The following is a 254,425-nucleotide window of genomic DNA, read 5'->3' on the forward strand; positions in this document are numbered from 1 at the left end:
TGTCTGGTTATAACCAGGATTGTTATGGGAGGCATCAAATGGAAGAAGGATATGGGCCTTATGATGAAGACTATGATGAGCAGGACCCTTATGGATACTGCAGTGACAATCAAGATTATGGACCTTCTTTCCATTATCCACCTTATGAACCTTATGAGGATTTTAGCGGTGATTATGAAGTAGAAGGTGGTCCATATTGGACTAGAGAATTAGAACATCCTGATAATCAGGAGGATGTTTACTGCCAGCAGGACATGAATGATGGTGACCAAGAATGGGCCTCCCAGTCTTCGTACAACCCATACGCCTGTCTGCTGGACAACATAGCTGAGATGGAAAAAGCAGACAGAGCGGAGACTGAACCAGAAGATGATCCCATTGCTTTCTCCCATTCTTCTGTTTCTGAACGAGAGATGGGAGGAAAGATGTCTGCCACAGCACCATTGAACAGGAAGTTCCGGCTTTTCCCGAGGCCCCAGGTGAAGTTGTTCGGCAAGGAAAAGCTTGATGTCCCCCTCCCACTTTCCCCACAGATTTCCCTGGCTTATTTGGATCATGAGGAAGAAGGCATCATTGAAGAAGAAGAGCAGGAGCCTCTAATTTCTCCATTTGCCCAGTTTGATGGTCAGTATTTGGAATCTTCTGGGTCTCAGGAGACTTTTTCAGAGTTGCTCCCTCTGAGCAAGCTTCAGAGGTCCCACAGGAACAACTTAAGTAGAAGGAATGGGGGTTGGGATGCACATCACATGAAGCCTCATCTTTCTCCAAGAGAGTGTGGGAGCCCTCTGGGGCAGTTCCTACAGCAATCCATCTCTCAGCCGAGACCTATTCTGAAGCACCATGAGAACTGGGGAAGGAACCAACCAGGCATGCATGAGTCCAACAGTAGAACTCTGTCTCCACGGTTTGGGAAGAAGAGTCCTATGGAGTCATCTTCTCTGCCTCCAGGGATGCCTTTTGAAAAACCAAGTTGCACTTTCCCCCCCAGCTCTATTAGGCAACTTAGGGGTCCAGGGAGACACCACACTATTCTCACACCTTCTCAAACCACAGTAGCAATGCAGGACGCTCTTCACAAAGAGTTGCAAAGCACTCTCCGGTCAAATTTCAATAGAAAGTCACAGCAAGACCGCAGGTTTTCACAGAGAAATGCCTCATGGTCAGCAACTGGACATCAAAATCCTTCCTTCAAGGGGAAGAGTCCACATATTCCCATGTCTTCTCCTTCTCAGAGAACAGCCAAAGAAAACCCAGTTTCATCAGGGGGATGCAGGACAGCCACTATGGAAAACTCATCCAAAGACTCCCTCTTCCAGGCACCTCCTTCCTCTTACCCATCAACACACAAGCGTTTGGGAAGTCAACGCAACCTCTCATCTTCTAGCTTAGCATCTGTTAGAAGCCTGATGGACACCCCTTTCAGTCGTTCATTGTTTCATGTGTCCAGCACTCCAGAATTTCAAGATTCTGCCAGAAATAGGACCTCTGGAAGGTTTGTCCCAAGAAAATTCTATAATCCCACCAGCAGGAGTTTGAAGTCTCCTCCATCACCTCAACCATCCCGTAGGCATTTTGGATCTCCTCCCATGCCCAGTCACTTACAGTCAAGAAGGGCAGTTCATCAGGTATCTATGGACGCTGCGGGAAGCCTACCCCAGGCTTGGAACAGGCAGGCTGAGCCGCCAACGAAAGCAGTGAAGCCATTAATGAGAAACCAGCATCTGAGGCAGTTTGGCCATCGGTCCCCAGTTTTATCTGCTAGGGGTTCTCCTCACATGCTTCCTCGTCAAGGAAGTCACAGAATCAGCATTCCAGAGTCACCCCGAGGGTCATCTCCTTATGCCCAACTTCCCTTTGAAACTGGTAGACCAAAGGAAGCTCAGTCCCAGCCCCAGCTAAGGTGGCTTTGTGCCTCAGAAGAAGGAATAGCAACTCCTTGGAGTTCCTCACCCAAGATGGGAGCTACGAGAAGCTTGAGAAATGGTTTCAACTTGCCCCAATCACCCACTCGGGCTCCAAGCCCCCACAAGGACTTCATTCAGCGCATTGGACAGCCTCTGGTGGGAATGGCTCAGCCTGCTTCTGTTCAGTTCCTTCCTGGAGAAACAAGAGGACATTTAGAAGATGAGAATCCATATCTTGCAGAGTTGGGCCCAGAAGAGTCTGAAGCTTTTTTGAGGCAGCCATTTCCCCAGCATTCTCCAGCTGCTATTGCATCAATGAAGCAGAAGACAGAAGCCATGCCTACCAGGTCTTCTACTCCTAAAGTGGCACGTAAGCTCTTGGGTGGGCATTTGTCCTGCACCATCCCTGGTGATAATCCTGGCAATTTGAGGAGGCCCAATCTCAGCCCCTTGTCTCAAAGAACAGTTTCATTCAAAAGACCCTACACTGTGGAAGAAGAGGGCTCCCCTTTGGCCAGACCACCTTCCTTTTGCGGCCAGTATAACAAGCCAAGAAGACCAGATTTTGCCCCCGGATCTCCTGAGCTTCTAGAATATGAAATGGAAGGCAGCATAGGGAGATACGCAGTGGTGATGCCCCAAGTCCAACCGATGGATTCTTCTCCTTGGAGAAGGTCCCGGAGACAAAACCAGCCATGGTCTGAGTATCACACGATGAAGATAAATGAGATGTATCCAAATGAATGGACCTCTGAGAAGCTCTTCCAGCACCCTCCAGCAGAGAGTTTTAAGGCTCAGGATGTTCATCGTGGAGGAGGGAGAGGGAATGGGGTGTTCTGGTACCTGACGCGAGGAGCATCTGGGTCCAAGAGCGAATATGAAGAGACCAACAAGAACTGGCAATGCAAGGTAATCGAAAGAGTCCTGGTCTGCTGGATGTTGAAGAGGGACAGAGGGAATAAGAGATTGGAAAGCAGAACTGGTGGGGGAGTGAGAATTGGAGGAGGTCCCTTTGAATTCAATTTCTCTTGAATTTCTGAGTTCTGGGCTGTACATGCCCTAAAGCAGGGATCCTCAACCTTGGCAACTTTAAGACTTGTGGACTTCAACATTCAAAGCTGGCTGAGGAATTCTGGGAGTTGAAGTCCACATGTCTTAAAGTCGCCAAGGTTGGAGACCCCTGCCCTGCTCTGCTCTGGGGGACCTACACAACGCCTTAGATCAAAGACACCCAACATGGCCGGTTGTGTGCATAATATCCCCTTGTAACCTAAGAGCAGTATGCAAATGGGAGAACATTGAGCGGAGTTGGAACTGGAGGGGAGAATTAATTAGAGAGAAGCAGCTGTCTGACTCCTTGTCTCCCACGTAATGGAATGAGTCACTGTTTAATAGCCAGCCCACCATGACATCCAGTTGAGGTGTGTTTGCTTGCTGTCAAGACGTGGCCTTTGCAGGCGCAAAAGGCTTGTTTGGTCACCACCTGCAGACCCTCCGTCTTTTCCTAGGTGGAAGGAATGGCAAGGTGGGCAGGAAAAACAGGCTGGTATGGAAGGGGGCTTCAGCCTAAGTCAGATCCTCACCCGTGCCATAAAATGTCTTCAGTGATGCTCAGCTGCTGCCAGCTCTTAGCTGAACCTCCCTATCAGGGTGGCTGGGGAGATACAAAGGGGAGGGGGAAGGGATATTTTGGAGGCCTGTCTTGACTTTGTCTTCCTACCAACTTCTAGATGCACTGCATTCACAATTTGCACTCGGCAGCCAATCCAGGAGAGGCGAGCCAGGACGGTATGGATGACTTGACCCAACTGGAGTAAGTATTGCAGGGCGGGTTCTCATTGGAGAGACCGAGGGGTGCTGTCCACCCTGAAAGTTGGAGAGCCATGTTTCTCAAACTTGGCAACCTAACAATGGGTGGATTTCGACTCCCAGAATCCCCCAGCAGCACATACACACAGGTACCCTGTGCATCTTAAGGGATGTTCTTTTTGCTGTTTACTGTAGTATTTTGGGGTAGGCGGGGCAAAACTGAACCAGGGATTTATGAATAGGAGGGAAAACCATTATGAGAGCATCTTCCACTCCTTCATCTGAGCGGGGGGGGCGGGGGGGCTTAGAGCCCTGCTCCCTACGGGCTTTAGGGAGCAAAGCTTCCTTGCTCTCCTGTCATTTCCTCCCGTGCCTTTATCAGGTTTTCTCCCTGGAACTGCTGATGGCAATATTTATTTCCCGTTTCTTAAAGTTGTCCTATGTTCAGCCATGTTTGTTCTCTCTGCCACAGAGACCTTCAAGAAAGTGTGGTCCTGCAAAACATCCAAAGGAGGTTTGAGCGGGGACTGATCTATGTAAGTTGATCATTTTCACATTTGCTTCCTGGGTATTGGAAAAAAATATCTGGAGTGATGGGAAGGGTTTGGCTTCAAACCCCAGCTAAGCCACAAGATATCCTGGGAGGACCAAACTTGGTCTTCCTTGCAGCCTTGTAAGGACGGTGATCAAACTGGAGTTAGAGAATTTGGCACGTGAACAGTGGTCTTTTTTTCTGCAAGAAAAAAAAGACTCAAATGTTCATTTTTGCGTTATGTGGAAAGTAAGAGAGATGACATTGACAGAGATTTATTTATTATTATTTTTATTTATTAAACATATACCATTCATCTTGCCAGAGGCAACTCTAGACAGATATATGCAAAATATGTTTGTCTTTTGACAAGATCCTCTTTCTTACTCTCTGTTACTAATAAATGCAAGCTTAAACAAAATATAGATGTTAAATTGAAAAGTTCTGGAAGGTTTTGAAATGTTGCTTGCTTTTTGTAAGTTCTCACCTTATCTTTTTCAATGTCTGTTCATCAGCGTAGGAATTGTCTAAGTCAGACTAAACCAGGAGTTTATTCTTAGGTATAGAGCATGAAGTCATTGTGTTTGGATTCACACAGAGCACTAAGTTCTCCATAATTTTGTGGGTTTTGCTTTCCCTAACATGTGTTCTCTGTCTGTCTGTCTCTCTCGCTTTCTTACACACCCATACACAACTTGTTCCTCTTTCTCTCTGCCAGACCTACATAGGTAGCATCCTGGTGTCAGTGAATCCTTACAAAATGTTCAACATTTACGGAACAGACCACGTCCTGAAGTATGAAGGCAAAGCTTTGGGAGAGAACCCACCGTGAGTCTGTCACTGGCTGCAGGGCTGATCCGGAGGGTGTTTCAACCAGTCCTACAGAAATGGGGACAGTTTCATTACACTGGACTCTTTTGACAGCAAATTCTGACTCCTAGTGGCCATGAGGATGTTCTTATGATCTTCTGTGGCTCTGGAAAGGCTGACTGTGTGCTTGTTGAAATCTCAGAGGTTTGGATGAATAATATCTCTCTCAACCAACCAACTAGTGTCTTTCAGGGGATTTGCAACTACAATTCCTATCATTCTGGTTCTCTGCTTTTATCGGTTAGGGCTGGGAATCCAAAACAGCTGGAAAGCATTAATGAATGGTCTTCCCTCATATATTTTTACTTTAATTGGCAGCGATTGTCTAAGATTGCAACTAGGTAGAACTACCCGTGCTGGGGTTTCTATATGTGGTTCCTTCCATATGTTTCTATAAAATGTCACTTGTGGGGATGCTAGCTAGAAAGACACCAGTTTGACTTGAGAGCAACCTGCTCCCTGTTTTAAAGACAGCTTGAAACTTCCTTCCTTCCTTCCTTTCCTCTGCAGGCACCTTTTTGCAATTACTAACGTTGCCTGCAGCAAGTTGAGAGATGCCAAACTCAACCAATGTATCATTATTAGGTGAGCTCTGACAAACTGGCTAAAAAGAGAAAGAGAATCCCCCCCCCTTGTCTTTTTTCAAGTTCGGTTCCTTAAGCTGTTGAGATGTTTCAGGTGGGCTCAGGTGTCCTTGCTGTCCTTACATTCCTTCCGTCTGGTTGCTTCCAGTGGAGAAAGTGGATCGGGCAAAACCGAGGCCACCAAACTGATTCTTCGTTACCTGGCAGCCATCAACCAGAAACACCTTGCGACCCAGCAGGTAGGACAGAAGGGGGGCCAGAGGCCAGGAGGCTCAGCCAAAGCTCTGGTGCTCACCTCAATGGATGGGTGGTTGGAGGGGGAAGAGCCCTTAGCTTTTGAAGACCTGCTATTGCTTCCCACTTTCTGTCACCATGCTGTTCTTGATGCTTCCCTAGATAAAGGTAGGGGGCGGTTGCATGCTCTTCATCAGGTTTTAATTTTTCCAGCATCGGTTAATGCAGTGCTATTTGCATGGACTCAACTGTCTAGGGATTAGTTTGTCTCTCTCTCGTTTTCCTACAAGAATGAGGGCTTCCCTCTGAGTACTTAGTAGTCCATCGCCATTCCTTAGCAGTTGATTTAATGAACCAGGATGGCAACTTCCTCCAAATTGAAGGGGTTAAGCCTCAGCTCCAGCCTCTCCTACATGATTTGGTGAAATGCAGGAAAGGATCTCGGGGCCCCAAATTCAGTTGTTGCTCAGAGGTAAAGCTACAGAAAATAAATATTCTGATTTATTCACTTTCACACCGCTGGTCCCTCTCTCTCTCTCTCTCTCTCTCTCTCTTCTCTCTGCCCTGTTTTTTATGGGGCATTCAGGGGTTTTTCTACATTTCCCTCTGGTGCTTTGGCAGGCTGGTTTTTGGCAATTAAATAAAAATCAGGCTGATGTAACAATCAGAGATGTTGAAGAGGTTTACAGACATTACGTGCCTCTAATTGATCCTATTCATAGGTCCTTTCCATTTTATTGCTTCCAATGGGGATTTGCAACAATTGCTCCTTAATTGCCCTTTGGCAAGGTTTGCCCTTTTTATAGGAGAAGAGGACTGAGGAATTTATTTCTCATTAGGGATTTGCTCCTCTTTTTTAAAAAAAAAAAACACACAATCGGGCTCTCTTGCTAAATAAAAATGCATCCTCAAAAGCAACAGGAAGAACCAAATCATTCAACTGCCTCGGCCCAGGAACGGGAAGGATAAAGTGAATTGAAGGAATGGTTTGGTTTGATTTGATTTCATCTGAATTGCTCCTGCATTCATCTGCCTGTGGGTCTGGAGGTTTTCATATATATCCACGCCTTCCTTAGTGCTTTGACCTTTAGATATGTATTGCTCTTGTATTTTATCTGCCTGAGTCAGATTCTCGAAGCGACCCCTCTTCTGGAATCATTTGGAAATGCCAAGACTGTGCGGAATGACAACTCCAGCCGATTTGGAAAATTTGTGGAACTCTTCCTGGAGGAGTAAGTAAACCAATGCCTGGATCTTCCCACCATATCCCACCCCCCACCCCGCCTTACAGCCTCTCTGTTTCTTCCCACACAATCCTGCCTTCAGGGGCCCTGCATAATATGGATAATCCTCAACTCACAGTCATTTGTTTAGAGACTGTTTGAAGTTAACAACGGCACTGAAAATGTGACTGACTTGAGCTGTTGTGTTTCTCCAGCAATGGACTGATCTGTGGTGCCATCACCTCCCAGTACCTTCTGGAGAAATCCAGAGTCATCTTTCAGGTGAGGTTTTCTTCCATTCTTGGGTTGACATAGCGACTCTAGCAAAGCAGGTGAGAACTGCAAAACAGAGGATTGCCCTGTTCCTTTTTAAGAATCACAAATGAAACCTTTGGAAGAAAATGAAGGTTAGCATTTGCAGGGAGCTGGTGTGGAAAGGGCCTCTCTCCAGCTTGAACATGTTACAAATATTGCATTGGATTAAGCTGACAATAGAATAGAATAATAGAATAACAGAGGTGGAAGGGACCTTGTAGAACATCTAGTCCAACACCAAGCAGGAGACCTTATATCGTTTCTGATGAAGCTGGTTACTTTGATCCTTAAAAATTAACTGAATGGTACTGTTGGTTGCACACATTTGTCCAAACTAGGATGATTGTCTATGGAAGGAATGAGAGATGGATTAGATTTGGACAACAGTTGAACATGTATTAAATAACAGATGGATTTTTTTCTGGCAATAAGGAAAATGGTAACGATCCCTCTAGCATTATGAGCTGAGCCCTCTCAATAAATGATTCCTTTTAAAAGAATTCTCCAAGAGTGCTTAGAAATATCAAGTCAAGTGTAAGCCTGTGTATTTTTTAATCTATTTTTTCCTTACTTTCATTGCTAGCCATTCTGGATTTTTGCACATGGAGATTAAAATATCTTGGTTTCTGACTCATAATTATTCTTCACATCCATCAGTCTTGTCTGACTCTTTCCCTAGGCCAAAAATGAACGAAACTACCATATCTTTTACGAGATGCTAGCTGGTCTCCCCACACAGCAAAAGCAGATGTTTTGTCTTCAAGGGGCAGAAACCTACTATTATCTCAACCAGGTATGGAGCTGAGTGAGAACTCCTCGTAGTTATTTCTTCATGATGATGCCTTTGACTTTCAATTTCTGTTTCTTCAATTTCTCAGATACGTAAAAGGTCCCCAAAGTGGCTTGGATCAGGTTCTAAAAAAAAAATTACTTTCTCAGAGACTTCTCATGAGATGAAATGGAAAAGGAAAAAAGAGGGGTGAATTCTTAAAATCCAGGAGAAAGGAGTGAACTAAAAAAAAGTGGGCCTTGATCTAGGTTGGGCCAACTAATCCTTATTTTCTGGGAAAAGTCAGTATTGGTCACCTCCTGCCAATTGTCTCAGGACACTTAAGCAGAAGAAGATGATGGCTCCATTGGACAAGAAGATATTTGTTCTGGATTCTCCTGCCATTAAAGGCACTAGGCACAGACTGTTGGGAGTCAAATGTTTTCCTGCTGTCTTCCCCAGGGAGGCAACTGTGAGATTCCTGGCAAAACGGACCTAGAAGATTTTCATCGGCTGCTTGACACCATGGAGGTCTTGAATTTCAGCCTCCAAGACCAGGACAGCATCTTCCGAATCTTGTCTTCCATCCTTCACCTGGGGAATGTCTATTTTGAAAAGTATGAGGTAGGAGGCAACATTGGATGTCGGGGAGAGGATTCCTTATTCCAAGGAAAGCTGTTTGAGCTTGATTTGGGTGCTTGCAGACCGACTGCCAGGAAGTGGCCTCAGTGCTGAGCGCCAAGGAGATCCGGGTCGTGGCGGAGCTGTTGCAGATCTCTCCTGAAGGCTTGCAAAAGTCTATCACCTATAAAGTGACGGTGAGGGAGTGAAAATCTAGACATGCACACACGTACCAAAAAAAAAAGCAGATGCTGTCCTCAGTCTGTAATGAGATCCACACTGAGTCCATAACTCATTTACAACATCTTGGGTAGTTCTGGTGTTTTGTTTTCCCCCAAGTGTTGTTTGCAAGAAACAACACTTTCAGAACCAAAAGGGAGCAAGTGGAGTCAGCACAGGAAGTTGGAACAAGCTTTGAGATGGTCCATAGCAAGGAGGACTGGAGTCTGTTGAGAAGGTCAGGTCTTGCCATCAATGGATGGAGAAACTGCTCACCACAACCCCTGAGTTGAAGTCCCACTTTTTGAGCAAATGGGGAAGTTTGGAAGGTCCCGTAATTAGCCAGGGACTCTTTTCTGCCCACCCCAAAGCTCCAGTTCCCATTTCCAACCTTTGTAACTCACAGTCATGAGACTCTTATGACTACTAGCACTAAAGGCCCTCTCTTTGGACATGAAGATATCCTTTGGTAACTATTCCACAGTAAGAAAACTCCAAAAGTCCCATCCAATGATACCGCTGTGAAAACATTTTAGAGTGCTGGTGGGTGTTGGGAAGGGAAGACCGCCATCTTGCTTCTTCCTTTGCTTTTTGATAGGAAACGATGAGGGAGAAGATTTTCATACCACTCACTGTGGAAAGTGCTGTGGATGCCAGGTAAAGAGAGAATGGAGGAAGGGGAAAGGGAGGTATGAGGCCCAGCTTGGCGCCCTAGATTGGAGACCACCATGCTTACAACAACATCAGTGGCCTGCATGGGTCCTTCCAGTTCTGATGTTCTGCCTTGTGGGTGGTCTTCCTTTAATCCTCTCTTCTCAGAGATGCCATTGCCAAGATCCTTTACTCGCTGCTCTTCAACTGGCTCATGGACAGGCTCAACAAGCAGATGTGCCCCAAGCAAAACACCCTTTCAGTTGCCATCTTGGATATCTATGGGTTTGAGGTGAGGAAGAGAGAGTTAGGCTAAAGAGACACCTTGGGGCGCTCTGTCCTGCACCTCGAGGAAAGAGACAGAAAGAGAACGCAACCAGGAGATCATTTGGAACCTTCCTCTTCCGATTTACAGAGGCCGTAGTTCAGGGTTAGGCGCCTTCTGCCACTGAGCCTCAAGCTGGACTTCTAGAAAATTCCTGGATTGTCCTCTTTTCTTGCAACGTCTTTGCAAGTTTGGGCCCTTTTCTTAGATCATTCCAGCTTGCTAATGAAGGTCAACAATTCTGCTTAAGGACCAGTCTATTTTTGTTCATGGTTCCTTGCATCTAATATCTGATCTGATGAAACACGTTGCTTGCTGGGTTAATTTATTCGGTATATGACTGCTGAAGACTGACTCCTTAGAGCAGGGATAGGCAACCTTGGATCTTTTATGACTCGTGGTCTTCAACTCCCAAAATTCCTGAGCCAGCATGGCTCAGCTTGGAATCCTCTCCCTTTCCCCTCATCATGGCTGGCTCAGGAATTCTGGAAGTTGAAGTCCTCCAGTCATAAAAGAGCCAAGGTTGCCTACCCCTGCCTTAGAGCTTTTGGGACCGAATAAAAAGCACGCAACCAAATTCTAAAAACAGCAAAAACGATCCAGGTTGGATGACTGAAGCTTCTCAATTCCTTTTTCTCCCTCCCTCTTTGCTTTTTCCCATAGGATCTTGGTTTCAACAGTTTTGAGCAGCTGTGTATTAATTATGCCAATGAATATCTCCAATATTTCTTTAACAAGATTGTCTTTAAGGAAGAACAGGTAAGACCAGGAGGAGCCAAAGCCCTTGAGATTTTAAAGGCTGCTGGTTGAATCAGATTTACCACCAGCTTTGTGCAAAGGAATCTAAAACAGAGCTGGCATTTTATTTGGTGGCTCTCTGCTTTAGGTGAGAAGCCAGGTGACCCCCTTGGAAAATGTCCCACACAGCAGAGTGCAAACAGCAATACAGTTTTTGAAATAGATCCTCACTGTTTATGGTCAAGAAGTAACTGAAGCCTTTGAAGGGACGGCCATCCCCAAAGTTCTTAGAACTTCGGGAAACACCCTTCATGGGAAAGATTCTGCTTTGGAGGTGAATCAGACTTGGCCAGCTGGACCTGCATTCCGGTTGAGGCCGTTTCTTGATCCTGCTTTTCATGAAGGTTATTTAGCAAAGCGGCAGCAGCTTTTTGTTTTTTTGTTTTTAATCAATGATGCATCTGCTGCTGTGGTTATGGACAGCAGGGGCTCACTGCGGCTGCTGTGTTGTCCTCAGGAAGAATATATCCGTGAGCAGATTGAATGGAGAGAGATTGCTTTCACAGACAACCAGCCCTGCATTGAGCTGATTTCCCAAAGGCCTCACGGCATTTTGAAGATCCTGAATGACCAAAGCAGTTTCCCTCAGGTGATGTGGCCTCCACTGGCTTGGTGCAAGGCGGAATTCGGGAATTAATTGAAAGAAAGGCTTCCTGCCTCTGGGAAGCCTTCTACCCAGCTTCAGAAGGACTTTGCTCATAGATCCCCTAAATAGTATTTGCCTCCCAAAACTTCGTCATAAGTCCTGAGCAGGGGAAAGGTCTTCTCCTTATGAGGAGGGTGTTCCTTCTGAGCTTGGAGATAAGTCAGTCCGAATGTCTTGGGGGTGATTTATGATTGTGGCTCCATCTTTCTAGGCTACGGATCACACATTCCTTCAGAAATGCCACTATCATCATGGCTGCAATCCCCTCTATTCCAAGCCAAAAATGCCAGTGCCCGAATTCTCTATCAAGCACTATGCAGGAAAAGTAACCTACCAGGTGAGGAGGGAGGAGGAGGAGGAGGAGGAGGAGGAGGAGGAGGAGGAGGAGGAGGAGGAGGAGGAGGAGGAGGAGGAGGAGGAGGAGGAGGAGGAGGGCAACGACGACATATCTGCACCATCACGTGTCCAGGAAGGTTTGGGAGGAGAATCTTGATTTGTGAAATCTCAGCAACCAGTTTTGGTGCCATCAGCTGTTTCCATTACAAGCTAAGAGGCTGAGCACTCAGCTTTCTGTCTGCCATCCGGGCTGAACTGTCATCCTGCACAATATGTTCCATCATAGCAGCCTAAGGAAAATGGAGCTGGAAGCCAACATTCATGGGCAACATCCAGCTGAGAAATGAGCCATGGTTTGTTCAGCCTTCTCAAGCCGGGTGCCACCGAGAGAACTTGGGACGTCGGCTACTGAAATTCTTGATGGTGACTCACTTTCTCTTCCTGCTTGCTCCTAGGTGCACAAATTCTTGGATAAAAACTACGACCAAGTTCGCCAGGATGTCCTCGATCTTTTTGTCAACAGTAAAATCAAAGTAGGTGCTTAAACTGACCTCTCAGTTGGCCCCGATTCTTCCAGTTTGCACAAGTTTAAATGTTTACCTTGCAATGTTTGGAAAAGGGAGAAGGAGTGACATGTCATTAGAAACAAAGAAATAAATATGCGTGGGGAGAGGTTTATAAGACACATAAAGCAGCTTATAGTCTAACATAAACTATTAATAATTGCAGAGCAATAAATCCACCCTTATTATTAATCCTGGTTTGCCTAAATGTGATGAACATGATGGTGATTCTGATTTGTCCAGCAACCTAGCAAATTCCTTCTAGATTATTAAAGGATCTTGGCTTAATCCTTCTTTCCCAGTTCAGCCCACCTCCCCAAATCCCTGAAGAATAAAATAAATAGGGGAGGGGAGATATTCACCTACAAGCTTCTTGGAAGAGGCTGGGATCCCGGTGGGCATGAAGGAATGAGCAGTGATGGAGCCATTTCTTCCTCCTTATCTGCTCTGCTCTCGGCTTAGATGGTCGCCAGCCTCTTCTTCAGCCACGCTCAGTTGGTGGCTCAGCAGAGGACCATGATGGGAAAAAACAGCACCAGCAAACGGAAGTACAAGCCCCAAACGGTGGCTGCAAAGTTCCAGCAGTCACTTCTGGACCTGGTGGAGAAGATGGAGAGGTATTTGAAACAGGACTCCAGTCTTAATGTCAATTAATAGATGCAATGTGGACACAAGACCTCACCTTCAGAGGCTGTGCTCCATCCCTGGAGCTTTTCAAGAAGAGACTGGACAGCCTCTTGTCTGAAATGCTATAGGGTCTCCTGCTTGAGAAGGGGGTAGGTCTAGAAGACCTCCAAGGTCCCTTCCAGCTCTGTTATTCTATTTTTCAATTTCCCTTGCTTTCCCAATAGAAAGCTCTGGCACATTTGGTTTCTTTTTCAAGGGGTTTGTTTTGCTTTATCCTCAAAGCAATTTTGCTCAGCCATTTATCTCTTTCTCTCTCTGCAGATGTAACCCTTTCTTCGTTCGCTGCCTCAAGCCCAACAGTAAGAAGGTAGGGAGGACTCCATGCTATCTCTCTCCTGGTCCTGTTTTTCCCAGATCAGGCAGTTCCTATCCCTATTCGTTTGAGGATAATGTATATGTCCTTCTCCATCCTGCCCATCAATTGCATTTTAACTCAACTGTCTCTTTTGGATGCACAGCAATAAGTAGATTATTACTTGTTCAACAACTCCTCCTCCTCCTCCTCCTCCCCCCCCCCAGGAACCAGGACTGTTTCAGGCTGATACAGTCAGCAACCAGCTACGATCCTCGGGAATCCTGGAGACCATCCGAATCCGCAAGGAGGGCTTTCCTGTCCGGATCCCATTCCAGATCTTCATTGACAGGTGCAGACAAGCCCTCTGAGATCCTTGGTCCAAAGCTATAAGAGCTCCGGGGCCCTAGATCCAAGGGCCAGAGCTGAGGAATCTTTGTAGACCACGAGGCTCAGGTGTCATGCCAACATTGCAGCATGGGAAAAGCAAGTCCACCATATGATGGCTTAGCACTTCATCCCAGTCCAATCCGTGTCTCCTCAGGTACCGTTGTCTGGTGGACATCCGTACTGACATCATCCCGGATGGGTGGAATTCTGTCGGGGTGCTGAAGAAACTGTGCCCAGTCACTCCAGAGATGTACCGCATTGGTACTACCAAGGTAAAACCGCAATTGTTGATGATAACTTAAATACAAGAAGTTATAGAACAAATAGTAGAGGGACGCTGCACGACGGGGTCCCTGATCTTTAGAGAAGGGCTTGGTGGATTCTTCTCAACTGATTCTGCTCACAGTGTGTCTAAATGGATCTGGACATGAAGAGCGGCTGTTCAGGTTCTCCCATGGCAGGTCTTCTCCATCACCAGCTGTTCTACTGGTCACTATGAAATGGTCATGTAGCCATAGGAACAACTTGACATTACCTGAATCCCCATATTTTGCCTCTCCTTCACCTATCCTTCCTCTTCCTCCTCTAGCTCTTCATGAAGGAAAACATCTACCAGCATCTGGAGGCCAAGCGGGAACAGATTGTCCACATGGCAGTGGTGACCCTCCAACGTTACGTCCGTGGCTTTTTGATCAAGAAACGCTTTTATGCCTTACGCTGCAAGATAATCCTATTTCAAGCCCGGGCACGGGGTTATCTTGTCAGGTGCTGAGTTGGACTGTCCCTGAGGGTCTTGGGGGGGGGGATGCTTGTGGACGGGCTTGAATCGAGCCTCTGTCATGTGTGGACCAGCCTGTCATCACTGAAAGGCTTTTCAGAATTAATATTCTAATCCGGAATAAAGTCTAATTCTCTGCCCAGTCAACCAAATATTTGCTGAAAAACACTTGTAGGATCTTCTAAGTTCCTCCTGTCTTTGGGGTTAACAACTTAGGGATCTCAGAAAACTCTAAGATGCATTTCTAGCTGAATTCTGAACAGATTCAACCACTCCCACTGATCATCTAAAAGAACATGCCCTTTCTACTCCCTCATTTTAGCACAGCTGGTGAGGTGGGTTCCTCTGAGAAAGAGTGACAGGTTTAAGGGCCATTCAGGTGGACTTCCTTAACTTAGTAGGAATTTTGAGGACTTCCCCAACTTGGTGTTCTCCAGACATGCTGGAGTGCCTCTCCCATAATGTCAGCCAAGATCCCAACAGCCTTGCTGGATGGGGTGAGATGATGGATCTCCAAAACCTCTGCAAGAGGTCATGTGGGCGAATGTTCCTCCCACCTTCTCCCTCGGATATAGATGCCATCCTGGTCTGTCTGTCCATTACTGTGTTTTGATTTGATTTTTTACCCTGGGTAGGAGAAAATGTTGTTGAGACTTGGGGTGATCTTTCCCACCTCCATCCCGGGGGTTTCCCATCCTGCAGGCAAAAATATGGGAGGCTGCGTCAGACGCTCATCAAATTCAGGTGCCTGGTACACATCTACCTGAACCGCAGGAGGTATCTCAAGGTGCGTCTCTGGGGGCTCTGAGTGCAAATCGGGATGCGGGAAGAGGATTTGGGAGAGAGGGATTTTGTGTTAGGCATTGCGTAATAAATTGCCCAGGTCATTTGGAGGGTCTACTCTGCAGGGTGGACTACAGTTCCCACATTATCAATTACCCCAAGTTGGGGCCTTCTCCAAGAAAAGTATTTGCTCTATTCTTGCACCCAGATGCTCTGGAATAACATATTCGATTGCTTCTGAACAGTCAAGCGTCCAAGCCGGTGTTCCTGTTTGATGCATGGACCATTGAGCTGTACCTGGAGATCTTAGAAATTGGTTTTGGGCAAGCAGAGATCCAAAACACACTTAGGGTCCCAACCTCAGTTCGAAGGAGTCTTTGAACATTTTGCATTTTGTCTTTTGTCTCAGTATGTGGACTTTCTGCTTCAGGACTGAATCAAAGTATCCTAATCTTCTTTGAGATGGAATTCTATTCATGAGGTGCAGTGCTTCTCTGACCTTGAAATCTCGATCTGCTTTCAGAGGAAGGATGAGGAGCGTCGAATTGCAGAACAGGAGAAGAGAAAGGCTGAGCAGGTAATTCTCAAGTGTTTTGGGGTGGCTTGGGGGCGAGGGGGTCAATCTGAAGACTTTGCACAGCACGCAGACATTTCCAAGGCAAATCCACACGGTTTTAATTCTTTTGAGGAGAACTTGCACTGCAAAAAAAATTACTTTGGTAACTTGCATATGCAACTGGGGCAATTTTGCTTAATGCACTAGAAGGGAGACAATCATTGGGATAATTAGAGGTGACTCATTTCTCTGGGTTCCACTAGGAACTGAGTCAGCGAGAAGTGATGAAAGTGGCAGACTTGGAAATCCCTGCTGATCTGGTCGGACTCTTAAACACAGTGGCTGGTAGGTCATGATCCACTATGAACCAAGGGAATTTCAAGAGGGTGCCTGCATGAATATCTCCGAGGATTTTAGAGGCCAGATCGTTGAGGTCCCACTATAACATTTCCAGTAAGGAAGTTAATTCCTCCTCCGTACCACTGGTGGCAAGTTGAGCAAACCACAACATCTTAGCTGTCAGAAGGCACCAGACGCTGAATTGTTTGCTTATAGCTGTAGACCTGTTGGCCTATTGGTGCCAGTTGTTTAGCTCTGGACGGGTACATTACAAGCACTGCTTCAAAAAAAACACACAAAAAGAAAGTGCCTGGATGGGTCTCCCACTTGCATTCTGGGTCCCAAAAAAGGGAGACTACCTCTGGCATTAGAGAGAACCTATTGTCCAGTTGACATGGTCCAGCCAATATTTTCTTGCATTCTCATTGGTGAAGTTAAGGGGTTAGGATGGAGAACCCCTCCTTTGCCTTCTACACTGGCTGCCTTGTTCCTATTCCTCGTAGATCACAAGCAAGTGAATGAGGACTGTGTCATCCCTGTCCCCCCACCCAAGATGCAGGCCAACTTCCAGCTCACCCTGCCTCTTGACATCAACAATTACCCCATGGCCAAGTACGTGCAGCTCTACTTCAAGGTAAGGGTGACAATGCTGGGCTTAATGGTGTATAAAGGGTGCTTCACTCACGCCGCTGTTGGAAGGTAGACCGAAAGCTCACCTTTGTGGTTGAGTTTACATGCTGCATTTAGCCATGCATTGGATTTAAAACATGGCTAATAGCAAGCCACCATGGTTTACTTTGTACATATCCTTTAGGAAATCAAAAGTTGACTCAAAAATGATACATTAAACCATTTGCATTGAGTTGATTTGTACTTCCTTACGCAACTCACTTTATTTAACAACTGGGATGATGCCTCAGTATCTACAAGAATTCTTGATTGATTGGTTGATTAATAGTTTATATGCCCCATTTCAGTGTCAACTCTTACTGACCACATATAGACCTTCTCCAAGACGGTCTCTCCCCAACCTAATCCTTCCGGTCTTGCAACAATGCCCCCATCACCACTGTAATTGACCCCATTCTTGCTGCTGGTTGTCTTCTTCTCTTTCCTTCTACTTTTCCCAGAATTAGGCCATCTAGAGAGAACCGGGTGTTGCCATAAGGCATCCAAAATGGGATAATTTGAGATTGGTTGTTTATGCCTCAAGAAAAACACTGGACTGATTTGATGGATGATCCATAAAGAAACTCTAAGCTGAACTGAAGCTAAACCACACTTAAGGGGTTGTGTGACTTTTGAAACTTTTGTCTTTCTCGCTCTGGGTAGGGCCTCCACCACCGTCTCTGTCATGGGTATGCAAACGAGTCTTTCGGTCACTTCTCTGTCATTCCACAGGAGCCATTTTTTGGGATGCTCACGAGGACTCTATCATCCCCCCTGACTCAGTTAGATGAGAGTTTGGCCCCTGAAGCTCTTAACCTCTTCAAACTGGTAGGTGAAAAGTGGATTGCTCCCTCCAGCCTGGTCAAATGGTGGCCATCAACATAGTGTTAGTGGCAGTGTGCATTTTTGGTCACTGGATTTTCTCTGTGGTAGATCCTCCGCTTTATGGGCGATGCCCAGCTCAAGAGCATCCAGGAGAACCTGTTTGGGAACTATATTGTACAGAAGGGGCTCTCTATGCCAAGCCTGCAAGATGAGATCCTGGCCCAGATTACCAACCAAGTGTGGCTGAACACCAATGTCCACAATGAAGAACGGGGGTGGCTGCTGTTGGCCTCGTGTGTCAGCGCCTTCGTGCCCTCCCCCCAGCTGGCTAAGTACCTGCTGAAGTGAGTGGGGTCAGGTCTACCTCCAAAGGAAACCCAAAGAGGACAACTGCATTGGCTGGTGATGATGGTGACCATAGGAGAGGGCAGTAGCACTGGGTGAGGGTGGCCCTCTTCTTCATCTTCTTCCTAAAGCCACAAGAAGAATTTAAAAGGAGGCCCCACCAGCTGGCCTGATGTTCATGGCCAGGAGAGATAGGAACACAGCTCGGTTGACCCTCACTCATGCATCTATTCTGAGCATGACTGTCAGGTATGCTGCATGGCTGGCATCTTCTTTTATTCACTATCTCCCTCTGCACTTCTCCCCATCCACCCAGGTTTGTTTCAGACTATGCCTTGGATGGGTATCAACCTGTCTGCCAACACAAGCTCATGCAAGCAATGGCAAGGGGCCAGGATGGTGAGGAGGCCGCCCGAGCATATCCACCCACCCTACTGGAGTGGACAGCCAGCCGGGACCGAGTGAACATGGCCCTTGATGTGTACTGTTTCAATGGTGAGTTAAGGGAGACAGCAGAATGGGTTGGGAACCAACAGGCGGGTGAGAAGTGTCTTTCTCTAGGGCGGGGAGTTTACTAGAAAAACATCCACTGCAGGAAGAGGGAAGACCCAAAGCTGAATGGCTGGGAAACTGAATTCAGATCCCTAAGTGTAGGCATGTGGGGAAAACCTTGGGAGACGGGGAAAGAGAGGCTGCCTAGGGAATGATCAGATGACAGAGGACATAAACCACAGCTGACATGTAGAGAAGAAGACTCAGAACTGAACCAAAGTTCTCAGGCTGTAAGAGAGATGGTGAGAGATTTGTACTTTCAGACTTGCAAGATTCTGTTAATGTAGTCTTCCAAGAAAGAAGAATTAGCTCATTTGGGTTTCCTGTTTCTTCTGTGTGGAAAGGCTGACAAAATAAGGCAGCAGGAGGAGCATCTATCAGAGTGAATGACTTGAGTTTTGTTTCAACAGGAGACCATTATTCTTGCCCTGTCCATTCCTGGACCACAGGGGAAGGCCTTGCTGAAAGTGTATTGAAATACAGGTAGAAGAGACGGGACGTGGGGGATATGGGTAGTGGGGTGGAGGAAGAGAGGGTGGGCTCCATTTCAATGGCCTTTTCCAGCTCTCCAAGCACTAAAAGTCAGAGGCAAGGAGCTCTTGAGGAGCTCTTTGGAGATCTTGTCTCATCCACCTTCAGCCCCAAGCAGAGAATCCAGCTTCCCCATGTTGGATTCCTCTCCTCCCAGCAGAACACACAGTGGCTAAGCCCCAATGCTCCTTCACAGGGGTCTTCCAGAGGGATGGCGAGGCTGGTCCGTCACCATGAAGGATGGTACCCAGTGGGCCGAGCTGGCTGGCCACGACTATGTTTTGGATCTGATTTCTGATTTGGAACTGATCCGAGGTTTCCCCAAGCAGAAGTCCTATTTCATCCTTGCTTCTGAAGACCCAGAGAAATACACTGGTGGCAAATTGTAGGTTGCATCATGGCTCTTCCTTGGAAGGGGTAGTGTTCAAGAGCTTTCATTGGTTCAGGGGGCTTACCAAGGAAGAAGAAAACAACCAGCATGGGGTGGTGTTACCCCCAACAATGGGAGACCCAAGTCTTGGAATTGAGGTGGTTGTAGAATCTTCTGTCTTTTGTGGTCTTGACCCTGGATGGGATGGAATGATTCTTCCCTAGACTATGAAAGAGGTTCTGCTTAGATATCATGGATCTAGACCAGTTCTGGACCATCCCTAGGTCAAGTTTGACTTTCCTTCTGCTGTTCTCCTCCTTCTGCTTCGTAGGGGTTTCCAACGTGGTTTGGATTCAGATGGGAGAGTTCCTCCTCCGCCATTGATGAAGGCTCCCACTATGGCCTCTGCCCCGCTGCCAGACTCTGAGGGATATTGCAGCCATGGTGAGAATCTGGGTTTGTGTCAGAGCATGGGATCCATCTTTGCAAGATTAAACTGTGTTAGAGCAGTGTTTTTTGACCTTGGCCTTTTAAGATGGGTGGACTTTGACTCCCAGAATTCTGGAAGTCCACCCATCTTAAAGAGGTAAGGTTGGAAAACATTGGATTAGAAGATGTATTTTTCTCACTGGAGGAGTATATTTGTAGCTCAGGGTTGAAAGAAAAAAGTCTGCAAGAAAAAGACGAAGCTCATAGAGCACCAAGGACCTCATTTCTCTCTGCCCCATTGGCTGCATTCACACTAAACAATTAAGGGCTGTTTTGTGCCATGTATCATCCATTAGGCTGCTGACATGGGAAATGTGTCTTTTGAAAAATGTTTCTCTACCAGCAATCCAAATGGCGAAAATGTCATTTTCTCTTTGCAATTGATCTTATTTATATTTCTTTTAAAAAACAACAACCTGGAAACAGATTCAGATACCTGCAGTGAACCCAGGAGCCAAAAAGGACTGGATCACTATCTGGATAGCCTCTTTGATCCTGTGCTGTCCTATGGAAAAGGGGTAAGACTAGCGTCCCTCTCTCCCACACCCCCTAGATTCAAAAAAGGCCACCCCAGAGTATCTTCTATTTCTCACATAAATTTGTTTTTCCAAGAGCTAGAAATTCCAGATGTGCATTGCCAACATATTGAAGGGTGATCAGATACGTTAAGAACGTATGAAAGAGCTCAGCTCAAAGCATTTGTTTCAGCCCCTGTGGGTTCTGGCCTTGGGGGCCCTGAAGGGGAAAATGTGACTATAGAACTGCTTTGATTTCTACCCACTCAGGAACTAGAGAAGCCAGCCGCCATCTCACGAAGGATGAAAGGCGGTGGCCACGTTGGAGAAGGCAATGGTGCTGTGGTCCCTCAGACCTCTGGTCAGTACGAGCTGGGCTACCTTAGTGTACATATTTGTTGAAAAAAAAAAAAAGCTTTGTCTGCAATCTTCTGTTTAGAAGAGAAACGGTTTGTGCAAAGCCTGCCAATGACGAAGAAAATTTCAAAGCCCAGAGGCCACCCCAGCCTGCATCTTATGGACGCTCAGGAGTAAAGCCACCAATTTCTGAATGCTAGGAAGGCGTTCTCTGTTTTTGCAAGCATCTAGCATTCTTTGGCTAGCTCAACGGGCTGTTTTCATCTTTCCTCTCCACAGGAAAGGAGGAGGAGGCTGTGTTGACACAGCTGGCTTACGACAAGCACCAAGAGTCAGTTCTGGTTAGTAAAGGCAGGAACTGTCCAGTTGAACTGAAAGTACTTTGCGGAAGTGCTGGATAAGAGGGACATGTGAATTGCTGAAAAGAAGTCCATGGAGATTCTCCCTCACCCAGCTCACGGTTGTCCCAAAGTTGCTTTGCCAAAAGGCAACTGGACTTTCTTGGGTTTTTATTTTCACAGGTGTACTAGGGGAGTGGGGGGAACAAAGTGAAGCCCAACAGACTTGCCAACCACCTGTGCCAACTTGGCCAATGGCAAGGAAGCCAGGAGCTGCTTTAGAGTGGCATTTGGGCATCTGCCGATCCCCTCCCCTTTCCGATGCCTTTATACCCTTCTCAGCTGACCCAAGGCTGGCTGACACTGGATACTCCCCTCCCAAGCAGCACCTGTATCCATTTCACTTGCAGGCTGGCATCCGCAACTGCCAGAACCCTGGATCTTTCCCTGCTGCGTGTTCTCCGGGCAAGGATAGGCTTTCACTCCAGCGATCTGCCCTGGAGCGATGGCCCAGGTCTGGGGGGGGGGTAGAAGGGGAACAGCCTGCCAGAGGGGTCCTCTTTGGCTCCCCCAGACCAGTCCAAGGCAAGCGGGTAATGGTAGGCAGAGGGGTAGCAGAATTTTGGGGAGGGGTCCTGGGCTGGATAAGACAGACCAAGATCCCTGCAGCAGGACCACAAAGCCCAAGAGGAGCAGGATTCCCAGTTTGCCAATGAATCCTCCCCTCCCCCTCCCTTTGACAGGGGGAAGCTGGGAAGAGGCTGATAGACAGGTCTGCGTTACCTTCAGGCACTGCATGGAGGAAAACCACCTTTCAGAATCCAGGTAAGGAAGCCGGAGAGGACTTATGCTGCCAGCTGCAGAATAAACGTTTTAGAAATCATTTAAATTCTTATCCTCCCTTTGCCTAGTGTTTTATCACATTTATGTGGATTTTTATATTTTTATATCTGCAGTTCTTATATTTGCTGTTTTATTCAATTGTTGTACGCTGCCCGGAGTAAGTTTTTGTGAGATGAGAGGTTATACACATTTGATAGGTATATAAACATTGTCTGCTTAATTTGAAAATTGACACTCATCAGCGGCAGACCTGCCATTCGCATGGCACAGAAACCTGCTTAACCACACCTGCATCCAGAGGTTGTACAGACTCATCAGGCTCAAAGGGGTTGAGAAATTGTAGGTCAACTTTTGTGAGATGTAAGAACAAGAACTTGTGGACCAGCCATCAAGTATTTGACTTGTTTGTCTGCAGTATTTTAGCAATAGCAATAGCACTTAGATTTATATTCCACTCCATAGTGTTTTGCAGCCCTCTCTGGGCAGTTTACAGAGTCAGCCTGTTGCCTCCAACAATCTGGGCCCTCATTTTACCCACCTCGGAAGGATGGAAGGCTGAGTCATCCTTGAGCCGGTCAGGATCGAACTCCTGGCAGTGAGCAGAGTCAGCCTGCAATACTGCATTCTAATCACTGCAACAGCATGGCTCTTTTATGGCATCTAGCCATTGTGGTTTGTTAATCTGGGTTTGAGGATAAAGCCTTGTTTGTTCCAAGGATCAATTTGCTCCGGTTTTCCTCCCTCCTCCTTGCGTAGAGTCTTGTTCCACGTCTCAGGCTGGTGGGCTTATCCGCCATTCCAAGCTGAATTCGGAACACAACCCTGAGCCTACGCAGAACATTCGCAACATCATCAAGCAATACCAGCAACCTTTGCGAGTTTCAGAGCCCACCAGGTCAGATCTGATCCTCCATAGGCTTTTCCTCTCTTTTTCCCCCCAAAAACTTTATTTGGAAAAAAAGGGGATTATGCTCCATCCTGATAACGCAAAGCTTTCATGTTTAGAGGCAGTGTATCTCTAAACATCAATGGTTAGGAAATGCTTCCAGATCATCAGTTCCTTTGAGGAAGCTTTGTTGGGGAAGAACACAGCATTTTTGATTGAGTGATTGATTGGATTTGAAAACTTCCATCTGCCCTGCCTGTCTTTTCAGAAAGGAAGGGGGGAAGGCCTTTGTGAAGAAAATGGATCCCCACGAAGAAGCCTTGATGATCCTGAAGAGACAGATGGCACCCACAAGGGTACCTGTGCAGCCCCTTCAGGTAGGGCCAGATGGCTGGCCTAGCAGACCCACTTCCTGGAGCCCCCCCCCCAGCAGTATTGGCTTTCTCATGCACTGCTCCAGGGTCTTCTGCTGGTGGGGAAATTGAGGCAGTCGAAAAGCATCTTGGCCAAAGAGCCCTGAAACCTAGGGCTGGCCCTGATACCAGGTGGTTCTCTAAGAAGGCAAGGTAAACATGTGACCAGGTAACCAGGCTGAGCATCTGCAAAGGAGCAGGCTGGATCCTCTTTGGGTAATGTGTGAAATGGCTTCGTTGCAGGCTACCCAAGAGCCAGCACCAAGAGAGATCATCGCGATGGTGAGACCAGTGGCTACTGCCAAGGTAGCTGAGCCCGTTCCCGTGGCTCAGTCTGTGCCTGATGCTTCTTCAGGTGAGCAATTATCCACTTCTCTTTGCCAGCTGGATTCCTGGCCTGCAAGAACCAACTTTTTGCTTGGTGAAGTATCTCCATCTACCACATCAGCCTCCGTTTTGTTTCCCCTCCCGCACTAGCTAGGATGATTAGAACCGTGAACTTCAGCTATTGTGATGGTTACGACTGCTTTTCCCAGGGCAGGCTGTGCCTTCCTGCCCCTGGGTCCTTTTCCCCTTTAGGAAGATGAGAAAGAACAGTTGAGTTTTCTTCCATCCAGCTCCCATCTTGCGAGAGCTGATGTCGGAGGATGAGACGGTCCATACGAAACTTCACTGTCGAGGCAGTGAGGAGTTTTATGGGTACCACAACGTCTCCTGGAAGATCTATCTGAGGAAAGAGGTAGGTCTTTAGGGACCCTCCCTCAGTTTTCCTCTTCTGATTGGGGCTGGGGGACAAAGGAAACATGGTCAAGCTTTATAAAACAGGCAGAAGAAACATCTGTTGGTTGCTTCTCATACTGGAATTCAGGGCAGTCAAAGAAAGTGCCCAACATATCTCTAACACTGAAACTCATCATGCCAGAGGAAGAGGAGAAGAGGAAGAGAGGTCTACGAATGCCTAGCAGGTGTCGATAGCTAGATCAAGCCTCCATATTCTGTAGCACTTTACCTTTGAGCGGCAGACAAATATTTTAGAAAAATATTCTAAAGAATGTGCCCTGGCTACTATAAATTGTAACAAGATGCTGGGCTGGATAGAGCCTTTGGGTGTAGCCCCCCCCCCAAAATCACAATGTCCCAAAATCTTCCTCTTTCCTTGCAGGTTTTTTATCCAAAGGAGACTATCAGCAGCCCTCTTCTGCTAGATCTCCTTTTTCGGCAGGTAAGTGACCTCTGCTAGTGGTGCTCCCGCAAATGTTTCATTACCGGTCTAGGGGAGTTCCTCAAGGCATGGGGCAATGTGGGTTAACCACAGTCCAAGAAAGACTGACAGCATTTTTTTACTTCTCTGTGCACTGATAATAAAAACTGCGGAAAACCATCAAGCTCAGAGAACACTAACAGCGAAACAGTTCAGCCTGGAGCTGCTCATATTCTCTACACTTAAAATCAAATATTTGCTGTGAAGGCCTTTCTGAGGTTCAACCAGGACTTCTTCTCATCTTGTCTGGGTCACTTTGCAGATCTTCAACGATACTCTGTCGGATGCCTGCATTCGTCTCACCGAAGAGGAGAAGCTACGCATGAAAACTCTTTTTGGTAAACACCTTTGAGAGGAAGGGAGGGTGGAAGATCTTCAGATGTTACCACATTGGTTAGAAAAGCATCCCAAAGCTACTAGTGGCTTGCACTTACTGATGTCTCTAAGTGTCTCTATCAGCCAGCAGTACTGAACAGAGCCACGGTGAAGGCATTGTGCTCAAGGGCAGTCTACTTCTGGGCACCGGTGGCCAAAAGAGAATAATAATGTGGCTCTCCTTGTCCTTCTTGCTGGGTTCTTATTTCCAAAAATACTAGGCTGGCCATTGTGGGGGGGGGGGGAATTCTACTCTCTGCAAAAAAGCATAGTTGTGGTGGAATATAGTCTGGATTCCCAGCATGGAGGGGCAGCATTCCAGAGGACCAAGCCAAATTTAGAGAGTTTGTGTGAGAGAAAAAGGGCGAAGACAGCTCCTCCTCAATGGTCCCAGGGTATATAGTAATAGTAATAGTAGTAAAGTTGGAAGGGACCTTGGAGGTCATCTAGTCCAACCCCCTGCTCGGGCAGGAAACCCTACACCATTTCGGACAAATGGCTGTCCAGTCTCTTCTTAAAAACTTCCAGTGTTGGAGCATTTACTGCTTCTGGAGGCAAGCTGTTCCACTGATTAATTGTTCTCACTGTCAGGAAGTTTCTCCTTAGTTCTAGGTTGCTTCTCTCCTTGATGTTTCCACCCGTTGCTTCTTGTCCTGCCTTCAGGTGCTTTGGAAAATAGCTTAATTCCCTCTTCTTTATGGCAGCCCCTGAGATATTGGAATACTGCTATCATGTCCCCCCTTGTCCTTCTCTTCGTTAAACTAGACATACCCAATTCTAGCAACCGTTCCTTATATGTTTTAGCCTCCAGTCCCCTAATCATCTTTGTTGCTCTTCTCTGTACTCTTTCTAGAGTCTCAACATCTTTTTTACATCGTGGTGACCAAAACTGGATGCAGTATTCCAAGTGTGGCCTTACCAAGGCATTGAAGAGTGGTATTAATACTTCACGTGATCTTGATTCTATCCCTCTGTTAATGCAGCCTAGCACTGTGTTGGCCTTTTTGGCAGCTGCAGCACACTGCTGGCTCATATTTAGGTGATTGTCTACTAGGACTCCGAGGTCCCTCTCACAGTTACTACTATTGAGCATGGTGCCACCTATGCTGTACTTGTGCATTTGGTTTTTCTTGCCTAAATGTAGAACCTTGCTTTTTTCACCATTGAATTTCATTTTGTTAGTTAGTGCCCAGTGTTCAAGTCTGTCCAGATCCTTCTGTATCTGAAGCCTGTCTTCTGGAGTGTTGGCTATTCCTGCCAGCTTGGTGTCGTCTGCAAATTTGATGAGTTCCCCATCTATCCCTTCATCCAAATCGTTGATGAAGATGTTGAAGAGTACTGGGCCCAGAACAGAGCCCTGGGGCACCCCACTACACACTTCCCTCCATATAGATGCAGTTCCATTGAGGACCACTCGCTGAGTACGGCCGGTCAGCCAGCTACGGATCCATCTGGTGGTGGTTCTGTCTACCCCACATTTTTCTATCTTGTCAAGTAGTAGGTTGTGATCTACTTTATCAAATGCCTTACTGAAGTCCAAGTAAATTATGTCCACAGCATTCCTCTGATCCACTAATTTTGTCACTTGGTCAAAGAATGCAATAAGATTTGTCTGGCATGATCTATTTTTGACAAACCCATGTTGGCTTTTAGTAATGACTTTGTTTGCCTCTAGGTGTTCGTTGATTCGTTGTTTGATTATCTTTTCCAGGATCTTCCCAGGTATTGAGGTCAGGCTGATAGGTCTGTAATTTCCTGGATCCATTTTTTTCCCTTTTTTGAGGATGGGAACTACATCAGCTCTTTTCCAGTCCTCTGGTAGTTCCCCTGTGTTCCAGGATCTTTGAAAAATATAGTTCAGTGGCTCCGATATCACATCTGCCAGTTCCTTGAGAACTCTGGGGTGTAATCCGTCTAATTTGCTTTCGTTTGGCCAGATTCTGTCTCTAGGTGAGGCACAAAAAAAGGAAACTCCTTAGAAGTCACTCTGCATGTCTTTTTTGGCCTTTTGGAGACTGATGGTGCCTGCCGGTTGAACATTTAGCTTTAAATCTTAGCTTTTCAACTCATAAACTTTTAAAAGAAATCAGAATGAGACTGGAGTTGGGTGCTAGTTTTTTCCTAAACAAAAACCTTCCGAGAACACTGGTGTGGTTTCTCCCTGCAGTGGAAAACAAGCTGGACTCCTTCAGTCCGGTGGCTGACGAAAGCGTCAAGAAGGAAATTATACGCGTAGCCCGAGAGAATTGGGAGGTGTACTTCTCCCGCCTTTTTCCTGCTACGGTAAGTTTCCCCCTGGTCCACACAACCCTGAGAGGAACTTAAACCAGGCTGTGGTCAAACCGGTCAAGAGGGCTTCTCTTTCAGCACAGTAATTTTGAACGGTCACTAAACAAATGGTCTTAAGTTCAAGGGCTACCTCTATTGAAATCTCTCATTGTTATTCTATTTTAAAAGCAGCTCTCGTTTCAGTGGGGCGAACCCAGACTCCTTCCAGAAAGCTTTCCTTCTGGTTTGCTTAAAGCGGCAGCTTTCCTTTCCTTGGGCGCTGGGTCCAGCCTTGCCAACTTCCCTCTCTTCCCCTGCAGGGCAGCGTTGGCACCGGGGTGCAAATCTTGGCCGTGTCTGACTCGGGGATTAAACTCCTGCGACTGGTCAAAGGGACCAACCTCCCTGGAGAGCAGGTCCGGGTGCTGCGAGGCTACAAGTAAATAAGGCCAGGGCACACCTGTCCAGGGGAGAAATAATATAATAACATGGTTGGAAGGGACCTTGGAGGTCTTCTAGACAGTCCCCCTGCAGTGAGCAACTAACCAAAGAACCCTTTGCCCTCTCCACATCCTACTCACTCCCAGTTACAGTGAGCTCCTGTTTGTCACCATGCCCTCAAAGAACATGCTGGAATTCAACCTGGTCCATGAGAAGCTCATCCTCTTCTCCCCCAAAGCTGTCCAGGCAAAGGCCTTGATCGACCACTTCATCATGGAGCTCAAGAAGGTAAGACCTTGGGGGGAGGGGAAGAATTTGGTTGGGGAAGGGAGCTGCAAGGAAGGAGAGGAGGAGGCCAATATCTCACAGCCCCAAATGCATTCAGAGGCCTTCCTTCTTTGCAGGGAGGAATGGCCAGCTGGACAGCTTTGCTTGGTCCAGTGTTTTGAACTGGACACTTGTGGGTCTTTTTTCTCTGATTTAGGACTCACAATATATGGTTGCCATTAAGAACCACATCACTAATGCTGAAAACCTTCTGAGTTTTCACAAGGGAGACATCATTTGCCTGCGACCGTTGGAGGGTCTGGAACCAGGTGAGAAACATAACAGGAGAAAAAAAATAACGAAAATGTAATGCAGCAGCAGCAACAGAACGATAATAATAACAATAACAACAATAATAATATTTAGACCAGCGTTAGCATTTTTTTGTCTATCCCAGGTTCTTGAGAAGGACTCAGTAGGTGGACCAAAATGCCAAATCCAGTCTAAACATCTGGCTGGCTGTGCGATCATGTTGCAGATTCATGTGCGTGGTGGAGAAAGCATTGCTTTGGTTTAATCTTTGCAGACAGAAGGATTAGCCAGTTTCCCAAGATGATCAGTTTCATTCACGTCTCAAATATTCCCGTGCTGAGTGCTGCAAAAATCCACCCCCACCACTCAGGGTTGAGCCCACCCCCCCTTTTCCCTCAAAAGAGGCACAGGTGTCCAACAGATGCAGGCAAGCGCTTGTTGAATTAATCACCATTCAAGACTTGAGGCATGTGTCCTCAGATGCCACCCTGTCCTTGCAGTGATATTCACGGCCCAGATGCTCCAATTCTTCTGACGTTCTTGAACATTGTTTATAAATGTGGGCCTCCTGATGAACAAAGCCCGTGTCTAATGCACGAATACCGGAGGGGGTTCTGAAGGACAGTTAGCCCATCTCTGAATGTCAAACAGTCTTGAAATGAACCTGGGGTAACAACCGGATCTCCCCAAGTAGCAAACAAGCATTCTTTGCTCCTTTTAACTTCACATTTGGCCGTCATCCTGGCCTTGCTATTTGCAAATGTGATGCTTTTCCAGAAGCATCAGGGTGAAAAAGGAGTTGGCATGCCGAGCCATCTTGTCAGCTAACAGACCATGAAAGGACATTCCAGATTTTCCAATATGCTATTGACCCGAACACCCTCCAGCTTGGAAGAGATGCTAAATAAATGAATTCAAGAGAGCCTGTGAAGGCAGAGCATAAAGAATTAATGCAATTCTCCTCTAATGCATAAAAGGAGACCCTGGAGATGGAGGGGAAATGAAACTTTGCTGCAAAAGGAATCAATCAGAGAAGACTTTAAGAAGAAATTGAAAACATTTTTGGGGGGGAATAATCTTAATAACAGCCCATACATACAGATGCCATGGGAAGCCATTAGTAAAGGAGCATTTATGCAGCAAAATAGTAAATTGGAAAGGCAGGAGAGAAGAGAAGATACAAAAGATTTTAATGGAAATAGAGATGAAAGAGGGAGAATTAATGAGATCTCCAGGAAGGGAAACATGCTTTACAGCAGATTAAACTTTTATAACGCTGTCTGTCTGTGTTCATGATAAGAGAAAATGAAATAAAAATGACTTTTGCAAAAAGAAGGAATGCAAAGTTGAACATCATCACCATGAATACAAAATGGGTGGGACTGAAACTGAAATTGAAGTTGGATTATGATGGGCCTGAGTTGGCCATTCTGCATGGAAGCGTTCTTGGGGTACTTCTGATGCCCCTGTGCTTCTCCAACCTACAGACCACTATTATGGCTGCGTGGTGAGGAAGAAAGTGATCCTCCTGGAAGAGGTCAAAAAAGGCACCCTGGATTTTGGTGGGTGCCTTTGGTGTGGTATGCAACACTCTGCTCTGCTCTCTTCCAGATTCTTCTTCAAACATCTTCTGCCTTTCAATTGCATGCTGGTTTTGGATTTTTTTTTCCCCTTGAGCAAACTGTCCTTGGTTGGAAATATTTAGAACTTCCTAGGTTCCAAGTAGACCTAATCAACAATGTCCTGGAGCAGGAATGGCAACTATGGCCCCTTTTATGACCTGTGGACTTCAATTCCCAGAATTCCTGAGCCAGGAATTCTGGAGTTGAAGTCCACAGGTCTTAACGTTCCTAAGGTTGGACACCTCTGTCCTAGACTGAGGAAACGGGGGCAGGATCAATTGGGCAGACCTCTCTGAAACTTCTCCCTTGGGGGAAAGTGGTTGAAAGACCATCAAGAGGGAGGAGCTCTTGACTGTCCTGAGGATCTCTTATTCCCGGGATAGGTTGGAAGTTTGGTGCCATCTTTGGGAAGTCGGGACTCTTCCCCTCCAGCTGCGTCCAACCAGTGGCAGCCCCAGATTTCACGCAGCTGCCCACAGAGAAGAAGGAGGACCCCCACAACAAGCAGGCAAAGGTGGCTGGTCCAGCCTCGGTGGCCGTGGCTGTGGCATCAGCAGCTGTGGCTCAGGAGCTGGACAGGAAGGTTGAGGCAAGTCAATTGTGGAGGTGTGGATGTCCTTGTGTGGCAGGGGGCAGGATTCAAGAGGAAGGAGGCAGGAACAGGCATATGGGTCCTGTTGTTCCTTGGTTGAATGCGGTTGGTTTATGTCCTGGAACAGGACTATCCGAGTCCTGGAGCCGGTTGCTTTCATCCAAATGCCTGACACATCAAAACAGTAATGAATGATTCAAGCTCTCTGACTGATTTTGGTTTTTACTGGTTTTATCTGCAAAGCTTTGGGAAAAAAATGGGGAACTCATGATTGGGGATAAAAAATACGGATTTCTTTCATTGAGTCAAAGGGGGATCCATACTTGACCAGTGGTCTCATCTCTGCAGCCATTATAAGTGTGGAGGATTTCACCCAACATGCCCAGAGAACCCATTTCCACAACAGTGCTCTGCCAATGTATTGGTTGCATCTTTGAAGATTGGCAGAGATGCTCCACCAGAAACCGTTAGGGGTCACTTTCACTCTCTCCTGCCCGACAGGTTTCCCCAGTGGCCGAGGAACACTTGGAGAGCTGGGAAGAATTTAAGAGCCCTCCAGGGATCAGACCCCAAGGAGGCCCCTTCACCATGCTGGAATTCGCCAAGAAGTATTTCCGAGACGGGCAGAAGACAAAGCCGTGAGTGATGGCAGAGAGGGAAATATGTTGCAGAAATAGCAACTGAATGAATGAAGCAGCTGAAGGGGAGAGAATGAAGCAATTCCAGGAGGCCACCATCTCCCACGTTATATCTTGGAATACCCCATATTTATGAAACCTCTGATATTGTTTGGGGGGCCCTGGGAGATCCCAGATGAAAGTCAAGAAAAGAAGCAGGAGAAGCGGGCAAGGTGAGAGATAGAGAGGACCAGAAATCAGTTTTGATCCCAGGAGCGTACTGATATAACAAATATCTGAAGTGTTCACCAGGGCACGAGAAAAGGGATTTTTATTTATTTCGGGTCAAAGCTTTGATGATGGTCATTCTACAGTTGGAATCCTCTCTGACTCCCAACACACACGGCATTCCTATTTTATTTTTTTTATTGACTTTATGATTTCAGGGAGAAACAGAAACCAAAGAAGGGTGTCGAATCTACGACTGTGGTGGATATTCTGAAATACACCAAGGTAACCATGATGGTTTCCTTCAGGGAAAATTCACTTATTTGCACGTGTGGCTTCCTCCAACGAGTGTGATTCCCATACTCAGCTGATCATCTCTTTTTTTTTTTTTCCTACCTGGCTTTCCAGTGTCCCATCCAGGAGTCACTCATTGGATTCACCAACAGCAGCCTGAACAAAATAGCAGCAGAATCCTTCCAGGGTGAGTCCCTCTCTTGTAACCAGATGCCCACCCCTCCTAGGATGACATCGGCACCCTGCACCATGAATTCAGACTGACAAAAGATAGGGGAAGAGCTTTGAGGCCAGAATTTTGTGGCTGTTGGGTTTCTGTAAAAGTGTACCATTTCTTTTTCTCTTGCCAGCTGCCCAAAGTCAGTTCTACAAGCTTGGCAGCCGAGACTGATTGGCTTATGATAGCAGCATGAGCTATCCAAGTCCTGGAACCGGTTGCTTTCATCCAAATGCCTTGCACATCAAAACAGTAAGGAGTGATTCAAGCTCTGTTTGGTTGTGGTTATTGTTTTCATCTGCAAAGCTTTGGAGGAAAAAAAAACCTGGTTCCAGCACTGTTCCAGAAATCAGCAGTCTTGGAAAAATCTCCCATCTCTTCTCCCATCCAGGCATGGAGAAGTCAGCGAACGCTCCACTACTGCTTTCCTGCTGAGTGGATTTCTGGTGTAAATTAGGAAAACGAGCTCATTCTGCAACTATTGTAAAGCTGCACAATCTCCATTAATGTTCCTCCATAATGCCAGTCATGCAGCAGGATGGGCAGACAACAATGGGCTGGTTCACTCATGCCAAGTCAAAACAATAAACTGGATTATGATGATATATGAACCCAACCAAGGCATGGGTGGTTGAAGAGACAATTCCCAATTGACAGGGGTGTGGGTGTGTTTCTTTTGTTTCCCCCCCAGCTGTGATGAAGTTCATGGGTGACCTTCCACTCAAAGGACAGTCTGAGCTGGATGTGGTCTATGCCTTGTTGAAGGTAATCTGTTTTCCAGTGTTGGCTTGTATCAAACCTTGTGGAGCAGGTGATGGATGCTCCAGGTGTGGTTTTTTCAGTTGAGGGGGTGCAGTTGAAAGGTGAAGTCTAGCTGTAAATCTTCAGTTTTCTGAATCCCGATATTTGGCTGGCAAACTTTTGTAGTTTTCTGTTTTGGGGAGTTTGGGATCCTGCAAAAATGGGAGTTAGGGAGCTCAGTGTCAACCAAGGATAGTCCATCCCTTCTGTAGAGGAGGGAGGCGAGGGGACTCTCGCTGGTTAAGCCTTTCCAGGTGAGGTCTTTGGGAAAATCAGTGGATGATCAATTATGAGAGAGAGGGAAAGGGGGAGGGGGAGAGGGAGAGAGAGAGAGGGAGGGAGGGAGGGAGAGAAAATAGATTCCTTCCTCCCATGCTCTCTTCCTGCTTCTTCTCCAGCTCTGTGGTGACCACGAGGTCATCCGGGATGAAGTTTTTTGCCAGATCCTCAAACAGATCACAGACAACATCAGCAGCAAGACGTAAGACAATCCTTTACTCTTTCATGCCCTTCAGCTTTCAGTACTCCAGTGTTCCCCTCCCTAGAGTTCTCCAGATGAGTTGTTTTTCAACTCTCCTAGCTGCCAGGCCTGCTGGCTCAGGAATATGGGAGTTGGAGTAGCACTTATCCCATGCTGGAGCAAGTGCAGTAGATAATAGTAAAGTGTGGACATACCTTCTTCATATAACTCACCTTTAGTCCTTGGACAGTCAAGGGACAGAGGAGAATACTTCTCAGCACAAAGGAGTTGGGAGATAGAGCTGTTTCGGGGAAAGCTTCCCCAGTTGGGGTTTCTCAGGGGGAGGAAGGAGACCCCTTCTTCGTTCTGATGGAAGGCAGAAATGCAGCCTCCTAATATTCCAAGCCAGTGGCTGGTGCCAGGGAGCCCTTGTGTTAGCTCTGCGGTCCCAAGAGAGACCAGGAGAACCGCTGCCTGAGTCAGTCCTGCTCCTACCTCCAGCTCTGAGTAGACCCTCCCCAAAACCCAACTGAACTTTCACATTGGCGCCTTTGACCTAGGGATAGCTGCCTCAAAGGATGGCGGCTTCTGTACATCCTGAGTGCCTACTATAGATGTTCCGAGGTCTTCAAGCCCTACCTTCTCCAGTTCCTCCAGGAGGTCTCTGCCCGCCCTGGTTTGCATTTCCAAGGTGAGCTTCTGGAACTTTCCACAAAAAGACACACAAGGTGATCCAACCTTATTTCAACTCGGACCTGTCCTAGGCTGCATTAATAGAATCCAGGTCACGTGCAGTGTTAATACCACTATATAAGGTCTTAGTAGGACCACATTTGGAATACGGCATCCAATTTTGGTCACCACAATATAAAAAAGATGTTGAGACTTTAGAAGGCATGCAGAGAAGAGCATGATGATTATGGGGGCTGGAGGCTAAAACATATGAAGAACGGTTGCTGGAATTGGGTATGTCTAGTTTAATGAAAAGAAGGACTAGGGGTGACATGATAGCAGTCTTCCAATATTTGAGGGGCTGTCCCAAAGAAGAGGAAGTCAAGCTATTCTCCAAAGCGCCTGAAGGCCGGACAAGAAGCAACAGATGGAAACTCATCAAGGAAAGAAGCAGGCTGGAACTAAGGAGAAATTTCCTGACTGTTAGAATAATTAACCAGTGGAACTCCTTGCCTCCAGAAGTTGTAGTTGCTTCAACACTGGAAGTTTTCAAGAAGAGACTGGACAACCATTTGATACAGGGTTTCCTGCTTGAGACTCTGTTATTCTGTTAACCCATTTTGGGTATAGTACAAGTGGATGACCCTATTGGGATGGCAGATCAGCAAGCTAGGGGTTTCAGTGTGGCTTCACATTTGTACCTTGAGACCCATATCCACTGATTTATTATCCACTGATAATAGGGAATATATTGAGGAGATCCGGGGGGGGGGGATGTTGTCCCCTGGCCCTCTGTACAGCCAATTCTCCACTCTTCAGTTTCAAAGGATCAAACAGGAGTCCTGTAGGGTTTGGTTTTATCATTTGTAATAATCCCTCTTTGGGGTTATTAAAAAAAAAACCTGAAACATATTTGCATTAACAATAGTGGAAGTCTCTCCTTCTTTCGTCCACGTAAAACATTGCCCTCCTGGGGGATGTAAAGTGAATTAAATGCTTCAATTCCTAGGACAAAGCAGGTGTAAAAATCTAGCTGTTAGAAGAAGAAAACTGACAGGGCTTAAGCCAAAATTCATCAATCAAATACACTTGCTCTCCAATCGCTAAAACGTGGAAATGAATCCATCTACTGCTGGAAGAAAGCCTGTTGGGTCACATTGCTGCCCAGGGTTATTTTTTCATTAAACTCTCTCCAGTGGGATAGAGATGATTGGCAAAGATGGATCATCCCTAGCCTGACTTCCAGCTGGGCAATGATTTCAGCTCATCAGCACCTCTTTTCGGTTGGAGAGCAATGTTGCTGCTATAGGAGAAAATCTGGAACTTGGGAGGTCTCAACCAGGAAGAAGTTTAGCAGATGAATTCAGCAGGAAGATTGCCACCCACCCGGTCCTGCTTTTCAGGGCTCAGTAGCTTGCCCCCATCTAAATTCAGCAGAGGATAGCAAATGTGGACAGACAGGTCCACCTAGCTTGGAGTGAGAAGACTTAATCCTGAGAGTGGGATTCCTCCATGGGCGATTAAGAACGTTCCACCTCTTCTTCAGGGTGTTTACCTCTGCTTCTCTTCCTCATCCTCCAACAGGCATCGCCAAGGCCTGCGAGCAGAATTTGCTGAAAACTTTCAAGTTTGGGGGTCGCTGTGAGTTTCCTAGTGCTGTGGAGCTCCAAGCCTTGGTGGTGAGTCCTTGATCAGAGAGGAAGGAAGGAAGGAAGGAAGGAAGGAAGGAAGGAAGGAAGGAAGGAAGGAAGGAAGGAAGGAAGGAAGGAAGGAAGGAAGGAAGGAAGGAAGGAATCCCATCAACTGGGAAGGGGTCACCTAGAGAGAGATGATGGCGTTGCGGTAGGCTGAAAGAGATGGGCAAGTAAGGTGCCTCCACAGCACCCACTTTCCCTGTTTATGTCCCTAATAATTTTGCTTTCCAACGTGCTGTTCCTTCTCCTTCTCCTCCTCTTCCAAAGGCTGGAAGAAGTTCAAAGCGTCAGCTATTTCTCCTTCCAGGAGGGATCGAAAGGCACCTCAAAATCAAGACTTGCTCGGTGAGAGCCAAGGAACAGCCTCCCTTCCCTGATCTCGGCTGATCTAATGGAACCAGCAAATAAAGGCGGAATGTTCATAAACTAAACTCCAAAGGTCTCAGGTGCCAAAAATGCACTGGTCAGCCCAATGTTCTCATTCTGTGAAATCTTGAAGAACATCTATCTTTTCCCTTGGTCTGTATGAGTTTGTTTCCAGAGCTTACTCCAGGAAATCATACATATCTTTTCAGGAAGTAAACTCTGTTCCACTCAAAACTTGTTATGCTCAAAATGCGCTTTCAGTACCAAAATGGGCTGAGTCCACTCTGTTACTCTTCCGAAAGGCAGATCCTACGCCACCTTTTCCCACAAAGTTAGTTTCACAATATTTGTTCCCTCTCTTTTTTCGACATTTCTTCTTACAGCCTCCTCTACCAATACATAGACTGAACATTCGTTCGTCTGGCAGAAAAGCTGGGCGTAGTTCCGAAATTTGCACCTTCCACAGCTTGACCTGTTGCTAAGCCTTTGCAGTTCTCCTTGGTGCAACTTCTTCTCCATTCATTTTTTTAGGTGGCCCAGGACGTCATAGAAGAGATATGCTTCGAAATGGGTCTGCACCAGCCTGAAGCCTTCAGAGAATACATCATTTTTGCTGTCTCTAATAAAAGTGAGCTGATGAGGCTGGGAGGGAGATAATTTCCCTTATCCAGGCACTCAGAAATAATCATCTTCCTTTCCGTGGGCTGCATTATTCAGATGTCCAGCTGCATCCATGCTACAAAGCCATCCAGCATCTCATAATTACTTGCAAGTTTTTTTTATGCCCCTAATACTGGGAGTGGGGTGGGTGGAGGAAGGGGGGTTGCATGCTTCTCCGTCCAAAAAGATGCTCCATCCGTATCTATGTATATTTCCCAGGAAAATCGATAAAAATGGTTAATGTGATGGTTAAACCAGTGTAAAACCAACAGATGGTGAGCCCAGATTCTCATTCTTGGTTGGATGCCACAGAGTCCATTCCTCGGCATTATTGATGAATTTTTGCCCATTTGTGTAATCCACCTTATCATCTGGGGACCCCAATGATTTAAAGCCAAGGGATGCGGCTCCCTTTCTCTTGGTCTTGTGTATGGAGTTGCAGAATGGATGCTGGCCCATCCATCAGCAAAGGGGAGCTTCTTATTTTGGGCCACCCAGTTGTGTAAGTTGCTTCCAGAAACTGACTCTCTCCACTTCCACATCCCAGATCAGAATGTCCGACCTTTGGACCGGCGGGAGTACATCCTTGATGTCACCATGGAAATGGAGAATGTGGACAGCAGCTACATGTTCTGGTACCGGCGTGTGATTTGGGCTCAGCCTCTGAAATTCGACAATGAACTCTACGTCACCATGCATTACAACCAGGTGAAGTCCTTTACGGAAATGTTGAGAGGAAAAATGCAAGATTTGGCTGTTTTGGGAAGATACGAGCACCCTTTCTAAACTTAACCTGGTTTCATTAGTTAAACTATACTACCCACGTTGAAATGCAGTAAAATACCAAAACATCCTACTAATACCATACAATAATGCAAAGCCAAAGGGCATCAAAAGATTTTAAAAGACATTGAGCAGCTTGCATTGCAGAACACAGCCTCACTTCCAAGTGGGTCAAGCTTCACCTTTTGTCACCCCCATGGAACTCACCGGGTCTCAGATTGAGTTGGAGCTGCTTCCTGGCAGTCAGGATGTCACTGGTGTCTCTCTCTCACACAGGTGCTACCTGACTATCTGAAAGGTCTCTTCAACATCTTGTCTTCTGCAAAACTGAGTGATCAACAGTTCCAGCAAATCTCCAAATTGGCGGCTTTGCAGCTCTGGGTGAAGGGCCTGGCAATTTTGTAGGTGCCTTTGGAATATGGTGGTGTTTGGACAAGGCTAATGCCGCAGACAAGAGGGGGGCTGACTCCTGGGAGTCAAGGCTGAGTGGGCAGAAGCCGGGTGGGATGGTCACCCCTTTCTGGGTGTGAGGCTGTAGCCCTCTATCTCCTTTGCTTGGTGGAGAACTTCCCTTTAGGTCCTCATGCCCGTTTCCTCAGCTGTCTGTGACCTCTCACCTAGTCCTTCTGCTTCTCCTCCAAGAAGGGAAGTTCAGGATTACATCCCACCCCAGCTCTATCATCTGCAGAAGGCTCAGGCATGGCTGGACATGGTGGCCCCCTTCATGCACCAAGCACAAGCCCTGAGCGCCCACCAGGCTCGGGCCCAATTCTTAGGTAAGGCCTTTTCCTTCCAAAGGACCAGGGAGGGAGGGCAGAGCAGCCAAGCTCCTGGGATTCAGCTTCAAGGATGCCGGTTGGCCAAAAGAAACGCTTGCTGTGTAACTCAGCCCGTGTTTCTTGTCTCAAGAGTTCTCCTGGATCCTCTGGCAGTTGCATAATAAACGCACAAGTAGGGTTGGATGAGGGTCAGGTGAGAAAGAACCCCGCTCAACTCTTGTGATTGTTTTGGAAAGCAGTGACCAGAGGCTTCCAGGAGGCGACTTATGGAAGAAATAATTATCTTCTGCAAGGAACATCAAAAGCATGATGTTCACTCACGAAGAAATTCTTGATTTAAGGCAGGGATAACCAACCTTGGCCACTTGAAGTCTTGTGGATTTCAACTCCCAGCCATCAAGTCCACAAGTCTTCGAGTGGCCAAGACTGGACATTCCTGATTTAAGAGATGCAATCCTCTTAGCAGTTTTAATTTCTTCTAAATGAGTAACCCTCACATCACTGAGTTGTGAATTCCCCAGGCTTGCAGGGAAGAGCTCTCCACAACCACCTTCTTCTTGGGTCCTGCTCTTGTTCTTCGTATACAAGGAGCTCTGTGACCTCCTGTTTCAGGTCCCCTTCTTTGAACTGATGGCTGGCCTCCATCCATTGCAGGGCTCCTGAGCGCCTTCCCCATGTTTGGGTCTTCGTTCTTCTACATCCAGAGTTGCAGCAGCAACACCATCATTTCGCCCTGTATCCTGGCCGTGAACCAGAATGGGCTGAATTTTCTCCACAAGGAAACTCACGTGGGTGTTGCGTGTTTGTTCCTTTGATCTCTCAAAAGAGGATTTCTTCTGCTCAGATCACTTGCTTGCTTTCTGCTAAGGAAAGGAAACTTGGATTTCATGCCACTCCTGGGGGAAACCCTGCAAGTGATTTGCCAACAGTTGATCCCACAGGATAATAAAAATGATGGATTCTTCATTGCAAAATATACGGGATCTCTTCTGCAGCATCAGAACAAAGATCCCATTGAAACAAACCAGGAACAAAATTATCATTACTACATTAGAATTTGCAAGCACACACACCAAGTCACATTCACGCGGTGCATGTACTAAAAAGGAAGAAAGAATAGAGAGAGGAAGAGTCCTCCAGGATCAACTGGGTAGAAGGAATTTGGAGAATCCAAAAAGCTGTTTTGTGTTAGACCAGTGGTTCTCAACCTGTGGGTCGGGACCCCATTTGGGGTCAAATGACCATTTCACGGGGGTCACCAAACCATGCTGTCCGCCATTTTTTCCCTTTTCCCTAGCTGTCCTACTCCCTCTTATTGGTGGCCACACCCACTTGGGGGTCACCACAACATGGGGAACTGTATTATGGGGTCACGGCATTAGAAAGGTTGAGAATCACTGTGTTAGACCCTCTGCAAGAACGTTCTTGACTTCATGCAAGAAATGAACGAGATGGACATGAATGTCAATTGGCTGCATCCAGGATGTGTGGGGTCAAACACCAGCTTGAGGCCTGGGCTTCTCTGGTTCTTAGCCACAGGGGTCAGGGAGGGTCTTCGGAGACAGAAATGACCTTGTGGTTTAACTTACTTGCTCGTCTTCTAAAGGTTTTCTCCTCTGCTGTTCTAGGAACCCATCGTGACATTCTCTCTGAAGGAGATCCACTCTACTCGCACCCAGAGACCTTCAGCCGGATCCAGCTACCCCTACGTGGAGATTATGCTGGGAGACTTGATGTCTCACAGGATCACACAGCTGCAGCTTAAACAGGTATAGCAGAGGAAACGCAGGTCCCAGGACAGCCCCACAATTTCTCCACTGCAGGATCTGGTCAAGGAGGTGGTTTATGGATTTGAGGCTGTCATTCAAATTAAAAAAAGTTAAAGAATTGCTTCTCAGGGAAATTGTTGAGGAAACTAGAGAGGTTTTCTTAAGACTTAAGCTGGTTTTTGTGCACAGCCCCATAGTGAAAATTTTGGGTGCTCTTTCTCAGACAAAGCAGTTGTCAGATTTTAAGCCAAGCACAAAACAAAACAAAAAAGTCTGATGACAAGTAAAATGAGGAAGATTTATTTATTCCATATAACTAAATAAAAGAATAAGATGAGAACGATGCAAACCATTATTTAAATCGATCCCTAGATTTGATTTGATTTGATTTTTTCAGGCAGAATTCTTGTTTTCTTTTTAATTTAGACTTCCTGATTGTTAAGAATACAGCAGGTCTGGAGGGTTTTTTCAGAATATTGGCTCCATGATATGTTAAAGATGTATTCTGACTTTGTTGGAAATATGTTGAAACTCTGTGAAGTAAGCTTAACTCATTTCCCTCCTTTCTGTCTCTTTCTGTCTCCTTCCCTTGGCTTTGTGAAGCTTAACCTTCAGATGGTAGGTGTTTTCCTCATAATAATACTGATAAGGTGTTGGGGTGCAACCTTTGAAGTGTTCCAGATGTCTCAACTGTTTATTTTGCTGTCCTGACCCCCCACATCTGCCACAAATGGCTGTCCAGGTTTTATCCTAGGGGTAGGACAGGCGGGTGTTGATCTAGGATCCGTGAGCTTAGCATGGGACAGCATTAGAAGTGCTGAAACTCTTAAGCGAGTTGAATAGGCTGACCCACCGTGGCAGATTATGCAGCTTGTAAAGCTCTGAATAAACCCTTGAGAGGCAGGTTCTGACTTCTGTTGTGTCCTCTTTCTCCCCTCAGGGCCTGGAACTGTGTCGTGTCATTGCCACCCACATGGAGAGCCTATTGCACGCACGTGAAAAGCAGCTCACGCTGCCCCCGAGGGAGATTACTTTGTTGTGACTGGATCTGCTGTTCTGCATCTCTCTCTTCCAGATTCCAGAACAGATCCCGGTGCAACTGGAATTTATAGCCGAGCTGTAAACAGCTCATCCTGTAGGTTTCAATGACGTTCCCCTTGTCATCTCCAGATTTAGGGGTGGGAATGCATGGATGTGAGCAAGGAGACATCAGGGCATCTCATCCTGCTGGCTTGTGTGATGTAATAGATGCTGCTGGTTTTCCCAGCTCCCTTCGGATGCTGTATGGAACAGGGATCATCTAACTTAGGGGCAATTCCAAATGACTCCTGGCAGCATCTTGTATATTTTTCATTTGGACTAGAAGCATCTTCTGATGTTTCATACAGACTATTCTATATTAACCAATTTACTTGGCCAGCAAAATGTCAGCCACACAACACATTCTCCTTTGGGTTTAAATTGGTGTTTATGGCCAAAGCAGGAAATTATTTTGCTGTAGCAAAGATTTACTTGGCTCAGTATTCCGTTTCCAACAACTGATGGCCAGATGTTATACAGAGATGTCTGAGCAAAATATGATGGTGATTCAGACTAAATATATGTATAAAAAAGTTTTTAGGATTTTTTTAAATTATTCTTCTTGTGTTTCATGGTATGTCTCCCCAAACTGTAGCTCTTTATTTATTTGTTAATAAAAGCTGTTGATCCATCTTTAGAAATAACATTGTTTCATATTAAGGTAAGATATGGCAGCTGTACAAAATAGTGGCTTTGGAAATAGCACATCAAGTTGTGAAGAGAGACTCAAGTTGTCCTCAGCTTACGACCACCTGTTTAACGATCGTTCAAAAGTATGACAGCATGAACACTCACAAGTCATGCTCTTCAGCTGTATGGATGGGGTTTCCCATTTCCATCTGCTTTTTGCAGTCCCCAGTGCCGTTGGGATTTCCTGATGGCCTCCCATCCATGGATGTCTTTGGTCTGCAGAACTGCAAGCGGGGCTTGCATGGGCAGCACTTTGGCTGCCCCTTCAATGGTGCTTCTCAACTTGCTTCAATGGTGCTTCTGTGTGCACAGCCAGGAGGCCCTCACTGCCAAGAGAGGCCAGGTTTTTTAAAATTGTATTTATGTGCTGCCCGTCTTCTTTAGAGGGGACCCTGAGTAGCTTTTGCTCTCTGCACTGCCAACTAGGCCCTTTTGGGGCTGCAAGCACGCTCCAAAGGGCTGGCTGGGGATGATGGGACTGGATCCCTGTTTGGAAGAATCTGGAAAAGGAATTTCCCATAACGCCCAGAGTCGCCTCCGCAAGGCATCATGGGAGGCTTGCAAAATGGCACCAACCTCTTCGCTGGCAGTCACTTTGGCCGGTTCCCGCGCGCGGATTTCATTTTGGCCAATCAGCGAGCGGTCTTTTCAGGTAGTTCTGCCTGGCAGGGAAAGCGTAACCAATCGGCGCCAAGATGGCTACGTCCTCCACCGTTACGCGAGTCTCCCAAATTAAGATTTCGTCAGGCTCCTTCACGTTGCCTGACGAGCGGCTGCGTGCTTTGTGCGCCTGCGCTCTTCCCCGGCTGAGCATGCGGAGTGGGGCTCCTTCAAGGCCCCTCCAGCCGCTCTTTCACTGATTTGATTTAAGGCCACCGCAGAGAGATACCCGTTGCAGAACGTTCACCGAGGGGCGCATTGCAAGCATCCGGAAATGCCTTTCTGATTTGCATTTTCTTCCGAAGAAAAAGACGGGGGAGGGGCAAACGGAGTATCCCGAAGGAACGTTCCGATTCTGAACCTATCCCGCGTGCCGCTCTACCCCGCCGCTCGTTGGTGACGAGCGCCGCATGCGCAGAGCCCACCCGGCCGGGAGCCCGCTTCCATTCGGAGTGCGGCCGGGGCGGGACTTGGCCACGGCTGCGCAGTGACGCACACCGGCGGCTGCGCCTGCGCGGGAGGCGCGGCTTGCGCTCTGAGGAGAAGGAGGAGGAGGCGGAGGATGCCCTGAAGTTATTTATAATGTCGGGCCGGCCGCGGGTGACGTAGCGCGCCGTCCGGGCAGCCGGAGCAGCAACAGCGGCGGCCGCCTCGTCTCCTCGTTTGCCATGAAGGCAGCCGGGCCGGCGCTGCGGCGGGGGACGGACTCGGGCGACGCGTGGTGAGGGCGGGCGAGCCGGTCAGAGCGCGGTGAGTCCGGCCGAGCAGGGCCTCGGCGCCCTTCCTGCCCTCCCCCCATCCGGGGGGGGCCTGCTGGGGGCAACTGCCCCGGTGGCCCTGCCGAGGGTCGCGGCCTGAGCCGCCCTCGGGGTGGAGGGCGCCCCCGCGATCCCTCCTGACCACGTGACAGGCGGAGGGGGGGAAGCCTTGGGGACCCCACCAGGAGCAGCCCCCTCCCCTTTTGGGCGGGCTGATGAGCAGCAGAAGGCAGAATCTGGGGGGCAGATGTGGAGGGGTCTGCAGAGGAGGAGCTGCCCCCCATTTGGTGGGCGGGGGAGGGGCGGCAGGAGCCGTCTGAGTCACTTTGCCCGTCCTTCCCATCGGAGAATCCGCGTGGCCGGCGGGGGTGCCGCGCTCCGTGCCCGACTGGAAAGGGGTAACGGCACAAGGGGGTCCCTACGGGGGGGGGGAAAGACCGGCTGCTTGGCTTGCCTCGGTCAGTAAGGAAAGGGAAGAGGCCTGGGGTCTTCCCCCTTCTCCTGCCCTTCCGCTCAGCGCTTCCTAAGGTTTGTCATCCACGTGGGACCTTAGAGGCGAAGGGGGGCTCCTTTGCCCCTTGCCCGAGGAAAGGCTGGCGGGAGAGGTTCCCAGGTGGGACAAAGTGGCGCACAAGGACTTTTTTCTCGGGCATCCTGAGCGTCTTGTGTAACTTTTTTCTCCCTGCAGGTGAGATCTCCGAGGTCTTGGCACACATTGGGGAAATAAAATTGGTGGCTGCAGGTGGAAATGCTGGGCTCGGCACCCGACTCATTTCAGGGCTTGGGCTGGAACTGAACACGTAGCTTTCTCTCGACTCTGGGGGAAACTCTTGGAAGTGGGGGGCATCCTTCCCATCTGGGAGGGCCCTCGATTGGGTGGAAACCAAGCTGTAGGCCTTCGGCTTTCTTTTCTCCCAGGGATCGTTCTGCAACGCCAGACCATGCCGTGAACGTTAGCGGGCCATCCCACTCACCAGCCCTTCAAACCGCACCTCAGGGAATTTAGCTGAGAGGGCAGCGGTGACCAGGGGACTGGCCATGGCTGGGAGTGGATATACGGACCTACGAGAGAAACTCAAATCGATGATGCCTTACCGGGACAACTACAAGAGCAGCAGCAGAAGCAAGAGCAGGCGGGATCCTGCTGAAGCCCCCTATGGAGCTGGGGGGGGAGCTCCCGAACGCAAGCGCAAGCACCATGACTCTGACTCCGAGCCCACCGACTCCGAGGAACCCTCACGGGAGGAGGAAGAGGAAGAGGAGGCCCGGAAGGTCAAAAGCGGCATCCGGCAGCTGCGCTTGTTCAGCCCCGAGGAATGTGTCAAAATTGAAGCGCGCATTGATGATGTGGTCTCCCGGGCCGAGAAGGGCCTCTATAAAGAGCACACGGTGGATAGGGCCCCACTCCGGAATAAGTACTTCTTTGGGGAGGGCTATACCTATGGGTCTCAGTTGCAAAGGCGAGGCCCTGGCCAGGAGCGACTGTACCCACGGGGGGAAGTGGATACCATTCCTGAGTGGGTTCATGACCTTGTCATCCGTAAGCTGGTGGAACACCGGGTCATCCCCGAGGGCTTTGTGAACAGTGCGGTGATCAATGATTACCAGCCGGGGGGCTGCATCGTCTCCCATGTGGACCCCATCCACATCTTCGAGAGGCCAATTGTGTCGGTGTCCTTCTTCAGTGACTCAGCACTTTGCTTCGGCTGCAAGTTCCAGTTCAAACCCATCAGGGTCTCCGAGCCGGTCTTCTTCCTGCCCGTGCGAAGGGGGAGTGTCACTGTACTCAGGTAAGGCCGCCCAGCAGGCTCCCCTGAGCTTGGACTCTGTCTCGGCTCCTTGCCCGGTGACTCGGTTTGCTGTGTTTGCAGTACTTGAGGTTGTCCAAATCCTTTTCATCTTTATAAGAGACATTTTTCCTCTCTGCGGTGGGGGGAGGGGCAGCCTGAAAGTGTAATGTTTGTCTGCCATATTGGCTGTAGAGATTCCTTGATGAGCCACAAAGGACTTGGTTGGTTCAGTCTGCCTTGATGTAAGCGGTTCTCGTTTATTGAAAGGCTGGTTTTCAAGCTGTCTTCTGGGAACTTTCAGAGTCTTCTGAGTGAGGCTTAGTTCTCAACTGTGTAGCGATGAACAAGCATCACTTTTAGTCCTCTCACTAGTATGCTGTTGGGCACATAGAAGTCGTTTCACAGCACAGACCCAGATTTGTGTAAGATAAGACTAAAGCCTGGTTGACGAGATGAACCAAGTGTGCCATTTAGATTGGCAGGACGTTTGAGTTCCAGACTTGGTGTGGAGCGACTTCACAGAGAGCAGGCAGAGAACTGTAGAAGCCGAAGGAGGCTTTGCATGAGCAGCATATGCGGCATAACAGTAGAAGGTAGTTCATTTTAAGATAAGTGCAGAGCTGTGTGTTCAGAGGAAGAATAGTTAGAAGAAAGAGCAGTGTGGGGAGAAAACCTCAGAAGATCATCCTGTAGACATCAGGAATCAAGGTAGAAGAAGGGACATTCTTCCCTGTTTCACACACCCTCTGCAAAGGGTTGTGTGCATTCGCGTCTCTGCCGGAAATGTTTTGACTACCAGGGTGCCCCATCCAGCTGAATCCAAGCCTAATGACTTGTTTGCATTCAGAATGCAAATTGGAGGACGACATGACTGTGATCAGTTCCCTACGGCAGCATTTTTAAAAACAAAACACAACCTCTGCAGTGCACAGTAAGGCAACGGCTGCCATAATTGGAAGCAAATGAAGGCTGGCAGGCTGGGCCTGAGGGTCTGTTCCGAGTCAGCGGTTAACCTCTGACTTTGACCCGTTGGAAGGGCAGGGTGAGGGACTTGCCTACCAGGCTCATCAAGGAGGGCCGAGACTTGTCCTTTCCTATCAGGTGGATTTTGCAGAAGCGCTTAGTTCTCTAAAACACGGCTGCTTTTTTTTCTGGAGGAATGTGTGATCATTCAGCTGTCCTATCCAGAGCAGTTTCTGCTAAAGCTGTAAAGCTGCAACTGGAACTTGGCAAGGATTGGCTCTTATTTTTTCTTCTGTACATCCCACCACTTCTGTTTCTGTAAAACCGAGGAGGGAAGACAATCCTGGATAATAAAGAAATAGTATTGTCTCTGACAATTAGCGCCTCGTGAAGATGCTGCTGCTTCTTCACCAGCGCTAAGTGTGAAAGAGTGCAAAATGCTGGGTCAGGACAAACTCGTGACAAACTGTATTTATAGGCTTGTAAGCCAGAATCAGTTTTCTGCCAGGATGAGTCAAGCCTCCCTAATGGTTTTGTGTTGCCATGGTAAATGGAGGGCAACCAATATTTGGGGGGTCTGAGGAGTGAAAATTTCTCACCCTTGGAAGTGGTCCTTGAGGGGTAAGGTGATCCCCTGCTTGCCTTGGTAAGCTGATCTCCACAGTCTGGGAGGAAAATCTCTCCGTAGCATAAGCACGGTCTTGCACAACAGCCCAGGTGCATGAATAATGAAGCAAAAACCAAGTGTTATTTCCAGCGTGTCTTGCACATATTAACTAAAGTTCCTGCAGGAGACAAAATAGCCTTCTGCTGTCAAGAAGAGGCCAAGCCTCTGCATAGAAAAATTAACTGTAGCAAAGGAGTTTTAGGCAGGGTAATAGCTGGGAATACCTACATAGCTTATTTGAGCATGTAGCAAAAGTATTCTTGTTTAGCTGGCCAATTTGTAGTTGGTAATTGAACTTTCTGGAAGGAAGTTTCTAATTCACCTGTTTATATCTGCATGGCACAGAGAATATCCCCCAAAATACAGATAGCTGAGCAAGCATTATTTTCGCAGCTTTTTCATTCTATCTAGGAGTTGTTCTGTGGGATGGCAGGTGTGTCTGTATTTGGATCTTTTTGTGGTTAATTTTGGCTGGGAAACCCATAGCTCTGGCCCTTCTAATCTGTTTCCTGTGTCAAGCTGGGCCTTATTTATGAGAAGATGGATGCTTCTTTTTGCCAGTTTCAAAGCCCATCTGTGTTTCTGATTGCCCAAATTGGAAGAAAAATGGGTTCTAACCAAACGGGGAGACCTTTGGAGAGCAGATTTATAAAATCACCTATATGGAGAGGCTGCCCGACTATTCAAGATAACCTTTGTTTCCTCTGCCAGTTTTCCAAGGCAACCAGTAGATTTTTTTTTCTAGGAGCAGAAACCTTGTACGGTTACAATAGGGCCAAGGGCACCGTGCAGTGCCTTGACATTCATTTCCTGGCAGGCTGGTTTCCAAGGTAAGGGGCAGACATCTATCCATTAAATGCCCTTTAAACAAGGAATTTACTTCAGTCTGTGCGCTGCAGCTGCATCATTCTCATGGTGGCCTCCTGCCTTTAAGGTTGGAAGTTTTGCTGGTTCAATAAGGGGACCGCTCCCATTTCTTTCAGGCTTTCTTGAAGCTACCAGAGGGGTCTTCAAATTCAGCCAGCGAGCCAGATCTAAACCTTCGGCCAAAGAAGTAGCAGCTGCCTTGAGGAGCTGTAGAGAGGAGGCTAGGTAGGCAGGGGCAGGATCTTAATCCTGTTTTAATGAGAGGCTTCCTGGCAAGATGGTATTCGACAGAAATTACGAGAAGCCGTCTGTATTTACATAACTTCCAGTGGAGTGTTGATTTCCATTGGGTTCCCACGGTTTCTAGTGTTCAGTACCGTAGCTTCTTCAAACCCGTCTCCTGGTTCTTCGGCATGCGACTTCTAAGCTCTGCTTTCTAATATTTACAGTTGCGAGTTTGTTCCTGCGTTTGTGTGGCTTGCCGTAGGAGAGGACAGGGGTTCCACAACGACACCGAGCCTTTGCAACTGATCAACCAAGTTGGAATGTTTTCTTTCTCTTAATAGGTAGCCAAGAATTTTTGCATTAAGGACAAATTGGAACAGTTCGGTTTCTATCCGGTTCTGGACAAAGCTTGATTGTGGAGGCTGAGTGGACCTGATGAAATTATTGAGAACATCACCATATAGTGACACTGTTAGAGTAGCTGAGATCATTCATACTGGAAGACAATGTATTTGACATGTGTTTCCACTGCAGGCCAAAGTTGGATTAATAGCCATGACGGTTCCAGTGGATCTTAGTAACAAAACTAGAGTCTTAACCATACTGGCCTTAACTACAGCTTTATAAGGTTTTTTTTTTTTTTCTTTTTCCATTCAGTCATATCCAGTTCTCAGAAACTGACTGGACAAGTCCCTGCAGTTTTCCTGGCAAGATTTTTCAGAAATGGTTTGCATTTCCTCCCTAGACCTGGGAGAAGTGACTAGCCCAGGGTCATTCAGCTGCTTCATACCCAAGGCAGGACTAGAATTCAGGTCTTCCTGATTTCTGGCCTGATGCCTTAACCACTACTCCAAGTGGCTCTCACAGAGAAGTTACCAGGCTGCAAATAAAACATTCTCTGTAGGAGTTAATCTGAGACCCTTTGAGGGTCTTGCCGCCCAAGCCGTAGCAGCAGGTTATAAGAGAAGATTACCCCCCCCCCCATATTGTCATTTCTGTCTTCTTCTTTCGGCCCAGTCTTCCAATTTGTGCTCACCTGTTTTGCCTCAAATCTGTTTTTACTTTACACATTAGTGTTGCTTAAAAAACATGCTGAGATACCCAGCCTTGGTATTTTCTTGCATTTAGGTGTGCCAGACATAGCATACCAGTTAGTGCCAGTTAGTGCTGACCAGATAGCTTTCAAAGCAAGAATTGGAGTTTCATCTTGAAACTTTTTCTCAGGATTGGTGTTGGTCCTGCAAAACTTTTGTCTTAGTGCATTTCCTTAGGATTTTGGTAGCTGGCTAAAGAACACCAGTGAGTTTTTGTTAGATAACCTGTCTTAGCCCCTTGAAATGCTGAGAGCCTGGCTTTTCGACCACAGGTACTAGATTACACTAGCTGTGTACAGCCAACTATTCCTGAGTTTGTCAAACTGACTGTTATTTTTTCACAGAAAGATCTGGCACTGGTATCTAGCAAAGGTAGACTTTTCTGTCTTGGTTTGTGCATCAGAGTCTTGATGATACTATGATGCAAATCCAGCCTTTCCAAGGCATTTCAAAGGAACCTGGTTTTTTGAACTGCTGTCCCAATACTTCTGTGGGAGCTGTTGCCTTCTGTGGTCTTCCATCTCCTCTGTCGCATTGTCAGAATAGATGTTTATCTGACCTTTTGTATCAGGATATAAATCAAATATCTTTATTACAGTCTTTGACCAAACTAGGATAACAGGATATTGACAGAGGCTAGGAAAAGTTAAAGCAATTTGATTGGAGATTTGGAGCATGCAAGAGATCCCACTGGCGGTGGGCCGATATTTGTGGCTTAGAGTAAGGGTTTGGGGGAAGCAAGGGAGCGCTCCAAGTAGCATTGACAATGGGGGAGACCCTTGGGCTACAGAGCCCCAGGCAACAACTTTTTCTGCAAGGCCTGCCCAGTCATTGTTTGAAAGAGGCAGTGTGTTTAGCAACCCTTCAGGGAGCAGCCGGGGTCCTGAACCGGCCGAGAAGATGCCCAAGGTAAACACATTTGCTCTAAAATCCCTTTTGGTGTGTTTTTATTTTACACAGTGGCTACGCAGCTGACGAAATTACACACTGCATTCGACCACAGGATATCAAGGAGAGGAGAGCCGTGATCATCCTTCGGAAGTGAGTGGCAGAATCTCTTCGAAGAGAGAGCTATTTTCTTGTTTGTCTAAAAAACAAAAAAAAGCCACTTTTACTGGTTTCTGATGCCACCTTTGAGTTGGTACAGTTGATGCTGACTCGTCCATATGCGCTCTGCCCTTCTGCTTTTGAGGTGTTGCCTTTATTTAATGGGGGGACTTCTTGGTCCTTTCTGTAGTAGCATCTGATGAATCACCAAACCATGAGAAATTGGGGTTGGGGAGGCAAAGAAAGGAGCTTCTTCGCACACAGATGTCTTGCCTTATTTTTTAAGAGCTTGCAACTGGGGAGGTTGGAAGCATGCTAGATCAGAGCTTCTCAGTCTTGGCAACTTTAAGCTGTGTGGACTTCAAATGCCAGAATTTCCCAGTTAGTACACACCAGTAGAAGGCAGAGGCTCCGTTTTGCGGGTCTTAGTTGAGTTCAAAAACTTTCATGCTTCAGCCGTTTTACACACAAGAAAAACTCGAATTAAATTCAACTTTGTGGTTCGACTAGGGCATCACGCTGTCGCCGTGAAAGTGTGGACAGTCAGATGCAGCTATCCCAGGATCTATGACTATCTAAGTCTTCTGCAGGCTGGAACTAGATTAATTACTGCGGTAGTCCAGAGGGAAGCAGTGGTGACATCTTATTTTCGTTAACTTTGAGATTAGTGTCCCTGGCAATTTGTATCGGGAAAGCTGCTAGAAAAGAGCAGGGAGGCTTTGAGGCTTGCACAATAATAAATACCTTGCAAGTTTATACCTTGTCATTATGCTCCTGTAAGCACTTGAGGTTACAACAGTGGAACAAAACCTGGAATATAAACTAATATGATGTATCCGAAACTAAAAAGCCTTTTATGGAAGAGTGGCAGCTAAAGGCTTCTTCCTGCAAAGAGCATTCCAGGATCTGAGAGCTCCCAATACAGCTTGACTTACAACCACAATCGGGCCCAAAATTTATGTTGCCAAGTGAGAAACTGTTACGTGATCTTTGCCCCATTTTATAACCTTTCTTCTCACAGTTGTTAAGTGCACCACTGCAGTTGATTAGTACCATGGTGGTTAAGTGAATCTGGTTTCCCCCTTGACTTTGTTTGTCAGAGGGTCACGTGACCCCTCTTGGGACTCTGCAACAGTTGTGTGAAAAATGGTCATAAGTCACTTTTTTCGGCGCCATTTTAACCTCAAACGGTCACTAAATGAACTGTTGGGGACTGCCTGCGTTGCACACTGTAGCCAGACCTCTGCTAGCCAGGTCAATTTCTAAAAGGTCTCATTTGTTGATCTCAAATACCTGGACAAGTTCCTGGGGAGAGAGGCGGCCCTTTATTGCTTTAGAACTTCCACACCAGCCTCTGGAGTGGTGCGCGTGAAGCCTCCAGCTGCCAGCATAGCTCTTCCGGTGCCATCACACTCTCCCTGCCCCCTGGAACTTCTGCTGGTCAGCCGCTGGCCCTGCACTCATCCAGCAGTGCCGTGCCAAGATTTTTGCACACGTCGCAGTCCTGGAGAGCCGGCCTTTGCCAAGAGAGGGTCTGGCGCTTGTTTGGCTGGAGTGGAAATTCCCTTAAGCTGCCTGATTACCAGTGTGGTTATAAACACTTCAGGGCAGCTGAAGGGGGTGGGGTGGGGTGGGGTGGGGGGGAATCTTCTTGTAGGCCAGGAAAGCAGTTGATGAATCCGCAGCAGAAGAAACAACCGGCAACAAAAAATGTGCTTAGTTTATAGGGTAAACACAGACCAAAAACGCTTCAGCGCAGCCCCCGCTTCTCGTGGCTTCCGTGAAGGATTGTGAGAATTTTCCCCTCTCCTCTTCCTGTGAGGCAGATTGGACTTGGCAGCCTATTTGAATGTTAGGCTTGGTACGGGAAGATCAAGGGGGCATCTCAGTTTATGGCCATTGGCCACGATTGCACTTTTTGTGGCTTCTGAGGTTTCATCCCTCGGAAATGATTAGCAACCCAGGAGGAGATAAATCCAGTGGGCGTACAGGGGGTGCCCATGGGAGGGTTGGTGCACAGCGTACTTCAGCCTCCCAAATCCTTCAGGGCTGCTCGGACAGTGGCAGAGAGTGTCCTGTCCCCGAGCACTTGGCCCTCAGAACAGACCATGTGGTGTGAGGTGTTTTGTGTGATGAGTCGCACCTGGTAACCGATGCTGTTGCGCTGTCTAATACTTCCAGAACCAGAGTAGACGCCCCCCGGTTGGAGACCCGATCGCTGAGTAGCTCTGTGCTGGTCCCCGGCTACGCTTCGGACCGCCTGTCGGGGAGCAATCGGGACCCCATCCTGAAGCCAAAGAGGTCCCATCGCAAAGCAGACCCCGATGCAGCCCACCGGTAAGAGGCAGGCTGGCGTTGGGGGGAGGGTGAGACGGTGGTCGGGGGGAATCTCTGCCTCGCCAAGCGGTCCAGAGACGCGGGTCTCTTTTCTTCCCGCAGACCTCGAATTTTAGAGATGGATAAAGAGGAGAACCGGCGCTCGGTTCTCTTGCCAAAACACCGGAGGCGGAGTCACTTCAGCTCTGAGAACTATTGGAGAAAGTCTTACGAGTACACAGAAGACTTTGAGGAGGAGGAGGAGGAGGAGGACGACGACGAGGGGAGTCCAACACGGAAGGTGAAAATGAGGCGGCATTGAGGAATCCTTGTACACACACACACACACACACATCCTCTTTCCCCAGTCTTAGAGGTGATGAGACTGGCCTTCAGGCTGTGAAATTGGATCTTTTCCCTCTCCTCTTGACCCTCTCTTAGTTTTTTTCTCATTTAGCTTCAAGGTTATATTGCCCCTTCTCTTCCTGTTTTATCTTGAAAAAGAGCTGGAACAAATCTGGCTTCCTTCCTTCTTTCCTTCTTTCCTTCCTTCCCTCCCTCTCTCCCTCAGCATCTACGCTGACTAGGATGTACGTGGTACTGCCTGCCCGCTTTCTCAGGGCAAGTGGCCATGCCTCATAGCAGAGGCAGCTTTTTTTTAAAAGAGGAAAATAAATAAAGCTCCGTGGTTCCATCAGGCTTTGGGCTGGAGCAGATTCTGAAGATGCCAAAAAGCGATGCGTTTTGAGTACGCCGAAGGGTGGCAGAATTCCCTCTGCTCCGAAGCTGCTGCTGCTGCTGCTTCCGAAGGCTCCCCACGCAGCCTTTTGACACCGCCACGGATACGGCAATGCCTCTCTTTTGCCCCCCTTGCTCCGTCTTGCACCAAAGGGCTCCCAGTGCTGACTCTTGCGAGGAGAACTTTTCTCCTTTTCTCCCGCGGTGTTGAAAAAGCGGCTTTCCTCCAGCAACTGGAAGTCCCGGCCTCGCCAGCTTCTCTCAACGACACCGGACGGCAAAGCGTATAGGACATGTTGCACTTTAGTGTCAGGGTTTATTCCCCTACCCCTCCCACCCCCTGCCTGCCTCTCCTCCCCCGTTTTTGTGTGTCCTGTTTGATGCCATAACATTTCCCCCTTGTCCCCTCCTTGCTTGGGCTAGCAAGCACCTGTCTTTTCCTGCGCTGCTGCTGTTAAAGAGTTTCGTCTGTTTTCTTTCTGTGAAGGAGGTTCAGCAGGCCCACCTCAGGGCTGCTGCTGGAGGGCTCTGTAAGGGAGGTGGGGGGCGCTGGGCCAGAAACCCCAGGTTCTGCTGAAGTCTTCATACTAACAGCACGGGAGGCAGGCAGGCAATGTGGGGGCTGCGATGCCAGCCTGGGAGAGAAGAGGGGCTGCTGTGCAGAAGATGCTCCGGAGACCTTTGTGCATTGAGCCTAGGAGAACGATCTATTGAGTTGGGGGGTTGGGGGTGTTCGTCTCTTCCCTGCCTTCATGCCCATATTTAGCAAAGAATTGTATTCATCTTGGCTGTTGCTTCCAGTGCCTGAAAGTCAACCTTAGCCTGTCCTCGGTCCTTAGAGCCAGATGGTCAGGTATTACAAAGCATGGATATTTTGGAAGCAGGGAGGCTGTTGGGGGAGCCATTCTCAGCTCTTGGCCCTATTAAGTCAGGGGTGTCCAATCTTATCCAGTTTAGGACTTTTGCATGTGCGAAGCAGAACACCTCACGGTGCTTCTCAACCTCGGTTGCATGAAGATGCGTGGACTTCAACTCCCAAAATTCTGGCTGGCTGAGGAATTCTTGGAGTTGAAGTCCACACAACCTCAAGTGGCCGCGGTTGAGAGCATTGTCCTAACATTGCTGGCAGGTCCTGAAATAGCCCGATCAGCAGCTTATAGCCGGTGTAGGATTTGGTATCTCGGAATACGTTTGGCTGTTTCTGCTTTGTTGTTTGCAGAGAGTGGCCAGTTTGGAGTTTTGACTAAACCAAGACGGGCAGTTCGGCCTTCCGATGTTTTGAACCTCCCACGGGGGCTTTAACAAAAGTGGCCGTTGTGTATCTTAGTGCAGCAGGGAATCCCAGGACCTTGAGCAAAAGCAAAATCTCTCCTGAGTTTTTCCTTCCAGCTAGGAATGGCTTGCTTGGTGGGAAGGTTGGCTGCACCTGTGTCCCGTTTTTAGTGTTTGGCTGGAGAGTTTCTCACAGCCAGGGCAAGGTCAGCTGGTGCCAGCCTTTGCTGAAAAAGCAGAAGGAGCCTGTTAGCTAGCCTGCTGCTTTATTTTTATTCGATTTTATTTTATTTCTTTCTGCCTCCCCCTGAAGCCTTTCCTGCCAGGAGGGAAAGAAAATGTGTAGGCTGCTTTTCCAAGCATCTGGGGGACTGTGATAGATCCGTGGCCTTATCTGGTTCTTGCACCTGTTTCAGTGCTGGTTGCATCTCTCCGGGAACTCCACCAACACTGGAGTGTCCAACATCTGCGTCCCCCAAGGCTTGATATTCTTGGAACAGCATGCAGAGAGTTGAACAGGAGAGGGTCTCTACAAATGCTCTTTCCTGTCCCTACAGTTCTCCCCCCCCCCTTTGTTGGTGGACTTGGTTGTAAGAGGCAGGCTGATGGTTTAAGGGAACACTCCATTGTGTGAATTGGAAGACCTTCGAAGGAGAACCGAAATCCTTGTTTCAGTGCTGTTAGTGTGAGGTTTAAGCGGGGCCTCCCCTGCAAAGGGTCCTGCTTAGCCTATCAATCAGACCCAAATTGTTCTGAAACCTGGAATTGGCACAAGTGGGGTCTCTCTTCCAGCAGATGAGCTGGCTCAGCTTTTCCCAGGGGTGTTGAAGAATCTGCATCAGGAGGCAAGACTTTTTATTTGCTTTAAAATGCACCTGGGTTTTCTCTCCTTGCACCACCCATTTCCTTCCAAGCACACACTTTAAAATAACGTTCTGGCTGACTTTTTGTGTTTTTTAAATAAATAAAAAAAATCTAATTGTTTTGTTACAAATAAAATAAGTGGCAATATTTTTTTCGGTAATTTTTCATAGGAAAAAGTGTGATTTGTAAACAAATTGTACAGTTCTGAAGTTTGGGATACATAAAATAACTGTACTGAGTGGCACGCTGTAAATGGGGTGGGGGGGAGAGATTATTTTCCGTACAGTGTATATGGGGAGAAATCTTTTAATTCGGGTTGATTTAGGAAGAAATACAGTTCCCTGTCAAGGGTTTGAATTTTTTTTTTTCTTGTATAGAATGCTGCATTTAACTAAATAAAAGCTGAAAGCACCACTTGATTGAGTTCGGGGTTTGGATCAGTGTTTTTTTTTTTCTTTAAACTTTGTGCAGTGCTAGTTTATGCCTTGTTTATGCCTTGAAAGGTTTAGATGTGTTTCTTATTATTAACCATAACCCTTAATTATAACAGTAAAAAATAATACAAACTGAGAAAAGGAGACTGGAAAGAAAGAATGAAAAGTGGAAAAAAGAGTATGATAAAGGAAAAGAAATATATATAAGGAAGTGACTTCCAACCTTCATCACAAGAAGTATAAACAAATTTAATAACTCTTTACCTCCTGTAAGGTTAAACAGATATCGCTTCATCCCATATCCTGTCCCTCATTTACAAATGAATCTGTAAAACAAGTTTTCAATCCTGGAGTCAGCAAAAAGTCCGTAAAGGGTTTCCAAAACATCATACAAAAAATGTTTTCTTTTAATCTTGATCAAGTAAGCCAACTTTATACTCCTTCCTTTTACTTCTAACAGTTCTCATTCTTTAATTCAATCAAATATTCTTCTAGGACTTGATTTCTCTTTTTTTTTCTTGGAGAAGCATAGATCTCTTTAAGGTTTATAACAAGGCTCTTTCTAGATCTGACTAGAAGAACATTTTCCAGGGTCATCCTCTTGGCTTATCATATTCCCCTTTTTAAGATTTAAAACTTCAGCCAGTTTCCTTATATATCTAGAAAAGTGTCTTTCTGAATCCTTCTCTTGGCCTGCCAGGGAAGTTTCGCTTTCGGTAATTTCTCTGCCATATCAAATAAAAACTTCCTAGCCCTCCTGATTTTGCAACGAGCACCAAAGCAGTTTCTCTTTCTTGAAATCTGGAACTGAACGGCCCAGCCGTTGCATTTTTGCATTCTTCTCTTAACCCACAAGGTGGTGCAGGATGCCAAGCGAAAGGCTGGAAAGAGCCACAAGTGCAACTGCAACTATATTGGTGCAGATCAAGGAGAGAAGAAACTTGGGGGCATTTTGGCTTTCCACACCCAGCTCTTCACTTACACGTGAAATGTGTAAGGGAAAGCAAATGCTTTTTCTCCAATAGTGCCAGACTCTTGGGGAGGGGGAAACCTGGCATCCCACAGTGGCCGAACCAAACAACTGAACGGGGAGCAGATGAGTGTCCTGCCCCTGTGACTAATACAATTCATTCTGCAGGAAAAGTGAAGCCAATGCTATATTTAACTTACCAAGGAAAGTTTATTTACATAACTATTTCTCTTTTTTTATGCCTTTGGCCCCCAAACAGACGTCCTTTTTATCCTTATCTCTGTTTGGTGAGAGTACAGTATACCAATATTTCACAACCCAGTCTCTTCAATGGTGCTGGCAGAAATCATAAAAAAAACGGTTTAAAATTTTAATCTGGGCAGGCGTAGCCTGTCCTTAAATTCACAGAGTGCCAGCTTACTGCCTCCGTTCACCCCTTCCTGGCAGACTATCTGAAAAAAAAAGGGCAACTCACTCATGCAGGTGCCTTTCCCACCTGGTCCCTGGTCTTCTGCCAACGTGACCTCTCTCCAAATTAGGTGTCAAATTGAAGGTGTCTGGCTATTAGGGCTGAGGTGGGTCTCCTTGGAGTAAGGCCACACGTGATGGAGGGGAGCTGTTCTTTTCAACGGGAGGCCCACTACTTTTCTCAGGCTGGCCCCCTCTCCCCATTTTGCCCTGCTTACGCCAGGCACCCGGGCCCTAGGAAATCTTTGCCATCCACACCAGAGGAGCACAGACGGGCAATTGTTACCCAGCATCTCCCAGCTGCAGAGGAACAAAAGTCGCTTTGACACGTGCAGCTGAAGCTACCGAGACAGAGCCAAACAGACTGGATCTGCAAGCCCCCTCGGCGCAGTATCATTGGGCGAGAGTTTGCCCCCTATGTAAGGGTCCATCTCCCACTGTATCCCTGCAGCCACCACTTGTGAAGCACAATAGACCTGCGTTCCCTAGTTTTAGTCCAGAGGTGTCCAACCTTGTGAACTTTAAGACCTGTGGGCGTTCAAAGTTACAACTGCACTGAAAAAGTGACTTATGGCCAGTCCTCATACTTAAAACCATCGCAGCATCCTCACCCACCGGTCAGAATTCAGGCGTTTGGTAACAGGTCTGGATTTACAACATTTGTGGCATTCAGGGGTCATCTATCATCATTTGTGATTCTTTTCCCAATTAAGCACAACTGCTGCTCACCAATATCCTCTCTAGTGTAGTTCTCTTTCCTTCTAGCTTGTTTACCTCCTGGGGCTCCTCTCTAGAAATGGCTACCCTGAGGTAGACTGCTTGGGGACAGGGAGGCTTCATTCCAGTACAAGAGGTCTGCAAATTTGCAGCTGGATTCTCTGCTTTGTACCAGGAGTCTCAGCTGGGGTTCTTGATGCCTTGATATGCTCCTAGCAGTGGCACCCCTGTTTTCTCCCGCCACACCCTCTCCCCAATCTCATCCTCAGTCAAAAGCTATCAGCACCAGCCCTTCACGGCAGGTCACTGTCCTCATGACACACACACTCTGGGCCTTTTGTTGCCCTCCGCGGTGACTTCAGTGCAGTGTTGACATCCTCCTAACTGTTGACAGAACCGCATGGCGCTGAATCACATGCAAGAGGCTTGTTTTGTACCCAGAGTTGCACATCTGGGTGGGAGGTGGGTTCAAGAAAAAAAAAATAGTCGTAAGAAACGTTGGCTAGGGAGAAAAGACAAACCTGGGTAACCTTGGTAAGGCCACACTTGGAATACTGCATCCAGATTTGGTCACCACGATGTAAAAAGATGCTGAGACTCTAGAAAGAGTGCAGAGAAGAGCAACAAAGATGATTAGGGGACTGGAGATTAAAACATATAAGGAACGGCTGCTGGATATCTAGTTTAATGAAGAGAAGGACGAGGGAGCAATCTTCCAATATCTCAGGGGCTGCCCCAAAGAAGAGGGAGTCAAGCTATTCTCCAAAGGCAAGACAAGAAGCAAAGGATGGAAACTAATCAAGGAGAGAAGCAACCTGGAACTAAGGAGAAACTTCCTGACAGTGAGGACAATTAACCAGTGGAACAACCTGCCTCCAGAAGCGGTGAATGCTCCAACACTGGAAGTTTTTAAGAAGAGACTGGACAGCCATTTGTCTGAAATGGTATAGGGTTTCCTGCCTGAGCAGGGGGTTGGACTAGATGACCTCCAAGGTCCCTTCCAACTTCATTATTATTATTAACCAGGAGCTGGAAGCAGACCCAGGCCAGGTGGCAATCTGCCAGTGCTGCAATAGTGTGAAAATCTGGAACAATGCAGGCTTGCTTTGACATCTGTGGCATCTTCTCTGCCTTTTAAATGCACTATTTTAGGGGTGCAGATGTGTTGACTGCTCGTTCCACCTTTGCCTGACACACACATACACACCCACCCAAACACCAGCAAAGTGGATTGTATCATTGAACGAGAAGGGCCAAAGACAGACACGGAAACAAACACAACCAGCTTTAAAAACTGCACTTTCTGCTTCCTTGCCTCGCAACCCCGGTGGTCCCCTCCATCTTTTTCCGAGGCATGGCTTCTGGCTTCTCACACTCCAGACGAGGGTTCCAAGATGGCCTTGTCTGGTTGTGCAACAGGCAGCCGTCTGGATTTCCAGCTGAAGTATGTTGTCGTCGTCGTCAAACTGGTTGCCTGTAAATCTGGCTGGGTGAATGAATCATCCCTTCCCCAGCTCTTTAGCTGGTTAATTGCAAACAGCCCTTGTTTTTGATGGGCCTTGGGGAGGGGGATTGGGAAGAGATCCCAGGGAAGAGGGAGCCTTATTTGAGGAGTGGAGAACTATGTCAACTTTAGGACCCGTGGACTTCCAACTCCCAAAATTCCTAAGCTAGCCATGCTGGCTCAGGAATTCTGGGAGTTGAAGTCCACAGGTTGTACAGTTGACATTGTTGCTCAACCCTGCCTTATATACTATCCCAGATCCCCGGTTTCCCCTGTTAAAATCCTCGGTCTTTGGGTGCAAAAGGGAAGCCCAAGACCAGAACAACAAACCACACCCCACAGCACAAAATCATATATCCACCTCTTCCTTTTCCAGCCTGTCAAATAAAACCAAGCTGGCTTATCTTAAATATCAAATAAACAGCCCAACTCATGTCCTTGGCAAGGCCTCCTTAACCCGGAGGGGACAGCAGGTATCGACTTTAGTGATTCAGATTTTGTGTGTGTGTGTGTGTGTGTGTGTGTGTGTTTCCAGGCACCATACACACACAAAAACTGCCCATTAATGAATCCACAACTTGCCAAGCCATTCTTTGACCACAGTTTATTGAACCCAGCACAGTTGGCAGGATTCACACATCCTGCTGAGCCTGAAGTAAACCTGGTTGGAAGTTCAGGGTGTCGTGTGAACCCAGCCCTAAAGGTGGGATGGTTTACTTGGGCTGCTGCAGAAATCAAAGAAGACAAATGATAGTTTGGTGTTTGGTGCTTCCTACTTATTTCATAGAGTTGGTTTGCAACCAGCCAGTCTCTCTGCACGTGTGAAAGAGGTCTCCCTAGTTTACAGGCAATCACAGCCTTCCTAAGAAGCCAAGACACTCTCCTGTTCTAGACCTTTGACTACAGTAACTTCTACTGCTCACAAAGTGAACCCCAGAAAGAGCATCCCTTTTATTCCTAAGCCTCCCCTGTAATTTACTAGACTTACAAAGAGATGATTTACACCAGGTGTAAATGTGGCCTGTTGGGAAGCACCAGATGCTCCTTTGTCTGCAAAGGCAAATGTTCCTAATTATACTTTCTCCACTGCAAGGCAATTTAAATTCCTTCCCTTGGAAGGGTAGCTCTGCTGATGCTGAGCTCCTAGAGGAGGAAGCCACAGCAATGTTTGGAAAAGCAAAGAAGCATCCTTGGTTTAGTGAATCCAGGATGGAAGGTGGCCAGTAGAAGATGCTGAAAGAATGTGGAAATATGTTAGGAACAAGAAGAAATCTGGTTCAACAGATGTGCAACGTGACAGCATCTGGAAAGTGGTGGCAGATCAGATGAACCTTAACAGGAGTAGATTAAAAGTTTGGAAACCTGAGTAGCGGGTGTATTTGCAAATGACCCAATATTCCAGCATTTCACAAATAGATTGTGTGATGTGCTCATCTTATATTCTGGGTCTTATCAAGCTTGCCCAAAGTCTGAAGCTTTGATGGCCACTTAGAAAACTGGTCCTCTAATTTGTTATTTATATTTCATATTTCTAAATGACCCATCTCCCTCAAAGAGGGTGTAAGGACCCACCCCACTTTGCATCTTAAGAAGACAGAACTCTTGGAATAGCTCTTCCAACAGGAATCCTTTATTAAGAGAAAATGGTTGCAGGCATGCTAGACAGGACTTGGGGTTCAAGCTCTCCCATTCAAGGTTTTAAGGGGTTCCCCAGTAGTCCCACCCAATCAACCCCCCTTCCAGTGATAGTTTCAAGTATCACAATTCCATCCCCTTTCTTCTTCCGTCTGGATGGAGACTTCAGATAACTACATGAAAGGCAATTACTCTTCTTTGATATGTTAAAGCTTAGAGGCCACAATAAACACACATTCAGTCCTTTGAAGTGTGCTGAAGGAAGTGAGGGCCATAAAGCCCCTTTGCTCTCCCCCTTTTCTCCCTCTTATGGCAGAATCCAGAGAAGGCAGAATTGGGAGTTTCTATGTTTGATAATTAAAGATGAAATATAATTGGATTCTGACATCCGGCCCCTCTTAACAATAAGAGAGATCCACCTGAAAGAAAACACAAGTAAAAAATTTAGTTAGGCTTGTTAGGATACTCTGTGTGAAACTTCTTCAATAGCTTCGGGGCTCTGACGTGACGTTTATGGACCCACTCATTTTGTGAGGCAGGGAGGTGTTTCCAGGCAACTAGGTACTGAGTTGTTCCACGATATCTCCTAGAGTCAAGGATCTCTTTTATTTCGAAGTGTTGTTCCCCCTCCACCATGATTGGAGGTGGTGGGGGGGGGATTTTTGGCCGTAGAGGTGACTGATGCTCTCTTTTCAGCAAGCTGCAATGAAAAATTGGGTGTATTTGCCTGAGGTTTTTGGGTAATTCTAATTCTACTGTTACTGGATTTATGATCCTTTTAATTGGAAAAGGTCCTATATATTTTGGTCCAAGTTTTTTACAGGGCTGTAGGGACTTTAGGTATTTTGTAGATAAGTACACCATTTCTCCTATAATGAATGGTGTAGGCTCAACCCTTTTTTTATCGGCTTGTGCTTTGTATGCCCGCCTAGCTTCATCTAGTGATTTTCTGACTATTGGCCAGGTGTTTTGTAGGCTTTCCATCCATTCTTTCAGTGAAGGGATCGTTGGTTCTTTTGGGGTTAACTCTGGCATAGGGTTGAAACTTTGGCCGTTGGCTATTTGAAAAGGAGTGTAGCCTGTGCTGGAGTGGACTGCATTATTGTAGGCAACTTCTGCAAAAGGAAGTAAGTCCGTCCAATCACTCTGTTGGAAATTTAAAAAACATCTCAAATATTGCTCAAGTACCGACTGGCAGCGTTCCGCTTGTCCATCTGTCTGAGGGTGATGGCTAGATGTCAGTCCCTGAGTGGTCCCTAAGAGGGATAAAAATTCCTTCCAAAATGTAGACGTAAATTGCACTCCCCTATCAGAGATGATGCGTTGGGGTGCCCCGTGCAATCTGTAAATGTGCTGGATAAAAAGTTTTGCTAAGGCCTTTGCAGTGGGAATTTTTTGGCAAGGGATAAAGTGCACCTGTTTGGAAAATAGGTCCGTGACTGTCCAGATAACAGTATTCCCATTGCTTTCAGGCAATTCCACTATAAAATCCATGGCTATTTCCCTCCAGGGGGCTGAGGGACTTGCCACTGGTTGTAACAGCCCTGGCGATTTCCCTTGCAACCTCTTTGCTGATGCACAGGTTGGGCAGCTGGCAACATAACTTTCTATGTCCTTTTTTATTGATGGCCACCAAAATTGCCGTTTAATTAAGTGTAAAGTTTTTACAAATCCAAAATGCCCTGCTGATTTTGTGTCATGGCAAAGTTGCATGAAAGTTAGTCTTTGAGTTGTTGGTATATATAACTTTTCCCCTACCCAAGGCAATCCGTCTCTCATTGTGCACACATGTTTGTTTTTCTGGAACCAATCATCTGTTTCCAAACTTTTTCTGAATTCAATCCCAGTTTGGCTGTCCAGTTGTGGTTTTATTTTGGCTTGGGTTCTTGTGGTTACTGGCGCTGCCAGTTGTGATTCTGCCATTATTGGTCTAGAGTCTGTGGTTCGTGCGCTGTTATATTGGGGCATGCGAGATAGTGCATCTGCCAGGAAGTTCTTTCTTCCTGGTAAATGTTTTGAGCTTAAATTGGAATTGGTGAAAATGCTGGGACCAGCGGGCTTGTTTGGGATTGAGTTTCCTGGAAGTTTTCAGGGCTTCTAAATTTTTGTGATCAGTCCATACCTGGAAGGGGATTTTGTTGCCTTCCAGGAACTGTCGCCACGTGAGTAATGCCAACGTATCCCATAAGCCTCCTTCTCCCATACGGGCCAGCGCTGTTCTGTTTCCGTGAGTTTCTTAGATGTATATGCACAGGGTTGCAATACTGCATCATCATTTTCTTGTAATAGCACAGCCCCCACTGCCACATCACTTGCATCTGCCTGTATTATGAAGGGCTTGTCCATATCTGGGTGCCTTAGTACTGGTTCGGCAGAAAAAAGTCTCTTTAGTCTCTCAAACGCTGCTTGGCACTCCATTGTCCATGTTAGTGGCTGGCTAGGTTTTACTGAGGATGTTCCCTTCGTTTTTAGTAAGTTGGTGAGGGGCAAGGCTATCTGTGCAAATGAGGGGATGAATTGGCGGTAAAAATTTGCAAAGCCCAGGAAACTTTGTAGTTGCTTTCTTGTGCGGGGTGGTGCCCATTCTAATACTGCTCTGACCTTCTCTGGGTCCATTTCAATGCCCTGTGGGGATATGCGATAGCCTAGGTAGTCTATCCTTTCCTGGTGGAATTCGCATTTTGAGAGTTTGGCATATAGGTGAGCGGCTCGCAGCTTCTTTAAAACCGCTCTGACAAGTTTGACGTGTTCTTCTTTTGTTTCAGTAAAGATAAGAATGTCGTCCAAGTAAACAAGGACCCCCTTAAACAGGTGCTCCCTTAGAACGTCATTGATTAATTGCATAAAGACTGCAGGGCCCCCTTGTAATCCAAATGGCAAGACTTTGAATTGATAGCACCCCATGGGGCAGTTAAATGCAGTCTTCCATTCGTCCCCTTCCTTGATTCTCACGCGATAGTAAGCTTCCCTTAAGTCTAGTTTAGAAAAAATTTTCCCTTTCGATAGGTGTGACAGCATGTCTTTCATGAGGGGCAGCGGGTATAGGTTGCTTTCACTGATTGTGTTCAGGGCCCTATAATCCACGCATAAACGTAAAGAGCCATCCTTCTTCTCTCTAAAAAGGACCGGGGCAGCCACTTTAGGCTTAGCTGGTTCAATGAAACCTCTCTCCAGGTTTTTTTTTATAAATCTTTCCATTTCCTCCTTCTCCTTTGGGCTCATGGAGTATAATCTGGGCTTCGGGAGTTTTGCCCCAGGCTTGAATTCAATGGTACAGTCTGTGGGTCGGTGGGGGGGAAGCTCATTCGCCCTCTCCTCACTGAAGACTTCAGCAAGGTCCCTATATTCCTCTGGTATTTCTGTTAATCTTTTTTCCTCTCCTATGGATGCTTTTTCTATTCTTGATTCTGGTAGCCTCTCTTGGGGTTTTAAGTCCATAGGGTCCCCCTTCGGGAATTTGATTTCTGTCGTCCTCCAATTTACCCAGGGGTTCCATTTTTTCAACCATTCCATCCCTAGAATCATTGGGCATTCCATACCTGGGGTCACCACAAACGTTAAGTCCTCTTCATGGTTGCCCAGGGAGAGGTGTATTGGCAGAGTGGCTAGGGTAGCTGGCACCCCCCCTGCTATGGATCCATCTAGCTGGCCAAATGAGATTGGTTGTTCCAGTCTCCTGGATGGGATGCCCAGATTCCCCACTAGTGTTGGGCTAATGAGGCAGCGGGTGCAGCCAGAGTCTATTAAGGCTTTCACCTTCACAGCTTCGGGCATGGGGGGGATTAATATAGTCACTGTTTTGAAGATGGGTGTGATGCGTCCACTTACCAGGGGTTCGCCTTCCGAGCTGTCATCTGAGGCATCCACCGTCCCTGTGGTGTAGGCTGGAGTTCTTTCCCCTTGGTGAGCAGAGGTGGGGTTTTCTGCAATTTCCATCATTTTCATGGCTGTTTCTTTTGGCTTAGCTGAATACCCTCTGGGTTTGTTGATTGGGGATCTGTCTGGGTTGTGCTGGGGGGCCTTTGAGCGGCATTCTACAGCTCGATGCCCTTCTCTTCCGCACTTGAAACACCCCATCTGCTTCTTGGCTGTATCCGATGATTTCACCGGTTGGTGTGTCAGCTCAGGCGGGGGGCGGCTCCATTGTTTTCCTCGGCGATGCCTCTTCAATATGTCGATCTCTGCTTCCTCTGCCAAGACGTACCATTCCTCAAGTCGATGTGGGTCTCCTCGGGGCAGGCAAGCATCATATAGATCATAGTTTAGTCCGTCTTTGAAACGGCCAAGGAGGATGTCTTCTGGCCAATTCAGTTTGCTGGCAATGGCTCGGAATTCTTGTGTATACTCAGCCACTGGGCGTTTGCCCTGCCTCATCGTTGTTATTCTTTCACGGGCTTTGCGATCAGCCAGGGGGTCTTCAAATCGTCTTCTCAACGAGGACATGAAACGGTTGAAGTTACTGAGTTCTGGGGCATTGGAGTCATGCAGGTTCACCACCCAATCTGCAGCTGGTCCATCCAGGGCAGATTGCACGATCCGGATGCGGGCTTTGTCGCTGGGGATGTCCTGCCCATATTCCTCCATGTAGCTGAGGACTTGGGTTAGGAAAAACCCCAAGCGTGTTGGCTCCCCTTTGAATTTCACCTCCAACGGTGGACGTCTTGGAATGGATCGGTGCCTCCATTGTGGGTGGTAGTGTCTTCCGTCCAGATTTCCATCTGTGGTCCGGTAGGGGGTGGGAGCTCCTGGATCAGTAAATGTCCCTGGGGTTGCAGGTTCCACGTCCCCCTCGGTGTCTCTCCCTTTGTGGCTCCAGGAACTGGGGCGGGCGTAGGGCTCAGGAATCTCCTCTCCTAGGGAGCTGAGAGTTCTCTTCATCAGGTCAATAGCTCTCTCTAGGATCCAGTCTGAGTACGGCATACAGCTTCCTCCCTCTTCACTTGCGTGCAGGGATTTCTCCATCTCCTGCTTCCATTCTGGTTGCTTGGTTCCCCGTCTCAGGGTCACTTTTCTTGATTCCTTTCCCCACTCGCTTTTCTTTCCAACGCCCATCGACCAGCGAGGCTTGTGGTCCTGTGTCTCCACCACTTCTTCTTCTGAGAAATCTGGCCTCTCGGATCCCAACATCTGGCAAGGTTCCAACTGGGTCAGCGGCTCTCTTTCCAGGGAGTTTTCTCCCTCTCTTGCTTCGTTGTCTGACATGGTAAATTTTTGCAAAATCCCCCGGCAAGGGTCTACCTTCCAGGTGGATTAATTTTGCAAGTCCTGTCTAATGTAAGGACCCACCCCACTTTGCATCTTAAGAAGACAGAACTCTTGGAATAGCTCTTCCAACAGGAATCCTTTATTAAGAGAAAATGGTTGCAGGCATGCTAGACAGGACTTGGGGTTCAAGCTCTCCCATTCAAGGTTTTAAGGGGTTCCCCAGTAGTCCCACCCAATCAACCCCCCTTCCAGTGATAGTTTCAAGTATCACAATTCCATCCCCTTTCTTCTTCCGTCTGGATGGAGACTTCAGATAACTACATGAAAGGCAATTACTCTTCTTTGATATGTTAAAGCTTAGAGGCCACAATAAACACACATTCAGTCCTTTGAAGTGTGCTGAAGGAAGTGAGGGCCATAAAGCCCCTTTGCTCTCCCCCTTTTCTCCCTCTTATGGCAGAATCCAGAGAAGGCAGAATTGGGAGTTTCTATGTTTGATAATTAAAGATGAAATATAATTGGATTCTGACAGAGGGTCTCTTTAAATTAGGCACTCATATGCCTAATTCCTCCATATTTGCTCCTTTTCAGAGCCTTAAAAGCACAAAGAAGCAGATGTTTAATAAAACCTGCCACTTGTAATCAGAAAGAAAAAGAAAAAAGGATCATTGGTGTTTGCAATCACAGATCACATGAGAAGGAAATGAAATGCCTACAGGTTTTGTGGGGAAAGAAAATCAGCCGGTGCCAACGCGTGGGGGATTAATCAAAGGAAATTGCCCCTGGATGAACCTGTTTTCCACTTGTGGCTGAGATCCTTTAAAGGTAAACTCTAGTTTGAAGGAAAACTGGCTTGCCCAGCCAAAAAATGAACCAAGCTAGTTAAATGAAGACAACTATGGACAGCTGCCAATTCATTACGCTGATGTGTTTCCTCTGGAAAGCTAAAGCAGAATTTTTCTGCCATCCATTTTGGCTAATCCAACGTGAAATCTGGCCAGCCAGGAATGGCCAATGCCCTCCTCCTCCCTTTTCACCCTCCAGAAACAGACTGGATCAGGACCAGTTTAACCCTCAGGCCCGTAAACATCCACGTGTTGGAATAAACGAAGTTGAATCCTGCAGATTTCGTTCTGGCTGGGTGTTTTTCAAATGCTTCTCAGTGAGCAAAATGCCACTCTGACTTGCTCGGTTGACGGAAGACGTGCGCTGTGGGGCCAGAATGAAACCAGCCCATATTATGACTAAGTGCTCTGTGGGAATTGGAGGACGGAGGCTGTAGCCGTGTTTGAGATGCTATTGGAAGGCCCGGTACATTCTTTGCTCCCACAAAAAAGCGTTTTGCTTTTGCCACATTCCTTTTTTCTTACAGCGGGATGATGCTCGCAGTACTTGTAAATATGCGCTGGGATCTTCAGCGGGGAGGGAGGGAGGGAGGGAGGGATTACCAGCTGGGAAATAAAAAGGGATTTCAGAACAGCAATGTTTCTCAACTTTGGCGACTTTACGATAGGTGGAATGCAAATCCCAGAATTCCCCAGCCAGCCATGCATGGGGAATTCTGGTAGCTGAAGTGCACCCTTCTTAAAGTTGCCAACGTTGGGAAACTCTGTGCTAGAGCTTTAATATCTGGGGTGGAGTTACCCCCAAAAGAAATGTATGTCCCATCTTTCACTTAACACACACAAACGTTTGCTCTCTGTGGCCCCTTCCAGCCTGGGAGTTCTGTGTTCCAAAGGACATGCCTGGCTCAGGATTTCTGGGAGTTGAAGTCCACAAGTCAGAAAAGGACCAAGTCTGAAGACCCCTGGTCTAGCATGATCTTCCCTAGTTGGGGCCATGAAACGTCTGCAAGGCAACCCCCAAGCTCAGAGAGCACCAAGGACCCCACAATCCTCCTCCTCTTCTATTCTGAAAACCCGCCTCTCTTCTAGCACTGATGATGTTCCCTAGTTGGGTCACGAAACGTCTGCAAGCAAACCCCTCCCAAATCGAGAGAGCATCAAGGGCCCCTCAGTTCAACCCGGCGCTACAAAGATTCTCCTTGAAAGACTACATTTCCCGGCAGGCGGCGGGAGGCAGCGCAAGACACAGCTGGAAAGGCGGGGCGGGGCGGGAGCACCTCCCCCCTTCCCTCCTCCTTCCCGCCCGTCTGCCTGCTCCGGCGGGGCGCGCGCTCGGCTGCAGCCTATTGTCTGGCCGGGGTCTCGCCTCCCGCGGGGCGCGCTGATTGGCTGGCTCGGTCTCCCTCGCCCCCCCCCCGCGGCAGGCGCCCCCCGCCCAGCCGCCGCCGCCGCTCCTTTTTCTGCGGCTCCCGCGACCGGGGCGCATCTGCGCTCCTGGCCCTGCTGGATGCGGAGGGCGCCGCCGCCGCCGCCGCCACCGCCGCTGCATGGGGGAAGCGCCGCCGCCCCCCCCGCCTGGCCGCCTCGCCCCTCGCCCGCGCCCCTCGGCAAGATGATGAAGTTTCGCTTCCGCCGCCAGGGCCACGACCCCCAGCGGGAGAAGCTCAAGCAGGACATCTACGCCTTCAACAAGGTGGGGGCCCGGCCCGGGCTAGGACACCCTACCCATCATCCCCGGCCCGGGGTCCCTGCGACGCTCCCCGCTCCGGCGGGGCCCCTGAGCCGAAGGGGCGCCGGTCCTCGGCCCCAGCATCCCCTGCCGGTCCCGCACATCTGGGGGCGCCTGGTTGAAGCAGGCAGGCAGGCAGGGGAAGGGGAACGGGGGAGCGTCGGGGGGGGCCAGGTCCTTTCGGCTATTGCTCTCTTTTAGGGGTCCTGGTTCTTGAAGCGGGGGCGGGGGCCGCGGGAGATGGGATGCGGTCCAGCTCGGGCTGTTTCCCTCGCCTTTCGCGGCTTCGGAAAAATGGGGAGGGGGCGAGAGAAGCCGTGCCTTTTCTTGGCTATGGGAATCGCCCTGTTTGGCGCGAGGGGCTTGGACCTGTTCCGAATTGGGGGGGGGGCGGGCGAGAGGACAGAGCTGAACTAGCCCCCCTTCCAAAAAAGGGGGGAGGCCACTTGGAGAAGGAGAGTTAAATTCTGCGTCCCCGGGAAGAAAGGGGTGCTGGGGAGGGATCCCGAACTGCCCCTTTTGCATTTGCTTGTCCACCCCACCCACCCGTTTTTCGCCTCTGGGGCCGCCCCTCCCTCTTGCAGGGTTAAGCCCAACGGAGGGGGCGCCGAGACGGTCCTTTCAGGGTGGTGGGGGGAATTAAAAGGAAGGCAAGAGAGCAGAGCAGAGCAGGCACCGGACCTCTGGCCCGGGGGAGGGGGGAGCAACAGCCCGAGGCAGTGGCTGCTGCTCCCCTTGTGCAGGAGTAACTCTCCCAGCCCAGCCGAGGTTGGCTCTGTTCCTGGGTTACCCCATCAAAAAGCTTCGGAGCGCCTTCAGTGTGTGCGCGTTGTGTGTGTGTGCGCGCGTGCAACCTGCCTTTTTTATTTTCCTTTTCCAATTCCCTCCCTTCCCACGCTCGCTCCCAGTAAAGGTGTCTCTCTCTTTCTCGTCCGGGGAGGGGTTGCTAGAAGCTCCTGATTGTTTTTCACACCTCCTCGGCGCTCCGTAGGCAACTTGCGCCGGGGATGTTGTTCGTCGGAGCCCCCAGCCGGCTCCCTTTCCCCAAACCTCGGCCTCCATCTGGCGCTCGACTGAGAAAGGAACAGACCCAGCATCTTCCCCACCGCCCCAGCCCCGCCCCCTTCGCGCGCGCGCGCACACACACACATGCGCGCACACACACACACACACACACACACACACACACACACACACACACGCGCGCGCGCGCGCGCCACTCTTGTTCCTTTCCAAGCTGGCTGCTCTGGTGCGTCCCTCCTCCTTACAGCCCGTTTGGTCCAGAGGGGGAGGCTGGGTGTCCATTGTGAGGCTGTGGAGTTCTCCCCCTGCCTCCCCCCTTCCTGGGCCATCTGCAGCCCTCCCCCCACCCACCCCCACCCTCCTTTTCAGCTCCTTCCCCCTTTGAGGGAATGGAAGCAATAAAAAATCTGCAACTGTAGATCGGGGAAGGCTGGCCTTGGACAAGAATGAAGAGGGTTCTCCTTTGGGTAAACGGCCCAGCGGGCTGCAAGGGTGTTTGGACAGGGTGGGGAGAGGCTCCTCTGCCCCCTCAAATAGCTCATTCCTCCTCCAGAGAGGTTTAAGGCATTTTTTTGGGATATGGTGGTGTTTTCAGCTTATTTATGCAAACCAGCTGGGCTGTTGCTGGTGACATTTGGAAATGTTGAAAAAAGTCATATCAAGGAAAGCAGATCCTGTTCACACACCCCCCCACACACACACAATAGTTTGACCACTTTGTCCAGAATTTAGAAGCAGTTTGGGGGAGGGTGGGCTGGAAAGCATCCCCCTCCTTTTCAACTCCATCCTGTTTCAGAGCCTCTGTTTTGAATGCTCAAGAGCTGGGTCAAACCTTGCTGGAGGTTTAGGAGAGCCCCCTCCCCTAATTGTGATGGGCTTCAAAATCCCTGGAGAGCACCATGTTGGGGTTGCTGATTCGGGCAGAGCTAGTTCTTATTTTCAGGAGGCTAACAGCCCAGGTCGACACCTTCAGAATTGGCCAGGATTCTTGGTTTGTTTCTCGAGCAGCTCCTCTTTAAAGAGAAAAAGGCAAACTGTCTGGGCCAAGATTTCATTGGGGGGGAGGACATTAGATAATACATTGCCTGGGCTGGGTTCAAACTTGATAGCCAAAAAGATTTCGGATTGCTTGCAGTTTTTTTTTCTCTCAGAATAGTTCCACCCCTTTTATAGCCTTCCTTTTTTCATTCTTTACTTTTGTGTTCTTTCTTGCTCTGCCTGCTACATTCTGGTAACCTCTTAAATTGAACCGTTGTTCCAAGGTCTGCGTTGCTGGAGGAGGGCTGGAGCTAATGAAATCCGAACTGTATCTTGGATACATCGGCTGCTGTATTTGCTCCAGACAAACAGCTTTGGGTCAAATTCGGGGCTGACCCAAAATATGGACTGCATTAAGCCCGGATCTCCCTGGGATTTGTAGGCTGGCTTTCCTCCTGTCCAGCCCAACCCCAGTAGTGTTGCTTGAGGAATGTTGTGATTTAATCTCTCCTTTCTTTGATAGGGCAGGGACCAAGTTAGGAATAAGCCTGAAATGGCTTGCGTGCAGGGCAGGAAACTCAAAACTGATGATGTTTGTTGGTTTCCCACCCGTCTGGGAGCCGGTTCCCTCCTTCCCTCATTTCTCCTGCAATTTCTTTCTTAGAGTCGGTGCAGGATGACACCCTCTGGGTCAGAATTAACTTCAGACAGTTGGGCTTACGCACAGTTGTGCATTTCATTTCTTCCTCATTGCACTTTAATCCTGTCTTTTTTTCTGCTGTGCGCTGTGGGATTGTCTTCTTCCTTTCTCTCCCTCCGTCGGGAATCCTCACAACATCCCTGCTGGGCAGGCTCTGGCAGCAGTTGTTCCAAGATCACCCATCCAGAGTTGCTTTAACAGAGAAATAGGCAGCGTATAAATTTAATAAATAATAAACAATGAATGAGCTTTGGGACTGAGGGGCTTCAGCTTATGTCTTGCCCTGTGTCGCCTCGCCTGGAATGGATAATTGGGGGGGGGGAGGTTCCAGATATATTTGAACCCCAAGACAGCCATGTATGATGCAATCTCAAGGGAAGCTGGGGTGCTTGTGCCCTCCAGGCAAAAAAAAAAAATGAACTGCTGGCTGAGTTTCCACCTTGCAGCTATCCTCTGTCCTCAAGCCCCCCCCCCCATTCGCAAGAACAGCCGCTGTCTCAGCCTGGCGTGTTGCAACATGGAAGGGGTGGAAAGGATTCCCTCCCCGTTCGGGATGAGCTTTGCCCAGGAGCCTGTGCCTGAGAGCAGCACAGCCAGTACCAAGAATTGGGGGGGAGGCAGCAGCGGCCTGATTGATCCCCTTTCTTGGTATTCTGGTTTTGAACTTTGCCGAATGGCCTGTTGATCTTGGCCCGGCCGGCTCTGAGTTGCCACCGGTAACACGTGGGGCTTCAGCAAACACGGCAGGCAGGCAGCCGAGGGCCCCTTTCCGGGTCACCAAAGGCCGGCCTTTGGCGCTTTGCTGTGGCCCACTCGCCCAGGGATAAGAGTTAGCCAAACATCAAAGAAATGGTGGAACGGAACCATTAAAGAAAGGATGCAAAAGGAGGGACAGGGTGAAACGTGATTGACAAAAATTAAAACAAGTTTTTATTTGTTTTAAGTAATTGTATTATTAAATTGTCCCATGGCAAGCTGGCTGTGGTGAGGTGTCTCATTTGGACCAAAGGCTCCTTTGGCGCCTCCCAGCGTGGCCCCGGATGAGGCCTGGCAACGGTGAGGGCGCTGCTGTCCGCAAACCTGCCCAGGGTGTCTAGTAGACTCATTTCCCTGGCTGGGTTCAGCAACCCATGGTTCCCGGCTGAACCAGGACTGGGCGGTTTGCGGTTCAGCAGGGGATGGGAAACCCAGGCAGCCTTAAAGCACTACAGGCAGTCCTTGACTTACAACTCAGGGCCACGATCGGGATCCGCATTTCCATTGCTATTCTGCAGAATTGCACCCATCTTACAACCTCTTTTTCCATGGTGTTAAGCGAATCGTTGCTATTGTTAAGTGAATCCAGCTTCCCCTGTTGACTGTTGCTGGTTGGGCGGGAAAGCCGCAAATGGCCATTGTGTGAACCGAGACATTGCAACCAGGGCAAATGAATTGTGATCATGGACGGGAGGCCGTGACGTTATAAGGGCGAGAAAAGATGGCCACTTTTTTCAGTGCTTTTGTAACCTCAAATGGTTGCTAAACAGATCTTTGTAAGTTGAGGACCACCTGTATAGTGTTTTCTTTTTCCTTTTTAAAGGGCAGTAAGTTGTATAGACTGAGGACTTTGGGGCTGTTGACCTGGGATTAGTTCATTTCACGGTGCCAGACATCGGCTAACCGGATTCCCCCATCGTGAGACGGTCCTGTTTGACTTTATTCAGAAGCCAATGGACCACTTTTAGCAGATCGGTTTTAAAATGATGTTTGTCCCCTCCTTCGGCAGAAAATCCAGACACAGACCTCTGGGGAATCAAGCCCCTAGTCCTCATGGTTATCAAAAAAGCAACGATGGCCCACCAGTTCCCTCTTTCTTTCCTCTCTGAACTTAAAGTTGAAAATTGAGCAACTACTAGACAGCCACAGCGGTGCCGAGCAGATGGCGAACGTGAGACGCCTTCCCTCCCTCCCTCCGCCTTCCCTCCCTCCCTCCGCTGTGCTGTTCTCGTGTATCCATGGAGTTCATAGCAAAAGAGAGACGTCAGACTTTGAATCGCTCCCCGGTTCAGAAGACAATCCAAAGGTTTCTCCTGGATGCAGGAGCGGCTGCCAAGCGTGTGAGGCCTTGGGTAGGATTAGCAAGGAGACACAGTGCTATTCACAGTCTCCGGGGGGAAGATCTGGGAGTAACGTTTCTTGGGGGGGGGGTGTTATTTAAGTCAGGGATACCCAACTGTCCACTGGACGCAGCTAATAAAGTTTGGGACTCCGTATTGCTTGAAGAGAGGCTGGAGAAGAACAGAGTCTTTTTCCCCATTCCAGTTTTCCTTTAAAAAAAGAAAGTCTTTTGGGAATTAATATTCCAGAATAAGAATGTTCCCCCCATTTCTCAATACTTAAATCAGGGTTTCCCAAACTTGGTGACTTTTAACACAAGAGGATTTCAATTCTCAGAATCCCCTAACCATTTAAGATGGGTGGACTTCAGCTCCCAGAATCCCCCAGCCAGCTGAAATTGGGTGGGGGCATTCTGAATGCAAGGCTGCTTCCCTCTTTGGAAAGCGGTGATGTAGCCCTGGGAGAAAGGGGCAATCTACCTCAGCCTGAGCTCTTGCAGAACCCTCAGGCCTTGCTTTTGGGGGGGAGCAGTGTTATTAGCTAGGTTGCCCCAATATTTGGCCTTCCAGAGATGCAATGAGAGAATCAGTGCCACTGTTTTCTTGCGGTGAATTCCTTCCTTCCTTCCTTCCTTCCTTCCTTCCTTCCTTCCTTCCTTCCTTCCTTCCTTCCTTCCTTCCTTCCTTCCTTCCTTCCTGCAAAGTGTTTTCAGACATGGGTCTGCCCCTCTCCCCCAGCAGATCAACTGAAAAGGCAGGTGTCTGTTTTGCAGGTGGCTGAGTGCGGGCAGCATGCTAGGCAGAGGGCAGATGCATGGCAAGGAGGGGGCAGAGCTCGGCTGCTGTCAATTGTGGGGTTGTGTATGTGCGGAGGATGTCTTGAGCTCTCCAGCAGAGCCCTTGGCAAGACGTCTCTCCTCTTTGATGTTTGAGAATCTCTCTCTGCACTTCATGGGGAGGATAGAAGCGTTTTGGTTTCCCTGTTGCTTGAGGACCAGATGCTTTTTTCTCTAATGGGTCTTTGATGCTGGACTGGCTGTGTGCGACTTTCCAGATGTTGCTCCATCGCCACTCTCTGCCTTCCTTTCCATTGGGGCTGTGGGTGGGAATTGCAGATGCAGAACATCTGGAGATGTCCAGATTCAGCCGAGGTGGCCCTTTCTGGCCTTTTCCTGCAGGCTGTGCAAGGGCTGAGGGGCAAACCTCTTCCTTCCTTTGCCAGGGGGATGAGGCCTGGACTCAGACAAGCTTGGCCTGTGGGGAGCCCAGCAGCTGGAAGTTTGGAAATTGGAAGGGCACCGCCAGAACACTCCCTCAAAGGGTGGCGGATCCAAATGTGTCAGAAACGTACAAGGACATCTTTTCTGAAATGAGTCAGTCAGTCAGGGCAGCTTCTCCTTCTGAACTGGGCCAGTCTTACAGGTCAGCACGGAAGTCGCTCGTCTCCAGTTCTGGAGGTGGCGAAGGCCCTCCTAAGATCTTATCCACAGAGCCATCTTCTCTGCTCATCTCCAGGGCGGGATCTGGAAGGGAGTTATGCACCAGGGTTGACTGACTCAGCTCACCTTTGACTGGCACGTTCTCGGGGTGGATGATAGGTAGGCTTATCTCCGGTGGGGCCTCGAGAGTGGACATGACTTCTCCATTTGACTGCCTCTTTGTAAGGCAGGATCCCAAATTCTGAAGCTGGCTTGGCCCCTGCAGAGACCTGCATGGATGCTTCTCCTGGCGTATTTCCTTGCCTTTCCCCCCTTTTCCATCAGCATTTCCTACAACTGCTCTTCTGTCCTCCTGCATGCTAGCAAGGACCGTCTCTCTTTCCTGCTGGCGGAGTCTTCTTCCTGGAGCAGAGTCTGTTGGCATAATCTGGACTGCAGGAAGCACCTTAGCCGGCTATGGTCCTTTCCCCAGCTTTGCAGGAAATGCAGCACACCTTTACCTTATTGCAAGGTGATTTAATGTGCGCTGCATTCAATCCCGTCTCCTCGCACTTCTCTCCTGCAGGGACCAAAACACAGATAGGATAAACTTGATACAATAAAGGGTTTTGATGTCTTCCTAGTAGATCTGCTTCTAAAAAGACCAGGTTGCAAGGAAGGGGAAAGAAAACAGACTGTCTTTTTTTTTTTTTTTTTTTTTTTTTTTTGCGGTCTTTGACAATCCGTCCCTTGGCTCGGCTTCTTTTTCAAATTCACCTGCACAAGGATCAGAATGCAGCCCATAAAATGGAATTCTTAATTCATTCTCGGTTAGACCTTTGCCTCAGAAGCCTGGAACCAGGCCAGTCTGAGGTTTCTGGAGCCCTCTTGCTACTTCAAGGGCTGGTGTTGTGCACTGGTTACAGAATGTCATGGGAAATGTGCTGTTCTTAGAACATGGAGAAGGGCTGGAAGGAAGGAGCAGGGCTGGTTTGATCAAGGCTTGGAGCAGGAAGAAGAGAGAGAGGGGGAAGGAAGGAAGGTCCTAGATCTTAGGTGTATACAGAGCAGACTTCCTCAACTGGAAGTGTCACCTCGCCCAGCCTGGATTCCTAAATGTTCCTATTCTCCTTTTAAACTAAGGGATGCTCCAAAACTGGTCCTGGTTCCAGATCTCCTCCTCCTCCTCCTCCTCCTCCTCCTCCTCCTCCTCCTCCTCCTCCTCCTCCTCCTCCTCCTCCTCGCAACCATGCAAAGCAACCCTGTCATCTGGGGAGGTTGGTGGTGCTTTACTTCCAACCTGCAGGTGATGGGGGTGGGTGGGTTTCCCTGTTCTGCTGCTCCTCCAGGGGGCTGGACCCCTGTGTCTACTTTGTGGTGGGGCAAAACAGGGCTGGGGCTGACCAGGGAGAGGAAGTGGGAAGCTTTTTTGGAGAGCCCTTTAAGGGCTGCCTCTCTTTCACTCGCAGTGACCCTGCTGTGCCTGGGAGAAGCGAAGTTGGAATTGGCTGAAAAGCTTCATTTGTCTGTCCACTCCTGCGGGGCTGGGCTGAATGGATTCTGGGGGGGGGGGGAGAAGAAGGGAGGGATCTTGGAAGTTGCTCTGGGCTGGCTCTTTAGTAATCCTTTCTTTCCGATGGCGTGGGTTGCCTTGGCTTCCTTAACTCAGTAGCAGAGGTGGTGGTCAGTCTGAAAGACCACCAGCGTCTTTGGACCGGTTCAGAGAATATCGGACCGAGCCTGGCCCTTACAGGAGGTGGCAACCCATCCCAGCTCAGCCCCCCTGACCTTTTAGCCAGCTGTGCAGAAATAAAAAAGATCAAGGTTTTTTTTCTCTCTCGCTTTATTTCCAAGCCTGGAAAAGTTTCAGCAATTGCATTTCTGTCCCTGTGGCTTGATAGACACTGAGATGGAAGAAATAAGAAAGCACAGATTGGCCTTCTCGATGCCTTTGGGTCAGGAAAACAAAACCCTCGGCGACTTGGAAGAGAATGAATTTCTCTTCCAAAGTTCTTCTTCCTCTCTAAAATTGGTACATTCTGCAAACGGCCTAAAAATGGCTCAGGCCTGAGGCTGGTTGTCTGAAAGGGAGATGGAAAGGGCAAAGAGAACAAAATCGACGTATCTAAACCAGCATTATCCAACCCAAGTTGGGAATAGCAACTCTCTGGCGTTCCTAAATTACAGCTGCAGGTTCAGAGGAGGGAGAATTAAGCAGCCAAAGTTTCAGTGGGGTTTTGGCAGCCTCCTGAAATCCAGGACTGAAAGCCTCTGAGATGTTCCTCCTGCATGGAGGAAAAGGACACGCTGCAGCTTAGGGCCTCCTTTCACTCTCTGCAAGCCAATAACAACATTGTTATGTTGCAAGCCAACATAACAACCTCTGCTCTGTTGAGTGGCAGCTGGACGGGAGGTTTGGAGAACAAGGGTATGCGTTGGCTAAGATGGGGAAGGACCAGCAGAGGAAGGGAATTGGAGGACACAGATTGGGGGTTTCACCAGAGACCCTCCCTGCTTTCTCTCTGGCATGCCCTTGATAACCCTGACGTGTTCCAGAACTCAGGCAGACCAACAATTGGAAACCTGCTTGGCCCAAGGCAACGTGGCTTCCCGGCGTGTGTGATTCTGTAGCTGAGATCTCCTTGACCTGGAGTGAAGTTTGGGGGTGGCTGATCTGAGAACGATCCAGCTGGAATGAAGTTTGAGAAGCTGTTGCCTTTCCTGGGCTGGCCAAACTTGGGACGCATGCCAGATGACTTTCTCCTGCTTTGATGACCTTCCAACACAATTCTTTCTTCTCTTTCTTCTTCCAGATGGTGGAGCACGGCTTCCCCAATCAGCCCAGCTCCTTGGCCTTTGACCCCAAGCTGTGCATTATGGCCATCGGAACCAAATCGGGAGCAATCAAAATGTATCCTTCTTGCCGTGGCATCAGCTGCCTTTCTGGGCATGGAGTTCTGGCAGAAGGTGAAGAAGAGGTCCCGTGAAGCCAGCAGCACGGTTTGGGCACCGCCTGGGGGCTGGGAAAGGACCACCAGTCCTCGGGAACAGTCGTGGGGATGGGCTCTTGTGCTGTGCATTGGCGTCTTCAGGGTGTTTCCTGGGAATTACGAGTGCAACACATTCCAAGCTGGGGGGGGGGAGTTCCCCAATTTGATAGTCTCCAAAGATGTTGGGATTGCAACTTCCAGCATGGCTGGGAATTCATTGGGGAATTGCATCTGAAGGTGCCAGCTTAGGGTCAGCTGATCCGAGGGTTTGGTTAGAAAATGGGTTGAGATTTAGAGGTTTGGTGATAATGGTCCAGACCAAAGGACAAAAAGTCTTGACGTACCACCACAAGGGAGCCCAACGTTTCTGGGAGTAAGCTGGACATTTGTGGATTTTGCCCCAATTTATGACTCTTTTTGCCACAGCTGTTCAGTGAATCACTGCACTTAAGTTGTTAAGTTAGCGATCTGGTTGGTCAGTGACTCTGCCTTCCCCCACGGACTTTGCTTGTCGGAAGGTCGCAAAAGGGGATCGCGTGACCCAAAGGCACAACCGTCATAAGCATGAGTCAATTGCCAAACAGCCGAATTGAATGGATGCTGCAACGGTCATAAGTGTGGAAAATGGTCATAAGCCACCTTTTGAGTAATGGTTTTAATTTTGAATGGTTGCTAAATGAACTATTGTAAGCCGAGGACACTCTCCTTTTTGTGAATAGCGATAGCAGAATTTTGCCATGATTTCCGGACGTTCTTGTGCTGATGTTTCCGTCAACCTGAACCCTTCCGCTGTTTCTCCACAATGCCTTTCGAGAAGGGAGCCGCCATAGTTTCAGTTGCCGAGGGAGGAGGATTCAAGAGGTTTAAATAACAAAGACTCAGAGCTTTTTGTGGGCTTCCCTTTTCGTGGGCTCTTGATGTCCCGGAGAGGCCGGATTTGGGAAGTTTTCCCTGGGTCCTTGCCTGGACCACAATCCACCGTGGTTGCGTTGGGGCTGGCGGTCTTAATAATAATAATAATAATAAAGTTGGAAGGGACCTTGGAGGTCATCTAGTTCAACCCCCTGCTGAAGCAGGTAACCCTATACCATTTCGGACAAATGGCTGTCCAGTCTCTTCTTAAAAACTTCCAGTGTTGGAGCATTCACTGCTTCTGGAGGCAGGTTGTTCCACTGGTTAATTGTTCTAACTGTCAGGAAGTTTCTCCTTAGTTCTAGGTTGCTTCTCTCGTTGTTTAGTTTCCACCCGTTGCTTCTTGTCCTGCCTTCAGGCGCATGTGTGCATGTGTGTGTGTTGTGGAAAGGGGCATTTGGAAAACCACTCCGAATCTCCACAGCTTCAATGGCCCCTTTTCAAGCTGTAGCCTTGGCATGCCTGCCAGGCGATGCTGCGTCTCCATGGAGTTGGCAGCCTCTGAAGGCAATAGGCGGGAGACACAGCAGCAGCTCCCTCTGGCCTTGCCTCCTCTTCCCAGCTCTTCTCTTCCAGGTTGTTCTTGTGTGATCTTTCCTGCCTATCCTCACCTCCCACTTTCCTGGGAGTGTCTGTAGGCTCAGAGCAGCCCGTGGAAACAGCCCCTCCTCAGTTTTTTTATCCATTATAGAGTCCTTTTCCCCCTAGCTGGAGTAGGGAAGTCTTAGATTCAATGCAAAAACCCCTCCACATTGAAGAAGACAGCAGCTGGAGAGTGAGAACTGGAAGGCATTCCCGCTGGGTTGAGTTTTAAATAAATGGCAGCAAGAGGCCGGCAGGGATGTCTCTGGAATCATGCTTGGGTAACGCCTGTTTCTTTTCAGCAGGATTCTAGGCTAGTTTAAATGTTAAAGGCAGCTTTTAAAGCAAAGGAGGGCTTTGCTTTGGGGGGTGCTCAGAGGCTACAGCCCATATCACAGAGGTGTGAATGCCTCTTTGAGCTGGAAAAGGAGCTGGCAAGGACAGTTTGCCACTTGTCTGCTTGATTTTTAAAAACTTGTTCTGCCCTAGGAAGACTGTAGTTGGTGTTTGTGTGCGAAAGGACCGGCATCTTTGCAGACCAGCTGAGGTTTTGGGGGTTTTTTCCTGTTGTTTTGGAGTTTAAAGTTGGCATTTGGGGCATTTATGTTTGGGGAGATTTTTCCTGTCTTTCTGCAATCGATCCCCTCCTTGCCGGCCCAGCCTTTCCTTCCAGCATCTGTGGCGCATTGGGAGCCTGGCTTGGCGGCTGGACAGGACATGTGCAGCTTGGCAAGACAATGGAGGAAGTGGCTGAAGAACAGAGGATGGAGTTCTTAAGGGGGGGGGTCTCAGCAAGGCTGGCCGAAAACAGCTGAGGCAGCTAAAAAAAAACCCTTCGGGTCCAAAGGAGTCTCTGCTTTGGATCTTTCTCCCTGTGGCTCCTTGCCAGAGAGAACCTGGGGGGAGGATACTGGAGTCACATTCACCCCCTCCAGAAAATGAAATCCCAAACCATGCTGATATTGGCCCCTGGCATTTGGCCGCTTCCTCGGCAAAGACAGATGCACCCGGCTCGGTGGAAGAGCAGTGAGCTTAACTGCCAGAGAGGACTCTTGCAAGGGCATTGAGTGGTTTTTGGGACAGGTAGGGTGGGCAGGCAGGAGGGCCCGGAGTACGTGAAAATCCTCACTTGGGTTGTGCAACCTCTCCCCGTTTGGGGCAGAGGGGCGAGAGGCAATGTGCTTTCTGCACTGACTAGCCCAGCCCCCCCCCCATCGTTCCCTCTCCTGCTGCAGTGGCAGAAAGCTGCAGGGTTGATGCCAGTTCTCCAAATGCAGCCCCCCCCCCTCCTCCTCCAGGCGAGTGGAGAAGAGGGGCCTAGTTCCGCAGGGGACTGAATTGCTTCTCCACATTTGAATGGCTGAATGAACTTTGGGGTCACTTCCCAAGAAACTGGGGCAGAAAAATCATGTGCCTGTTTTGCTTCGGGGGGCTTCCCCCTCAAACGGCCGCATTTGCTTTGTTCCACTTTGTCTGCTGAACTCTGCTGCCCTCCTCAGAGGGCAGAATGTGAATGAGTTGGTTCTGCTTCTTTCCTCTTCTCCAAAGGGTCACTTCATCGTTTTTTGGGGGGGTGGGACAAAAATATCCTGGGGTCAGCTATGGGAGCAGCCACGGTTTGCATTGAGGCATTGCAACAGCTGTCCTAAAAAGCAGATGGGTCAGTTCTTGGAGCTTCTCAAATGGATTGTTTCGGGGGGGGCAGAAGCCTTGAGGGCCCCCATCACTTTCTGGCCGAATTGGGGGAAAGTTCTTTACGGTGGTGCTACTGGGAGCAGAGATGGTCTCTGTCTGCAATGTCCCATTTTTGCCCCTCGGGACATCCAGGGCAGTTCTGGGGGTTCTTTCTTAAAAGTTGCGGGAGGCGCAAGGATGCCGTTCATTTTGCTGCTTCTCAGGGTCAGCCATGGGTGCGGTTCTCCTTCCTGGCTTGGCTGGCCGGCCGCTGCTGAACTGGGGTTTGGGCTGCTTCTCCGCTGATACAAAGCTCTTTCCCTCCCAGAGGAAGCTGTGAGGCTGGCTTGGCGCACCAGACCTCTGGCGGACCTCACTCTGGTCTATCCTGGCCACGGTTTAAGGAGGCCGCTGGCCCCAAGCCCTCCAGCCCCCTGCTGTGGGGGGAGATGACGCCAAAATGCCAAAATCTCTGCATCCTCCACACCAGGGAGCTTCCAATGACTTGCACAAAAGGCCAGATCTCTGTGGGTCTCCGGGAGTCAAACTGGGCATCACCTTGAAGTTTTATTATGGGATGCAGCTGGTATGTTTGGGTCAGGGATCTCCCCTTCAGCCCTCTTTCCTCCTTCTCCCACCAAACGTGCCAGCCCTTAACTGGCAGAAGCCTCACTAAAGGAGAATATTTGTAGCTTGAAATGGGGGTCGTGGGTGCTGTCTGAGCTTGCTGGTTTTCTTGCAGACGTTTCATTACCCAAACTAGGTAACGCCATCAGAGTGCTAGTAAGAAGTGGGCTTTGCTCGTCTAGTGGCTTGCCCTGTGGGTGGAGGTGGCTGTCGAAATTCTTTGGGAGGCTCTTTGCCTGCCTGTTATGCCAGCCCAGGGTGCCTTAGACACCCTGGTGGGCCAGTCTCACAGATCTCCTTGGCAGGTTTTGTGAACCTGCAGCAAGCTGGGCTTCCAGCAGCTCAAAGAGCCTCTGCGGCCGTTTTTTTCTCCTCGGTTTTTTTCTCCTTGGCATTGGGGGCTCCCTGGTGGAGGCTGGTGAGCCCCAAATGTAAGTGTAATTGTAGATTAACTCTGTGGGAGGTGCTGAACCCGTACGTCATCTTCCCAGCAATGGAGAAGGGCTCTCCTCTAAGAAGGGAGAAGAACTCGACTGCAAAATTGCTCTTGCCTCTCCCTCGCGGTGGTGGTGGTGGGACCTTGGGTGAGCTCCTGAGCAGAAGATGGACAAGGGAAGGGCTTTTTTCTCAGATCTTCCTCCAGCAGGTCCCGTGTGAGGAAGTGGGGTTCTGTTGCAACGTGTCAGGCAGACTTTCGAAAGGAAGGAAGGAAGCACTTCTCGGTTCTGCAGAAGACCTGGTGGGGGGAACCTCTAATGAGACGCTTTCTCTGGGGATTTCTCTGATGTCATTGAGCTTAAAGAAGGGGAACTTGATGGTGACATCGGGGAGGGCTTGTCCAGGGAGGAGAGCTGGTGGGGTGATGCGAGGGTGGTGCTGATGTCGTCGTTCAGTGCTTGGAGATTGCTGCCATGGTTGAAAGTCTTGATGTCCGAGGTCTTGGTGGCAGATAAGCTGAGTGAAGAGCGTGGGGAGTCCCCTTCAACTTCCTGTGCTCCCAGGGCTGTGTTTGAGGGTGCAAATGCCCCCTCTGAGAGCCCCTTCTGAATGCCTTCTGGAGCCTCCAACCCAAGAGGGATCCTGCTGCCCCTCTGTATGATCTCCTGTTCTGAGGTTCACCCCTTGTCTTCTCAGGTGGCAACAGCTGCTTGTGATTCACTGCATGTGTCTCATTCAGTTCTGGTGTAGGGTCTACCCTTTTTTGGAGGAAGGGGCCGTCACCTCTGCAGAAGAAACATTTCTGATGTCCCCCCATCTCCAAATGCACCTGCAGGGAGAACAGTCGCGCCACCCTTTGCAATTGTCATGCAGCTTTGCTTCCCAGGAGGACTTGAGTCAACCGTTGACCTTTCCCCTTGGAGAAACAGCCCTCCCCTCCCAAAGTTGATAACCCCCCCCTCCCCAGTTTCCCCTATAGCTGGCTTGTGGCTTGGACTGTGTGCACCACCACAGCCAAAGCCGAACATCGCCCCCATTCTTTGAAAAGTAGGTCACTCATCAGCGTGGTAAACAAAGCCCAGCCCAGCGTGGTAAACAAAGCCCAGCGCGGGAGTTTGTGCTGGGGGGGGAGATGGAAAGGGGGGGGCGATGTGTGCTGAAATCGGATTCCTTTTAAGCCAGCAGTAAGCTGAGAAGTCGACCTTAAGAAAAATCTCCCTTCTTCAGTGACGGGCTCCAGTTCTTAGATAAATAAAGCCAGCTGAGTCCATCAGTTTCTTGGAATAGTTTTTGCCATTTTTTTGTTTTAAGCAAAAATGATTTTGATTTTGCAAGGCAGAAAGGCACTGGGCAAACATCAAATGCCGTGTTTTACTTTCCTCCTCCTCCTCCTCCTCTCTCCTCCTCCTCTTTGGCAGCTTTGTCAATTCCCTTCAAAGATGAAGCGATGGTGTCATTTCCTCCCTTCGTGTAAACACGCACGTTTTGGAGAATCCCCAGCCAGGCCAGAAAAGATGCTGAGTCTGTCTTTTAAAAAAATAAAATTAAAAAAAAAATTATGCTTGGAAGGCTTTCCGACCTGTCGAATTGCAATTGAAACACATGTGCCTTGTGGGCATGTGCGACCCAGTTGAGACATTACTGGGCAAAGCCAGGGGTACCCCACCTTGGCAACTTTAAGACTTGTGGACTTCAACTCCCAGAATGCCCCAGCCAGCCATGTTCCTGGGAATTCTCCCAGAATTCTCTAGCCAGCCATAACCTGTTTCTGCCACTTTCCTCTTGTCAAATATAGGCAGTTTTCATTACTTGCAAATGAAGTTGTAAGAAAACTACAGGGTTAGTCCAGTTGAAGCAAAAATGGATAAATTGCCACTGGATGCTCCCCTGAATTAACCCCTGGTTTTTTGGGGTTTGGATAGGGTTTGGATATGAGCTGACAATGAATCAAAAGTATTAGGTTTGTATGAATATTAGAGCAAGGCTGCAGCTAGCCACGTGCAGGAGATTGTGTGAATGCAGCCACTGGGTCTTTGGCTGACCTGGGCAAGCTTTTGGAAGAAAGAAGGAACTTGGGGGCCAAGACAGGATTGAGAGTCTCTTGCCAGTGGCTTGTCAGGTGCCCATTACTTGGTGATCTTTTCTGGGCAATGTCTGGACAAACGGAGACAATGACACATAACAGAATAACAGAGTTGAAAGGGACCCTGGAAGTCTTCTAGTCCAACCCCCTGCTCAAGCAGGAAACCCTGTACCATTTTAAACAAATGCTTGTCCATTTCAGGTGCTAGACCGTGACTGAAAAGTCAACCAGGGAAGCTTTCTGGGAGGGGGGAGACGGAAGTGGAAGGGGCGTAGTATTGATCAGTAGGTGGGTAAGGGGGTGGCAGAGAGAGAAGAATGTGGGCAGCACCCTGCAGGAACTTGCTTGTCAGAAGAGCTGATGAACCTTTGGGGTCTCCAAAGAGAATCTACTAACCCCTGGAAGAAAAGCCGATTCTGTTCTCGAGAAAGTCTCCACTCTCAAGAGCAGGCTATCTTACATACCTTGCAGTGCCCTAGAAACCGCGCCTACGTCTTGTGCATTGCACCCAGGGGCTCTCATCAAGGCCTCCAGGTGTCCATGGCTGCTAGATGAGATTCTTCCTTGACTCTGGGCCTCCTTAAGCTACGGTACTCCTGGGGTGGAGTTCACGGGGCTGCACAAAGAGACAGCAACCGTCACTCAGATGCACTTTCTGCCTGGACAGGTAAAAAAAAAAAGACTTGGGTTTTGTTTGGTGCGTTAGGTTGTGATGACCCCCGAGGGCCTTATTTGGCTGGCTGCTTAGATTGATCCTCCGACTCAGAGTTCAAAAGATGGGTGTCATCATGTTAGCAGCTGTATGAATTATTTAATTTATGAATAATTCAATTCCCATAGCCACCCAGCTAAGTGACTGTGGGTGGCTTACAATTGTAAAATTATAAAGCAATTAAAAACAAAACAAAAGGCAGCAGAAACACCCAGGAAACAAACAAATAAATTCATTAATTAAATAGATTATATCACAGGTGCACCAAGGTCAGTCTTAAAACATGGCTGAGATGGTGAGGAACCAGGTGAGGTTTGGAAGTGCACTTGAGAATGCCTGTAAAAGACCACCTGCCCCCCCCCCCGGATTTCCTGCAGGGTCTCCTGCTTTCCCTTCTGGATGACAACACTCTCCACCTCTGGGACATTTACCAGAAAGACGGCTACTCCCACCTGGAAGAGACCCGGAGCTTTGTCCTCCCCGGACAGCCAGGGTTCGACAACGCTAAGTACTCACGGCTTTTGCCCCCCTTTCCTTCCTTCCTTCCTTCCTTCCTTCCTTCCTTCCTTCCTTCCTTCCTTCCTTCCTTCCTTCCTTCCTTCCTTCCTGGTTGAGGGGTGCCAGGCAGCCTGGGCAGAAGTGAGAGGGGGGCAAGGGTGTTCAATCTCCTGGCCATTTTCTTGTCCCTTCTTGGCTCTGTGGGAGAGGGAGGGAAGTCCAGCTGGCTGACGAGGCATAGCCCCGAATGGGCAGGAGGGCTGCTGGGGAATCTATGGGCAAAGCTTCTTTCTGCTCCAGATTTTGCAAGGGGGTTGCGGGAAGCACAGTTGAGGGTTGGGCTGCAGGAAGGAGAGAAGACGCCACCTTGATGTTCCACCATTTGTGCACGGGCATTGCTGGCACAATGACACATCTTGGTGAGGTGATGTGTTGAGGGAGGCATCTTTTCCTTGCAAATCACCTTTGGGGTGCTGGTTCCCCATCCTTGCAACAAGGATCTAGCAGTTTCACTGGTTTTCTGTGGGGTGCAAATATCCACTTGGGTGTGTATGTGCCAAGATCTGGGATGACGGTTTTCAGAATGTGTTCTGGGTTCTGTTTTGAAGGACCAAGTTCCCAGAAGTATCTCAGACCCCTGACTGATCTTTCCATACAGTGTCTTCAGTGCTATAGGGAAGTGCCAATGACATAAAGGTCCATAAATTATGTACCCTCAACTGCAGCGCAGGAACTGATGCACAGCTGCTTTGAAACAACTTTCCCCAAAGATTCTGAAAACCGCTGGCCAGATGACCCAGCTGCAACGGTGCTGGTTACAGGAGGGTTCTCTTTCTTCTGACAGTTCTCCTCCCAGCATCACCCGGGTGACAGTGATCCTCCTGGGGTCCAACTCCAACTGCAGCATCGCCTACCTTGGCACTGAAGGGGGTGGCATCTACTTCCTGGGACTTCCTGGTCTAACGCTGCTGGAGGGCAGCACCCTGTACCAAGATGAAGTCCTGCAGAGGTGAGCTGCTCTAAGAAAGCCAGGCTTGATGTCAGTGGGCCTGGGTCTACGTGGGTGGGGAGAACATGATCAGGAGGTGGTCAATGGTTGAAAACATGAGATGCTTTCTGATGGAAGCACCAAATGCTAGAATAAGAGCTCAGGGCATGCCAGAGATCTCCAAGAAAGCTGCTGGTGGTGTCATGTCAGATCATCTAACTGATGTCCTTTAGAAATGGTGGGTCAGTCGTAAAAAACATGCCTCTGTGTTTCCTCATTGTTTTGGACATCATAAGTGAGATTGGTCTTAATACTATGAGGTCCTTTTCGTAGAGCGTTCTTCTGTCCTTATTGCTGATCCACACAAAGAAGCCATGGCTGAAGAAGGGCACCTGGTGTCACTCGAGTTTCATAACTATCTTAATTCACTGGAAAGGGAGATCACGGGTGAAGCCTCCCTCTTTCTCTTATCGTCCTAGCGTGCCTGAGGACTACCGATGCGGGAAGGCCCTTGGGCCAGTAGAATCTCTTCAGGAACATCCTCAAGACTCGGCGAGAATCCTGATTGGATATAGCAGAGGCCTGATGGTCCTGTGGGACAGAAGCTCAAGAGAAGTTCATCATCTTTTCTTGGGCAACCAGGTATGTTACTTGGCTGGGCTGGATGGAGTCTTCCTCACGCAGCATCCCCGCCCTCCTCTTTTTTTTTTGCAGGAAGTTTCCAAGGTCAGATGGGATGTAGCTAAGGAACATCTCCTGCCACCTGAGACCTTGAGGAGCTGAAACTAGCCACTATAGGAGATTAGCGGGCGGTTAACGGGAACAGGGAACTGTATTGGAGATCTTCAGAGATTACCCACCCTCATTACCTAGGATTAAAAGCTGATCCCCTCAGGGAACAAGGCTTAAAAGTCTGAAGTGGCTTGAGGGGCCCAGTCGATGCTCTCAAAATGTCTTGTAGCCATTTTGACTGGCAGGTCTCCTTTCAGCCTCTTTTTCTCCTCTGTGCCCAAGGCCTGACGGCTTAGCTTGGGTCTGCGGCTTTTTTGCAGCAACTGGAAAGCGTCAGCTGGGAGCGGAGTGGCCGGACCCTGGTCAGTTCTCACAGCGATGGGAGCTACGCCTTGTGGTCGATGGCAAACGGTTCACCCAAGACCCTGCAGCCAACAACTTCCACCATCCCTTATGGTGAGGCTAATATGGAGAAGCTCAGGGAGATGTGGTGCCTTTGATGAGGGTTGGATCCCAAAGCCCAGAAGATAAACCAACATACGGGTCACCAAGCAGAGGGAGGATTTCCTGCAAGAGAAACTGAGGGCTAGTCAGCCAATATTTAACCATTAGGAAAGCAAATTAAGACCACCTGGACAAAGGTTTCCACTGCTCTTCAAAGCTCTCCCCATCTCTCCCCTGCTCAGTTGATGAATTTGAGGCTTTTGTTGATTTTTTCAAGTGGGTCAGCGTTGCTGCTGTTCCACGTGGTGATAGAGTCACTGAAATGTTATCCCATTCCACTCCCCACTGATTTAAGCCCAAACTCTTTCAAATAAGGCATCCATCTCTTTCTCTCCTGGCTATTAGTTTTGTCCACCTTCCAATGCCCCCTTGCTAGCTGGGGAATTCTGGAAGTTGAAGGCCACACATCTTGAAGTCGCAAAGGTTGAGAAACACTGAAATAAGGGTTTCTCATGAGCCCAGCCACCTTTTAATCAAGCAGGAAGTCTCCCTCTTTCCCCAGATGCTGAGCTCTGCCAAGCTCTCCCTCCTTCTCTTCTAGGTCCGTTCCCCTGCAAAGCCATCAACAAGATCCTGTGGCAGACCTGCGACTCAGGGTGCGTTGCATTTCTGCATTTGTCTGAGCTCTGGTCCCAAATTGAGGAATGCCTGTATCCTGCTGACTTCTGCAGCCGTCCTCGGGCGGGGGGCAGATATCAAACGAGGAGCCGTTGCACCCCTGAATAACTTGCCTCCGCTTTCTTGCCTTCTCCAAAGGGGCCACTTCATCATTTTCAGCGGGGGGATGCCCCGTGCCAGTTACGGGGACAGGCACTGCGTGACCATCCTGCAGGGCCAGGCCTTGGTCACGCTGGACTTCACATCGCGGGTGATTGACTTCTTCACGGTGGGCAGCACGGAGGCTGAGGACGGTACGTGGCATGGCTGCCTGGGGAATTCTGGGAGTTGAAGTCGACAGTTGCCAAGATTGGACACCCCTGATTTAAACTCTGCCTTTTGAACAAGTTCCCGTCACTCTTCATCAAGAGCGTTTTGCCGGTTTCAGAAGCAAGACCTTCTCATCCTTCCACCCACTTTTTTTTCCTCTCATGGCTGTTGGTTTTGTCAGTTTCCCCCCCTTCCTCTGATCCAACCTGGTCTTTCTGCATTAAAGTATCATTCAGAGGTGGTATGTTTTATCACACCGGTTCCAGAATTCGACAACCCGGCAGCTTTGGTGGTTCTAGTGGAAGAGGAGCTGGTGGTGATCGATCTGCAGACGTCGGGCTGGCCCACGATCCCCGCGCCCTACCTGGCCCCTCTCCATTCCTCGGCTATCACCTGTTCCTACCACATCTCCAACGTCCCTCTCAAGCTGTGGGAGAGGATCATCAGTGCTGGAGAACAGCAGAGCCCTCGCCTGTCCTCGGTGGTGAGTGGGGAAATGGGCTCGTTCATCTCTGGAGTCAAAAGGGCTGCAGTCGGGTGGAAAGGAGCCTCTCTGCCAAACCCAGAGCTTGGAGTGGGGGGTCTGTTTGATGGGGAGGGGTCAGAAGCCGCTGGCCCTCCCATTCCATCTTCAGCGTGGAGGACTTTCCACATAGCAGTCTTAAAGTTTTGTGATGCGTGGACAACATAGATGTCAACCAAAGCAAATGTGTGTTTGTGCCCTAAACAGCCTTGGCCCATCGATGGAGGGCGCCCCCTTGCTCAGGAACCCACCCAGAGGGGGCTGCTCTTGACCGGGTAAGTGGTCATCACCATGGTTGCTAGCTGCAGAAGAACCCTTGCAGGAGAGGTCTTGGGGAGTTGACCAGGATGCTAGCAAAGACCTTGAGGGTTGGATCGACCATTGTTATAGGGTGAAGCCAAAGATTGGGGGGCAGTTGTTGTGCTAGGAAAGGCCTAGGAGGCAAGGATATCCTAAAGCCCTGATGGACTCCTACAGAGGGGAAAACTCACTTAACAAATTGCTCACTTAGCAACATAAATTTTGGGCTCATAAGTTGAGAACTACCTGCGTTGTCCGACCACGTCTGGGAGGTGTCAGATGGAGTTTCTGAGCTGGCCAAGGCAGGAGAGGCCAAGTGGGACACAAGTGTGATAGAGTCCCAAGAAGGAAATAGCTTACAGAGAGGAACGCTACGTCCGAGTGGAGAAGTGGAGATATTGACCACTGTTGGCCCCGAGCAAGGATTAAATTCCTCCTGCAAGTAATAAAAGAGCACAAACGTGTTGTGGTTGTGGTACAGTTGCCAGAATAGCCCCAGCTCCATTCCATTCCCGCCTTTCCTCTCCTCAGGCATGAAGATGGCACAGTGCGTTTCTGGGATGCTTCCGGAGTATCCCTCAAGCCACTATACAAGCTGGGCACAGCCAACATCTTTCAGATGGACTGTGAACACAACGACAGCTTGAATCAATCCTACGAGGAGGAATGGCCCCCCTTTCGGAAGGTGCCAGCAAACCTGGGTTCAGTTGCTTCCCACTTGCCCATGTGGAGGAGGGAAGCCCCCTGGCTACAAAATCATTGGGGCTGGTTGGTGTTCCAGCTCTGGGCAGGGATTGGGTTGAGTTCTCCACGTCTTGCTGAAGCCTATCACCAGTGGGCTCCTGGGAGATGTAGTTCGGCAGCATCTGGAGGCCCACCCATGGCCCAGAGCAACTCAGTTGTTGATGGTGGAATCAGAATGTCTGGTTTCTATGTGCAGAATCTGACTTTGTTTTTTCTTCTACCTTTTTGGGGACAACTCACTCTGTCCATCCAGGTTGGCTGCTTTGACCCTTATAGTGATGATCCCCGGCTGGGTGTCCAGAAGATCACTTTATGCAAATACACAGCTAAGATGGTGGTTGCTGGCACGGCAGGGCAGGTAACAATTGTGGTGCATGTGTTGGGGGTTCCTCCAAAATCCAGCTTTTCTCTCCAGAAACCTGTAGCTTCTTCTTCGCCGTCTTGTGTGCCATCAGAGGCCTTCTCCAGTCAGATGGGTGGGGAAGACTTTGAAATAATCAAAGATGGAAATCATTGAACTGGGAGGTGGTTGAAGTTTGGGAGAAGATGGAGAAGTGACTTGATGGAGCCTTGTAGGTATTTGGTGAAGGTACTATTAGAAGAAGAGAAGAAGGTGTGATGGAGTCGTATAAGGGTGAATGAGATCTGTGAGGCCGCAGGAATTAGGGACAAGAAGGAAGAACAGTCGAGTTGCTTGAAGTATCGGCGATCATAAGGAATCTTAAGGATTACAGTCATAGAATCATAGGGCTGGAAGGGACCTCAGAGGTATTCTAGTCCAACCCTTTTAGTTCTGGAAAGAGAGTTGTGCCAAAGTGTGAATATAATTCTGTTCACGTTTACAGCTCTCAGTCTACTCTGGGATAAATCAGAGAAGTACCAATGAAGGAGATTATTTGTAGCTCAGGGTTGAAATGAGGAGTCCTTGGTGCTTTTTGAGTTTGCTTGTTTTTTTGCAGACTTTTCATTACCCTAACTAGGTACCATCATCAGTTCTAGAAGGGAGGGGGGTTTGCAGAGAGGAGGAGGAGGAGGAAGAAGAGGAGCTGTGGATTCCTTGTGCTCTCTGAGTTTGCTTGTTTTCTTGCAGATGTTTCACCATCATGCTGGTGAACCAGAGAAGTGTCCAAGACTTATATGGGGTTCTTCTGTCTTTGGCAGGTGCTGGTGATGGAGTTTAATGATGAGAAGTCCGAACACATGGTCAACATTGCTGTGGTGGACCTACTCCAGGACCGTGAAGGCTTCACATGGAAGGGGCATGACCGGCTGCCTCCCAAGAATGGTGCCTTCTCCTTTGCCCCCGGCTTCCAGCCCAGCGTCCTCCTGCAGTGCCTGCCCCCCGCAGCTGTCACAGCTGTCACCCTGCATTCAGAGTGGAACTTGGTGGCCTTTGGAACCAGCCACGGCTTTGGCCTGTATGACTATTACCGCCGGAACCCTGTGCTGGCCAGGTAGGGAGACCTCTGCCCTGGGAACATCTTTATGACTCCAGAAATTGAGCTGACACTCTGTGGATTAGTGTTCATAGCTTAGAGACCCCCGAGGGTCTGCTGGTTGTGATTGTTGGTGATTGATTGTTCCTTTTTGATAGGTGCACTCTGCATCCCAATGATTCTCTCGCAATGGAAGGCCCCCTCTCACGAGTTAAGTCCCTGAAAAAGTCCCTGCGCCAGTCCTTCCGTAGGATCCGTAAGAGCCGCGTGTCGGGCAAAAAGAGAGTCATGGCCAGTAGCCCCTCAAGCAAGGTAAGCAGAGCGAGAGGGGTGGAGATGCTGGCTGGGAATTCTGGGAGTTGAAGTCTACACATCCCAAAAGCTGATGAGGTTGAGAAACATTGGTCAACAGACTTTGGCTTGAAGAGATTTATTTGAATATCTATTGTGGACCATCTTCTCCCCTCTACTATTTGGAGTGTCTCCATTTAATCTTCCTCATGAATTTTTGGAGAAGATGAAGTTAAGTATTCCCCTCCTTCTTCTCCCACCCCAAATTCCATGGAGGAAAGAGGGATGAAAAATCTAGCATGTTCAAATGAAGGACAAGCCATCATTTGAAGCAAGAAGGAAATGGAGAAGACCTTTTCATGGGTGGAGAACATGGTCTCCTATCCCAGGGGTTGGCTGAGCACCTTTGAGGCTCTGCTGATAAGCAACCCTGGATCTGCGTCTTGCCTCACCTGCTTCTCCCACCCCACCAGGTACAGGAAGCAAATGCCCACCTGGCTGAGCAACCTGGTCCCCATGAGGTGGAGATGGCACCCGTCCAGCGACGGATTGAACCTCGCTCAGCAGACGATTCACTGTCTGGGGTTGTGCGTTGCCTCTACTTTGCAGATACCTTCCTCCGAGATGGTAAGGGAGGGACTCCGGTGGAAGATAGTGACCCCAAAGGGAAAGCTATCCTCCACGTTGTAGTTAGTGTACATGGAAGGAGACGTGGCCTAATGTAGACTCCCAAGAAGAGTCATAGGGATCTTGCCGGTTGTGAGTGATGGGAACTGTGGTGCATTGCTTGTAGAGGGGCTGGGGGAAGCTGGGAGGGAGGGAAAACAGGCAGCCCTTCAGTTTTTCCTCCTGTCTCTCCACAGCTGCACATCATGGACCCACCATGTGGGCCGGCACCAATTCGGGCTCCGTCTTTGCCTACGCCCTGGAAATCCCTTCCCAGGAGAAATTTTCGGAGCGCTCGGTGGAGGCGGTCTTGGGCAAGGAGATCCAGCTTATGCACCGGGCGCCAGTGGTCTCGATAGCCGTCCTGGATGGCCGAGGGAACCCTCTGCCGGAACCCTATGAGGTCTCTCGGGACCTGGCCAAAGCCCCTGACCTGCAGGGCAGCCACTCGGTTCTCATTGCCTCTGAAGAGCAGTTCAAGGTAATTCCGAGCGAGGGGAGGAGGCCCTCTAGACTGGGGCTCTCCAACCGTGGCCCCTTTCAGACTTGTGGACTTCCACTCCCCCCCCCCAAGACTATCAGTATCCTAGAATCGTTTCCTTCTCAGCTGCACTGATTGTCCAGATCAAAGGCACCTACTGGTCACTGTGGCTCAACGTCCGAGGAAAGGAGGCCTTCTAAAACCGTCCTCTTCCTCCCCTCCCCGGCTGCAGGTCTTCACCCTCCCCAAAGTCAGCGCCAAAACCAAGTTCAAGCTGACCGCCCACGAGGGTTGTCGTGTCCGGAAAGTGGGTTTGATGAGCTTTGCCAGTGCCACCTGCGATGACTACGCGGAGAACGGGCTGGCCTGCCTCACCAACCTGGGTGACCTGCATGTCTTCACGGTGCCCAGTCTGAGGCCGCAGGTCCACTACGACTGCATCCGCAAGGAGGACATCAGCGGCATCGCCTCCTGCGTCTTCACCAAGTACGGCCAAGGTGAGCGAGGGGTGGCAGGTGCCTGGGGGGGAGGGAGAGAGGGCATGGGACGAGCCTCAGAAGCCCTCCAAGGCAGCCTGGCAGCACTGTCCGGCTTCAACAAGCTGACAATGTCTGAAATGGTGGGCAGAGCAAGAAGGAGATGTACAGAAGACGATTCCCACTGCAGATAATTCAGAGCAGGAAGACTCTGCCTCAAGAGGTGGTGGTGGGTTTAAGCTTACTTATTTATCAAATTTCCTCACCTATGGGATGCTGAATGGTTGACAAACAGCATCATAAAGCCACATAGAAACAGGACTAAAAGCACAGGTAAAAAAAATCAAGTGACAAACGAGGCTAAATCTTACAAGGTAAAAGTAAGAATTAAAGAAACTTTAACGAATGGAGTTAAAAGACCTGCAAGGCTCCAGGATGAACAGGGCAGTCCTCTTGAGCCACTGGCCGTTGAATAAGGATCAGGCAGGCTGCTGAAGGGAGAGAGGTTAAATCGGCAGCTAAACTGAGCCTCCTTGGCTGGAAGAAGTTTATCTTTAAGGATCAGGGGCTGCCAGATGCAAAGGGCGCAAGGGTGGGGTTGTTCTTTCCATGGGGAACAGACTCTGCTTTTGCACTGCTGTGAATATTTGGGGGGGGGGGCAGAGAGATCTGCAAGTGGATCTCTTTTTATGTTCCCTTTCCAGGCTTCTATTTGATCTCTCCGTCAGAATTCGAACGCTTCTCCTTGAGCACTAGAAATATCACCGAACCGCTGTGTGTGCTGGAGATCAGCCGCACCTATGACATCATTTCCCCAGGGTGAGAGAACCCCCTTGGCACTGCCGTTGCTTTGCAAGTCCAGCTGAGCCTCTCGGGGGGACGTTTCTCCTTTCATTATACGAAGGCTTCCTTGAAACCCCAGCCACCTTTCCCAATATTTGTGTGACAGACGGGTGCTGCTCACGAGCGGGTGGTACTCCCAAAATAGCTTTGCATTTAATACCCAAAGAAACCGCGCCAGTGAATTGTGCTTCAAAGTCAAACTAAGAGGGTGATTCACAAGCTGTAACTGGATGCATTTTGTGGAAGATTAAAAAAACAGGATGGGTTCTGCCCCACTTTGTGACGGCTGCAGTCCGCACCTGGAGGGCAATTCTGCAGGATGTAGGGTGGGAGCTGTCCAGATTAGGACCCTAAAGTGGGAAGAGGCTTAAAGCCTGCTGTGTCCCGCTTCACAGCTTAAAGTGGGGAACTTCACAAGAAGTGGTCCAAAAAGTGGAATGGCAGTTGTGATGTGGGGTTTGTGGCCCTGCCCGCTTTGTAGGTGCGTCACATTCCAGGGAATGCAATTCATAGCTGCTGTGTGCTTAACATACTTGATGTATCAAGAGGTCATCCTATTTATTTATTGCTTTTATTTTCACCCTGGAATGGAGATGGATGCGGGAGGCATAGAGAGAGGCATAGAGAGCAGATGGCAATTTAGGTGCCGTTTCCTTTTTATTACAGAAATAACTTCACAGCAACGCCAAAACTAAGCCAGGCCAACGGGACACACGTTTTACAAGGATCAGAGGCTAATCATTCCCCTGCAAGCAACGATCGTAAGGAAAACAGCTTTTCAGCTATTTGGGCAGACTGACAAGTCATCCTGTGTGTGACTTGTGTGCATGATTAAGCGGTGGTTTCAGAGCTGGTTCAGCCTTAGTTGGGCAATCTGAAGTCTCTGTAAACTCTTGGCTTTATCACAGCTTCCGTTAAAATGAAATCTTGGCCTATTTATTTGTCTCAATAAAAGACACTCTCTGTAGCGGAGGGTTGAACTGGGGAGTTCTTGGTGCCCCCTTAAAGTTGGACCGTTTGCGTGCAGATGTTTCATTACCTGACTGGCTGACCTTGCGTATTTGTGTGTCTACCTGAGAAAAATCACTCTGTACAGTATTGCATGTTTTAAAGTTAAGGTCAGGAAGTCTTGAAGGAAATTCCAGGGCCCTCTGATAAAATAACTGGTTCTCCCTCCCTCTGTCTCAGAAAAATTCTTTAGTTTGCATCCATTAAATTCAGAAAGTTTGGAGGGAAGTTTTATAATGGATCCAGTCACAAAGAATTAAGTGTTTTAAAGACGGAGAAGGTTAGATTTGAATTCTAGATGTTTATGGCAATATTGCAGACTTCTGCTTTTCTGCCTTCAGGGTCTCCCGAAGACCCCCCAGCACTGTTTGCCTCAACGCCGATCGACTCCCCCGACAGCAGCATCGACACCCCCTTAAATACCACTGGAGATATTACAGTCGAAGAAGTGAAGGATTTCTTGGCGTAAGTCTCTGTCCTTTGGTAGCAACCTGGACGTAAAAACATGCCTGCCACTTCTGCAGAGGCCCCCCTAGTTTGGGGGCAACATTTACAGGGTAACAGAGTAGGAAAGGACCTTGGAGGCCTCCTAGTCCAAGCACCTGCTCAGGCAGATTGGATGTCCAATCTCTTCTTTAAAAAGTTCCAGTGTTGGAGCACTCACAACTTCTGGAGGCAAGTTGTTCCACCAGTTAATTGTCCTCACTGTCAGGAAATTCCTCCTTAGTTCCAGATTGCTTCTCTCCTTGATGAGTTTCCATCTGTTGCTGCTTGTCCTGCCCTCAGGTGCTTTGGAGAAGAGGTGGACCCCTTCTTCTTTGGGGCAGCCCCTCAAATACTGGAAGACTGCTATCATGTTGCCCCGAATCCTTTTCATTAAGTTAGACCTGCCCAATTCCAGCAACCGTTCTTTATATGTTTTAGCCCTAATCATCTTTATTGCTCTTCTCTGTGCTCTTTCTAGAGCCTCAACATTTTTTTAATATTGGGGTGACCAAAACTGGATGCAGCATTCCAGGTGTGGCCTGACCGAGGCCTCATAAAGCGGTCCTAACACTTCATGTGATCTGGTTTCCATCCCTGCGTCGGGGCAGCCCAGGACTGCCCGGGCTTTGCCTGAGGGCGGCTTGCAAGTTGGGCTCTACTCTGGCCTGGCACTTCTTGCTTCCCTTTCTCGTTCCAGGCCCTCCGAGGAAGCCGAGAGGAATCTGCGGAACATCAGTGAGGAGGAGGCCCGATCTCCAGGGATCCTCATTAAATGAGGCAGGTCCAGGGAAAATTGCTACTCTTTTTTTTTTTTTTTTTAAGCAAGTGAGAGGCATGGCTGGTCCTCAGGGACGCCCGTGCGAGTTCTGAGCCAGGGCAGCCCAGGCTAGGAAGCTGGACAGAGGGTGTTTGGCAGCCGAACAAGCATTGCAACCAGGAAGGAAAAAGGAAAGATGGACGCAGGGCGGCGTGTGGCCGAAGAGAGGGACTCGATGCTCTGTCCAGCCTATTTTCAGGTCTGACCCTTTCCTTTGCAGGGACCCTGCACTGTCCCACGTGATGCTTGGAGCTTCAGGACCGAGACTGCTCACTGTTCTTGCAACAAACTGCTGGTCCTACCTCTCCTCCTCCTCCTCCTCCAGACTCTTCCCTGTGTATTTTTTACAAGGACAAAATAGTTGCCATCTTTTTCTAACATGTGGCCGGCCTGGAAGTGGACAGGCGGCATCTCTTCCTCGGTAACTCTCCCAAGTTTGCATTTTTGATAGATATATATGTCTATATATGTAAAAAAAAAAAAAAAAAAAAGGAAAAGAGAAAAAAAAACCCACAAAAATGTGCCAACGTCCTGGAGGAACCACTTTTGGAGCATCTGCTCTTCCATTGCACAGAGACTTGGGGACTTTAAACGTTTTCTTTTGAAGACAGAGCCACTGGGAGGAGGAGGAGGAGGAGGACCAGGCCACCTGGGCTGAGAACCCCCCCCCCCAGGAAACTATTGGGATGTTTTGGCCCAGCTGGTCCTTTGATGGAGGAAAGGGGCTTTCGATGGAGCGACGGAGGGAGGGATTTTGCTGCGATGCAACACTGGACAGTTCCTTGGCCTGCCTTTTGCCATAGGTGGGAATGGCTACCAATGCTCAGATTCTTCTGATCTTGCTTGAAGCATCCTCTCCCCTCTTCAGAACCCTCCCCATGTCTGGGCTGAGCTCCCTGAGAAAAGGTGTACTGGATCCAATGAGAAATTATGTATTTTCTTCTCAGAGGACACAAAATGGGAAGTTGGAGGCCAAGAACAGATTTGAAGAAAGGCTTTCTGTGATACTGATGGAAACCGACCTTCCTTTCTCCTCCTCCTCCTCCTCCTCCTCTCTCTCCTTCCCTTCCTTTTAATTTGGAGGAAACAGTTGAAGATTTTTTTTTCTTTTTTCATTTCTTTGTTACACAGGATCGGGAATATTTATCCAAGCACAAAGCAAATTTTGTGAAATAGGAAGTCCTAGGACTGCAAGAAAATTATAGCAGTCCAACACTCTGCAAGAAATACTATCATGCCTTTCTGATATTGTTCACTTTTCCTTCCTCCACCGTGTTAGTTGATACGTCCAGGATGAGGGGTAAGAAAATCCCTGAGTCATTCTATTCATTTGCCTCTCCAATAATTTAATTTGATGTGCAAACAGAAGTGATTTCTTCTCCTTCCTAGCTGCCTGTGGGCCCAATTTGATTTTAAACAGATTCGTAGATTTTGGGTTAATTAGCAATGCCAAAGTAGTTTCCTCTTTCCTTTCTGAAATTCCAATTTCCTGAGGGGGGGGGGTTGTGTGTGTTGGGGAGGGAAAATGAATTGGGCTTGGTACAGAGTTGATGTACATCTCTTAATCCCAGGTGATGATAAGATGGTAAATAAGTTTGGCTTACGTTTCTGTGCTTTTTTTCCCTTTCAATCTGAGAAGGGACTCCCAAGTCTAGGAAGCAAAGCGTTTTTGCTGAGCTGAAGATGGGGCTTTTGGTCCGGTCTGGAGAATACAGGGTCTCCATTGAATGCCAGCAGCAATGCCAGCTTCGGACCCCCTGATGGGCTTTTCTTCTCTTTATTTGGCCAACTCTTACGACGAGGTGCCTCTGAGACCCCACTCACCATTTCCCTGAACCTCCAGCTTCCCACCTGTGAAATCCCGGCTTTGGCTGCCTGCGCTGAATTTGGCTGAGCCAGCTTGATTTTTGCCTGGTGATCGGGGAACACGGCTTCAGGCAGCTCTCTGCGATGGCTGCTGACTCTCAGCCAAGGCAGGCTGCACACTGCCACAAAGGTCCCCGTGTGTGTGTGTGGGGGGGTCCTCCCTGGCTTAGAAACCCCTTGCTGGGATTTTTTGCAAGACACAGATGGACTTTCCAAGAACGAGCTGCGTGTGCAACTGTGCAAAGTTGTGGCAAGGTGTTTTTGTGCACCTTGCTGAGATCTGGTCCCAAGAATGGTTCTTTGGCCCTCCTGTCAGAGCGCCCACCCCTCCCCCACAGCTGCCCGGCATCGTGGACCCCTTTCTCTGGGGCGGAGGTGGGTTCTCTTCTGCTTCACCTCCACATTGTCCCATTCAGGTGGGAAAATTTCTTGTGCCAAAAAAAAAAAAAAAAAGAGGTGAGCCTGTCACACAGACCCGGAGCTCCGTTTTTCTGCTGGGGTTTCTTTTCCTCACGGTTGTTTTTGTGCCAAGAAAACTCCCCTGGGGGGTTGATAAGATGGGGAGGCTAAGAAGTGGGGCAGAACACTTTTTAAAAGCTCCCCTTTTTGATGTATGTGAGAATTTGGCTCCCCAGGAAGGAACTTTACAAGTCCACTTGGGTGAAACGGTACGATTTGATTCTTGCTCTGGGTCCGTGTGAATGCCTGACGGGTGTCTGCGTGGGTGGATGGTGTTGTGTCATTGTGAGGTGTTTTTTTTTTTTTTGTGGTAGCCACCGAGGGAGGGTGGGCTAGTTTCCTCATACTATGACCTCTTCAGATCCCCCTTTTTTTGGTCCAGGGAATGGATTTAGCATTGTTTAGTAATTAATGCAGGTTTTTAATAAAGGAAGAATAAAGCATTTACTATCTAAAGCAGCCTCTCTCGTGTCTGGTTTCTCAGTGACCCTCTTTGCAAACAGAGGCAGAGAAAAGTACTAAAATACGGAAGTTTTCCTACTACCAGCCAAGGAGGGAAAATGCCACTTATAGGACTGGCACATAAGATGGGAGGAAAATCACTAAAAATAGTGTGAGCAAACCAGGATTTGTTTATTGCTGTCAGAACAGAAGGACACTACAGTGGCCAACTTTGCAATCTTTATTGAGAAATTAGAAAGGAAGCTTGTGAAGCCCTGGGACGGACACCCCCTTCGCTGTGTTTGCGCTAGGCCAGACGCAACCCTGCACTTTGCTAGTTGAATGCCTGCCTGCGGCTGTAGCTGTTTGGAGTTGATGCCCGCCATTCTCTGCCTTTGGCCATGCAATCTGCTGCTGGTAGCAATTGCTCCAGATGTTTGGCAGGCATCAAGTTGATCCAGGCTGGGTTTAAAATGGGTGCCACTTCTGCTTGTTACAAGTTCTTCCAAGTGTTTCTTTCCATGGCTTTTCTTACCACCCTTTCTAAAAGTGGGGATCTAAGAAGGAGCTGACTACAAAGCAGAAAATTGCAAGAGATCTGCTTTTCATAGCCTAGTGCTTCATGAGGACTAGAAGCCACAGGGCATCACTTCTTTGTGATTTTTTTTTAAAAAAACTCTGTAATTCAGTGCAAAAAAAGAAGGAAGAACAGATCCAGGCATTCAACTGGAAGGCAATAAAAGACAGTTGTGCTTTTAGCAGCTGTAAAAAAACAAATGGATTTTAGCCAGGGGTGGCTTTTAGGAGCACAAAAGCAGCTGCTGAAATCCTTCCTTCCCTGGGATGGAAGATGGGGGGATCTTATGCTCGCTTTCCAGGGCAGGGGGCTCCCTGAGCCTCCCCCACCCCCTCTTGCTAGACCTCTCTGCTTCCACTCCATGCTTAATTTGGAAAGTGCCAGAATCTCTGCAAACTTTTGCCCGAGACCCCCAGCGGGGGGGGGGGGGAAGGTGCGCTCCTGAGTTGGAAGCGGAAGCAGGAGGTGGATGTGGGGGTGGGGGACCAATTCAGCTCCCTCCCCACCTCTCTGAGTAATGTTTCCTCCAATCCGCAGCTCGAGAGAAGCGTGTTGCAGTGAAGGGCGGGGGTGGACCGCCCAGCGCTGGCACAAGACTACAAAGTCCATCCGTCGGGGGATCCCCAGTGGGGCCACTGAGGGCGAAAGAGAGTGAGGTCTGGCGTTGGCTGCCGTTAAGCCGGCGGCTTCCGGAAGGTGCTCCAGGCGTGGAAGCAGCGGGTGAAGGGAAGCGGCTCGTTGCCTTTGCGCACCAGCCGGAGTTTCCGGGGCCGGCTGGCGTCTTTGGACCGCATATGCTGGATGTAGACCTGAGGAAGAAAGGAATAGAATAGAATAGGGCTAGAAGGGACCTTGGAGGCCTTCTAGTCCAGCCTCCTGCTCACGCAGGAGAACCTGTACCATCTCAGACAAGTGACTGTCCAGTCTCTTCTTAAAAACCTCCAGTGATGGGGCCTCCATGATTTCTGATGGCAAGCTGTTCCACTGGTTAATTGTCCTCACTTTCAGGAAGTTTCTCCTTAATTCTAGGTTGGCCCAATCCCAGCAAAGGCAAAAGGTAACCAAAAAGGGTCAACACGTGACCTGTAACTTCCTCAAATCCCTCAAACGTTTAGAAATTGAGTAAGTGAATTCCAGTTTTCAGCAAAACCCGTTGTAAAACATGGTGTTGCCAAGCAGTGAAGTGCAGTCATATGACTGGGGGGGGGACACTGTCAGAACTTTGAAACTGGGCCGTAACTCCCTGTTTTTCAGCTAGGTGATAACTTCAAACGGTCGTAAATGAAGGACTATCTGTACATCTTGATGCCGCTGGAGTGGAGGAGGCCAGGAGATGCGAGACCTTTTCTCCCCGGCCAGCAAAATCCTGCTGAAGCCGAAGCAGGAGAGGAACACGGACCCTCCCTCCGCATCCCCCCAGAATGGCCTCTGTCGACCCTTCCGGATGGTTACCTGGCAAGCTTTGAGGCTCAACTTGATCTCGACCTGGCTGGTCTGCGTCCCCACCCACATGTAGACCTGGAAAAGAGGAAGAGGAGAGCGGGCGGTGGCTTCTCCAGAGGAGACTCCCCAGGGCTACCCAGGGAGACATCTCTTCCCGATCCCACCAGCTGCTTGAGGCCACAGCCGGCCGAGGGTCCTGTCCGGCTCCTGCCCCAGACTGACCTCACAGCCGTTGTCCAGCAACATGATGTCATCGTCCGCCAGATCGTCCTGGCAGAAATCGGAGCATTTTTCTGACACCGCGAAGTAGCCCTTCTCGTTGGAGCACCTGGGAGGGGGAGATAAAACCAGGAAAAAAATATATCTTGAGATGGACATTAGAGCAGAAGAGGGAAGAACGGACCCCCCCCATTCCCCCAGGAGCAAATTCGGTCTCTTTGAGGGCCGTTCTTGGATTCTGCTACAGACTGAGGGCTTGCTGGATGATGGCAAATTTGGGAAGAAGGCCAGCTCCTTCTGCTTGCTGGGAATTTATTTTTATGTATTAAATAAGGGGACTCTGGGCGGCTTAGAAACAGTAAAAAGATAAATACAAAGCAAATAAAACTAAGAAAGGCTAGGCAAAGAGATGGAGGCGTTTGGTTCTCACCAGGGAATGAGGAGAGCCCTCGTCTTGGGGAAGAAGGGATCCACCCAGGGGACTCGCTGGCTCACCTGAAGAGACGGCAGAAGTTCATGTATTCGGCATCTCCGTCGTAAGGCTTTTGGGTTCCAATCCCGACCCAAAAGAAATTCTCTGGTTCTTCTCCCTCATTGATCACCTGCAAACCAAGGAGGAGCGGAGAAGTAGGGGGAGGGAAGGGGAGGGGGAAGTGAGGAAAGATTTACTGCTGGGTTTTCCCACCCAAGTTGTCTGCAGCTCTGGGGTCCCTCTGAGCTTGGCTGCTTTCTTGCAGACGTTTCATGACCCAACTAGGTAACATCATCAGTGCTAAAAGGGGTTCTAGCTTCTAGCGCTGATGATGTTCCCTAGTTGGGTCAAGAAACGTCTGCAAGAAAAGCACCAAGCTCAGAGGGCCCCGAGGACTTCTCATTTCCACCCTGAGCTACAAATATTATCTTCTTTTTGTTCTCTTTACCTGTTTACTGTACGAGTCATCAAACATATGGTTCATGATATCTTCAGCCAGCTTAGCTTCATCGGGGTTGGCAGCTCGGCCGACCCAGGTGTACACGATGCCCTGGTTGTCGGAACTCTCAAAGGGAACCTGGAAGGAGAATTCTGGGAGTTGAAGTCCACCAGTCTTAAAGTGGCAAAGGTCAGTCTTCTCCTGCCTGGCTTTCACTGGATGTGTTCGGGCTACGTGAATTCGGAGCCAGCGTGGCCAGGGCTGGTATGGAAGTGTTAGCATTCTGGGGGCACCAATTTTGGGGGATTGGTACCCCAGAAAGAGGAATTCCAACTGCCAAGCTGCTTTTTACGAAAGAGCATCAGATTGAAAGAAAGAAAGAAAGAAAGAAAGAAAAAGCGACTGCCCAGTTTTCATTCATTGGTGGCTTAGATTACCTTCAAAATGAAGCAGAATTCAGAGTTCAGAAGGCTGGAGTCTGTATTGACCTGGATGCACCTGGAGAGGAAGGAGATGGAGAGACCATCAGCACCCGCAGGGACAGAGGGGAAGAGCCACAGGTACCTTCCCTTGTCTGGGTTTGGGCTGATAGGTTGATTTGGGTTTGGCCAGAGAAGAGTGACCAAGGGAATTAATTCTGTTCACATAAGGAGCTGGAATGTCAAGGAAGCCAGCTTTGGCCAAAGACTAGGTGTAGCCTGAAGATAACAGACTTGGGTTTGACCCTGGAACAAACCATCTCTGAAGATGGCGGGAGGAGGTGGGGCTTAGCAGGGGCTGGCCAACCCTTTTAGAAATGCTCAAACTGCATTTTAGGTGACAGCTCTCCAACAAGATCCAAACGCTTGTGTAAACCCACTGGGGAGATCTCAAATTGCAAGGAGAGCAGAATGGGAGAACTTCCCGAGTTCCTCCGCCAGCAGGACCTCAATCCCCTCTGAGGCTTGAAAGGGTCTCAGCAAGTCCAGAGGTCCAGCACCCCAACCGTGCCCAGGGACGGAAGCTCCTCACCGGGTGCAGAGCGCGCTGCCATTGGTGCGGATGTGGTAGAGGCTGGGCTGGAGATTCTCATCCTTGGCTTTCCTCTTGCCCTTGTGGACGATGAACTTCCTCTTGAAGTGGGAGAGGAACTTGGGGTTCTCTTGCTGCTGCGTCATGCGCACAACCTGGAGGATTAGGGGAGGGGCAGGGGTGCAGAAACCTTAGCCATACTTGGCCCCATCTTAAAGGGGCCAAGTTTGAAAACATCAGTCTAGAGCAGGGGTCTTCAAACTTGGCCCTTTTATGACTTGTGGACTTCAACTCCCAGAATTCCTCAGCCAGCTTATAAAAGGGCCAAGTCTGAAGACCCCTGGTCTAGAACGCTGCCAAGAGGATGGATGCACCTAGTTCCCCACTCTCCTTCCAAGCACAGGGATGGTCTTCTGGCTCACCTCCAGCTTGCCTGGGAAAAGGTTCTCAAATTTCTTCTGGAGGCTGAAAGTGAAGGTCAGCCACCCCATGTTGGAGGCCTCACGGCCCTGCCAGAAATAAACCACACATTGGAAGTCTTCTTCTGGCTGCTTCTCTTCTTCTTCCACCTCCTCCTCCTTCTCTGCGTCGTCCTCCCCTTCAGCGCTCCCTTCCTCTCTCTTCTTCTTCTTCTCCTCCTCCTCTTCCTCTGTCTCCACAGGGATCCAGTACCTTTCAGGACAAAACCAAAGTTACTTGGTTACTTCTCCCCAAGCAGCCTTGGCAAAAAAGAGGCAACTGAAAAACCTTCTTCAGCACAAAGATCATACAAAGCAGCTCTGATGGGTGGAGACCTTGGAGAACATCTCGAGGGAGGCTTGGCGTTGGCCAGGCATCTAAGCCTTCTCCAAAGGGCCCATGTGGGACTCGGAATAGGAAGGGCATTGCTTAGGGGTGGGTCTCAGAAAAGAAAAGTGACCATCCATGAACAGAGGGTTGAATTTCAGCCCACCAGGAGGGTCCCAGAGACTCCCACCGGAACGGGAGAGGAGCATTTCTGAAGAAGCACTTGTTCTCAACCCACTTCCCTACTCTGAGGAACACCATGCACTGCACTGATTTGGACAAAGGGAGAAATTAGGACAGAAAGACCTCCCTGGAACCAAGGTCACGGAGCATCTGGAAAGTTGGCGAGATGACCTACCGGCAGAGAAAGACGTAGCAGTCCTGGGTGTAGAAGTGGCCAAATTCCTCTTCAGGCAGCCGGGTGAACTTCTTGTTCTCCAGGACAAAACCTTCCATGCCGTCCAGATCCTCATTCCATTCTTCCATGAGCTGCTCTGCCTGGGGGAGGGAAAGCAAAGACCCGAGTCACACAGGTGGCCTTCAAGGGAGACAGAGCAAGTGTGAAAATGGAAGAATGTTTTGGGTGGGAAAATGTTCTAGGTGTCTCAAAGCGATGCTAGATCTAGTTCATCATGGTCACATCGCCCAATGTTTGGAGGAGGGTTTCTCAGTCTTGAAGATGGGTGGACTTCAAGCGCAAAAATTCCCCAGCCAACTTTTCTGGCTGGTGGATTCTGAGAGTTGAAGTTCCCCCATCTTCAAGTTGTCCTGGTTGAGAAACGCTAGTTTGGAGAAGGCTTAATCTACTTCCACACAAGGGAGCCAGAGTTGTGGGCCTACCTCGCTCAGAGGCATCGGGGGCTGACGTGGCAGAAACAGGGCAGTCAAGTCAGCCTTGAGCTGGTCCTTCTTCTCAGCATCCTTCTGCACTTTTCCTGAGAGACCTTCAGGCTTATGGACTGCCTCAGCGTTGCGGGTGTAGTCCACCTTCAGCACGTCATCCCAGTTCTTGAATTTGGATTTGAAGACCTGGCAGGGACATGGATCCTCATCAGTGCCATAAAATCCAGATCAAGCAGAAGAAAACTATGGTGGAAGCTTTCACTTTTAAATGTGGAGGTAAACATTTTCGCTCCAGAACACAAAATATTGAAGGTAGTGCTACAGATACAGAGTTCTGAGAATCACGAAGAACCAGCAAACACGGGATCGACCAAGTCCAGTAAATCTTCAGACGAGGACTTAAATGACCAGAATCCCCCAGGCATGCAATATATGCTGGCTCTGTTCTCTTGTAGGAACATTCCCTTCAGCTGGGACCTTGGTCATCAGAATTTCACGTAAGGCTAGAAGAAGCTAGAATACTTTGCAAATTCTGCCCGCTTACTTTCCGAATCCTGCAGCCCCCACCCCATATGTATGCTTCCTCTCCTCCTAAGTGGGCAAACATGGCCTGATCAACCCTTGAAGATGGTTTACAGTCCTTTGGGAGCCCCCGTTGTCCCTCCTTCCAACCTGGCACTCGGTGCCCTCCAGGTTCCGGATGACCATGGCATGCTTGGGGCGGTGAAGCATGCTGCACAGCTCCTGGCCTAGCTTGAGAGCAGCTGCCCGCACCAGGCGTGAAGACTTCCGGCCAATCCAGATGAAGACGTCTGACCAACAGTCCAGAATGTAGACCGACTTGGTGTCCAGCAGGCTCTGGAGCTATCAAAGAAGAAGACAAAAGCAGATGATTGAGACTCAACTGGATCACTTGAAATCTCCTTTCAGGACTCTTGGAAGGTAAGAGAGGTCCAAAAACCAGGTTCTGGACTAGGTTTAATCAGAAACTATCCAGAACTTCTACTTTGTCCCCATCACCACCTTGCAGACATTGTTCCCAGAGTCCTACCAGCCTCATTTCGGGCAACAGGTCCACTGCTGGCCTTTTCTTGTGCTCCACAGACAGCCTGTAGTTGATCTGGGGCAGCTCCAGGTAGCCCAATCCCAGGCCAACCTGCGCAGGAGGAGGAAACAAGAAGAAGGAAGAACATTTACATCGAGAAGGACGCAGGCAAAGCCCAGTTTGAGCCATCCTGGGTGTGATCCAAGCCAACAGGACATCACTGATTTTCCCAATTCCCGCCTTCTCTCGCTATTAACACCGTTGGGCATAAATGCCTCCAAAGACTAATGTAAGGTCTAGAGCAGGTAGATTTGATTAGGAATAATGGAAGAAAGTAGCACATTTCTGGAAAATCCCTACAGAAATGAGTGGAGAAGCTGAAGCTTAAGATGTATGATTCCAGCCCCAACCCTCTCCCTCCCCACCTTGTACAGCTTGGGCCTGGGCGGCTTGAAGTCATCGGGGACGTTGGCGTGGATCTCTTCCACCTGCCCACCCAGGAGGTCCCAGAACTCCGGCGTCTCCTCGGTCTGAATCAGCAGCAGGATTTCGGCCTTGCCCTTCCGCTCATTCTTGTTGATCTTCTCAGCGAAGAGCCTGAGAAGAAGAGAGGAGACTTGGTGGGAGATGAGTCTAGGACCAGCCGAGTGAAGAGAGAACCTGAGTCTCCTCAGATAAAGCTTCCTGCTTCCAACTGTAGGCCCAACATCTGTGCCCAAGGCTAGCAACCTTCAGAGCTCCATCTTTGGCACCGATGCTTTTATACAGCCAAGACTCTGATTGGTGAAGGCGAGAGACTGGCTGCGATACCACACCTCCCCCTCCCCCCATGGACTGTTGTCCAGATTCCCAGGAGGGAGGGAGCGAATTCCAGAGAAGCAAGAGACAAAGCAGCTTAGAGAGTGTGTGAGAAAGGGGGTGAAGACTGTTCCTCCTTAAGGATACCCAGAATCTCCGTTTTATGGTCCAAGTAGTTGGCTTCAGTTTGGCAAGATTTTAATCTATAAGTGAGCAACAATAAAGAAATCTGCTTGAAAAATCTCAAAGTGTCTTTCTTGGTTTATGGAGCCTGACATCACCACAAAGTTTCTGTTTGAGTCCATTTTTGGGAGTGCTGGCAATAATGGCAAGGTAAAATAGTGACATAGCTAATGTCAATGCACTTCTGCAGAACTCCTCCAGATGTTTCAGAGACCAGCTGTGCCACAATCTTCTTTTGGCACTCACCTGGCTTTGGTGGTACCATTGAGAGTAGCCTGGCTGCCCCTCCAGATGTAAATCTCAAGGCCGTGATCCAACAGGAAGACAAAGCTAGAAGGATGAAAGAAAAGGGAGAGCAATGTTTTTTTTTAAAAAAATAGCAAGCAGCATTTTCCCAGCCACCCCACAGAGGTCTTTCCAAAGAAGGCCGTTCTGCGTATTTACCGAGGATCCAAAGCGGTTGCTTTCAGAGGAACTGGTTCCAATTTGATATTCTTCTTTCCATAAACACGGTAAAGCCTGCATTGAGAGTGCAGAAACAGCAGCTTGGTTATATCCATTTGGGAGAAGGGAGGCAGAGAAAGCAAGAAACTAAATGTTGTGCAATTGATCATCAATCTCTCTCTCCTCTTAAGACATTTGAAGAGGGCATTCGAAAACAAGAGATTGAAATAATCGTTGCAGCCTCCACAAATGACAGATTAGGGTTTGCAAGTTGCCATCAGAGAACTGGCAGGCTAGAAAAGAATATAACCTGGAGATTTGCAAGCCAGCTAGGATAGAGACAAACCAGGATAGCAGGCAATTCCCGCCCAAATTGCCAAGAGAGACACCAGTTTGGACCCAACCCAAAGACACCCTGTCTCTCCTGAAACTCCGCCATGTAATCCTAACTCCTGGGGGCTGCAGGTGGAGGAAGAGCAGAAATGGCTAATGAGCCTGAGAAATAGTATTTTTGCACTAGCCGATTCAGGGCCGTGCTGCTTTCTCCCAAACTTAACCACCAGCTTCATCCTGAGCACTTGGAGCAAAGCCTGATTTTGTGGATGCTTCAGGTTTACCTGGTGATGTAATGGATATCTTCCACGGTGTAGAATCCGCTCGCCGTGCCCCCTTCGATGTAGGAGATCTCATGATCAAATACCTGCCAGAGGATGTCAAAAAAATAAATAAATTAAATAATATTAAAGCAAACCGGCAACCATCATGGATTAAACCCGCAAGCCAGCTCCTAACCAAGTTCTCTTCACAACAGCATATAAAATGTCTTTTCATGTTGAATCCCATTGCTCTTATTGATCCATTTCTTTGGGCAATTTCCTGCAGTTCTGAAGGCCTGCAAAGGTCTCCGAAACAGAAGCCCGCAGAGAAAGCTGGGTACCTGGCTGAATTCATCGCTCTCGTCCCCCATCTCTTCTCGAATGCTCCGGCCCTCGGCCCCCAGGTAGTTGCGCAGGTTGACAGCGTGGATGGCCGAACAGGCCTTCTTGTCCAGGGAGGACTCCTGGCCGATCCAGTAATAGATCTCCCAGTTCAAGGAGCCACTGTCATCAAGGAAGGTCTGGAAAAGAGCCATTATTTGTTAGAGAGGGTTAGAGGTCTGTCTCGGTTCTCCCTCTACATCTGGGTCAGTATTTCTACGGCTTAGGACCATCATAGAGCCTTGCCCATCACAGATGGTCATAGAACACGACCAATCCAATTTTGTGACCCTTTGTGTGGTGGTTATTGCCGCCTGTCTGCTTAGTACTCAAGGTTCAGTCACACGATCACCAGAAGTTTGGGTCATAAGGAACCCAAGACAGGTCTGTCATAACTTCAGACAATTGTTAAACAACCAGTCATAAATTGAGGACTACCTCATCTAGCCTCGTTTCATGGGTTGTGGAGAGCAGATCACACAGAGAAGAATCCTCATGGGAAACTTTTTCTAGAGTTGGAAATAAACTCTAGAAAAAGTTTCCCATGAGGATTCTTCTCTGTGTGATCTGCTCTCCACAACCCATGAAACGAGGCTAGATGTGGGCTGTAGACTAGATAGATATCTTGCCCAACTTTTGTAAAGCAGTTGAAGGACATTGCCATAAATCAGTCTCAGACAGGTAAGTTGAGGCTGTGGATATACCACAGCGACACATATGCACACACTGGCCTTTTGGTTGTTCCCACCTTCAGCACAATGTAGCAATCAGCTTCGTAGAACTTCCCATGGAAAGTCTCGTCCACCATCATGGGCACAAAATTCTCGATCTGCCAGACGGTGACCCCTGGCAGCTGACCAACATCTTCTGTGAAGAACTCCGAATAATTGAGCTGAGGTTTCTCCAAACTCTTGTCCCAGCGACGGGTCTTCAGGTCCGTGTATTTTAGGTCTCCGTTCTCCTAAAGGTGGAAAGAAAGAAGAGGAAGAGAAGGTGGTCTTCATTTAGCCCCCATTACAGTTTGCCTTTTCCTCCACAGGCATGGGCGTCACTTGGAGATGAATCCAACCTTACCTCCATCTTCTTATTCTTCTCCTGGGCCACATCTGACATGCCTTTCAACACCTGCTTAGCTTGGTCGTCTTGGGCTGAATCTTTGCGTCTTCGCACGCGCATTTTCCGTGCCAGGGGATCCTTCGGGCTGCTCCCTGGGAACCACAGGTGGAAGGGGGAAGAGTTTTAGAAAGCAAGAGATGAAGAAGAGAACGTTGGATGGAGAAGTTCTAGTTCCCATCAAGAAGTAACAAGATTGGGAAGATGGTCCTAAGAGGACATGAATCAGGGAGAGAGGGGTCGGACGTGTTTCTACTTTACAAAGCAGAAGGAAGTTCTTGAGATGATCAGGTTGAAGGCAACAGTTTATCCTTCTATTGTGGCTATTTGCTGGGGAGGACAAGAAAACTACACACCCACACCCAAAAGGGCTCCTAACCTACATCCAAAGAGGTCCTCAGCTCACCTCCAGCTGCCGCTGCCACTGTGGCAGGAGATGCCCCAGCCAGCCGCAACTGATTTTGCAAGGAGAAATCAATGTTGTACCACTCTGAAGTTCGGTCCACGGGCTTCGGAGGCATCACCAAATTCGGGTTCTCCCGGACATCCAAGATCTGCAAGCAGGGAAGAGGATCTCAGTCAGGAGCAGAGAAGACAAGAGGTTCTCCAGGGAGAACGTTCAGCTTGTTATCTGAGAACTGAAGACTCTCAATCACCACCCACTTTCGCTCGTTGTCCCTGATCTAGAACACAAATTGGAGACTTTCTCAAAAATATTTCCCCCCCCCCCTTTTCATATTAGAGCTAGTCCTTGACTCTCGACCGTTGCTCAAGGGGAGCCAAGATGTCCCACCCTTCTCCTCCTCCTCCTCCTCCTTGCAGGATTCCTCTGTCCCCAAAGCTCTCACCTCGACGTCGGGCAGAAAATGCACCGCTTCCGGCAAGGTCACCAGGCGGTTCTTGTTCAAAACCAGCTTCCTGAGTTTCACACACCTGTGGAAAGAGGAGGCTCAGAGATAAAGTCCAGCTTAAGCTGAAGTCCGGCCTGTCCAGAGAGCGCTCCTTGGGGCGGAGGAGCGAAACGCAACGCACCTGCAGAGGCTTTCGGGGATGAGCTCCAGGTTGTTGTTGGCAGCCATGAATTCCTCCAGGTTGGCCAGCTTCCCGATGCCGGAGGGGATGCCATCGAAGTCCAGCTTGTTGGAATTCAAGTAGAGCTTCTTTAGTTTGGTGAGTTTGCAGATTGCAGACTGGAGGGGGAAGAATGGATGAAAAATTAATTTCAGGAAGGAAAGCAATCCTTGCTTCCTCATTTGGAAGCTGCTTTTCCACAAAACTGGGTGCAAATATATCGCTTGTGGCAACAACAGTCAGAATTGTTTTTTATAAACATTGAACAAAAGGGTCCATGAATTGCAATGCAAAGGGAGAAAAACACTGATTTTCGGTTCCATGTATCTCCTGTACTGTACTACTGCATTAGTATTTCTCAAACCTGGCAGCTTTAGGACCTGTGGACTTGAACTCCCAGCATGTGGCTGGGGAATTCTGGGAGTTGAAGTCCACACATCAAAAAGGTATCTTAAAGGTTCAGAAACCCTGGCCTGCCTCCTTATCTCTGGGAGGTTGCCAGTTCCTCAATATCTCCGCTTTTTCTTGCCTGGAAAAGCAACGGACCCGGCATACCCACCTTCCTCATCTAACTAAGGAAGTTTGGATCCAGATCGTTAAATCCCCTTTTCAGATAGATTATAACTTCGGGTGGTTGCTAAGTGATCCGTCATAAGTGGAGGACTGTCTGTGCATGAGGGCTTGGTTGAGGAAACTCTGGTGCCTTGTTCTTGAGAGCAGCCCAGTGGCTCCGTTCAGCCTACCAGCTTTAATCCAATATGATGGTTTAATAATAAAGCCATCCCTGGCTCTGCTCCAGTTGCCGGCCTGTCCTTAGCTACTCCTCAAAGAAGCCCAAAGGACGTGGCCTCCGGGAAGGGGCACCCACCGTTAGGGAAGTGAGCTGGTTCCTGGACAGGTTGAGGGTCTCCAGTTCCGTCCACTGGTCGATGCAGAGAGACAGCTCCGAAATCTGGTTGGTGCTCAAGTTCAGACGCCGCAGGTTGGACAGAGTGTAGAGACATTCCGGAATCCGGCTCAGATCATTGCAAGACAGATCCACATCTGTACAGGGCGAGGAGAGAAAGATCAAGTTGCACAAGGAAAGGGGTTCACTGGGGGGGGGGAAGAGGGCCAGCTGGTCTTCCATCATGGCAAGTTCTGGGTTTCACAGTACCCCGACTTGTCTTGCAGTCACTTCCCTCCCAATTTCGAGGCACTTCTATCTCTTATCGTAAGTACCCCGCAACGTCCTCCAAGGTTATTCTCTCCCGAGGGATGGGAAGGACAGTCCCCACCATTGTCCACCCAGCTGGAGGCCCAGGGCCTTCGGAGGACGCAAAGGGGGAAAGGCTGGGGAAACGGAGCCTTTGAAGCTCCCTGGAGGGATGAATGCGGCTGGTACCTGCCAGGCTGCTCAGGCCGTCTAGGCTCGTTGGCAGGTTGCTCTGGGTCCTCTGCGTATTCCGGAGATGGAGAGTTTGCAGAGCCATCATGGCGGGGAGTTGCCTTCAGGCAGAAGGAGAACAGGGGAGAAGGGCTGAGAGGCAGCACTGCCGGGTGCAGGAAAGCAAGGCGGGATTCTGCCTGGACTTGGCCTTCACTGACCCCGCTAGCTGGACTCAGCCCAAACTTTGCCTGTGCACCAAGGTCTCTCCCGATCCCCAGGGACTAGCGCCTTTAAAGTAAGTAAAGGAGACTTCCCTTCTGGCCAATGCAAATCCCAGGGGAACAAGGGTGGAAGAAAACTTGCAGAAGTCCCCCTCCTCCCTCCCCTTTTACCTGAGCTGGGCGTGCATCAGAGGGTTATTATTCAAAACCAAGGTCTGCAGGTGCACCAGGCGCCTCATTTGGGGGGGCAGGCTCTCCAGCTTGTTGTCACTCAAATCCAGGTAAAGCAGGTCTGTCAGGTTGATGAAGAGCTGGTTGGGGATACTATCTATGCTGCAGGGGCAAAGCGGGGGGTGGGGTGGGGCAGGAGAGAAAAGAGGGGCACGCCTTGTTTACACTGCCAGATAGGCCCAGCCTGGTGCCAACGCCTCGCCCGCTCGCGAGGGAGACACTTAAGCAGCCAGAGGTTCACACCCCAGGTTTCCTATGCAAGCAGCCACTCTCTCGTTCTCTCTTCCCCCAACGCCCTGGGGCGTCTCCCTCCGCGCAGGGCTCGACCCTGGGCCTGGAAGTGCCGCTCTCACTCCTTCCAGGCGACAACGTGTCCTGGGTGGAAGCTGCCATTTGCTCAGTGCCCATCTGGGATGGCAGAAAGGCCGGATGGGCACTTGAGATGGGAGGAGAGGGAGCAGCAGGATCTGCCAAGAAAACTGTTTTGCATTCTGTTTTGGGCAACCGGTCATTATGGCTTGCTTTGATTTAAGCTTGGATTTGAACCAAGAAAGGAAGGGAACAGAGCGGGCATCCTCACACACCGGCAGACAATAAGTCCTTGACTTACGGCTGTAGTTTGTAAAACCCTGAATTTTGGTTATAAGTTGTTGTGGTTTCACGTCAAGGCTTCAAGTGACTGGACCCGATTTTTTGGCATTTTCGGCAGCCGTTGTTAGGCAAATCCCAGGGAGTCTGTCATACGTTCATACAATCACTAAACAAGTCGAGGTCTGGCTGTATTACCTGTTATGTTTGAGGTTGAGCACAAGGATATTCTTGGCGTTCTCCAGCTCCCGTGGACACTCAGTCAGCTGGTTATAGCTGAGGTCCTGGGGAAAGAGAAATGCAGGAAGGGGACATCAGAGACCACTGAGGCCTCATGTGGCCAGCACTGCTGCCGTGGCTGCCAAACAGGCCACGTTTCTCAGAGACCCAAAGAGCACAAATAACTGGCGCACCTTGATTTAGATCAAATTTTCTCAAACTTGGTCACTGTAAGATACGTGGACTTCAACTCCCAGAATTCCCCAGCCAGCGTGCTTTAAGATACGTGGACTTCAACTCCCAGAATTCCCCAGCCAGCCACCAGCCAGAGCTGCCACCTACCAAGACGGAGAGGTCGTCTAGCTGGAAGATTTCATAAGGAATCCCGGAATTTTTCAGCGCGTTGGCCCGAGCGACGATGGTCTGGAGGAGGGGGCAGCAGGAGAGAGAACAGGCGGTCAGACGCACCTGGCTGCCATGCAGAGGGGCAACAGGGGAGCTCTGGGTGCAGAGGACCTACCCGCAGGCAAGGGAGGCTGGAGAATTCTCCGTGGAGGGTGGTCAAGTTGTTGTGGCTGACAGAGAGGTGCTCCTATTGGGAAAGGCAAGCAGAAACGGCCTTGGGTTGGGGCTGCGTGATATTAAGGAGGGGTTGGCGGGCACCCTCCCCCCTGGTTGGCTTCACAGGTGTTATACACTGCTGACCAGACCAACTGAGTTTGTGCACTGAGCCTCAATCTAATTGAGGAGGACCTGGGCTGCGGGTGGGATGTGAGCTGGTCTAGGAAGAAAGCAGGAGGAAGGGGAGAGATCATGCAAGGGAAATCCTGACACCCCCCTCCCCCCAAATCCTCCATCCTTCCTCTCTCACTAGTGCTTTTAAGCCTAAAGGATCCCGAGCCCCCCTCTTTCGGCACCTGAGTTCACCCTTAAAAAGGGTAAAGGTAAAAGAGGAAGGTGGCAGGGTGTAATAATAACACTTGCAATTTTAACAATTAAGGGGGATTCAAAAAAAGCCCCTCCCCTGTTTCTGTGGCCCCATGTTTTTCCCCCTTTCCCCAGTTCCCATCCTCCTCCCCCCAAATTCCCAGCGTCTCAGAGGGAGCAAAAGGAAACCCGGATCTCTCACCAGCTTGTGGAGGGCAGAAAGCTCCTCCGGCAGGTAGCAGAGGCCGGTCCGGTTTAGCTTCAGCCATCGCAAGCTGGTCATGGACTTCACGTGCTCCGGGAAGAAGCCGCCCTGCCGCAGGGAGAGGAGACAGGCCAGGGGGGGCGGTTAGACTCGGAAACCTGTCGGAGACGTTTCTGGCAAGGGACCGTGGGGATGTTGTGACAGTCGTAAGTGAGAGGACCACGCATAAGCCATTTTTTCCAGCACCATCATAACTTTGAGTTGTTAAACAAATGGCTGTAAGATGAGGATCTATTCCATTCCATTCCATTCTGTTCTATTCTATTCTATATTTTATTCTATGTTCTTTTCTATTTTATATTCTATTCTATTCTGTATTCTATTCTATGTTCTATTATATTCTATTTTTATTTATTCTGTATTTTATTCTATTTTATATTCCATTCTATATTTTATCTATATTCTATTCTACTCTACTCTCCTTCAAACAGGCCCCTGAGTAAAGGGGTCTTTGCAACCAATGCCCATAAAATACAGGATCATTCCAGGACTTTGCACTGAGGCCCCCCCCCCTGAGATTCTCAGACCCTCTCATTGAACCTGCACTGAGAAGAATAGAGAAGCACCATTTCAAGCAACCGTTTCTGTCTCAAGAAATTTACAGCCTGAAATGTTATGAAGCCTGATCCATTCTAGGAAGGAAGGAGTCATGGAGATCGGGTGTCCAAATGCTGGCCCCCATCTGCCCCCTTCCCCTCCCGAGTGACATCACTATTTATAAGTAGGGTTGCATGTCACTTCAGAGGTATTCCAGACCTCGATTACATCTCAGGGCAAACATGCCTCCCCCCCCCCCGCTCCAAAAATGTGGCTCACTGCTAATTATAATTCTAATATCAGCCCTGAAACTCCGCAGGAGGAAGTGACTTGCAAGACTGGATACATGAAAACATTAAGGAAGATGGAAAGGAACCCAGGTTAAGTTTAGCTCTAGGAAACACGAGGAACTTTAAGTAAATAAATTGTGCAACATTTCATAATATTTTCCGGTTGAATGGCAGCAAGCTAGCAAGATGAGACATTTCATATCTTCCATTGCGAATGAGGGAGGGCTATACATTTAATAAATGATTATTGTAATGATTAAATATGAGTTTTTCATTTGATGTAACCTTTCTGTGTCACCTGTACAACAATTCGCAAATATCTGCTTTCTTTAACAAGAGCATATATTTTCCCCTCCCCAAACCAAGGTGCGGCTGAGCTGGAAAGAGGAGATGCCTACCCCACCCCACCCCTCTTCCTTGAGGCTCAGTTGACATTTGCAGCCCTGAGTCACAGAACAAGCCAAAGACCAGACCTTAAAGTGACCAAAGAGTTGCCCGGAAATGCAGCCTGACTTCACAGGATCTGAACAAATCAATCCTTTTCTTGTATAACCAAAAATAACTTCTAGGAATAATCGGGGGGGGGGGATCTGGTCACCCCCTTCCCCCTACAAAAGGGCCTCTATTGGACATTCTGAAAAAGGGTGTGAAGCCTCCAAGAGCAGGAGCAGTCTACCGTACAGTGCAAATTAGCTGCAGGACGATGCAGGCAGCCACCCTCCAGTCCGGCTCTGGGGATTTTCAGAGGCCACTTTTCAGAGGGGTGGACTTCAACTCCCAGAATTCCCCAGCCGGCATGAAAGCCACCCTTCGGAAAAGTCGCTGAGGTTGAGAAACCCCGGGTTAGACCGGAAATGTCACTTTCCTCTTTCTAATATATTTAATTTTATTTATTTAATCCATGGGAAAAGCCGGCTCAGCGAGCCTAACCCCGAACTTCTTACTTTCGAAATTGAATCTATTTTTATTTGCAAAAGTCCCGCCTCCGGACTTTTCCATATCCCGGGCAGGCTGGGGGGGGGGAGGGAATGGCCAACTTTTAAGAAAGTTCAGAAGGGGGGGATCCGGGGTTGCCCGGACCAACGGTGGGGGGGGGAGTTTCCTTCCTTGACGCCCCCTCCCCAGCCCGGTTCTTGCCACCCTGGAAAGAGGCTTCCAAGTGCGGCTGCGGCTGAATCGCTTGGGAAAGCGGGGCCGGGACTGCGGCGCGGGGGACCCGACTCCCATAATCCTGGCGGCGGGGGAGGATGGGGGTGGGAGTCGCCTTCCGCAGGAAGGGGGCGGCCACGGAGCCCGGCATTTGCTTCAGGCGGGGCGGCCGCCCAGCCCGATCGGGAAGGGGCTGAAGCCAGGCGCCCAGCCGGGGGCAGCCTCGCCTTCCCCCGGGGGGCTCGGCCGACCCGGCTCACCTTGAAGTCGTTGCCGCTGAGATCGACGCCGCGGATGAAGGGCAGCACCCCGGTGGCGGCCATGGCCGGCGGAAAGGAGCGGGCCGGCGGCGGCTGCGGGCGCCGAGCGGGGAAGCGCGGCCGGGGAGGCGGCGGCGGCGGTTCTTTCGGAGGAGGGAGGGGAGGGAGGCGGGGCCTCGCGGGGCCACGCCCCCTTAACCCCTTCCTCCCCCTCTCCTGGGCATTCTTTTATCTTTAGCCCAGGGGGTCCTCGACTTACGATCACGGTCGAGCCCAACCTTTTGTTGGCTAAGTGAGCTTGGCCCCATTTTGCGACCTCCCTTCTCGCCGTTGTTAAGCGAATTACTGCCGTTCAGTTGGTAACACCGTGGGTAAGCGAACCTGGCTTCCCCATTGAGTTGGATTGTTGCCAAAGGAAGATCACGTGACCCCAGGACACCATGGCCACTATGAACCAGTTGCCAAGTGTCTGAATTGTGATCACGTGACCATGGGAGGGGAAATGCTGCAATGGTCGTAAGTGTGAAAAATGTTCATAAGTCACTTTTGTCGTTGTAACTTTGAACTGTCACTAAGTAAACTGTTGTAAATCAAAGACTGCCTGTAGCAATATTGCTAATACTGTCAGGGGCCAAGATTAGCCTAAATTCAGTAACTTCAAGGTACATGGACGCCAGCTCCCATAATTCCCCACCAGAGTTCTGCCCTGGAAAGAAGGAAAATCTCTCCCTTAGGCTTAGCCGGCAAATCCCACCCGCCACGCTTCCGGGATGGCCTTTGCTTCTCTGGCCGCACTTGGCTGGAGAGGAGCCTCCTCGCTCAGCATCGTCTACCTGATACCCGTCCGAAGTGCGGCACGCGGAAGAGGCGCGCGGCCCCTTTAAGGCGGCGCACTTCCGGGGAAGCGGAAGCCGCGGAAGAGACTCGGCGTTCGGAGCAGAACGTTGGGAGAGGGCGGCGCGCTGCCATTGGTTGCGCGGGGCGGAAGGCGGAGCTTTCAGTGGCGTTCCGTCTCGGGCCGCGGCCCTGCGCGCTTCGCTGCGGGCGGTTGAGGGTCGGTCGGCGGCGCTCCGGAAGGTTTGTGGGTGGGGGGCTCTGCGGGTGTCTTGGAAGGAAGGGGAAGGGGTCCAGGAGGGGGAGGAGGTCGTGCAAGGTCAGGGGTCTTGGAAAGGGGAGGGGGCCTGGGGAGGGGGCCTTGGAAAGGCCGGGAGGAAAAGCAGGCGCGCTCAAACGCAGCCGGACCCCCACTCCTTTTGTAGGCATGAGGAAGGGGCTGAAAGCCCGCCTGGCTTTGAATATTCCTCTGTTTGTTTAAGGCCCGGGCTGGGAGGCTGCGCACGTCTGCACGGCGGCCAGTAAGTCCGCGCAGTTCTGTCCCCGTAGCGCCGGGTCAGAGTCCTCCTCCTTCGCGCTAAAGGAGGGCCCGGCCCGCGAGGAGGTGACGCGGAAGGAAGCGTCGGGGCAGCTTTGTAACGTGGGGAAAGGCCCTTTCCTGGAGAGAAGGGGGTTCAGGGGCAAGGTCTTTTGAAGGCGACCTGCAGAGGGTTGCTTTCCAAGCCCTCGCGTTGTTTCTCTTAAGGAAGACCGGCCCCCTCCGCAGGGTTGGCGTTGTTTGCTCTACAAGCTCACCTCTCTTCTTGGCACCCGCCCTATGGAATAGCCTTCCTCCCCCCCCCCCAAACTATAGGTCCCAAGATCTGGCTCTCCCCCCCCCATCAGGGCCAGGATGTTTAGTGGAGCCCAATTGAGGTGCTTTTCTGTTGTGAATTAATTATGCAACATCTTGATTATAGTATTATGATTATTTTTCACCTTTTGTTCAGTTTATGGGGGTCTAAATGTGTGGCTTTCCTTGTGTGTTGGTTGTTAACCGCTCAGAATTATTCTGTGCTGGCAGCCATTAAGCATTTTCTAAATAAATACATTTTTTTAGCAGCCACAAAGGCCTGAGTGGATTGGGACTTGCAGCATGGCAGCCTCTCCTCTGGTCTATTCTGGCTTTTTACAGAAAGAGGGGAGGGAGGGAGTCTGCCTCCTGGCTTGCTAATAAGCAATATTCTGTGTGGACCACCCCCATTTATTTTGGATTCCATTTTAGGATCCCTGGTACCACCCCACCCACCCACCCACCCATTCTGTTCCATGAATCTAATTTCCTGGGTGATCCTGCAAAATCTGAGGGTGGGCTTTCTGTTTCCCTGACAAAGGCGTGATTTTGCAACAGTCCTGTCGGCACAAAACTCTCAGACTGCCAGAGAGGTGGGCAATCAGTTGGGTATGATGGAAAGGGTGGGCTGGGGGGGGAATAACCCTTGAGAGAGGCAGACCTTACAGACTCTGTTGCTTTGCTAGCTGATGCCTTATTTGATGGCGCCTATTGAGATCACTGCCGAGGGAGAAAAGTTACACAAATATCAAAGAAATGGTGGAACAGAATCATCAAAGAAAGGATGCAAAAGGAGGGACAGAATGAAGTGCGAATGACAAAAATCAAAACATTTTTTATTTATTTTAAATAATTGAATTGTTAAATTGTCCTGCAGCCTGTTAGCCATGACAAGTTGTCCCACTCCGGGACCAGACCCATCCTTGAGCCACTGGCCTCACCCAAGAGGTGGCAGCTTCTAGGGGATTAGCCTAGAAAAGGTCATTTTTCCAGCTGCCCCCTTCCAAAAAACTATCCTTTTCAAGGTTATCCAAGCCAGGGCATAAACGGAATTAAAACAATAATAAAAAAAGAAGAGCAGGGCTGTGGAACCTGAGATAGTGGCCATCCTAAAGTAAGGATTCCTTTGATCCCGGGAGGAATGGGTCAGGGGGCCACATGAGGTTCTCCTGTAAGAAACTGACCGCTGAAAGCCAAGTTTCTTGGCTGCATTCAGCTTGATGAGGGCATCAGAGATCCTGGGCGGTGCATTCTGCACATGCTTAGGAGCCCTCTGCTTGAGGGCCCATGTGGTCTGGCCCATCCCTGCCTTGATTTCAGCCTTTGGCTGGCTGGGAATGGCAGCACCGGGATATTGTTACCCTGCTTCCAAAATAGCATCCAGAAACCTGAGCCCGTCTTCTCTTGGGGGGGGGGGGGGTTTGCCGTTGTGAGGAATCCAGCCATCTATCCTTGGAGATCCTGGGGATATGGGGGGGGGGGAGGATCCATTTAGCTCCAGTGGAGAATGTTTCTGGGGGCGTCTGGCTGGCAACCCCTGCTGGCTAGCTGGCGGGGGGGGGGGGTTTCTGTAGCAAAGGACTTTTTTTCTGGATCCGGATGAGGGAAGCCACCAGGGCTGAGAGCATGGTGGCTTTCTGCGGCTGGCAGGATCTTGGCTAGTTTTTGCATGGTTCTGGATCCCCATGGCGACGTCTCATGGAGTGTTCTGACTCATAAATGCCAGTTGGATTGTAGCGGGGGAGGAAGGCACCGCTCTGGCCCCACCAAGGTTGGCAGCTGGCGGGTGGACTCTCGACTGACTCTTCCCTGTGTGGGTACTTGACAGCAGGCTGGCTGGGGAATTCTGGGAGATGGGGCCCAGCCACGTTAAAGGTTGCAAGATGTTGCTCTACAAGCCAGCTCTGAGCCGTGGAAATCCCCAGGAGGGGACCCCCTGCCAAAATATCAATATTTTTGGTTCACTTTGAAATCATCACGGGTTGATATTTATTACATTTTGATCCCCGGTGACCTTGGGGCAATATCCAGGAATTCTTCAGCATGTAACTAATCTTGGCCAGGATTAAAACAACAACTAAGCTGGCTGGGGAATTCTGGGAATTGAAGTCCAACCTGTTAAAGGTTCTGAGGTTGAGAAACATGATTGATTGATAATTAAACAGACAGATAATATATTGTAGGTAGACAGAGATAGATGATATATAGAGATTATACACACACACATCTCGGTAGCTTCAACTCCCACTATGCTGGCTGGGGACTTCTGGGAGTTGAAGTCCACCCAGCTTAAAGTTGTCAAGATTGAGCAGTACTTAGATAGCCAGAGAGACGAGTCCGTAGCTAATTCTCTGCCTCTTCCAGATCTAAACGCTTCCGAGAATGCCCTGGTCCTCGCTGAACCTGGCTTCCTTCTCTTGGTTGCGCCCATAAAGATTCTTCCCTGGCACTAGCCAACTGGCACGGACTTCCGAAGACGGGCGATGGCGACCTACGCCGGCAAGCAGGGCAAGAGGCAGGACGAGAGCAGCCTGGGCAGCCTGGTGGACCTGGTGCTGGCCAACGCCCGGGTGGTGCTGGGGGTCAGCGGTGCGGCTGTGTTGGCCCTGGCGACGCTTGCAGTCAAGAGGGTGAGACCAAGCGGCCCTTGATAAGCTTGCAGCCGGCTTATTTGCGTGAGGATGAACGTGCTGTTAGGTTTCTGCTCGTTGGTAGCTGCCTTTTGTTTAATGATAGTTGTGAATGTGTAGCAGGAGCTGCTTGTCTTTGCCCAGGTGGCCAGGGCCGAAGAAGCGCAGGCCGTGCAGCTTTGCTCTGGACAGGTTGGGGAAATGCTATTTCTGTCCTAAATATTTCCGCTGGCCTCTTTTTGGCTGAAACTCACCGTGGATTATGTGCGGATTTATAATTTGTAAAGACCCAGAAATGCAGTCTTTCTTTTAATGCTGCTCCTTCTGTTGTGGCTCAGTGGAGCATTAAATGTGTATGTGGGAGGGTGTGGATGCATGCGCCAGCCGAGTGTTGATTTTGTTGTAGAGAATAAATCCTTCATTCAGCTGCCAGTAGAACAGGCCAAAGGGGGGGGGGAACAGAGCACAACAGAGCACAGGTGGATTGGCTCAGGAGAAGAGCGGCTCCCGCTAATTGGGGAAGGGTCTCTTCTACAGTTTATTGACCGAGCCACCAGCCCACCGGATGACGAGGACGACATAAAAGCCAAGCAGAAGTCCCTGGAGGAGAGCTGGCAAGAGCTAAGCCTGATCAAGGGGGTGTCCAAAGTGCGCCGGCAAGATCTGGAGGAGCCCCTGCTGTCCCCGGTCACAGCTGTACCTGCACAAGGTCAGGTTGGGGCACTTCCAGAGGATACTTGCTCCAGTCCTCCTGTGGAGGGGGTGGGGGAGGTTATTTTTCCCAGGGTGGCCTTGTACATTGGAACCCCAGGTGGCTGATCTCCAGAGTTGGATGGGACCCCAAGAGGTCCCAAGACTCTAAGCGGTGTCAGAATTCAAGTTAAAACATCCCTGGTTAATGATTTTCCAGCTTTTGTTTGAACACCGCTGGAGAAGAACCCACCAGCTCTTCAGGTCCTTGGTTCCATTCTCGAACTGCTCTTGGTCAATGAACCGGAAGTTGGCTTCCTGCAGCTTAACACGTTTTTCTTTGTCTTCCTTGCAGACTCTGAAGATCTCATCCTGTCCCCAGGGGTCTCTTTGGGGCAGTCCAAATCCCTGCTCTGCCTCACCCTTCAGGAGAAGCTTCTCTCGTTCTACAGGGATCACATCTACGTCTCCGAGACGGAAAAGGCTGTTGGGAAGCAGCTCGCAGAAGACATCCGGGTGGAGCTGCAGACCTTCCTGAAAAACAAATCTTTGGATCTGCCCTTTGGGAATATTTCCCTCAGCGGCTACCTTTGTGACGACCTTGTTGGCCAACACCAACTGGAGGTGGTCTTCAACCTTCCCTTAGTCCTAGAAGACCACCTTTGGCACTTGATCCGTGGTGAAGAGACACTCGTGGATAACTCGTGGTATGGGATGATCAAACGGAGTGGTCTGGAGTATTTCACACGGGGAAGCAGCCCTTGGGACAAGTTCATTGTAGGTGGGTACTTATCATCCAATGCTATCAACGATGCCCTCCTGAAGACCTTGGTGGCCTCCGTCAACTGGCCGGTCATCGGCAGCCTGCTGGAATGCCTCATACGGCCTTCGATGGCTCCCAGGGAGCTCAAGCTGGAAGTCCAACACGAACAGGTCCTCTTGGACATCACCCTCTGCCCGATGGTGGAAACAGAAGGCAAGATTTTTCTGGCCACGTTCTCTGGAGAACCCGTGGACAACCTCTGGCAGCAGAGTTTTTACGCCGCAGAGGTTTCCAAGCTGAAAGAGCTGGATGCTGGAGATGGCGGCATCCGGCAATGTTGTCTCCTCATCTTGAAGGCCACCTTTGAAAAACACCCTTTCTGGAGCAAATTGACTGGCAGTCAGTTGACTCACGTCATCCTCCACCTGAGCCAAACGGAGCCGGACTGGCCGGAGGCGATGCTGGCCGAGAGGCTCCAGCAGGTCTTGGAGGAGCTGGTCCAGTGCCTGGCCAAAGGCTCTCTCCCTTGCTTTTTCGACGACAGAGTGGACCTCTTGAGCCATCTGCTCCCAGAGGAGATTGATGAGATCGGCTGCACGCTGTATGAGGCGTTGGCCGCGCCCAACCTTGCAGAGGGGCTAGGTTTATAAAGAGAATCCTGGCTCCCTTTTGGACGGAGAAGACTTGGAAGGGACCCGTTCACTCCCCCCCCCCATTGCAATTCTTTTGCACCAAATGAAATGAAAGTATTAACTCTTGAAGTAAAATGGCCCTTGATTGTCAGCCCTTTGTCCTCGCTCTCTTACCGGATTTTTTTGCCATTCGGAACGGAGGTTCTTCTCCAGGGAGTGTGTGCTCTCTCCATAGGGCAGGATTGGGGGGCAGAGAGGGTAGCTAATCCCCTCCCCTCCTCTCCGATTTCCCCATTGTTTTACTTCTCAAACCTTGTGAACGTGCATCTCTGGATGGAATGCTCTGAGTGATTGTGGTGGGGGTCTCTACTCCGCAGCCCCCTTGAAGATTCTTCTGATTTTTTTCAAATAAATAAAGCAAGTAAGCAAAAAGGCTCAGGTCACTTCTGGGCACCCAGGAACCAACTTTTGATGCAAACTTGCGATGCTTTCAGTGCTGCTTACCCAGGATTGAATACCAGAACGCCCAACAAAGGTAGCTTAAGCCAAATATATATTTTAATTAAAAAAAAATATCCATGTCAATTGGGAGCTGGGCAGCAGCTGCCCTTTGGATCACAAGAACATAGCACTGAGCAGGACAGGAAGGTAAGTTAGAAATATTAAAAGTTAAACTCTGCAGGGTTTGGTACAAATATATTTCCTTTTTGAATAAATTATTGAGGCTGGATATTCCACTTACAGGGAGGACCAAATGGGGCCTGTACACAGGAAATTTTTGCTCAGCTTTGAAATTGCATCCTCTGAGAAAGCATCAGTCCCACAATAAGTTCCAGGTCTTTGAGAAGCGTCTCTTCCTCATTTAAGCAGGAGAAAGGCTTTTTAAAATCAAACGTCAACAAAGCGCTATAGTCTAAAGCAGTGTTTTGTCAACCTTGGGCCCTTTGAAGATGGGTGACTTCAACTCCCAGAAGGACTGGGGAATTCTAGGAGTTGAAGTCCACCCATCTTCAAGGATGAGAAATGTTGGTTTCAAGTCTTCCATAATTCCATCTATATTTAAAATCTTAAGGTGGAGGAAAGCCTGATCTTTCAGAAGTCCACGTCACCCCCTCGCGAGGCTCTCGTTTGCAAATGGGCCGTCTTGAGTCTCCCTAGCTCATCGGCGTGGGGCACGCCGCTTCAGTGATTTTGTGGACAGGTGGTCTTGGTGTGGCCAGGCTGGTGGCAAACACTGCATGTCCGTGGTCTCTTCAGAGGTGCCGTCAAAGAGGAATCGCTGTCTGATCTTTTCGCTTTGGCCCCAGGGCCCCGTTTGGCCCACTCGCCCACAAAGTGGCCAGAAGGAAAGGTGGAGGGAACTGCAAGAGAGAAGGAGAAGATTAAGAGGAGACGTAAGTCGCCCGAGAGAGGATTCTCTCCATTTTGGTATCCTCTCGATTGCCAGTTTAGAAGTTGTTTTCCTAACACCTCTGGATGTGGTGAAATTGAAGCCACAGCTGGAGAGGGCCCAATAAGTGATTTCAAACTCAGAGCTGGCCAGGATGGGATGTGTCCTGGACAGACTGGGCTGATCTTTGCCGTGGCAGACAGCTACATCCCCTGACCTCTTGCTGGCAATGGATCCCTGTCCTTTGGAGCTGGGGAACTCTTGAGATAAGTTTATTTAAAGGAGCATCATGCAAACCCCGCTGTCGGGTCCAGGTCCACAGACACAGGGAGATCTTTATTTGCTGACACCTACCAGACAGAATCTTGCTAGATTAAAATGATAACTTTCAACCTTGGCAACTTTAAGACTTGTGGACTTCAAGTCCCAGAATTACCTAGCCAGCTAGAATAGGGAGGGTTAGGTCTCTCTAACACAAGGTTGTCCAAGCTTGGCAACTTTTAAGACTTGTGGACTTCAAAATCCAGAATTGGAATTCTGGGATTTAAAGTCCACAAGTTTTAAAGTTGCTAAAATTAGACGCCCCTCTTGACTTGAAATGCGCTATCTTCTTCCCAGGAAACAGAGGTGTTAACTGCCAACATTTGCCCCCTTCAGCTACACATTCCATCACACCCGCCCACCAATCCTGCCGCCAGCTCAAAGATGCCCACCCCTCACCTGGCAACACGCTCTCATCTGCCCACTCGAAAAAGCCGCACTGCTGCTCCCTCGGCTTGGAGCAGGTGTGGAACTGGCGCCCCTTGTTGGGTCCTTCTTTCTGGACCGTCCTGGGCACTGCAGGCTGCTCACACCTGCAGAGAGGGCCTCCTTGGCCAGCGCCGGCTTCAGAATTGGAGCCCAGCCTTCTGGGCCCTGCTGCGGTTCTTTGCCCTGGCAGGGAAGAGCTGGGGGGCGGTGCCAGGAGCCCAGATGTCCCGTTGTCGGGCTTCTGCTGGTCAGACCACAGGAAGAATCGGCAGTTGCCGGTGCTGCATTTGTAAAACTGCCTGCCTTGGTTGGGCCCTTCTTTGCGGACGGTGAGAAGCAGGGCCTCCTCGCCACAATTGCACACCACGGCATTGTTCTCGTCCTCATTGATGAGTGCTGGAGGAGTTCTGTGTGCGGGGGCAGGAGGGGGTGCCCGAGCAAGCACGCGCTGGCCACGGCTGTGGATCGCGCCACCGAGGGAGTCAGGGGCTTCGCTGGGGAGAGTCCTCGGCTGGGCTGGAACCCTGGCTGGTCCTTGCAGGTACTTCAGATCTAGGATCTGCCTGAGGTTTTCATCGCAGCCACCGATGCAACCCACAAATTCGAGAGGCATCACGGCCGGGAGGCTGCCTCGCTTGAATTTCAATTTCAGCCTGCAGAAGGGGAGGGGAGCAATTAGCCCTGGACTTCTGACCCTGCAGTCCAATGGCACAGAAGCTTCTGCTCGGCTCCTGCATCCCAATGACCCCTTGGCCACGGACTTTGATCACAAGATCTGTCCAGGGTTATTAAGATGTGAGAAAGGAAAGCGAGGGGATGCTTTAGTATCTATCCGGTCTGCTCAAACAGCTGCAATGAATAGCAATAGCACTTAGGACTTATATGCCACTTCACGGTGTTTTGCAGCCCTCTCTAAGTGGTTTGCAGAGTCAGCCTATTTGCCCCCAACAATCTGGGTCCTCATTTTACCGATCTCGGAAGGATGGAAGAAGGCTGAGTCAACCTTGAGGTGGTCAGGATCGAACTCCTGGCAGTGGTGAATTAGCCTGCAATACTGCATTCTGACCACTGGGCCACCAGGGCTCTGAAAAAGAGGTTTCCCTCCAACCGGGCCTGCTGAGGGCAGATCTTGCTCCTCAGGCAGGATAAATCTCCCCCCACAGGTTTCCTGATTGGAGGGTGGGGACAGAGCAAATGCTCAGTCGGAATGCAAATGCGCCCTGGATTTCCAAAGACTGCAAAGCTCAGCAGCTGGGAACACGCCAAACGGCAGCAGAAACCAAGTCCAACGCGTCTCCTGTGCCGAGACTCACCGATGCACTGGGGGCGGCCTGCAGACGTCACAGACAGAATCGTCTTTGCTGACTTCCAGCACGGAATCCGGAAACCAGACCGAGGATTTACAAGCAGGGTAGCCCAAGCAGCTGAGATAGAAGCTAAAGAAACAGAGGACACATCAGAACAAGCAGAAGAGACACTGACCAACGACCAACGTGGGTCTGGTTGGCTCAGTGTTTTTCCAATTAGCACTTTGTTTGTTTGTGTGGGTAAAGTTGCTATAAAATATCCGTTGTTTAAACCAGGAGCTTGTGATCCTTGTAGCAAGCCAACGCACCCTCCATTCTTCCTGGTCTTCAGGATCATGTCAGAGTTGCACTGTGGGCATTTCCTAACCGGATCAGGCATCGCTGGGTAAATGTCACCCTCCTGTGCCACCTGGGTCATCTCCCCAAAATACTGAGCCAAAGCCTCATCCAACCTGAAAAAGACAAAGGAAGTGGGCCTGTTTCTTCCTTCCGTCACTTGCACCCAACCAAGGATTCGTGGATCTTAAACGTTTGTGCAGAAAATGTGGATGTGTCAGCATTATTTCAGGAGAGAGGTCTAAGAAAACCCAGGGAGAAACAGCCTGTGGCTTTCCACGTGTTGTTGGATTGTATCGTTCTGTAACTGTTGTTTTAAACTGTCATTTTATTGTACTGTGTATTTTTGTTCCCTGCAGTTTTTTTGGATGATGGGCCGCTAAATTAATTTAATACATACATTACCTAGCAGTTCTTTGCTTACACAGTCAGTCTTGATCAAGGCAGGACCTAAACACCATCCCTAAACACTGAGCCAGCAGCACCAACTCCATAAAGTTCTGTCTACTTTTCTCCAATTTCTGGAACAGGTGCATCCCTTATAGGTAGGAATCAAAGGTTTAAAGAGGGATTTCTTTGCAGCTCCTGACCACGTTTTAGCTGCCCTTCCTCTTCCTTTCCATCCGCTGCCAGTCAAGCAGGATGTAAAGCAGAGCCTGTCCAGGCAGGGGCTACAAACCCCCCCCCCATTTTCCTTGATTGGGGTGGGAATTTTTCAGCCCTCACTTTTTAGCCTTGGCCACGGCGGCCACAAAGACTTGCTTATATTTCTGGATCTGCTCTCGGAGCACGACGGACTTGTCCTTCTTCCCCTCGCAGATCAGTTTCAGGTCGTTTTCCAGTTCGGCTCGAAGATCCGGTTTGGACATCTCGTAGCCCATGGAGTCGTAGCCTGGGGGCAGCAGACAGAGGAGAGGGTGGAGGAAAGAGTTGGAGGGGAGAGCCAGGTTCTTGCGAAAGGTCACGGGGCCAGTTCTTACCTTCCACCAGCCCCATTCCCAGGTGTCCCGGAAGGAAGCGCTGGTCCGGGGTGAGCCCCACGTACATGCGGGACTTGATGGTCTCGATGTGTTCCGCGTGGGTGGCGTCGGTTCCTGAAAGCCAAGCATTCACATGAGCTCTCAAGGACGGCACCAGGTTCCTCTGCTCCTCACAGCCCTCAAGTGCTTCCCAACCTCAGCCACTTGGAAGATGAGAGGACTTCAACTCCCAGAATTCCAGGCATCTGAAAGCTGGTGAGCTTGGGAGCACTTTTCAGCAATTGACCCTAAGCCCGACCTTCTGCCTTCCGGATATGCAGCTCTCAACAATCCCCGGCTGCATGCTGGAAGCTACAGTCCGCACTTACAAGCCGTAGAGGGGAGCTTTGCGTACACCTGGCAATAATTTACAACCTAAACCGAGGAGGTTCAGTGGCCTCCGATCCCAGATGCCAATTTAGCCCAACCTCAATATCGTGGCCAGGATTCTTACAATCCTTAACCCTTTTCTCCGTTACTGCTCTTGGATGGACCACTTCTGCCACCAGAGCATGCCTTCCAGAGACGTTTTCTTATCAAGGAATCAAACGTTTTGGCACAGAAACCGTCGGCCATGGGAATATCCTTAAGCTTTTGGCAGGATGGGTAGCATACAGGTTTGATCCATAAATAAAAAATAAACAAAATAAACTCTGGAGATGAGTGGGAGAACACGTCTGGTCTGCAGCCAGCGCAGAACTGACCAATGCCGTGTCTCTCCATCAGGGAAATGAGATCAGCTTCGGTGAGCAGCTGGGGCGGACTGGTCTCCCCTTCCACCATCTCCACCGTGGTGGGTTGGAAGCAGGAGCCTTTCTCGTAGAGGGGGATAACCTGCAGGGTCGAGGGGAGAAAGGAGACCAGGGGTCAGGAAATGGGGCGACACGGGAGGGCCGAGAAAGGGGGGAGAAATAAGAGAGGTATACAGTGAAATGGAATCTGCCTGTGATGGACCGAAGTCATGACAGTCACAAAGTGGGTCTTTGGGGTGGTCTGTTGTCAACTCAAATGGCCGATAAGTGACTGACCGTATGTTGAAGACCACCCCCTGTATGGATAACCCAAATGGGGAGGACGAGTGAGGAGTGGCTTTTCTCCCCCTCTCAGGATACGACAACCACTCCTAAGGAGCTGGCCCTCATCTGCTCACGATCGAGCGCTCGCACCTTGTCACTCCACCTTTCGTAAGGGTAAACGTCCAGGTAATTTCTGGCCAGGATCATCAGCCCGTGAGCCACGAAGCGCTCATAGGATATATCGATCTCCACCATGGTTTCCTGCCCCTTGGCATCTTCGGAACAGCAGGCCAGGAAGTGGCGGACGATGAATTCGTACAGGCGCTGGTCGTTGCCCTTGCAGGACAGAAAGAAAGAGGTCATGAAGAGAAAGATGGGGGGAGAAGCAGATTGGTACAGATGTTAGGATAACCCTTCTCTTCCCTACAAGCAGCAAGGAATTCGGCATAGGCTCCCCAGGCATCTTCCCTCTCCAACCGGGAGTTTGCCTGCAATGCCCTCTGGAAATTCTAGGAACAAATATACCGAGAGGGAAGACTCTGAACCACGAGAAAAAGCATTCCCATCCTCTCCTCAAAGGGCATTTTGTAACACGCCATTTTCCACTTCATTTCCTTTTCGGATCCTTCAGCAATGGCGGGTTAAGCAAACCCTCAGTAACAAACTGCTCTCTCTTGGAAAGCGAAGCTGCAGCTGATGCAAAGGGGCTCACCTGCAAATTACCGGCATATTTGGTGGGGTGAATGGGAGGGTGAGCCTGATCTGACTTTGCCCCCTGCCGTGGGGTTGGCCTGCCTTGGTCCAGGATCCTTTGTGCAAAGGCTCCCCAGTGTGGGTCTTGAGTCTGAAGCTGCACCAGCTGGGAGAGGTTTAAGTCTTTGGGGAAAATGTTGGTCTCTGTTCGGGGGTAACTTATGTATCTTAAAAGCAAGGAAATGGGGGGAAAGTTACTTTTTAAGAAGTGCTTTTTATGAATGGCCCACACAAGACCCAGGGGGACCCATTAAGACTGCTGAATCCCACTGCTCATTTGCTGTTAAAAAAAAAAAAAGCCTCCTGTGTCACTTCCACTACCAAACTATTCTTTCTGTTTTCAAAAGGAATCTCTTTTTCAGTTCTCAATAGCCTGTTCTACCCTCTGGGATGACGGGAAAGGGACTTGAATTATTTACTCAGAGTTACAGGCCGTTCCCACTAGGAGACTGCAAAGCCTTGCTGTTCCTCCCATGACCCCCTGGGGGGCATCTGGCAAGAGTTGCCCTAGTGCCACCCCCTCAATCACCTTTCTCAAAGCAACACGACACTTCCTTATCCTCTCCTCTAAGGAGACGCATTTTAAGCCTCCTGATCAGATCTGCTTTTATACAACACGTTGCTTACTTGGGTTTCTAGCTTGCACCATCTCCAAAGATGGGGGACAGTGAGAAAGAAGAAATATTAAAATAAATCTTCCTGGTAAAAGAAAACCCCAGTGGAACTGAAATAGCACTATCCTATTAGCCCCCACCAGGCTTCATCCTACATGGAGTTACCCACAGAAGAACCACTGCTTTTACCCTTGGGTATACAGCTTCTCGGCAATCTTCATGGTTTCCTTGGCATTTATTTTCAGCTTACGGGAAGCTAATTTCTCAAGTTCCTGCGTCAGAAGAAGAGGAGGGAAAATGTGCTTGATTCCTCTCTGCCCATATAAAATTAATAGGAGTTTTGGAACCAGGAACACAAGCATGCCTCTGCAGCACTTCTCCCAACTCAGCAAGTAATCATTCCCAAGCTTAAAGTATTAATTTAGGGATGGACTTCCCACCAGAGAAGGCCAAGACATTTCTCCAATTTAATCACTTCCCTCTCCTCTGAATGTCCGCCTTGAGGCTTCCAGAAGAGGCTCTACCAAAGGGGTTCAGATCAGAAGCTGAGCTGAGAGCTCTTCTTATTCTGACTTTAACTGAATATTCTTTTCCACAGCCTACCACCGTGTCCAGCGGCAGAGGTCTCCATTTGCTCTTGGGTTTGCTTCCAACCTCCACAACGGTGGCCTGAGGATCCTAAGACAAAGGTGTGCAGAAGACAAGGTTCTTGATGGGTCCTTGCCAAGTGAAAAAGGAAGAAGACGGGACGGACGGCTTACCTACCTCCATGCACATCTGGTAGAGGACAAGACACGCCGTGTGGTTGAAGAGACGGTGCCTCTTCCAGCTGAAGTCCACAGTGCCTTCTTCGTGGTCATGAGTCACTGCAGGGAAAAGATAGATCAAGGCTTGGTCTCACCAAGACAATCCATGGCACTGTTCTGCTTACAGCTGGTAGAACGATGCCTATGTGGGAGGGAAGGATGTTGCGGGCCAGATGAAATGACGGACGAAATGCAAAACTATGGTCCCCACACTATGGTGGGAATAAAGCAAAGAACAAGAATGCAATTTGAAAAGCAAATTCCTACAATATATTTCTCAGTCCAGATGTTTCCCTGCTTGGACTTAATGTTCTGGACCCTACCTTTAATTTTGTAGAATGTTTCTTGAACGAAAGCTTGAATAGCTTTGAATCTTTCTACCACGAAGCCTAGGGTGGGGAACTGACAACTGCCGTAGCTAATGAGCTGTTCTGCTAACACTTCTGGGAAGATCTTCTGAAGCCTCAAGGTCTGGAACCGGGTAAAGGCAGCACCTGCTCAAAGAAGCAGAAAACCCCGGCCCAACATGAAAACAACAGCGGGTCCAGCCCTATTGGAAGAGGGGAGAATTACTGGACAGGCCCAGTGGAGCAATAGCAACTCTTTTGAAAAGCTGGCGACATTACAGCTTAAAGGAAAATTAAAGTCACTTTAACCACCAGCAGAAAGTAAATCAAAAGAAAGTCTTTGGTTTTAGGAAAGCCAACCCACAAAGATTAAGCTATTCAGTTAGCTCTGGGAACAACCCATGTTTGGTTACATCAGGGGTCTACAAACTTGGGCGCTTTAAGACTTGTGGACTTCAATTCCCAGAATTCCTCAGCCAGCATGGCCTGACCACTCTGCTTTCCCTCTTACCTATTCTGAGGTCCAGCTCTTGCCTCACCTCCACAGCATTGTTGATGTTCGGATCTGGCTGGGTGAGGTTCTCGCAAGCGAACTGGATAGCCCGGGGCGTGATCTCCGAGAAGCGGGCTCGGAACACCTGCAGGTTTGGCTTCACTGCCCAAAGGAAGGTTCAAGGCACATTGAGTCAGGGGAAGCAAAGCAAAAGCACTGCAGAGAACAAAACCTCTCATGATTCGGAGGACCGTCTTACTCTCGCTCAACAGATAAAAACTCCACGGCTGCCTGGCCAAAATTCCTGTCCTGGGGAATCACTTGAGGATTGTGGATTCTGAGTGCCCAGCCCTTCTTCACCCTCTCTCCACACACCTGCTTTACACACGTGAATGATTTCAAAGCCAATGTTCTCCCCTTCGCGATCACAATCGGTCCAGATCACCAGGGCCTGGCACGGCTGAACCTCTCGCTCACGAGTGCGCTGGAATTGGTAAGAGGAGAGCAGCATGAAGAAAACAGGAGAAAGAGCCACTACAATTCTGAAATAAGAGACAAGCTGACAGTTGTCAATGGTATTTTATATTATGTCCATAGCCATTCTTCAGTCAGAGATTGCAGCCACAGAAAAGGATGAAGGATATCTTGCCTCCTATTAAAACAAGAGGCTGCAGGCAACACAAACCTTAATGTCCATGTAGTTTTCAGGGCAGAATTTCTCAATTTCTGCATCGAAAAGGACCAACGGGTTACAGCTATGCCTGTTGGAAGAGCAGGCACAGAGAAAAAAGCAAACATTTAAAGAAATATTATCTAGATTCTAAAAGACATTTGTGCCTATAATGACAATTACCTTGATCAAAATCTGAGTATATAATTGCAGAAAGCTAATCATCCCTCCTGATCTATCAGTACGTACCATTTCCGAAATGGTGCCTTGAAATCCTGAGTCAGCAAGTGTCCGGACACAGATGTCATAATCAAAGTAACATTCTGCATAAAACAGAAATATCAATTATCCTTGGTCATGCTAAGTGTGGTTTTGCAAAAGTGGATTCATATCTACAGTCTTATTTTTTTCATCCATTTAGATTCATTATTAGGATCATTTGGTTATATTGTTACATTTTTAAATAATAACTATCAATAAAGTAAAAGTCATTGATAACATCACTGTTATATCCACAATTACACATGCAGTGATAAAGAGGCACAGACAGAATTGTGATGGACTGTTTGACACAAACCTGGTTAAACAAGTGATACTGGAATTCATAGATCTTGTTGAACTTGGACATTCCTTCCCTCTGGAAAGAAAAACAATTCTAATTCACATGAAATCAGCTTAGCTAAATAAACAAATAACCAATATGATACTCAGATAAATATCCTGAGAAATCTCTCAAGATGGTTATGGCTATCATGCCGTAAGCCATATTTATATATAGGATGTAACTTGCTACTATTGCCTCTATATAGAATTTAACTAGACCAACTTCTACTTGATCCTTTTACCTCTTTTTGCAGTTTCAAATAAAGTCATTATTCCCCCCCCCAAAGTCCATACAGTTGTTTTACAGTTGTTTTTCAATCCCAAGCTGGATCGTCAGCTCATAAACAAGTAATCATAAATCGCTCCATTACTCAAGTTACAATAGGCCCAAATCATTCCCTTGAGAGTCATTTCCCCCAACTTAGGAATCAATGGACTAGATCAGTGGTTCTCAACCTTTTTAATGCCGCGACCCCCAACCAGTCGTAAGTCGAGGACTACTCAACCGGTGCAGTACCGTTTGCAGACTGGGACTTTTGGTGGGCTCAGCAGGGCAGAGACAGCCTGGACAATTCCGATTGGCTTTTGAAAGCCAATAGAATTAGACTCTATTCAAGAGAATCTATTCTATTGGCTTTCAAAAGCCAATAGAATAAAAGGGAGTAGCACAGCTAAGGAAAAGGGGGGAAAAATGGCGGACTGCGTTGTTTGGCGACCCCCGTGAAATGGTCGTTCGACCCCAAATGGGGTCCCGACCCGCAGGTTGAGAACCACTGGACTAGATGTAAACGTAAGAGTTTTCCGGTCCATCAACATGCACAGAAATAAATGCCTGGGATCATGACAGATTTTCTGTACTTTAACAGCTGTTCTATGAGAATCAATGGTAGAAATGATGTTTGAATTTCCCATGCCTCTGCCAGTACGATTTTCGGCTCATTTTATAAATTGGGATTCAGACGAGAAAGTTGGATATTTATTTCAGCTTGAAATGAATCTGCTCCTGTCATTCAAGTTGAGTCATTCCAAACATGCTGGTCAACCTTCCCATGGACCAGAGGAAATCTCACATCCAGGGTCAGAAAGTTGGCTTTCCTACCCTCCTCATCCTGCTGTTCGAAAGGATGTCTGCAATCCCACGGGCTGCATCGTTTTTCTCTGCCACACAGAAAACCTTCTGGAGGTTGCGAAACGTCATGGTCTTCGCCGTCGGCCTGAACCAAAGGTTGGAGGACCAGGAGAAGAACCTCACGGTTCCCCAAGCCAATCCTCTGGCCTGACCGAACATCCTAGAACCCAGCTGGCCGACCCATCGTGGGGCCTCGGCAGCTCCTTTCCCAGGCAATGAAGGTCTGTCGCCAAGGGAGGAGAACTCTGGCCCAGTCCGAAAGAGAGCGGATGCCTTCTTCCGGATGCAAGGCTCCTAGGGGGGCTGGTCCCCCGAATTTCCCCAGGTCACAGAGGTGGGTGGGGAAACCCCCAATGTTCCCTGAAGCGGAAGCTCTGGATCCAAGGGCAGCAGCCAGGGGTGCCCCTTTCCTTAGGAACACCGCGGGGAAACCCCAGGCTATTGGGGAGGGGGGCACTGGGGGCTCAGGCGCCCGTCTCTCCTCCCCAGATCCCCAAGTGACAGGCTGAGCTCAGCCCTTCTAGCCACCCACCTGTCTGACCCCCCCCCGCCTCTCTGCCATGGGGATCTCCCCCGCCCCTGGTGCCCCAAGCCTAACACAGCCCCTCCTCTGCGCCCCCTTAGCCTGCAAGTCAGGGCTGCCCCCCAAGTCTGTGAGACCCTCCCCCAGCAGGCCCCTCCCCCGCCTTTCAGGCCCTTCACCCCCCCCGGGGCCCCTTCGCTGTCCAGACGGGGGTCGGAGTTTTTTGATCTGCTCCCCTTCCCAGAACCCCCTTTCCCTTCTCGCTTCAGCTCCCAGCCGTACTTCGCGCCCAGCGCCGTCCTAAGCGCCCGCGGCAAAGCGGGTGGGCAGAGAGGCGAAGGGGGCGGCGTTTCTCTTGCTTTACGACCCTGCCGTGAAAGGAAAGCCGGGCGGCAGCGGCAGTGGAACCACTACGCATCCCAGCATGCCCCGCGGCGATTGCGCAAGTTCGGGCTCTCCCTTTGCGAATGGGGAAGCAACCTCTGGCAGTAAATAAGCGTAGCTGTCGTTCAGCCCAGCCCACCTCTCAGGATTGTTGTTCTGGGCAGAAGCGGAGGTAGCAGTTGAGATAAATCTAAAGAGGGATACTCATTTAACCTTCTTCGTGGTAATAATCATGATATAAGAGGCAGAACTATAACACCCAGCGTGCCCTTCGGCCGGACCGCTTGAACGCTTTCGACTGGCCTCAGCTCCGCCCCTACTGCGCCACAAACCCTTCCCGTTAATGTCAGTCAATCCAATCAGCCTATCAATCACTCCGGGCGGCGCCACTGCTTCCGGGGCCGAGGTCCCCGGTCATGTGACCCCAAGATGGCCTCCCGGCGGCGGCTGGGAGGCTGAGGCGGCGGCGGTTCCGGCGGGTCAGGCCGCACTCCCCGTTCCCGGGCAGGATGATCGGCGCGCCCGACGTGGTGGCCTTCGCCAAGGAGGAGGCGGCGGCTGAAGAGGCGGCAGCGGCGCGCGAGCCGGGCCTGCCCGAGGAGTACTCGGTGCCGTTGCTGCCCGCGCCAGGCCGCGGCGCCCACCCGTGGTCCCGGCGGGGCGGCGCTGGGGGCGGCTCGGGAGGGGCTCCGCCACCGTTCCCGCGCGACTTCCTGCTGGTGGCCGAGTTCTCGGAGCAGGTGGGCCCGCAGCCGCTGCTGACGGTGCCGGCCTGGGAGGCGCCGGGCGGCTTCGACCTCAACTACTTCGCGCTGCGCATCATGTCGGTGGACTACCAGGCCTGCGCGGCGGGGGCGGCCCCGGGAGGCCCGTACCCGCGACTGCGCTTCGCCCGGGACTCGCAGGTGGTGCTGGGCGACTCCAAAGCGGGCGCCTTCGCCTACGTGCACCACCTGACACTCTACGACCTGGAGGCGCGGGGCTTCGTGCGGCCCTTCTGCCTGGCCTATGTGTCGGCCGACGAGCGCAAAGTCATGCGCCTCTTCCCCGAGCTCTCGGCCCAGTTCTCGGGCGCCTCAGAGGCGCTCAAGGCCGGCAACCGCAGGGCCTTCGCCCGCGAGCTGGAGAAGAAGCTGCACGACCTGGACTATACCCGAGCCGTGCTGCACCGCGAGACCGAGCTGCAGAAGCGCAGCCTGGCCAAGGGCTGCTACTCCAGCCGGGCCATAGAGAAGGCCAACGAGCTGGCCAGCGTGGAGAAGGCCATCATCGAGCACCGCGACCTGCTCCGGCAGATCCGATCCTACCCGCCCGGCCGGCGGAAGCAGCTCAGCGGGCCTCCCTGCGAGCCTAGCGGGGAGGATGCCCAGCTGGAGTTCCCCGTTGATGATGATGCATTGCCCCTGCCCTGTCCGCCGGGCTCCTCCTACACCCCGAAGCTCATCCCAGCCAAGTCCAGCAAATGCTTCGACAAGAAGCTGAAAACCCTCCAGGAACTGTGCGAGGAGCACTCCTTCAGCCAGACCCTCGACCGCTTGCATCGGATCGAGAAGATGTTCCGAGGCGATGTCTGCCACCTCCTGATCAGCCGCATCAGCAGAGCCCTCCTAAAGCAGCAGGCCTTTGCCAGCTTCCTTTTTGAAGACGTCTCTCTCCTGGACGAGGAGCAGCAGGAAAAGCCCTTTGAAGTCGGTCCAGGACAGACCTTGGACCGTCCCAACATTGCTTGTTTGGAAAGCTGCCCAAGTCCTGAGATACTAGTCGACCTTGCCTCTTACAAATCCAGTGTGGAGTCTGTGCTGATTAAGATGGACCCAGAGGTTGAAGAGAGTCAAGACCCAGAGGTCCCCCACCCTGTCCCTTACGACAGTGTTGACCTTCTAGATGTCGACCTGAAAGGGAGCGTCAGCAGTGGCGAAAGCATTGAAGTTTTGGGAACAGAGAAATCGGCCACAACTTCTGTGCACTCGGAAAGTCAATCTGGCTTGCTACAAGCGCCACCCAGCCCCCCTGGAGTGAGAAACAAAGCCGCCAGCAACAGGACCATAAGCGGGGATAGCATTGAAGTCCTTAGCATCTGCCCCTCGGAGGCCCTGATCCCAGACGATTTTAAAGCGAGCTACCCAAGTGCCATTAATGAAGATCCTTACAGTGGCGAAGAAGAGGAAGGCTTCCTGTTTAACCGCGAGTTAAATCTGGACAGCACTGAAGAGGAGGTGGAGGGCAGCCCTGCACCTGACGCCCCTCCGGGGGATGCTTCTTGCTGCATTGGCAAAGAGAGCCCAAACTTTCTTGAGGGTCAAGCCAATGTGCCTCCCAAACACGACAATGAGGATGGCGTGGTCAGCATTCCCCCACAGCCATACAGGCCAGGCGATGCGGGGTTTCAGGTGAACTTCACAGACTGCTCCCACGATGGGGTCCTGGGGGGCCTCCTTGCCTATGAACTCGATCCTCATTACCTTTGTGACGGCCGAGAGGCCAGTAAAATGAGCCTCGATAAATGCTTGGATTCCACGAGTTTCATGAGCAGTGCAGCGTCCACCAACTCCGACAGAACTCCGTCCCCTGCTGCTCTCACGGGAGAAAAGTCCAAGAAGGCCGGGCAGAGCGCCTTGCGCTTCATCCGGCAGTACCCCTTCGCCCACCCTGCTATCTACTCTCTGCTGAGCGGGAGGACCCTGGTGGTGCTGGGAGAAGACAAGGCCACTGTAGAGAAGCTCATCACTGCCCTCTCCATTTTTGTCCCCAATTCTGGCGCTTACGCCAAGCCCGTGAAGCACTGGGCCACCTCACCTTTGCAGATCACGGACTTTCAGAAGTGGAAGCTGGTGGGGCTTCAGAGGTAACATTTTGGCCACTTGGGCCTTCTCCCCAAATGTCCTGTCCTGGCGCATATCCTCACCATATCACCTCATGGAGAGAATTGCCTGCTCCTCCCTGCCCCCCTCCTGTCTCTGACCTTGCCGTGTTGAATAGCAAGGTCTGAAATGGGTCTCTGTTGGTATTGGACTGGGCAGTGAGGTTTGGGAGTAGAAGGCTGGTGTGGATTGGCATGTTTATCCTCATATATAAATATCCTATTCAAATATGGTTTGAGGGATGTTCTTTACCGAACACTTGGTGGTCATAAGGAAGGTGGATCAAAAGGTGAGCCTGGTGAACTACAGTGAGAAATAAGGCTAGACTGGAGAAGATGGCTAACCTGTTTGTTTATTTGGTTTCTGTAGCTGCCCATTTGAGCAAAGGACTCTGGCAGGTGTGCCTGACACAACCCGGCAGTGCTCAGCTTCTTGTCTCCTGCCAACCAGTTGATCAGCCAACTGGGAAAGAGAAGGTTGCTGGTTTCCTGTGTCTGGAGAAGTAGTAAACTTGAACCACAGCCTTAGGAGAAAGAGGAACTTGCAGTTCTGCTAAAAATCACCAATAACTTCCTCAGGTTTCAGTTGGTGGACGTGGCCAAACTGAGATTTGAACAGCCACATCATCATTTCATTTATGTAACCAATAGCTGTGTCGCTCTATTAAGCAAACAAGGGAGGCAATTGTGGAGGTCTGATCTCCATTTCCTCTACTCTGTTCTAACAAATGCTGGGACATGGGGAAGGGATTCAGGAAAACATAGGCAAGGGAATTAACTGTTAAAAGGCAATAAGGTATCATATTGTTTAGCTAAGATCTCTCGAGAAAGTTCATTAGAGAAGAGCAAACATGCTTATAAAATCCTTTTGTAATAAAGGACATTCAGAGAGTTTAAGATTGCTCCTCTTCGTTCTGTCTCAAGGGCCCTTTAGCCTTCCAGCCTCCCCATTTGCACCTGTTCCTTCTCTTTCCAGGTCAACCTCTCCAGGTGGCCCCAACATGATGCATTCTCTCAGCCGGTACAGCCGATACATCAGTGTGCTGGACGCCGACCACAAGATCCTCCGCTGTCCGCAGTACCGAGGGAACCTGATCCTCCGGCTGGCCGACCACCGCACCCAGATCAAACGGGGGAGCACCTACCATGTGCACGTCCAGACCCTCCTCACCCAGCTCTGCTCCAAGGCCTTCCTCTACGCTTTCTGCCATCACCTCCACCTCCCCATCCGAGAGGGAGAGACGGAGGACTCTCTGAGCGCACGGCGGGAGAACTTCTTGAAAGTCCAGCTGGGTCTGGCAAACGAGGACCGCAAAGTGGTCCAGTATCTGGCTGAGCTTCTGAAATTGCAGTACATTCAGGATCCCATCCGCGGGGTTAGCCCTGTGCTCAGGTTCGATTACGTGCCCAGCGCTTTGTACAAAATTTAGGTGGCATCCAGCCTGTCCTGCCAATGTCCTTCCCCATCCAACATTCGTCTGTGTCTGTTAACAGGCTTCCACGGTTCCAGGACTGTCCTGTGAGCGCGTGGGAACCCTGAGAACGATAGAGAGTAAAGGGAGAATCCAGACATTTGGCACCACTGCCAGGTTGCTCTTAAAAGGCAGGAGAATGGCATTGTGCAGAGCGGCGGGAAACCTCCTGAATGTGGCGGGCAGTCACAGGAGAGCTGGGACACCGTGTTTGTGAGCAAGTTCTTCCTGTTGGATCGTTTGTAGATTGGTGGGATTATCGCGAGTGCAGTTCCTTGCATGTGGGATAATATCCCAGCTAATGTGAATTATTATTTGGGCAATTGGCTGTCACACTTGAAATGAAAGAGGCCTTGTTGGTTTTCCCTCTTTTGAGCACAGGGAAACCAAATATAAAATTTCTGATTTGCTGAGGAGGCTTCAGGGGTGGAATTCCGGTGGATGTGAAATCTGTGTGGCCAGCTGGGGGTGGGCGATCTGATTCAAAAGGGAAACTCGCTGTTGCATTGCACTTCTGAATGAGGAGTTGCATTGCAACTCTGAAGACTGTTGAGGTGGTCCAACGTTGAGGATGTGAATATAGGCGGCCCGTGGTTAACAATCTAACGTGGCTTGGTTTTGGGGCAGGGCAGAGCCTAAAGATTGCCCAGAGTGTCAGCTACAATTTTTTAAGCCCTCTTGCGTTTCCCATAATCTGACACCCGAGCGTTTTGAACCCCCAAATTTAAGTTCTAATGACCAGGCCAGCATAAGCCCTTCAAAGATAAAAGTGTTCCTTTGCTCTAGGTGGTGGCTTAGATCTTGGCTAACAAAAGAAGCTGCTCAAACAGCCCTTAGTTTGATGGCTAACAAGATTGCAGATTGAGATCTTTGCTGTTTGCCTTTGAAAATAGTCCAGCTGGTGCTGAAGACATGCCAGTTTTCCCTTCTGTGGTATGTCAGGATTGCACAAGACTGGCTTGAGAAAGCTTTTGGGAGTGAATGCACTTGGCTTACTCATTTGAAAAAGATTTCCAACACATCAATTTCTTCTTCCACCCAATGAAATGTTTAGGGAGGGGTGGTTGTGTTGCCAGTTTCATTGATGTCATCTGTACTGGCAGGTAGCAGATTTGCAAGGGAGTGTTCAGTTTCTGGGCCTATTTAAGGGGTCGTAAAACTTGCCTGCCTATAATCCCCAAGAGTTGGCTAGAAAGTGTTATCTGGTTCTTTAGGCACCAGTGTTTGCAGAGGGCATCTTTGACTTTAGGACAGTGTTTCTCAACCTCGGCAACTTGAAGATTGGTAGACTTCAACTCCCAGAATTCCCCACATCTTGTAGTAGCCAAGCTTGAGAAATGTTGCTTTGGGAGACTGCAGCTTGGAAGCCAGCTGGCTCTGCCCATCCAGGGCCATGGTGCCTTTGAGAGCAATCTGGAGTCGCTCCTGCAGACAGGTGGAGCTTGCGTGAGTTGATCTGGTGCTACTGACTGGCCTGCCTTGTAGCATTTGTAGACATAGCACTGCCCTCCCGGGGGTCCCTGGAAAATAAAGGCCCCCACCTGAGAATTGTTCCTCTGGTTGCCCATTCCTGCACCGTCTTTGTCGCTTCCTTCCAAAGCCGCGTTTCTCATCTCTGCATGTTTGGTTTTCTGGTTTGGCCCCAGAGCTTTTGCATAGGCAACGCTTAGGAGGCAGTAAAAACGGGGAGCCTTCAGAGAAATCCAGGCAGCCGTCGCGCATCCGTGCTATTAAGTCACATCCTGAAGAACTGGACGAAATAATATTCAACACCAAGTGACTGACTTAAAAAAAGTGTATATTTAAAAAAGGAAATTATTTATTTGGGCACAACTATTTTTTGAAATACAAATATATATATATATATATATATTGTTGTATTTTTTAAAGCTTATCTAACCCATGCACTCATGGTAAAATTCTTAATTTTATTGTGCTTAGTAAAAACTGTCCTGACAGTATCTTTGGGCTTGTGCATCTAGTACAGTGAAGGCAACTGTGGATGATGGGGAGATAAACTGCAAGTGGGAAGTAGTCGGTGTCAAATATGTTGCTCAGCTTGTCATTAAAAGTGTCCCTTTCCTTGAACGACACATCTGCTTTTTGGAAATGAAGTAGAATCCATGGGACAAGCTCAGGTGTGCGAGAGAAATAAATCCCCGCATTGTTTAGCTTCCTGCTTCCCTCCACGGCCAACCACAAGGTTTCCTGGAAGGGCTGTGTGGTGAACGGAAGGCCCACTCCTGCTTAAGTCATTGTCATCCCTATAAATTGTGGCAATAAATTCTGTAACTTAATGCAAAACAGTTTGAAGCACAATTTTTCCCCCCTAAATGGCCAATTTCTTTTCAAAGCATCTCTAGAAGAGATGCTTCTCCTGTTCCATCAATAGGGGTTTTTTTCTGGCAAGACGTCTAGATAGGATCTGCTTGAAGGTAATGCTACCTGGTGTGTGTGTGTGTATGTAATACTGGGCTGTCATTAACCGTTCCAGAGAGGGTGGTACTAACATTTGTCCTTGTTCCATTTCCTTCCCAGCTCTGGTGCATTTTTCTTCTTAAAAAAGGGAGGAAAAGAATTGGCTAAGAAGCGGATTATAAAAGCAGAAGCCGACCCAAGAGAAACGAAAGACAGGGGCATTGAAGGAGGAGGGTCCCATTGCAAGAGGGCAGCTGGGGTGGGCTGCCATTCCAGATATGGCTCCTTTACAACACAGGCAAGCCGGGAAGCGGGAAGGAATCGGCGAAGGTCTCCACCTCCTCCTTGAGGGACCTCAGCAGCCCTTGATACTTCTGCTCCGTCACCAGCTTCTCTTTGAATTCTCTCAGCGTGGCTTTGGGGCTCACGTCGCTCTGCACCTGTAAAGTGAGCTCTATACCTGTATAGGGAAGACAGACACCTGCGTGAGCTTAAGCACCTCACTGAAACAAGATGCCAGAGTGAATAGTAGGGTAAATTTGGAAGGTTGCCCAATCCAACGCTGTGGAATCTCTGGGATGCAAGAAGCAGAGAGTTCTGTGGCTGGACTTATAATTCCAGAGAAGGGAAATTCCCCCCACACACACACACACTTTTCAAAAGAGTCTGTTCTAGGTTGAAGAAAATATCGCTTTGGGCTGAAGTCTTTATGCTTGCCCATTGAGTTCAACTATTCCTCGGCAGCTTTGCAAACCACAAGCAGGAAGCATTTCCCTCTCCTCTCTCCCTCCAAGTTCTCATTCAGTTCCAACCTTGGCAACTTTAAGACCTGTGGACTTCAACTCCCAGAATTTCCCAGCCAGCGCATCCCCCTTCTCACCTTTCCCATGATTCACACTCGAACTGTTTGGCCTAAGAAAGGAGAAGAGGGGGGCACACAGGTACAATGAGCACCCCACCTTTGTGAATGAAGTGAGCAACTTTCTTAAAGTCTTCTTCCAGGAATCCTCGGGAGGTGAGAGCCGGTGTCCCCAATCTCAGCCCGCTGGGACGCAAAGCACTTTTGTCTCCTACAAGGAGGGGGAAAATAGGAATTAAATTGCAGGAAAGGAAGCTGGTTGGTGCCGGGTGGATATTTAAGCAGACATCCCCACAGCTAAGTCATTCCTGCGCGTAGCTGTGCTCAGAGATGTCTTTTGGTCTTGAAAGCCTCCATTAACCGACTTGTGTGGCCATATTCCAACTCGCCTCATTGCTATTAGCACAGGGATGCAGGGTCTTGGCTTTTAGATCTGGATATCCCAGTTCCCATCTACCAGCCAATGTAGCCTCCAAAGATGGGAACTGGGACTGCCAGAACTGAGATCCCATGTTCCCTGACCACTAGGCTTGGGGTCACTATTAGCCACTGCATTGTTTTCACTGTGTAAGAAGATGCAAGTGGCTAACAGCAGCCAACCACCACCGCCCTTGTAAACCCTGAAACTAGCCAAACCACTGGGCCAAAGTGCATCCCTCCTGGCTGAGCCTCCCTCACCTGGACAGGTGTTCTTGTTGCAGGCGATGGAGCAGAGCTCTAGGACCCGTTCAGCTCGCCCCCCATCCGTGCCCCGGTTGCGCAGATCGACGAGGATCAAGTGGTTGTCAGAGCCCCCTGCAAGGAGAGCCAAAACAGTGGCTGAAGGGTGCCACGAAGTGCCATCGTCCCAGGGAGCCCTGCGTGCTCCGGAGAAGACGCCAGAGGGGAGCTGCGTCCTTGGCTGCCTCACAGCACAATAGACGTTGACTTGGAAACAAACCTCACAAGGTGTGGAAATTGTCCCGGAGGGGATTGTTTTCTTACCAGTGACGACATGGTATCCCGAGCTGATGAGAGCGGCTGACAAAGCCTTGCAGTTGGCCACCACCTGCTGCTGGTAGGTCTTGAATTCGGGAGTCATGGCTTGTTTCAAAGCCACAGCAATTCCTGTCCCGACATTCCCCCCAAGAGTGGAAGATGGATTAAGTAGTGCCTCTGTACAATAACACCCATGCCAGACTGAGGGGTTGAAAAGCCTTCTGGCCATGAGGAACAGACTTTGCAAGACCCGCGGTGAATTAAGCCCATTTTCCAAACATTTTCTTGCCCTGAGCACGAAGGAAGCGGGCAAAGAAATCCTGGCCAGTTCTTCCTCCTCCCTCCCAGTTCACAGGACAGGCTTTTGCCTTTTTCTCAAGCACAACTCACCTGCAATTGCGTGATTGTGAGGGCCCCCCTGGAGACCAGGGAAGACGGCCTGATTGATGAGACTTTCCAGGTTATACAGGACCTCCTTCCCTGTTTTGGGGTCGACGCTGCGGACACCTGGAGAAGGGAAGAAGGGTGCTTAGAAGATGCTGGAGGCCTCCAGGGGTCTCAGCCCAGGAGGATGGTGCATAAGTTCCCTGCTCGCTGCAACGCTCACCTTTCCGGTAGAAGATCATGCCAGCTCGGCAGCCCCGCAAGGTTTTGTGGGTGGTGGTGGAGACCACGTCGCAGTGCTGGAAGGGGGAGGGCACCACGCCAGCTGCCACCAAGCCACTGATGTGGGCCATGTCAGCCATGAGGTAGGCGCTGTTCTCATCTGCGATCTTCCTCATCCTGGCATAGTCCAAATTCCGGGAGTAGCAGCTGACCCCTAAGGTGGGAGAGAGAGAGCGAGGGTTACTCAAGGGGGCTACAGGGAAGGAGATGCCAAGAGCGTCCCAGGCTGGCTTCTAGGATGGAGCTCCTGATATGGAAAGCCCTCACCCTGGAAAATTAAAGAGAAGCGTTTTCTCCTCATTGATTCGGTCTTCATAACTGCATGTCAAATACACTCCTGTCATTTTGGTCCCTGAAGTTGTAGTCTTCACACAAGGGAAGCACAATCTGGGGATGGGTGCCCAGGCCCAAGCACATGATCTCTGAGTAACCCCAGGGAGTGAAGGAGAATATGCCTCACCTGCAATGATCAGCTTTGGATGAAACAGGCGGGCGTTCTCCTCCAATCGATCATAGTCGATGTAGCCCGTTTCGGGGTTGACCTAAAGCCAAAAGAAGTTAAGAGGGGTGCTTCCAAAATAAGGGAGGGCATGACAAGCCAGGAAAGGCCTGTGGCAAATACGCTGAGTGTCAGATTGGCATCTTCATCTCTGCACTTTGCTGGCATCCTGTCATACATTGTTAGGGGGGAGGGGGTAATTGAAATATAGAGAGTAGAGATGAGAGGGAAGTGTGGGGGGATAAGAAACGGCTATTCCACTCTTCAAGGACACCTAGCTTGGTATATGAACTGTACCAAGTGGCTTCAAACATCCAGGCTGTTCTCAAAACACCTACATGGCACACCATTGGGCAGAGATGGACTGGCCAAGGGGGAGAAGAGGGGAATAATATAACGCTTTGCGCAGGAACTAGCCTTTCTTTCACTGCAACCACCTAGCCTTAGTAAAAGTACCTGTCCCTTCAACCAAATGGAATTGAGGGTCTTTCCTAGGACAAAGGGCTGGGGCAGACATGACATTGAGGCTCCCCCTACCTTTCAGGAGTGTGCAAGTCTGAACTTCACACAAACTCTGAGCCAATTTCCCACAGGTAGGTTTCTCTCTCAAAGTGGCATGAAGCTCACCTTGTAAGGCATGGACTCAAAGAAGATGGATGTGGCAGAGATTTTCTTCTTGTCGGTCATGAAGCCATGTGTGAGGTGACCCCCATCTGGCAGATCCAAGCCCATGATCCTCCCGTGGGGCTCGACCAGGGCAGTGTACACGGCAAAGTTTGCAGGGGACCCTGAAACAAAGGCACACAGACACAGCCACACTCATGTTCAAACTCTGATCAGTCCGATTAAAATGGCCATATTGTGCGCATGTTGACTGACACGGGCACTCTACGGTGCATTTCAGAACAGCTTGCAAAATACCTGAATAGGGCTGGACGTTGACGCCCCACTTCTGTGGGTCTAGCCCATAGGCCTCCAGGGCTCTCTTCTGGCAAAGTCTTTCCAACTCATCGACAAATTCTGTCCCACCATAGTATCTAATAAAAAATAGATGGAAACTTTAGCCAAAGTTTCTCAAATTGTAGCAACCTTAAGACATGTGGACGTTTAGAATTCCCCAACCGTGGGGACCAATAATTCTGGAAAGTAAGTGTCCTGTATCAGCCATGATTGGGGCAGGGAAAAAATAGTTTGCTCCTAGCATCCCCTTTACAGGCCTCAGATGCAGGCTGGGAGGGGGGGGGGGCTTAGTCTAGTAGTCAAAGGGCCTTCAGGTCTTCAACCCAGACCTCCTTTCTTCCCAGCCCCACCTTTGCCCCGGATATCCTTCTGAGTATTTGTTGTTCAGGCAGGAGCCCAATGCCTCCAAAACAGCTCGGCTGGCAAAGTTTTCAGATGCGATCAGCTCCAACCCAAGTCTCTGTCGCCTTTTCTCCTTCTTGATAATATCGTAGACCTGGGGAAGGTGAGAAAGAGGGCTTGCTGGAAGGGGTTGAGGGGGTGTCTATCTGGGGTTGGGGGCGGGAAGGCAGAGGGGATAGGCATGCACACCCTTCCACAGAAAGGAAGTTCTCCACCATGAATCCCCAGGCAGATTTAATTCCCCAACTGACTAAAATGTATGCCGTTCCTCAGCCTCTTGCAATCAAAGCAGATATAAAAGTAGGTTCTGAAGCCTTTTGGACTTCTAATACCAAACGGGAAAAAAATGAAATTATGACATACAGATCTGGCATCTAGCAATATTTATAGATAATTTAATAATCTATAAATATTGCTGGACTCCAGATTTATATCTGCTGTAAATGAAGGTGGAAGTCAGTATTCCTTTCTGTATTGTTTGTTCTTCTATCTGCAATTTCTCTTTTTATTCTTTTCTAGTCTCTTTCTTGAACATTAGTAGTGCTTGTCGGTTTTTACTTTTTCTGCCTCAAAAAATTAAGCTGGCATGTTATCTTTGTAGCATCACAGTAACTATTTCTGAACCTTCCTTGTGAAAGATTTCTGAAGTGCAGATATAAAATTCCCTGAGTGAGTCAATTATAGCCGTTCAGGAAGGTGAACCAATATTCCTGTTATGCTCTTCCTGGGTAGCCGGAGGGGAGAACGGGGGCATTCTCTGAAGCTACCCACGTGAGCTGCACCAGCAATGACATTGCAGCTCATCCAGGCTGTTTACTTAGAAGAACCATTGATTGCAACAAACCGACTTTGGAACACGTCGTTCTTGCTGCTCTTATTCCATACACAAGGTTGAAATGTGTGTCAACCTGGAAGAGCTGAGCCAGCTTAAAAACTTTCAAATGAACGTCACACTGCCGGTCAGTGGCCTCTACCTCCCCTGATCAATACATCCCCCTCTCAATTGAGGTCACCAGCCGAAGCAGCAGCGGGTGAGCTGACAAGCGACCTACCTCGGGGTCATTGGTGTCCAGGGCTTCCATCACCATCTTGTTGTGGGAGAGCCAGAGGTCCTTGGTGACATGGTCTCCACCCGCGTTCGTGTTGGCCATGGCAGCTGGAAGAACTAGGTGCCTGCAAAAACTTAATTTTGTAAAAAAAAAATCACTGATGCTAGGTTTCACAAAGTATTTTGCAACGTAGAACATTTTCCATTCCATGACCACCCTCAAAAAGGAGTGTCTCTGCCCTGCATTTAGGCTATGATTTAAGAGGCAGGATTGGCTCTTCAAAAGAGGGCTCTGAGACGGGAATCGTTGCAAACCACAGAGTTATTTCAGTAGAGAGATGGATGATACAAATTTGATGAAGGAATGAATGAATGAATGATTCTAAACATCTAGTAAACGAGGGGGGGCAGATCTGCAGCCCATGTTATGATGTTGTATCTTGGTTCCCTACCCAGTGGCCAGATTCACATGCCACACCAAACCACCAAGGGTGGTTTTGCCTCCTGCCTCGTCTGAATCTGGATGGTTTGGGTTGGAACAGGGCTTCATACCCTGGCCAACTTTTAAGACAGGTGGACTTCAACTCCCAGAATTCCCATATGCCAGGAACTGAAGTCCACCCATCTTTAAGTTGCTAAAGAAGAGAAAAATTGGTTTAGAGGATTGTATGAATTCATCCCGATTTTTGTGCAATGCACAGTTCTTTTAAGCAATCCTCTCTTTAGCATATTGCGTGAATAGAGCCTTTTGGGGGGGGGAAGGAGAAGGGAAGGAGGCAGCTGAATCGGGGTCTTTCTGGACAACAGCCAAATCACCAGCTGCAGAAGAAGAGATCTGGAGATGCCTCCCAGGAGGGAGGAGAGCAAGAGGCCCTAAAGCAGGGCTGTCCAACTTTAAACAAAGCTGGCTGGGGAATTCCAGGCGTTGAAGTCCACAAGTCTTAAAATTGCCAAGGCTGGACACTCCTGCCCTAAGTGATGCCCTCCATGACAATCCCAGCAGCTCCCCATCAGCTGACCCCAATCCGTCACTCCCACACGGAACTGCTGCCTAGACAAAGAAGGCTTGTCTTTGCCACTTCAAGTTATTCATTAACTCTTCCTAGCGGAGCAAAAGCCTCTGGGAAGCTCCAGTGTTGTAATCCAGTTTTGAAATTCTGCCTGGCGTCAACTTCTTCCTAACTTTCCCTTGACAGGGCAGAGGCGGCAGGAACCCCATCGGATGTGAAGGGCACCAGACTGACTGCCAGGCTGCATGCAACTTTCTGCGCAAAGCCTTTTTTGCTCAAGGCCTGTCCAACATCTCAGGAGTGAATATGAATTTGGTGCACATCTTCTAATGCTGCAAACCTGCAAATTGACATTATAATCAGCAGCTTCACTACCGTTATCACCTTATTTATTTTGTGTAACCGCCTGTCTCGCTGTCCCCTTGCCAAGGAGGGTGTTTTTTTTTAAACCCCCTCAGCGCACGGTAGACAGATTGCCTTCTAATCCATGTTTTCCAGGAGAAAAACAGGCTGATCCAGAGGCTACGTCCTAAAGCTCACAACGACCTGCAACCGCCCCGAGCTGAACAAGACAGCCTGGCAGGGCGCCGGGGCTCTAGTTTTGCAACAGCCAAAGGAAGCAGGGGAGGGAAAGCAAGCGTGACCTGTTGAATTTCCGCCTGTTATGCAGAGAAGTAGCCCTGCAGGAAAGGGCGAGAGATCCTACAGAAAAAAGGTGAAAGTTTCTCTTCTCCCCCCCCCACTCCTGCAAATCATAACACTTACTGGGATCCTCGGTGCAACGGCGGACGCTCCCGCGAAAAAGAGGCACCTCCCTGCAGACTCCGGGCTTAAATCCACGAGGCCCCGCGCGCTCGGGGGATGGAACTTTCAGCACTTTCTGCCCCGCGCCGCAGCCAATCAGCGTGCTCGCCTGGCCCTCCCGGAGGAGTCTACCGCGGCGCGTCACAGCCAATCAGGATGAAGCAGCTCGGCCCGCCTACCGCGCGCTCTTCTGCAGCGGTGGCCCCTCGCGCGCAAAGAGATGCGCGGGTGGCGCAAGATAACTCGGGATCCCGCGGTCTGAGATTTTTCCACTTGTTCTCCAGAGAGTTCAGATCAAAATAACAATCCAAGAAGAAAGTTTCTTCCTGTATTCATTATGCACTTGCCCCATCTGGAAGCAACATTGTAAGATCCTCTTTGTTTATGGAACTGGATTTCCAGGCTGCTGCTCCATCCCTGCACCCCAAAAGGATCTGCCGAGGATTGGCTGCAAATTAATGCAGTAATTAAGCAATAAAAGAGATGAGCTATTGGAGCAGAAAGTCTGCGCTTTTAGGGCACACTCTATTCAGTAAAATTGATGGTTTCTCAACCTTGGAAAGGTTGTGTGAATTTCCAACTCTCAGAATCCCCCAGCCAACAGGTTCTGGGAGTTGAAGTCCACACATCTTAAAGTTGCCAAGTTTGGGATATGCTGGTGTGAATCCTTGCCTTTGGAACAAATTTGTCACGTCTTTGCTCATGTTTTAGATGTCTTTTATCTCACCTTTATTACTTTTATAAATATCTCCAGAGGTGAAGATGCACAGCGTTCCTTCCTCCTCCCATTTTCTCATAGCAACAACCTTGTGAGGTGGGCTGGGCCAAAGTTACCCAGCCGGCTTTATACCTAAGCCCGGACTTATTAAGTATTAATTAATAATACCGTATTAAGGTTCACTTAATAAAGCAGCTTCTTTCCATTCTTGTAAATGCAGCCAGGGGATATAAGCAGGGCAGCTAGCCTCCACCACCAATGAGCTGCGTTCCAATAAAGTCGCAGCTTGAATATATTTTTTGTAAGGCTTAAAGTTCCATTAAGTAACAGATTGAGGAAGGAGAGGTGGAATAAATTAAATAAATCAAATTCCCCTAAAGTCACACTTATGGAAAGAAGAAGGAAAATCTTCCAGCCACTCTGAATCACTGCTGGGAAGATCCCTCTCTTCCAAATGGACAGACAAAATGCGATACGGTGGTGGTAGCGATCCAGAAGTCGATCCAGGAGAGACATCAGTCAGAAGAGGCAAAAAGAGGGGTGAGTTTCCCCATATATCCCCCCCCCAAAGGAGGGGAGAAATAGAGGAAAAAGAACAGAGTAAGAATGTTGGAGGATCTGTGACAGCTTACAGGAAAAGAGAGGGAGGAAACTGAGTTTTAAAAAAATCAAAGGGAACAAGGGAAATCAATATATTAACAATAAAATTAAAAAGGGGTTTTTACTCCTAACTGGAGCCAGCCTAGAAATCAAAGCTAACGTGGAACAGAAATAGGGGAGAATGCTGGAAAACACGAGCCACAATATTCCTAAATTAAGAAAAGCAACAAACAATAATGTGTTGCATAATATCCAAATAAAATTAAAGTTGTAATTGCTGTTAAGCCAAATTTTGCTTCAACCCAAGTTTGGGAATCATTTCCTTCCTGTTTGGATTGCTTTTCTTCATAATTTTTAAACTGTTCTTGGCCACCTCCAGCTGATATTTATCCCATTTCAGGGTTCTCTTCTCCAAATGGAAAACATCTCCCGCTCATCCTTCCTGACCCCGTCCACTGCGGGGCCCGAGAAGATCACCTCTTCAGCCCTGGACTCCTCCCAGGGCATCGAAAGGATCCTGCATCTTCTCTCCATCGTGGTCTATGGGGTGGCCTGTCTGCTGGGGGTGACTGGGAACGGCCTGGTCATCTGGATCGCCAGCTTCAAGATGGAGAAGACGGTGAATGTGGTCTGGTTTCTCAACCTGGCGCTGGCCGACTTTGTCTTCACCTTCTTCCTGCCGCTGAGCATCGCCTACACGGCCCTGGGCTTCCACTGGCCCTTTGGACGTTTCCTCTGCAAGTTCAACAGCTGCCTGGCCTTCCTCAACATGTTCGCCAGCGTCTTCCTCTTGACCGTCATCAGCCTGGACCGCTGCCTCTTGGTGGTCCTGCCTGTGTGGTCCAGGAACCACCGGAGGCCGCGGCTGGCCTGGGCCATCACATTGGTGACCTGGGTGGCCGCCTCGCTCATCAGCTCCCCATATTTCCTCTTCCGAGACACGGCCCCGAGTGCGAGGAACGTCACCAGTTGCTACAATAACTTTGCTCTCTCCAATAACTATACCAGTGAGGAAAGCCGGAGGCTGTGGAGGAGGAGGCACAGAGCCATGATCCTGGCCCGGTTTGTCTTTGGCTTCCTGTTGCCCTTCACGGTGATTGTGGTCTGCCATGGCATAGTGGCTTTCCAGGTGCAGCGCAGGCGCCTGGCCAAGTCGCCCAAGCCTTTGCGGATCATTGCGGCCGTGACGGCCTCCTTTTTCCTCTGCTACTCGCCCTATCACATCCTCTCCCTGCTGGAGATGTCCAAGACATCCGGCAGTCCGGTAGTCAAGCGGGCGCTGCACCTGGGTGTCCCGCTGGCCTCCAGCCTGGCTTTCTTCAACAGCTGCCTCAACCCGCTTCTCTATGTCTTTGTGGGGCAGAAGAGCTTCCGGCGGTCCGTGCGTGGAGCTTTTGAGGGGGCCTTCGGGGAGGATGCCCTCCTGTCCTTGTCCACCAAGAGGAAGTCCCAGGCTGCCTCCCAAACGGAAATCCGGATGGCTCAGCCAGGAAACCAAGTTTAATAAACAATGTGGATGAAGAACGAGGGGTCCTCTTCGATTTCTGTTGTACTTCGGGTCCGGCAATGGCCAGCTGGACCCAGCTGTTCTTGGAGTCAAAGATTTGAATTGACCAAGAAGTGGGCTCCTGTTCAGGGGCCCCTTCCGGCACTCTATCCGTGCCCAGAAAACATTTCTTTGTGCACATGCTAGTGGCAATAAAGTTACTTTATGGCATTTTTATGTAGTGCAATTGTTGTGATGGACTCCCCTTCCCCCCCAATCCCACCAGGTTTGCCAGGAACTCCCCCCATGCCTGAGTAAGCCCCCCCCCGTATGGGGCCGCCTGCCCAGCAGGACAGGGAAGGGGGGCACCCCTAAGCGGCCAATTCCCCTTGCAAGAAGAGTTTTGTAGCCAGCGGGGCGGGGGTTCAATGGCATCTTGATTTGGGGAGGAGTCCCTTGGTGGATTTACGGTAAGTGCCAACCTTCCCCATGGGGGTGTTTGGAGGAGACCCCCAAGGTGCGGGTTGCGGAGCTTTCCGTGCAGCTCAATCTTCCTTTTTCCGGGCAGAAGCCCCCTCCCTCCTCGAAACAACGACCCCGCGAGGATGGACGCTGCTGCCTCTGAGAGGATGGAGCAGGGCGGGCTCGGGATGGGCTCGGGGGGGGCGGGGGCCGGCAGCTGCTGGCGGCTCTGATTGGCGAAGAACCGCGGGGGGCGGAGCTTGATCCGTCCCGCCCTGCCGCCATTTTGCCGCCGCCGCCGCCGCGCCAGGCCGGCCGCGGGGCGCAGGTGGGTGGTGGTCGCCTTGGGGACGCGCACCCCTCCCCTCCCCTCCACCCCGCCACGGGGAGGGGTCGCCAGGCGGGGGAGAGCAGAGCAAGGCCGGGCGAACGCGAACCCGGAAGATGCACGTATGAATGCCACCCCCTCCTCGCCTCTCCACCCCTCCCCTCCCTCCCCCGGGCGAGGGGGGACCTTCAGGGGTGGGTGGGGGTCTCGCCCTCCTTCCTGAGGGGTTTGTGATGGGGCGTCGTGGCCTGGGTGCAAACTGGGGAGCATCCCTTTCCCTCAATATCGGCACGGGCGGTTTTAATTCGAATAGAATATTAATCATTAATTCCATTTTGGGGGCTTGAGGGGGGCTGTGTGCTGCCCCTCCCCAAATTAACCCGGAAGGAGCCTTAGATTGTCTTACTCCATGGGATATTCTCCATTCTGCCTTTTCGTTGCAAATAATGGGCTTGCTTCTCTCTGTGTTGTCTCTACAGAAATTGATAAAAAACCCTATGCTATGTTAATTTAATTATATTATAGATTTCCTGTGGCCTCGTGCATACGTATGAGTCTGGGCTGCCCCTCCAAATTGCAGGCAGAGGGATATTAGTGCTGTTCCTCCATAGCCTATTCCTTATTCTACTCTATAATCCAATTACACCTTATATTATAGAGCTCCTGTGGGTTCACTTGCAGGTATGCATGCTTGTCCTGCCCCTCCAGGAACTAAATGGGAAGGACCATGTTATTTTATTTATTTGCACGGTTTTATAGCCACCCGTTTCATAAGAAAGTGACTTTTATTATAACTCCATGTGGGATTGATAGTGTCTGCTTTTCTTCTGGAAACTAAATTGCAAAGAGCAATAGGTGGGGGGAATCAAATAGCTTTCCTAGGGTGTGTATTTTGTAGAGACATTCATAGATGCCTCGCTACCCCGCCCAAAGCTGATCTATATTACATTATTCTATATACTTTTATATTTTATTATGACATATATCGTAATGTGTCTGCTTAAATACACCAATGTGTTTTTGTTATAGTATCCTTTGATTTCATGGGGGGGGTGGTCTTTCCATCTCTCATGTCCCCCCTTGTGTTGCTTACCTGGGGCCCCTGAAATATGGCTTTTAGGGAGCTCCTTTGCAGCTGGGCAGCCCTTTAATGGGAGCAGATGAGGGTCCCATCCCTAATTCCATAGACCCTGGTTTAATTGGGAGTTGCTTTTTTCAGGGGGGTAGTAACCTTTTCTCCCACCCTTCTGTTTGAAATTCTGGGAATTGGGCTTTTTAAAATGAAATTACAGTGGGTGCGACTGGGGAGATGCTGTGGGGAGAGAAAGTGCAAAGGGTAGCTGAAGATGAAAGTGCCTATTCTTTGGGGGGGGGTGAACAATGTTGGAAGGACGGATGCATGTCCTCTCAAAAGGGTTGCACTGTTTGGGGGTTGGAAAGCTTCCAAGCAGCAGCTGAAAAGCAACAGCTTTGGCATCCAGAGACAGTGGTAGGAGGGGGAGGTTTCCTGGAAATACTAGAGACTGGATGAAAACCCACCCTGCAAGATGGCCAGCCATTTCTGGAAAAAGTGGTGAGTTTTTCTGCGAAGTCACTTGGACTTCAATCCAGCTCCAAAGAGGTTGGACTTTCCCCTCCCAGCAGCCAGACAGCTTCGCCCATTCATGTTGTTTACAGTCTGGTGGATGCCTTTTCTTCTGAAGGGGTTTTATTTCCCTGCAGAATTTGAATTTGCCGCTGGGTTTGGGAAGGGACCAGAATGGATGGGCGACTTTTCTGCTGCCCATTACCTGTTGCCATGTCCCACCAAAGAAACCCCTCAAAAAATCTGAAGGGGAGAAGATCGGGATCACGATCCCAGGTCTAGATCTGCTTTTGCTGTTTTACAGCCTCTCTGTCTTGGCTCACTTTTATTTTATTTCTGTGTGCCTTTTATTTTTCATGGGTTTTTTTCCCTGACAGTCACTTTTATAGCTCCGTGTGCAATTTTCACTAGAGGTCTGCTCCCCGTCCGGGTCAGGCCCTGGTCCTTGCACATCCAAGGCTGTGTGATCCTCAGATTGCTTTCTTGCACTTTTCCCTCGTGCTCTGGCCTACAGCCATGTTTCTAAATGCAGACAGAGCCCATAAATTTTACAACACCTGCCCTGCGCACCTGGTCCCTCCTGTGCCAAGGGGCAGGAAAAACCTGCTTGCGACTTGAAATATCCATTACTGTCAAATGAACAAAGTAGAAAGCTTCTCCCTAGTGGACAGGAATCTTGTGTATTTCACCAGATGGATATTCTCACTGATGGGCAAGGAAGAGGGCGCTTGTGCTTTATTTTAGCGCACCCCTTATTTAAATTATATTTAGAGAGAGGAATCATGGAGTTCAAAAAACTGGCAAGTCATCTGGAAAACAAGATAGAAATAGCAACGTCTCTCTTTCTCTCCCTCCCCAAGAGGGACTGGCAATTCTCTCTTCTGAGATGCTGTGAAATGCAGCTTTTTTGGACCCCAGGACCCGCTGACTCCAAAGCAGATCCCAGGAAGGAAGCAGAATGGGTCTCCTGATCTCTTTCTGGGGGAACCTACTGTGAAAAACCAGGCTTGATGACAGGAGAATACCAAAACGACCTTGAAAGAGACCCACCATGTAGAGATTTTATTACTGGGCTGAACTCCCAGAATGCCCTCTTGGTGGTGCTTCACCTCAAGTTACTGATCCAGTCGGTCCACCTAGTGGATTTGCATGGCTACGAAGTTAACCCTGGCTTTTATTTTACCAATTCATCCTCGCCCTGCGACTTGCTTGCAGCTGCCAGCTTTCCTTGCCACCCAGAAGACCCGTGCCATTTGAAGTTGCCATTGGCACCTTCGTCACAAGACCCTGCTTTTGGTTGTGCGTTGTGGTTTTCATTCTCCACTGCATTGTCGCTGCTGCCTTGGAAAGGAAGATCTTCCTCTTTGGAGGAGTGTTTTGCCAGGCAGGTTTTATTATTCTTGTGGCCCCCCTTTCAAACGGCTGCCTGCTAAGGGAGAAGAAGTGTATTTGAACGGAGAAGGCAGAGGTTTATAAAGCGTGAAAGAGATTTTCCAAACTCCTTTGGGCAGCAGACCTAAACAAACAGAATATTTTTGGTTTGCCCGGGAGACAAGACTAAGAAAAAATACTTTTATAATGTTGTTGGCCAGAATTGGATGCAGTTCTGATATATTTCTTTTCTCAATAGCTGCCACAATCAGAGGGGCAGTTTTCGTGTTAGGATCTGTAGATCTCTTATCGGGCAGATAGTTCTGGATTGTAGCACAATTTGTACATTCCGTCTCCTGTCAGGAGTTGGCAAACTAATCCTCTCTGAGTAATAAATTTGGCATTGGATGATGTCCTGGGACGGGACTGGAGTACATTTTAAGGAACACTCATTAGATTTGGCATTTTTTCTAAGCCTAATCCAACACTTGCTGGCGGGTGACTGGAGTTATTTCCTGCTTTTGGTTTTTAAAGATAGTAAACAGATTTCTTAAATCAGAGCTGCTTTTATATATATCTTCTTTTTCCGCAGATGCTTAAAAACAATGTTCTAGAAGACTGAAGTGTGGTGGGCTGATTTCCCTAAACCCTTTTCCTGGATCACATCTTTATTTGTAAGTGCAAAAGCTGGGAGTGCTTTTCTGTGATCGGAAACAGCCATAGAGAGAAAAAATGGCCACATTAACTGTTGGTTATTGTATGTAGACTCTTTAAGCATGTGCTAGGCTTTGGATTCAGAACACTGCACTTCTGTGGTGGAGCCTAAATCTGTTGGTTGGAAAGGTTTAGGTTACTGGACTTGCTTTTATTCATCCCTGGTTTCTGTGGCCTTCAGATTCTTAAGCTGCTGGCAAATGAGGTTCCTTGTGATTATAAATGAGGTTTCTGCTCAGATAGGCATAGCTTGTGTTGCTGGGTGGTGTTCAGGCCCTCTAAATCAGTTGTTTCTTAACCTCAGCCACTTTGTGGAGTTCAGCTCCCAGAATTCCCTAGCCTGCTCCGCTCTGCTGACTGGGGAATTCTGGGAATTGCTGTCGACCCATCTTAAAGTGGCTGAGGTTGATACACATTGCTTTAAATGCTGCAGGGGAGACGTCTCAAAGCCCTATTGCAGAAACTCTTGAAATGCAAGATGTCAGTCTTGATGTTGTAACTTTTGCTTGGTTGAGGGGTGCTGAGAAGTTCTTGGTGGATTTTTTTTTTTTGCCAGTATATCCAAAGGCGAGACCAGAAAGGCCGTTTTGATGTTTTGTGTGGCACCCGTTGGACCAGGGCCCATCATGAACATCACGAAGGGAGGCCTGGTCCTGTTCTCGGCCAACTCCAACCCCTCCTGCATGGAGCTGTCCAAGAGGATCGCTGAGTAAGGCTCCCCTACTGCTCTGTTCTTTTTCCTGACTGTTTTCAGCAGCAGAGTTGCTGGATGGGGAATTCTGGGAATTCTGCTGGATCCTTTTCCTCTTTGTGACTTGCTTTCTCTTCGCTCCTTTTGCAGGCGTCTGGGGGTAGAGATGGGCAAGGTTCAGGTGTACCAGGAGGCAAACAGAGGTGAGTGAGGGACTCCTGTGGCCTCAGTAGCTGAAGGTTGAAGGAGGGGGAGCAACCAGTTCATTCAAGGTCTCCTCCTTCCCTGTGGCACAGACACAAACACACTTTCTGGAGAATCCTGTCGTTTGCAGCGATGCCCGCTTGTTCTGATTCTCAAAAACCAGATAAGGCCCAGCAGCGTTGTTGTGGGTTTTCATTTTACACTGCGCTCTGATGTAATGTACTTTACACATGTGTATAAGTCATGAGCACATCTGGTTTTTTGTTTTTGTTTTTTTGGCAGAAACGAGGGTGCAGATTCAAGAGTCAGTCCGAGGCAAAGATGTCTTCATTATCCAGACCGTTTCAAAGTGAGTCCAAGCGCTGACGGGAAATGAGTCTCCTCAAATCAGTCTGCTTATCTGCCTTGGTCACGTTTGCAAAATGATACTTTATTTTTACAGTTTGTGTTGTGTATTTCGCAATGTCCCCTGATACGCGAATGTGTTGGTATTCCAAGGGACTGTTTGGAGCAGTGAGGGCCAGGGGTGACTGGGGGGAAGGGGGTGAAGCTGATCCACAAGGTGCAAAACAGCAGCAGACGAGCAGGAGCTGCCAGGGTCCGTGGGGAGGGCGGTTGCCGGACTCGCCTCTTTTCCTCCCAGGGACGTGAACACCACCGTCATGGAGCTGCTGATCATGGTCTATGCCTGCAAGACCTCCTGCGCCAAAAGCATCATCGGCGTGGTCCCCTACTTCCCCTATAGCAAGCAGTGCAAGATGCGGAAACGGGGCTCCATCGTCTCCAAGCTGCTGGCCTCCATGATGTGTAAAGCAGGTGAAGAGCTGGGAGCAGGCACCTCCTTCGCCCTCACCCACCTTGGCTGCCCAGGACACGCCCGCCCACAGCCGCCTCGGGGAAGATGGGCCCTGCCCCACGGGGGGGGGGACCTTCTGCCTAGAACTCAGCAGGGGGGCCTGACAGAGCTCCCTGGTGGGGATGGCCAAGCCCGCTTTGTGAGTGGGGATGGGCTGGGGCTGTCCTGTGTGAGCCAGCCTCAGTGATTTAACCTAGCCCTGGGAAGAAGCAAAGAGGCATCAGGGCTGCTCACGTTCTGGACAATGTTGAGGAGGAAAAATAAGAGGAAATGCAGTGAAAATGCAGGGATCTACCCACTAGCCATGGGTTGATCCTGTGCAGAGGCAGCCTGGGCTGGCCCAGGATGGAACCTTCCCTCGCCCATGGGGATTTGGGGCCAGCTGCATTTTCTTAGTTTGGCCTCCCTTGTAGGATGGTTGCTGTGGGGGCAAAATAGGCAGAAGGGTTGGGATCTGCTGCCTTGAACGTCTGAAGGAAAGACGAGATCTGGACCCAGCAAACGTTTTAATTTTAGATATGTAGATACTAACTATTTAGATTATTTAAAGTGTGCCTCCTGGTGGAATCCAGAGCTAGTCCAGGGTGCATTTCTAGCATCTGTCACATCTGCTGGCAACTTTCCCTAATCTGGTCCTTTCCTGCCCATCATCCCCAGCCAGCCTGGCATTAAGTTTACTGGGATGGGAGGGGAGGGCCGGCCTGTTGATCCTCTCCTCGGCGAAGCAGCCTCTTCTTATTCCCGCTGCCTCCCCAAAGGGCTGACTCACCTGATCACCATGGATTTGCACCAGAAGGAAATCCAGGGGTTCTTCAACGTCCCGGTGGACAACCTGAGAGCATCGCCGTTCTTGCTGCAGTACATCCAGGAAGAGGTGAGCCAGGCCAAACCCTGGGCCTCCGGGCTGAGCAGCTGCAGGGGATGATGGGGCTCTCAGTGGAACCTGTCCTAAACTGGGGAAGGGGGTAATGTGTGTGTGGGTGTAAAGACCCCCACTCCTTGTAGGACGGATGCCAAAAATTAAGGCCTCGGGAGAAGGCAGGCCAGGGTCAGCCGCTGAGTAATCTCTAGGGCTTAGATGGCCCCGAGTCTCCTCTGCGTGGGGGGCTTTGCAGCTTGGAATCTGGGAGATTGGGAGGTGGAGAGGAAGCGCCCCTGTTTGTGCTTCCGCTCTCTGCAGAAGCAGGGACACGGCCCACCTGAATCGTCCCTTTTGTAGTCAAGGTAAAAGGCCAGCTCTGAGTGTGGTTGTGCTGCTTTTCATTGTGCAGATCCCAGACTACAGGAACGCTGTGATTGTGGCCAAATCTCCTGCATCTGCGAAGAGGTAGGTGGGTCCCTGACTCCCTAAGACCATCTAGTCTTTCCCCAGAATTCAGTAGGGCAGGGATGCCCCACCCAGGCAGCTTTTAAGACCTGTGGAATTCAACTCCCAGAATTCCCCAGCGAGCCATGAAGTCCACAGGTCTTAAAGCTGCCCAGGTTGCCCCCCCTTCCCCGCTCTAGGGGACGATGTTCCTTCCCCCCAAGACGCCAGAGGAGTCTCTGTGTGTCGTGGGAGGTTTTTCCTCTCCTCGCGTCCGTGTCTGTGCCAAGAGCGTGGTGGACTCTTTGTCCTTCTCGGCAGGGCGCAATCGTTTGCTGAGCGCCTGAGGCTGGGCATTGCCGTGATCCACGGAGAGGCTCAAGATGCCGAGTCTGACCTGGTGGACGGGCGCCATTCACCCCCAACTGCCAAAAGTGTTGCCGCCATTCACCCCAGCTTGGAGATACCCAGTAAGCAAAGCCTCGGGCAGGGAGAGATGGCACCCCCTCCAGTAGGCTATTATCCATGGCTTTCTGGGGGGGGGGGAACTCACCTGGTTTGGATGGCTGTGTGAGGGATGGAGAAGCCGTGACTGGGATGGAATGGAAGTGTGAATGGCCTTGGAAGGAGGAGGAAGAGATGCTGAACAGGGAGTGATTGGATAAGAGAGGCCGCAGCCCTCAGCTGTATGACGGGCAGAGGCAGAAATTCGGAAAGGAACCCTTTCAACGTCTCAGGCTCCAGAAGAGGCGGCGGGAGATTTGTGCTGCTGAATTCAGAAGACGGGTCCTTGATCAGAGCAAGGTCGGCTGGGCAGGCCGTCCTCCCTGGGAAGGCCTTTTGCAGCGGTTGAGGCAGAAACCCCCATGCCTGTTTTCCCTCTCCTTTCTTCTTTTTTGTCAGTGCTGATTCCGAAAGAGAAGCCGCCCATCACAGTGGTTGGAGATGTTGGGGGACGAATAGCCATCATTGTGGTAGGTTGGCCTGGAGGCCTGCGGGGTTCAGAGGCTGCCTGTACAAGAAGAGGAGGGGGCGCTTGGGGTGATTAAGAGCCCTGGTGGTGCAGGGGTTAGAAGGTGCAGGACTGCAGGCTAATTCACTGCCCACTGCCAGGAGTTCGATCCTGACCAGCTCAGGGTTGACTCAGCCTCCCGTCCTTCCGAGGTCGGTAAAACACGGACCCAGCAGGCTGTAAAGAGAGCGCTGTGAAGCGGTATACAAGTCTGGGTGCTGTTGCTCTTCACTTGGAAAACACCATTTCTCTTTCCTGAACTTGACCCTCCAGCCAATCCTGGTTTGTCTGCTCTTGAGCGGTGTTGGCTGTCAGGCTAAGCTCCCTTTTTTTAGTCCTCGGTACTTTAACTTTCCCTGCGCACAGGTGCCTGGGGGATATGGTCAGAAAAGTCAAGATGACAGCTGCCAATGATGGCATGGAGGATCCTCCCATGGGAGGCAGATTAAATCTCACCTCCCCCCCCCCATGACATCCTTGTCTCCCCGATCAGGATGACATCATTGACAACGTGGACAGCTTCCTTGCGGCCGCCGAGACCCTCAAGGAGCGGGGGGCCTATAAGATTTTCGTCATGGCCACCCACGGCCTCCTCTCCTCCGACGCCCCCCGGTTGATAGAGGAGTCGGCAATCGATGAGGTGGGCAATGGCCTGTCCGGCCAAGCGACTGCGTTTGGCAGCTGAGCAGTTGGGGAAGGCCCTGGGTTTGAATCTCCAGCCCCCTGGTTCCTGTCTCAGCTCCTGCTCCCACAATGTCTGGGCCTGGATGCCCAAGTAGCAACGTAGACAGGTGTCTTTAAATCTTGGCAACCTTTATGATAGGTGGACTTTATCTCCCAGGATTCCCCAGCCAGCCAAGCCAAGTCCACACATCTTCAAGTTGCCAAGGTTGAGAAACACTATCTAAGGACCTTACAGACAGGGTTAATAATTGCCCGGCACGAGGCCTGCAATCCTCACCACTAATGTCATGATTTGAAGCCATATTCTTGCGGGCTCAGGCCTAGAAATTTGCCCAGTTGGTTTAGCTGGTGGTCTCCTTCAACACTCATAAAGGTTCAAATTTAACCTGTTGAATCATGGAGCTCTTTGGTGACTGGGAAGCAGTGCAGCCCACCTCCCTCTGCCGGGCAGGAAAGAGCCCTCTGTCATCCCCCCATGAGCTCTTGGAGACAAGGCAGGATCAAAATAGGATGGATAAATTAAATTAAATCATTTAAAATAATCTTCTCTGTCGTTTGATTCATGGCGATCCATTCCAGGCCAAATGCAACAGCTTTGTCCAGTTTTGCAAGGGGGTTGAGACCTCAACTTCTGGAGTGGCTCTTCCTCCTCCCTTCCCCCCCCCCCCAGTAACTTCTGATCTCTGCTTTTGTTTCAGGTTGTGGTGACCAACACTATTCCTCACGAGATCCAGAAACTGCAGTGCCCCAAAATTAAGACAGTGGACATCAGCTTGATCCTCTCGGAGGCCATCCGCAGAATCCATAATGGGGAATCCATGTCGTACCTTTTCAGAAACATAGGACTAGATGACTGACCGTTTCTTGGGCAGGCTTGAAGAAAAAAAAAAAAAGATTTTTTTAGGGCCAAACTGGACACGGGACAGAAACCCAGCTGTGAAATTTTTTTGTGGCTTAATCTTTGTATTTCGGTGGGACCCCTTTTTTTATTAGATCGCTTTTATTTTTCCCTTTCTTTCCGGTGGTTTAAATGGAGTAGATAAAATTCTCAGAGCTATTTTCCTTTTTGTTTTTGAAAAAGAGAAAGGATTTTATAAAAAGTTCAACCCCCCCCCCCTTTCAGCTTCTAGAGACGGTCAGGTTAGCTGTGCTATTTTGCAGGACAGACCCCCGTGCTGAGTTTTTTTTCTTTGCTCCAGCTTCATTGCAACGAATCCAAGTTCGGAAACATGATCCATTGATCGTTTTCCTCTTTTGGGGGGTGGTGGTGGTTGGGGGTTGGGGTGATTTTGGCGGCAGGAGGGACTGCACCTCCAAGGCATTCATTTCTAACATGGATCCGGAACTGGGATGGACCCTTGTTCATTGTCCCAGATAACATGAAGAGCCTTGCACTCCATAGAGCAGTGTTTCTCAGGCTTGGCCACTTAAAGATAGGTGGACTTCAGCTCCCAGAATCCAAGCTGGCTAGGGAATTCTGGGTCTTGAAGTCCATCCCTCTTACAGTGGCTGAGCTTGAGAAGTACTGCCGTAGAGCTTAAGATAAAGGCACCCATGTCAGACTCGTCTACTTGTCACGTGAAAACAGCCGCTTCGTAGAAGACACAGTTGCACATAAAGGAAGGAAATGAACGGAAGCAGCTGTTTTCATAGGAGTTGAATCCTGGGAATTGAAGTCCACCCATCTTAAAAGTGGCCAAGCTTGGGAAAGACTGCTGTAGCGTTTGGGATGAAAGCACCCATGTCAGAGTTGGCTACTTGGCCTTGAAAACAGCCGCTTCTATTCATTTCCATCGTTCGTGTGCATTTTTATGTATCTTCCCATGCGATTCACACAAGACGCTTTCTGCGTTATTGAAGGACAAGGTAGCCCATAATCCTCCTTCCTGCTCTTCCCAGCTTGCTTTCAAGTGCTTTTGTGCATTCGACAAACGGTAGCTACAGCATCGCGTTTGTATCCAAGACCAGCCAAACAAGAAAACCGCAGCATTGTACGCAGTTCCGTGATATTTTTTTTGTAACCATGCTTTTATAGGAAAACAACCATAAGGAATGTGCACTGGTATTTATTCCCTGGCACAAATAAAATGACTCTGGTTTTGCGTAAGCTTCTTAGGAAATATTTCTTTGATTGTTGTCCTCTCTTTGGTGTTGGGATGCTTTCTTAGCTGAGCACAGTTTAACATCTGGTGAATTCTAACCTCCCAGCTGAATTCAGATGCTGGGGAAAGATGCATCCCTGAAATTTTCTGCCCAGCCATTCTGGAGTTTCTGGAATGTTTATTTTGACTTTTCAATCTTGTCTATAGCCCTTGGGTCTCTTGGTGGCCTCCCATCCAAGAACTGATTGGCTCTGCAGGTCAGTTATTTTAAGTCTATTGAAACCAGATGTTTGGCGCATCTAATGTCCATGAACTCACTGCCCAAGGCTGCAAAGTAGCAATTTCCTATCCCTTCTGTGTGTCTCAGATGAAGCCCTCCAGGGTTAGACTTTAACACGGCCGCTTATTAAGCGAAGCCACAAGCAAATGAAAAAGTTGACATATTAACAAGGCAGGTCACCGTTTGCAAGAGAGATGGACAGTGGACAGGATGAAAAAGGAGGAATTACAAGATTGGGCTGAATGTGCCTCTGATCTCTAAAATGGAAGAATGGATCTCATGATCAAATATGCAGCCCATGAAGAGAACTAGTGTTCTTCCCTGGACGTGTGTTGGTTTGAAATCTTACAGCAATGTTTTTCAAAGGCTCTAGCCATCTTTAAGGCTATGCTTCTCAATCTTAGCTTCTTGGATGAGAAACAAAACATCTTCAAGGGCTAAAAATTGCAAAAACCAAGAAAAAAAGCACCTTTGGGGCAACCGTGACCTTGGATGATGGGGAATCTCCACAGACATCCAGGAGTGAATGGAAGGAGGTCCAACCTTGGCTTCTGATCATTAGAAGGAACGAGGCTTCTGGCCACTGGGTCAAATCTGAGGCTGTTCTAGCTGAAACGTGGGCAGCTTCTGAGCCCTGGAGGAAGGTGGGGGTGTTCTACCACTTGCTGGCTTAATGATCAATTCGCTTCGGCTTGGAAGCAGCTAAAAGGAAGCCACCGTGATCTTGAGACTGAGGCACGGCGTCCATCCATGGAGAACAATTCCCACGTAGAAATGCCTGCTCTTTCGCCGCAATTTGGCGTTCCGGATCTGGTGGTGGTGGTGATATATTTCCTTTTGAACCTGGCAGTTGGTATCTGGGTATGGTAGCCTTGTTTTTAAGCTGACCCCTCCGAAGGAGTGAGTTGGTGGTCTTGGGTAATAATATAATTGATTGAAAAACATGACCTCAGACAGTCGAGACTGAAATGAGCTAATAAACAAGAAAATCAACAAAATAGGGGCCATTAAAGAAAGAATAGTAATAAATAAAAAAGGGGTGAGGGAAGGGTATTTGGAAGGCAGGGAGGGAGGCGAGGCAGGGCTAGAAAAGAGATGGTGGGGAGACTGAAAAGACAGATTGAATAAACCTCACCCCTTTCCTGGCTCAATTTTCTCTTTCCCTTTGCAGGCGTCATGGCGGGCAAGTAGGAACAGCGTGAGTGGCTACTTTCTGGCTGGAAGGAACATTGCCTGGTGGCCGGTGAGTAACGCCAACTGGGTGTAACTGATTCCTACTGGTTTCATGCAAGGAATATGAATATATATTTGTTGCTGTTTATATCTGTCATCTGTGTCTATCATAGCTGGCTGGGAAAGTCTGTGAGTTGAAATTACTTATCTTAAAATGGCCAAGGCTGAGAAACAGTAATCTGTCTCTGTCTGTCTGTCTGTCTGTCTGTCTATCTATCTATCTATCTATCTATCTATCTATCTATCTATCTATCTATCTATCTATCTATCTATCTATCTATCTATCTTATCTATCTTATCTATCTATCTATCTATCATCTATTACCTGTCTTATGTTACAAGATGACTCCAGACAGCGCAGAGGAACACCAATGATTTACGTATTTTATAGAGCCGATTAAACAGATCCAGTTAATGATTAAAGCCAGGAGTTACATTTTTCGGTTTGCTCTGTTGCTTTAATAGGTTAGTGGGGCAGCTCCTGACACCGGGATGCGCAGGGTAGCTCCCTGAGCAAATAATAATTTAACGCAAGCTGCCGAGAGTCTCTTTGAGTAGTGAAATGGGCAGCACAGAGATTTAATAAGTAAATAAAATAAAACAGCGGAGGGCTTTATTCTTGCCATTGTTTGGCAGAGTCCGACCGTGGTGCTTTTCCCTTGCAGATTGGTGCCTCGCTCTTCGCCAGCAGTGAAGGAGCAGGCCTCTTCATCGGGCTGGCCAGCAGTGGGGCTGCTGGGGGGCTGGCCGTGGCCGGCTTTGAGTGGAATGTAAGGGGCTCAACTGTTGCTCAGCTCTGACCTGGGCCGGGTTGGAGCAGCCCTCCCCCTTCGGAGTGTCCTCGGGGTGGGTGGGTTGGGGTTCATCCCCCTGCCTGGCTAGCAAGGGGAGTGGACCTGGCTGGGGATGACCGGCAGCCTCGCAGCCTTCTGCTGATGGCCTCTGTCTGGTTCTTGGCCTCATTTAGGCCACCTACATGCTGCTGGCCTTGGCCTGGCTCTTCGTTCCCGTCTACCTTTCGTCAGAGGTGAGTGCAAGCCGGCTCTCTCTCAACCCTCCCCCCCCCCCGGTGCTGTATGCAAGGGTCTCCTTGGGGCTTGCTCTTTCCCCATAGAGCTCAATCTACGCTTGCTGAGCCAGTCTGACAAGAAGCCACACTTGATGGGTGGACACAGCTCACTGCTTTGCAGATCTTGAGGGACAGGTTCACAGAACACGGCAACTCTGCAACCAAACAAACCTTCACGGTGGTGGGTCCATCTGGCACTAGGTTGTCCATCCGAAGCAATTCCTCCCTCTCTTCCCCAGATCGTCACCATGCCGGAGTATCTCCAGAGACGCTTTGGAGGGGAGCGAATTCGGGTCTGCCTGTCCTTCTTGTCACTCCTCCTCTCCATCTTCACCAAGATATCTGTGAGTGGCCCCCTTTCCTCTGCATCTCTAGGCCTTTTTCTTAGCCTGACTGGGGTGATGGGCAGCCAAGTGGAGTTAAAGCATGCCAAATTGTAGAGGTTCCTTCCTTCCTTCCCTTCCTTCCTTCCTTCCCTGGGTCCTGGGGCTGCACTCATGCCTTTATCCAGCAGGGGGCGCTGTTGACCACCACATTCCCACCAGCCATCCACTCAGCCATCCTTCACCTGGATGCTTTCCTACTTCCCAACTCTTTGACAACCATTTTTCCCTGCCTCCCCCAACTTTTCTGCAGTTAAGTCTCCATGTTCCAAAAGTCTGTTCCAAGCATTTCCTGTTCCTGGGGGCCAAAGCGCCCAGATGCAAACATAGCTTCACGTTTTCTTTGAGGCCTCCTTTAAAAATGTCTGCCCTGCACAGAGTTTATATTGACTCTAATATGTTGGAAAGGATTTTGTTTTTTCTTTGAAAAGACAGAGTGCTACTGATGGCTGATGGCTACAGCAGACCCCCTCCCCCCCATTCAGTAGTAGTCTATCTTTCTAGGTGGATTGTTTGGGAAAGAGGGAGGAGGGGAAATGTGTTTGCAGTTGTGGGTTTTCTGGAGACATCTGACAGGCTGTGAGGATGGGCGATGAGGGGGGGAGCCACAACCCACCTTTAGGTTGGGCTGGTGTAGCCAAACCCACAGATTCATTGAGAAAGACGCTTCCCACGGAAAAGGATGGTTTTTTAAAAAAAATAACAATAATAACAATTATGATTGGTCACCTAGTCAGCCAGATGCTTAGACTGGATTTGGTGTTTTGATGCACCCATGGAGCCCTTCCCAAGGACCGGTGGTTGTTTGACGGTGGTCAAGGAATCATCGCAGGAGGGAAGCGGCTCCGTTCTGCAGTTGACCGTCAGGAATTTGGCAATGCACAACCTTGGTTTTCTTAAGTGGGGGGAAGAGGCTTGGCCGTGTAGCTGAGTCTAATCAGATCCTTCCTGCAAAGTTTTAATAGGGGAGGGAAGGACCTCGGATAATAAGGGGTGATTAGCTCCATGGGATGCTTGAAGTGGAAACTGGGCAGGAAATAAGAGCAATTATTCAAATTCTTGTTTGATTCATGCCTCTCTTTGCTCCTGTCTGGCCCAATCAATTCTTCTCTACAAACACAATGGAGGGCAGAGCAAAACCTGAACTTGCCTCTTTGTTCTCGCCTAGGTGTAGATTCCGCCAGGTGTGCGCAGCTTTTTGTTGTGATCTGGGCCGCTGGGTCACGCCTAGGTGTGATGTGGGAGCTGGTCTCTGTGGCTGACAGCCTTGCCAAGTCTTTTCTGCACCCAAAGGGATGCTTTCTTTGAGCTGCCCCTGGAATGGTGCTGGTCCCTGGGATTAATGGCTTTCCAATGGCCATTGAGTCATTCCCTGGAGGGGCCGGTTTGGCCCTCAGCTCAAGGCGCCCAACCCTCTTCCCGGGGAGTGGGGCGGCCCCATTGACAGCAAAGGCTAGGCTGAGTCTCTGCATACTTGCCCGATGCTTCGGGGGTCAGAAAGAGGGCAGCTGACCTGGGTCAGGGATCTGCACTTGGCTCCCGGTAGTCCTGGACTTTGGACTTAACAATCATTCACACGTGAGTGTGGCAATCGTAAGTTGAGATGATTGCAAAGGGGGAGGGAGTTCACCCCGTGACCTCACGACTTTTTTTGCAGCCCCTGTAAAGTAAACTGCGAGTCTTAAAGCGAACACGGTGGCCATTAAGTGAACCAAGGGCTTGCTACAGGCCAGCGTTTGCTGGAAAACAAGAAAATGCTGGTTTGTGCCAAAATCTCAGTCGTCTGACTGTGGGGCACAGCAAAGCCCCATGAATGCAGGCCGGTGATAAGTTTAAATTGAAGAGCCTCTTGCCCGTCTCCTGCCGTGTCCATCTTTTTTAAAAGCCCTTTTCGGTAGCCCAGTGCGAAGCTGCCACTGAGGCTGGGCGTGCAGGAAGAGCTTGGCAGCTGACTGACGGGCGGAGCAGGTGCCTGAGGGAGAAATTGTTCGAGCCGGGAGAGTGAAAGCACTGGGCATCGCCCGCCTGCCGCCTTCCGCCTTTGCCTGACAGGCAGCAGAGGCCAGCCGGGCTTTGCTGAGCCAGCAGGAATGGCGAGAAGACACCACCCTTCAGGCCGGGAAGCTGGAAGCTTCAGCAGCTGAAGGGCTGGCTTCATCTCTGAGTCCCCCTCCACGGGCTCTTTATACATGGGCAGTGTATAAATTAAACAATAATAATAAAAAGCAAAGACAGTACCAATAGTAATAGGCACCTTGGTGCAATCCCAAACTGGAACACCACTTGAACACCTTTGGCATTGACACAATCACCATCGGTCAATTGCAAAAGGCAGCTTCGCTTGGAACAGCTGGCATCCCACGACGAGACCTTTAACACCATCAGACATCCACATCTGCCTATCCCAGGCCCTTGGAAGGACTCTGTAGGTGGACCAAGATGCCAAACCTCTGGATGACTGGACGGTCAACCATAGCAATTTATTTTGAAAAAAAGAGAGATTTGTTTTCTTCCTCTCCTTCCCTCCATCCTGAAAATCCACTGAAAGGCTTCCCCAGATTCCCAGACTCCCAGACTCAGGGCTTAGCCATCCTGGCTAATAAACCATTAGTGTAGCTCCTCCCTTTCCTTGTGTTTGTATTGTGTCCTCCAAAAGCCATCTGGGCTGTTGGTGATCCTCTTACATCTCACAGCAGTGAGTTCCACAGGTTAATTACAGGCTGCGAAGTGAAGTCCTGCCTTGACGTTGCCCCATCCTTGTGTGTGAAGCTCTCCGGAGTTTGGAGTTGAAAGCTTTCTGGAGGTTCTCTGCCCCACCTCAGCTGCTGGGTGTGCCTCCCCACGAAGCAGCTAATGAGGGACAGGTCCCCAAATCTGGCTTGGAAATTCCCCCCCCCCCCGAGACTTGTTGATAAGACGATGGGCAAGGAAGCCTTTCGTGGGAGGCATTTTGCACACAGTCTCTGTTGCTTCTCAGGACCCGGCTGGGATGCCTGAGCTGAAATCTTCTGCCAAAACAAATGTTTAGGTGTCAGGACTCCAGAGCGAAGTGTTTCTTACTGAAATGTAGGACTGTGCCAATTGTGTGGCTTGGCCCTCCTCTTTGTGTCTCCGGATGCAAAACCACACTGCAAAGGTGGCTTTTTACCTCCGCTGCCAGATCCCAGGTAAACCGAATTAAACCAGGCTCGGTTTCCTCTTGCAGACGGACCTGTACTCCGGAGCCCTCTTCGTTCAGATTTGCCTCGGCTGGAACCTCTACCTTTCCACCGTCTTAATGCTGGGGGTGACTGCCGTCTACACCATTGCAGGTGAGACGAAGAGGGCGGCCCTGCCCAAAATCTCAGGATCTCAGCCTCGGTGGGTCTCCTCCAGGACGGCAATGGGACCAATCTCACCATCCCCAGGTGGAACCAGAAGTTCTGCTCCCGGTTGTGGTTTTAAGTTGTAGGCTTTGTTGCTCTGAGGTCCCGGGTAGTTTTTTGGGAATCAAGGCAAGCTGTCTGCCATTTCCTTCTTATTTGCACCTACCATCTTGGGATCTCCCGGTGCTGTCCCCATCCAACTTGTAATTAGGCTGGCCCTGCTTATCTCAGGCTCCAGGTAAGGACAGAGTGCTGCTACCTGTTGAGATTTGTCCAGGAAGCCGCCAGAAGGCATCTTGAAGGAGGCTTCCTACATGTTAGCTTTTGGTTCCAGGCAAACTAGACTTCTTCTGGGGGGGGGGACCAACTCATTGTGTGCAGGGGGCTCTCTGAGCTTGATTGATTTCTTGCTCATTAACAAGGTAACATCATCGGTGCCTTCAAGCCCTTTCAGGTAGCACTGATGGTGTTACCCAGTTGGGCAATGAAACGTCTGCAAGAAAACAGCCCAGCTCAGAAGGCACCAAGGACCCCACAGTTCAACCCTGAGCACAAAGGTTTTTTTCTCTTTGTACCAACCGGTTGTCTCAACCCTTTCAAAGTTGCCTCTTGCCTTGTTCCAGGTGGGCTGAGGGCTGTCATCTACACCGATGCTCTGCAAACCCTCATCATGGTGGTTGGTGCGGTCATCTTGACGGTCAATGGTGAGGACCCAAGACCTGCCTTTCCCTTTCTTCTCTTTGTAACTTGAGCAGAGAAGCCGGAGGCCACAGTAGACAACCCCGGAGTGACATGGGAGGAAAGGTGGACGTTCTGTTGGCAGCAGGAGGAACCAGCCCAAGAAGTTCTGCCTTTCTCGTGTATCTCCATGCCCCCCCCAGAAGAATTTCCCAAATCTTTCAGGGCAGGGACTCTGCTTCCTTTTACTTCAATTATCTCACCCACCCAATTCAATTCTGCTTGGTGGAAAGAGCCACACATGTTTCTGCAGCTTTTTAGCCATTTTAAAGACCTTTATTCGCTTTCTACATTTGTAAACAATTGCTTGGTACATGAAGGCCAGCCCCCCCCCCCGACATCTCAACTCTTGGCAGCATTTATGCTGGAAGCGGACAGCCAACGGAAGGCTGAGCCTGCCAGGGCTTCTTAATGCCCTCTGGCTGGCTGGTGCGCTGCCCACCTCCTCCACTTCCTGTGACTTCCCTGGAGCTCCTTTCCACTCTCTCTCCTTTGGGATGCTTGGCCCTTTTTCTCCCTTAATTCAAGTCATACATGGGGTGAAGTTTGAGTTTTCAGCTTCTGTCTCTAGCTCCCTCGGAGTTAAGTCTGTCGAGGGGAAGGTGAATGAAGTTGGCTACAGTGCACGTGTGCCAGGGGAGCTGTCGGGAGACGCATAGAAGGCAGGGGAGGGCAACGACATCACCGCATTGTCATTATGGGGCATGAGATGCCACTGTGCCTTTTATGGGGTCTGTGATGCCACTGTGGCTTCACCAATGTGGCGCTGATGTCTGTGAGGTATGTGGATGGGGGGGGGAGATCCTGCCAAAAGTGCAGATGGGGGTCTGGGAACATTGCAAGAAGCTTCCTTTGGGGTCTCTGGATGAGACTGCTGTTGGGACAGCTTTCCTCCACTTGCTACCCTGTAGATGCGCCAGTGGTTCTTCTGGCTATTTGAAGGCTTGTGGGCAGCTGAGGAATTGGGGGAGGCGGTGAGCTCTTGATTGCTCCTCATGGTTAAGTGGTGCCTTCAGAGGTTGATCCCAGACTCAGGATCAACTAGAGTTTGTCTCTTGAACTGAACTGAACCTAAGATGGCTTACAAAGAGGAGCCAGCCCTTCTCACTGCCCATGTCCCCTGCTTTTGGGGCACAGTGTGTTGGCCCCCTTCTTTTCTCACCTCATCCTGAGCTGTCAGGAAACCTGATGCCCCAATATCAAGGGCTCCCCCTCATCTGTTGGGGGCAAAGGAAGGAGAAGATGCGAAACGTTGGCTTTGGAGGAACACGGACAAGGGGAAGGGATGTGGTTGCTGGGCTAGGCCATTGTTTATTGGTGCTCTCCTCCCCTCCCCTCTGCCCCATTGGTTTCTATTTTTGCCAGCCTTCCACCAGATTGGGGGCTACCACAACCTGGAGGAGGCCTACTTAGCTGCCACCCCATCAAAGATTGTCCCCAACACAACTTGCCACCTGCCCAGGCAGGACGCGATGCATCTCTTCCGGGATCCCATCACTGGAGACCTGCCCTGGACGGGCATGACTCTGGGTCTGACCGTCTTGGCCACGTGGTACTGGTGCACTGACCAGGTAATTGCAAAGCAGCCCATTCCCCATTCCATCGGTCGTTCTGGTGTCTCCACCGGCCTTACTGGTCCTTGGGCTGGCTGGTCCCAGCGGGCTTCCGTTTGGACTCCCATTGGGACGCCTTGCTCTTCAAGTGCTTTGACTGGGAGAGCTTGGACAGAGGAATGCCCAGCGGAGTCCTTATTTCTTTTGGGGACCTCTGGCCTTCGGGGAGTGGAGACAGGGACTGACCAGTGGCTCTTGGGGTGCTTGTGCCACCTCTGTGGAAGACGGGGCTGGGCTGGGCATTCTTAGCAGAGGTGAAGTTTTTCCTTTGCCAGAACAAGGGGTTGGCTGAGGGTGGGGCGAGTTTCTTGGCCCCAGTTCTGTCCTGCGGGCCTTTGTCCTCCTTGGAGCTTTTCCGCTGCTGGGGATGGCTTTTGGCCCGTTCTGCCGACACTTGCACCCGGGATCCGTAGCAGAACAGTTGGGGCCCCTGTGGACAGAGCAGAAAGCAGGAGAAGTTGACTGTTAGCATCGACAAGACAAAAAGGCACTTCCGACATCTGCATGCAACCCTATCTGTGGGTGGTGGAGTTTTGAAAAGGGTTGGGAGACAGAGACCGGCTCCCATGAATTTACGAGAAGCAACTATTTTGATTCAGTTGTAAACTCCAGATTCAATTTAGATCAGTGTTTCTCAACCTTGGCCGCTTGAAGATGGGTGGACCTCAACTCCCAGAATCCCCTAACCAAGATGGGGATGGCACCTTTTCTTAGTGTGAATGTTTCCCTTCTGGGAGAATTCACTCTCGTGTCTTTCCAGGTCATTGTCCAGAGGTCCCTCTCGGCCAGGAGTCTCAACCACGCCAAGGCCGCCTCCATCCTTGCCAGCTACCTGAAGATGCTGCCAATGATTGCCATTGTTATGCCGGGCATGATTAGCCGGATTCTCTACCCAGGTAAGTTGCGTGTCAAAAAAAAAATGTCACGGAGGAAAAACCTCCTGGTCTTTTCCAGACTGAAGAGGCCTGAAGCCGTGGGTATCATAGCTGGGGCACCCAGCCTAGCAGAACCCAGCCTGGCCCAGGGAGTCAGCTGCCAGAGGACTTCCAGGGTGGGCACAGGCGCCCACCTTGGCAAATGCAGCTGGACCATTGGCCTCTCCAGGGCCCTGATGCAGGGCAATTAACTGGGCCCTGCTGGGGGCCGGTTCCTGCTCTGTCCTCCCTGGAGTGGGATCACTTGCTCACTTCCTGAACACAGTTCAGGATGTCATCAGCCGGAAATAATCTCGAGTGCCAACTGATTGACAGGTGGGTGAGCTGTGCGCGAAACCTGCCAAGCATCTCAGAAAGCAGGTGTGGGTGGAGGTGAGAGGCATTTCTACCCATGGCTTGTCTCATGTCCATCACGGTTACTGTACCTCACCTCTTCCTAATGTTAGAATTCAGGACTGTCCGGTGTTAGGATAAGCCCTGTTAGTCAACTGTGGTTTGTTGACTATGCTGGAATAATAACCATATCTATGCCTCTCATATCTATGCACAAGAGACCTTTTGTATAATTGTTGCTGTTGTTGTGTTGCTTTCTTTTTTTTCCTTTCTCTTGTTTTTTTTTTTTTTTTTTAAATTTGCTGGCTGGGGAATTCTGGGAGCTGAAATCCACCTAACTTTGAGTTGCTGAGGTTGAGAATTCCTGTGGTGGAAGGTTAAAGTGGAGCCTTTCCATTTAATTAGCTGGATAACTGCACTGGAGTTTTATGTAATTATGTATTGCTCCATTTTAATTTAGTTTTGATAGAATTGTTTTTATTTTTCCTGTATTTTGTATACATGAGTATATATTATGTTTACATTGCCAAGAGGCACATGATTGCGGCAAGTATATAAACACTAATGACCTAATAAATTCATAAAAGCATGCCAAGCCAAGAACGAACCAATCACAACATGGCTTGTGTGAACCTGGTGGGGAAAAAACACCAATCAGAGGTTGCTGGTCACAAAGCATTCTGGGAAGCCCTCAAGGATGTGGTTGGCTTTAGACACCCCATAGCAACTTTCGGGTGTGTGGGCAGTTTCTGCTCAAAGTTCCTCTCCTTCCAGAAGGGGTCCTTTGATGATCTTCAGCTACCACATGCTTGGACTTGAAGCTTTGGACGGGGGACCTTGGCAGCTGAGCTTGACAAGGCTCAGCATCCACACTTAGCATTGGTCCTAAATCTGGGTTTGAAGCCCTTTGGGAGATCAAAGGTTGACTTCAGGGTGGCTTTTCCCCAGATGGCTTCGTGTAGATCAAGGCCTTCTCAAGAGCTGAGCTCTCGGAGAAAGACTTGATAATTCTGGGAGGAAACCAAAACTGTGGAGCTGGCTGTTGTGTTCCCATATCAGGAGGAGTCCTAGGAGAAGAGGCGGCTCAATATGAGAAGTGTCACAATCAGAAGATGGAAATGTGGGCCTGGCAGACATATTGCCTCTGGGGCCATGGAATTAAGCAGCTAACGCTAATTGCAATTCTTTGGGTGAGAGGGCCAGAGAAACTAGCAATTACCGCTTTCAATTGTAACTTCAGTATTGGAAGAGCAACCAAGAGCAACGGCAAGTTGTCTTGGAAATTACGGTTATGCTTTCCCATTTGTGACCAAGGGCTATAATGGATGTCATTCCATGTGGGTAGCTCCCAGTGTTAACCATTATTTGACAACTGTTCTATTTTTTTTTTATCTGATGGGTCTGACCTGGTCTTCCCATAATTCCCAGCCAAAGGATTTTCTTCAGGGTTCCAATCCAGCCCCGCAATATCCCAAGGAAATGTCAGTGGACACAACAAATGTTTTTATGAGCTGATATTGTTGGGTTGGGTTGGAAGGCATGACCAATTCCCAGGGTTGGGTTATCAGTTGGTTATTGCTGTTGGCATCTGGTCTAGAGGAATTGTACCCAGAGGTGGCTTATGGTGCTCTCACAGAGAAACTGGGGAACTGCTGGCACCAGGGTGGTGATGTCCATCAACTTGAAGGCTTTGCAAGGAGAAGAGGCAAAATTCATAGAGGATGAAGCTATTTGTGGCCACTGGTCTCAATGCCTGTATCTGATCTCCAGCATGGGACGGCTCATTGGCTCTGGGAACCATGAGCAGAAGGGGACAATGGGCTGATGTCATGTTTGATGGGCTACTGAGAAGATACAATGGTCAGTGAGATCTTATCTTCTCTCTATCTTTGCAGCTATTTAATACGAGCATGTTTCTGAACAGCAGCTCCCAAGGGTCATCCTGGTCTCCCAAGCCCACCACTCTTAGAAAGGTTCCCACAAGGAGTAATCTTGCAAGTGGTCCAACTCTCCAGTGACTGCTATGACAGTCACAGTCCGGTCTAAGTTATGTTTTACATGACAGCCATATTTTCTGCTAGAGAACCATGCTGGGCACTTCCCTAGGGCTGCTAAGGGTAGAAAGCTACAACAGAGACGCCTACCTGTAGAGCATCGCTCGGACAGGTAATGTAGCCAGCAGGTAAAGCATGCAGGGGGAGGCCCCTTTCCCAAACGCACCTCGTCTCCTCCAGGCTGTCACTTTTCCTTCTCCTCCTTTGAGCGGCTTCCTCCAGAGGAGGAGTAAGCCTTGGTGGGGGGCTCCCCAGGGGGCTTACAAAGGTCCCCCAGCTGATGTAAGGCTCACTCAGTTTCCGTTGCAAGTGGTGAAGGCTGGGCCCTTCTCCGTTGAGAAGGAAGTCGGAGTTGGTCCTCCGCAGAGGGCAAATGTGGTCTTGCCCCCCGTGTTTGTCAGAGTGGATGGATGCCTTGGAGAGGTTGCAGCTATGGGCAGGGGAGCTATTGGAGAGGCTTCCGTGGTCACTGAAGGTTACGTAGTCTTCCTCCTCTTCCTCTTCTGCCTCCCCCTCACCACTTTGCACCCCATTCACGGGGAGGACGTTTCCTTCCTGAGTCCCAGCTGTTTCCATGCTCACCTTGAGATGGTTCCCTGTGTTGGCAATCTGGGGGGTTTCTTCTTTGGATGATGGATTTGTGGTGATGGTCCCTGGCTGGTGAACAACAGGGTTCTCTGCTGTCCCTGCTTTCTTCTCTGCATATTCTGTTTTCTTGGAAATGGGGTCTTTCGTGTGGACTCTCCTTGGTTTGGGCACTGGGGCAGCAGCTCTTTGGTCATCTGCTTGGGGGTCCAGCAGTTGCTTCAAGTGCCGGTTGTTGGCCAGAGTGGCAATTGTCTCCCCATTGACTAGGTGTCCGGGATTCTTTTCCATGGGGCTGGTGGCCAATGGTTTGGAAGAAGGTTCCTGATCCTGGGCTGAAAGAGGGGCAGATTCTACCAGGGGTGGAGAAGTCTGAGAAGGTTTGTTCTTGGCCCCTTCTTGACCAGCTTTGTTCTTGGCCTCTTGGGCCTTTTGTTGCTTGAGGAGCTGCCTGTGTTGGGCGTTGGCCTTGGAAACATCACACACCTTGATGCGGTTGATTTGAGAAAGCTGGATGTTCTTCACCTTGGGGTCGATGATGTTGATGTAGCCCAGAATTTCGCTTCCAGGTTCTGGATCTGGCTCCACCCAAGTGGGCAGGTAGTCAAACATATTGGCCTTCTCCAGGTTGAGGAGCCCAGGGTGGATGAGTGGCACCTTCTCCATAAGGTTGCTGGGCCTCTCGGACACGCGGTTTTCAGGGATGACCTTGCTTTGGACCTCTGTCTGTTGTTCACTGAGGACCTTGTCACTGCTGGCTTTGCCACTGCCCCCCACCTGCTCAGTGCTTTTGGCCTTGACCAAAGCATACTTTGGATTGATTAGCTTCTTCGCCGTGGAGCTGGCCGGGGTCAGCGAGATAACCGAAGGCAGGATGACCGGCTCGGGTTCCGGTTCCTCGCCCAGGGGGATGGACTTGAGGCTGATGCTCCGAGACATGAGGTACAGCTCCTGGAACTGTTTGTCAAAGGCCTCGACCACCTGGCCTGAAAGGACGGAAATGACGTTCCGATCGGTCCTGGCGGCTGCCCAGGTGAAGCTAGAAGAGAAGAGGGAGCGTTACGTTGGGGGCTGACAGTCTCTTGAACGTAAAGCAAATGCTATAGAGGAAGACTGACTAAGGGGTAGCACTGTTCAAGCCTGTTAGAAGAGTGGTTTTTTTTTTTTTTTTCCATCTCCCAGGATGGCTGTGTTGATGGGACCTCTAGGGCAGTTTTCTCAACCTGGACAACTTTAAGACGTCCGGATTTCAACTCCCAGAACTGAACTTTCTTCAAATTCAAATTTCTTCTGGGAATTGAAGTCCACATCTCTGAAACCTGCCTCGCTTGAATAACACTGTGGCAGACCACGCAAGGGTGCGTTTCGGCAGCCAAATACTTCTGTTCAGTGCACATATAGACCACTTTTCTGGGGAAAGTCTAAAAGTTGTTGCTTGTTCATTTTGGTTGTGGGTCGTGAGAAGAAGCTAAGCATTAAAGCTTTGCTTGTAGAAATACAGCCCCAATTGTCTGTCTGATCTCTCCCATGTGAGTGAAGGCTCTCTTTGGCTACAGGGCCTCCCCTAGGGGGTCTTTTCCATCCCTTCCTCCTCTTCAGTTTTCCAATGGCACCCTTCCTACCCGCAAAGCCACGCAGAGCAAGTGGGAGCGAGTGGGACATCAAACCAGGGTTTTCTCCAGGGCCTCGACTTACCTGTAGGAGCCACACATGGCTTTGTCCCCGTCCACAAACATGAACTTCTGAGCCAAGGCCCCCTTGAATTTCATGGCGGAGCGGGTGAAGAACTCGGTGCCCCCAATTGTGCCGATGCGGAGATTCTGCAGACACAAAGGAGAGGAGTGAGCCGGAGAACAGTAGATCGTTAGCTGATCTGCACTTAAAGGGTATTTCTTTTGATTTCGGACCCAGGGCTGTGCTTTCAAACCCGGATGGGCAGAGGGTGGAGCCGGGCGCAGGTGTGGCATGTCCGATCAAGGAATGCCATCCAAGGTTGACTTATTCAGCACAATACCTGCTTGCTGCAAACAGAAGAGGCAACCAAGCTGATTATTGAAGCGTCTTTGCAAAGCCCAAATAATTCGGACTACATGATGCCTGTTTTGCAAACCTCGTTTGGCTTTGATGAAGGGAGCGGCTGGAGTGAAAGCTGCTGGGCTGGCTTGTCAGAGGATCAGTGCAAGGAAGTGGGAAGTTGTGGTGTGTGAAAACAAGAAAAGTGCAGAATTGCAACACGCAAACATGTGTTGTGTGCTCCCTGTACTGTAGCATCCCACGTATTGAGAAAGTGCTGAGCTAAACCAATTTCCCCAGCGCAGGCATACGAAATGCATCTTTGTCTCTGGCGTTTCTCTGATGTTTTTGCTGAAAACTGAAATTTGCTTCTGGTTTTTGGCAAAAACATCCCATAGCAAACCAGTTGCCATGTTTGCTTAACAACTATTGCAAAAAAAAAAAAAAAAAAGGTTTGCAAAAATCCGTCTGGTTATGTGATGACCCACTTTATGAGCCTGTATTATGGCTGTAAGCTGAGGATGACCTCCAGAAGTATTTTAAAGGGAGAAGAAAAGATAAGTGGAAAGTCGAGGAACACAATATAAAGCACGCTTATAGAAACAAGTCAACGCGTGCAGAAATGGAGGGCAGGTTTTAAGGAGCAGGCTCACCAACGTTGGGAGAGGATTTGAGTGACTTGCCAAAGGCCTTGTGCAGAGTTCTGGGGAAAGCTAACAAAAAGCCCAGTGCTGCTGGATTTTCCCATCTTTGTTGTCTTTGGTGTGGCTGAATGGATTTCTTAACCTTATCACAGCTGCTCACATTTCAGATGTTCTGAATTCGAGAGACACGATGGGTTGGTGAAAGGTTAACAAGTCCCTGTGGCTGTTTTAACAGTTCTGGAGAACTTCTTTAAAAGTTTGGGTCAAAAGGAAGCAGGGAGCCTCCGAGGGAAAATCTCCAGGAAGAAGGTGGAGACCAAGAGCTCAATTAACTCTTAATTGCTCTCGTTCCAGAAAACACATTTTTTTCATTCTTCATGCCCTCACCCAGCCAGCTTTTAAAGGCTGGACACCTTGTTTTGTTCTGAAGTTAATGAATGACATTATGTTTATTCCGTCCAGCTCAACCAGTGAATAAAGCCAGCACAGTCTATTGAAAATAAGTAGCCTGAATTGACAAAAAGAAAGGGAAAAAATGTAGTTGAGGCAGTTGTCTGAAATAAGAGCAATTTGTTGATTGAGAGAACAAAAACCGGGAGCAAACAGCCAAGATGGATGGTTGGCAGGGTAGAGGAACAGCATCACAGCTCCAGCCAAGGGCTGAGTCACCGGGCAAACATGTGCTCGGAGGCCTGGAGACATCTCCCAGCATGCCTTGTGGCTGACTCCCAGCACCTGCGTGTTGACTCTGGTCAGGTGTGAGGGTGCTGAAGCTCGGCTGTCCTCAGATGGACACCAAGACACTTATGGAAACAGAACTGCTGCTCCCTCAAATGGAATTGTGGAATTTTATGACCTGGGAGGTGGACTGTGTGGACTTCAGTTCCCAAAATTCCCCAGCCAGAATTCTGGGAGTTGAAGTTCACAAATCCTAAAGTTCTTGAGGTTGAGAAACACTAGTCTATAGCACCAAGGAATCCAGCTTCCTCTGGAGCCCACATGAGCAAACATCTCCAGATCTTTGAAGCAAATGCGCTGATTTTGATTGGAGCAGCTTATGAGCTTTGAAAAAGGCCTTTTGTCGGCATTATGTGCTAAAGGTGGAGCCGTATAAAACTGAGTTTTCAAAGAAAAGAGCTGAGCTGGAACGCAGGCAGGATGATGCCTTCCTGCAGGGCAATTCAAAGCAAAGGTGGTGTTTACAATCTCCCGATGGGTAAAGTACAGTTCTGTGCTTCGAAAATGAGACCAAGCAAGATGTCACCTTTGGCCCTATGGACACTTAGATATGTGGCTAGCAAGAGGGCAAAATACACGGCTCATCTGCTCAGCCCCATAGCTCTGTCAGCAGTGTTTCAGGATTGCCAAGCATGCTGTGATGTGAAGACTAGGGTGAACCTGGTTCCATCACCAGAAGCTTTCTTGACGTTGCCTTTTGGAAACCCACCACCCCTCAAAGCTCCTCCATCCACTCTTCCTGCTCCCAGCCCGTTGGCTTCAATTGCAAAATGGGGACAGTAATTCTTAGGACATGTGCATGATGGACTCAGCCATTTGAAACAACCAATCAAGGTGCAAAAATCTTTCTTCATCCCTACGTATAATGCAAGAGGTGTGCTATTTTTTTCTCTCAGCTTTTATAACTTCCTGCTATCCTGGGAAGTCCCTGCAGAATGCCAATTTGTCAGTCATTGAGAATAACAAGCTATTCAGACCTCTGACAATTATTTCTTGACATGGGAAAAGGACCCAAGCTAGCTCTTTACCTGTTTTGGTCTACACAAGTTAAAGCCTTGCATTAGAAAACAGTGAGGACAATTAATCAGTGGAACAGCTTGCCACCAGAAGGTGTGGGGGCTCCATGACTGGAGGCTTTTAAGAAGAGACTGGATAGTCACTTGTCTGGAATGGTATGGAGTCTCCTGCTTGAGCAGAGGGTTGGACTAGAAGACCCCAAGGTCCCTGCCAATTCTGTTACTCTTTCGGTTAGAAGCTGAGGGACCTTGAGTTCTAGTCCTGCCTTAGGCATGAAGCCAACTGAGTGACTTTGAGCCAATCACTCTCCCTCTATCCAAGAAGGTCGTCCTGGCAAAGCCACATCTGAAAATACGGTCAAGGGAATTGCAGAAACCTGTCGCTATTGTCATCAGCGGTCAGAGGTTGACTTGGGGGGGGGGAGGAGGAAAGCTTACTAGGCATTAATCAAGACTCTTAAGACTATCTTTCCATTAATGAGGGCTAGGAACTTGCTTTGCTAGAAACTGGAATCATTGTGAAGTTCTGTTGTCTTCTCCTCTCAGAGTTGCTGAAAGAATGTTTGGAAGGAAGCAGGCAAAGCCCAGGAATGTGCTTGCAAGAGATCAATATCACGGCCAACTGGTGCCACAGTGGTTCTTCCCACAAGCCCCGGGTGCTCCAGCATGGATCCGATTGGCTGGCAAGCACCACTGTCTCTGAAGCCAGTGGATCTGGGAGAGTTGCAATTATTGCAAAACGGGGAAAGTCATTATCCCCTGAATTGGCCAATAAAGATATCGGCTCAGGCTTCAACAGGCTGCCTCTGAAGCAGCCCGAGGGTCTTTTTTCCCTTCCCTTTTGTGGACAATGTTTCAACTGGGCCCCTTGCTGGACATGGGGCTGTTTTACCTTCAGGTGGCCGGCGTGCATCTGGGCTCGCTCGCACATCTGGAGGAAATATTTCAGATTGGATTCGTCTATGATGATGTAGATGGCCACCTTCCGCTTGAATCCTGCCTCCAGGAGGTCTTTGAATATGTCGACATCCGTGAAGGTGTCCATGACCACCGCAACAACCTGCCGGAAGGGAGAGAAGAAGCTTCAGTCATGGGAACCAAACGTGTTTCTCGATCTGGCCTTGCTTTGGCTGGCTGGGAATTCTGGGAATGGGGATCCTGGCATTTCTGGAGGTGTCTGATTTACGCCAAGCAGGGCAGTAAATCTTGACTCTGGCTCCATCATCCCAAAGTCAAAAACTGGCTTACAGCAGAACCTCAAGGATCCTGCACGGCTGCCTTAATGGCTTCACTGCAACTAAGGCAGAAGCGATCCGCATAGAAGGTCTGCCTCGTGTGGGACATAATCACTAAGCTCTTTCTCCACTTCAGGGTTTAAATCCTACGTCTTTCCCTCCTCCCTTTTCAAGTCAACGGAAATTGGGCTGTTCTCCTCCTGCCCTTCAGATTGGGAGGCTTCGGTTCAAGGTTTATCTGAGGATTCTGCCTGGCCTGGGAGTCCCTGGTTCCCATCCCACCCGCCTTTACAGGAAGAAGCCAAGTAGGGGAGACCCGTGTGCTGGAACAGAGCAAACGTTGCCCCTTGATTCCCACCCCATAAATTTCCCAGAATGTTCTCCTTGGATCAACACACTCCATTTCACCCCAAATATTCAAGAGCCCATGATTAGATGGCCCCATGAAACCCACCCTCCATCCTTGAGCCTGTGGCATTTGTTGGTTGCTTGGACGGGGACCACGTTCCAGGGATGGGGGCAGAACGAAATCCATTTCCCTGTGACAAACCCTCAATGCAGACCGTCTTTTCCCCAGGAGCACTCCTGGCTATTAGGTGGTCAAGGCGCAATGCATTGCATGCTTTGTCCCAAAAAGCTTCTTGTATGAGAAGCAAAACGTCCTCAAGGAAAAACCAAGTCCAGTTGCCTCTTGAAAAAGCATCTTTGGGACAAGCGTGACCTGGCTAGCCAAGAATCTCCAGAGACATTGCAAATATTGCTTTTTTTCCTCTTTAGAGGCTGGATTTGGGGCAGCTTCAACTTCCAAAGCAGAGCAAAGAACCCCAATTCCTAAAAATCAGAACCCCAGCCCATACTCCTGCTGCAAGCAAAAGGGTGTTTTAAGACAGCCTGGTTCCATGTTGCACTGAAAAAAAACGGCTCACTTGGCCAGCCTTTCCAAAAGGAAAGTCTTTTCCATCTGGGTCCCAGCTGTGGGGGTGGGCCTGTTCTTTCTCAAAACAAGAGCTGGAGAAAATACTTTTCTTCTAAGCATTGTGGGAGAAACAGAGACGGCCTCTGATGCAACCCCACCTGCTTCAAAAGGAGCCAAGACGTGTTTATATCCTATAAGAAAAAAAGAGGAATAACATTTCTGGCATAAGCTGGCTTTGGGTTGAGTAATGCAGTTCTTACAAGAGTCGGTTCTTGGCTCAGAGAGGTTTAATTCAAGAGCAGGAAAGTCACAGGGCCAGCGGAGGGAAACCGAGGCAGGCGGCAAGAGAGAGAGAGAGAGAGAGAATGAATAGAAACATGATCGGGAGCAGGCAAGGTGAAATGAGAAGGGAGCTGGTGCTGACTTGCTTATTGCTTAGCTTCTCTTTTTAGAGAATCTGAGAAACTGTGGGAAGAAGGCTTTTTGCCGATAGGAATGTGTTGGGTTCGAGAGAAGCCCTTTCCTTTTCCCAGGATTTGTGGCCCACATAAATTAAGGGGAAGACACCCCCTTTTTCTAGAGTTCTCCAAATCTTGGCAGCCTCCTAATTTAAGAATTGCATGCTCAATCTTGGCAACTTTAAAATGTGTGGACTTCAATTCTAAGGTTGCAAAATACTGCTGTAAATCATTCATGTGTGTGTAATGGGATTTATTGACAAGCAAAGGTCATTCATTCAGTTTGTATAGCCACTCACTTTACATACACAACTATCAGCTGCTCACATGGTTAAAAACAAGCAAAACCAGATACTCATAAACAATAAAAAACAACAACACAAAAACATAAAAACTCTAAAAACTTTAAATGTATGTTGCTCCTGGTTCTCATTGCCAAGACGTAACTGACTTGCTGACCTGCTCAAACTGAAAAATCAGGAATCTTGGTAGCCAAATCTCCTTTTTAAAAAGAAACACAGGACACGTTGCTGTTTGCACACCACAGTTACAGGATTCTGGATCCTCACAATACACCAAAAGTGAACCAGCAAAACAGGCTGATTTTGCTGAACACCCTAAAGCGATCCGAGATTTAATCAAGCTGAGTCTGTATGGCTTCTTTGACTTTGATTGATCTTGTCAAGGGGATTGTGTGAACTGCTGGTGCAGAATAAAGTTTTTGGACACCTGGGAGATCCAGAAATGCGGTTATTGGGGGTCTCTAGGAAGAGGCAGGATTCGGTTTTGAGAGAATGCTTTTGGAGTAACTCTGATCTGTTGCACTGGAACATGAGTTGTTGGTTGCAAGAAGGAAAAAGAGAAAAAAAACAGTACAGGGGCTGGTTAAGTTCAGAGCTGTTTGTGCTAGGAATTCTCACATACACGTGAGAAAGCCAGCAGAACACACTTGGGTCTGTGTTCGAGTCCTGAAGCAGGCAAAGGTTGTAATGTGGGAACACGTGCCCTAATAGTTGCAAAATCTTGAGCCACTGGAATAGTCAAAAGTTGCCTTTTGGGGAGAGGGTCTTTTGTTTGCTCTGCTCCCCAGTTTCCAGTGGTGGTTTTGCAGGGGACGCTTGGGAAAATCATCAGCCAGGCGTTGATGGCCGTGTCTGTTGCTCTCACGTGCCATGGTGGGGGTGACCATAGTGGTCCTTGAGAAAAGAGGCCCCACCCAGTTACCTTGGCCCATGAATCGGAAAGGCCTTCAGGTGCAAAGAAGTCCAGATCCCTAGTGTGTCTCCTCCTGCCCTCCCCGAGACACACCAGATGGACCATAGGTGGCCAAGAGGCCTCCAGAAGCTGTTGAGATGGACCATCTCCATGCTGAACTTCCAGATTGAGAGATCTTCACTGGGCTTCCCTTTTCCTACTTGATGCTTGCGGACCTGTTGCTGTTGAGGTGCACTAGGATTTGGCAGTGGTGGCAGCTGTTTTGGTGTTTACCAGATGGCAGGGGATGGAACAGGCTGTCTCAACCACTTTTCTCTACCATCGTCTTTTGGATCCTTTTGATCAGCTGCGCCTTCATTCCAGGGTTTTGAAGATGCTTCTGGGCGAGGCGATCATGATTGAACAGTGTTTCTTCTCCGTGGGAGGTCAGGACATAGCCATCTAACCTGCTTTGGGCAGATTGGGAAACCGAGGCACGCCAGGAAGGCTAAGTGGCTTGCGTGCACCACCAAGCCAAGCTGCTAAATGCCACCTCATGACCGAACGGCTGCCTCTCCCGTGGCCTACTTAAGCTTCCCTTGTCATGCAGAGCAATTAGTTAGCTGTCTCAAGATGCTAACTTTTAATCATGCTTAATAATCACGCTTCATCATATTAATATCAGCCTGCGTCTTGAGTATCTCGCAAATACCCCGTGCGCCACACACGGCACTTTTTATCTCCATGCAAATAATCCAAGCGACAGTTGTGTAACCGTGGCTGGTTTTGCTCAGTCCCCAGGTGTGATGGAAAGAGCAGGAGTGGAGAGGCAGGGAAATAATTTGTTGGGAAGACTAACTCATGGGCTGGGTGTCTGCAGAGGGTGGTCTGAAAAGGCAAGATGGTGGCCCCACGTTCCGTGTGGACTTTGCATCACATGGAAAACAGGTGGAACTTTCATGATGTCTATAAACGTGGGTGGACTTTGATTACACCATGGTGGTGGTCCCCATCTTAACATTTGTGGCCATATCCTGTGGACACCCACGTTTGTGTGAACTCAGTGGTGACTTTTGGGTTTCAGGTTTGCCTTGCAAAGTAATTTTTTGTTCCACCTGCAAACTTCCTTGGGGTCCAGAGCTAGTGGCAAATCTCACTGGTTTGCCACAACTGGGACCCAAACGAGGAAGTTCAAGGAGATTTGTTGGCATAATTAAAGGCATAACTTCCCTTCAGGCGCTCACAGATGTTGTTTTCATCTGCTTTCATCTTGGGCCAGGCACACGTCACCTGTTTTTGAAGCTCCTGGGAGAACAAACGCTGAGTATCTCATGGGTCCTCTCCTGAAGCAACTTCTCCTTGCTGAAAAAAGATCCAGATTTTTTGTTTGTTTTCCCAACGGATAAATCTGTTGTCCCGTTTTCATGAGATGAATTGCTTGGGCAACACAGCGATTCTCAAAAACCCGGTTTCTCTGGGCCCAAAGGTTCTTGAGAAGTTCTCAAATGGTTCACCTCATAGATGGAGGAACATGGTTAGTTTTGGGTGAGGGTTCGTCTAGGGCTCTTGGCTAGCTAGGGAACCACCAAAGCTTCCTTGGAAATAGAAGGGACCGTCTTCTTCTCTCTTGCTGCCAAAAAGCCTGCCCTCAACCTTCAGGCCTCTTGATTTCTCCACATCCTTCTGCCTGTCCATCTTCTTACTGTCCGTCAATCCCATACAATCCATCAGTTGGGTGGCTTTGAACAGTCTTGCCACCGCATCTGCAGGTAGACTGCCTCGCCCTAGGGAAGCCCCGGGCTCTGCCAGAGCTGTGAAAAGAAAGGACTGCCTGCATGTGGGGAAGAGCAGCTTTGCTGAAAGAATCCAGGGCCCAAAGGTCTGGCTAGGGGCTTTGCTGTTAGCAACCTCCGGAGGTCAGGCTGAGCAATCCTTGCTGGATAAACAGAGCACCACCACCGACTCAGCTGTTTGCTCAGTCGCTTGCAGACGCTCCAGTGCAGCCTTTCAGTTTTTGTTCCCCCTCCTTTCTGAGTCAATAATTATTTTTAGTGCTTTGGCTACCATGGAAAATAGACAGAGCTCTGTCAATTCAGCATTTACCTCCCCTCCAGGTAACTAACATCAGCTGCTAATCTAAGTGCCTAAAGATACACTTTGTATCTTTGTCCAGGATGGTCTAAGATCTCCTGCCTTGAGCAGGGGGTTGGACTAGAAGACCTCTGAGGTCCCTTCCAGCCCAAGGAGTCTACATTCTATGTACTAACAGACAAAAAGACCTTTCTTCTGATGCAGCTTTCCAGGCAGCCAGATGAAAGGATTATCTGTTGAATTATCGATTAAACAGAGACAAAGAGGGCATAGTCCCTGCAAAGTGAATAAAAATATTTTTTTAGCCTTTTCCGAGAGGGAAGGAGAGCCAGATACCTTCTTCCCAGACCAAAGGCACCATAACTGCTGAATTCCTGCTAAAGATTTCATGGACATTGTACTCTAAAAGACACCGGGATACCCTGGTTTGCAATTTTCTTAACCAGGGTTTCTGTCTCCAGGTCTCCAAACTGAAGCCAGGCATCTTACAGGAAGCAGCTTTCTCTCTGAAAAGTAGCAATGCGCAGTTTGATTTATTTGTGTGTAATACGATTTATAAACAGTTTCTGGACAGGATGTTGTTGAATGGTTATGAACCTATCCAAGAAAACATTTCAGGAATATCATTCAGCACCACCACCACCACCATTCAAACGGTCGATTAACGGTTTAGCTTCCCTCCCGCAGCTGATCTGCCAAAACAACTCCTGCTCTCTCTCCAGAGTCAAACTGAGTTTAGTTCTCTGGTTATCAAATGCCGGAGTAAGAAGCCAAGTTTCCCAAGCGCTCCTCCAGCTCAGCAAAGGGATTTTTCCTCCTGTGGGTTTCCTCTCTGCAGCCCCTCTGCCCCCCCCACACTTCGCTTCGTTTTCTCTACCCTAAAAGAAACCACTTTTCCTCAGAGAGCCGGTTGGTGCTGGCCTGCTGTCAGCAGCAGATCCCAGCCCTTTCTGAGATCTCTCCATCGCTGGATTTTTACCATGCTGCAATTATTTAGACTATGCAGCTGGTCTGCATTTTTGAGTGGATTAGGAAGCACCGACAGAAGACAGAAGACTGGATGAGGCGGCCTCAGTTGCTTCTGAAATCAGCCTGTCTTAAATGTCAAGGATGCATTGCGGTGCCAGCCAAACCTAAGCTGCTTGCCCACCCTCCTAACCGGGGTCTCCAAACTAGTTTAATGAAAAGAAGGACATGATAGCAATCTGCCAATATCTGAGGGGCTGCCATAAAGAAGAGGGGGGGGGGGTCCACCTATTCTCCAAAGCACCAGAAGGCAGGATAAGAAGCAATGGATGGAGACCAGTCTAGGAGAGAAGCAAGCTAGAACTAAGAAGAAATTTCCTGACAGTAAGAACAATTAAGCAGTGGAACAGCTTGCCACCAGAAGCTGTGGGCACTCCATCCCTGAAGGTTTTTAAGAAGAGACTGGACAGCCACTTGTCTGAAATGTTAGAGGGTCTCCTGCTTGAGCAGGGGGTTGGACTAGAAGACCTCCAAGGCCCCTTCCAATTCTGTTGTTCTGTTATTGTAAATGTGGCAGCTTTAAGCTCTGCTGGCTGAGGAATCCTGGGCGCTGAAGTGCACAGGCGTGGAGACCCCTGGTCTGAGCCAACTGCTTCAGTTTGTTCTGCATCCAAGCGTGGCTGTTGTGAAAACCACCGATGGGATCAGGGCGGAGCTGGCTAATTGCACCGGCTGCTTCCTGCGTCCTTTTATCTCGGCACCACCAATTCCTGCCTCTCCTGTAATTACTTCCCTGAGCAGGAGAGAAAAGGGATAGAGAAGCCACCAGATTGCCCAAGGAAGGCCCCAGCTGCTGGCTGAAATCAAGCAGAAAAACCATATTTTTCTGCAAGTCTGCAGCAGGACCTCCCCCGCCACCACTGCTGGTGCTGCCGTGTCACACGTGCAGGTTTGAGAAGAAGAATTGAGGGAAGGAAGAAGGAAGCGATCTTAAAAGACCTTTGATCTGCTCAGGTTGCCTTTTTGCCAGATCGCTTCCAAGAAAACATCTTCTTTTTTCGAAGTGTGCTTGTAACCAAGGTTCATTTCTGGATTAGATCACGCTGAATTGTTCAGGAGGCAAAGTAGTGTTTATGTAACAGAGTGCAACAGGCTCGCATGGATCAGGAATGGAAGAGGGTAAATTGGAGCCTCTTTTTTAGGGAGAAAACTTGCCATTTTGTGAGATTTTGTAAAAAAAGAAACCGTGGTCTCAAAAACATCCATTTGGAGATCTGGAGTGATTTTAAGTGCCGTTCAGAGCAGTGCAAGGATGAACAAACAAATTCCAAACAAAAGTGTCGGAACCGATGGGATCTCATCAGGAGGAGCCACTAAAAAAAGGACCAATGGTTTCATAAACAATGGCACTGGAGCTTTATCACTGGATTTTTGCAGGATTTTTTTTTGACTTCCCAATCTAGCCTCCCAATCCTACCACGTAGGATTTGCCAATGGCAGCTGTTAGCAATAGATCTTAAAAATTAAATGTTGTGAGAAAATGTGACACAGAATGACGTGGATTTTGACCTGCCCTAAAGGCGTCTGGTCTGTGATTCAGTGGCCCGAAAAGAGACAGGTGGAATCGTCCCAGACAGTATGAGAAACTACTCTGAGAATGTTGAGAATGTAATGATTTATTAGGTTTATGTGCTGCCTGTCTCACTCTCCAACTCTACTTTCCTTGCCTCCTGCTGTCGCTCCTTAGTGGGTGCCCTCCAGCCGTGGGGTTCCTCTAAAAACCAGAAAGCCCCTGGATCACGTGGGCACAGCTCCGATGATTGCTGAAATTCGTGGAATCGTCCAACGGAAGGCATCCAGGCCTGCCATTCTTCATAAGATCCCACTGCTGTGTTCAGACTCGGGCTGCTTGGTCAAACCAGCCAAGCTGTCAGTAGCTGTCAATCTCTCTAGAGCTTTTCAATATTTCTGCACCGAAGGCTCCATTCCTGTGCAAAAAGCACCTCTGAACCTGGAGGTGGACCTTCTGTCCACAAGGAGACCTGCTTTGAACTAGGCAGCACCTGGGAGCTGCCTCTGACATTATAGGAGACGTGAAGGCAGAATCTCCCAGCTACGAGAGTCATGTTTCCCTCTAAGATCGACCACCCCCTTTTCTGACTCTTCTCTAAGAAAAACCTGGGCAGGAGAATCCCCTAGAAAAGCTTTGAAATACTATTTTCACTTTAGGTTGAAAAAGTGGACATTTGGCCATTTTCTAGAGGCTTTTTAGAAACGCAAGATGATCACGTTTGCTACTGCAAATAAAACAGATTCTTGGTGCCTAACCAATTCTAGGTGAAACCAGGCAGCTCAGAAGAGAAGCTTAATCTCCTAAGGACACTTTGATGTTATGGCTAGAAGGGTTTAACAAGTCCAAGCTTGTCCAAGGTATTTTTTGGTGGAGTTCAACAAGGACTCAATGCCTGAGATCCAGGGTGAAGCAATCATGTGCTTGTTGAGCTCTGGAGGTACACTTAGCGAGAACGTGTGAATTCAGCTCTTACTCATCGAGAGTCAGACCAGCCTGGTCCATGCAACCCATCAATTAGAAACTCCTGGGTTAATGCAACTTGTGAACTCAGCTCTTCAGTCACTTGCTGGCTAATCGACTCGCTCTAGTTTTTCACCATTTATGTGTAAACTTGCAATTGTTCGCCCTGTTTTCTCCCTCAGATGCAAATTCCATGGTCTTTGCTACATTAATTTTTGGTTGACGACAAAGTGGCAACAACCTGGCATCATTTGCATAGAAAATACAGATGCATCCACATCATCAAAACAAAACACGTCTCCATCACCAAAGGTTATCCTCACATGTTTATCCAGAAATGCAGTAAACAATCTGCAGGACATCACACAACCTTGTGTGATGTCCTGCTTTCAGCTGATCCACCAGCAAAGCATCTGTTAATTCTCACATCTGCTCCATTTCCATCTTAATACCATTTTTTTCACACTTGGCAACCAACCTTCAGTTCCATATTTGCGAAAAATATTCCATACGTCAAACCTATTCCAGTTCATCAAATGCTTTTTCTAAAACAGTAAACGCACGGGAAACGTACTTTCTCATAGACATGTATTTCTCAGTGACCTGCTGAAGGACAAGAATCTGGTCTGTACATCTCCTGCTCACCGTGAAGCTTCACTGAACTTTTCAATCTTGCTTCTTGTAAACTTCTGTATTCATTTGATATTTCAAAAAGGCCACTTTGATACTAGTCAAAAAAGTCAGCTCCATATTTTATAAAACCTCATCATCCTTGAAGCCACTCATTCTCTCCCGCAGTAAAATCAGTTATGCTTCTAGAAATATATTAATTCCTTTTCATGCAAATATATGAATAGACTTGTTATTAAGTCATGTCTTGGAAACAAAGACTTGGTCCTAACCAAACGCTCACCAAACCAGTCACCATGCTGGGATTTCTGATGTCCCGAGGACTTTTCCTTTACTCTCTCATCTTGTTTTCAGTTATTCTTGTCACCTAGTGGAGCAGGGATGGGGAACCACGGCCCTTTTATGACTTCTGGACTTCAATTCCCAGAACTCCTGAGCCAGTGAAGTCCACAAGTCATAAAAAGGCCATTGTTCCCTCCCTCTGTAAGTAGAGTGTTTCCCCCCCCCCATGGCATCTATTCAGAATATTGCAGATTTTTTGCCCCCCAAGACCATCCTTGGTTTTGCAATGGAATAACATAACAATCATCAAGCTGAGGATGTGTACTTCCATAGACACAACAAGGTGACAGCAAAGTACGCTTCCTAACTGATATTTTAGCCCTTTTATTAATTATTAAAACCATTCCTTTCCTTCCTTGCCTGGATTATCAGCTCTGCTCCAGAAAACCAGCCCACCTTCATTCAGACCGGATCACGTCCTTCCTTTTCCTTTGCCCTCCCAGACAGACCAAGATCTATTTTTCTTTCTTTCATTTCAGGTATTAATTATCGCTCCTTCCGGTTTTGTCCTCTTCTGCTCCAAAATACCGCCTGCCATAATGCCGTGGCCATCATCAGAGAAGCACATTGATGTTGATCCCCAATGCAACCAAGGCTTTGGTCAATCTGAGTTTCATGGCAGGCTTTCTGATAAGCCAGGGTCACAGGCAGCCTTCCTGGCTGGGGGTGGTGGTCACTGGTCACTTTGTCCCGTCTCTTACAAGTGTCACCCAAATCCCCCGAGGGTGACCATGCTCCTTTCTGCAAAGGACTCCGAATGGCAGCCACCACCATGCAAGGCTCCGTCTCTTTTTACCCACAGCCCACCTAAAGAGGGGGCAGGCTCTCCATGGGATGGTTGGGGCAGCCATCTTGGCCTCTTTTGACCGTGGCCCCCCTTGCATGCTGGGCCCTCTAACCCAGAGGCTTCTCACCAACTTGGAATGCAATGGACTGGCTCAGGCTCAACGTCTTTCAAATATAATTACAGGCAGTATATTTCATTTCTCATAGTACATTTAATTTCTCATTATGGCCTGATGACAGGCAACCGAAGATATAAAAAAAATGGCTTTTTGGCTCCCTTTACCTCTACAAACCACCCTTTGATACTGTATTTCTGAAGGGATATAAATGTGTGGGAATCTGCCAGCAGGCACACGCCGGAAAACACCTTTATTTGCCCATGGACAGGTTTGGTTTCCCAACCTAATGTAGTAAAAGTAAATAAATTTATGTATTTATTCTGGGTTGTCAGCTTTGTCTTTTGCAATTGAAATCGCCTTTGCGCCAGCTTTGGCTCCTCGGTTGCTAAACGCCAAATGACGCTCTAAAGATGGGAAATGAACTGGATCTCACGCTCCCGATTTTAATTAATCTGAGTTGAAAGTGAATTAGGAGGAGGGAAAAGCATGTCCAGGGCTGGACCGGAGATTTTGAAATATGTTGATGAAGTGAGAGTACATGGAGATTGTTTGCAGTTACTTTTGACTGAGTTGCTTATGATATGGGCTGAATTTTAATAGGTAGCCTGTTATCTCTTTCTTGCAACACCCTGAAAAAACTAGGTCACAGTTACTCCCACTTCACAGATGGGAAGATTGAGACTGAAAGTTGCCCGGGGCTTTTGAGCCACGCTGCCTTTTTCCAGCTGTGCATCACATGAAATTCTTGGAGGCCCAAATCTGATTCCCTTCCATTCTATTTTTTTCCCCGTAAGTAAAACAAATTGAGCCGGTTTTGTGCTGTTTAGGGAGACTCGGAGGCCAGGCGCAAAGGAAGCGTAAAAGAACAGCTTCAGCCATTCAGCCAGATTCAGTGCCTAAGTAAGAACAGGAGTGTTTGCCAGCATCTGCAAAGGACCTTTCCCTACAAATAGCTAGATGTTTGGAGTTACAGAAGGCAAGTAGCTGAGAAATTGAGGTGAGGATGGAAATGTTAGAATCTGAAGAATGAAAAACTGAGATTTAGGCTCAATTTTGATTCATGTTCTTAGGAGGCAGGAGGTTCCTGGGAATGGGGGACTCTTCTATCTCCTCAGACTTTCCTACATGATGGATGTGGTTTCTAACCATTAGCTCTTCATCCTGCCACTCATCCAGTCCCACCTCTTCTCCCATCCTGGGAACCCAGCTGCCACCAGGTCCAAGAGCAGCCATAAGTAAGGACGGGGATGAGTTCACTGAAACACCAGATCAGCTCTGTGGTGGCTCACCCTCCAGGTGGGCCTTCCAGGAAGTCCCTGAGATGTTGAGATTGATCAAGAGGCTCTAACCCACCACACACACACACACACACACACTCATATCCACATCCCTCTCACCTTCTGAGCCTGGAAGATCATCTTGCGTACAACCTCTTTGATGTGGGGCTGGTAGTCAATGGGAGGCTGCATGTAAACGGCAGCTCGGGTCACCCCACGGTACGCAATGGCTTCCGGCCAGCCCAGGTCCAGCTGCGGGATGGATCGGTCAGATCTTTCCGGCCAGTACTCCAAAGAAGGCCCTGGGCCTTGGTCATCGGTCTGGCTGCCACTGTCCACACAGCCATTCCTGTCCTTGAGGGGATACTCGGCGCCCGGATCGTAGGTCTCCAAGGTCTCCAGGACCTTTTTGAGCTCCAGCTCAGAGAGGAAGTTTCGGATGCTCTCCTTCTTGAGGACTTCATAGAAGGCTTCGGGTCCTTTGGCCACCAGCGCTTCTAAGGCCAACCTCTGCTCCTCACTGTAGAAGAACTCTGGTTTGGATTCACTGGACCTCCAGTTGACGTGACTGTCGTCCAGACACTGAACCTGGGAGAAAGCCATGGCTGGACTCAGAAGCCAGGAGGAGAGGCTGGTCCACCAAGAATAAATAGGAGCTTAGATCCCTGAAGAATAACGAAGTGGTCTGTATTCCTGAGCTGAGCAGTTAGCAGCAGCCGATGGAGCCCTCCAGCGCTTTCAAAGTCTTCAGCTGTCCCCGTCCGGTCCCTGGGCTGCTTCCTCACCTCATCTTGTAGAAGGAAAAGCGCCCAGGTGGGTCCCCGAGTCTTCCTCTCGCCAAACTCTTGGAGACCGATCAGAAGGGTGGAGAGCAGCGTCCCGGCACCTTCCCCAAAGCGCAGCCTCCGCGGCCGGTCCTCCTCCGTCGGAAACTTTCCGGCGATCCCCTCTTCGGCTTCCCCGACCCCCGCAGGCGCCGGTGAGGAAAGGCGGGGGGGGGCAGTTCAGGGGGACGGCATCTGCCCGGGCTTGGCGCGACCTGGTTTCCCCCGGGGCTTCGTCGCCTGCTGCTCCCCGGGCGAGCCTGCTCCGAGCCCGCCTCCCACCCCGGGACGGAGGCGAAGGGGCGCTCCTCTGCCTCCCGGCCTCCCTTCTCCGCCAGCTGGGCGGCCCGGCCGGGCGCGCTCCTGAGATGCCGGATCTGCCGGGCGGCCGCGTGGAAACTCCGGCGGCGGCGGCGGCCGGGAGTGAAGTCAGCGGGGAAGAGGAGGGGAGGAAGGAGGAAGCCAAGGCCGGCCCGGCTGAGTAAGCCGCTCCTCCTCCTGCGGCCCCAGGGCGCCCCGCCCGCCTTCCGACGGCCCCGGTTCCTGCGTGTCCCACGCGGGGCTCCGGCGGGGAGGCAGGAAACTGACTCAGCCCCCCGAGTCGGATCTCTGCTCTTCCACATCGGGCCGGGCCGGGAGAGGTTGGGGGGCGGCGGGGAGGGGGGCAGAGGCTGGCCGGCCAGCTGCTCAGACTTTGGCCTCCCGAGCGCAAAAGGCCGCCGGCGTGTTTTCCAGACTGGGGCAAAGCTTCCCTTTCATGTCTGTAAGCGGGAGGGGGTTGATGGATCCCCCCAGACTCTCTGGAGGAAGATGGAAAACCCGGGGGCGGGGGGGGGTGGAGAGGGCGGCGCTGGCAGCTCCCTGGAATGCCCAGGAAGGGCTGACATGCCGTTCTCACGTGGGTTCTGCCCTCTAGGTCGCTTCTCTTAAAGGCTGCCTTCTCTTGGGGCTGAGGAGTTCTGCCTTTTCTACCGCTCCCCTCCCCTCCCTTTGGAGCAGCATCCCCCGGCAAGAGGGGTGGCGTTTCTCTCCTGGGGCTCCCCAAAACTCTGATTGTGCTCCCAGGCCTGGGATTCACGTGTGGGTTGTGCTTGGTTTGAATGGTTGCTTTTTTAATCTGGGCTGTGTCGTTTCATTTGGTTTGCGTTTTTAATTGTTTTAATTGCTGCTGTATTTGGTAAGCGGCTGGAATGGGCAGCTCTATTAAATAACGAGGATGTTGATGAGGATCATAATAACAAAATCACTCTCGGCCAATTGCAAAAGGCAGTTTTGCTTCTGACATCCTCCCAGGAGGCCTTGACTATTATTAAACAACAACATCTGCCTGTCCCGGGTCCTTGGGATAAAAGAGTCAGCTCCAGTCTAAACATCTGGCTGACTGCACAATCTACAACAACAACAACAACAACAATAATAATAATGGGATTTTGGTTGCAATTTCCCTGGGGAAGCTAGGGCTGCCTTTTCTGTCTCCACTTCCTTTCTTTTGCTGATACCCCCTCACCCAGCTTCTCTCTCTAGGGCAGGGGGACAAGCGCATTGCTCCTGTGGTGGGTACTTGCCCCCAGCTGGTGCTCAGAGACTTTTGGCTTGTGTGTGTGTGTGTGTGTGTGTGTGTGTGTGAGAGAGAGAGAGAGAGAGAGAGAGAGAGAGAGAGAGAGAGAGAGAGACCCTGTGATGCATGCAAGAGGCTGGAGATTTCTTCATGTGGTATCTGTTGCATTGTTGGGCTTCTACGGAAGTTGCTGTTCTCGCCTTGAATGTCTAATATAATAATCCCTAATGAGGCCCCATTAGTATTATGACTTGGGCTAGTTAATTATCAGGCGGAGTCTGGGAGCTCCTTTTCAGACTAAATAATTTCATGAAAAGCTTTGGAGAACTGTGTCTTCATCAGATCCTGTAGCCACTCTGCAGATCTAATGAAGCCAGATCTAGTTTGTTTATTTATTCATGGGCCTAGCCTTAAAAAAACCAGGCTCCCACGGACACCGGGTGCTTTACATAGGAAAACAGCCATAATAAGGAAAAAAGAAAAAAGAAAGAAATTATATGTATCTGGAGAGATTGTATATGACAGAACAAAATATGCGAAAGGTTTTCTGGATCCAGTGCCATCGATTCTGGCCTCCGGGTCTTTCCCAAGGGGAGCCTATGGCTGGAGACCCAATAAGTTGAGGATCCCTCATGTTTGTGTGGATTTCAGATGCCGTTGGGTGTGTTGATCCAGAAGAATGCACTAGAGTCTGTGGAACAGAAGTTGGATGTGCCAACATTGCCTATCCCAAGCTGGTGATGGAACTCATGCCCAGCGGTAGGTGAAGATGAGATGGTGCCCCTTGCTTTTATAGAGGCAGCTTCCTGTGGCACGTGGTCTTCCTCTTCCACTCCTTCTTCCCTTCCTCCAATTTAGTGGTTGCACTTTTAATATCATCTCGCCTTTCCACAACCTCCCAGGCCTGCGGGGCTTAATGGTGGCAGTGATGATGGCTGCCCTCATGTCATCCTTGACGTCCATCTTCAATAGCAGCAGCGCCCTCTTCACCATGGACATCTGGAGGAAGGTCCGGCAGGAGGCCAGTGAGAAGGAGCTGCTGCTGGTTGGAAGGTGAGGGCAATTGTGCTCTTGGTTGATTTTGCTCTATCAGAGAAAAGGGGGAGGGATTCACAATCCTATTAAGTCTGCTGTCCCATATTTTGTAGCTAAACCAGCACTGCCTACATTAGGAGAAAAGGGAGAACTTAAACATTTGCAGAAGTTTGGTAGAATATCAACAGAGGGGGGAGTGTCTACAGCAGTCCCGTGAGGGCTGAGCAAGCAGATATCCATAAATGTTGGCTAGCTGTTGGACGAGGAGGAGAAAACGGGAAACTGAGATCAAAGATGAGGAATCTAATTCATCTCCAACTTGGCACATCAGGGTTTGTCACTGGGATCACATTGAAGAGGGAGACTGAAGAGTGAAAGGCAACCTTGATGGGATGCTGAAGAGATAAGCCATGTTTCAGCTGCCTTATCAAAAACTGGTTTAAAATCTGGGCCCAAAGCAACAGTGGCTCAGCCTGATGACGTTGGCCAAAAAGGGAGTGCCAGAATCCAGAGGTGTGAATGTACTTCTTCCAAAAACATACTCGATGCAAGCTTGGAAAGACTGTGGGATTTCCACTCTGTAGGGAAGGTACCAAATTGGGCAAAACTATTTTAGAGGCTTCAATTCCAGGCCAGAATTGTTCTCGTCTTCGTCGTCTCCTCCTGAGTAATTTTCCAGTCTCACTTGCAATTCAGTCTCTCTTCCTGTAAAATGGGCTCGACAATCTCACCAGCATCTGCTGACTTCAGCGATTGAGTTTGTTTATCTGATACAGCGAGAACTCAAGTGACAATTGTCTGGGTTGCGCACCGATCTTCATCACGGTTAATCACAGAGCGAAGCCCCTTTTATTGCCCTGTTTGGCCAGCAGTGATCGCCTGGCTGGGCCTGGCGTGATCTGCAGGGTAAACAGTCCCATCCCCTCCACAACTTAATTGTTTTCCTCTTTTGTCTCTTTGTGCTCATCGCTTCACTTGTGAGGTGCAGAGAGGAACCAAGATGTCACCTCGGTGCAGGAGAGAGAGAGCTGTGGGAAGGGCACGCCTGGGTTTCAACCTAGTTCCTCGGGGATTTCGCAATGTTTAGTTTGGCAGGTGGAGGGGCCCAGGCTCCCTTGGGACTGCTGAGCTTCTTCTCTGCTGGGGGAAATGGGAATTCAGGGAGGTGCCCCCCCCTTGGCTCCCGAGAGGCTCCGGCAGAACTCAGATTGTGTCCTGGGATCAGGAGCAACAGTGGCTCTTCCGTGCTCTGATCCGTCTGGGAAATTGGGGGGGGGCGATTTCTACAGGGGAAGGAACCGCAGAATGACGAGAGAGAGAGAGAGAGAGAGAGAGAGAGAGAGAGAGAGAGAGAGAGAGAGAGAGAGAGAGAGAGAGAGAGAGAGAGAGAGAGAGAGAGAGAGGTGTTGGGGGAAAAGCAAAACTATATCACTAATTATTGTATTTAGCTGGGGGTGGGCGTATCTGCTGGGCTTAAAACATTTTCAGATCGTTCTCAGCTTACATTCATTTAGAGACTGAAGTAATGATGGCGCTGAAAAAAGTGACTTAGGACTGGTCCTCGCATTGACGACCGTCGTAGCACCCCCATGGTCATGGGATCAAAATTGGACCGCTTGGAAGCCGACATGTATTAGGACGGTTGCATCATCATCCTGGGATCACGTGGTCGCCATTAGTGATCCTTCCTGCCAAGTCCCGACAAGCAAGATCAGTAGGAGAAGTCAGATTCATTTAATGACTGTGTGATTCGCTTAACATCTGCAGTGAGTTGCTGAATAACCATGGTTAAAAAAAGGTCATAAAACGAGACACGACTCATTTAACCAGCACTTTGCACAGTGGTCGTATGTTGAGAACTCCCTGCGTTCTTCACCTTTGGAATCACAAAAACCTCACAAATCCCATCGCTCCCAGTCAGAGTGGCAGGGGATGGTGGGATTTGTAGTCCAACGAGGCCAAGCTGGGCAAAGCGCCCCCCCCCCTTTGGCAGGAGCCCTTCCTGCCCCCCTCCTGCCTCCATCCAGGAGTGGCTGATCTTCAGGGGGCGAGGCTGAAGCTGCCAGGTGGGTTGTCATGGGGAAGAAGCAAACAGCCCCGCTTGGAAAAACAGATCCTGTCTCAGCAGGCCTTCTTTCCGGTTTTCCTTATAAGGACGAGGCAGGTCTCTTTTCTCCCTTTTGTCTCCGGGATCGATACCCTTGCCTCATCCTGCCTGGGGAGTAGCACGCGGCGAGGAGGGGCTGGAAGCCAAAGGGGGGAGTGGGCCATTCCAGGACTGGATCCTGGTCAGTTCTGGGGGCCACAATTGTCTTTGTGTGTCCCGGGTGGCCCGTTCAGTCTCCTGGGGGAGAGGAGGAGGGCAGTGTGAAGTGAGGCTGGTGAAGGATGGACCGCTTGGCGTGGAGCATCTCTGCCACCTCGTTGCTTCTGCTGGGACCCTCCCAGTTATCAGTCAACACAGACCTCCCCTCTTATAACTGGTGGGCTGATGGCTGGCTGGCAGTCCTGTTAGACCCGAGTGGTTACCCGCCAGACAGGGTGGGGGTGATGGTGACACACCAACCTGTGGCTCTCCCCATGCTGAACCACCGCTCCCTGCATCCCTAATCCCCCCCACCACTGTGAAGTCCAAGGGTATCCTTCATTGGGGTCAACTTCCAGCTGTTCCAACCTCTGGAACAGGCTGTGATGACCTCACACACCTCAGGACATCACCGTGCCAAGGAGGCCAATGACGTTTCCCTGCCTCTGCTTTTTGTTCAAGCCCTTTTCTCCTTGTCGCTTTGCCTCCCTGGGCTTGGAGAACTTTCTTGTTTTGAATGCTGATTGAGAAATGCCTGCAATGGGCAGAACTGGGCCACTGCCCTGCTTTGGCTTTGAAAGAAGCGGCAGGGTGTGATCCTGACACACCCAAAGGCTTGGAGATAGATGGGCAGTTATGCTAAAGCTCCGTTTCCAGGACTTGCTGGCCATTTGAGGACAGCCCTGCGGAGGTGCCTAACCTAGCAGGTCAATTAAAAAGGCTACTTGGTGCTTTTGCATCCTATGCTTGGATCAGTAATAATCAGAATTATTAAGTTGTCAAACCTTCGAGAAGGTTCTCTATCCAATACTATCCAGGTGTGCTGGACTGCACACTCTCACCTGCCGATTAGCCTTCTTTCTTTCTAAATGTTTATACCAAAATTTTTCAATCTTAGCAACTTTAAGACTGTGGATTTCAACTCCCAGAATTCTGGGAATTGAGGTTCACATGTTTTAAAGTTGCCAAGGTTGAAAAAGACTGGTTCATACCTTCTTCCTTGGTCTTCCCGAAAAGCTTCCGCTCAGACATTTTAAATGTCTGATAAGTTTAAATTTTAAAAAGTTACTGCTTCAGGAATTGGGGGAAGCATGTCTGCCCACAGCCATCGCTCGCCATAAGGTGCTTTCCGTGGAACATCAGGAAGTTGCCAGGCTGACTATTCAAATTTAGATAACAAAGACATTTACGTTTGCACAAAAGATGTGTGTTTCTCATTTACCCGCCTCATTTAGCCCTGCCATCGTTCCCCTTTTTGTCGTTCCTAAAATTTTGGGTTGGGCTTTGGCACCGAAGCCCATTTCCTGAAATGCTGATTTTCAAGGTCAAGTTGAAAAGGCAGAGTTGGCTTTACATCTCTGCAATTTCTCTCCTTAATCATCTTCCTCCTCTTCCCCAGGAGAGCTACCAGAATAAGGGGGTGCTTTAATTAAGATCTGATTGGCTTTTTTGGCCTGAGGTATAAATAAACAGTTATCATAACAATGTGCCCGGACTTGTTGCTTTTTCTTCTCTTTATCATGGTTTTCTCAGTGCTGATGGTGCGTTGCGAGGATTTGTGGGTTTTGTATGGTGTGATGGAATGTCTTAACCGCGTGTCTCTCTTTTCTCTTTCGTTGGTGGCTTCCCAGAACTTGGTGGACCTCCTCAGTAGCCGTGAGACACCCTTCCTGGCTGGGGCGTGTTGAGTGATGTCTTGCAAGGTGTTAATAAGCATTACATCTGAATTCCTTCCGCAGTGACTCTCATGCCGCAATGCTTGGGAGAAGCAGGCGACACAGTCACTTCCGAATTGGTGTGCCATGAGTGGGTTCGGTTGGGGGTTGCCCCTGAAATTGAGAGTGAGTCAGCTGAGTTTCCACAAAATTCTTGTTGCAAAATTCCTTCCTCCATCGTATGATGGGCTGCAAGGGGACGTGGGTGTGTTTACAAGGGTGTGTCAACCCTCTGAGCTAGTCCAGACTGGGAAACCAACATCATGAATGTTACCTTGATTGTAAGGATGGAGAAACAGAAGCCTGGAAGTTGCAAGTCTGGAAGCATTTCCACCCCACCCCCACCCCCACCCCACTTTGCTTTTACTTCTCAGACAACCCGGGAAGGTTGATTCTGAGCTGCTTTCTCAAATTATGCTTCTGGGTTAGATTTTGTTTATCTGGTGGTTGACTAGGCTGTTTCTCAAGCTCACCGTCCCAGCCCTTTATATCTCCTTCCTGGAATGGATTTCAGATGTTCGGGGTTGGGTCTGTCCCTCCTTTAGCCATTCAAGATCATCCTCAGTTTTGCAGAAGTGCATGAAATCCTAAGGAAATAGAAAACTTAAAATAAGTGAGAACTTCAGTGAGGATGGAGTGTTGCTCGGTGGCTTTGAAATGTTATTTGAGTTGGGGGAAACCTTTGTAACCAGGAAGGAGAAGGACAGAAGAAGGAAGAAAAGAAGGAGAAGGGAAGAAGAAGGAAGCAATGAAGAAAGGAGAAAGAGGAGAAGGAGAGGAAGGAAAAGGAGAAGGAAGAAGGAGGAGAAGGAGAAGGAAGGAAAGAAGGGAGAAAGGAGAAGAAGGAAAGAGAAGAAAGGGAAAGAGAAAAAGGAAGGAGAAGGAGGAAGGGAAGGAAAAGGGAGGAGAAGGAGAAGGATGTTTATTGCAATCAATGACCATCCCAGGAAGGAAAATGAATCAAAGAATCCTCAACGGGGACACAATCTCTTTTGCTGCAGGTCGAACAGAATCCCTGGAAAAGTCCATCTTTGAGGACTCTGTTGTGATTCCTTCTTTTTGAAGCCCCTTGGGGTGATTCTGGAGGGTGGAAGACAGGGAAAATGAGCGCGGGGGGGGGAGACAGGAAGGGCAAAGTGACCTGCGGGGGGGTGTCTTTGCTGCTTTGGCAGGGTGGTGACCATTGTCCTGGTGGTGGTGAGTGTGGTGTGGCTCCCCATCCTGCAGAGCTCCAGCAGCGGTCAACTCTTCATCTACATTCAGTCGGTCACCAGCTACCTGGCCCCTCCCGTCACCGCCGTCTTTCTCCTGGCTATGTTTTCGAAGAGAGCCAACGAGCAGGTGACTTCTGTAGCGTGTGTGTGTGTGTGTGTGTGTGTGTGTGTGTGTGTGCGTGCGCACGTCTGCGCCTTCAACAGTGCCAAACCTCTGGCTGCCCCAACACTGCTTGGGGAGGTGAAACCAATCCGTGCAGCCCTTTGCACACCTGGCCAGTGTACAAACCATCAGCCCCGGTCAGGAGAGCCTTGTGGCGTATTTGATCGTGGCCGTGACTGGCTCACCTGGATTTAGAGCGAAAAGTGTGGGAGCCCCATTGAATGAATCCTACCATAGCATTGGTTGGGGAATTCTGGGAGTGGAAGGCCACAAGTCTTAACATTGCCAAAGCTGGACACCCCTGGTCTAGACGGTCTTGGCTTTCTTGTGCAGGGGGCCTTTTGGGGTCTGACGGTGGGGCTGGCAGTGGGGCTGAGCCGGATGGTCTTGGAGTTTGCCTACCCCGTCCCCCGCTGCGGCATCCAGGACCCCCGCCCTTCATTTGTGAGGGACCTGCATTACCTCCACTTCGCTCTCCTCCTGTGTCTCCTGACTGCGGTCACGGTGGTGGGCATCAGCTGGTTGACACCGCCCCCACCTGAAGCCCAGGTCAGTACAGGAAGGAGGGATGGCAGAGCCCCCAGAGGGCCTGGGCGGGCAAGAAAGCCGGGGGCATCCACAGAGGTGCCCCTGGGACTCCCTTTTCAAACTGGGGTTCTGAGGGCCAGGAAGGACTGAGATTGTGGCAGAGCATTTGGGGGCAGGGAGGAGAATTAGGGGGTCCCACAGCCACCGCTCGGAGGGGGAGAGGTGAGCTCCATCTCCAGGCTGGATTCATGCCTGATGCTCTGTCGGCTGACTCAGAGGAGGGCTGGGTTGTGCCTCTGGCTAAGCCGAAGCCACAGCTGAGAGCCCACAAAGGCTTCAGAGCCTCCGGCTGACCACGCCATGGCTGAGCCCCGTGGGCGAGCCGGCCTTGCATTCCTGCGCTGGCGGGAGGCAGGCAGGGCTGAGCCTGCCCATCCCAAGAGTGAGTCCACTCCCTCCACGCCTTCTAAACAGCCACCTCCCCAAACAAAGTGGCCTTTGGTCAGAGACGTTCTGGGGAAGAGCATGCCCTGGAATCCCTTCTGAGCCCCCACCCCCTGAGAACCAGTGCCGCTGCTTTCCTGCTCGCTCCCCAGGTCGCAGGGGAGAGGGAAAATATGAGTGGGTGGAAGGTGCCATCAGAAGGATGCTTTCGGCTGGAAATTGATCCCAATGATCCTCTTCTTATTGGCCCTGGCAAGATCCAGCCTATAAGTGGGAAGGGAAGGATCCGTACGCTATCAGCTGCCACAACTTTATTTTTCTGTTTTGGAAAACACTGTAGATAAAGGATGTGACTTGGTGGACTCGGCGGTCCCTGGAGGCGCCTCCATCTGCCCATCTCCCTGGACCCCCATGCCTGCCTGGAGCAGAGGAAGACGGTGGGTCTCGGGGGCAGGAGCCAAACTTCTCTAGAGTTGATGCCAAACAAGGCAGTCCTACTCTGAGGATGAAGACAGAAAAGTGGGAGCAGTGGACTGGGACTCAACCTCCCCGGGATAGAAAGTGACAGTACATTTGGGGGGCACCCAAAGGGCATCCAGCCCCCTCCAGGGCTGAAGGAGGGGAAAAAAGAGACAGAGACACCCACATGTGCCAGGCAGAGCAGAGTAATGAAATGTGTCTCCCGGTCCACCTCTTGATTGTTCTCCTTGGCATTCCTACTCTAAGGTGGACTGCTACTGCACACGGAGGTTAGGTGGAAATTATGTCTATGGAGAGTGCCCTCTCTGGGCACCCCGATTTTTAATGCCACCTTCGAACTTTTCCTTCTCTCCCTGCCAGCTGCCCCAGGAATCCTCCAGCTGGGGTCCTCCTGCACCGAGAGGGACGTCGAGGGTGGCCGGGGCAGGCAGAGGGCAGCCGCAACTGGCTTCTGGTCCCAGGTCTGCTCTGCCAACGCCGTGATCCTCCTCTGCGTCAACCTCTTTTTCTACGCTTACTTCGCTTGAAGGAGCCTCCTGGCTGAGTTCGTTTGGGGTGGGGGCAAGAGGGATGAAATCAAAGGAAGGGACGTGTTTGTATTCAGCATGAAGTTAAAAGAGGGGCTGTGGGTGCTTTGCAACGGATTTCAGCCCTGGCGTCCTTGGCAAAGGGACTTTCGGAAAAGGATCTCGGGGAGGCATATAGAATATTTCTCAGAAGGGGAAAGGGTTTTGAATGGAAAACTTTATTTCCTCCAGAGACTTTTTTTCTAAAAATAAAAGAAATGACTTGGGGAGGGGGCAGGAGAGAGTTCTGAGCAGCAAGGCGTTCGTAAGTCCTTTTCAAGTAGCCCAGTGGCTCAGCAGATAAAACCCAATAAATCACTTTTTTTTTTTTTTTTTTTTTTTTTTTTAATTGAAAATTTTTACATTTTACAAAAACAAATCCCCTTCCCATACCCCCCCCTACCTCACCCCCCCCCCTTCCCAAGCTCCCAAACCCTCCCCTGGACTTCCCAGAGCTGAGTACAGGCTTAATTAAAAAAAAAAAAAAAACTTAAAACACTTTTAAAACCTAAACAAATTTAAATACAATCATCATTCTATATAAGCTCCCTCCAAAAACACAAATTTAAACATTACTTTCTTTGAATATCTATATCTATAATATAAAATCTAATTTCTCCCTCTTTCTTTATCCTAAAACGAAAAAATAAACATACAAATCTTTGTTATACCATTAAAGCTAAATACTCTTAAAGAACTTAAAGTAAGTACATATTTCCTTCAATCTTCATAATCTTCTCTCCTATCCAAAAAGAAAAAAAAAAAAAAAAAAACAAAAACTTAAAAAACCTATAAGTCCTAAACAAATCTAAGCACATTTAATTAAACAAATTATTTTGTCTTAAAAATATTAATAATAATATTTAAAAACTAAAAACACTTTTAAATCCTAAACAAATCTAAATACAATCATCACTCTATATAAACTCCCTCCAAAACCACAAATTTTTAAAATTTAAAACATTAGAATCCACTCACTAAAATAAGCAAATTATAATCCCTTCAAAACACAAATTTAAACAATATTATCATTAAAGGTTCAAAACTTAAAACAACAAAGTTAATAAACACATTAAACATTTCAATCTTCACCAATAACTAATTCCATCCATAAAAAACTACATCCTTATCAATCTCAATTATATTAGTATTATTAATTATTCACATTCCAGTTTTTTCCATTCTCCATTCTTCCATTCTTCCATTTCCCTTCTCCATTCTTGTATCAAACTCGTAAGAAATGCTGCAAGTTCTGCCTTAGGAGACTGCTCCAAAATTCCTGAATCTCCCATCGACTCCGAAGCCAATAAGGGTTCCTTAAATTCCTCCTTGTATTGATCTTTACAATTGTAAGTTGTACAAGTTATCCTCTGCCCATTCCTCTCTTGTTGATGCCCCTCAGACTGAGATTTCCCAGTTTCCATTTCAGGCAACAATTCCACCCTTAAAGATTGCTCCAAAGACTTTGTAGGTCTAACATCTCCCAGAGATTCAGAAACCACTAAATATGAAACTTCCTTAACCTTCTTCTGTTGCTGCTTTTCTTTGGGATTATATACTGCACAAGTTGTCTTCTGCTCCTCAACCTGGACTTGTTGAGGCCTCTCACACAAAGATTCTCCAGTTTTCATAAATATAGGCTCTTCAAACTGTGATTCTACATTCTTTTCTTCCAAAGCTTTAAACTTAATTGATGGCGATGCACATACCCCCAGGACCGAAGTATAAAAATCTTTTGCTTGAAAAACAGTATTAAGTCTATAACATGTCCCCAGGTAATTCACCACCATTCCAATCGGAACATCCCATCTGAATGAAATTTTTCTCTTTTTAAGTTCATTTGCTAAAAAAGCAAACTCCTTTCTTCTTCTTAAAATTTTAGATGGGATCTCTTTAAAAATTATAACATCTTGTGAAGCAATTTGAAATCTCTTCTTATAATAGGCTTGCACAATTTCATTGCGTAAAGATCTTTTACCAAAGTAAATTACCACATCTCTTGGCAGATTCTTCTGTGCTGCCACCACAGAGTTAACCCTAAATAATTTTTCAATTTCATTAAGTATTCCCTCTTTTTCTTTATTCAAAATCAATGCAAAGTCCTTTGCAACCATCTCCTTCAGATCTCCTTGCAAAGACTCTCCCAGGCCTCTAATTCTTAAGGCATATTCCATTTGTCCATATTGAAGCATAAGAATCTCATTTTCCATTTCTTTTTCCATACTTTCAATTTTCCCCTCCATTATGTCCACTTTTTCAGCTACCTCTTCCACATGGGAGTTCACCTTTTCAAGAACAGAAGCAACACCTTCTAAAGCCAAAACAAAATCTTGTCTCAAGATCTTATTGTTTTCCTCTAAAATCTTTTTCATTTCTGCCCTAATTTGAATTATAACATCTCCCATCATGTCTTGCAAGTCCTTCATAGTTATTAGCTGACCCCCAGAAGAGGGTGAAACTGTTGATTTAGAAGCTGTAGAAATCCCTGGACGCTTTGGAGCCATCTTAAAGAAAAACCTTTAGTCCTTCTTAAGAAATTATAAAAATTCCTTCAAAAATCATAACTCCCTCCAAAGAAGGTCATTATAATAAAAAGAAAAAAGGGAAAAAAAGGAAGAGAAAAAGAATTAAAAAAAAGTTTTACTCCTTCTTAAAAATTACAAAAAATTAAACAAAAAAAAAGTCCTTCAAAAAAGGGTCATTACAATAAAAAAAAAGGGAGTTCAAAGGAAAAAAAAAGGGAGAAGAAAAAAAAAAATAATAATTAAATAAAAAAAGTCCGTTCCAAAAAAAATACTTAGAGATACCAAAAACAACCATTCCAATCATAAGGAAATAAAAAGAGAAAGGGAAAGGAAAGAAAGAAAAACACCAAAAAGCCTGCCGGTCAGCATTCTAACTTCCAGAAAAAAAAAACACCGAGGAGTTTGCCGATCGCCATTTTACTTTCCCTTTCAACAAAGAAAAAAAATAAAAAGAGAGAATAAAAATAGAAACAAATCTTAAAACTTAAAATCCAAATAAGTCAAAGAAAGCAAAAACTAAATCCTCTACTCAGCTCTGTCCATTTAAAAAAAAAAACTCACCAGTTCTCTTTAAGCACGGAGGTGTTTGCAGCGGCTCGTTTTGTCCCTGAGGACAAAAACAGCTGGGAAGCGGAGACAAGTCTGAACTCCGTGGGAGCACTCCTTTCACCCCCCCAAAAAAAAAAACTTGGGGGGTGCGAAAGAGGCTCTACCACTATTCAGACACTCTCTACCCCCCCCCTTTGCCCGGGAGGGGGATTTTGAACCGCTGAACAGCTGGTGTCTGCTGTTCATAGCGGTTCTTACACTTACCCAGGAGGACGGCTACAAAGTAGCCGCCATCACGCACGCAAAATCCACCGGAAGTCCCAATAAATCACTTTTTGAGACTTGTATCTCTGGCAGAGCAGAGCTGCTTAGGAAGACAGGGACCGCCCTCCCGTCTCCTTGGAGGGCCCCAGTGTGGTCTGAGGGCCACTTGGAGGCTGTATCGTAGTCGGTCCCCAGCCGGGGAGGCCCACCTGGTGGAAAACAGCTCCCAGCCCTACAGTGGTCCTGATAAGTTTTGGGAGCACCTCTGCAGGGAGCTGAGCAAACACCCGATTTGGGGCAAGGCTCATAAAGATTAGGAGGGCAGGAGAAGGTCAAGGAGGGGAGCGGTGGACTTTTTGACCTGCTGGATGATTATCAGCACCTTCATTCCTTGCACTCGGCAGCTGACCAAGAGGACTGCGGAGCAGAGAGAGCTGGATTGGATAACAAAATGCCAATGAAATGTTTAGAAAGAGAAAGAAACGGGGGAATTCCCCCATTTGCTTCCTGAGTCCACTGGTGGGAATCACTTTGGCATCCATAAGATAACTTTTGAGAATCTCCTCCTTGGTATGAGATCAAAACTCTGCAGGACACCCGGAAGATTTGCAGGAAATCTCCTCCTGCGGCAGGCAAAGAGGGGCTCTAAGACCAGAGCCACGGGGTGGGGGTGGGGGTGCTGGGTGGAGCAATGTTTCTCAACCTTGGCCGCTATACGATGTGTGGACTTCAACTCCCAGAATTCCCCAGCCAGCGCGCTCTGCAGGGTATCTCTAGGAGGGACCTTTCCACTATCCGTCTGCGGTCAATGCATCTTGTCAGGGGATGCTGGGAATTGTAGTTTTTCTCTACAAATGTGGGGTGGTAGGAATTTACGACAAATGATCTCAACAGGGCTGCACCAGCAGATCGGATCGGAGGTCTCTTATTCCAGCTGTAGGTCATTCCAGCACATAAATTCACAAAAGGCTTTCAGCTCTTTGACTTCATCAGATGCCGGTAAGGTAAACCTGGGCCGTAAGACAGCTTTGAACAAGGGCTGGCTTAGAGCAGCGCTTCGATTGAAGCTGGATTGCAGTTTTACTTCTAAAAATATATTGTTTTACAAAACAAAATAATTAAAAATATCCAGAGGTTTGTTTGGCCTCCAGTGATGGGGATCAGTCTGCAAAGTATTTCAACCAGCGATGAATCCCAAAGTCTCGGCTTCTGAAGGGCCATCCGGGTGTGCAACGCGCCTCTTTTAAGATCGGAATGTGAAAATGAAAAATTTTGCCTGGCTCTGGCTAGGGGTGAGACGGAGCAAGAGGAGAAAAAGCCCAGAGGGGACAGCTGATCACATCCGCCAGCCGAGGGAGCCAGGTAGCTCACATGCGCAGGGGGAAAACGTAGTTCCGAGGGAAAAGGCCCACTTTCACCCCCAGCTTCCCTCTCCACCAGTGGGGGTCAGAGCAGTCCAGGATCTTCAGAATGTCTCCTCTGCAGAAGCTCAGCTGTGAGGGGTTCTCGGCCAGGAAGTCAAACTGGGCTTGGACAAATGTTGCCTTCTTGGGCTGCATGGAAAAGAAAAAGAAGGAAGAAGAAGAAGAAAGTGGGGTCTTGTTAGCAAGCCTCTCTCCCCCCCTTTGTCCCAGCTCTGTGGTTGATGTGGGGTGGGAGATAAGATGGCGGCTCCTCAGAGGGAGAGTTTGGGGATCATTCAACGGGACCAAAGGACAGAAGATGTGGAAGGCCTTTGTCTACCTCATCTAAATTTGATTGATGGAACCTCTTGAGGCAGGATGTCCTGCAAGGTCAGCCTTGGCCAGGTGGACAGTGGGAGCCCAGGAGATCAAGAGAGGCTTCAGAAGAGGTGAACATCTAAATTTAGGGGTTCAATTGCAAGTAGTCCTTGACTTAAAACCAATTGTTTAGTGACTGTTTACAGTTACAACAGGATCAAAAAAAAAAAGAGGGGAAGCGGGGTAGTTCCTTACCTCCTCGGCTTCTCCATGGTCTCTCAGGAAGACCTGCCTCTTCTTGGCAATGGTGGTGGTTCGGTAGAAGTCCACCAGTTCATTGATGGAGTTGAACTTCTCCTCCCAGAGGTGGTACTTGCCCTTTTTCTCCCGGAGAACTTTGAAGTGCAGCACTTGGTCTCCATAGCTAGGAGAGAAGCGGAGGATGAAGTTAAGAGGTGGGGTGCTCAGAGCACAGCTGGGCATTTTGGTGATGGATTGGGCTTCCTCCATGGAGTAGGGGTTGACTTGATGGCCTCAAAGCCGCCAGGTTGGTGATTCTGGGAATTTATTACATGGATCAGAGTCCATCATGGAGGAAGAAGTAGGGTGACATTACATATCATGTGTGTCCACCTCTGGAAAATACTGGGTTGAATTATCAGAGGCCAAAAATTTTCTGCAATTTTACCATTCTTCTAAATCAGGGGTGTCAAATCAGGGCCGGATGCATCATTGCAAAACCCACACGTCACACTGACTTTGCGAGTTTGACACCTCTGCTCTAAATGCTCAGAGGGATCCCAAATCACCTTCCAGCCTCCAAAAGGAACTTTCATGGTTTATTTAGCTGCCTGGCTGGCCGGCTTCAAGCTAAACCCTACTTGCAAGCTGCTTTTTTTTTAAAGTCCCCTCCTTTGAAATTCTAGCACTTGGGTTAAGCCATAATTATACCCTGTTCTCCTTGCTCTGCCTTATAAGCTTTCGGCTGCTGAAACAGGAGAGACATAAAGCTGATATAAACACAAAGAGGCGACAGGAAACAGCTTTACTTTCACAGCTCCTGTGTCAAGTGACAACTTGCATCTGCAAAGTTGCAGATTAAACATCCCAGAGAATTTGAGCAACGTTTTGATTCAGGCAATGCACTGGACAGCAATTTTCTTTGCTCTGGGGTGCCGATGCCTGGAGTGTTCACCTTCCTGGGATGAGAAGGAAAGAAAAACCGGAGAGACGGAGCATCAGGGCTTGTGGCGCTGTGGATGCGGCGGTTGGAAGGAAGTACCCTGCTAGGGAGGGAAGAAGCAGTTCAGAAAGCTTTGTGGGTTGGTCTGAAGAAGGACTCACTGCAGGAGAAGAAAAATTGACATTATGTTGACTTGTAAGCTGCCCAGAGTCATTGGGTGGATGGAGGAAAAATGATAGAATTAGACAGCCACCATGACTGAGTTTTGGGGGAGAACTCAAAGCAGCTTTAAATCCTGTGGTTTTCCATCTCAGGAGGAGGATTCTGGCCTGTTGACATCTCGTAAAAGGAGGCAGGAGGATGGAGTTATGGAAAAATGCAAAGGCTGACCTGACTTTGCAGCTTCTGAAGCAACTTTGGTAAAACCTGTCTGGTCTAAGCAGGGGAGGAGACCTCAGGCCTGGAACAGGACCTACTTTGTCCCTTTCTCCTAGAAGGGCAGGTCCATTTCTGGAACTGGGCAGAGAGAAGAACGAGGCTTGTAGGTGATGAGATCTTGGCACGGGGTGTGTTTTGATCCTGGAAATGAGTTGACAGCCCTTTGGCCCTGCAAATCCACCCAGGATGACTCCACCATTTTGGCCATATAATTGAGGGCATGAAGGAAGCATCTTTTCATTGCTGTCTCTGGAAGCTCAACTCCCTTGTTGATCTAGGACGAATCATCTCAGCCTCTTCCACAAGCTCAGTTCGAGGCTCTTCTCCTCCCTCTGAAGAGGACACACCTGGGCCTGGTACCTGTCGTATTTTAAAAACACACCTAGGAACTATTCAATCTTGGCTTGCAACCCACCAGGCTGGTTCGTCCATAAGGGAAACCAGATTTGCTTAACGACTATATCATCCACTTAACAACCGCAGGGATCTGCCTAACCCCCGTGGCAAAAAAGATTGTAAAATGGGCGTGACTCGGTCAACCACCGCCTTGCTTAGCAATGGAAATTCTGGTCCCCAACTGTAATCATAAGTCAAGAACTACTAATATTTAGGTCAGGGGTCTCCAAACTTGGCAACTTTTAAGACTTGTGGACTTCAACTCCTGGAGTTCCCCAGCCAGCAAAGACTTGAAGCGAGATGTGAAGCCCTGGAGCCTGTGGCCTCAGTGGCTCCAGAGTATGCTGGCTGGGGGGGGGGAGGCTGGGGGGGAGGGGAGGGCTGATTGAGGTCCTTCAAGAATGTGCAGAGTGCACAGGGTCAAGCCATCTCCCCAGCCTGATGTGTCTGGTCTGTTCACACTCCAGGGAACCAGGGAGAGCAGAAGAAGCAGAGGCCTCTCCTGTGGCAGGAAGTGGGACAGACCCCTTGTCAGAAACAGCAGGGATAAATCCTGCAGGCACAAAGTGGTAAAATGGGCTCCAGAGGCCTCTGAGAATTGTGCTCACGGGGAGCAGAACCACACCCTGGTAAAGAAAGGAGAGGTCAGTCCTGTCATGTTTAACGGATAGCTTCGGGGCTTGTTGCTACAGGTTCTAGTCCCTTGGAAGCAGAGGAGGTGCTGTGAAGTCTCTTCTTGGTCACGTTTGAACAAGGCAAAGAGAAAGGAAGAAAATGCCCAGATTTAACTTTGAATACAAAATGGGTCGAGGTGGGAAAAAGGTGCCAAGCTGGCAAAGTGATGGATGAAGTCATATTCCCCCCCCCCCAGGGTTTCTCTCCCTAATGGGTTGCCCTTGGCACAGAAAGCTATCTGGGAGATTGGCACGTCAGGCTCTGCGCATCAGTCTGAACTTGAATCTGGATTGTGTCCTCTTGCCACCCTCCCTCCTGGGCGTCTCCTTCAGCAAAGCAAGTTAGTTTGGAGAGTGGCATTGTTGCCTACCCGGTTGTGCCCAGGGGGCCATGGCAGGTGTGGGAGGGACCGAGGAGTGGCTGAGCCCCTCCAGATGTGCATGGATGAGGAGGGGGGGCTTCTGTGTGTGCAGAACAATGGGATGTGAGGAGCAAAGAGGAAGAGTTGGAAGAAAGATGCTGGATGACCTTAGAGCAGCGTTTCTAACTTTGGTGACTTTGAGGGGGTGGACTTCGACTCCCAGAATGCCCCAGCCATGGGTGGACTACCGATATAAGCAAAAGTACCTGCTGTTGAATAGCCAATCAAGATTACTGCAGAAGCGGAAGCGTGCATTGGGCTAGTAGGAATTTATTTTATTTTAATTGTTCTCTCATTTCCCAAAGCTAGGAAATTGGCTCCTTCCAAGCTCCTTCCTGGGGTTTTTTTCCCCCTGGAAAAGGCGCTTGGGCTGTTTCCTGGTGTTCAGAGAGCACCCTCTGGTGTCCCAAGCTGCAGCTGACAGCAACGGTTGTGTAAAGCAGGCGTGTCCTCAGGGTTCTGTTGACAGGCATTTTGGTCCTTGTGTTCTCACAGCAGAGGGACACACACTTGCCTCCCGCCAGCCTCAAGGCAAAGCACTTACTTCACAGAGATGGAGAAATCCCCTGGGCTGCTTTCGCTCTCCCGGATGAGAAAGGCGCCCCGGAACCGTCGTTTGAGAAGGGCCTTCTCGGCGCCTTGCCTGGAGATTTTGCCAGAATACCACCTGGAGGGTCAGAGGCAGGAGGTGGAATTAGGGGCGAGAAAGAGCAGGCCAAGATTCCCAATTTATGAAATGCGACAGCCACGGGGGTGGCCGAGAACGTTTCAGTTCCACTTGTAGCTGAAGAGCGCGTGGGGTGCTCTGGCCTCTCCCTCCTGGTTTAGTTTTGACTCTGTGAGAACGAGAGCGGATGGCCATGCTTGAGTTCTTTCGGTGAGAACTTGAACTAAGCTCTCTTTGTTACAGGAAGGATCTGTGGACCGTGTTTGAAATAGGTTGGAAACACGCTTTGTGCCTAACCCTGCAGACAGAGCTCTTGACCTCTCCCTAGGGACAGCCCTTGACAGCTGAGGCCAGGCGGGGAAGGGACAGGCTCCGGGTCTCAGAAGGGGAATTAATGGGGATCAGGCAACCCACAGTTTGGTAAGAGATACTGGTCAGAGATTAGGCAGTCTCTTCATCAAATCTCTCTGAGCAGAACAGCCCAGGGCAAGTCTAACATTGTCATAACCCAGCCCCATGATAGCACTGCTGAGTTTTATCCGTCTTGCCCAAGTGGGAAAGAAAAAGCTACTTACGGATGGGGTTTCATTTTGATGTAATTTTTGGGGACGAATCCTTCCAAACCCAAGAGCTCAGCTTTGTACCAATTCTGGTCCTCTTCCATGTTTAGAATCTGTGGACTCAAAAGGAGGAGTAAGCCAACATTGGGCAGAAGCTGTGGGGGAAAACTGGCAGAAGGCTGTGGAGGGGCTGGGTTGTAGCTGAGGTGGGGGGGAGATGAACCCTCTTAAGTAGACTCCATCCTGGCATTGAGGAAGCCCAGAGGAGCATAGATTATTTTCCCAAAGCCGAGTGGCACCAGGGTGCAGTCAAAATGGCTCTGCTTATTTCAGGTTCTAGGCACACTTTTTAGAAACACGGAACACTCTGTACAAAAGCAGGATTAATGTAATGCTCTTGGGGGTATTTTTTAAGTTTGGGAATTTAAGCAAGGCAGATCAGAACTATATCGTCTCTCTCTCTCTCTCTCATCTATGTATCATCTATCATCTCTGAGCTTGCTTCAGATGGCCAATTTTATTCAGCTGTCCAACTGGATCTGATTTTTGTGTATTTCAGAACAAATGCACTTGGGGCTTGATCTGCCAGCAACCCAGACAATCCCCCTCCCCAATTACCTTGAGCGTGTCTCCCTTCTTAAAGGGCAATTCATCCTTCTCCGAAGCCTGGAAGTTATACAAAGCCAGGGCTTCCATTTGGGGGCTGGTCCTTCTCTGGCCCACAGCAAGACCTCAAAGACGCCACTTCTCCAGCCTGGTTGGCCCAACTCGGTTGTCCAGCAAAGGCCTGTTGAAAAAGCCAGCCTGGAGTTCCTTTTGAGAAGCTCCAGGCTGAGTTGCCTTTTGTCTTCTGTGTATAGCAGCACCCCAAAGTTTTATTTCCAGCCACGGGTCAGGAGGTAGTTTGAGGCCAGAAAAAGAAGAGGAAAAAAATCTGTGCGTAAAAATGAGACAGGAAATGTATTTGAATATGTTTGCTGGAGGGGTGTGCAAGTGTGTGAGGAACAAAGAAGCTGCACCTGCAGAAGGCAACTTCGCAGAGGGGAATTCCTCCTCTTCTCCCAGGGGGCTTCCTGCCCCCTGCCCCGCTTCGCTCAAGGCAGGCGCGTCTGCTCGAACCCATCGCCAGCTTCTAAAATGCGAAAACAACTTTTTTTTCCCTGGCCGCAGCCATGAACCCAAGCAAGCCTCTTTCCCCCTCAGCTGGCTCCTGTTGCTTTTCTAGGTGAAAAACAACAACAACCAAGTAACCATTTGTTGAATTTGTGTAGTGGATGCAAAAGGCAGCCCGGAAAGTTTCTGCTCTGATTTTTTGGGGGGTCCTGCCCCCAAATCAGATTTTTCCATTGTCTTGCTGTCTTTTCCAGTGGATCTGCAGGATTATCCTGCCTGTTGGTTAGGAGGTTGGGGGCCAGTGGCCCTGCACCCAACCCTTGCCAGTTGCCCAGACATGGGCACAAATCTTTCTAAAATGCCTCATTTGGCCACAAGGTGGCGAGAGGGCCTTGGACAATCTTTTGCCTGGGAAGCCGTCTAGTTAGTAGCTTGAAGTGCGCCAGATCAATCAATCAGAATAGAGCTGGAAGGGACCTTGGAGGTCTTCTAGTCCAACCCCCTGCTTAAGCAGGAGACCCTACACCATTTCAAACAGATGGACGTCCAGTCTTTTTTTAAAAACCTCCAGTGATGGAGCACCCACAACTTCTGGAGGCAGGCTGTTCCACTGGTTAACTGTAGAATTATCTCAAACCAGCAAAAAGATACGACCAGTTGCCCTGACTCAGCTTTCAGACGATTTTACCTGGGTATCTGAGAATCTTCACTGACCCGTGGCCCAACTCACGTTTGAATTGCTCAGCAGGATTTTCTTTTCTCCATCTTTCGCTTTGGTGTCCTCCTGCCTTGGAGGAAGCAACCAGTTGCTGCTTTCCCACTGGATTAGCAGAGCAACATGTCATGGGAACTCAGCCATGTGAATTGACCTGTCCCAGTCCTTTTCTTTGTTCGAACAAGGCTTGTTTGTGAGCACAGAGCCTTTGGGTAGCTTGCTTTTTTAAGGTTGCTATTTATTTATTTAAGCATATTTACAAATTGCCCCAGCCCATTGCATTCTGGGCAGCACAGGATAGAAAATGCTAAAAGCCCCCATCTGTCACTCCCCTGACCAAACAAGAGCAGGGAGAGAGACACAGAGAGACACAGAGATCGTTTTTCCTGGCTGACCTCATTTCAAACACGCCAGGATGTGGATGAAACAAACAGCCCCTGATCTGTCACTGGAGCATCCAAGGCATCAGCACACCCCCAGCTTTGCTCTGTCATCAGCCTTTTAACCGGGTTTGGATCGGGTCACCGAGTAGGAAGTTAGTTGCCTGGGCAGATGTGCGTGGGGCACACCCAGTCCCTTGGGCCTCATTGTGCCCAACTGGGGAGGGGAGTTGCATCTGTGTTGCTCTGGCCTTTTGTTCCAAGGCACCACACTTCTCTTCTGTCTGGGGAATCAATTGTGGTGCGTAGGGCTTTGGGAGGAGATAGGTAAAAACGGGCAAAGGAACTTTGCCAGCCAAATGTGGCTGGCATCACTTAGCATCCCACAGATGCCCTTGGCCTCTCACTTGGCAAAGGCCAGGACCACGGAGGGATGCGGCTCAGCATCTGTTTTCTTACTCTCCCTTTTGGCTTCCTCTGAGCAGGTTGGTGAGATTCCTGGCTTTCCCCCGGCTTGGAAAAAGAAGATTGCCAGGTTGGCTGTGCTCACCTCACCCTTAATCTGGTTGCTGAAATAACCCCTTCTCTAGGCTCCTCATAGGCTCGCTTTTTAAAGGATGCTGGTTATTTATTTAAGTGTATTTGCAGACTGCCCCAACCCACTGCATTCTGGGCAGCGCAAGAGAGGCCCAAGACCATAAAAGTGCCCGACTGACTGAGTCCGAGTTCTGGGTGAGCCTGCTGTTTAGAAGCACCTGCCATTCTATTTTCCTCCCTCCCCATCAGTCTGGTGAAGCAGATTGGTGGGAACCGGGTGGGTGGGTGAGTGGCGGGATCTGCAGCCTGCCTTTCCAGTTTGGAAGGAAAAGGAGGAACGAATCAGGGAATGGGGAGCCCTTTCCAAGCCTCTACTCGAGAGGTGGAGGAAGATATCCACAGGCGCATTTTGACTTAGCATGTGCTTTTACTGGATGTCGGCTCAGGACAAGATCTATTTTGCATTAAACAACATTCCTGCGAAGTTGGCTGAGCTGAAGGAGAGTGAGTGGCCCCAAAGACCACAGGGTGTTGCAAGACTAAGAGTTAACCAGAATCTGTACCAGCCCAACATCTTAACCAAAATACCCACAGGCTCTCTAATTTTTTTTTCAAATGATTTTAATGCTTCTATTTAGATATTATTGATTTTTTTTTGTCTGTGAGTGACAACTCCACCAACAGCCCCACCCGGGGACAGGCAGGACGAGATTCCAGTTCTGAAGGCTGCTTTTCTTCAGTTCCCACCGATGTCTGACAGGGTTGCCAAAAGCTTCCTGGCTGCTGTCAGACACATCATGGGCAGGCAGGCTATTTTTTGTTTTTTACTGCTTCCTTTGCTTTTCCTGATCTAGTGGAAACAGCCTGTTTGGCCAAGCATCGGAGGAACGTGGCTCCAACGCTGCAAAGGGACGCAGAAATAGGGGAAAGGAAGAAGGAAAGGAGGACAAGGCAGCCACAGCCCCTGAGATTCCTTGGAGGGGCTCCTGGGAAGTTCTGGGATGCCGCGCGTGCACACACACACACACACACACACACACACACACACACACACGGCCACGTCCTGCAGGTGGGAACATTGAAACGTGATGCTTTGACTGGTGAGTGCATCTCTGCATCCGCCTCCCCTCTGAACTGGCTCTTCCTGCATAGACACTGGCAGAGTTCCAGGAGATCCATGTGGCATCCAACACCCCCACTTGAAAATATGCGCAGCCCAGGAAGCAGAGGCAGACGGGGTGATTAGCTGCTGTGCAGCCCTTCATTAAAATGCTCCAGGGTTCCTTGGTGGGCAGGGAGGGGGGAAACACTCAGGCAGGGGGAGCCCGAGAGGCAGGGCAGAGGGGGGCGAGGGAGGGGTTGCCTATTCATCTAATCAAAACCTCCTTCTTGATCCCCTGTGGATAACTGTCTGACTGGGGGAGGGCATGGAGGAGTGGGGGGGCCTTTTTTGGAAAGAAGGCAACCATACAAACCAAGGAAGCTTCCTGTGTTTCGGTCTCAACCCAGTGGGATTTGGGAAGGTCTCCATCTCCAGAAGAGCCGACTCCAAGGATCAGCAACTTTCCTGCAACCTCAGCAGCTTTAAGATGTATGGACTTCAGCTCCCATGATTCCTCTGTCAGCAGGCTGACTTGGGGATTCTGGGAATTCAAATCCACAAGAGGATGGGGAATTCTGGAAGTTGCGTTTTAAAGTAGCGGAGGCTAAAAGACCTTACTCCGAGCACAAGGGCCACCAGTGAGGGTAGTGATTCAGCGGTCACCCTTGAACAGGGAATACCTGGATCAGAACTGATCCTTGGAGAACTAAAGAGGAGGAAGGTGAGCAACTGGCTTAGCCTTCCTGGCCGGGATTAGCATTTTAAAATGATGGGAGACAGGTTTGGCTGCATCTGGGCCAACACAGCGGGCCTTGAGGCCCCCAACGCCCTGGCATCGGCCCCAGATCACCGTTCCAGTTGGGGCCAGGTCTGAAAACACCCGACAGGGTGTAAAATATAAAAACAAACAAGAATTGCCAGGATTTGTCTTCTCTTCAAAGAGAGATGTAGTCTTTGCATCCTGAGCTTCTGAAAGTAATTATCTACTGTAGAAGAGAGCGCCTTCCCTCTTCTTCTTCTTCCTCCTCCTCCTCCTACATTAACCACTGGTCTCTCCAGGTGTTGGGAGAAAGAGGCAGCAGCTGGCCATTTTCCTCAAGTAGCAGAAGAATGCAGCAGGGTGCCAATTAGAATAAATTATTGCCTGCCTGTCTTGCTTGGCATGGAAATACCCAACCAAACCAAGCTCTCTCTCTCTCTCTCTCTCTCTCTCTCTCTCTCTCTCTCTCTCTCTGTGTGTGTGTGTGTGTGTGTGTGTGTTTGTGTTCTCAGCAAGCAGCCCAAAGCTTCATCTTTCAGCATCTTTCAGGAGGACAGAAGGTGTTCTGAAGATTTCCCCCTCCTCATCTCACCACATGCACAGGAAATCCTCAGCAACACACAATTTTGCTTTCCCATTTTCAAATGTCAGGTGTTTGGTCCTATTGTGCCGCTCTAAAAGGGGGGGTCTTCCTGGGGATTAGGGAAATGGCACGTGGAAAATTAGACTCCAGTTTTCAGATGAGCTTCTTCTTTTGTTAATTTGGAATCCGACCTGGCTATCTGTTCTGCTATACTGTTTTCTATCATGAGGTCTGATTTTGCAGGCCAGTTCTGACACAACCCTTTGTTCTCCTATTGATTAATTTTATGACTCTAAAAGCAGGGGGATGGGGCTGTGTGTGTGCGTGCACGTTGTGTGTTTTCCAGCCAGATCTTCTAACAGATTTGGAGATGCTGTGCAACTCCGGGTGGAGGAAGAATCTGGCCAGGGCTGCATTGTCACCCTCCGGGCTTCTTTCACCCGACCCGGGGGGGGGGAATTCTTCGACCGGGCTGGCCAAGACTGGAGAAACGCGGATGGGAAAGAGGCATAAAGCAGGGGTCTTCAAACTTGGCCTTTTATGACATGCACTTCAACTCCCAGAATGCTTCAGCCAGCGTGCCTGAAGACCCCTGGCATAAAGTCACCCCTGTTTATTGCTTTCATAGGTTTCCCTCGCTCAGCGTGCGCGGATCATTTAAGCAGGGCCACCCCTGCAGGCACGTGCGGATGGCGAGCCGCGTGTCCGCATTCCTGCTTCCACGCCTGCATCGCACGCGCCACGACGAGCATCCCTCCTGCGTGCCGGGGAGCACCAAAGGCGCATGCGCAGACTCTGAGTCTTCCCGGGCAGCCAGGGCGCCTGCGCAAGGCATCCTCCGGCTGCGCGCACGCCCTCACGTAAGCACGCCGGTCGGGCGGGAGCGCGCCCCACCCCTTCTCTCCTCGCTCGCTCCCCCTCCCTGCCCTGCCTCCTCCCCCGGCGGGGCCGCCATGTTGGATGGCGCGTGTGGGCGGCGGGTGTCAGAGGCGGCGGCGGCGGGCGGCGGAGCCCCGAGCCGAGCCAGGCCCGCCAGCAGCAGGTAGGAGACGGCGCGGAGGGGCCGGGGACGCCCCTGGGGCCGGCGGGGGCTCCCTGGCGGCGGGAGGGGGCAGCGAGGTCTGAGGAGACCCCCGAAGGCTCTTTCGGGGAGGGGGGCTCTGGCAGGACTCCCTAGCTTCCCTCCTGCCTCCCCCCCCAGGACCCCGACCTGCCGCAGGGGCTCGTGTGAAGGGGTGGCCTGAGGGAGGGGCTCCTCGGCTGCCGCCCCCCCCCATTGGCAGGGTCCAAAGAAGGGCTTGAACCCTGCTTTTTTGCAACCCTTTTTTTTGTTTTCTTGCTGTTCCCCAACTATGCGTGGCTGGTGGAGGCGGGGACCCTCATCACTGTATATTGGAGTGTGGCTTGGGAGGAGGACATTTAATCTTAATTTATTTTTATTTATTTTTTGGTGGCAATGAAATCTGGCAGCCGATGCGTTTCATGCAGCTTTTGTGCCTTTGATTAAAAGCCGAGCTCTCCCCAAAGCTTGTGCCCTTTAATCAGAATTAAATTGGGCAGAAAGCGGTTACCAGATTCCTCGTTATTGTTATGGTTTTTTGTGGGTGTGTCTTGCGCTTGGAAATGATAGAGCATAAATGTGAAAAAGAGACCAAAGTTGTGTGATTACCTAAAATGGACCCACAAGGGAAAGAATTGATGTGTGTGTGTGTAAAAGGGAAGAAGGTCAGTGTTTGAGCTCCTGAATATCCAAAAGGTATCGGTATAAAGCAAGTGGTTGGGTTGAGTTATGGAAGCTGCTTTGTATGTCTAGAAGATGTTTGTCTTCATCTGAAATGGGAAGGAAAAACACACACAGGATGGAGAATGGTCTGAGGTGTGGTGTGGGTGACACAACAGAGATTCTCGAGAATCTGTGCCTTCGCTTTCCTCCAAATGCAGAGGTTCTTTTGAATCAAATTTGAAATGTATTTCAGACACGTTGGTTGAACAGTGAATTTGTGCATTCCGGAGCTGGGAATTCATGCAGTCAGAATGTGTGTGTACTGGGACTGTATTTTGTGTTGGGTGGACTTGCCTTTGTGAAGGAGTTGTTCTGAAGAGATGTGTAATGCAGGCCAGATCCTAACACCCTGAATTCTCTGTCCTTTTTGTTATTTTTATTAGAATGAGAGCAGTAGTTCTTTTAATTCATGGCAGTGAAGTCTGTAGATGGTGGTCTTCGGCATCAAAGCTTGTTCCAGCAATCCCGGAACAGTCAATACCAAAAAGGTTTTCTCCTCCTTCTACCTTGTCAGTTGGAATCAAAATAGCCAGAAAGGAGAGGTCCGGTCCATTCACTGATTTTTCCAGCTATTTTTCTGTCATTTTCTGTTGCATTCTGCTCAATGGCAATCATATTCCTTGCTGAAGCATTTGATCTACCCTTGCAGACATTCCGGGTTTTCCATCAAATTATTGAATTTTAAAATATTTTATTAAAGTCTGCATAGTTTGGGAGATATTTGAATATCATATAAATATGAGTTTAACATTTTAACGCATAGGGATCTGCAGTAATGAAATACCGTGATGATACTTGATTTCTTCCCTGTTGCAGCACAACTGAGAAAATGCATTTACATTAATGCCAATATTAAAAAATGGTGACTGATTGCAATTATGAGGTAATATCCAGAACAGTTTTGGTTATAGATGCACTGGGTACAGTAACCTTTCTTGACTTAGTGCCTTTTAAGAGAGTTGGAACCAAGTAAAGATAAAATAAATCAACTCCAAATGATTTCATGGAGACACCTAACTCCTTGGATATGTAGGTTCTGCTGTTCTGGGAATTTTTATTTTTTATTTTTACTTTCTGGTCTAGTCTGATATTTCTTGTGGTCTCCCATCCAAGTATTAATTGGGTTCTTCTGGCCCTGCTCAGCCTTTGGAGATTAGCTGAGAATTTCCGCTGATAGTGCTGGAATTTTGTGAGTTGTTGGCCTCTTGTTTCTGGAGGTGTTGTATTGAAGAAGGCTGGTTGTAAATTGGACCTGCATGTTGGTACAGAGCTTGTGAAGTCTGTGCGGTGGGGTTATGATTGGGGTTTCCTTCATTCTCTCCCCCCCCTTTTTTTTAATAAAAAAGTGATTGAAATTTAGTATAACTTCATTTAAAAGGAGCATGGGCCCTTTTTGTGCAGACAGGTAAGTTAGGAATCTTAATATGTATGAACTGGCTCTATGTCACTTAGAAATATTCAATTGTCAATCGAATCCGTGGAAGTCTCTACCTGGGAGTAAATTTCACTGAAATATGTGAGGCATGGCCAGCTAAGCATGAGATTAAATTTATGTAGCTCTCTTGAACAGTCCCACGGAGAGTGTCAAGGAAGGCTGATAATGTTTAGGGATTGACTCTGCAATACGCAAGCCTAACTTCAGGGTTGTTGCAATGGAAATGCATTGGCAGGTGTAGCAATTTCTAGCTTAAAATACATTACAAAAAAATCATTGTGACATTTTGTCGATATGGGTTAGCTGAATGAATAGTTTAACATTGTTTGGAGAAAGGTAAACATATTGCCACATAATTGGAATACATATATATTTTTGTAATGTTATCATTAACGGGGACTATTTCTACTCAGAATTAAGCCCTACTGAGTTTAATAGTGGTAACTGCCACATAAGTGTGTAGCAGACTGTAGCCTTTAAATTAAAATGGGAAGTCTTTAATCATTTTATTTACTGATGCGTCTTCAGATTCCTTTTCTTCATTCTGATCTTAGCAGATGTCTTGCAAGTAATTTTCATGTGAAAGAATAGTGCCATTTGCCAGGGATCAAATAAAGCAGTCTAACTACATGACATGAATTTTCAAGTTTTGACTTGTTGATAATGAGTATTTTGGTTTGTCTGCAGCTTTCTAGAGTAAAGTAGCAATGTGATATATATTTATTGGTATATGTACATGATATATATTGGCGTTAATTCCTAGCCAATATGGTTAAAGACCACATTTCCTACAAACTGTAGATATTATACTGTATCACATCTGTAGATCATAAAAGTCTGGATCTTAGTCACAGGGCTGAGAATCTGGCACTTTATAGGGCTTTAAGAAAGTCTGTGTTCTTGCTGTCAATTTTGTTTTTTTAACTTGCTGTTATTTATTGTTTAACATTTTTTATTTTAATTTTTAATTCATTGCAGCATAAATGTGATGCAAATACAATAATTTAATTATGGAAAAGCTGTATAATTCACTTTGAGTCTGGTGGTTTGCAAGCTTCCCTGGAAGGCATGGAAAGGCTGCCGATCAGTGACTTAAATAGGTTACGCAGGGCTACCACATGGCTGTGGTGTGAATCCATCAAGTAAACCTTCCTTATTTGCCACAGTTATTTTTGGTTCCTCTGTTGTTGAGCATAGTAAGAAGGTGTTTTATAAGAGGTGAACTCAGTGGTCAGCATACGGTACATAGAAACCGACTATTGTGTTCGCATAAGATGCAAAATTTCTGCTGCATCTTGAAACTCTTTTCCTGGGTTCTTTGGAAGCTGATCAGATGGTCACAGATTTCCCTAAACACAGCTTGCAGTTCTTAGCTACCCTGAACTGAAGACCTTGCTCAGCCATATGCCCACCAAGGTCATAAAAACGGCTAGCAAAACTTGGTTTGCCGAATCTGCTCCATAGACCATAGATCAATTTGAGAAGGGATTGAAGCCCATGCCCTAGCTAGCCCATTGCTTAGGACACCTTATGACTAAGGTGCAGGAACATTTGCTTGCAAGCTTGACCAATTCTCTTCCGAGCTGGGATAGTGAGCGTGTGAGAGCTAAGCACAAGCCTTCCCAGGGTGTCAAAGAAGCCTTGCTGTGTAAGTAATCTTTTCGTCCTGTTGGTCTCCAAGTGACTATGAAGTTGGATCTGGATGATAGGCCTTTTTTTATAGTAAAAATAGAGTGCTCTCCTTTTCTTAAGCATCTCCCAGTGAAGGGTGTGAGCTGCTTGCAGGAAGCAGGCCATTTGTGAAGCCAGAAAATTTCAGCTATCCTTCACAGGGGTCTGGGGCATTGCCCCCACCCCTCCTGTTAATCCCTGCATGCTTAAGGACTTGGGAAGAGGGAAGAAGTGTCAATGGAAAGCTACAGAATTCTAGACCAGTTCCTCACTTCTCCAGAATTTCAGGTTTTAACTCACTTGCCTTAAGCCAACCTCACTGAAATAAATGGCTAATGGAAAGTATTTGTTTTCAAAATTAGTTTTTAGTAGCCGTACTCAATGGGCCTATAGTTTCTGTAGCTTCTGTATGTGCTTTTATGATGTTTGAAGCAACTGTCATGGTTAGTTGTTGCATTCCTTATGATGAAGAAAAGGAGAAATGGAAAATGGTCGCTTCTAAAGATGTTCTTCATGTTTAGACAGACACTTTTTAACTCCTTTAAAAGTTCAAAGAACAGATTCACCTTCTCCCCTGATTGTAGTTCTTGGCTTACTTAATGGATTTAAGTGGAGTTAAATTGCATACAGTGTTGTCTGGATCTTCCTGTTATAATTTCTTTCATCTTTAAAGTTATACTTGTGTTTTAAAAGCTGTTTAATGATGTTCACTGGGTCCATGAGACTGGTATCCTCTTGATCCTATTGAGTTAATCTTTGAGATTGAAAGAGTAAATAATACCTTCTCTGGGTTATTGTGATTTATGAGGTATAGTCAGCTCTCTGAAACTGCAAGTAAAGAATGAACTGTTCTTCCATAAATGAAGCAAAGAACTAGCAAACAAAACCTTCGCTGTTTGGCTTCATATACAACGTCTTGATTCTTATTCCCTGTGCCTCCTTGGTTCGGTTGCAAGCAGGTAAAGTATTGCAATTAACTAGTTAATTACATTGAGTATATTTTATGCTACATGAACGCTGCATTTCAGGGGATAAAAGTTTAAAAAAATATGTCAAACATCCTATTCCAGGTGTATGTTTACGGTTTTGCTTGTTGATTTTTTCTTGCCTGCCTGGCAACATTTGTGTTGTGGATACTTGAACACTCTGTAGACTTAATTGAATCAATGATGTTACAGATTAACTCTTAACAAAGTTGCCCTTTTTTAGCCTGTTAGCTACAATACCTTCCACAAAAATGGAGTTAGCAGTTCAGTAAGGATACTTCGGCACTATTTGCAAACACTTCCTGTTTTATTTCAATAAGGCGGAAAGTTTAATATGTCCTAATGCGAGGACATTGAGCAAGAGATTGTCTGGAAGTTTGGTAACACAGATGTTGTGCTTGCATTGTCCAGATTGTTCACAATGACCTTTAGGGCCAGGGTGTCCAATCTTGGCAACTTTAAGATTTGTGGACTTGAACTCCTGCGGAGTGGCTGGCTGGGGAATTCTGGGAGTTGAAGTCCAAAGGTCTTAAAGTTGCCAAGGTTGGATATCCCTAATTTAGAGCCTCAATGTGAAGCCTGCAACCCCCCAAATTTCTGCTCAGCCCAGCTTGACTCAAACTGAACGTGCTAACACCTCCACCTTGTAAGTGTGTTCAGCAGGATGGTCAGCCATTCTGTAAGTGTCCCAGTACTTGTTGCAGAGACTCCAACAACTGACGCGCTGTGAGTCCAGGAGAGCCCCCTGGGTTGAGCACTTGTCTGTTCCAGGACCAATGGTGAAGAATTGTCCAGAGAGCCACCAGCCCCTCGGTCCTGGCAGGATCGAGCCCGGCTCTTTTCCCCTATCCAAACCCGAACAGTATTTGAATCTTGAATCAGGACATTTGCTTGCTTGGGTTCTTGCCTCTTAATCCAGGGCAGGGCTGCATTTTTCACTGCAATTAAACTAATGGAAGTAAAATCTCTTGTGACCTGCTATTATTTTCCATTATGCTGACCCTGGAGGATGGGGTAGAGATTAGTCCCAGGTTCCTGGAGTCTCTCCCCCTGGACTTCAAAGCCCTTCCAATTGGGCTCTGTTTGCAGTTTGTGCTCCTAGGGTGGCTGCTTCAGACAACCTTCTGGGTTAATATCCTTTAGTTTGTGTTTCCAATAGGGCGTTTTCATTTTTTAAACATGTGTATTTTGCAAGCCTTATTTTAAAATGAGTAAATTGCAATTTAGCATTTGGGAAATCTTTTCTTGTGGCACATCCCATCTATCATACACTTGGTCTCAAACCTGATGGGAATGCACTGCCTGAATTGCTAAGTGGCCCTACACCTTGTAAGATCAAGAGAAGTATCAAATGGGTTTCCTTCTCTGTTTCCATAGCAGCGTTTAAGATCTGCCATGGTCCTACTCTGTGCCCAAGAAAATTCTGGGCATGGAAATCTGATTTTATTCTCTCTCTCTCTCTCTCTCTCTCTCTCTCTCTCTCTCTCTCTCTCTCTGTGTCTGTAGTCCAGCTTTCCCCAACTTTGCACTATCTAGATATGATGAATTGCGACTCCACTAATCTCCAGACAGTATGTTTGTGTTTATCCACTTTATTTTTTCTTATACTGTTAACAGTAAGCCCGCATTGGGCAATGCGATGATATTAGCATAATTTGAGGGTTGAAATTGTTTGAGGGCCTCTTCACATATATGTACAGCTCTCTGCTTTCTCCATTCCTTGAATAGCAATGTGTTTGTGTTTGTGTGTTTAATCTCAAAAATACTTGGTTGACTTGTTGCTCCTCATGAATCAGATTTCCTGTTTTTCTCCTCCTCCTCCTCCTCCTCCTCCTCCCTTCTCAATGATTTCTGCTGATGGTTCAACAGGATCTCTTCTGGCTTTTATTTCAAAAGCACCCAATTGTGTAACATGCCTTGAAGTACACAGAGTCGAAAGGCACATGATGAAATCATCTTGTTGAAGTAAGGCAACTCCGATGACGGGGGATGGACACTCCTGAGCTCCTTAGGGCATGATGGTGCAGCGGATGGTACATCAGGAATCCAGACTACCTAAACTTGGCCAATAATCCATGTTTTCCCATAGCTTTTCTAGAGAAAAGTTCTTCTGAAAGCATCTCTTTCCCTTTGGTAAACTGACTGTAAAGTTGCAGAGTCAGTCTCGGCCTTAGGATCAGATTCAACAATTCTCTGCTCAAGCTTTCATTCTAGAAGTCCTGAGATGGAAACTTAGGGTATGTTCAAGGTCAGTTGTCAACTAGTTTGTGTGTTTTAGAAAAATGACACTTGGTTCCCTTCTTCCTTTCTGAAATACATTTTACTTGCTAAATCTCAGCTTGGTTCTTTTTTTCTGCAGAACTTTATGTTTAGACTGTTGGAATGCAAGAAAATTCCTGTGATCTCTTCCAGGACTCCTTGCTGTTCTGTTGCTATGTTTTTCCTTTTTTTACTATGGCAGAAAAGATCCGATGTGTGTTCTGTATATGGACTTTTATGCCTAATGTCCAGTTTTATTGCATCTGTTAACTGTCTGTTAACTGTGATAGAATGAAATACAGAATTCATTTTCCTGTTTAGCTCTGGAAACAAATCTTTTGACACTCCCCCCCTTTTAAATGCACAGCTTCTTTATTGTATTAGTGTCTGATGATTTGTTACTTTTAACCCAGTCTCTCGTGAAAGATTTGAGCAATGGGTGTAATGAAAGCCCAGTTCTTTGTTCATCCCCCTGAAATGTCAGGAAAAGAGGCCATTTAGAGTTGAAGAGCAGGGGTCAGGAGAGTTGAGGCTTCCTTCCTGTATCTCCCCGAGATATTGGGGGTCTCTCTTGCTCCTTTTGTACCACCGGAAATAGTTGGATTCCAAAGCTGCAGGGGGTCGCCGGGCTTCTCTTTGAAATCTGGTGGGGTTTAATTCCAAGTGAACAGATGGGGCATGGGCCATCTGGTGCTTGCTTTCTTTTTCCTTCCTAAAGTGGTATTAGACCTGGAACAAGAAACATGCTTGGCATGGTTTAAGTTTTCAGTAGAAGAATGCAGGTACTTCTTCTTGCTTTCAATTAACTTTTTAAAAAAATCTGTGGCTTGTTAAATGCGTTTCATTATCCTGCAAACTGAGAACTTTCCTGCAATTTCAACAAATTGGAAGGTGTGATGCACTTTCCTTAATACTCCACAGAGTATTAAGATACGAATCTCCTTTTGCCCTGTGCTCTAACCAGGGAGTAAGTAACTCAGGGGTGTCCAACCTTGACTGTTTTAAAATTTGTGGACTTCAACTCCCAGAATTCCCTAGCCAGCCATTGAAGTTGAAGTCCGCAGGTCTTAAAGTTATCAAGTTTGGATACCCCTGGGGTAACTTAAGTTAACCCTCAGGACTGAAGTTATGATAAAACACTATGCCTGGTGCTAATTATTCATGTTTCCTGCTCTTCGTTTTGGAGTTTTGTATGCTGATTTTATTGCACCATAGAATATGCTGTAATAATCTAGTTGTTGTCTATAATTATAAACATTTATTACTTCTCTGTACATGGCTTCTCTGTATATACATCTATGAGTATGGCACCGTACTTAATTAAAAGAAAGGCCATGCCTCTAAAACTGGGGAGCCCTAGCTGTATCGTGAGTTTGGAAAGTTATGCATGATAAGACCCACTTGGGATTTGGAAATCACGTTAGAGTGATAATTTCTGAAGTCCGTGGTAGATCACTTACTTCGGTGAAGAAAACGACCTGAAAGCATTAGTTGTTCCTTTAATGACCGAGTCCAGATTATGTTAGAAAAGGGGGCTCTGGCCAGGATGGATCACAACGATTGTGATCATCTAAAACTGCTTCTCAGATTCTAAAATGCTTTGCCAAGTTTTTGGCCAAGGACAGGACTAAAAACAGTCTGGAAGCTCCCTAGGGCAAAGCGACCGTTTGCCTAATGTGGTTTTGGGAAGAATTTAGCTTCCAATCTGCATATGCGTTTTTTTCCCTTCTCCACTGTTCATAGTCCTGCCTTCCCTCTGAGTCACACACTATGTTGTTGAGAAGGCCAGAAAAGGCAAGTGTTTTTGAGGTGTGACACAGTGGCTGCATCAGACTTATCAGGAGGCCTAATTGCAGATATGGCTTCAGTTGCAGGAATCACAAGATCCCAAGAGAAATGAGTGCTCTTTGACAATAAACTGACAGTTTGCTGCAACTGCCAGAGCGGTTGTCTCTCCCTCTCTCTCTCTCTCTAACAAGTCGACTTGCATTCTGATATTTTCCCCAAGCAGCTGCTGCATAAAGTTTAATTCTGATTCGTGCAGCAGTTGCAACTTCACGGCCCTGTAGAGACCCCGTTTCTGCTGAGTTTACACGTTTTGTGGGCGATTCATCAGTAAGCTAATAATCCACAGGGCCTCTTTAAAGAAGGTTAATTCCCTACTAATGTAATGCTTTGCTTTTAATGAAAGTAATTTGCCAATATTTACCAGATGATCTATTTTACCTTTCTGCCTGTCAGATAGTGACATGACAGATGTTTTGCAGTCTTGATAGAAGGGGATCAGTGGAGGATAGGAAGCCTCTTGCCCCAGCCCCTGGGCCAGCAGCTGGTATCCCCCTCTGGGTCTCAGGGTTCTCAGGCTGAAGATTACCTTCCTGTGGGGCGTGCTGCGGGGTCTGTGATTTGGGGAACTAGCCCAAGTGTGATGTGCAGAGCAACAAATGGCCCTGCAGGGAGGAGGAGGGGAAATGATTTCAACAGGAGTTGCTTCAAGGCGGTGGTGCCATCTGGTCTGTAGCCGTAGCTCAGTCCTCCTTCTGGTCCTTTATCTGGCAATCCGAGCCTTTTACAATGTTTTATCTGGGTCTGGATGCCTGACGAAGGCCTCTTGAAACACTCCTGTTTGCCTGTGGCTGGAAGGAAGATATTGCTATAAATGGGGTCTGGATTCTTTTTCACCACCAGTCTTAGCTGTTGTGTCTGCAGTGGTTTAGTTACCCAGGTGCCGCTGAGGCAAGCTCAGGTCCTGGGGATGGTTCCTCCTGTCATGTCAGCCCACGGACAGATGGGATGCTGAAGTTGGATTTGACTCTTTTTCAAAATGCAAGAAAGCCATTGCCATGGTTACTAATGGGATTTTCCCTCCTTTTTAGGTCAAGCTTCCCAGTTTCTTTTGCACCTTTGATGAGGAGAAGAAATGACTTTATCAGAAATTGCTCCAAGTCGGGTGGTGCCCTTGCTCTGTCTTCCTGTCCGAGGGACTTGCAGAGGGGAAAGCGCCGCGGCGGCCAATCCCTAAGGACTTTCGGGAGGAATCTGCCTTGACGGGAGCAGGAGATAAAAATGACAACTTCGTCGATTAGGCGGCAGATGAAAAACATTGTGAACAATTATTCAGAGGCCGAAATTAAAGTCCGGGAAGCAACTTCCAATGATCCCTGGGGTCCCTCCAGCTCCTTAATGACCGAAATTGCAGACCTGACTTACAACGTGGTAGCCTTCTCTGAAATCATGAGCATGATCTGGAAGCGGCTGAACGACCATGGCAAGAATTGGAGGCACGTTTACAAGGCTTTAACCCTGCTGGATTACCTGATCAAAACTGGGTCAGAGCGGGTGGCCCAGCAGTGCAAAGAGAACATCTTTGCCATCCAGACTTTGAAAGATTTTCAGTACATTGACCGGGATGGGAAGGACCAGGGCATCAACGTGCGTGAGAAGTCCAAGCAGTTGGTCTCCCTGCTGAAGGACGATGAGCGGCTCAAGGCAGAGAGGGCCCAGGCCCTAAAGACCAAAGAGCGCATGGCTCAAGTGGCCATCGGAGTGGGCAGCAACCAGATCTCCTTTGGCCGAGGGTCCAGCCAGCCTAATCTGTCCACCAGCTACTCTGAGCAAGAGTACGGCAAATCTGGAGGCTCTCCAGCTTCCTACCATGGGTGTAAGTGCACATTATGGGCTTTGGTGTGCTTCCACGCTCTCTTCTGATTTGCGGGTGGGTTAAAAAAAAGAAATGCGGGTCTTTGAACCAGCTACCTGGTGTGTGGCCCTTATTTGGCTGGTGCTTTCACTTTAAATATGTTCTCCAGGACAGGATAACCGCCCTAAAATTGAATTGGAAGTAGTTCTTTCATCCTTGCCTTCCTGCAGGGGTCCCATCCCACTTAGTTATAATTTTGAGTTTTATTCCCTTGTAGAGAATTTTGTTGCATTTTTAAAGATGGAGAAATGCCTCATTGAACTGTTACAGGGAAAAGGTTCTGTGATAACAGAGAGTTGATTAGTGTACAGGTGCTACTAGACTCTTAGACTAGTAATAATAATTTTCTAAAATAATTTCTGTGAATCTGTGAGAAGTGTGGTTCCCATTTTTCCCCTATAGGGAGCATTTATCAGACACATGTAATGGGAAGCACTGGGATTCCCTAGAAGTCTCAGACAGCGGAAATATCATCCGGGAAGTGTTTCTGGTTTCGGGGAAGCTGGCCTGAATGGCTGCTCAGAGTTCAGCCGTTTCTGTAAGAATTTTGTGAAAGAGCAGACCTCAGTTTTTGACTTCCTCATAGTTTGGAAATCCAAGGGTTTGTGGAAGTGGCAACAAAGCAGGTCTCGGGGTATCAAAATTGGATCTACTCAGTGCCATCTTGTGCAAACATCTGAGTCAATGATCAGGCGCTTTGTAGCAGGATAACAAAGGATCTCTTCATGGGTTACAAGGAAACCGTTTAGGCTGGATCGTTGGGAGATGAGGCTTTCACGACAATGCTGGGATGCTTTGGAAATTTAAGAAATTGCAGGGTTGGCTGGGGTGCTGATGAGCTGTCATTACTGGCCTCCTAATGACATTATTGATTTCTCTGAGGGATTTAAATGTGGAGTGGAAGGTGGAAATAGGTCAGTTCAATTTACCGGCACAGTTTTATAAAAATTAACGGAAGCTTCGTGGGGGTAGTCAGCCCGTCTTAATCTGAAATGCTGCTATGATTTTAAATCTCTGAGAAATTTTAAGCAATTCCTTAAAAACAATTTTCAGTTAGCTGAATGTGGAAACAGGGCGGTAAGCTGTCCTAACTAGATTTACTCAAGCCAGCCATGCTGAATTCTGAGGGCTTTGCTCTCTGTCTCTCCTCCGTGTGCATGGGATCACCATTATCAAGCATTCCTGGTCTGGATCCAGGGAAGGATTGCGTTTCACTTTGTTTGACGTTGCACCCAGATGAATGCTTCATGGACCGAAACAGGCCTGGGAAATTTACTGTTACTGTACTTATTAGGAGAGGAAGCAAAATACCAGGGAAATCACAGCTTTTTGGCAATATCTGTAGAGACCTCAGGTATGACTATCTAGTTTGCCATTCTTCTCTTACAGATGATGTGTGGGATTGGACCTTGGGAATTTCTGTGCATTAAGTGGGCACTTTTCTATGGGATAATGGCATAGGGTGGGGTGCACGTCAGCATAGCAAACCATTCCCAGCCTTAAGAACCGCAATGCTGTTAGTCTGCCCCTGTGCACTGCTTGCTAGTACCGTATGATGGGACTTCATGTCTGCATCCTCGACCTTCTTTTCCCCCCGATCGTCTGCTGCATTAGAGGGACAGCAGTTCTGCGTTTAAAGCGATGCCAATTCGGAGTTTGCATTCAAGATAGCCAGCCTCAATCTTAAAGAGCCTGGCCTTGGGATTCCGACCTAATCAGACGCCCTTGGCACCCACCTGGCTTCCAGATCAGTCTTTATGCGCAGCATGTTAAATGGGAAACCTCAATCAGTGCATCTGTGATTAGAGGACAAGCAAGGACAGCCACCTTTAGAATCCCTTCTTCCCCTCCCACCCCCAAATATCTACGGCTGTAAATCTCACGTTTAGTTTTGGTTTTATCAGTCTTCAGCTGGCTCTTTGGCAGTTTACAGTTCTGGGTTCTCTGTTTCTACTAAAGTAATTCTGCTGGCTGCCGATTGCCAGTAGTTTGGCAGTTCAAGTCTCACTGGCTCAGGGTTGGCTGAGCCTTCTGTCCTTCTGAGGCCGGTAAAACGAGGACCCAGATTGTTGGGGGCCACAGGCTGACTCTGTAAACCACTTAGAGAGGGCTGTAAAGCATTGTGAAGCGGTATATAAGTCTAAGTGCTATTGCTATTGCTAATTATTGGTTTGATCTGCCTGGGGACTTTGCAGTTCAAAGATGGGTAAGGAACATCACCACCTTGGCCTAAGTTGCGGAAGTGTAGCTGACACACTGTGGAGGATGGCTGAGGTGGAGAAGAGGGGCTTTCAGCAGCTGAGCTGCTCAGAGAGAGTCAAGCTTGTGCCTCTTTTTCCCTGCAGCTACATCACCAAGAGTGTCTTCAGAACTGGAGCAGGCCCGACCTCAGACCAGCGGGGAAGAGGAACTCCAGCTGCAGCTGGCTTTGGCCATGAGCAGAGAAGTGGCAGAACAGGTTGGTTTCTGGCAGAGCAGCAGCATCCCCTGATGCACGTTGGGTTGACCTGCCGTCCACGCTAGGAAGGTGAAATGAGGAAAAGAGCTGGGAAGAGCACAGGTAGGCACCTGCAACTCTTCAGGTGCAGCTGAACTACAGCTCTCAGCCCCCTCCCCTTCTAGGTTTGGTAGGTTGGAATAGCAGGGGGAAAGTTCTGCAACCTGCAGGGGCCGTGTCATCACCACCCCAATTTCCCCGTTAACTGAAAATCACTCATGAAAACCTGGCTCCCGGCTTGTCTGTCACGGACAAGCAAGGAGCTGGTGATCCGTGGAAGTGTATGACAGTTGTTACGAGTTAAGCATGATCATCAAAGGAAAGCTGCAGCCTTTTTGTGAATGGATGTGAATCACCCTCTGGAGCTATCAGTCAAAGCCTAAAGCAAAAAATTTTGCAGGTCTAGGATCAAGCCTTAACGGTGCCAGTTTTTCTGTTTGGCTTCTAAAACCTTAAATTGATGTGTATGGAAAATTCTGAATCTTTGAGGCACCCGTGCCTTAGCAGACACAGTGAAGCAGGAGTGAAAATGGGCGTTTTAGCCTCTTCAGTATTAGATCAGGGGTCTCCAAACTTGGCCACTTTAAGACTTGTGAAGCCAGTTACTAGATGACTAGGGAATAAAGCTGTTACCTGTTTTGCAGTCTGGCTGGAAGTATTGGCTGTAATCTAGACTAGGAAATTCAGAAAACCACATGGAAAAAGTGTCATCCAAGCACTTCACAGACGAGCCCTGAGCACAACTTGTGGCTTTCCTTGAGCCGTGGTGGGAGCCTGTTTTAAACCTCCCACTCCTCCTTTCTGCAGGAAGAGCGCCTGCGCCGAGGAGACGATTTGAGGTTGCAGATGGCCTTGGAAGAAAGTCGCAGAGATACTGTCAAAATTCCCAAAAAGAAGGAGGTAGGCGGTTTCTTTTGAAAGAATTCTCAGACCTCACTGGGAAGGTGGGACACAAACGTAGCCGGCATTGCAACTCTATTTGATACGAGTATTTATGCATTCATGGAAGACACAGTGTTTTATTATAAAAAATCTCTTCCGTACTGGGATAAAAAGCCCAAGTGATCAGCTGAGGGCATGTGAAAGAGTGAAATGGTGCAATTTTTTTTTGTTCCTTATGCTCCTCTCTTTCTTTTTGAAAAAGATGATTTGTGGATCCTGTAAAATGTTTGTACACAGCTAAAAATAACCTTTATCAGCAGCACACAGCTTTGCTGGACCTCATGGATGCGCTGCCCTCTTCTGCCACCTCCGCCCCAAAAGGGGAGCCTTGGAAGCCCCCAGCTGCAGTCAACAAAACTGACCCTTGGGGGGGTCCTCCAGTCAGCACTGCCACCTCTGATCCATGGCAATCGTTCGGTAAGAGTGGGGGAAAGGGGTCTTTTGCTGCCCACTCCCACAGAGCCCTAGGAGTGGGATGGACTGTGCAAATCCTGAAAGCCTGGCTTCCCTTGTAGTTTGGCACCTTTTTTCCTCCTCCTCCTCCTCCTCCTCCTCCTCCTCCTCCTCCTCCTCCTCCTCCTCCTCCTCCTCCATCACCACCACTACCATACCCAACTAATCCTCTAGAACAGGGGTCTTCAAACCAGTATAGCTGAGGACTAGTGGACAGTCCTATTGGTTGTTAGCCCTCGTTTATTTTTTTAGTTTATTTTGCAGAAGGTTTGCGTGTCTCCTAGGCCAACGAGGAGCAGTTGAGGTGACTAAGCCAGGCCGTTGGTTACGGATCTTGTCTGGGGCTGCCTTTATAACTGGGTTGCTTCTGGTGGAACTAGGCGGTGGGAGGGTTAGAATCTTGCCAGGAGGCTTTTGAAAAGATTAAGTGGATCCAAATTTTCTGGAATCGGGTTCTGCCTCCCTTTTTTCCAGACTCCCCAGTTAAACCTTTGAGGTGCCTTTTTTTCCTTTATGCTTCTCCTGAGGCTGTTTCTGTGATGAGATACTTGGAGGATATCTGTGGAGGTTCTCAGTCATCCAGGTCAAGGTTGTCCCAAAGGTGCTTTTTCAAAAGGCAACTAGACTTTGTTTTTCCTTGAAGACCTTTCGTTTGAACTGAAGAAGCTTCTTGGATGAGAAGTGAAACGTCTTCAAGGAAAAACAAAGTCCAGTTCTGTTGTGAAAAAAACACTTTTGGGATACTTGGAGAATACCTGCCAGAGAGGCTTGCCAGACGAGGGGATTTATCCCAACAAATGTTCAGGTCTCGAATTCCCCTTTCAGATGCCCAGATTGGGAGATTTCTTCTGTTAACTCCAAAGCTGGATGTTGTCCAGCTTTGCTTTGGCTATTAACCACTTCTTGCTCAAGTCCTTGACTTTGCTTGTCCATCTGCTGTACCTGCAAGGTGGGCTTTACTATTCCTTATCTTAGGATGCAGAAATGGTTGCCTATTCAAGTGCTGCAAAGGCACACAGAAATCCTTCGGTCTCTTTCGTTCCCTTTCTGTCACCTGTTAGGATTGTTCTTGGTTTTTGTGGCAATCTTTATGTGCATCCAGTAGAACAAGCTTAACAGGAGCTCTGGCTCAGCATTTGCTTTGAACTGCTCCGTCCTCAGACCCTTTTGTCTTTTGCTGCCGGAGATAAAGGAAACATCCCCAAACGGAGGCCCTGGGTTTGGGGAATGTAAGGGGTTTTGGGAACATTTCATTCTTAAACCTAGGAAGGTGCCATCAATCCCCCGCACTAAGGTTCAAGGAAAGAGGCTGCTCCCCAAGCTGCAGCTGCAACAACTGGGGGGCTTCCAACATTGACGGATTTGATTCATTGATAACAGCCCCTTGTTTGAGCTCGCCAGCTCCTTGGCTCCCTAGGATGGTGCTGAAGAAACCAGATTTATGTATCTGAATGCCGCTGAAAAGGCTGACTCAAAGCGGAACAGAGGCCTTTAAGTCTCACTTAGCTGGACGGGGATTTCAGTGAGATTCAATAAGAGCCTCCTCAGAAGGGGGTCTTGTCCTCCAGCCCTGCCGTTTCTGCGCCCGCCCGCTTTTGTCCTCCAATTCATGAAAGAGCAACTTGTTTGGGAGGTTTCCATTTACGGCAGCCCCGAGCGATTAGCATTTCTTCCATGGCATTGTCGATAAATTTGCCGGAAATGGAGGCCACGGGAAGAGATTAGCTGCTTTCTCTGGAAAGCTCTGCGGTGTTTCCTGTCTTCTGGACATAATGACTGGGAACCTGCACTGGTTTGTAAATGTGGATCAATGTTTTTACAGTGTGTGTGTTTCCAGCAGGGTTCCTTTAAACAGATACGCCAAAACACAACCAACCAATGGAAAATTTGGGCTCTCCTTGATTAAATCAATGCACTAAGAAAAGGGGAGGAATAGCAACTTGCTATTTTAATTTTGTGGCATAATCATGTTGATGCCGATCAAGAAATAATCTTTAACTTTTAAAAATAATAATTAAGAAATCCTGTTAGAATCCAGTTTATGATGAACCAATATGGAATACTTGGATGGGCAGCAGGTCGATCCGGACAAGTGGGTCTTCAGTGTTTGAGAAGATCAAGACGGTTCTTAACGTCTCGTTGTTTAACTTCAGCAGAAGCAAAAAGGTTCCTTTTCCCTGTTTGAAATCGCACATCTGGATTTAGGATTTCTTTGTGAAAAATGCTCCACAGATTTTGGCTTAGGATTCTAAATGTTGTGTGTAGATGCTCTTCGCATCTAGTTCTGTTGGTGAATTTCTGAGTTAGGTTTAGGATTACATAAATAAATCCCTCAGAACTGATCGTTGGTAACAGGTTGAATGTCGGATTTAGCTGTAACCTGGCTGTAAATCTTGTACATCCTTTGCCTGCAGGTGCCAAACCAGCCACCTCTGTTGATCCGTGGGGAGCCCCTGCAGCATCCTCAGCTGCCCAGCCTCTCCCAAAGAATGCTGATCCTTGGGCTCCTTCCCAGCCCTCCTCCGTGGCAACAAAGACAGCCGTGGACCCCTGGGGACCAGCACCAGTAAACAAGCCAATTTCTGCTTCTAGTAAGTAGGATGCCTGCTTTCCGTGTCTCCTGGAGGAGCCTGTTTTATTGGCGGCGAGGTCTAAAACATCTTCTCTGGCCTGTAGGTGCTTAGTGGCTGGACACGAGGTAGAATTATCGCCATACGGCTGCAATGTTTAGAAATATCACAGCCCGGCTCAAGTGATGGGAATGCTTTTTTTAAAAGCGAAAGATGATAGTTGTCTCTCCTGAGCAAAGGAGAAGTTGTGGATACTCTAAAGCTTTTGTTTTATTCCCTGCATCAGCCAAACGGGAAGGCCCAGATCCCAGCCTCTCCAATCAGGGTGGCCCAGATTCTGGGGTGGAGTTTTGCAGCTGGGTGAAACTGGTTATCTTCTCCTCCACAAAGAAAGAGAGGGAGGGGGGGGGGCACCCTGATTGCAAGGCATTAGAGGAGACCATATTTTTCTAGGATTATGGAGAAGAGTCCTGGCTGGGGTGCAACTAAAACGAGGACACTCTTGTTTTCCACTGCAGGTAGTAAATCTTTCGACCTCTTCAGCAATTTGAATGGGACAATTAAAGACGACTTTTCTGAATTTGACACCCTTCGAACTTCTAACAAGCAAGGTATCTTTGAAACGGACACCTGAGTTTGGGGGCTGAAAAGGGGCTTGAACGCCTGATAGGAAACCGCTGCTGAACGATCTTGATAGCCTTCCCCAAATTAAAAGAAAAAAAAAATCACAAGGGAGAACATGACTCCTGTGGACATTGAGGCCTAGGTAAACGAAATTGTTTATAAAAGATCAGCATGATCCGTGCCAGTGCTTGGTGTTTGAGGCAGGCTGGGATTTCACATCCCTTGGAAGGAGCAACAAAAAAAGGGGGAAGAGTAAAGCAATCGTCTAATGTTTGAGGAAAGCGGGCATAATAGGGATCGCGTCCTTTTGAGATCCATCTTTTTCAGGAGCCGTTTTTTCTCTTTCCCGGATTCAGGTTCTGCTTTGTCAGCTCAGAACAGTGGGACCACCAGCCCCGCCCTCTCGGACTCCCTGCCAGCCGGCTCCTCCTCCTCCAGTCAACAGGGCGGCGCTCGGAGGACCCCCGAGTCTTTCTTGGGCCCCAATGCTGCTTTGGTGAATCTGGACTCCCTGGTATCTAAGCCCCCCCAGCCAGCACCATCCCTTAATCCGTTCTTGGCTCCGGGTACGTCTTCGCCCCGAGTTTGCACTTGTGGTTTCTTTGAGAGTGGAGAACGGGCACATCGGGGCTCCATTAATGAGTCCGCTCACTTTAAGGCCGACGGTCTGCACTGTGTTATTTGAGTGAGGGCAGCAGCTGATTTCACCAGCCTACTGGTAGCTGCTGATCCCAGCTGTGTTTTAGGGAAATGGCCTGGCAGGGAACAGGATCCAGAAGCGCCAGGTGAGTTCTTGGAGAGGCAGCTGGAGCATGGTTTAGGCAGTCCTTCTAAGCATCATTAAGACGAGTGGCTTCAGCTCCCAGAATTCCCCAGCCAGCCCTGCTTTAAGAAGTTGCTGATGTTTCTCAACACCACTCTGAGTGGAGCTTTGGGGAGAATCGCCTGGAGGCTGTCGTTGGGAGGAAAGGTGGGGGTGACTCTGGGGCTCTTAGGGAGAGGACCTTGGTTCTAGGTCAGAGTCTCTCAGCTGGGCTACTGGCTAGCCCCCAGCAGCGGAATCCAAATTCTGCGGTGCTTGGCAGAATTGCTCAGGCACAACTTTGGTTGTGATTTGTTGCTCTGGTTGCCTTTTCTGCAGACCCCCCCCTGGCCCCTACCCGGCTGCCTTCTGCAGACCCCACTGCTCCCATTCCTGGGCAGTGGGCATTGCATGACGCACCGGCAGGGCCCCTGCCTCTTTGCCTTGCATTGAAGGTGTCTGGAAAAGGGTGCCTTTGTTGCAACCTTGTGCTTGTGTAACTGTTTGCTGTCGGCCTGGAAACCGGGGAGATTGGACTGACTCTTCCCTCTTCTCTGCTTCCAGGATCGTCGTCGTCGGCTTCTCCTTCTCCGGCCGCAGTCAACCCCTTCCAAGTGAATCAGCCGCAGCCCCTCACTCTCAATCAGATGCGGGCCAGCCCCATCCTCGGGGGTAGCCTGTCCTTCAACGCTGCGCCGGGGCTGGAACCGGGGCCCCTTCCTTCTGTGGCTCTGCCCCCCTTGCCAGCCGTGGGCCCCGTGACCTCTCTAACCAGGATGGGCCCGGGAGTAAGCGTGGGCACAATGGGCTCAGTGGCTCAGCCTGTCCACCACCCGGGAATTCCCCCCTCGATCTCTCAGCCGGCCAACGCGACTAACCCTTTCCTCCTCTAGAGGAGGCCTGGAGCGTGAAGCCTCCCTGGGAAAGGCGGGCAGGACATTGGAGGTGAACCGCAAGCGCCGGAGACGGGGGCGGCTAGGCTGTCTGGCTGCCGGAGCTTTCTGCGGGAGCTCCGGTGCCCTTGGCCGTTCCCCGAGACCCGCCCACATGCTGCAGAGGGTACTTTTTGTTTGGGTTCTTGGCAGCCTGGCAGAAACGCCTTGGCGTGTGTCACCAAAGTCAGTTTCTGCTCCCTCCCCTTCCTCCTTTTTTGTTAATCATTTCAACATAATAGGAAGACTTTGCCATCTTAAATAGCTCCCTGTGTTGTTTTGTAGACCATACGCCGCACTCTGAAGTGCCACAGCCTGAGCCAGCCAGATCCCATGCTTGTAAAAACACATTTGAGACTCAAGAGTGCTAGTGAACATGGTTTGCACATAAACCATATTCTCTTCTAGACTGTTGGTTCACCCATAGTCCTTATATCAGTCTTGACAAAAGAAGTATCTGGCCAGCCCAGGCCTTTGTTTTCTGTATATCCTCACACACTAAAATGTTGTCGAGCAAAACTCTGCCTCCCTTCCCCCCCCCCTGAGAATCAGGTGGGGGGGTGGTTGGGCGAACTTATCCAGAGGAGGAGACCCGAAGCAAGCTCTGTGAAGTCCTGCAAGTTTTTGTGAAACCCCGCAAGTGTGCCGTTTTGTACGCAGTGTTGAATTTCTACACTTCTACGGACTGTCCACAACCTCCGTCTGAATGGCTGGCATGCTGCACTTGTGTTCAGGACCGTTTTTGGCTCTGCTTTCTGATGGTGACTTCATTTGGAAATTAATTGCTCTTTTACTTTGACTTGCAATGCAAGGTTTAAAAAAGCATATGGTGGGGGATACAGAGGTAATAGGGCGACTCGGGAACTGATTTGGGGTGACCTTTTGTTATTATGCAGTAATCCTTGTCTACTTTTGCACTTTTAAGGATAGGGCCGTTTTGGATTTGAGTTCGTCAGGTCAGCGTTCTGTTTTCACTCTTGCTAATTTTTATAATGTTCTTATTTAACAGTCAATAGTTTTGATAGACTTATCAGGTTTAGTGGAAAAATTAAGATACTGTCTTTCTTTTCCAATTCTTTTCTTTTTTTGATTTAATGTTTCTTATTTATATATAAATATTTTAGCTCTTGGTTTTCATAAAGAGAATTTTAAAGGGAGTATCGACAAACCTGCTTTTGAACAAAGACATTTGTATTGAAAAAAATTGGAAAAGCTCCTGTAACATAAATTTTGAGAGGAATATGGCTAAGGTGACATTTAAAAAGGAAAACACTACAGTTGCCTTTCAGATTCCCAGTTTTATGAATACATCTCTCCACTTTGTGTAAAAAAACAAAACAAAACCTCCTGGAAGCTTTTGAGAGGTTGAAGATCATGGAAAATAAATGACTTCTCTCTTGTAATACTTTCAGCAACTTAAAAATAAAACAAAACATTACTGTATGAATGTTACTTTTAATTAACTAAACTCTTCTAACTAAAGAATGCACTTCATGGTGTTACGTGGCTCTGTTTACAATCTTCTCTGAAAAGTAAAACTTTTGATGCTTTGGGCTCCTTTTTTTCCCCCCCCACTAAGCCATACTCGGGTTTAATAACTGCTTGAAAATTCTTTACTTTCTTTTCAAATGGTAACTGCAAGGAAGCACGCATGAACATGTCTGCATGCTTACACACAGATGTTCGCAACAGCGAGACGAGGTCCCTTGATGCTGGACCCTCGCTGTGTGCAGTAGGACAGCTGCTGGGTGGCTTTTAATAATTTAGAAGAAACATCCATGCCAGGAAGCCTCTTTTGGGGCCAGCTGACTATGCGTATGTGTGTCAAGGAAAACTTCCTGAAAAGCTGTGTGGCTTGAGAGTGGCAAGAGGGACCTTTTGCTGGTGACCTTGAGGGAAGGCACCTGATACCAACATATGACAGACAGACAGACATTGGGCGGTAGACAAGCAACTGCTTTCCGATGGCCTGCTGCCTCCATTTCTCATTTTGTTTCCTTTACCTTGCTGCAAAGTTGTTGTGTTTGAATCCTCACAACAGGTCATTTCACTCTGGGTAGCCATGAACACCCCCAGGCCCCCTTTCAGCGTCTGCCCTTGCACCGCGTGGCCAGCATAGTCTTTGCAGTCCCTGCAGAATTCCTGCTTCAAAAAGGGCTTCCTGATTTATTTTGTCCAGGTGGAAAAAATAGCTTGTGCTATGGAGCTAACCCAGGTACAGTACGCTAATTAAGTGTTTTGTCTGCAGTCAACGGGACTGCAGACAGTAGCCTTAAGGAGCCAAAGGTTTTAAAAGAGCTTAAGCTAAACATGTCATCTTCCTGGCATTGCTTTCCTTCCACTTAACGTAGTCTAACAACATCATTAACTGTCCCTTCTCTTCCTATCCCACCTTCCTTGAAGTGACCTAGACTTCAGAATGCTTCTAAAGAGGCTTTCTGGTTAAATTAATCATTTTTTCCCCTTTATTTGCTCAATTTTTATTCCGCCAGTCTGTCGTCTTGCTCTTGAGTTTCCCAGAAAGAGAAAAGATGGCCAGCATAATGTGGGCAAACCCTTCAGGATTAGAGACAGGAGAGAGCTGGCCATGCGCACGTGAGTAAGAGAAAAGGAAGGGACTAAAAAAGATAAAAGCTATGAATCCGATTAGAGAAAAAAGATCCCTAGTTCAAAGAAAGCGATCACACCCATCCTATTTTGTCTCCAAGTATCTTCTAATGCACATTTTGTATTGAGTGTGGCTTAAGCTGTGGAGGAATATCTAGCTTGTCTTGGTTTCTGTGGCAGACGCTGTAGGAAAACACCTCTTAAACGTTTGGAGCTACTTTCTAAAGCGTTGGGAAGAGGCTACTTTGCATACATGCTGTTGAACTTCTATTTTCTGTACAGCTGTCATTTATCATTTGTACCGTTGTATCATAACCTTCCCTTATGGCAGAGGTGTGACGAAGGATTATGGGTGTCCTTTTATGAATGCAGTTGTTCTGGTCCTTGGAAGAACGGGTCTGCCTGCCCCCCCCCCAGTAACTTGTTTTGTAGGGTTTTTTTTAAAAAACAAACACGAACCAAATTGTTGATCAAGCCATCTGTTTGTTCCTAAACCTGACATAGCAGCAAATATGCACCCTCATCCTCCACCTCCCCAGTTCTGGCTCTTCCTGTTCTCCCAGCAGAACATTTTATCACTTGTCCTTCTAGATTTGCACACAGCTTGTTTTCAAAATGTGTTTTATGCACTTTTGTAATAGTTCTTCCAATTTTGTGATAATCCTGCCTCCGGTTTAACTCTTCATCCGTTCGGATACCAAATTAAGCCTTTGATCAGGCAGCCAGCCTGCTCTTAACATGTTAAGGGGGAAACCTATTTCATTTCATCTGCAGCCAATGAGAGAGCAATTTGATTAGCACTCTGGTGTTCAGCAAAGCAATTTTCTTTACTCTGGGAAGCTCAGTCGGCAAACATCACCCCCGGTATTCCAATTCTGTTCCTTAATCTGTTGGTGACCTATCTGGCCCAGACCTTACCATCATTTTGTGGGGTGGTGACATGTTGGTTAGTGCTAGAAAAACTTGTTAAGTCCTCAGAAGCCCCGGCAGAAGATTTGCTGCCTATTAGACAATATCAAGTAGCAAGTCTGGGAAAGACCACCTCACTTGGATGTCATGGATTGTTGAACCACCTGAATTTGGAAACGGCCGTGCTTTAGTCTTCGTTTCATCTCGTGTCCAGGAGAAACCCTGCTGGCATTTGAACTGGATCTCTGCAATTGCTTTGCGTCCTTGGTTTCTCTGCTGATTCAGATAGGAACCCTGCTGTGGCTCACGCACAAGCTTGTCGAATTGCCCCCCCTCATCCCAGATGCTTCAAACTCTTCTGTTCTTGCTCCCTTGCCAGCGAGGCCACAAGAACGGCATGTTTGAAGGCCTAATTCAGGAGACCTGAAGTTGTAAGTGTGTGTGGAGCATGTTCTGGCATTCCTGAACTCTTCATTCAGCCAGAGCTATGACTCTTCTCTGGGTCCCTCCCTGGCATTTTGCAAGCTTGTTTTCCATTGTGACCTACTGGATTTTCTGCAGCAATCAGAAGTTCTTGAGACGTTCCAAAACTGCCATCACTACTTGGTTTGTTCTAATCCTATCCTGCCAATCCATACATGTATGAGGGTGGAGATTTGTTCTCCGAGTTTGTGGGTTGGTTTCTGAACATTCATTACCAGGCTAGATAACATCTTCAGCGGAATTTAGGGAATGTCGGTGACGGTGTTTTTCTGCTTCTAAGGACTCTTGTGTGGTCAGTAGGTCTTGTGAAGGGAGGGTCACATCAGGTGAGGCTCTTGTGATGGGTCAGGTGTGGGCCACGTCAGGTGAGGCTCTTGTGATGAGTCGTATAAGCAAAACGCCAGCACTGACATTCCCTAAATTCCGCTGAAGATCTTATCTAGCCTGGTAATGAAACATTTTGGAAACCAACCCACAAGCTCGGAGAATGAACCTCCGCCCTCATCCTACACCTGGACTATAGTATTCACCACTATCGCAAACCATCCATATATCTCAAAAAAGCTATGGCGTAAAACTCAAGACTGTTGGCTTGTGAGGTTTGTTTTCGGGGGGAAAAGCAGATTTTTCATAATTCTTTGGTAGGTAGAATATAGTTGCTTGGAGATTAGCAGAGAGCATAAAATAATCTGTGTCCACTTTGCTGTTAAAATCTTCAGCGATCCCTCTGTTTGTGATCCTCTTTTTTTCAAAAACAAGTTTTATTGTTTTTTTTCATTTTACAGACAAGTGCTTACGAAACAATGTGGTGGCAGGGCAATCAATTATCCACACAACAAAGTCATACTCATAACATTCAGATTAAATCATTTAAAAAAACCCTCTATTTTCCCTCTAATAACATATTATATTCAAATTGATATATTTCAATACAACTAGATCAATCCTATCAATCCTCAATAACCTTTCATCTAAATAGATCCACAAATCCAGTTCTTCTATGAAGTTTACTTATTTCAATTACTATATTCCATATTTCTAATCTAAGTACATAGTTAACACTTCGGGAGTCTCCCCACTACCTTTTTCCTTAACATATTCAATAAACATTTATTAATATCATTTCTTATTTTTCCCTATTCTTCTTCCATTACAAAGTAACTATCAGTTCTAATATATATATAAAAAAAGTATATTAGTTCATATCAGAAAAGAAAAAGAACAGAAAAAAAGGTTAAAGAAATGTGATATTGATATTGAGGGATTGATTGTTAGATTATAAAGTATAATAGAAATAAAAATAAAAATTCACTTTTTTCTGTTCGTGATCCTCTTAGCCTGCAAACCAGAGAGGAGCTGGCATTTCCTGAAAAGATCAGCTGGATAAACATGACGAGAACAGCAAGTTCCCTGCAGATGAGGAAAATAGGTTAATAGAGGGAAGCTCTTGGCACCCAGCACTTCCTTTCTGGGAGAGCCATTGGCAGTTGGTGGCCACAAACCAGGAATCCTCTGCTTCTATGATGACTTGAAAAATGATCTGGTACCAGGGATCCTCTGCTTCTATGATGACTTGAAAAATGGTCTGGTCGGTTGGCTTTTGTGGGCAGGAGAAGAATTGAGGCAGCCTGGGATATCAGTGAGAACATTTTTAAAGCGGCCAGCGTTGGTTCAGCTTATGTGCCCTCACTCTGCATCTGGACTAGCTCTTCTTCATAGCAGATCAACTTCCAAAACCGTCCCCCCCAACTTCTGGGGCAGCTTGTTTTGCAGTGTAAGATGGGCCACGTATATTGTATATTTTGCATATTCCTCTTTGGAATTAGCACAGCAATAAATTTAATCCCATCTGTCTCAGTTGCTGCAGTGGTTAGCCTGTTAAACTTTTGCTGTTCCCAGGGTTTTGCCAAAATAGGTCGAGGTGCAGCTCATTTGAGAAACATGCCCCATCTCCAGTTCCCCATGAAGCACTCTTCAATGTTAGCTCACCCTTAGCTAACAGTTAAGGGAAGGTGGTGTAGTTGGGCCAGCCAAGCCAGAAAGCAAAGGACAAGGGCTTCTGCCCCATAGACAATCTCTGGCTTATAGGTAGGGAGATGTGCTACGTGGGCATCCTCACAGCCTTGTTCCAAAGTTGGATGCCAAGTAAAGAGTTCCTTCTTGCAACCAAAGGATTCACCACTCACCTGGTGGCCACTGGGACATGCTCAGCAGCAATTCACAGCTCTCAGTGGGAGGGCCAAGTTGGAGAAGATTAAGGGAGAGTTGCAGAGTCTGAGGCTGGAGCGTGTGGGTTTTTCCAGGCTGTGGCTCCCTCTGCTGAATGAATTCTGCCTTTAACAAGGCTGTTGTGTGGCCTGCCTAGTGCGGGGGTGGGTGGGTGGGTGGGTGGGTGGGGGGAGGAGGTCAGCTCACCAGCTTTTATCCACCGCCTTGTCAGTTTTTTAAAAAAAACACCTGCATGAACCCATTTTTTTTTTTTTGAAAGTGCATCAAAGACCATACAGAAATCTGTTTTGTCAGTAAAGGAAGTAATTTATTTGGAAAACAGTACAAATTCCTAAACAGAGTTGTGTTTTAAACTGAACATCAAGTCCATGGTGATGACCTTTATGGGGATAAGAGATTCTTATAAAATCTGTAACTTGAAAAAAAAATGAAACCAGTGCTTTTGTTTTAAACCTTACTTGCCATACTGAAATTAGAAATAATTTGCATACTTTTAAACTCATTTCTTCTTCCCCCTTCCTTCTTATACGCCTACAGACACACGTGCTATCAATGCAAACTATGACAGTGTGCTAAAATGGGACAATGTCATTGAAAGGTCTAATTTCCCACCCAACCTCTCCAGATAGCATTAATTGTGCCTGGATGTGCTTGTGTGAAAGTGTGTGTGCTCACATGCGAAACAGTTTCTATTTAACTTGTGACAAAAATCAAAAGTCAGGGATGCTTCTGGCCCACACAGGAAATGCCCCTAAAAGCAGAGCAATAGCACACTGCTTGTCTGCAGATGGCTTATTGTAGCCACAGTTGGCCACCTGGCACACCCTCTTCGCAAATCCCCCAGGCACTGATTTCTGCACATCTGCACTTGTTTGGTCTGATCTGGATTCTCCTTGGTTGGCACACAAACATCTTTATCTGATAACCTTGGTCAGCTCCGAATTGCGACGTAGGACAGCATCAATCCCAAATTGCAAGTTTAGAATTTACCCATGGCATCTGTCACCGAGGTTAGTGAGGAGCTGGCGAGGGTTGGCGAGCTGACGTCATAGCCCAGCTTCTTCATGTCCTTGGTCACCACGTTGAAGGAAACAGTGACAAAGCCTTGTGAGCGGACTCTGGTCACTGCAAAGGAGCAAGTGGAGACTTAGCAGGGCTCTTACAAAGCAACACATTACTAGTGAAGGGGGTCAAACCCAAGACCCTTGTTTGGGGTTCTGTGGCTAACAGGGCAGCCCCATAAGCTGGCATGGAGCAGAAAAGCATGGCATTCTCCCTAACACTTGGAATTCTGCAGCTGAACTCAGGCAGTCTTCCTCACGACATCTGTTGCTTTCTGCCCATCCCTAAACTTTTGGCAGCTGGCATCCCCCGACAAGTAGGAACAGCCTCAACCATAAGCATGCTCTGACTTGGCAAAGTTTGGGCACACATTCTCCTCTCTGGACACAAAGGCATCTTTGCCCTCCAGAACATGCCAGACATAAACACAGAGCACTCCAAGCACCTACCTTCACGGCCTTCGCCCTGGGCTACCACCTTGGGGTCAGTGAATTCGGGATATCTGCCTGTCAGCCAGCTGCGAGAAAAACAAAAGGGAAGGCTGAGAGTCAAGTCACCACCCTGGGGTTTATTCAGCCAAAGTCCTGAGGACTTCATGCCAACAAATGCCTATACAGCTCCCAGCTCCCTCCGTCCTGGAATTTCTTCTTCCCAGAATATATGTAAATCAACATGTTTTCCACCAAAGTGAATATTCAAGAATCCTGTTTTACTGGCGATTTCCCTTGAAAAAGTGCAAGGGACGGAACAAAAGGAGTGAATGATGGAGATGGAGAAGCCCACCAACCAACCAATTGTTGCTATTTCAGCAGGCAAAAATATCTCATTTTCAAAACCGAGTAATCCCTTAAAAAAAAAAAAATTTGGAGAAAGGATGCAGCCACCTTGTTAACTTCTGCAGTCTGGAGGTTGATTCTGGAACGAACATCGGGAGGATTCTCTGGTGCCTGAAAACAGAATTTAGGCAATCAAAAACGAGCGGAAGAATTTATTAATGGAAATGCTGAACCCTATCCTGAATCTGGTCCTCCTTCCCACACCAAACCCCCTGCCCTCTATTCCAGGCAGGAAAACAAATCACTAATAGGGTGACAAAACCTTTATGGCTGCTTCCCCGAGGCCTTGGTGCCCCAAAGAATCAAATACTCTTGACTAAATTACAGTCTAAAGAAGGACAAGGCTACTTTCATTCATCAAAATCGCACTGAGAGCTGGAACAAGCACGAGAAGTCGGTCAGGGTTGTGATGAACTCACCTGCCTGGTATAAAAGGGACATGAACAGCTCCGTATCCCCGAATCACATCATTCCCAAAAAGATCTGGGCCATATACACTGACGACAATCTGTGGCCCTGTAAGCACAGAAAGGGCAACAAACTTCAGATGCTCTGGCCTGGCCCAAGGATCAGTGATGAGGCACAACATGGGACGACCCCCGCAAAGTCAGTCTGTGACTTGCAATGACTAACCAATGCCAGATATGGCACATCCACCCCACCCCAACTATTTCTTAGCAAAATTTTATGAAGATGGGCTGATGTAACCTTTTTAGTAATTCTGGAGCTAGAGGTGATGTAGAGTCATGAGAAGCTTAACGTAACCATTCCTCTCAAATAATAGAGCTTCTTGCAAGCACTTGCTACCCCCCCCCCAAAAGGTTTCTGCCTCTCTGACGTTCTGCTGAAATTTAAGGCAATTCCTATGCAGTGTCCGATTCTTGCTAGCCTGAAAGGACAAACCCTAAACCTGGTTGGAATCGGTCAGTTCTCCTTGTACTTAACGTAATTTATTGACGCAACTTGTCACCAGCCCAAGCATGGTTCAAAACAGTCCCCCACCGGGTCAGGAGGTGACAAGAACCCTGCTATGTCCTGCCCAGGTCCTTCCCACCTACAGCCAAAGGGGTTGGTGCTTTTGAAGGTGACATCAATGGGGAAGTTCCAGACCAGGTTTTGATGGACATTCCGGCTCTTGGACGTGATCTGAGAGATGCCTTCTTCCAGGCCCTATGGGAAAGCCAAGGAGACAAGCTGGAACCATCTTTGGTGGCACCCAGAGCTGGCACAGACGGAGAGCTTGAGCAGCGGACTGGACTAGAAGCCTTCCAAGCTGCCTTCGTTCTATGTTCTATGAGGTGGCCAGGTGGGCTCATCTCCCCTCTCCTGCCTGGAGTCAAAAGGGTTGTGGAACAGCTCCACAACCCAGAAGTTGGAACCCTTATTTTAGTCCGTCCTCCTGCAGCCAAGAGTCACAAGCAGGACTCCTCCCCGCCTTTTTTTACCCCCTCTGCATTTCTTATTTGTAGGGAGGGTGCTTCAGGCTGCAAAGGGCTTGCTCTCTGGGGGTAGCCCTTGTAAGTGGAATCCCTTTCCCCCAGCGTTGACCCACCGAAGTCGGAGCCCAGTCGGGGCCGTACACGAAGCAGTACTTGCAGTAGAGGTCGTCAAATTCTGGGAACTGCAAAGGGAAAGAAAGGCATTAAATCTGGCTGGAGATCTAACCTCCTGGACAGACACTACTAAAAGCTCCTAGAAGGTGCCAGATTTTGATCCCATCTCATCTCCTTACAGCTGCAAACTGCATCCGCGCTATTTGCGCTTCAAAGCTACACCCGCTGGGTTCGTGCCTAAAAGCTGCACCGTTGGTGCCCGTATGAAGCCGCCTCTGGGTGCAAAAGGGGGATCCGAGACTCAGAGACGGGGAAGGGTATCCTGTTTTTGCAGGACATAATAGAGAGTCCATCTCCCCCCCCCATGGGACTTGGAATGCGCCACCGCATAGGCGGCGCCCGGGCGGGAGATACCAAGTTGCCCTCCGGAAGGGGGGAAACAAAGAAGCGCGCCGGCTCGTCTCGCCAATCGGGGACCCGGCCGACGAAACCGGCCCGCTGGCCCACCTGCGCGCTCTCGATCTGCCCGCTGACCATGAGGAGGAAGACGGTGGGGCTGGCGGAGGCGGCCGCCATCGGGCCTCGCGGAGCGGCAGGACGAGGCCCGTCGCTAAGGGCGCGTCTTCCACCTCCCTGGCAACGGCGGACGGCGAGCCTTTGGGGACAATTTCCGCCTTTGCGCGAAAGGGCTCGAATTTTTCGCTAGGAGATTTACGCCCGTTCACGCGCTTGTGCGCACGCGAGAGCGTTTCCGACAACCTTACCTAGCGAGCTCCGGGGCGGTCCGGATTTAGCCCCCATCCTTTTGTCTGAGCTCTTTGGAAGCAATTCCCCCCCCCCCGTCACGATGGTGACACTCCCCTCTCCGGGGGCCCGCCAGGGAGCTTGAACCACAGCTGCCTTTTCAGGCAGGGGGCTCAACCTTGGCAACTTTAAGACTTGTGGACTTCAACTTGTAAGCTGGGTGGGGAACTCTGGGAATTCCGGTAGTTGAAGTCCACAAGTCTTAAAGTTGCCAAGGTTGGAGACCCCTGGCTTAAAGCATCGTTCTAGCAACTGCATTTTATTTGCAGCGGGTAGTATTTTGAGAAAGGTAGCAACGTAGCACGTCTGTTGTAGAAACCTCCTCTTAAACAAATTTTTGCACATTAAAGTTAAAAGGCTTTGGAAGAAAAAGGCAACTCAACACTGGCAGTAATCGGGAGTTTTGGGCACCATACAAAAGATATTCACTCAATGTTTGAGGGTGTTGAATTTACTAAACTTGACACTACAGCGTTGCAACCCCCCCCCCATCTATTGAGACTTGTGTACTTCTGTGATTCTTAACTGGTTGTTTGAAATCGAATGTTGAATGAAGAGATGAAATAACAATCACAAAAAGAGGGCTGAGCTTAAAAGCTCCAGGTTTTGTTAGCGTTTTCCCTATTTTATTGCAGGAAGCTTCTCTAAGCTACTAAACTGGGTTTCTGCCACCACTAGATGTCCCTGTTCAGTTATCTAATTCAATTATGACATGATTGCAATTTCTTTGATTGTTATGAGCTGGCCAGAGTCGTTGAGAGCTGGGTAAGGGACAAGTTTAATCCTTCATCATCACCATCTCTCTCAAGTGGTTTCCCAGTTTGTTACTTTCTTAATGCGCTGGATAACAACTTCCAATCTAGTATATGAGATGGGCAGCAATATAAATCTGCTAAACAAGTAATAAATAAGAAAACAGCCAGACACCCTTGGTGAGGCAGGGGGAGTTGTCCTGTAGCCTATTTTTCAGGGCAGGAAGTGGGGGGGGGGGAAGAGGAAGATCTACTGACTGTGTGTGTGTGTGTGTGTGTGTGTGTGTGTGTGTGTGTTGCTCAGCTCCAGAACTTCCTTGGGACTAAGGGATATTCAGATCTCTGACTTTGTTACTATGTCTTTATTGTTACTATGTCTTTATTTTTTTGTTTTGGTACATGTGTAAACTGTTTTGTGATTTTTGTCCTTGCTTTGTTTATGTTTGTCTGTTGGAAAGCCAGTCGCAAGGCAACGAAGGAATCATTCTAAGATGAGGCAGGATAAGAAACATCCCCTTTGGCCACCAGTGCTGACCTGCCTTCTCCAGCTTGCTCCCGTGGGAGGGTTCTGGCTTGGGCCTCCTGAGCAGAGATGGACCCCAAATCTTGAGTCCTCCTGGCCTCCCTGCTTGATGGGGAGAAGCAGCAGCAGCAGCAGCTGGCAGAACTCCTAATTCAGTGGTTCTCAACCTTTTTAATGCCGTGACCACCCAACCGGTCGTAAGTCGAGGACTACTCAACCGGTCGTAAGTCAAGGACTACTCAACTGGTGCAGCACCGTTTGCAGAATGGGACTTTTGGCAGGCTCAGCAGGGCAGAGACAGCCTGGACAATTCCTATTGGCTTTTGAAAGCCAATAGAATTAGACTCTATTCAAGAGAGTCTATTTTATTGGCTTTCAGAAGCCAATAGAATAAAAGGGAGTAGCCCAGCTAAGGAAAAGGGGAAAAAAATGGCGGACTGCGTTGTTTGGCGACCCCCGTGAAATGGTCGTTCGACCCCAAATGGGGTCCCGACCCACAGGTTGAGAACCACTGTTCTAATTGCTGCGTCTCTGGCTCTGATTTTTCTGCTAGGCACCAGCTCCTTGGTCTTTTCCGCTCTCTGAAGAGCAACTTGTAAAGTTTCTTGATGGCCTCCAGAATGAACTATTCTGGGATTCTTGAGTTCCCAGGCCCTGCTCTGTGTCTCATCCTTAATTGGCAGCCTGGGAGACAGCGAACCAAGAGAGTTCCTTGTTACAGGCATTGGAAAAAAAAAGCCCTTTTGACCGTCACTTCATTAAAATGCCACTACATCATCTTTTGAAGCTGCCAGCAAGAACTCGACTGTTTTCTTGCCAGGTGCATTTAGTGTATGTGTGTGTGTGTGTGTGTGTGTGTGTGTATGAATTCTGCTGAGCCCAATTTGCGAAGCTCCTAGATTTTTACCATGCCAGCTTTTTTGGTTTGGTGCAGCCAGGTGGGGTTGAAGCTACAGTCACGTCTGCCCACCTAGAAACTTTCTGGCCTCTTCATTCGTTTCTCCCAAATTCTGGTCCCAGCCATGAAAGCCACTTCACTGATGTGGCTTCAGAAAGATGAAGGGGTTGCATTAAAGCAGCATTTGGAAATTGGGGTAGGAGGCAGAAACTTGCAGGCGTCAAGCCCATCTGGCTTTGGGGCAACAGCATCCGAGATACCTGGATGGCAGCAAGTGAAACCCCACCCCGATGCACTTTTCACTTGCTCCCAGGACCGCTGGTCACAAATGGTCACTTTTGTTTTGGGTGCATTTTACTTAGGTGATCTTCTACTCCTGTCTGCTTTCCTAGAACCTGTCCCCTCCCAACTTCAGATCTGGGAATGGAAGTATCTTCCATAGGAGTTTCGTCCCGCTCAATTATACCTTGAAGTGGTTGAGGACACTGGGATGATTGGTAAAAGTTTAGAAGAACAGTGATGTGTGTGTTGCAGCATTGCTGATGATCGCAAAACCTTGAAATCCATTATTCCTTCAACGAACAGGCATAAAAGTTAGATCTTCAACTCCCTCTTTAAAGCCGCAGCCAAGGGCTTCTCACCAATTCGTCTTGGTGTTCAGCCCAAGATCCAAACAGGACTTTTTGTCTCTTGAATGGCAGCCCAGTTCATCGAAACAGACCCTCGGCTTCACCCTTTGAAGGACACGGGCATCTGAGCCTGAGCATGGGGGATTCCTGGCATTCCAGGACCCCCTGATCGCTTTTGTGCAGCAGTGACATTTTGGTGGCAAACTGGAGTTAGCTTTGCTGGGGAACCTCAAACAAACCCTTCTTGGAGATTTAGATCTCCCTGTAATCGGCAATCAAATTTCAGATCCCTCCTACACCATCTTTGCATTTATGGTGGCACAGTGTTTCTTTGCCAAGGCTGAAAATATGAGTTCATCCTATTTCTCTTTTCTCTGTTTGTGCACAATGTTATCTTGTACAAGAAGCATAAATCAAAGCCTTCTCTGGAAGAAGACAAGTATATAAATCCTAATTCTTTCAAGGGGGGGGGAGGGAGAGAAGACAACAAGATGCCTCTTTGTTGGTGTCTGCATTTCTGTCCCTCTTCGGCTCAGCTGGTTCTGAAAAACGCTTTGAGTACCTGTCCTCCTGCCTTAATAAATGACTCACTCTAGCATCAAAGAAAGTGGTTTGACAGTCGGGTGCTTCTGCTCAGGGACATCCCATTAATCCTCTCCAAGCAGGGTGCCTGCCAATCAGGAGGAACAGTCTGAAGCTCAGCCTGAGAACAGGGCCTCCGTTGAAAGGGTCAGCAATTCAGCCCTTTGGCCACATCTAGACTCGTCCTGGGCCAGGGTTTACCACCCTTGACCTGACAAGGCAAGAGAAGGATGACCTCTGCTTCCTGGTCAACAGGTTGATCAGGCCCCCTCCTGGGAGACTGTTGGGGTCTCTTGGACAGTTGGTTGGCTACTAGGAGAAGGGACCAGTGCACTAGTGGTTCTCTGTGGTGCCACCACCAATTTGGCTGGCATCAAAAAAAGGTTGGACTAATTCATGAAACTCTTGGGAATCAATTGCTCTGGACAGTGGGAGGATGTCCCTCAAGACCATTTGCTGAGAGGCTGGTGGGCTTCCTTGGGCAGTTGGTTGACCTCTGCAAGAATGAAGTGGTGGACAAGATGGGCCAAGGCATGGCTTAGATTCTTATGTTCTTTATTTCCTTTCTGGAGCTGGTAATTATTATAAGAGATGTCTGAGTTGCAGAGAGCTGCTGTATCTTTGCGTGGATCATAATGATGAGACATTGGTATCTGTCTTACCTGAAATAATGGGATGCTTAATGCTTAGATTGTACAAGTCTAATTTTATTGACTTGAAATTCTCTCTGCATCCCTCCTTTGCTTAAAAACACTTTCTCCTGCCCCTGAACAATTGTGGATGCAGTCCTCATTCAGTGAAAAATCAAATCTTTCATCGTTGGAAGATGTTGGAAGTGACATAAAGGCTAATAATCTTCTTCAATATTTGTACAAGCTCTTGGAGATAAATAATTCAATTGACATTCTCCATTAAATCTGACTTCAGAAAGCTTTTATGCCAAGACACAGTAGATCATAATGGTTTCTATTCTTTAAGTTTTTCTCTCGCAGTTTCTTCCCCCTCTTTCCTTTCCTCCCTCCCTCCCTCCCTCCCTCCCTCCCTCCTTCCTTCCTTCTTTCCTTCCTTCCTTCCTTCCTTCCTTCCTTCCTTCCTTCCTTCCTTCCTTCCTTCCTTCCTTCCTTCCTTCCTCGGCTCTTCCTGCAAACCTTCAGAGAACCTAATGGTATCCAATAAGTATGGAAAATAGATTATTTGCTGTGGTCAAATAAACCCCTGTTTCCATTCTATTTATACCACTGGCCCAAACAAACATCAAATTATAGTGAGAGAACTTAAATTCTTTTTTGAGCTGTTGTGTTGTTTAAAAAAATCAAGCTATGTAATTGGTTTTAATCCTTGGGGAAAGGGTTGGGGTCAGAAGTGATTAGAGTGAGGCTTGTTTTCCTTGTCCTCCTTATGTCTCTCTCCATGTGGCTCGGACCCCTGAGGATACGCCTGCAAAGGAAGACCAACTCTCGGAGGTCATTTCCCACATTAATCAGGGAGAAAGGGCATGTCAGTGGAAAACAGAACGGACCTCTGGCAAGGCCTCTCCTTCCTGCCTCTCAGATGTCCTGAGGGAAGAGAGAGACAGACCGTTTGCTCATGCAAGAACCCAAATGGCTTCTCTGGATCAGCCTACCCAGCCTTCATGATAGCCCTTGAAGCTAGTTTTTTTTTTAAGATAGATAACTTTTATTGTCACACTGGCACACATTAAAAATGAAGTCTTGTTGTCAACAGACTGGGAAGGCCAGGAGAACAGAGCTG

The 254,425-nt window shown here is 48.9% G+C and overlaps 15 protein-coding genes across 43 annotated transcripts; 9 read left to right on the forward strand and 6 right to left on the reverse strand.

Moving 5' to 3' along the window:
- Nucleotides 1-7,120: 7,120 nt before the first annotated feature.
- MYO15A (myosin XVA) lies at nt 7,121-41,556 on the forward strand. 12 transcript variants are annotated; one of them, XM_039367914.1, is made up of 58 exons: nt 7,121-7,165; nt 7,372-7,438; nt 8,151-8,264; nt 8,703-8,864; nt 8,945-9,058; nt 9,679-9,737; nt 9,900-10,023; nt 10,720-10,815; nt 11,312-11,443; nt 11,712-11,837; nt 12,292-12,369; nt 12,862-13,016; nt 13,348-13,393; nt 13,606-13,730; nt 13,923-14,040; nt 14,358-14,533; nt 15,249-15,333; nt 15,853-15,906; nt 16,149-16,230; nt 16,728-16,858; nt 17,626-17,721; nt 17,827-18,062; nt 18,380-18,558; nt 19,026-19,098; nt 19,343-19,531; nt 19,848-19,960; nt 20,432-20,523; nt 20,791-20,881; nt 21,157-21,218; nt 21,959-22,040; nt 22,815-22,953; nt 23,213-23,321; nt 23,601-23,712; nt 23,975-24,096; nt 24,520-24,579; nt 24,881-24,956; nt 27,161-27,276; nt 27,582-27,700; nt 27,849-27,990; nt 28,187-28,298; nt 29,769-29,843; nt 30,287-30,492; nt 30,997-31,133; nt 31,559-31,625; nt 31,749-31,821; nt 32,543-32,616; nt 33,051-33,133; nt 33,673-33,803; nt 35,369-35,463; nt 35,746-35,823; nt 36,376-36,472; nt 37,052-37,212; nt 37,564-37,688; nt 37,933-38,063; nt 38,721-38,854; nt 39,695-39,835; nt 40,439-40,453; nt 40,776-41,556. In XM_039367914.1, the coding sequence occupies exons 3-58, from the start codon at nt 8,187-8,189 to the stop codon at nt 40,875-40,877; spliced, it is 6,186 nt and encodes a 2,061-aa protein (XP_039223848.1). In that variant the 5' UTR covers nt 7,121-7,165; nt 7,372-7,438; nt 8,151-8,186; the 3' UTR covers nt 40,878-41,556. The 12 variants fall into 12 exon arrangements, 9 of the variants coding, with proteins under 9 accessions (XP_039223848.1, XP_039223849.1, XP_039223850.1 ...); XM_039367915.1 differs by having other exon boundaries at nt 37,930-38,063; nt 40,439-41,556; XM_039367916.1 differs by lacking the exon at nt 40,439-40,453 and having other exon boundaries at nt 37,930-38,063.
- Nucleotides 41,557-41,706: 150 nt separating this feature from the next.
- ALKBH5 (alkB homolog 5, RNA demethylase) lies at nt 41,707-55,290 on the forward strand. Its single transcript, XM_039367923.1, has 5 exons — nt 41,707-43,015; nt 43,712-44,813; nt 49,590-49,670; nt 51,858-52,013; nt 52,116-55,290. The coding sequence occupies exons 2-5, from the start codon at nt 44,062-44,064 to the stop codon at nt 52,312-52,314; spliced, it is 1,188 nt and encodes a 395-aa protein (XP_039223857.1). The 5' UTR covers nt 41,707-43,015; nt 43,712-44,061; the 3' UTR covers nt 52,315-55,290.
- A 12,667-nt stretch (nt 55,291-67,957) lies between these two features.
- LLGL1 (LLGL scribble cell polarity complex component 1) lies at nt 67,958-99,759 on the forward strand. 4 transcript variants are annotated; one of them, XR_005559734.1, is made up of 24 exons: nt 67,958-68,337; nt 77,402-77,499; nt 84,480-84,561; nt 84,984-85,114; nt 85,949-86,113; nt 86,572-86,734; nt 87,145-87,280; nt 87,870-87,924; nt 88,085-88,239; nt 88,522-88,739; nt 88,986-89,053; nt 89,610-89,763; nt 90,076-90,180; nt 90,984-91,276; nt 91,417-91,570; nt 92,023-92,176; nt 92,413-92,696; nt 92,929-93,193; nt 93,877-93,991; nt 94,682-94,776; nt 95,365-95,488; nt 96,207-96,286; nt 96,547-96,747; nt 97,458-99,759. XR_005559734.1 is itself a non-coding variant. In XM_039368066.1 (23 exons), the coding sequence occupies exons 1-22, from the start codon at nt 68,152-68,154 to the stop codon at nt 96,283-96,285; spliced, it is 3,279 nt and encodes a 1,092-aa protein (XP_039224000.1). In that variant the 5' UTR covers nt 67,958-68,151; the 3' UTR covers nt 96,286; nt 96,547-99,110. The 4 variants fall into 4 exon arrangements, 3 of the variants coding, with proteins under 3 accessions (XP_039224000.1, XP_039224001.1, XP_039224002.1); XM_039368066.1 differs by having other exon boundaries at nt 96,547-99,110; XM_039368067.1 differs by having other exon boundaries at nt 84,984-85,099; nt 96,547-99,110.
- Nucleotides 99,320-116,632, reverse strand: FLII (FLII actin remodeling protein). The gene is made up of 30 exons (XM_039368065.1): nt 116,570-116,632; nt 114,271-114,381; nt 113,662-113,733; nt 113,484-113,564; nt 113,121-113,206; nt 112,275-112,436; nt 111,898-112,001; nt 111,382-111,557; nt 110,475-110,632; nt 110,291-110,375; nt 109,849-109,996; nt 109,404-109,537; nt 109,078-109,290; nt 108,290-108,469; nt 107,970-108,052; nt 107,353-107,427; nt 107,155-107,238; nt 106,353-106,524; nt 105,934-106,038; nt 105,555-105,746; nt 104,880-105,068; nt 104,398-104,537; nt 103,676-103,925; nt 103,254-103,408; nt 102,680-102,740; nt 102,252-102,380; nt 101,827-101,933; nt 101,335-101,440; nt 101,122-101,187; nt 99,320-100,478 (listed from the first exon to the last, which is right to left on the reverse strand). The coding sequence occupies exons 1-30, from the start codon at nt 116,630-116,632 to the stop codon at nt 100,344-100,346; spliced, it is 3,822 nt and encodes a 1,273-aa protein (XP_039223999.1). The 3' UTR covers nt 99,320-100,343.
- Nucleotides 116,633-117,524: 892 nt separating this feature from the next.
- On the forward strand, nt 117,525-123,415 carry MIEF2 (mitochondrial elongation factor 2). Its single transcript, XM_039368071.1, has 4 exons — nt 117,525-117,646; nt 120,600-120,865; nt 121,403-121,574; nt 121,911-123,415. The coding sequence occupies exons 2-4, from the start codon at nt 120,719-120,721 to the stop codon at nt 122,966-122,968; spliced, it is 1,377 nt and encodes a 458-aa protein (XP_039224005.1). The 5' UTR covers nt 117,525-117,646; nt 120,600-120,718; the 3' UTR covers nt 122,969-123,415.
- A 75-nt stretch (nt 123,416-123,490) lies between these two features.
- Nucleotides 123,491-134,722, reverse strand: TOP3A (DNA topoisomerase III alpha). Of its 2 annotated transcripts, XM_039368069.1 has the most exons (19): nt 134,154-134,722; nt 133,029-133,088; nt 132,701-132,774; nt 132,467-132,542; nt 132,157-132,265; nt 131,800-131,943; nt 131,265-131,435; nt 130,901-131,001; nt 130,739-130,813; nt 130,325-130,407; nt 129,481-129,688; nt 128,919-129,104; nt 128,457-128,586; nt 127,714-127,827; nt 127,460-127,625; nt 126,706-126,849; nt 126,404-126,526; nt 125,061-125,743; nt 123,491-124,311 (listed from the first exon to the last, which is right to left on the reverse strand). In XM_039368069.1, the coding sequence occupies exons 1-19, from the start codon at nt 134,340-134,342 to the stop codon at nt 124,133-124,135; spliced, it is 3,015 nt and encodes a 1,004-aa protein (XP_039224003.1). In that variant the 5' UTR covers nt 134,343-134,722; the 3' UTR covers nt 123,491-124,132. The 2 variants fall into 2 exon arrangements, with proteins under 2 accessions (XP_039224003.1, XP_039224004.1); XM_039368070.1 differs by lacking the exons at nt 132,467-132,542; nt 132,701-132,774; nt 133,029-133,088; nt 134,154-134,722 and having other exon boundaries at nt 131,828-132,300.
- Nucleotides 134,723-135,474: 752 nt separating this feature from the next.
- On the forward strand, nt 135,475-141,719 carry SMCR8 (SMCR8-C9orf72 complex subunit). The gene is made up of 2 exons (XM_039367977.1): nt 135,475-137,935; nt 138,927-141,719. Exons 1-2 carry the CDS (start codon nt 135,600-135,602, stop codon nt 139,378-139,380), a joined length of 2,790 nt encoding a protein of 929 aa, XP_039223911.1. The 5' UTR covers nt 135,475-135,599; the 3' UTR covers nt 139,381-141,719.
- SHMT1 (serine hydroxymethyltransferase 1) lies at nt 141,220-149,142 on the reverse strand. Of its 2 annotated transcripts, none has more exons than XM_039367978.1 (12): nt 149,028-149,142; nt 147,257-147,386; nt 146,153-146,298; nt 145,764-145,879; nt 145,470-145,630; nt 144,804-144,885; nt 144,285-144,497; nt 144,068-144,184; nt 143,684-143,806; nt 143,378-143,494; nt 142,800-142,910; nt 141,220-142,300 (listed from the first exon to the last, which is right to left on the reverse strand). In XM_039367978.1, the coding sequence occupies exons 2-12, from the start codon at nt 147,353-147,355 to the stop codon at nt 142,128-142,130; spliced, it is 1,458 nt and encodes a 485-aa protein (XP_039223912.1). In that variant the 5' UTR covers nt 147,356-147,386; nt 149,028-149,142; the 3' UTR covers nt 141,220-142,127. The 2 variants fall into 2 exon arrangements, with proteins under 2 accessions (XP_039223912.1, XP_039223913.1); XM_039367979.1 differs by having other exon boundaries at nt 147,257-147,377; nt 149,028-149,109.
- Nucleotides 149,143-149,301: 159 nt separating this feature from the next.
- On the forward strand, nt 149,302-151,995 carry LOC120319284 (chemokine-like receptor 1). Its single transcript, XM_039367980.1, has one exon. It carries the CDS (start codon nt 150,800-150,802, stop codon nt 151,886-151,888), a length of 1,089 nt encoding a protein of 362 aa, XP_039223914.1. The 5' UTR covers nt 149,302-150,799; the 3' UTR covers nt 151,889-151,995.
- A 604-nt stretch (nt 151,996-152,599) lies between these two features.
- On the forward strand, nt 152,600-163,190 carry PRPSAP2 (phosphoribosyl pyrophosphate synthetase associated protein 2). Of its 5 annotated transcripts, XM_039367944.1 has the most exons (13): nt 152,604-152,782; nt 153,186-153,341; nt 156,209-156,290; nt 156,887-157,039; nt 157,172-157,224; nt 157,508-157,574; nt 157,869-158,041; nt 158,840-158,955; nt 159,353-159,408; nt 159,709-159,857; nt 160,291-160,361; nt 160,893-161,039; nt 161,782-163,190. In XM_039367944.1, exons 4-13 carry the CDS (start codon nt 156,921-156,923, stop codon nt 161,938-161,940), a joined length of 1,110 nt encoding a protein of 369 aa, XP_039223878.1. In that variant the 5' UTR covers nt 152,604-152,782; nt 153,186-153,341; nt 156,209-156,290; nt 156,887-156,920; the 3' UTR covers nt 161,941-163,190. The 5 variants fall into 5 exon arrangements, with proteins under 5 accessions (XP_039223877.1, XP_039223878.1, XP_039223876.1 ...); XM_039367943.1 differs by lacking the exon at nt 153,186-153,341 and having other exon boundaries at nt 152,600-152,660; XM_039367942.1 differs by lacking the exon at nt 153,186-153,341.
- Nucleotides 163,191-163,338: 148 nt separating this feature from the next.
- On the forward strand, nt 163,339-203,881 carry SLC5A10 (solute carrier family 5 member 10). 6 transcript variants are annotated; one of them, XM_039367937.1, is made up of 15 exons: nt 163,339-164,365; nt 164,637-164,708; nt 165,364-165,468; nt 165,666-165,725; nt 166,007-166,111; nt 169,356-169,461; nt 170,139-170,219; nt 171,619-171,824; nt 172,627-172,762; nt 195,765-195,872; nt 196,016-196,166; nt 201,341-201,509; nt 201,879-202,094; nt 202,858-202,954; nt 203,358-203,881. In XM_039367937.1, the coding sequence occupies exons 4-15, from the start codon at nt 165,675-165,677 to the stop codon at nt 203,522-203,524; spliced, it is 1,593 nt and encodes a 530-aa protein (XP_039223871.1). In that variant the 5' UTR covers nt 163,339-164,365; nt 164,637-164,708; nt 165,364-165,468; nt 165,666-165,674; the 3' UTR covers nt 203,525-203,881. The 6 variants fall into 6 exon arrangements, with proteins under 6 accessions (XP_039223871.1, XP_039223868.1, XP_039223869.1 ...); XM_039367934.1 differs by having other exon boundaries at nt 163,339-164,326; XM_039367935.1 differs by having other exon boundaries at nt 163,339-164,284.
- FAM83G (family with sequence similarity 83 member G) lies at nt 171,736-193,864 on the reverse strand. Of its 3 annotated transcripts, none has more exons than XM_039367933.1 (5): nt 192,852-193,864; nt 181,077-181,244; nt 177,469-177,593; nt 175,771-176,812; nt 171,736-172,296 (listed from the first exon to the last, which is right to left on the reverse strand). In XM_039367933.1, exons 1-5 carry the CDS (start codon nt 193,332-193,334, stop codon nt 171,883-171,885), a joined length of 2,232 nt encoding a protein of 743 aa, XP_039223867.1. In that variant the 5' UTR covers nt 193,335-193,864; the 3' UTR covers nt 171,736-171,882. The 3 variants fall into 3 exon arrangements, with proteins under 3 accessions (XP_039223867.1, XP_039223865.1, XP_039223866.1); XM_039367931.1 differs by having other exon boundaries at nt 175,279-176,812; XM_039367932.1 differs by having other exon boundaries at nt 171,860-172,296; nt 175,355-176,812.
- A 2,964-nt stretch (nt 203,882-206,845) lies between the features above and the next one.
- On the reverse strand, nt 206,846-213,891 carry LOC120319268 (GRB2 related adaptor protein). Its single transcript, XM_039367948.1, has 5 exons — nt 213,581-213,891; nt 212,978-213,075; nt 212,280-212,402; nt 208,878-209,046; nt 206,846-208,454 (listed from the first exon to the last, which is right to left on the reverse strand). Exons 1-5 carry the CDS (start codon nt 213,656-213,658, stop codon nt 208,269-208,271), a joined length of 654 nt encoding a protein of 217 aa, XP_039223882.1. The 5' UTR covers nt 213,659-213,891; the 3' UTR covers nt 206,846-208,268.
- A 5,166-nt stretch (nt 213,892-219,057) lies between these two features.
- Nucleotides 219,058-240,295, forward strand: EPN2 (epsin 2). Of its 2 annotated transcripts, none has more exons than XM_039367940.1 (9): nt 219,058-219,194; nt 229,163-229,947; nt 232,332-232,444; nt 233,291-233,383; nt 233,683-233,842; nt 236,293-236,469; nt 236,967-237,059; nt 237,429-237,638; nt 238,439-240,295. In XM_039367940.1, the coding sequence occupies exons 2-9, from the start codon at nt 229,353-229,355 to the stop codon at nt 238,765-238,767; spliced, it is 1,770 nt and encodes a 589-aa protein (XP_039223874.1). In that variant the 5' UTR covers nt 219,058-219,194; nt 229,163-229,352; the 3' UTR covers nt 238,768-240,295. The 2 variants fall into 2 exon arrangements, with proteins under 2 accessions (XP_039223874.1, XP_039223875.1); XM_039367941.1 differs by having other exon boundaries at nt 233,686-233,842.
- A 5,024-nt stretch (nt 240,296-245,319) lies between these two features.
- Nucleotides 245,320-249,127, reverse strand: B9D1 (B9 domain containing 1). Its single transcript, XM_039367949.1, has 7 exons — nt 248,993-249,127; nt 248,485-248,553; nt 247,991-248,102; nt 247,352-247,448; nt 246,981-247,043; nt 246,546-246,613; nt 245,320-246,159 (listed from the first exon to the last, which is right to left on the reverse strand). Exons 1-7 carry the CDS (start codon nt 249,059-249,061, stop codon nt 246,014-246,016), a joined length of 624 nt encoding a protein of 207 aa, XP_039223883.1. The 5' UTR covers nt 249,062-249,127; the 3' UTR covers nt 245,320-246,013.
- Between the last annotated feature and the right edge of the window lie 5,298 nt (nt 249,128-254,425).

The sequence above is a fragment of the Crotalus tigris genome, unplaced genomic scaffold, assembly GCF_016545835.1.
Source record: "Crotalus tigris isolate CLP2741 ecotype Arizona unplaced genomic scaffold, ASM1654583v1 scf7180000020608.1315917, whole genome shotgun sequence".
In the NCBI taxonomy this organism is placed as follows: domain Eukaryota; kingdom Metazoa; phylum Chordata; class Lepidosauria; order Squamata; family Viperidae; genus Crotalus; species Crotalus tigris.

Bases quoted from the DNA above. Each gene is read 5' to 3' on its own strand.
- MYO15A (XM_039367913.1), top strand. From the start codon at position 8,187: ATGCTAGCTGGTCTCCCCACACAGCAAAAGCAGATGTTTTGTCTTCAA. The intron at 13,731-13,922 runs GTGCAGACAAGC...GTGTCTCCTCAG, and splicing joins TTCCAGATCTTCATTGACAG to GTACCGTTGTCTGGTGGACA. The intron at 18,559-19,025 runs GTGAGTTAAGGG...TTGTTTCAACAG, and splicing joins TGATGTGTACTGTTTCAATG to GAGACCATTATTCTTGCCCT.
- ALKBH5 (XM_039367923.1), top strand. From the start codon at position 44,062: ATGGCTGGGAGTGGATATACGGACCTACGAGAGAAACTCAAATCGATG. The intron at 44,814-49,589 runs GTAAGGCCGCCC...TATTTTACACAG, and splicing joins GGGAGTGTCACTGTACTCAG to TGGCTACGCAGCTGACGAAA. The intron at 49,671-51,857 runs GTGAGTGGCAGA...TAATACTTCCAG, and splicing joins GCCGTGATCATCCTTCGGAA to AACCAGAGTAGACGCCCCCC.
- LLGL1 (XM_039368066.1), top strand. From the start codon at position 68,152: ATGCGGAGGGCGCCGCCGCCGCCGCCGCCACCGCCGCTGCATGGGGGA. The intron at 84,562-84,983 runs GTAAAAAAAAAA...GATTTCCTGCAG, and splicing joins TGCACTTTCTGCCTGGACAG to GGTCTCCTGCTTTCCCTTCT. The intron at 87,925-88,084 runs GTGCGTTGCATT...CCTTCTCCAAAG, and splicing joins TGGCAGACCTGCGACTCAGG to GGGCCACTTCATCATTTTCA.
- FLII (XM_039368065.1), bottom strand. From the start codon at position 116,632: ATGGCCGCCACCGGGGTGCTGCCCTTCATCCGCGGCGTCGATCTCAGC. The intron at 113,734-114,270 runs GTGAGAGATCCG...CTTTCCCAATAG, and splicing joins TTTCTGCCCTCCACAAGCTG to GAGCACCTCTCTGTCAGCCA. The intron at 109,997-110,290 runs GTGAGAGCTTTG...CCCTGCTTGCAG, and splicing joins ATTTTCTGCCCGACGTCGAG to ATCTTGGATGTCCGGGAGAA.
- MIEF2 (XM_039368071.1), top strand. From the start codon at position 120,719: ATGGCGACCTACGCCGGCAAGCAGGGCAAGAGGCAGGACGAGAGCAGC. The intron at 120,866-121,402 runs GTGAGACCAAGC...TCTCTTCTACAG, and splicing joins CGACGCTTGCAGTCAAGAGG to TTTATTGACCGAGCCACCAG. The intron at 121,575-121,910 runs GTCAGGTTGGGG...TCTTCCTTGCAG, and splicing joins CACAGCTGTACCTGCACAAG to ACTCTGAAGATCTCATCCTG.
- TOP3A (XM_039368069.1), bottom strand. From the start codon at position 134,342: ATGTTCGGTCAGGCCAGAGGATTGGCTTGGGGAACCGTGAGGTTCTTC. The intron at 132,266-132,466 runs GTTTGTGTTGCC...TACCAATTCCAG, and splicing joins AAAACTACATGGACATTAAG to CGCACTCGTGAGCGAGAGGT. The intron at 128,587-128,918 runs GTGCGAGCGCTC...TCGACCCTGCAG, and splicing joins ACGAAAGGTGGAGTGACAAG to GTTATCCCCCTCTACGAGAA.
- SMCR8 (XM_039367977.1), top strand. From the start codon at position 135,600: ATGATCGGCGCGCCCGACGTGGTGGCCTTCGCCAAGGAGGAGGCGGCG. The intron at 137,936-138,926 runs GTAACATTTTGG...TTCTCTTTCCAG, and splicing joins AAGCTGGTGGGGCTTCAGAG to GTCAACCTCTCCAGGTGGCC.
- SHMT1 (XM_039367978.1), bottom strand. From the start codon at position 147,355: ATGGCCAACACGAACGCGGGTGGAGACCATGTCACCAAGGACCTCTGG. The intron at 144,185-144,284 runs GTGAGCGTTGCA...TCCCTTCTCCAG, and splicing joins CATGATCTTCTACCGGAAAG to GTGTCCGCAGCGTCGACCCC. The intron at 142,301-142,799 runs GTGGGGTGCTCA...TTCCCTATACAG, and splicing joins TGCTCACTTCATTCACAAAG to GTATAGAGCTCACTTTACAG.
- LOC120319284 (XM_039367980.1), top strand. From the start codon at position 150,800: ATGGAAAACATCTCCCGCTCATCCTTCCTGACCCCGTCCACTGCGGGG.
- PRPSAP2 (XM_039367943.1), top strand. From the start codon at position 156,921: ATGTTTTGTGTGGCACCCGTTGGACCAGGGCCCATCATGAACATCACG. The intron at 157,040-157,171 runs GTAAGGCTCCCC...CTCCTTTTGCAG, and splicing joins CTGTCCAAGAGGATCGCTGA to GCGTCTGGGGGTAGAGATGG. The intron at 159,409-159,708 runs GTAGGTGGGTCC...CCTTCTCGGCAG, and splicing joins TCTCCTGCATCTGCGAAGAG to GGCGCAATCGTTTGCTGAGC.
- SLC5A10 (XM_039367934.1), top strand. From the start codon at position 164,216: ATGGAGAACAATTCCCACGTAGAAATGCCTGCTCTTTCGCCGCAATTT. The intron at 166,112-169,355 runs GTGAGTGGCCCC...TTCCTCTTGCAG, and splicing joins CCATCTTCACCAAGATATCT to ACGGACCTGTACTCCGGAGC. The intron at 195,873-196,015 runs GTAGGTGAAGAT...ACAACCTCCCAG, and splicing joins GATGGAACTCATGCCCAGCG to GCCTGCGGGGCTTAATGGTG.
- FAM83G (XM_039367931.1), bottom strand. From the start codon at position 193,334: ATGGCTTTCTCCCAGGTTCAGTGTCTGGACGACAGTCACGTCAACTGG. The intron at 181,245-192,851 runs GTGAGAGGGATG...CCCTTCCGGCAG, and splicing joins TGATCTTCCAGGCTCAGAAG to GTTGTTGCGGTGGTCATGGA. The intron at 177,594-181,076 runs GTAAAACAGCCC...TTGTGTCTGCAG, and splicing joins TGCACGCCGGCCACCTGAAG to AATCTCCGCATCGGCACAAT.
- LOC120319268 (XM_039367948.1), bottom strand. From the start codon at position 213,658: ATGGAAGCCCTGGCTTTGTATAACTTCCAGGCTTCGGAGAAGGATGAA. The intron at 213,076-213,580 runs GTAATTGGGGAG...TTGAGTCCACAG, and splicing joins AGAAGGGAGACACGCTCAAG to ATTCTAAACATGGAAGAGGA. The intron at 209,047-212,279 runs GTAAGTGCTTTG...CTTCTCTCCTAG, and splicing joins GATTTCTCCATCTCTGTGAA to CTATGGAGACCAAGTGCTGC.
- EPN2 (XM_039367940.1), top strand. From the start codon at position 229,353: ATGACAACTTCGTCGATTAGGCGGCAGATGAAAAACATTGTGAACAAT. The intron at 233,843-236,292 runs GTAAGAGTGGGG...CTTTGCCTGCAG, and splicing joins TGATCCATGGCAATCGTTCG to GTGCCAAACCAGCCACCTCT. The intron at 237,639-238,438 runs GTACGTCTTCGC...CTCTGCTTCCAG, and splicing joins TAATCCGTTCTTGGCTCCGG to GATCGTCGTCGTCGGCTTCT.
- B9D1 (XM_039367949.1), bottom strand. From the start codon at position 249,061: ATGGCGGCCGCCTCCGCCAGCCCCACCGTCTTCCTCCTCATGGTCAGC. The intron at 247,044-247,351 runs GTGAGTTCATCA...TTCTGTTTTCAG, and splicing joins GTCCCTTTTATACCAGGCAG to GCACCAGAGAATCCTCCCGA. The intron at 246,160-246,545 runs GTAGGTGCTTGG...GCTCCTTTGCAG, and splicing joins CCAGGGCGAAGGCCGTGAAG to TGACCAGAGTCCGCTCACAA.